This window comes from Neovison vison, chromosome 1, assembly GCF_020171115.1.
Source record: "Neovison vison isolate M4711 chromosome 1, ASM_NN_V1, whole genome shotgun sequence".
In the NCBI taxonomy this organism is placed as follows: Eukaryota; Metazoa; Chordata; class Mammalia; order Carnivora; family Mustelidae; genus Neogale; species Neogale vison.
The window spans coordinates 291729709-292018066 of record NC_058091.1 but is presented as its reverse complement, the minus strand read 5'-3'; the positions used below and the strand labels follow the sequence as shown (position 1 = coordinate 292018066).

The 288358-nt window shown below is 45.3% G+C and overlaps 1 protein-coding gene and 2 long non-coding RNA genes across 11 annotated transcripts; 1 reads left to right on the top strand and 2 right to left on the bottom strand.

The window, feature by feature from the left end:
- The first annotated feature begins 59245 nt into the window (after positions 1-59245).
- Positions 59246-283561, top strand: PDZD2 (PDZ domain containing 2). 9 transcript variants are annotated; one of them, XM_044233250.1, is made up of 24 exons: positions 59246-59994; positions 190418-190919; positions 200494-200636; positions 203561-203693; positions 209638-209793; positions 234150-234261; positions 240608-240753; positions 243753-243872; positions 245009-245123; positions 247596-247669; positions 247816-248041; positions 249194-249311; positions 250922-251054; positions 255522-255603; positions 257083-257117; positions 257825-257981; positions 259524-260320; positions 264329-264476; positions 266794-270847; positions 271592-271709; positions 275286-275387; positions 276048-276309; positions 279116-279250; positions 280564-283561. In XM_044233250.1, exons 1-24 carry the CDS (start codon positions 59519-59521, stop codon positions 280728-280730), a joined length of 8511 nt encoding a protein of 2836 aa, XP_044089185.1. In that variant the 5' UTR covers positions 59246-59518; the 3' UTR covers positions 280731-283561. The 9 variants fall into 9 exon arrangements, with proteins under 9 accessions (XP_044089185.1, XP_044089193.1, XP_044089233.1 ...); XM_044233298.1 differs by lacking the exon at positions 59246-59994 and adding an exon at positions 100964-101018; XM_044233279.1 differs by lacking the exon at positions 59246-59994 and adding an exon at positions 152131-152310.
- On the bottom strand, positions 170516-172401 carry LOC122895710. Its single transcript, XR_006382260.1, has 3 exons — positions 172305-172401; positions 170952-171040; positions 170516-170606 (listed from the first exon to the last, which is right to left on the bottom strand). It is a non-coding gene; the product is annotated as an uncharacterized LOC122895710 (long non-coding RNA).
- On the bottom strand, positions 214397-219940 carry LOC122895714. Its single transcript, XR_006382261.1, has 3 exons — positions 219632-219940; positions 217443-217592; positions 214397-214876 (listed from the first exon to the last, which is right to left on the bottom strand). It is a non-coding gene; the product is annotated as an uncharacterized LOC122895714 (long non-coding RNA).
- Positions 283562-288358: the final 4797 nt, after the last annotated feature.

Genomic DNA, 288358 nt, shown 5'->3' with positions numbered 1-288358 from the left:
CATACACAATAGAGGGCATGATGCCCATTTTACAGATGTAAGAAGCTAGGTTTGGAAAGATCTAGCATCTTATCAGGGTCACACAGCCTGTACAGGTTGGAGTCGGTCTTTGAACTCACATTTTCTACTTTCAAGGGCTGCATTTCCACTGTACTGGAAGGAATGAGAGCTTAGGAGTTCAAGGTCTGTCCCCAACTTTTTTGTTCCATCTGCCAACTTAGGAACAGTCCCTTTACCTAAGGGTTGGTTTCAATATACGTGGCTTCTCCACCTGAACGGATTACACCTTCCAAGATGACGAAGAGTGTATCTTGTAACTCCTTCTATCTCAAGCATCACACACAGACTTGATGCTTAATAAATATTTCCTGTTTGATTTTTCTTAATGCCTGTCTGCTTCTAGCAAGACTTCGTGGAAGAGAAGGAAAAAGTCTTTGTGTTTCCTAAGGAATGGAAATTTGTCTTGCAAGTTAGCTCCAAGGATGAATTATTTCTTCTTACCCTCTAATTTTGGATGCCATGAGAAGTAGCGGTTTTGACAAGAGGAATAGAACGGTATTGCCACTTTTCACATACATCGATCACTCTTTCTGTAGGACCTGACTGCATTACTTGGGAGGGATGGGTGCGTGTGATTCTGACTCAGAGTTCATCTCTGTTCAGCTGGAGAGGAGAGGGTCTGCTCTCTGTGTTGTCATAAGGAGGACCGTTCAGCCAAGGAAGGAATAACTACTCTAGAAAACCAAGCTACCAATAGGGATGTGTGAGTCTGTGTGTCTGTGTGACAAAGGGAATTGGGGTTTGAGGTGGGGGAGGAATCTCTACCTGGCAAATAGCTAAAGGGTCTTCCTACTTGACAGATCTCAGGAATTTGTATTTTCAGGCATATTCTGGAGTAAGTCTCAAAGTAGGAAAGCCACCATCTTTGTCATGGGATGAACCATGAAATTATTTACATTTTGTGTTCTTTTGTAAGCTGAGGATGTCTTGGATATCTGGGTTACATTGATGTGTTTTCATTCCCAAATGATAAAAGAGCTTTTGAGGTGGATTTTTGGGTGAAGATTCTCACGGCCACTAACAGCTGGATCTGCCTAAATGAAATCATTGATTTTTGAGGCCTTTGAATACTGTTGGGTCTTCTGGAGGCTGCACATATCATATTAGGTCTAGAGAGAATGCCTTTGCTTTATTTCTAGGTTAGGGGAAAACACTATTCCAGCCTTTGTTTGAGCTCCCAAAATGTTTTTAAGCTTAAAATTCGTGGCCTTCTGGCTTGCAAGTGGTTGATTTCCATCCTAAGAGCCTTTTTCAGAGTGGCTGGGGTTTTAATTGATTTTGTTCTAGTTGTTTTATTTTAAATTCCCAAATCTAGGTAGTGAGTGTGGGTTGGGCATGCCTGGTTGAGAGGCCCAGCGTGAGGAGGCCATCATATTTTCCTGGTGGCCTGGCTGTGCATGGCGGCCTAGAACCTGCTTACTCAGCCTTGCTTTCATTTATTTGTTTTTATTATGGTAAAATACTCGTAACATAAATTAAGTTCAGTGATATTCCATACATTCATAATGTATAACCATCACCTTTGTCCAGTTCCAAAGTATTTTTATTACTATTTAGAAGGAGCTTTCATGCCCATTAAATGGTCATTCCCATTTATTCCTCTCCCTAAACGTGTGGCAATTACCAGTCTGCACTCTGCCTGTGGATTCATCTGTTCTGGATATTTCATGTAAGTGGAGTCATTCAGTCTTTGGCCTTTAGTATAGACAAATATGGCTTCTTTCACTTAGTATCGCGTCTCTGAGGTTCATCTTTGCTGCAGCATGTATCAGAGCCTCCTTCCTTTTTTATGGCTGAATAATATTCCATTGTGCGGATGTCCCACATTTTGTTTTCCACCTTTGGGCTGTGGTGAATAGCAGTGGTACGAATATTCATGTACAAGTATTTGTTTGAATACCTGTTTTCAGTTCTTTAGGGTGTATACATACGAATGAAATTACTCAGTAGTATGGTAATTCTGTGCCATACTAACATCAGCTTTAGTTTTGATGGTTTAACTCCTAATTTGCTGGTGGGACCATTAGAGATGAGTTGTTAGACTCATGGATTCTGATAGTTCAAAAGAGCCTTAATGATCATTTGATCTCTCTTCTTACCCATCCCAAGAAGTCTAACTAACAAGGAACATTGTAGAAGCCCCTCTACTCCCTCCATGCATAACTCTAGAGCAGAGGGGCACTACCTCCCAAGAATGACCAGTCCATTTTTGGCCAGTGCCATCCATTGGCTTGTCCTAGTTCTACCCTATAGAGAAAGTGTTTGTTGCTTGTTTTTAACCTGGAATCCAAGACTCTCGGGCTTTATCCACAGATAAACCTTGGTATGGAGAGGTGGGAAAACAGTTCAACCACTGTTACTCTTCAGGGGGTTCCTGAACCACCATTCTGGAGTGAGTGACCCAATAATGCCATCTTTCTCTTCTACCCATGAGCCTTCAAAAGCTTGTTGGCAGACCATCGTTTGATTGACAGCTTCCCTCTGCTCACCTCTGATATCCAGATGCAAAGATCAGCAAGGGGTTGTGTTTTCCCAAATACCACCTGTAAGAGGACAGAGCCCAGGGTGGAATGCTGTACAGAAGGAGCTGAGAGGTTGAAGAGCATGGCAAGTCCTTGGCATGGGTCCCTTGCCTGTGACCTTGGTCACTTGCAGTTTACTGCTGATGCATAAAGCATTTGCTGTCTAACAGATTATTTTGTTTGGAGAGAAGGCCATTTCTGAAAAAGCTGAGAAAGTCCTTGAAAGTTACACAGTTAAAGATGTTCATAGGGTGAGGAAAATATAATGATTAGATCTTTTTTAAAATAAATTTGTTATTGACGTATAATGTACATAAAGGAAGTGCACAGTCATAAGAGTACATTCTATGTGATTCCATTTATATGAAGTATAATAGCAGAATGTATCTATGGTATTAGAAGTCATGATGTTGGTTACCATCAGGTGGGTTGTACTGGGAAGGGAGCAAAAGGGGTGCCCCTGAGCTGCTGATTATGTTCCAACACTTGAATGGAAACAACTCCTCATCATTTATCAAAATCCCAAATAGTACTGAATAGGAAAATCCTGGGGCTATTGTGGTTTGGGCCTGTTGTTTGGGGATACCCTTTGTTTCTGTCTTCCTGGCATCCTTTCCTCATCTCTTTCTTTGGAGTTTGCCCTTTCTCACTCTCAATCCATGTGTCACATGTGGTCTGTCCCCTCCTCTAGCTCCAGGGGCTGGGACGTAATGCAGAGACTGGTTAAATGATGGGCACATGATCCAAGTCAGACATCCTGGGACTTTTGCTAAGACCACTGAGAAAGAGGCACATGCTCTCAGCTGAGGTCTCTTAGCCTGTAGAACATGAGCTTGGGCTGCTGGTGTCCATCTTTGCTACGAGATGCAGAGTGCCCACTGGAAATGAAGCCAGAACAGAAGCCAGAAAAGTCAGGATTCCTAGTGACAGCATGTATGGAACCAGCATGTTGAAAACTCTCTCCGTTCCCCATGGACTTTCCATTTATATGTGTCAATAAATTCCCTTTTCTGTTTCTGTTCTTCAAATTGGGTTTCTGCCCCTGGCCTCTCATGGTTCTACTAATTGAAATAGATTTGCTTCTCTATCAATCAAAACCATTAAATAAGGGGGAGTACCTGGGTGGCTCAGTCAGTTGAGCGTCTGACTCTTGGGTTTGGCTCAGGTCATGATCTCAGGGTCATGGGATCAAGCTCCATGTCAGGCTCCCTACTTAGCAGGGAATCTGCTTGAAATTCTCTCCCTCTCCCTCTGCCCCTCCCCGCACTCATGCTCACATGTGCTCTCTCTAAAATAACTAAATACAATCTTTTAAAAATAAAACCGTTAAATATACTTGTCCAAATTTGACTTCTTACACTTCGACACTCAGTCTCTCTGTGAGCCCCCCATGAGTGCCGTGGTAGCTCCAAATTGTGGGAGGTGGAAAGATTGGGGAAACTTTAGGAGTAACTGTTGGGTTGGAGGGCTGCACTGAATGGGACTTGTTGTGCGGTTGTATTGCCCTAGGTCCCACACTATTTTTGCCTCGTGTGCTTATTTGGGATGGCCTGGGGGTTGCTGGTTGCTTTTCTTGGGTCACTGCTTCCTTCCATTCCCCTGGTCCCTGGCCCTTGATGCCCTTTTCTATCTAGAAGACAGAGGTAACAGAGATGAGATCCCTTGACTTGGTGGGAGTTTATCAGCCTTCTGGAAATAGCCAAGAAGGATAGCCCAACAATGACCTTCTATTACCCATTTTATATAAACTCTGTATTTTAAAATATCCCAAACTATAAAGTACACAAAATAATTCTAAGGTGACAGTTTTGGAAAAAAATCGTTAAGGTCGTCCTCTCTGGCGGGATCAGAATCATCTAAATTGGAGGTGTATCTAATAGTATCTTGTGTCTTGCTACATAGCTTTTCTATTATTAGCTGGGTGGAAAATATTCTTCAATAAGACATTTAATGATTTATATGATTTATGATAACTTTGTAAGTAAACGAAAGAATATCATTAATTAATGAATAGGTTTCGTTGCTTTTGGCTTATCTTCCCATCGCTGCTTATGTTCTGCCTGGAAAGCCATACAGGGCTGGCGGGCACCTCAGTACCACGTGAGGGTCTGCTACAGTTCATGGCTGCGAGGGGCCCTTCAATCAGTATGTTCATGTGACCTAATTTGACGCTAGTGTTTTTGCACTGAATCTTCCAAGTCTACCAGCAGTTGCATAGCCTTATTTCAACTTGACATTCAACCCTTTGGCACATTTTCTCACCCTGATGTGAACACCTACAGTATAAAAAAAGAGACTTACAAGATCCCCAGGAAAAAGTACTTTACATAATTGCTTATGAGGCTAGAACCATATGCACGCCTATCACTGAGAAGAAGTTTATAGAGATGACCGCTATAGTTCAGTCACCTTATTGTCTGAGAGCGCAGAAATGACTTGCTTAGTCAGTGGCAGATTAAGGCTAGTCTCCAGGTCTCTGGTGCTACCTACCCCCAAAAGTGTGCCCACTGGCACCCTGGAACGAGAGACACTGGCGCCCTGGGATCAGAGAGACTTGGCCGTGTCCTGGAGCTCCGAGACAGCTGTGGTAGAAGAGGGAAGATGGAGTCAAAAGCAGGTCCCGATGCTGTGCAGAGTTCACACAAATGTACATCCTGTGTGTGTCTTTATAGCCTCAAATAGATGCATAATGGAGATAGGAATAGCCACTGGTCATTGGATAATTTCATTTTTAGAAGTTGTTACAAATTCCCCTTCCCATTAGGTGGCTTACAGGGGTGGCTAAAATAATGCAAATGTGACTTTTAGGTTTCATTTCTTTTCTTCTTCTTCCTCTGGTGGAAAGGCTAGAGCGCAGTGGTTTCCAGAGGTAAAATGTGCCAGTGATTTATAGCTGGATAAACCTACTTTTGTACTGTACCGTGACCACTAGCATTAAAATTAGCACTTCCTGAGGGCCTTTTATAAGCTAAGGGCAGAATTTTCACAGGATCCCTGTGAGGCAAATGTTACTATTTGGCCCGACTTTTCTGATGAGGGAACTGAGGTTTCAGAAAGGTTAACTGATCGGCTCAGTTCTGCCTGACCCTAAGCAAGAGCCTCACTCACTGTGGAAGACCGCAGGCCTGAAGAGCAGGGGTGAAGACGGACGTTTTTGGAGTATTAGACAGACGGCAAGGTGTGAAATCTACAGTGTATTTTTAAAGATTTTATTTATTTATTTAAGAGAGAGAGAGAGAGCATGGGGCGGGGCGTGGGGAGGGGGTTGGTGGCGGGCAGGGGAAAGAGAGAGTCCCAAGCAGACTCTATGCTGTATGCAGAGCCTGAGGCTTGGTTCAGTCCCAGGACCCTGAGATCATGACCTGAGCCGAAAGCAAAGGTCCCATGCTCCGGAGACTGAGCCACCCAGGAGCCCCTCTATGATGTATTTGGAGTCTTGGGATTTTCCCCCAGCTCCTTTCATTTCAGAGATCTGAGAAGTAACAGTCCTCCCCCCTCCCCGCCCCTGCAGATGGGGGGCTCTCAGCTTTCACCTCAAACCTCTGTCGTCTGCACATCCTGATAACAGGAATTTGCCACTGCAGGGAGTGAAAATCTTGGCGGGCCTTGGAGAGACCTCTGGGTGGTCGAGCGTCCTTGCCCAGTGGCGCCCGGGGTGCCGTGGGGGTGCCTGTGGGGCGAGGCGCGTGTGCTGGCTGGACCAGCGCGGGGAGCACCGGTGATCTGGGGCGGCTTCCGAGGCCGGCCGTGAATTCCCGGGGAGAGGGCGACACCGCAGCACGGAGCCCCTCACAGCCTGGCTCGGCACTTTCTAAAAATATCCCTGACCAACAGCTAATGGGCATTTCGGCCCCACAGCTCTGAGCTGCTGCCGCCGTTTGAAATGAACGCTTACTTCTCCTCCGGGCCTGCGCGTCGTGATTTATGGGATGGGGAGGGAGGTGGCGGTGGTTTCAGGGACTTCATGACAGCCTACTCGCCCAAGGCCTTTTAAAAACAATAAAGAGCATGGTTGCCTCTTTTAGTGAGGGTTGCGTGTTCCTTTGCTAGTCTGAAATGAAGCAGAATGAGATCAAAGCAGCTTTAGGAAGAAGGCAGCTGCAGTATCGCCTAAGTGTGGCTTCAGGGCCACACAGGGGGTGGGCGGGGGGCTCCGTGTCTCCAGAGGAGCCCTGGTTTCAGACTTGAAGGAAGACTGAGGGGCAAAGGTTTTCAAAACTGGACGATTGTAATGTAAATCACTACAGCCTTCTTGGAAAGCATGTGGACGATATGCATAAAGAGGTCCGAAGTGGACCCCTGTCGCCCCGTAATTCCTTTGCTACAGATACCTTTTGAAGAACCGACTGGAAATGGGGTCAATTTTGTATTCATCGGAGCAGCATTTATGAAAGCAACAAAAATGGGCCGTAGCCTAAATTCCCAACCATAGAATTAGTCAAGTAAATTATGGTGATCTGTTTGTGCAGTACCACAGTTATGAAAATGTCAGTTTTTGAAGAATTATAATGATGTGGTAAAATGGTTAAGGTATAACAAGTGAAAATACAAGCTTAAAAACTGTGTAGAGTGTGGCCTGCAGGTCACCGGTATAGGCGTGTGGACACACGCTCTGGGAAAAGACTGGAAAAAGAGTCCAAAATTGTGATCATCTCTGATTAGTGAGATTGTGGGTGACTTTATTCTCTTCATGTATACCTCTATTTTTTTTGTTGTTGTTGTTGTTGCAATGAAATGGATTCAGTTAAGAGTCATGATTTTATCTATTTATTAAAGATTTTATTTATTTATTTGAGAGAGAGTGTGCGAGCAGAGGGAGGAACAGGGGGGAGGGGAGGAAACGAATCTCCAGCAGACTCCATGCAGTGTGTGGACCCCGAAGTGGGTCTCGAACTCACAACCCTGAGATCATGACCTGAGCCAAAGCCAAGAGTCAGATGCTTAACTGACTGAACCACCCAGGCGCCCCACAACTTAATTCTTATTTTTTAAAGAAAGTCTCTTCCTCAGGATCTTCTCAGGGGTGTTCTACACAGACACCCATGGCTCTGTAGTGGGTCTGAACTGGGGCCTGTTAGGACAGCTCTCAGTTTTAGCCTGTGGTGGTAAGGAAGAGGCTGGTCACAAGCGAAATCAAAGAGGAAACCGAACTTGCAATCAGAATACTCGAGTTTTCACCCCAACTTCCCTCTTCTACAAGTTGAGAGTGCTGGGGAAAGCATGAGGCACTCCACATTCCTTTCATTGTCAAGGTCTCTTGGGTGAGGGGTGGGTCCCCCAGTGCCAGTTCTCGACAGGGCTCTGAAGCAGACCCATGCTTGCATGGCCATTTCCACAGTGTTCGTTGTTCTTTGTAGTGCCCCCGTCCTCATTCTCTTGCTATCTGCAGCTCTCCCCCAAGGAAACCTGCTCTGTGGAAAGGGTCTGGTTCATTTGTTCAAACCCACATTTATTAAATGCAAGGGCACTGACTGGCAAATACTTAACCCATGACCCTGTGTATGGGCGGCTCCATTTTCATGAGGAAAGGGAACAACTGTGAATCAAAGGACAGCTCTCTCTCCAGCGAAGGGCACAGTGAGGCATGCTGACCAGTGTGGTGGAGCTCCAGGGAGCCCAGGTTTGCTCCATGTTGGGTCTAAGACCTCTGCCTGAACTTGTGAACAGGTATGTTTGTGGGAAAGACACACGTCCCCTCTAAGTCGTCGTGGATTCTTCATGCCTGCATCAGAAACAATAATACTTCCTCTACCAGATTCTTGTGAGAAGGGAAACCACCTCAGTGAAATGAGCCTTGGCAAAGTGTAAGGCAGAGGGACATGGGCTAAAACTCATGGCAGATGGCTTTGCTGGGTTTGCTCAGTGGTTCGTTTTTGAAGACTGAGCTTGTCCATACTTAAAAATCAAAGATTTCACATTTTGACGTGTGGATTTTCTTCCTTGGCGGGGCCTGGCATTCTGACACTGCCCCCGTCTGCTGGTGCTCAGAAATGGCTGTTCACCATCCTGGAAGCCCAAGCCTCAGCAGCCACCGTGTCCCGGCACAGACTTCCATCCCTCCATAGCAGAGGTGGGGGGCGCCATGTTGCAGGGCTGGGGGCTCTGAAGGCTGAACCCCGTACCCCAAGTCTCTGCTCTACCATTTGCCTGTTAATGTGGTTTGGGCCAACCTCGCAAAGCCTTAACTTTCTGGGGCCTCTCCTTACTTCATCTAAGTGGGGTAATATTTGTATCTTCCTAGAGGGTGGTGGCAAGGACTAAGTGACAAAATGCCTGTGAAGCACTTAGAACAATGCCTGGTGCACACAGGTGTTTGATCACATTTACCTGCTGGGCCCTGCATTGGACTTTACTTCTGTTGGAAGATGCGAATCAAATAGCACTGTTTCTGTTACTTATCTGTTTATCCGTCCAGTAATTTCTCTGCTCTATGTTATCTGGCAGTTCTGCAGGTAAAAGTAGGATTCTGAATAAATTTAAAACCTCTTTTAAATATTCTTTTAGTTTACCCAGTCTCTCCTTCCTTTTGGAGGATGTTATCTGAATAACGTTAGAACCCTTTTTCCCTTGGTGAGCGGTGGCCTGTTAGCCATTGATCTAGACCTCCTGTGAGTCTACGTAATATGCTCTCATGCTTGATTTTATTCTGTTGCTAGTTGTTGCCTGTCTTTTATCTTCAACTAGAGTATGAGTTCTGTCATGGCTTTCTGTTCCCGTGTCCTGCATATTACCTAGCGTAATAAATTGCTGGTCAAAGGAATAGCTGTAGTTATTGCTAAAAAGCGGTGACTAGCTCTACCAAACGTAGGCCCAGTGACATCTAGGTTCTTATAGGACAGATTTTGCCCCTTCTTGGTCAGAATCTCAGCTAGCAGATTAGTGCCTCTGAGGAAATGGAGGAGACATGCCCCATGGGAGAAAATAAAAGGCCAGGCATACATGATGTGAAGTTTGCTAACCCAGACAATGACTTTGCATTCTGAGAGGCTAGTGGGGAAGAGGATGTAATCGATAGTTCCAGGCTCAGGTGACATTAAATGTCTGTCCTCATCTTTCTGTTTCTTTTTTTTAATTCTACCTATTTTATAACCACAGGCACAAGCAACTTCTTACTTCTGTGGTAACAGCAGTATGCACAGCTGACCTCCAAAGTCCATGGAACTGGGTTTGTCTGGAACTTTCTGAGGTAGTTACTTTCTAAAGAGTTGATAGGTAGACATTTTTCTTGCCATAATGGAACTGTCAAGCATGGACCATTTGAGGGCTAGGGCTTGGTTGTTGGCTTAACTCTGCTCCAAAGTGGTTTCCATTTCTAAATCACACTCTTGTACTAAGAATTCTATCAGTTCCTTAAGATCTGGAGAGAGTTGTTACTCTGGGGTCTTTGAAAACCAGGGCAGGACTTGGCTCACCCATGTTTACGGACCATTAACTGGAGGGTCAACAGGGGGTCTGCCACATCCTTATTAGACAAAAAAGTCTTCTCCGTCACACCTGGTGTTCAGGAGATGGTCTTAACTCACTTTAAAAATAAAAAAGGAAATAAAATTCCTTGCTTAAAGAATAACTTTTGATATTGGTATCATTTGAATGAGTCATATAATCTTTTTTCTTTTGACATTTATTTTCTTCTCCTGTATTATCTTGATTCTAATTCTAAAAAAAAAAAAAGAAAAGAAGATTTTGTTTCCCTTCGCAGTTTGAACAGGAAAGAATCTTATTGTAAAAAACACTGTATTCTCCATTTCTTTTTTTGTATATATAATTACTGAGGCTGAGGATATATTCCAATTATTTCAGAGGGCTTTAGTGAGCTCACTAAAAAGTTTAAAAGTGCTAAAAAGAAATTCTACTCCTGGGGCATCTGGGTGACTCAGTGGGTTAAGCGTCTGCCTTTGGCTCAGGTCATGGTCTCAGGGTCCTGGGATCGAGCCCTGTATCAGGGTGGGGGGGTGTGTCTGCTCAGCAGGGAGCCAGTTTCCCCCTCTCTCTCTGCCTGCCTCTCTACCTACTTGTGATCTTTCTCTCTGTCAAATAAATAAGTAAAATATTTAAAATATATATACATATATATATGTATATATATAAATTCTACTCCTGGTAGGCTAAGAAGCTCTCTGTTAGTGTGGGTCACTTCTTCTCCCTCCTTCTGTGCCTGGGGTACTCTTACGTGTGCATGGCTGAGACTTCCCAAGGTCACTGGAGAGAGGGGAAGGAGTACTCGGGGTTAATTCATTCCTTGTCCTTGTCCGCACCTTCATAATTCAAATGAACAGACAGATATTAGAGTCCCTTGGCTGCCTATCGCCTTTCATCTCTCTGATTCTTGTGCTTAGTATCTTCTTTTTAATATTTCATTTTAAGGTAATATTTTGATATTAATAGAGAAGTTTATGTTCTTGTAGAAAAATCAGAAAATATGAATGGACCAGAAGGAAAACAAAGGTCAATAATCCCACTTCCAAATAAAGAAGCTCTAGGAACATCTGTGTGTATTTCGGCATGCATGCCTGTGTGTGGCAAGAGAGAGAGAAAGATGGAGATAGAGATGAAAACAGAGGGAAATAGACTTTAATCTCTGCCTATTGAGTTCATTGTTGTACTTCCAGCATCTAGAATAATGCCTGATGCACAGTAGGTCCTCAAAAATATTTGCTGGAAAAAAAAAAATGGATTCAGCAGATGGTAGAAGTCTCCCTCCTCCCGGAAGCTCTCACACACCACCTGGCGAGACCCGCTTTTCCAGGTCTCACTAACCACATGGCCAGAACTACCTTCACTTACCCTTTCACTGTGCAGACCTACCTCTCACCTGTCCACACTGTCTTGTTCACAGGAGTCTCCTCTGTGCCTGGACACATGTGTCTTCCTATTTTCATACTTTACCCTCTGCTGAAAGTGAGTTCTTTGTAAAGCCAAATGTCTTCTGTTTCAAGTTAGATTTATGTTTCCATGTCCTGTCTTAGTGAAAATTTGCATTTTCTGGTGTAATGTTCATTGTGTAATTTTGTAGGAAGGTGTTCCCTAACCCATGTAAATGAATGTTTTTTCTCCTACTACCAAGAACTAAATGGTCTGTTCTAGGAAACTGCATGTTCAATTTCAGCAGAATTTGTCTGACTTGTGCCTTTTGCCATCGCCAAAATCTGGGAGGAAAAAAATAAATAAAACAAAAACTAGTGAAACTTGATCCATAAAGTCAAGAGGAGGGCCTAGCATTATAGCTAGCCACTGCATAGATTGTCCCCTGGAACAACCTAAGTGACCAAATGTAGGGCTCAAAATAAAACTTTGGTATCTAGCTGGTTTGGACTGCTTGGAAGTCAGGGACCATGGGTTAGATTCTGGGCATCCTGGGTAGGAGTCCCTGCCAATCCTCAAAGAAATAAGAGAGTAGTTTTGGCTTTGGCCAAGACAAATGCCTAGGTGCAGCTGGGACAAAGCTCTTATGGCTTTGTCCTCATGGCCTCAGGAAGCTGCAGTTCTCATGATTGGCTTCCTGAACAGATGAGATATTGACCAGCAAGGGTAAATCAGCATCAACTTAGGAGTCCACTCATTTTTCTCGGCTGTCTGGAGGGTCGTCTTAAGGTGATTTTATGGCCTTGTCTCAGATCAGGGAGAAAGAAGGCTGTGTGTGATCCAATAACGATGTCGGTCAAGGGAATAGGAGCGGGAGAAGGGCAGGTCCGCCCACTGTTTGCCGTCCTTGGCAAACACAAGGGATTGTGCTACAAACATGGCATTTTAAGTGATCACACTTGGAGAGGTGTGTGCTCATGGGCTCTGTGACAGGGTGACCATAGGATCTTTTTTTTTTTTTTTTAAAGATTTTATTTATTTATTTATTTGACAGAGAGAAATCACAAGTAGATGGAGAGGCAGGCAGAGAGAGAGAGAGGGAAGCAGGCTCCCTGCTGAGCAGAGAGCCCGATGCGGGACTCGATCCCAGGACCCTGAGATCATGACCTGAGCCGAAGGCAGCGGCTTAACCCACTGAGCCACCCAGGCGCCCGACCATAGGATCTTTTTAATCAAATCAGGATACCTTTGAGAGTGGAAGGAGATGCTATTGCCCTAGGAGTAAACAAGGACCTATGACGCTTCCTTGATTGCAGACAACGCTCAAATGGAAAGGTGCTCCCTCCTGTACTTGCTTCCCTGAAATCTAGGGGACACTTGAGGAAAATCTCTCCTTCAAATGTGCCCTGCGCTCTTTCCAGGGAGCCTTTGGGTTGGGACGAGTTTGTCTCACCTCTCCCACCTGACGAAGAGCGACCCAAGCACCTGCGTCTTTTGTCGTCCACACCTGTGCTGTGCAGAGGGGCTCATGGTGAGAGCTCCACAGCTTGGTGACTTTTCTGGCGAGGCTGGCAGGTATCTGGGGCAGGTTCAGTATTGGCTTTCCCTTCCCTGAAGGCAGAACCACCAAATCCATCTACCAGTTCTCTTTCTCCAAATGCCAGGGTTTCCCTTCCACTCCCGGTGGCGTGAATGGCCATGCAGCCTGATTTCAGCTTCCCAAAAACCCAGCCCCGGCAGCCTGCCCCTGAGACCTACCTGCTGGCCATCATTCTGTACCCCAGAGCAGGGCCTGTGAGCCAACCGTGAATGATGGTTCAGGTCTGTTTGCTGAGCCGGAGAGGGTTGACATTCCATAGGTATGTTTTTTTTGTTTCGTTTTGTTTTGTTTTGTCGTCAAAAGTCTAGATCTTATTTCCAAGAAGGCCTTCCCATTCCTTAGATTACCGTGAATAAACTCAGGTTGTGTGGGTCTGAAATCACAAATTTGAAATGATGCGATGGGAGGCTGACTCTTGACTGCAGAGACAGCTTCTGGAAATGTCTGGTCGGCTCTATTCCTGGTAAGCTTGCTGACCTTGCTCAGACCTCTCTCTGTGGATAGAAGAGCAAGTCCCATTTCCCAGACTGAGTATCGAGTTATGTGATCAGACAAATGATGTCCTTGGCCTGCCACCATGTCTTCATTTTCGGCTTTGTTGCTATTGTTTAGTTGCCAACATGAATCACAACATGTGGATTTGAGACCTGACTGTGTCGCAAATGGTCTGCATGACCGTGAACATGTCACTTTCCCTCCCGCACACCTTTCTTCATCTGTAAAATGGAAGGTGGACCAGCTCAGTGGCCATCAAAGTGTTTTAGAAATGGTTCCCCCTTTCCAAAACATAGCACATATTCCTGACATACAGAACTGAAGTTGCTCCAATTAAACCCAAAATAAGGCCCAGAGTGCACAGGGCTCCTGATGCTTTCCCTTCCTCCTGGCCTCTGACCCCGGGGCTGCTCTGCAGAAGCAGCTCTGGGTCTTTCTGACTTCTCCTCGCAGGAGAATCTGCGACGTTTCTGTCCTGCTGCCTGCCTTCAGGTCATCTTTCAGGGTAGGCTGTAACCTGCTTGTAGGCATTCCTGGCAGGGGGTGGGCAGGGAAATTAAAAGGAGATGAAATTTAAATCTCTGCACTTTGCTGCTCGTCAGCAGCTCTGAAGACACGCTTGGTTAGGATGGAGGTTGAAACCAAAGACTTAGAGAAGGTGTTAGGTTATCTGTGCCTCGTAATTCCAGTGGGGCTAGGCTCTCTGCTCTCTGCTCCTGGGAATGTCTGCTGTGGGTCGACTGTCCTATTCTTTATCTCTCTCCAGCCCAGCCTCTAAGACAATGGCACTCAGGCCTGGAATAGCACTTAGAAGAACCCTGATCTTGGAGGCACCCGTCCCTTGCCCTAGTTAATGAAATTAGGGCAGCCCTAAGCAAGCAAGGTGGAAGTGACTTTGTTGACTCCATTTTATAGGGGGCCCTCAACTTATGTTCTCTCTTTAAATCCTTGTGACAACTCTGTGAGGCAGGGTTTCCCTGTTAGGCTGTTGTTCCCTTGCTTATCTGTCTCCTGCAGGAACTGAATACACCTGAGTACCAGGAATGATGTTTTATCTCTTGGTTTGGATCATTGACACCTAGTAGGCCCACTGACTTTTGTTTGTTTTCCTTAAGTAGGATAGGTGAGTGAATGAGAAAATGAAGCTAGAGGGGCTAAGAAATTAGCTTGGCAGTAAATCTGGGCCAAACGTCTGTCTCCATCACATCTGGCTGATTCAAGAGTTGGGAGGGTGACTGTGTGGGCCCACCATCTCTGTCATCTTGCTGCGCACCCACAGTCCCTTGGGTTCCCCCCTAAGTGTCCCCAGGCCCCACAGGCTTTCTCCACCCTCAGGGTTCCCCCAGCTAAGCCAGAGCTGTCTCCCTTGTTCTAGGAGAGTTTCTCAGCCAGGATGAGAAGAGAAGACTGCCTTAGAAAATTGGCATCCTGCCCTGATGTTTTTCTCTCTTTTTAGGATTCCAGGATTCTCAGTACAATGGTTCCCAAACCTTTTAGAGATACAGATTCTCGGGCTGTACCCCAGGCTCACTGAATCAGGATTTCTGGAGATGGAGTGCTGTCCAGACAGGTGACTTTTAAAGCAACTGGCTCTTGGACACCAGGACAGCCCGTTCTGCCCTTCCTGTGCAACTTCATCTTCAGCCAAGAGCCCTGCCAGGAACTGACCTTGGGGCTCACATGGGCCGGTTTGTCTTCTCCAGCCCCTGCCACCCCAGGTCCCACTTCTATACTTTTCTCCCACCTAACAAAGGCCTTTGCTCCTGCCCATCTTTACCTCGGTTGCAGGTGGTCCTTGGAGCCTGGCTCATTGCCAAGTCCCCGCTTTGCCTCCTGCAGCTCAGCCCTGGTTCCTCTTTTTCTGAATTCTGCTGGCTCAGGTGGGCAGGGCCCTACAGTCCACCCCCCTTTCAGTCATTCAGCAAAGAGCGAGCAGTCGTGATGTGCCAAACACTTGTCCAAAGGTGGTGGACCCTGTAGGGGACAAAGTAGACAAAGACCCTGTCCCTGTGGTCACTGTTCCTCGTGTGTTCCTAGCACCAGGGACTGCTGGGCACTTAGGAGGCCCTGGGTAAACCTCCGAATGACTGTGGCCGGAGTGGGGAGGGTGGGGTGGCAGATGAGGGGAACAGGTGGTCAAGGCTAAGGTTCTGGGGCCCTCGGAAAGCCGCTGTGAAGACTCTAGCTTTTACTCCAAGTACAGTGGGATGCTATTTGGTGTCCTCAGTAGAACAGTGGTGGGAGCAAACTGACCTTTCCTCCTGCATGGAGAATTGTCCCCCAGGGTGGGGGTGATTAGGACAGAAACAGGGAGGCCCGTGGGGAGCCTCTCGTAGTGGTCCAGGTCCAGGGCACTTGGGGTGAGATGACATCAGTGCCGAGAGCAAGAAGGATTTGGACTCCGGATGCATTCTGATAGCAGAGACTGTGGGTTTTGAGGATGGACGCGATGGGAAGTGAAGTCTGAATTCCAAGGGGTTTTACATAAGCAACTGGCTGGACAGATGATGCGAAACCCACATGGCTGCTCATTTTCTGCTTGTCGGTTTCCTTCTGATGAGGGCAGGGAGCCTGCTGCCTACTGGGGGCCGAGCCCCAGCAGGGGCCTGGCTCCTGGTGGGTGCTGCACTAAGTAACAGGCTTCACAAGCAGCTCGCCATGCTGATCGTCAACATAACCTGAACCCCATTCTGTGGCATCAGCATCTCGGGGCAGAGGGTAAGGGTTGCGCATTCCTTTGCAAAAGACCGTGAGGGCGGGCTCTGGGAGTTAAGATGCCACCTCTGTGTCTGCAGGGTTTGGGCCAGGGAGAGGAGGTGGAAACAGAATGCAGAAGTTCAGCACCCCAACTCCTTTCTTTCCAAGTTTGTACCTCTTTGGGGGAGGGTTAGTTCCTGTTCCCCACACACCGTGGTGCTTCTCTGCCTTGGCAAAGGCTCACCTTGTGCCGATCTCTCTTGGTTTTCAAAAAACCCCTTCCTGGAAACCCATTCCAAATGCTGTTTCTTCCATGGAGTGCTTCCTGATGTCCTAGCCAGATGTGGTTTCTGCCTCTTCTGAACCCCAGAGTGGTTTATGCCTTTCTAATGACATCATATTCTCCAAGGTTTTACCCAGTCTTTTGAGCTGGAATGCCCACAGGGAGATGATGGGACTTCATTATCTTTGTTCCTCCCCCAAGACCCAGTGCAGTCTCTTGAACCCAGTAGACACTTGATAAATATTATTCAAATTGCAATTGACTTCCTTTATGACTGATCCTTTCAGCAGCAGCAGGATGCTTATTTCCTAAAGGAGATGTCGGATAGGAATCCAACAATCAAATAAAATATGTCAGATGGAGACCACAATTCAATGAAGGGGACAAGTAGGAGAAGATTTTGGATGGAGATGCCGTTCTAAGAATGTTTTCACTTTCTTTCTGACCCTTTGTAGGACGATAGGATGCCACAGGGATAGGTTCTGTGCCAGGAAGCAGTAGGTGGTTCTCGACAGTCCTTGCCACAGTGTTCCTGGCTAATGTGCTTTGTCAGGAGAAGCTGCAGACCCGGACTTTTTACATGGAAAATCCTAATTTCTAGATGTTAGCAAGTGATTCAGGCACTGCTGGGAGAGCCTGGTTGCTAGCTCAGGACCTCTGATTTACATGACAGGCTTTCCCCCTCTGAGGGAAGTAAGTAAATTTATTTTGAAATCTCCAGGATATCTAACTGCTTTTTGGTAAAAGGAGGATGTTTGCATCTTGTTTTTCTTCTCCAGCATTTGCTTTCCATTGTTCTGCTTCCCTCTGAGGGGGAACCCCAGGGTTGTGATTATTAATTTGTGCTTGAATCCCAGCTTCGGGTGGCATAAGCACTTCTATAGCTTGCCTTGAACTCTGTCTCACGGGCTCTTTATTTTCCTCCAGGAGCGGTTTAAATGGAAGCCACAGTCTTCTGCAAAGCATAATTGGTTTTAAATTGTCAGTTTAATAATAATGATGTTGTGCTTAATGCGGTAGCTTTCAGCCTTTGCTGGCAGCCCTTGCCAGCCCGTCGGTCATAGACCCGCATGCTGTCCTCAGGAGGGGACAGCTGTTAGGGACGTGAGGCTCCCCACTCCATCCTTTTGTGGACTGCAGGGATGAGGGGGTCCAGTGCCCCCTGCAGCCATGGGCCACTGGAGGAGAGGGAGGCCCCTGGGCATCCATTTGTGCCTGAGCCATGGTGTGGGGGGGGTGGGGCGGGGGTCTGAGACTGGACTTTCAAGGATCTTGGTTGTCTTTTTTTTTTTTTTGCTCTTTCTTCACCCTTGGGGCACCCAGCAGCTTATTAGGAATTCTACTGGAAGATGAGCAGAGGAACTCAAGTTCCACCAATCTGTATAGATGGCTTAATTGGGAGGATGCATTAACTTAATTGGTTATCATCAGGCTTCTGGCTTCTTTCTGTATTTTAAGTAACTTTTCCTCATTTTCTCTTACCATGGCCAATAGCGCATGCATTAAAAAAAACTTAAATCTTGTACTTTGGTCCCTCCAAGTAAAAGAGCTGTGGTTCAGCAGTCAGAGAGCCTGGGTTCTGCTTATGACTCTTTCTGGAAAGATCTGAATAAACTTAAATGGGACACTTACCTCTCCTGGCCTCATTTCCATGCCTGATAGATGAGTAGGTTACATTACAAAGCCACAAGAGTCCCTTCCAGTGTTTGCAGTGGATGACTTCAGTGTTTCTGTGAAAGGACACCAAACTCCTCCTTGAACAACATTTGCAGTGTTTCAAAAGTCAATAAAAATACCGATCTACATATGTTATACAACAGACTAACTGAGGCTTGGACAAGGGAGGGCTTGTTCAGCAAAAACTCAGCATTATGTTATAAAAAGCGCAGAGAAGGATGTTGGTGTTGTGTGATGTGGGGCGTCCCGCTGGAAAATTACAGGCAGTGCTGTCAATGACAGGGCGGCAGCACCCCCGGCCGCCCACCCCCCCGCCCAGGCTTCCCAGGCCCCACCCGCTGGGCAGACCACAGGCGTTCAGAACCTGCGGTCTAGCTCCTCATCCAGGATAAACAGCTCCTCATTTGTGTTGGGTTCCAAACTTCCTCGCTTCGACTACCGTTTCTGGGTGTTGTTTGTTTGTTTCTGTTGTAGACGGGAGCAGATTATGACAGGAGAAGGAGTTGGGGCAGAAATAGACACGTGAAGCCCGAAGAACTTTCTTTGGACTTCTCCAATGGCCATTTGACCCGCATTTTGGGGGAAGCGCTGCTGCACACAGGATACCCTATTTTGTGTAAACGCTGTTGGCAGCAGAGCTGGTCAGACAGCTGTATTCTGCTTCTCTTTCTTCTTAGGAGCCCTCTTCAGTCCTGGAGGCTTCACGTGCGCGCATCCGTAGACCTTAACTGTCGATATCCTTTTTTTTTTTTTTTTTAATCTTTAGGCAGTGTGTTGTATATTTTTGCAGGGGAAAATGGACAACAGACAACAGAAGTTAACACGCTTTCTTCTCTCAATATAGACATTCTTAAAAAGGACCGAACCTAACGTGCATGATAGCTTCACTGGGAAGGGGAACTGTACCCCCCCCTTTGCCAGAAACAATTTGCCAGGCTGTCTGTGTGATAGACTAGCAACTTCTGAGTGTCGGTATCAGCAGCTGAGGAGATAGCCTGAGCCGGCTGTGCAGTGAGGTGGGGAGGGGCAGGATGGGCCCAGCACGCAGAAATACCCATTGCTCTTAAGAATTCAACGTGGCTGGGATGCCTGGGTGGCTCAGTCAATTAAGCGTCTGCCTTCAGCACAGGTCATGATCACAGGGTCCTGGGATTGAGCCCCACTTCGGGCTCCCTGCTCAACGCGAAGCCTGCTTCTCCCTCTCCCACTCCCCCTGTTTGTGTTCCTGCTCTTGCTGTCTCTCTCTCTCTCTGTGTCTCTCTCTGTCTAATTAATTAATTAATTAATTAATTTTTAAAATCTTAAAAAAAAAAAAAAGAATTCAACGTGGCCATATACAACTTCCTACTTGGACTTCTATTCCAAGAAATATGGCCAAATTTGGGGGTTCTAGATATTAGCTATGGAAGGCTATTATCTTCAGATTTTTTTCTTAAGATTTTATTTAGTTATTTGAAAGAAAGAGAGCACAAGCCAAGGATGGGACAGGAGGAGAAGGAGAGGGAGAAGCAGATTCCTTGCCAAGCAGGGAGCCTGACATGGGGCTCAATCCCAGGACCCTGGGATCTCATGACCTGATCTGAAGGCAGCCTCTGAACCAACTCAGCCCCCCAGGTGCCCCACCTTCAGATTTCTTAAAAAGCTTTGAGTATCAAATTCCTGGCCTCTGATGTGCTATTGGGTATAATTTAGACATCCAGAGGAGCCCGGGGCTGTAGAGGAATGGGACACAGAGGAGCTTAATTCTAATGGGGAGAGGCAAAGCCAGCAGTAAAAGGAGGTGGGTGCAGGTGAAGCACTGTGGGGACAGGTGGCCTGGGGTCTTCAGGACCCAGAGTGTATCTCTGTGTGTCTGTGCAAGGCTTGAGGTCATGTGCTTTCTACCACTGACATAAGACCCCTTTGAGAATGAGGCCAAACTTAATATGGGATTGAGAAAATTTAGGATTTTTGTAAAGACCAGTTGTACACACAGAAAGGCTGTCAGCCCACTAAGGGGAAAAACTGTTCCAGGCCATTCCATCACCCGCAACTACCAGCCAATTTTATTATTCATCACTATTTAGAGAATAATTAAATAAAATGAAGAGAGAGAGAGGAGCTGGGGAAGACTGTACTGACCAGCCATTCCCTGGGGCCTACATAGGGTTCTGTGGCCTTTGTGGGGCTGTGGCCTGGTCAGCTCTGGGGACCACTCTAGGGCTCAGTGGAGTAGCAGAGCTTCTTTGGATGCTTGAAGCGTAAAAATAATTTATTGGATAGAAGAATGTAAGGATATCAGGCACCCCAAGAAGCCAGTGGGAGATTGGAGAAGGCAAGGGGGCAGTCCAGGTGGACTGCCGGGTGACAGCCAGGGTTGTTTCCAGGGATGATCTGGAGGGACACGGGTCTGGCTCAGCATCCACGGCACTGCCACGCAATCCTGGAGGTCCTATTCTGTTCTGGCCTCTCTGTGCCCCCCATCTGCTGAGAGCTCTCTAAACTACTCCTCATCTACACATCGTTCCTGAAGATCTCAAGTCCAGGATGAGAACAGCCATGCCTCTGCTGGCTTGTGACCTTGGGTGCTGGCTGTCTTCACCATAGCAAGCGTGGTGGGAGGTGGGGTACTGCCTTACACGTGGGGGAGCCCCTCCTTCCTAGTCAGTGGAGCAGAGCGGCCATGCTGGTTAGCCGAGCATGCCCTGGGGGCAGCATGCCCTGGGGGCAGCCATTGGAAAAACTTCCAAATCAATGAGGAATCCAGTTCCTGAAGCAAATATGAAGAGAGAAAAGCAAAGCATGATGGCGACGTGCATTGTAGAATTTAATTTTGTGTCAAGTCAGAGCCAACAAGAGCCAACATACAGTGTATTAAGAATATGTTAATGGTGGTTCCCAGGAGCAAAGAGCTTTTTGGCTGAGGGGATACTCAGCACGTTCTCAAGGACAAGTCTCAAAATGGAAGAGAATGGTCAAGGTGGTTGGTTTTTTTAATCAGTTCAACCCAGCCAGCACATCAGAGAGAATGTCTGTGTCCAGGCTGTGATTCACCACCTCGGAGGTCAGCCCTAAGTCTGTCCTTTTCCTTCCCATGCTGCTGCCCGCTGTGCTGGGCTGTTGTTCTGTGGGTCCCGAGTCGGGAGGAGGTAGCTGGAGCTTGTCAGCCCAGCCTCATGCCCTATAAAGTGCTCCCCCGGCTTCTGAGGTGAATTAACTCTTGTTTTTATTACTCTGTTAATTCCAGCTCCTGTCTGTCTGTCTAATTCATTCCGCGTGTCTGGCCCCTTCTGCCCACAGCAGTCATGGCGCAGGCCGGGGCCCCATCTGTTTTGGGAGTCTTCTCCCGGATTCTGCTGGCAGCCCTGCCCAGAAGCGCTCTGAGTTCACGGGCGTTGTTCCCAGGGATGCCCGCAGGGTGCCTCCCCCGCAGTAGACTCTAAATGCTTTGAGAGCCTAGACCTTGACTCGTTTGTATTTTTTTAAATTTACTGTTATCAAAGTAAAGTTGACATGCAGTATCCTATATTAGTTTCAGGTGTTCGGCACAGGGATTCAGTCCTTAAACATCCTGTGGAATGGCCACCCCAGCCAGCCTAGTTAGCATCCCTCGCCGGGCACAGCTGCACATTTTTTTTCTTATGATGAGCAACTTTCAGATATGCAATACGGTGTTACTAACTAGAGTCACAGTGCCGGCCGTTACATCCCCATGGCTTACTTATCTCGTAACTGAAAGTTTGTACCTTTTGACTCCCTTCCCCCATTTTGCCCCCCACACTCACCCCTCCACCTCCGGCAACCACTGATCTGATCTTTGTATCCATGCATTTGTTTTTCGTTTTTCCTTTGTTTGTTCTTAGAGTCCACATATAAGTTCGAGCACATAGAATTTGCCTTTCTCTGTCTGACTTATTTCACTTGGCATAATACCCTCAAGGTCTAGTCATGTTCTTGCAAATGACAAGACTTCATTCTTTTTTTTTAATGGCTGAATACTAGTTTTTTGTATATAAATACCACATTTCCTTTACTCACTGATGGACCCTTAGATGCTTCCATATCGAGGCCATTATAAATAATGCTGCAATGAATGTGGGGGTGGGTGCATACGTCTTTTCAAGTTCTTGTTTTTATTTTCTTCGGATAAATATCCAGAAGTGGAATTGTTGGATCTTACAGTGCTTCTATTTTTAATTTTCTGAAGAACCTGCATGCTGTTTTCCACAGCGGCTGCACCGACTTACATTGCCACCAACAGTGCACAAGGATTCCCTTTTCTTCATATCCTTGCCAACACTTGTTATTTCTTGTCTTTTTAATAAAAACCATACTAACAGGTGTGAAGTGCTATCTCGTCGTGGTTTTGATTTGTATTTCTCTCATGGGGGCACCCGGCTGGCTCAGTTGGTTAAGTATCTGCCTTCAGCTCAGGACATGTTCCCAGGGTTCTGGGATCGAGCCCTGCTTGGGGCTCCCTACTTTGTGGGGAGTTTTCTTTGACCTCTCCCTCTGTCTGCTGCTCCCCTGCTTCTGCTCTCTCTCTGTCAAATAAATAAAATATTTAAAAAAATGTATTTCTCGGATGTTTAATGATGTTGGAGCATCTTTTCATGTATCTGTGTCTTCTTCAGAAAAATGTCTATTCAGATCTGCTGCCCATTTCTTCATCGGATTTTTAAAAATCGTTTTAAAATGTTTAATCTTTTTTCCATTGAGTTGCAGGATTTTTTTTATATATATTGGACATAAACTCCTTATCAGATATAAGGTTTGCAAATATTTTCTCCTATTTAGCAAGTTATCTTTTCATTTTGTTGATGGTTTCCTTCACTGTGCAGAAGCTTTTTAGTTTGATACCATCCCACTTGTTTGTTTTTGCTTTTGGTGTCAAGTCCAAAAAACCATCACCAATACCAGTGTCAAGGAGTTTACTGCCTGTGTTTCCCTCGAGGAATGTTTCAGGTCTTATAGTCAGGTCTTTAATCTATTTTGAGTATTTTTTATGTGTGGTGTGAATACTAGTCCAGTTTCATTCTTTCGAATATTATTGCCCTCAACACCATTTATTAAAGAAACTGTCTTTGCCCCATTGTGTATTTTTGTCTCTTTTATCATAAATTAATTGACCATATATGTGTGGGTCTAGTTCAGGGCTCTCTATTCTATTTCTTTGATCTATTTGTCTGTTTTTATCTAGTACCACACTGTTTTGATTGCTGTAACTTCATAATATAGTTTGAAATCAGGGAGTGTGATGCCTGCAGCTTTGTTCTTCTTTCTCAAGATTGATTTGGCTCTTCAGGACCTTTTTGTTTCCAGACAAATTTCAGAATTATTTGTTTTATTTCTGTGAAAAATGCCATTGGAATTCTTTTTTTTTTTTTTAAGATTTTATTTATTTATTTGACAGACAGAGATCACAAGTAGACAGAGAGAGAAGGGAAAGCAGGTTCCCCGCTGAGCAGAGAGCCCGATGTGGGGCTCGATTCCAGGACCCTGGGATCATGACCTGAGCCGAAGGCAGAGGCCTTAACCCACTGAGCCACCCAGGTGCCCCACCTTTGGAATTCTGGTAGAGATTGATTGAATCTGAAGATTGCTCTGGATAGTGCAGACATTTTCACAGTACTGATTCCTTCGATCCATGAGCATAAACTATCTTCACATTTATTTGTGTCTTCAATTTATTTCATCAGTGTCGTACAGTTTTCAGTGTACAGGTCTTTCCTAGACCTAGACCTAGACCTAGGAATTTATTCCTAGATATTTTATTCTTTTTTGATATAGTTGTAAATGGGATTGTTTTTTAAGTTTCCTTTTCTGATAGTTTGTTATTAGTGGATTTTCTATCCAGATTTCTGCACATTTTGTATCCTGAAGCTTTACTTAATTCATTTACTAATTCTAACCGTTTTTAAGGTTTTCTGTGTGTAGTATCATGTCATCTTCAAATAGTAACATTTGTACTTATTCCTTACCAATTTGGATGCCGTTTATTTCTTTTTCTTGCCTGATTTCTCTGACTGGAGCTTCTAGTATTATGTTGAATAAAAGTGACAGGAATGGGCATCCTTGTCTTTATTTCTATTCTGATCTCTGTTATTTCCTCCCTTCTACTAACTTTGTCCTTCCTTTTTGTAGTTCCTTGAGGTATAAGGTTAGGTTGTTTGAGATTTTTCTTATTTCTTGAACTTCCCTCTTAGAACTGCTTTACCTTCATTCCATGGGTTTTGGTATGTTGTATTTCCATTTTTATTTGTTTTTTGGTTTGGTTTTTGGTTTTTGGTTTTTGGGGTTTTTTGACCTATTGGTTGACCCAATTGTTGTTCAGTGACAAGTTAGCCTCTCCTTACTTTCCAGTGAATTTTCCATTTTCTTTTTGTAATTCATTTCTAGTTTCATGCCATTGTGGTCAGAAAAGATGCTTGCTGTGATTTCAGTCTTTTAAAATGTTACAACTTGTTTTCTGGCCTAACATGTGATCTGTCCTGGGAAATGTTTTATTTGTACTTAAGAAGAATGTGTATTCTGTTGTTTTGGGATGCAATGTTCTGTGAAGTCCATCTGGTCTAATGTGTCTTTTAAAACTGATGTTTTCTTATTGATTTTCTGTCTGGATAATTTATCCATTGATGTAAGTGGGTAATTTAAGTCCCCTACTATTATTGTATCATTGTCTATTTCTCCCATTAAGTCTATTAATACTTGTTTATATATTACAGTGTTACTATGGTGGATGCATAAATATTTACAAATGTTGTGTCTCTTGCTTGACCCTTTTATCAATATGTAATGCTCTTCTTTGTCTCTTATTATGGTTTTTGATTTGAAGTTTGTTTTTTCCGATATGAGTATAGTTACCTTCGTTTTCTTTTGGTTTTCATGTGCATGGAATATCTTTTTCTGTCCTTCACTTTCAATCTGTGTATGTCCTTACACCTGAAGTGAGCTTCCTATGGGCAGCATGTAAATGGGTCTTGCTTCCTGCCTCCATTCAGCCGGTCTGTATCTTCTGGAAGAACTTAGTCTATTTACATTTAAAGCAATTATTGATTTATTAATTGTTTTTTGGATGTTTTGTAGTTCCTCTCTTTCTTCTTCTCTTGCTCTCTTCCTTTGTGGTTTGATTACTTTATTTAGTGATAAACTTAGATTCCTTTCTCATTTTTTGTTTATCTACTGTGGGTTTTTACTTATTTATTACCGTGAGGCTTTCATAAAAATAGTCTATTTTAAGTTGATAACAACTTAAGTTTGAATACATTCTAAAGCACTACATCTTTTCTCCCCCACCAATATATTTTGTTTTTGATGTCACATTTTACATCTTTTTGCAATTAGTGTAGTTACAGTTATTTTTACTACTTTGTCTTTCAACCTTCATACTAGATTTATAAGTGATTAACCCATTACCTTTATTATATATTTACCTTTACCAGTGAGATTTATAATTTCATATGTGTTTTTGTTACTAATTGGCACCTTTTCAGCTTAAAATAGTCCCTTTAACATTTCTTATAAGGCTGGTTTAGTGGTTATGAACTCCTTTAGCTTGTCTGAAGACTATCTCTTCTTCAATTCTGAATGATAATTTTATCAGGTGCAGTATTCTTGGCTGAAAATTTTTTTCTTTCAGTACTTTGAATATATGATGCTACTCTCTTCTGGTCTGTAAAGTTTCCTGAAAAATCTGCTGTTTGTCTTATGGGGGTTCCCATGTATATAACAAGTTGTGTTTCTCTTGCCACTTCTAAGAATCTCTCCTTATCTTTAACTTTTGACATTACCACCATGATATGTACTGACTTCCTTTGGGTTCATCTTATTTGAAACTCTCTGGGATTCCTGGATCTGTTTGCCTGCTTCCCCCCCCCAAGACTTGGGAAGTTTTCAGCCATTATTTCTTCAAATAAGTTTTCTGCCTCTTTCACTCTCTCTTCTTTTTCTGGGATTCCTATAGTGTGAATGTCAGTTCATTGAATATTGTCCAATAAGTCCCTTAAGCTATCTTCACATTTTCTCATTCTTTTTTTCTTTTTGCTCCTCTGACTATATGAGATCCTCTGCCCTGTTATCAAGTTTACCAGTCTTTTCCTCTGCTTCATTAGTCTGCTATTGAACCCCTGTGGTTTATTTTTCAGTTTAGTTATTGTGTCCTTCAGTTCTATGACTTCTTTTTCAATCTTTTTAATATTCTCTCTTTGTTGAAGAGCGACATCTCCAACTCTTAAAGGGGTGACCAGTTGAAAGAAATGAACCTTATTCTTCAACCCTGCCCCAGTTCTTGATTGTCTATGAAAATTTTTGTGAACATCCCAGTATCATTTTGTTTTTAATAGTCCCCAGTATTTGAGGTTGTGCCAAGACCCTTCCAAGTCCCAGAGATGAGGATCTCAGCCAGTACCTAATTTCAGGCTGATTAGAAGCTAGATTGTCAGACAACAGATGCTAAAGAATGCAAATATATACAGTCTGATAAGACTGCGAGTGTAAGCCCCAGAGTGAACTGACCTGGATGTGTCCCTATGCAGCAGTCACAAAACCGAGGCTCCAGATGAGTATACAAGTTTTTTTTCTGTGAAATGTTGATGAGCTATAGTGAAGCAGAGGAAGGGTGCAAAGGTGGTGTTCCTGGTTGACATTCCCTGAGAGCACCTCTATAGCCTCTTAGGTGTGTGTGGAACCTGCAGCCAGTCACGAAGGCCAAAGCTCCAGGACTAGCAAGCAGACCTCTTTCACGGAAAGGCTGGAGGTATGTTTCAGTCTGCTACCTGTGTGGCACTCCAGGGTGGCTTCCTGCCAAGAATAGTCTCTCTGATTGTTAGAGTCCATGGGATCTAGAAAAGCAAGTCTCCTGGCTGTCAGGGCCAGGCAACCAAGGGATATCTTCTGAGTAGCAGCCACAAAAAATAGGTCACTAGATGTAAAAACTGGGTACCAGGCATGTAACAAGCTCCCTTTTGAGGGTTATTGGTGTCATAGTGCATGGCAAGGGGAGTGCAAAGATAGTACCCACCCTCCAAGGTTTTAGGAAAGTTTTATAGTCAGCCCTTAGATGTGTGTTTAATTAGAAGCCTGCCCCTCAGGCTGTACCTATGATGATAAGCTAATAGGCTTCTTTCCAGAAAGACTGAGCTTCTAAGTCTTTTGCCTCTTGCTGTGTGCCCTGGGGGTTATATCTGTTTAAGAATTTTTTTCTCCATTGATTATAGTGTTATGGGACCCATGAGCATAAGTTCTGGGGGCCACCAGAGCCAGGCGATACAGAGGCATCCCCCGTTAGCAGCCACAAAAATGAGGGCCCAGAGAAGGCATGAACTCCCTTCTGTAAGATAGCAGCAAGCTGGAGTAAAGTAGATTGCATTTACCAGCCTTAGCTCCCTGAGGGCTCTGCTATGGGCCCTTATAAATGTGTCAAACCAGAACCTGAAAAAAAAATAAAAACAGAGAGAAAAAAAAAAAAAAAGCCTGCCCCTGAGGCCAAGCTCCTGGACAAGCAAACTGGCCTCTTTCTCAAAAAGACTAAGCATTTTCTTCAGTCTGCACAGTGTCCTGGGGTTGTAGCCAGCCCAGAATGGTCTCACCAATTGTCAGTCCCCTGGGATGCAGGAACACAAGACCTTCTGGCCACCAAAGCCAGGCAACTGGGGAGCCTCTGGGTGGCAGCCACAAAAACAGGGTCCCCATCTATAAAACCTGGGACATCAGACATAGGTAGAACCTCTGCTCTGGGAGATACTGGTGCTCTGAAGTACAGCCAAGGGCCAGTGCAAAGATGGCACTTACCAAAAAAAAAAAAAAAAAGAGAGAGAGAGAGAGAGAGGAAAAGAAAAGGAGAAAAAAAGAAGAAAAAGGGGGAAAGGGAAAGGGGTGTCTGGAGGAGAGAGCACGTGCTGGCTTTGGAAAGACAGAGGGAGAGTGTGGAAGATGGTGACCACCAGCCTCTGTTCCTGGAAAGGATCCCAGGAGGCCCCTGCCTCTCAGACCAATGCTTTAAAATTAAGAAATGAGTCTCTTTCATGTAAAGTCTGGATGCTTTTCAAAGGGCAGCTTTTACAGAGTCCTGGGGTGGGTGGGTCTGGGCACCTGCCTGTAAGGAGCCTTTCCTCGGATCACCACAGGCCCATGGGTCTTGTGGGCCTGAGCCCCAGGGGTCTTCAAAGCTAGATTCTGGGGGAGGGCTTGTCTTTCAGGCGCCGGTCTTAAACGTTTGGGTGACTAAGGTGGGTTACAAACCCTTTGCTCCTCAAGGAGAGGCTCTTTTGAGTTCCCTCCCAGTTGTGGGTCACTGCATTGGGAGTGGGGTTTATGGCAAGACTATGTTTCGGCCTTTCCTCCCTGTGTGGTTTGCTGGTATGAAGGGCTTGTTGCTCTGCCCATTTTTAGGGTGTTTGTTTGTTGGTTGGTTGGTTGGTTGGTTGGTTTTCAGGAAAGTGTTTCATAGAAATAGCTGTAGATCTGGTGTGTCTGTGGGAGATGAGTTCAGGGTCTTCCTACCTCTCACCATCTTGAACCAAAACCTTCAACTCATTTGGATTTTATATCTTCTCTGAACCTGACACTTAGCAAGGGCTCAACAAATTTTGTTTTCAGTGAACAATTCCAACACCTTGGAAGGCCATCCACCCTAAGCCATGTTCAGCCACTGTAGGAAGTGCAGCACCTGAAACTCTTCCCAGTAGAGATGGAGTTGGGGTCAGGCTGCCCTTTCAGCCCAGGGAGGTGCTGAGTAAGGGGACACCCCAGAGCTCAGCAGATGCACGAAACCGACTCTGAAGGAGTAGGCACAGGCTCTGAGCTGGAGGTGCAGCATGCCTGGGGTGACATCAGTATGGTTGTACAGCTCCTGGCTGCAGAGGTCTGAAGGGGGAAGAGGGGCATGATGGGAGGGTGATGGGCACTGGAGGATTAACTTTCCTCAGGTGTGGACCCTGAAAAGGTCTGCCAGATACCATCCCATAATCAGTTGTCGTCTTCAAGTAGGAAGGGACTTTAGGGACCTTAAACCCTCCAATTTTGAGTTTTCTACAACATGTGCCTTGGATAAGTCTTCATTTCTCCCTCCTTCCCTCTTCTCCTTTTTTTGCTCCCACCTACCTTCTTTCCTTCCTCCCTCCATCTTTCCCTTTCCCCACTCCTTCCCTCTCTCATCTTAACATAGCCCCCATCTTCTTACCCAGGTGGGTAAATGTGTCCATTTTAGAATCTACCCATCTCCTCCTGAAGTATGGAAAGCATATGGTCTCTGCCTTTAAAGCAAAATGGTAGAATAATAAAATGTCAGGGAAAGAATTCTGCTCTTCCCAACAGCCTCCCACCTCTCCCTCCCTACAGGAGGGAGGAAGAGTTCTCTCCCTCATTACAGTATGTTCCTGGTCCTGCTCGACTGTGTTCCCCACTCCTTCCTCCTCCTCCTCCTCCTCCACAGGTTCTCTGCCTCTCTGAGCCATTAGCTTCGCTCCAATTCTAATTCTAACCCCATTAGCAAGACTTTTTCAACCCACAAGCAGTGAGCCTCTTATACCAGCACTTCTAATCACCAGCCTCCACCTCTCTTTGTCTGTGCCCACTCACTCCCCCACCTTCTTACTCTAGCATTTCCATTGTTGTTATTTCTGGGTGCCTGGGAAGGAAGAGCGTAAGCTCACTGCCGGAGAAGCAGTGTGTATTGAGACCACCCTACTCATAGCCACAGTGTGTTTTTTAAAGGATGAGTTTGAACAGCTGTTAGTGCACACACATCGGGTTCTTTGAGGAGGCTTGAGGGGGAGTGAAGTTTCCTAGTATGGAATGAAAGGATCAGTTCTTTATCTTTCACCTAAAACTGTGGTTTAGCCTGATTTGCTGGCCCTCTCATCAAAGGCCAGCATGCGGTCCATGGAATGTTGTTAGGTGCTTCTTAAAGGGGTGGAGGGTTATGAGTATGGTTTGGGGAAAACATGGTTAAACAAACCTAAAATCTCTGTACCAGGGACTTCTCAGAAGTATTAATAGGTATGGTTTGATGAAGACAGGGGCTGTGTCTTTGTTGTTCATTCCAATACTGAAAAACAGAAAATGATAATAAAATGAGTAAATGCATTACAAATTTCCAAGAGGGGATATGGCTTATGGCTTATGGTCTCTTTTAACCTCAGGACTCTGTGTTTGCAAAATACCTCCCAAGGGAGGCAGGGCGAATGGTAAGGAGAGAGTTTCTTGGCATCTCCTTAAGGAAACCAAGCAAGAGTAGAAGAGAGTTGCCCTTAGTGGCTAAGGTAACCATTGGGTTGGTGGCTTTTATGTTGAACTCAGGTACAATTGCATGAAAACATACTTACTGAGCTTCTGGCATGTACTCAGTATAATTCTTAGGAAATGTGCAGCAACATGCTAGGTGCTTGAATAGCAGTAAACCAAACTCAGTTCCTGGTGTGAAACAACATCAAGAATTTCCTTGAAATAAGCCTAAAGGAATAATCAAAGAACAGTACAAGGCAGTATATGATTATGAGGCAGGAGTATGATGCCAACAGTAAATGCTATGAGCAGTTTAAAGGGGGGGGGTGGATATACCTAGGGTTATCATGAAGCCATTTTGGAGAAAGTGGGGCTAGAAGTGAATGTCAATGAATAGAATGGGTATGGATTATAGAATAATAGAATCTAAATGTCCCAAGAGATCCCAGAGGATCTTTGTTTTGTCCACTCCTGTATCCTAAGCACTTACTCCCAGCACACTGTAGCAGCAATAACATCAATTGAATGAATGATAGAGTCGAGAAAGGAGGGAGGGTACTTCAGAAGCCAACAGTAGAGAAGAAACTCTGAAGTAGGAATGTGTCTGCTCCATTGGTAGGGCAAGAAGTAGTGGGGAGGAGGTAATATGGCAGGGTGGTGCTGTTTAGGAGTTATAGGGTGGTCAGGTGGGGCCAACTTACAGAAAGTCCTGAATAGCAGGATGGAAAACTGAAATGTAGTGTAGGTTCTTAATTTAGGGAGAAAAGATGGGGTAGTAACCATGAGGAAAGACAATCAAGATGGGAAAATGACAGTAGCAGCAGTGCTTTAGTCTGAGATCTTAGCTTGGCAACTGCCTACTGAATTGGGAAAGAAGTCGGACTCTTCCAAATGGGGACCAGAAAGAAAAAGAAGTATCTGAGAGATGATCCAAAGCAAAGAATAGAGCCTGGGAAATAAAGTAGAGGAAAGTAAAGACAACACCAAGAATCTGAATAATTAGAAGAATGCTGGTATCCTTGGAAAAAAGGGGGAGGCATTTCTAAGATTCCAGATTTCGGTGTAGTCTTAGAAATGTTAAGTTGGAAGATACGGGAGAGCATATCTAGAGAAGTTGTGAAGATATTTGGAAATATTATTTTGAAGTTGGCTTTAAATGTCTCAGAGAGGAAAACAAGAGAGCTAACAGCTCAAGACAGCCTCTGGTGCATTCTCCTATCTGATCACTCTCTAGGGACAGTTTGGAGCAGGACAGAGATCCTGCAGTCATAGCTCTGAGAAAGCTGGAGGGCTAAGTTTGTGGACAAGTTGGAATTTATAATGGGATAGTTTGAAGCAGACACTAAAGAATCAGATGTAAAAGCCAAAGAGACCTTATAGAAACTTTCTGGATCAGAATCTCTGGGAATCTGGACATCTAGATTGAAAATAGGTATCTGATGGGATTCTGTGTACAAAAATGCCTTGAAGACCATTTTCCTTTGCCAACCGAATCTCATGCCAATCAATTAAATGTTATAGGAAAAATTCTACTTCAATATTAATAGTCTACTAATTTATGCATACTGGCTTAATGTGCATTTTCTTACTTCCTAGAGGTGGTCAAAATTTGTTAACTCATTCAAAATTTTTAATGGCACCAACAGATGAACTGAGTTCTGAGCAGTTGCAGTGGGATGCCATGGCCCATTAATATTCAGACAGAACTTCTGGATAGCTGTCATGCAACTTGATGATTTTTAATTTTTTAAGTCATGAGCAGAATAAAAAAATAGACTATACTTAGATATAAATTTTAAAAACCAGATTGACTTAGCAGCAGTAACATTAGGCTGAAGTAATGACGACATTACTTCATGTCTTGGTTGTACATTGGGATGAGATGTGAGTGGAAGACCCTAACATGGGTGTGCTGAGGCCAGGGCCAGACTGGGAACCCAGCACTCGGAAATCACTGGCGCGACATCCAGACTATATAGTCCGGGTCTGTAGAGTCCAAGAAGCACAGGCCATGGGCAACAGTCAAACGTGAACAGCAGCAGGCACAGGGACAAAGGCAGGGGGGCTGGATGTAGGGTGGGCACATAATTGACCAAGACTAATTCTTTAGTATGTGCAAGTGGCGAGATACACAAGGCATAAAATTACCATTTGAATCATTTTTTTTAAGATTTTATTTATTTATTTGACAGACAGAAATCACAAGTAGGCAGAGAGGCAGGTAGAGAGAGAGGAAGGTAAGCAGGCTCCCCACTGATCCCAGGCTCGATCCCAGGACCCCGGGATCATGACCTGGGCCGAAGGCAGAGGCTTAACCCACTGAGCCACCCAGGTACCCCTTGAATCATTTTTAAGTGTACAGTTCAGCGGCATTAAGTACGTTCATAATGTTGTGTAACCCAACCATCACTACTCGAATTTCAGAGCTTTTTTTTTCTTTAAAGATTATATTTATTTATGTGAGAGACAGTGAGCAAGAGAGAGAGCATGAGAGGGGTGGAAAGGCAGAGGGAGAGAGAGAAGAAGCCGACTCCCCGCTGAGCAGGGAGCCCAGTGTGGGTGGGGCTCCATCCCAGGACCCTGAGATCCTGACCCGAGCTAAAGGCAGTTGTTTAACCAGCTGAGCCACTCAGGTGCACCTCTAATTCCAGAGTTTTTTCATCATTCCAAAAAGAAACTCCATACCCTGAGCTGTCGTTCCCTCTTCTCCCTCCTTCTAACCCCTGGGTACCACCAATTTGCTCTCTGTCCATAGAGATTTGCCTATTCTGGATATTTCCAATCAGTGGAATCACACAATATATGGCCTTTTGTAACTGACTTCTTTCACTTTGCATTATGTTTTGGGGATTCATCCACACTGTAGTAGGTATGAGTACATAATTCCTTTTTATGGTTGAGTAATATTGCACTGTATGGATAATACCAATTTTTTTATTCATTCATTAGTCCATGGACATTTGGATTGTTTCTCCCTTTTGGCTGTTGTGAACAGTGCTGCTGTGGACACATCATGTACAAATTCTGTTTACGCACATGTTTTCAGTTCTTTGGGGGTTATATACCTAGGGGTTATAGACCTCAGAATTGCTGAATCATACGATAATTCTGTGTTTAAGTTCTTGAGGAATTGCCAAATTTTCCCACAACAGCTGTACCATTTTACTTGGCCCCCAGCAAAGTACGAGTCTGTTTCTCCATGTCCTCACCAACATTTGTTGGACAACTCATTCTTGTTGTAAGAGTTTCACAGCCATGTGCTTCTCTGAGGGCCGGGGGTTGACCCCAGTGGGCTGACCTCCAGTGGTCTTCAAGACCCAGCTAGCTCTCTGTGATGTCAGCCTGACAATGACCGCCATGGTGATGGATGGAGAGAGACAGCCTCAGCCAAATGCATCATGTTTGGGTTCCCAAACTCAACCCACTACCTTAGCCCTCACACGGTCTCTGTGTTCCTACTCAGTCACTCCTTCTGATGCCAGAATAGGCCTTTCCCTCCGTTTCGTGTGACCACTCAACACCTGAGCCAGTTCACAGCTGTGCGGCAACTCCGATGGAAGCCATGTGTCCTGGTGGTGGTTGAGTACAGCTGGCTGAGTGCAACCTCTGGCCACAAATCAAAGCTCATTAGGTAGACACAGTAAATAAGGATGGAGGAGATCTTAAACAGAGTGTTGAGGTTGAGAGATAGTCCAGTCCACTGTCTCTAGCGTCTTTCCCACTTGGAGGGTCCCGTCAGCTGTTTAAACTTGACCTGACATTTGCAGGCATTTTTCAACCACCTCTCCTCCCCCGCCCCTCCACCACACACTTCCCCTCAACAATGAGCAAACTGGGAATAATTTGACTGAAAATCAAGGTGGAGCTCAGTAGAGCAGATAATTAAGTATGTGATTTTATTTTTAGGGAGTTATGAGAAATCAAAGATGTCTTTTTCGTTTGAGTAAGAGTTACTGGTTCAGGAGGGCAGTGACTGAGACATCATTGTCTGTGGTCTTGGAAACTCAGAGGCCGCTGTCACTCTTCGTGGGGGGTGAAAGTGGCCAGCGCCAGCATGACCCGGGCTCCTGCCTGCAGACGCCTCCGTGCCAGGGGCGACAGCCCCAGTGGACCCGCTGCCATCAGGTTGTCAGGCTCATCCTCAGGAAAGCAGCCTCCGGTCTTGTGGCCCATCCCCAGCGGGCTGCCCGCTCCAGCCGCAGAGCTCTGCCCGACCAGCTGTGCGGTGCAGAACAGGAAGAATCAAGAAACTCAGCCCCTGAACAACCACCACCACCTACACCGAAGAGAGACTCATGTTTCTGAGCCCGGGGGAGGAACAGAGAGCGAAGGGACCACCATGGCAGGTTCTTCATTTGAAACTTAGAGACATGTTTTCTGAAATATAATTTGAAATTAGGAACCTGGACACTTTAAGGAGCCCTAGAAGCAGGAAGGTCGGCAGGAGGGAGGGAGAGGGTGTGTGGTCGAAGTCCCTTTATGAGAAATCCAGAAACCGGGCCAGAGGCTCCTGCCACCCAGGCGAGTGTGAGAGCAGCCACACGGGAGCCGGTCATGTGACGGAGTCACAAGTGGCTGGCGGCATGCAATCTGTCTTAAAGGAATTTGGAAATAAAGGGAAGGAGTCAGCCCTCTAGCCATAAGATACAAGCTCCGGGTGGAGTGGGCCGCGGCAGAGGCCTCCTGAGAAAGGGAGATGGCGGGGCTGGGGGTCCAAAGAGGGAATCGTAGGGGCTGAGCCCCAGATCTCCAGGACCAGGTGCCTCACCTGCTGTCCACTGTGTCTACACTGCTCCTCGAGGTGGCCAGAGAGCAGAGCCTGAGGCAGGAAAGGACTCCTGTTCCCCCACAGGAGATGTTCTTCCCTAGCCCCAAAACAGCAGGAGCCACACTCCCCTCGAGTTTGGAGCTTCAGCCTTCCACCTTACTGATGCCTGAAAGCAAAAATGGGACAAGGATTATTTATTGTTTTAAGTGAAGGATTTTGAAGACGGTAATTTAAGTTATAATAAAGATAAAAAGCCATTTCCTGCCCACCACGGCTCTCTCTTTGTCCTCTTCCTCCTGCCCTGTTCCCTGAAAAATGCAGTTAGAGAAAATACGACCCTGGGGAATAGTGGATGTGAGAAAGCTGTGTAGCCTGAGCTGGAAAGCAATTAGCTGTCCCCGAGCAGTCTTGGAGCGAGCAGAGGCTCGTCCCTGAGGCAGGAAGACATCACCATGATTTAGTCCTGGGTTTGCTGGTCTGCTGACAGCGTGCTGTGTGTTCTGAGGCCCCACAAGGAATGCTGGCAAAAACCGAGGTCACCCCTCTGCCCAGCTGGACTGTTTCTTTGTAGTGACCCGAGGGTCAGTGAGTAAGAAAGAGAAGTCCCAGGCAAGCTGTAGCTTGCCATGAGCGGTTGCTTAGGTTTCAAAATGGTAAATTAAGATTGGATGCTTCTTTATGGTTTTTTTTTTTTTTTAAATCCTAACTTCCTTTATAGTACCATCACCCATACTATGAAATGCAGATGTCCACATCTGAAGAGGGCTTGTAAGTAAATACAAAAAAAGCATTCCACGGTCAAATAAGTTTTAAAGGCTCTGTTTTAAGCCTGAAGCAGACTTTGACAGAGCAGGACTTCTCAGAGACTTCAGTAAGAATGATGCCTTTGAGAAGAGCATGTCCTAGTCAACCGTGGTCACATGTGTCTGCTGATGGAAAGCCTTCCCGGGAGGGTGGCTCTGGGCATGTTGTCTCGTAGGACGCCGGCTGCCCTACCTGTTCCTCAGGTCAGAGGTCTTCACTGTCTCCGGTGATTTTTCCTGCACGATGACCCAATACTGTGTGCTCATTCCTCTTCTGCCTGGTGGAGTTTCTAAGAAACGGACCCATCTTAACCAGTTTCATGAGAGATCTGCCCCCCAACGTGAACTCAGAGGACTGCTTAAAGGTCTCAGACCTCATCGGCAGATTTAATGATGAGGAGACGATGAGGAAGACACGCACAGCTACACCACCGGCCAGTCAGGGGAGGGCCAGGCTGCAGGGCAGTGCCTGAATGCTGGCTCTGTGCCCCCCCCCGTGGCCCTCCATGGTCCCCCCGAGGCCCCTTACTTTTCTGGGTGTGACCTCACTTGAGCCCCAGCACATGGCTCCCAGGGGGCTCCCTGGCTTGTTCTGCATCTGTCCTTCTTGAGGGCATTTATCCGGGCCCCTCCTGGCAACTGCTAGCCAGCCATTTTCACTCTGTCCAATTTCGAATAAAGAGATTCTTGCCAAATGTTTTTTGATCACATATTTAAAGGCAGAGTAATAAATTGGGAACGACCAGATCTACTCCTTTGGAATGGCTTCTTTCCGACCAGCCTACCTTTTTATCACCTGTGGGATCAGTGCTCCCTTCCCAAGCTCTCACCACACCTAGAGGCCTGGCCCAGACAATGGCAGGAGGACGGGGCTAGCACTAGCTGGGACGACCCAGGACCTGGAGTGAGGTCTTGGTCCACAGGGGAGGTAGGCAGGGTTTCACGTCAAAGGGGTTCGGTAGCAGCCTGCAGGGGCTCAGGCCGACAGCTGGCACCAGAGTCTCCAAAGACCAAGTGAAGGATGGGCTGGCGGGCCCCTTGCAACACGCAGCCACCAATGCAAGAGACGAGCTGGTTTTTCAGATGCTAAGGTGGGAACCAGCGTGAGATGGGGGGGGGCTCTGGCGGTTAGAACTGAGGGTGTGACCAGTGCTGGACCAGGGATGAAGATAAATGGAGGCAGAGTCCAAGGGTGTGCTTCTGAGCTGCTCTCCAGTCTCTCCGGCCAAATGGAGCAGTTGTGCTAGAGATCGGTGTCGGCGCTAAGCCGAGACAAGGTGGGGGGCTGCGGGGATCACGTGGGCAGGCGTGTAGTGAGACGGGAGAGGCAGAGACTGAGAACCTGTAGCATTCTCTGCTTTCCCTGTCCTAACACTTGTAATCCGGAGCCTGGTCATCACCCTCGTGAAATCTCTAAAGGTAGGGACGATGCCCATTTTGTTCACCTTTGTATGGCCTGAGCACAGTGCTACCCCGGACGTGCACAGTAAATACTGTGAATGAATGAATGAATGAATGAATGAATTAGAGCTGTAGTGGAGATGAAATTACGTCTGTGCCGAGGCGATGCTCAGAATGCTGAGGGCTGGAGCGACTGGTGGGGCCCCCTGTGAAACACCGATTTTCCAGGCTCCTCAGGCTTGTACGGCTGGTGTCTGAGTCGGTGCTGACCACACAGCCTGAATGTGGCATGAAGCTGAACTAACCTGGGGAGAAGCACACACAGTTGGATCCTGGGGCTGCAGGTCTGTTTCTATTTTGAACAATTTATTCAGTGAACATTTAGTAGGCTCCGTTTCACCTCACTGAGGATAAAAGGGAAGCTTTGGATCGGAATCCCAGGGCCAGTGTTTGGGCCGGCAGCGGTATTTCTAAGGTCACCAAGCAAATGTCTCCAGCCACCAACTGTAATTTGGAGTTTTGACATCAAAAAAGGATGGTGGGTCAGACATTAAAACGTGTATGGCCTCCCAAGTGACAATAGCAGGGGAAAATCAATATCAACTTAATTTTGCGTAATAGAGCCAGGTTTCCACCCAAGCTGGGTGCTTGGGTTTATTTTTAAATTGTTCTCCCTGATATTTTAAAACCCTGTTGCATTCTGATTCACGGAAGAATCAGAAGACGCCAATTAATTTTTAATGCAAAATGCAGAGTTTGGATGGGCCTGAGTGGATTTGGGAGTGTGGCAGTTTTCCTGGCCTAGGCCAGAGCCCACTGTCCCAGGACAAGGGTGGTGATGAGGAACTTGGGAGTCACATAGCTCATCACTAACATCTTGATTTTGCTGATGAAAATTTTCAGACGACACGCTAATGGCTTTCAAGGGGCCAGATCTGGATTTTGTTGTTTCAATTCTTGCGCTCAGTGAGAGTCTCTTACGAGGCCCCCCCACCCCCGCGAAGTCTCTGTAACTCATCTGTCCTCGTAGGTCATTTCACTAGGACGTATGTGTTCTGGCAGGCCCACGTGGACTCTTCATTTCCAAAAGATGAAAAGCATGTCACTGAAAATATTAGTCAGGCTCAGGGAAAAGCTTTGTGAGTTCTGCATAATCACCAAGAAAGAGAAAGTAGGTCACATTTGGAGCCTGTTGTGTTTGTGGAAGAAAAAGGAAATAGGATGAAGAAGAAATTGTCAGATAATTTAGTTTTATCACAGCTTCTTAAGCTGAGCCGACTGTGTCGGAGGCTCTGGGTCACACACCATCCCCGCATTCTTGGATCTCCCTTGGGTTTGCAGATCCCACCCCACCCCCGCTCAGTGAGCTGCGGCACCTCTGAGGGGTTCCTCTGCAGCTGAGCCACAAGCATTTGGGTGAGAAGAGAGTATTTAGGGGTTTCTCTGGGGTGGGGGAACTGAGCCTGAGTAGCTGCAGTCTCAGGTAACCTGAGGGCACTCCCGCATCCCTGTTCACTGGCTTAGGAATTGTAAATAGGGCTAGAACATTCCACAGGCCCAGAGGAGACACTAACTTCTTTGGTCTTTAGGGCTTTGGGAGGGTTTTGGGGTTTTTTGGTTTTTTTGGACCAGGTCAGATTCCTTGAAAGAGGTGCTAATAGCAGCGGTCACCCCAGAACAGCCTGATAAAAACCCGAGCCTAGTGGCTTGGAGAGCTCTACACACTTGCATTCAGAGTGACGCTTTCTGGGATAATTACAAAACCACGGCAGTCTCTCTGCCGAAGCTTGTTTCCATAGATTCTCAGTGTTAGGAAAGAAGTCAGGTATGCTAAGAGTGGCCTCAGCTCTGGGTCCTGTCTTCTGTCTTTTCTGTTCTTTCACCTACAGTTTTCATTTTTTAAAAAGATTTTATTTATTTATTTGACAGACAGAGATCACAAGTAGGCAGAGAGGCAGGCAGAGAGAGAGGAAGGGAAGTAGGCTCCCTGCTGAGCAGAGAGCTCCTTACGGAACCCATCCCAGGGTCCTGGGATCATGACCTGAGCCGAGGGCAGAGGCTTTAACCCACTGAGCCACCCAGGCATTCCCAGTTTTCATTTTTTAAGTATACCTCCTGTTTTGCAGGAGTTACGATCTTGAAAATTTGCGTGTGTTTTGTTTTTGTTTTGTTTTGTTTTGTTTTGTCAAGAAGAGCATGTGGTTGAATCCTTAGGAAAGGCATGCTGTTGAAGGAAGTGCCGCAGTGACGCAGTTTGTACAGGGAAGAATTCTTGAGCGGGGCGGACAAGCACGACTTACCGGAACAGCTTGGGGGTGAGCTTTGAATCTAATGGGTTTGCTGTTCCTAAATTGGGAAGCTCTGTGACAATAGATGAAGTTCTGCCACTCTGTATTCGACAAAAGAGAAAGTAGAGAGTGATGTGGAGATTGTCCGTGACTATCTCACTCGTGCTGTCACTCTCCAGAACTCCGGGAGGAGGGGGTGTCAGTCTCTGTGTGGATGCCACAATGCATTTGGGGGCTTATCTTGCGTGGAGCTGTCTTGTCATCCCTGAGTTTGTCATTGGCATCTTTCGTGACTGAGTCAGAGCAGACTGTGCACAGGGCACTGAGTTTATTGTAGTCTGTTACGTCCCAGGTTGATGCGGGTGTTCTGATGGTTTCCAGGACCACCAAAGTTGAGGCAGATTTGCACTGTATGGGGAGGCAGAGGCTAGAGAGGTAAGACAGGGTCTGTCAGGTCTGCTGTTGGATTGGCTAAGGTCCCTGGACCGGAAATCTAAGTCAACAAGGAGGTGATTACAGATCCAAAATTGAAAACTATTAGATCATTTCCCTACCGGCAAGAGTAGGGCTGTGGTAGACCAAAAAGATAGGAGTGCTTCATGAGGCCAAGGTCAACGGCCTGCCAAGGCAAAGGATGGTTGAAGTAAGAGCGGGTATGAGTGTAATAGGAAGTCATGACTCCTCCACTCACTTCTGCCTGAACTTTGCCTTTCTGGACTTCAGTTTCAACCCTTTAACATGGTTCGATTAGGTGAGTAACTTTCAAACTTACTATTTTTAGGCACCAGAACTCTTTCTTAAAACAAGAGTTCAGTAAGAAAAAGCCCAGTGTGTAAATCAGATCAAGGTGGGTATGCTCCAGTCAGCACTGAGGGGTGGAACAGGATCAGGCACTTGAGCCCCAACTACTTGGTTCCTGTCTTGTGTATCAAGGTGGTTCCTTGACCTGCCAGGAACAGCATTAAACAATACTGGATTGGATAAGATTTTAAGATCCTGTCTAGCTCAGAAAGTTGGTCAACAGAACTTTGGAATCAGTGCTGCCTTTTTTCTAAAGCTGCTCGTGGCTTCCTGGGCACTTGTGCCTGGAGGGCTGTCCCTCTTGTTTTTAGAAGGGTCCCATCTGCACAGGGTCAGACCTCTGTGTCAATTGTAGGCTGATCAGAAGTTTCTGCAGGCCAGCTGAGTTACCAGAGCCAAGAGGCTCTGTGGAGACCAGAGCTGGACTGTGCTGGGGACGCATTGTCCACTGGCTACTGGAGGAGACCTCATGGGGTGTGAGACAGCCCTTCCCGTCCCAGTCCTCATCTTCCTGTGAGGCAAGGGAATATGGAGGTATCCGGTGGGTCTTTGAGATTCACAGTCTTTGGGATTAGGAGGTAAAAGGGTGGAAGAGTGACACCAGCAATAATGCCAACATTCAGCTCAGACTCAAAAGTCTCTTTTCATACAGGGAGTAGGAAAGAACATGGCGGACTTTTACCTTCCTGCAGAGACCATAAACTGGTTCCAAAACCAAGTCAAACTGGGGTGAGCATCCCCTTTCCCTTTACTTGAAAGGTTGTCTTGGACTTCTTGAATCATGAGGAAATGGGAGCTCATTTCATTCAAACTACACAGTCCAAAATCCAGGGTCTTGTGAAGCACTCAATATAGTTGAGGGGAAAAACACACGAGTACCAGTATCAATCCTGTATTGCTTTCCCAGCTCTGCTCTTGGCTGTGTGAATTCCGGTAAATCCCATGGGCTCTCCGTACCTGGGTTTATGTCTGTTAAATACAGAGAACACCCAACTCTGGCAAGGATACGATGAGGTGTTAGATATGAAAGTGTTAAGTGGTCACCCGCCTTACAGAGAATAGGAGTGGCCAGTATGTAGCTGGTGAAAGCTGAGATGAATCCTTGGGGAAATGGCGCTGCTCCATCCGCAGAGCCTGGGGTCACCCGGGCTGAGATTCCTGCTATTGTCAGCTGGCCGTCGCTCCTTTGTTAATTTACCAATAACAGCTTTGTGCCCAGGACAAAGGTCCAAAAGCCAAGTCACCCCCACAGTTGAGCCTGATGTGGGCAGAGTTTGGGCTCTGTGTACCTGGAGCCCAGAGTCAGCTCACTTGTTCTCATTACCTGGCGTTCTGCCTGATCTGGTAGGTGAGTCGTTTGGGATTTCAGCACCAGCCTAGGAAGAGAATAAAAACCTGGGAGGCCAGGAAGAGAGGAGATAAAAGAAGAGGAAGGAGAGGAAAAGGGTGAGTCAGAGAGCTCAGAAGGGAAAGGAACTGCTCCCTTAGCCAGAACATTGGTCGTTATACAAAGAATATGCATTCACTGTAGAAAAAAATATATAAAGTAAAAGAAGATATAAAATATCATGTTAGTCTCATTAGCTAGAATTAAAACAGTTAATGTTTAATTACTTTACCTCTTGATTTACACACACACACACACACACACACACACCCAACACACATCAGTGTGTATATAGGTAGGGCTTTGCACGAGAAGAGGATCACACTCAGCAGAGTCCTGTGAATGTTTAACCAATGGCTAAGGGAGAGGCTGACCTGACTTCTAGCATTTGCCAATTTCCTTGGTGTAAATACTCCCTCTGTGGCTGATTTCAAATTACCAACCTGATGTCAGCCAACTCATGAGATTCTGGAAAATGGAGAACAGTCAGCTTTTGGGAACCAGCAAGAGTCAACTCCAGCCCACCACAGACCAAGTTTTGTTTTCTGATTAGCCTTTCTCAATCACAATATAGTGCAAAAGTCTTTATGCCTAAACTTTTGAAAGTTGTCTTTATCACATCACTTTCCGAATCAAAATCATTTTCCTTTTGAAACATGGAGTCATGGCCTCGTCCACTGATTCTAAGTGCTGCCCTCTAGTTAGAATTTGCCTGCTCCTTGTGGCCTTTACACAGTGGCAAGTAGACCCACACTCGATTAGGTGGCAGGAATAGAAATGTAGCTGGGGGGGAAAAATGACAAATTAATGTGATCAAGCAAAAGAGAGTGTGGTGGCCTGGAACTGATTCTACAGTCCATTATCCCCGGACAGATTTGACTTAATAGAGGCAATTTTCTCCTTTGCCGCTCCTTCTCCTTGGTCCAGCCAGCTCAGTTGTGTAGTTGTCACTCACTTCCCCGGGCTTTTCTGATGGAAACTGGACCCCTCCTGTCTGTCAGATGAGAATGGGGCGGCAAGTGTTTGGCCATCGTAAGACCTCCTAATCAGATCCACATTTTCCTTGTTGAACAGGAGCTTTGGGAAATTGCAAGGGGAAGAGGGAGTGGAGGGCTGCACTCACAGAGCAGCAGTGTGTGTGTGTGTGTGTGTGTGTGTGTGTGTGTTTTCTCTCCTTGGCTCCCGGATAATGCCTTGGCCTCCCTAAGCTGGTGGACTATCACATCTGCGGTAAGAGTCACTGGATGGAGGGCGCATGGGTGGCTCAATGGGTTAAAGCCTCTGCCTTCAGCTTGGGTCATGATCTCAGAGTCTTGGGATCAAGTCCCTCATCAGGCTCTCTGTGGGGAGCTCTCTGTGGGGAGCCTGCTTCTCCCTCTCTCTCCTGCCTTCAGCTTGGGTCATGATCTCAGAGTCTTGGGATCAAGTCCCTCATCAGGCTCTCTGTGGGGAGCTCTCTGTGGGGAGCCTGCTTCTCCCTCTCTCTGCCTGCCTCTCTGCCTACTTGTGGTCTCTCTCTTTCTGTCAAATAAATAAATAAAATCTTAAAAAAAAAAAAAAGAGTCACTGGATGGAAAAGTAGCTGTTGCCAAGATTCTCCCACACTGGAGTTTGAAAAACTAAAAGAGGCTGAGCTGCGTGAGCTTTTGATAACACACCTGGCTTTCTCAGGCCCAGGAAGTTAAGACAGGGAGTTTCCGACTAAGACTTCATAGGCATGGATAGCAGGGTGCTGTGGGTGACCATGGGGGAGGGACAGTCCATTGTCACAGTAAGAAGGAAGGAGCTGGCTTTTCCCTCTACTTGCATAGCCAGTGTGACCAGAGAAAAGCAAGAAGTCTATTTTGGGTCTCTGACAAGAAGGCCATATTCGGATGCCTGGAGTGTGAGGCAAAGGACAGAACCAGCGTGAATAAATGGTTCCTCTGTTGGGGAAGCCCCCAGGCCTCACCAATCCCTGGAGTCACCTTTGACTCCTCCTCTTCTCCATCCCCTGGCCCACCAGCCAACTCGCATGGGGTCTAGACTTGTCCACTCAGTCTCTGAAATGGCCCAAGAAGCTGCCCCATTCCCACTGCTCTGGTCCAGGTGGTCATGATATCACGCCTGAGCTATGAGGATGGTCTCCCATCTGGTCTCCTTGCTGTCTAGTCTCACACAATCTGTAGAAATCCCATCCGTATCCTTACACGCACATGCACACACACGTACACACACATGCATACTATTTTTTGAATCAGCAAAGTGTGTTCATAAGCATCTAGAAATCCAGAAATTTAGAGGTGAAAGACCACACAGATTTACTTCCATGAGATGAAAACAATGATCGTTTTCATGACTGCCCTTCAGAGAGATTGTTGTCATTCTTTAACACAATTGACATGCAATCAAAACTACTTCGTGACCTACTTCCTCTCTTGTTATGTGAGCATTTTCCCATGTTGATACTTTTCTAAAATGAAATCACCTATCTGGTTATAACATTCCCTCACTTAAACTATTAAATAAATAAAACCACCACCAACCAAAACCTGTTGCCTCCATGAGGAAGGCCAGTGGATTGGGAAGGAAGGGATCAGGAGGAAAGGGCAGTCATCTGTCCCAACCTTCACATTAATCTCTCTCCCCCACCCACCACCCAGCACACTGGCACACCCTCCACACCACCCCTTTTGCCTGTTGCATGAAAACATGACCTACATGTTTGCTCTGAGAATACCATATAAATTGACTTGTGTAAATGACTCCCACCTTATGCAAGTCCCACGTCCCACGTGGGGAATTCTTTCATTCCTTGAGATTTATCTTATTTAAATGTCTGTCCTTAGGAAAACTGGGAATGTCTAGAGGGCAAAAAGAGAACTTATTCAGTTTGTATTTTTAGCAGCTCGTGGTAACGCCTGGCACGGGGTGGTAGGACTCAATAAATATTTAGGGAATGAACTGGCCTTGATTTGGTATGTCTGTTTTCATCCTCTTGCCAGTTTCACGTGTTTGTTTTTATTAGTGTCCATGATTAATCCGTATTATATTTTCTTTTCACCCTTCACTCTGTTTTGGTCTTGACATCCTGAAATTAGAGCTCCTGGCTTGGAGCCATCCACTACTTTAGTCATGTCTTTGCTGGTGGATTGAAGATATTGTGAGTTTCTCGTGGCTCTACTGTACCTGAGAAGCAAGCTCACTTTTTCAGAGTCAACAGCCCAGAGTCCGGCCTCCAACCCTCTTCTGAAAAGTTGATTTATAGGTTTATGGAAATGTTTGCAAAAGGAGAAGCGAGCATGGGTAGAAAGTTTCCAGAGCAGGAAGTCTGCCCTCAAAGCCAGGGAGTTAGCTCAACCCTCCCTGGAGGGGAAGGTGGCAGGAAATGCAAGCACCCGAAGGTGGAGAGGGGAGGAGCTGGCCCAGGCTCTGCCCATGGACTGGAGGATTCTGCACCTTCAAGGTGTCTGAGGGACTCTGGCCTCTACCTCCACCTCGGCCTGTGGTCCCCTCAAAAATGCATAAGGTAGTTCAAACACCATGTGCTGTTTCTGGGGGTTCTGAGACTGCTTAAACAGGGAGATTTTGTCAGAGGGAGGAGTACATTTATTTTCAACACTTTGTCAACAAACATTAAACTAGACCTGTTTTTACTCAAACTCATAGGAAAGGGAAAGCTAGTTCAGTTCTCCTGTGCTGAGAAATAAGAACGCACACATTTCTGCCTTCTGGAATAGAAATAGAGGCAGGTAGATTCACGTTTACTGCAGCAAATCTCCAAAGCTTACATCAGCATGTCTGTCTTTGACATTCCCTTTTACTCGAAGCCCTAAGCACAGAGCCTCATCTCTAACAGGTTGTTTTCTGGATGCCAGTAACAGAAATCCAACCCAAACAGGCATCCATAGAAAGGGTATTCAGGGTATCCACAATGTCATCAAGATGTCAACTTCATTTTCCTTCTCAATGTGCCATCCTCAACATTAAGCTTCATCTTAGGCTGGTATCAAGATGGCCATTCTGGATGTTGGACTCAGCCCTGAAGACACCTAGAGGAAGGAAGAGAGACCATTGCGTCTGGGCATTTTCTCTTAGGAGTGAGGAAAGGTATTCAGAAAGACCCCTAGAAGGCTTTATTTACCTCATGACCTTGAGCTGTATTGGGTCACATGCCCATTCTTGAAGCCACTGCTGGCAAGGGAAGGATGTTACCATTGATCAGCCCATCTTCAGAGCTGAGACACCTACTGCCCAGGGAAAGATGGATGAATCTCTGAGCAAAAATCAGAATTGTGCTAGGGGGTGAAAAAGAGGGAATAGATGCTCTGCAGACAGTTAACAGTTCCCTTTATAACTCAAAATAAGCTGTAGAATTGGTTGTATATATATACACTCTGGTGATTTTCAAACTGTTTTGAGCTATGCTATTCAAATAAAATTTTACCCAGAAAAAGAAGCAAATACGACTGATGAAATCAGAGCAGCTGTGATTGTAAACCCCAGGAGGCTGTGGCTCTAGGATCATACTTTGACAGTCACTGGTAGAGTACTTCTTGAATTTAGATCGAACAGTTTTCTGTTCCTTGTCTCTGTTCATCCTTATGACATCCTTTAGTTGTATTGTGTGGGACAAGATGTCAGCTGGTGAGAGAGAGGGCCAGGATTCACAGAGTCCAGGCAAGCAGGGGCATTCAAGGAAGGGAACTGGGTTGGGAGTAGCAGATTTGGGCCCATGAGACCAGAGGCTGAGATGCCAGGGAGCCAGGAAGAGAAGCTCCTCTGAGTGGGATGGTGAGCTCTGATCCCAGGGCTGACTCATTCACTCTCTGCCTGCATGGTGTGGGCGGCCGTGGCCCATGGGTGGTATTTGCATCCAGGAGGAAGTGAAAGGCTTGTCGAGGCAGGAACACAGGTGCTGGGTGGGATTACTTCACAAATGGCAGACGAGGCACGCGGGTCAAAGGCTCTAAGAGCTTCATTTTGGGATGGGGTAGATGTAAGGTTACCACATACAAAATATACAACACCTAGTTAAGTTTGAATATCAGATAAACAATGAATACAATTTCAACATAATAGTCCCAAATATTGCATGGGACATACATGTACTACAACATCCTACAAAAGTCGAGATATACTAAAACATTACTCATTGTTTATCTGAAACTCATATTTAACCGAGCACTATCTATTCTTATTGGCTAAATCAAACACCCCTACCTGGGTGGGAAATGAGGGGCCTCCTGAAGCATCAGGAGCTTAGAGCTGATTTTGTTCCCATGGTCTCCATTCTGAGTCACCGAGTAGCCAATACCTCTCGTTCTACCCAATCAATTCTGTCATCAGAGAAGCTGGGTCCCAACAGAGGAACCTGAGACACTTGTTATCAGTGAAGATACCTGAATGCCCCCACGGCCTCCAGGGATCCTGAGGCTGAGCCCAGCCTGGGAAGACTGCTTCAGCTTTAAAGTTCCTGAGGGTGAGGATGTCAATTTATTTACTGCATTCAGTAAATATTTGTTGAATGAAGGAGTGAATGAATGAATGACTCCTCCCTGAGGAATCCAGTGTTTATCTAGTGCAACCCAGGAACCCCAGAAGCCCAGGCATCTTTCTTTCTGTTTCTCTTCTGGTCTTGAGACCCGTGGGAAAGACTTGGGTGGAAGGTGTAATGACAAGTCTTGGAGAACAGTGGGAAGGGAGGGTGATGGCAAGACAGGGCAGGAGAGAGCAGGGCCAGGACGGGAGCCCTCCACACAGGGGGCGAGAGCATCTGCCTGGGGAAGTAGGCCAAGTTTTTAATCACCCCCTCGGGCAGAGAGACTTGTGATCTCAGGTTGAGAACAGGTCTAGTGATTTTCACAGGATTCCTTTACAGTCCAACTTGGCACATGTTCCTTTGCGGAGGTACGATCCCAGACCTGCAGTCATCTGACCAGGGTGCTTAAAGCCTGTTGGAAATGCTTCAGTGGAACTTGGTGGGTGGCAGGTAATGGCCATTTTGCTAATCTTGGTAATTTCCCAGATATGCGGGATATTACCCACATCATCTACTCAGCAGGCCTAGCTGTGTAAAGACCAGATTGCTGTCCTAAAGCTTTAAACCCATAATGGATCCAACTGTCTACTTTCCCCCATTTAGACATGCTCCAGTGCCTACATTTTCCCCAATACAGAGAACTATAGAGTCTTTTTAAAAAAATTCCAATTTCCTATTTCCCTAGCAACAGGCTCTGCCTTAATGGCCGAGAACCTGCTTCCAAGCTGAAGTGAGTTTTTGCCGAGTGACGTCATGGACGCCTAGTGCTCTGACTCTCCACTGAATCGCAGGTCCCCTCTCAATCTGTTCCCCCATCTGTGTAGCAGGGATGCTGCCACAGGGCCGTGGGGCTCTGGGAAGCGCTAGAGCTTTCTGGAATTCCAGCAGCATAAGGCTTCTCAGCAGGGCTCCAGGTCAGGAGTGGTAAGAAGAACATCAACTCCCCCTGGCTTTTCCTTTGTGACTTCAGCTCTGTCCCTCCCATCCTCGCCTCCCACAAGCTCCCACACACCGTTCTGAGCACACTCTGGAACCATGCATCAAAGCCATGCTGCCGAGTGCCTGCTTCGTGACCACTCTTTGGTCTCCTGTGGTTTTGTTAAATCTGGAAGGTGTCATTGGTACTCCGGGACAATGGCAAGATCATCCCCACAGCCCTGAACTTAGAAACAAAGAAGACAAGTTGATATGTGGAGAATGAAGCTAGTACACAGATCGTACGCCGTCGAATACCCAAGTTAAGAAACTTTCTGCAAAAACATAGAATCCAAAACTCGAATCATAGTAATCTTAGAGAGAATGGACCAAAATGTGATTATGCCCATAGTTCAGAGAATAAGAATCAACACTTGCTGAAGTTATAGTATACAGTTTGGAGAAAGGGGTATGAATAGAAGGAGAGTTAATGCAGAGAACAGAAAAGAAAACCTCCAGGAGCTGAAGTTAAGGATACCTCTTCGAGCTTTGTCTCGTGTAGGGGAGTCTCAGCTAAGCGAACAGTTTTCTTCTGCAAAGCCCCAGCTGGGATGGGAGAGCAAGAGGAGAGGACGCCAGCTGGGGCCCTCGTGTGCTCCCCTGGTTCTCCTTGTTCTGAAGCTTGCCTTCCTCTGCATCCTATCCACAGGGAAAGCAGGCATTGAGCAGGTCAATGCCAGGACCCTGCCCGCATCATAATTGCATTTCCAGTTGAAAATTAATGAATTAATTCTCTCACTGGTAACTATTTATTTACACTCGAGAGGCAGACATTCTTTCAATGTGCAGACCGAACTCATGTTTCTGAGTCTGGAAGCCAGAAGACGTGAATGAGGGAAGTTGAACAAGATCAGGGTGACCTTGTGGCATCTCCCTGGCCTACTGGTGGCCTTCTCCGGTCACATCCTCTACCTTTGCACCTGCTCCCACACGGTGATGTTGACACGGCAACAGCAGGATCTTAGGAGACCATGCGTTTATCCTCCTCCTTTCTTCTCCTCTCTCAAGGTCATCACAGCAGTGCCCAGGTAGAACCTCCATTTGATGATTTCCAGGCTAGTTCCTTTCAATTTTAGCCATCTCTTGTCTTCTTTTCTCTCTACTTCATTTCTCTCCTACCCCTTTTAACAGCCAAGATGGCACAGGGGGTCCGTTGAGAATGTGGGCACTGGTCTATCACACTCTTTCAAGCTTTCCTTCTCCTTGACTCTGGTCTCCTGCCTGGAAGAGGACAAGTGAGGATTCTCTTTTCTCTCACTCCTATGACTTTGACTTGCTTCTCATGACCAACATCTGAGTCCTTTCCCAAAGTGAGGCCCGGGAAAAGGGGATGCTCAAATAGGAGGGCGGGCTGTGCTCCATGATCTTGTGGTTTCTTCTGAGGATACTGCCTCTGCACCAACTGCTCCAGCCCTGACTCCTGGAAGCCACTGGAAGGGAGGGAGTGGAGGCTGGTCTCTACACAGGTTAGGCCCTTGCTAAACTGGAAAGTCTGTGGGGCCTCAGTGGAAACACCGGATTTCCTCTTGTACCACCACCACCCCGCCCCGGCAAGTTGCTTCCCCCTTCTTGAAATCTTGTGTGTTTGGGGTTTTTTTTTTTTTTTTCCTGCTGTTCCAAAGAGCTTTTATTCAGTAGGATATATTTCTTCTTGTCTTCTGGAAGAGCTGAACTGTGGTTATAAGCACATGAATGTAAAACCACCCCAGGGCCCCCCTTCCTCCCTTTGTCTTGGCAGATATTCAAAATCTGATAAAGCAATTTGGCCCATCTCTTCTGCAGTTTAAAACTTCCATGTGTTGCATATATGCTTCTAAATGAGGCTAGCAACTCCCTCTTTGTCTTGCTAACTCAGCTCCAAAGTCCAGGAAAATGCTAGAACTGGAGAGAAAATTAGTAGAACCCCTTCATTTGGCAGATAAAGAAACTGAGGCTCAAAGATGCTACTTGACCTGCCTGGGGACCTACAGCTAGCTAACGGCAGAGTGTATTGCTGGCTATTATAAATATTTGAATCATTGCTAATTAATGATGAAGTCAGACCCTGTGCAGTTATATGCTAAGAGTTTAAATATAGTGAGTAGATTATTTACCCAAAACTCTAAACACTAGAAGCAGCTAACAGTACAATTGTTCTGAAAGAAATAACAGTAAAATACTGTAAAATAAGACTATTTTTTAAAAAGATTTTATTTATTTATTTGTCAGAGAAAGAGAGCACAAACGGCGCGGCGGGGGGGGGGTGGCGGGCAGGACAGACAGAGCAGGTAGAGGAAGAAGCAGGCTCCCTGCTGAGTGATCCCAGAACATGGCCGGAGCCCAAGGCAGGTGTTTAACCCACCGAGCCACCCAGGCATCCCTGGGTGCAGTAAGTCTGCATTTAAAAAAAAAATAACTCAAGTGGGGCAAATTGGGAGTGGGAGATACAGGCTTCCAGTTTGGATAAAAGGCATAGCGTAGGGAATCTAGTCAGTGATTTTTGCAGTATGGTTGTGTGGTGACAGATGGTAGCTACACTTGTGATGAGCATAGTATAAACAAACTATAGGGAAGTTGAATCACTACATTGTTTACCTGAAACTTATGTAACATTGTGTTGTCAACTAGACTCAATTTTTTTTTTAGGAAGCTCAAGTATAATCGAAGAACTTCTCATGCCTGCTGTATATTGGTAATATGGTCAGTAGAATTGCGGATGACAGATGGGTGGTTCATGGCTGCCCAGTCCATACAAAGTGGACATGATGGTCGCATTAAGATGATCACATTTAAATGGGCATGCACAGTGACTCATGATTATGGTGCTGCTATCATAAAAGTTGTGACAGTCTCCTTCAAATATCTATGTGAGATAGCAACTGTTTCAAAATATTAGATTGCCGTTTCACAAAATGTGGCTCCATAAATGTTACGGAGTTGCATGTTATTTTCAAATTGAGATCCTGGGGCACCTGGGTGGTACAGTTGCTTAAGTGTCTTGACTCCTGGTTTTGGCCCAGGTGCTGATCTCAGGGTTGTGAGATGGAGCACCACGTCAGGCTTTGCACTCTCTGCAGAGTCCACTTAAGATGCTTCCTCCCTCTCCCTCTGCCCCTCCCATTTGTGCTCTCTCTTTCTCTCTCTCTCTCTCTATCAAGTAAATAAATAAAATCTTAAAAAGAGAGAGAGAGAGAGATACCTAAACTCCAAAAATATTATTAATCCAGAGCTGGCCACAGTTTGACATTCTGAGTATAGAGTCCTAACTTCAGATGTACAAACTTGTTTTGGTATTTGAAGCCACCGCGAATATATTTTAGCAGTAACAGAAATAATTTATGGTGTTCATTTTGGTTTTCTGTTTCCCAGATTTTTTTTTTTTTTTTGCATTCGTCATGATAGAAAACATGCATGATGTTTCATGAATTTCTGTAATTTCTGTTCATTCCTCTTTTTTGTTATTTGGACAAATAGTCCATGTTTGATGACATACAATATCTTCAAGTATTAGCTTCTCAGAATAGCTGCCAGATCAATTTTTTTCCTTTCATTTCTTTTTCTTTCTTCCTACTTTTCAAGGGTTATTAGACCCAGAAACCAAAGGATCTTTGTCTTGTCTTGATATGTATTTCTCTCTTCTTTAAAATTGAAGACTGGATGTGGTAGTCCCTGAGGTCCCATCTAGGTCCTCATCTTCTGTAATTTATATGGGAACACCTCTTTCATCCCCTAAGACCCCAGCATGGGTCTTGTAAAGCCTCACTTTCCAGAATCCATCATATGCCCACAAATGTACCATTTCATGGCCCTTCACACACTTTAGTTAACAATCTCTTTGCCCAGTGGACCACAGCCTCCACAGGGCTGTTCATCATTTCTTTTCTAGCTTAGCATAATCCCTGCCACAATTGACTCTTGTTGCATGAAATAAAAGTTAGATCAACTTCTGTCTCCTATGCACAGCCACTGGTCTAGAGTCAGCCATGTAGATAGTTAAAAATTAGCCACTAGCTTGTTCTTAGAAAACATAAGCCAACCTAAAGGAATCAAACTCATTTGTATTTTCAATGTTTCTCAGTCAGTTGTGGGTTTTTCCACAGCATTGGGGGCTGCATAATGGTGCTAGCAAACACTGAATGAATTCATGTGTGCTTTTAGATCTTTCAAAGGCAAAAACATGCACTGTTGTTGTTGGTGGTGGTGGTGTTGTTGTAGTTGTTTTGGTGACCCAAATCAAGGTAGAAACTTAATGATAGCTACTAACTGACAGAGCAGCAGGGCTAAAGTTGAAACACTCAGGATTATATTCTGGATCTTGAATGTGAGGGTAAAGAGTAAATTAAAGCAATGTATTCATTAAGGATTTTGTTTACCTATAACAGATTGTCTAATTAACAAGGCTTAAACAAGGCAGGGGCCCTTTTTTCTCTACTGTAATTAGTCCGGAAGGAGAATGTTTCGGGTTGGTATAGATGCTCAAGGCTGTTTGCTTTATGGTTGGTCACAAGATGGCTGCCAAAGCTCCAGCCATCACCTGCATTTTAAGCAAGAAAAAAGAAAGAGTACCCATTATAAAAGAACCCTTCTGAAAACTCTACCAAATGACTTCATAGGCCAAGACTGTATATTATGATCACCCCTTTCTGAAGGTGCACTAAGCACCTATTTTTGTTTTTTAAGTATTTTATTTATTTATTTATTTATTTATTTGACAGAGAGAGAACAAGCAGGGGGAGCAGCAGATGGAGAGAGAGAAGCAGGTTCCCTGCTGAGCAGGAAGCCCAATATGGGGCCCAATCCCAGGACCCCAGGATCACCCGAGCCGAAGGCAGACACTTAACCGACTGAGCCACCCAGGTGCCCTGAAGCATGGATTTTTGACTGGATATTTGTTCCTTAAACACAGATGGACTTTTGTTAGGAAGAGGAGAGAAGAAATATTATATAGGCAGCTAGCCACAGTTCCCTTTTTTGATTACTCAAACATACCCTTCTTTCCATGCATGAGATAGATTCCCCATTTGCAAGGGACTTGGCACCCAAACCCCATCCAGTTAGTCTATCAAGATTAGAGCCCTGAGTCTCTGGGTGATATGTGGTCCCTTCCATCAGTTCTGGATATAACTCCTGGTGACTAAGCCCTTGACACATCTAACCTGCAGTACTAGAAAAGATATAGAAGAACTATAATAAGAACTTCCATTTTAAAAAGGAGGGCTAGAAATATAGCCGCTACTCTCCAGTAGCAATGACCAAATCCTTAGAAGCAAGAACAGCAAGAGTTCAACCCTCCCTCTTGTGGCAGGAACTCCTGGTTATTGCCCTCCATGTCCCTCTTCTCTCTCTGGGAGATTATTTCTCATTCATTGTCTTCCATGGCCACACCTGTGGTAGGTTTGGAAAGACACCCTTTCTGGGGTCTATACACGTTACCGGTTTCTTGTAGATGTGAATTGCCCAGGGAAGGGAAGGAGAACAAGAGTTATGAGATTGCTGTGGGAATTGAACCATCCCAGGCTGTTCCAAACCAGGTTTGGGGTTTGGCAGTACAATTCCCCAACAACTTAATAGGCTCCTGGTCAATTCCTAATGATTTGTGTTCTTTATTTCTAGCTTATGAGGTGTGCCCATCCTCTAAATTTTAATTTAACATATACTACTTAATGTGCACTGTTGGAAGAGTTGGAACCATGGCTTCCAGTGGGTAATCACACCTCTGGCAACAGGCTTATACAGCCTCCGTCCAGGTAGGGTACCCTCTACCCCTTCTGATAAAGCACGTTTTCTCAGCCTTGCAGGGTCCAGAATACTGGCCTTTATGGCAATTTAGATTTTAGACTGAATGTCCAGAGTACCTTCCTTAGGAGCACCTTGGTGGCTCAGTCAGTTAAGCATCCAGCTCTTGATTTTAGCCCAGGTCATGATCTCAGGGTCATGAGATGGAGCCCTGCATCAGGCTCCGTGCTCCGTGAGGAGTCTGCTTGAGATTTTTCTCCCTCTGCCCCTCCCCACACACTCTCTCCCTGTGTCCCTTAACCAAGTAATTAATTAATTAATTAAATGAGTCCCTTCCTTAGCAGAGTGTTATTTCTTCCTGTCTCACTTGCTGGCTCAGAGGAGCTCTAGACTCTTCTGAGAATGACAAGTTATCTACCCATATTCTAAAAATTTCCTACCATCTTCTCTAATACCACAGCCTCAATCAACACATCAATGACTTTCCAAGGTATAGCAGGTGGCACTTTAACCAAATATTTTACATTAAATATCTAGGGTCACCTTTCCAGTCTGCAAATATCCAGGTTCTTTTTTTTTTTTTTAAGATTTTATTTATTTATTTGCCAGAGAGAGAAAGTAGGAGGGGCAGAGGGAGAAGCAGACTCCCTGCTGAGGAGGGAGCCCAATGCGGGGCTCGATCCCAGGACCCTGAGATCATGATCTGAGCCGAAGGCAGACACCTAACCAGCTGAGACACCCAGGAGCCCCAATATCTAGGTTCTTGATATCTGCTTCCCTCCCTTCTTTTCTCATCCTATTCCATGTTTTAGATTCTATTACTTTTCATCCCTCAATTCTGGGTATCATGTTGTGTTAATTGTTTGGAGGTTAATTTGGCTAGTTAGCTGGATTTGGGAAAATCCAAATAGCAATGATTAAACAACATGGGGATTTATTTTTTCTTTTCATTTCTGTTCTTCTCCTAAGTAATGCCGATGGAAGCCCCATCCAGCAATCTCTACTTTCATCCCATTGGCCAGAACTATGCTGTATACTATAGAAAGGCCGAGTTTTAGTTGAATATATCAAAATGAATATAACAAAATGAAGGGAAAATGAGGGAATGGCAATTAAATGGAAAGTCACTGGCTTCTGACACAAGGTACCTATTTATTTGTTGTACGAGGCTTATTGGTGGTAATGGAGCAGTGGTTACAGGACAGATTGAAGTCTACATGGCCAAATATGATTAGACTTAAAATTAGCCTCTCAAGGCTTTAAATTAGCCACTCTGATTTTGTCATTTATCTGAGTTTCCAAAAAGGATATACTAATAATATCTCCCTACAGTATTGTTGTGGCAATTAAATAAGGTAATCCTTGGAAAGTGCTCATATAGAACAGTGTCTAAGTGTGATTATGCTCAGAAAACATTAACCATTATCCAGTGTTGGTAAAAGTAGGGTCAGATGCCTTTGATTTATAGAGAATGAGACAATAGGGAAACATCTAGCTTAGTGGGGGCATTTCCCCCTTATTCTCTCTTTCGTAGCCACACCTATCTCCATGCCTATCCCTAGGCAGCGAAGCAGGCTCTCACCTCAGGGCCTTTACACTTGCTGCCCCTCAGCAGGGAACAGCCCCCTACAGAGATTCTGTCATCTCAGCCCTTCACTTTGTTTTGGTCTCTTCTCAGACGGCCTTTCTTAATCCCTTCATATCTCCATCATTCACTACGCTCTGATGCTACCATAATTCTCTTCATAGTATCAATACCCATCTGACATGATAGTATTTTATGTTTACTAATTTGCCACCATCACAACATAGGCTTCATGAGGCTTTGTAGGAACATTGTTTAGTTTAGGACCCTGCATATGACAGGCACTCCATGAACATCTGTTGAATGAATAGTAAATATTTAATCAACATTAGTTTACTTTCAAAATGTGAGATTTTCTTTTACTGGACACAAATAAAAAATAAAATGTGAGATTTTCTTTTTTTTTCCAATTTATTTATTTTCAGAAAAACAGTATTCATTATTTTTTCACCACACCCAGTGCTCATTTTCTAAAAGTCAAAAGAGGAATCTAGTCCAGAAGAAAAGAAAACTAAGGAACTTGAAACTTAGCAGAGCTCAGAATAGGAGGACATTGTGAATTCAGGACGATCACAAGAGGGAGTTCGTACGAGACAGCCCAATGTAAATCTGTCTTTGAATAAGGTCTGGATAAACCCAAGGACCCTTCAGTGCACCCCTCTGACAGTTTCAGGGTTTAGCCTTTGGGTTTCAGGTGACTCTGGGGATGACTTCGGTCAGATGATTGGTTTTACTTCATTTGATGTTTCTCCATCTTTTGCATTATTGCCCTGTTCTCCTCACCCTGGAGCAAAAAACTGAATTTAAATTCTACTACAAAACATTAGATACTAAGGGGTAAGATTCTGTCATATAGAATTGAGTTATGCAGGCAGACGCTACCATTACAATATCTAAGACTTGTTGGCCTCCTCATTCCAGAACTATGTTTCACCCCCTCGTGGGTGATATTGCCCTGCTGGACACACATAGCGTAGCTGAAAGAGGACCTGAGAAAGATGGTAGATTCTAAACATAGTATCAAAATCTGTTAAGAAGCATTCATTCTGAATTTTGAATGGCTAAGGCTGTCAGCTTCAGGCAAGTCAAAATTAATTTAAATTATCATGGCTGTTTGCTTTGAGATGGGACTCTAATTGGAGAATTACATATGATAGATAAAAGTGACCTGGAACATTCAGCGGACCTTCATGTCCACAAACTCTGCTCCTGTTGAAATTGATCTTCAAGATGAGAAGCATTTAGACCTCAGCACAGATCAGCCACTGAGGGATATTGGTACTCGTAACTATTTGCAGGTTTCTCGCCTGCTGTATCTTCTCTAGGTCAATGTTTTGTTCACTGGGATGTTTCCTTGGCTGTTGTGAAAGAACCGCTCATTTTATAGTATTGCAAAATTGTGTATTTTTTCTTATAGTCAGAGTCATCTTAAATCATTATAGTAGATTGGAATGCTTCTACTCCCCTTGGTTATAGAAATAGGAGAAGGAGTTGATAAAACAGGGGGCTGGAAGGATTACTGGAAAATTCCCAATGACAGGTATGGAATTCAAAAGTTATATAGCCCATGAGCACCAAAATAAGACTAGATGGCTTAAAATAATTTTTCCTGTTCTCAAAATTCCTTCCCTGCCTCCACAACATTCCCAGTAGTCAGGATGATGTCTCCTGACCCTGGTCCAAGGTGAGCCAGTCAGCTCAATCAGCTATGAATCCCTTCAGGGCGAGGAATTGGCCTTATTGATGGTATATTTTCAGTGCCAAGTTCAAAGCCTGGTTCTTAATTGATGTTCAGTAAATATGTATTGAATGAATACAATTCGACAGCAAGAAGAAAAATTCTCTAGGGTTTTCTTCAATCAGGTTTATTTAAAGAGCAACTTACCTAAGATATTTACCCTGTTTTCATAGTTATGGGACCATCTGAACTGTGACTAATAGCCTGAATCATTGACCATTAATATTGTGATTTAAAGGATATTTTAAAAATTGTTTTAAACGATTGAGAGTGTACAATTTGATGGCACTGTGCCATCACAGTAGGGAGTACACCAATGAATGGGACACTGTCACTGTGTTTGAGGACCTCACTGTTGAGTTGGACAGACCTTGGAGGTCACTTAGCGTAACTTTCTCATTTTACAGATGAGAAAACGGAGACTCATAAAGATTGCTAGGCCTGATGGAAAATGTTTCAATTTATTCATAACATTTTAATATGTCTGTGTGGAGTCACTTTGCAGTGAGAGGTGTTACTTATTTTGGCCAAAGGGAACATTCAGTTTTTGTACATTTATGGATTATCTTTTCTTTGATCTTACATTTCTTTTTTAATAGGCATATGATTATGTAGATGATATTTGCTAAGCTTTTGATTTATTTGGAACCAATTAATAGCCGGCACTCGAGTCCTTTGGAAGCTCAAAACTTGCTATATTGGAAATTTCTTTACGATGACTGAGTAATAAGGTCGTGTATTATTGACATGGCTTCTGACACCTCGCCCATTTATTATTATTCCTTGTTAAATCACTTCCTGAGAAGGCTAGAGAATGCTTTCCATTTTAGATGCCATAGTTTATGTTGACTTTCTCTGGGAGAAAGTGAAATTCAGAGAAGAGAATGAAAAGAGTCATTTTTCTGTGTTTACGAAGGATGGAGCTGAAAGTTTCCTTTGGTGGATGGGCAGTGGAATTCAGTTAGCCTTTCATTGTGGGGACGGATTGTGTGCTAGGCCCCGTGCAGAATTCAGGGGGCTGGATGGGTGCCAGCTCTCATAGGGGAGACCTGCCTCCCGCAGCTGGCAATGCAGGGGGGATGCATCAAGGGTGGTCAAGGGCGAGCCACGAGCGGGCCAAGTCTCCTCACCCAGAACCATGGAGAAATATTTCTTTGGAGGAGATAGCTGTGGAGTGGACTAAGAGTAGGTCAGTTCCAGCAGTTAACCAAAAGAGAAGCGACTAAGACCTGCACAGTGCATAGGGACTCAATCCCCTCTGAGGCTGCGTGATCAAGATGGAATGATGGCTGAGCTTAGGAGGGGTCTTGTCCTAAGCCAGAGCCTGAATCTCTCTGTGCTGTTAATTGTCTCTTCCTCTTCCGGGCATCACTGTCAGTCCTGGAATGGAGAACCTTCCTGTGTATGCCGTTGAGCTGATCAAAGCAAATGGACATAGATTTTAACTTCCTAAAAATGTAAGCTCTTACATGTGTCTTCCAAGGAGTCTTTCACTGGGCTTCCTGGTTGGAGATGAGTTTGATGGGAGTTGTTTTAGAAAAAGTCATCTTATTTCCCTGATGATCAGGAAAACTTCCTGGAGAAAGTCATTGTTCCAGAGGTTTCTATCTGGGGGAAGGGTGCATATGTGTGTGTGCGTCTGTGTGTCTGTGTGTCTGTCTGTCAGTACGTCTGTGTGTACAGGGTGGAGGGATCTTAGCTGGGGAGCGAGGAGAGGCATGAGTTCCCTGGCTCACAAAAGCAAACATAGTCCTTCTGTGTTACAGGAGGCCACGTGGTCTGTATCAGGGGGCTCACTTTTGTGACCGAGATTTTTTGTTTTTCCCTCTTCCAGGCCTGAATGGGACCAGGTGAGGTCATGCTGTGGCTGCTGGAGGAATACTGCATTTCCGGGTCGTTTGCACAGGCCCTGCTGTGAAGGGAGTCCCACGAGAACTTGTCAGACGCTTCCTTCCTTCTCTTGCAGAGTGCTCCAGGCCCAGCGGCTGTTCCCCTGTTGCTCTGATTGTGTCCTGTCCTCCTCTTGCCAAAGCAAACAGCCCAGTCTCGAGTAGGCATCCTGTAGGCTCATCTGCCAGCCTGAACATGAACACAGGCAAAGCCGATGACAGCCAAGGTTCCCAAGGGACATGGGGCCTTCCAGGGTCCAGCCCGCAGGAGCAGGTCCTCTCATGATGTTGGCGTCTGGGAGTGAGCACCATGCCCATCACCCAGGACAATGCCGTGCTGCACCTGCCCCTCCTCTACCAGTGGCTGCAGAACAGCCTGCGGGAGGGCGGGGATGGCCCCGAGCAGCGGCTCTGCCAGGCGGCCATCCAGAAGCTGCAGGAGTACATCCAGCTGAACTTTGCCGTGGATGAGAGCGCCGTCCCACCCGACCGCAGCCCCCCGGGGATGGAAATCTGCACCGTGTACCTCACCAAGGAGCTGGGGGACGCAGAGACTGTGGGCCTCAGTTTTGGGAACATCCCTGTTTTCGGGGACTACGGAGAAAAGCGCAGAGGGGGCAAGAAGAGGAAGACCCACCAGGGCCCTGTGCTGGACGTTGGCTGCATCTGGGTGACAGAGCTGAGGAAGAACAGCCCGGCCGGGAAGAGCGGGAAGGTCCGACTACGAGATGAGATCCTCTCCCTGAACGGGCAGCTGATGGTCGGAGTTGATGTCAGTGGGGCCAGGTGAGTGGGGGTGCGCCAGTTGGTGCCACAGCTGGACGGGGGACCCCTGGGGCTAACCTACGTCTGCTGCTCCAGTCTGTAGCTGCAAAGGGTTATGAGACCTACTCTGGTAAGAAGCCAATGGCATCTGTCCTCTAAAGGGAAAGTGCACTAAGCTGAAGTATTGTGGTATTTGTATTTTTCTTTTTTGCTTTGTTCTCTCTTAGAGGACTCAGACTCACTTTTCTTTTTTCTTGAAACTTGGGTTAGAAATAAAATAAAATGGTGCATGACACAAGAGTATGTGAAATGTCGCATTGCGTTAGACCCTCTTCCACCCGACCCAGCATCTCCCCCCTGGTTAGAGCACCAAAGGTTGGGTCCTGGATATATTTCTATCTGCCCATCGCATGCCACCTTATGGACTCTTAGTCCAGAAGCCCCTTGAGATGCTTATAACTGTCTTTGGATCACCAGCCACCCCTGCCCTCGGCCCTAGTTTCCCCGTCCTGGAAGATCCACTGGGGTGATGAGCATATGTCTGCTTTTCACCTGTGTGGCCACCCATCATGGCAGTAAGTCATGGCTGGACTCTTGTTCCCCAGGTGGATCCGAGTCCCCAAGACCACCCTCAGCCTCAGCGATTTGCTAGAAGGATTCAAAAGACTCAGAAAAACTCAGGTTACAATTTACAATTTGTTACAGTGAAAAACATACAGATAAAAGTCAGCCAAGGTAAAAGGTACACCGCGTGGGGTCCAGGAATGAGAACAGGTGCGAGGTCCCAGTTGTCCCTCCCAGTAGAGTCGTACAGAAGGGCTCAATTCTCCCAGCAGTGACTTGGGACAACATCTGTGGAGTTTTGTCAACCAGGAAAGCTCTTAGCCTTGGCATCAGGGTTTTTCTTGGGGGTGAGTCACCGGACATGGAGTCCTATGTAGCTGGCCTTAGTTACTCAGTGTCTAGTTCTTCCAGATTTCAAACTAATGCCACATGGCCAGTTGCCCCTGCCACAAATCACATTATTAACATAAACTATCTGGTATCGGGCAGAATATTCCAAGGGTATAGAGGTTACCTCCCAGGAGTTAGTCAAGAACCAGTTCTTTCTTTGGAATGTACGTGGGTTGAATATCCCAAATTTGCTGTGTTAACCCTTTACTGCACACCAGGGTTATATATGGAAGAGAGAAGAAAAGAGACGTTTGAAGATATTCTGAGATGCGTAACTTTTGTCAAGCCTTCACGGGCTCATGTGAGGAGCCCAAGAGTCCCAAGAGTAGAGAATCATAGAACGAGGGTCACCTTGAGAATCATGGTGACCTTTCACTGAGGAAGAATCTAAACCAAGGAGACCCTGAGGGGAAGAAGCCAAAGCAGAAGTATCTTAAGTTGAATCTTCTCCTTCCCTTCAGTCTTCTACCAGAGCTTTACATTAGCAGAAACCAGCTAGAAGCCAATGGCAGGGGATCCCATTGAGACTGTCCATATTTGTCAACCTGGGCTAAAGGGCAGGGTGGAGAATGGTGGAGAGTGGAGATGGAGGGGCAAGAAGAAGTCATCAGGCTCATATACTGTGTTCTAAGTTGAAGTGAGCCAATGCGTGGAATAGTCCTGGCACAGGGATGGCTGGTGTGTTGTGAGTACTTACTCAGCAGACTCTCATCAGTATTCTCTTTGGGTTGCCTCCCTGACTGAAAAGATATTCCTGGCTTCTAGCTGGGTCCTGAACTGGTAGTTATTGGGAGAAGCTTCATTTTCAAGGAAGGGTGTTGAAGAGAAAGGATATTATTTAAAATTAGAAATTGTTCTTAAAAAAGAAACAGGACTGGACACTATAGTATTTGTTGGTGTTGAGACGGTGACTCCAGTCCCTGGTGGCTCGGTCCTCAGGGTTAGAAGCAGGGATCAACATGGAGCTTGAGGCGGCCCTCCCAGAGCTGCCCCTGAGAGCCCCTACCATTCGCAGCTGTCAGCTTTGAGGGGAGCTGCTTTGGATGCAGAGGTAGAAGGAAGATCAGGGAGGGAACACCCAGCAGGAGAACATAATGGTCAAGAACTCCAGTCTGGAACCATACAGCTAGTACGACCTCCTCAGGCTCTCACACGTACAAGCTGGTTGACCTTGGAGAAATCATCCCTCTTAGCTTCGGATTCCTTGTCTGTGACATGGGGATGGGGACACTATTGATCCAATAACTAAATGATGCAATAATGCATATAAAGGGCTCAGCCCTGTGTTCAGTACATAGCTCAATAACACATTAGCTTCACAATGACTGTTCTACATGGATAGTGTTTGGAAAGACCGGGAGTTTCTGATCCAAGAGGTTGCTCGAGTCTTTAGGATTTGGAAGACTTTTTCCATACTGGATAAATTTCCTCATATCTGTTCAGGAAGCTCTTCCCATTGCCTGCTTAAGGCTGTGGAGTCTTTACGAGGCAAAGTTCTCTGTCCCAGGCTCTGAAAGCAGATGTGACCCTGAAATGAGAAGGCTTTCCAGCTACCAGGGGAAGATTCTTTGGTGATTTTAATGTATTCCTTGGAGGGAGTGATAGGATGATATCCATTTTTTTGTTTTTTCCAAAGAAAGAAGATATGGAAGAATAGAAAGGTGATGGGCCCAGGGTCATGACAGAAAGTGGGACGGAAAACTAGACTCCTTAATGGAGGCTCCAAGGAGGGAGCAAATAGGTGTGGCGGGGGAAGCAGTAAACTGAGTCTGGGACTCTGGGTTCTCACCACGGGTCTTCTAGCCATTAGCTTTGAGACCTGTGTGTAAGTGTGTTGGGATGACGGACTGAGGGAGGGAGGGAGGTGGCCTGCAGCCGCCTGTGCTCACATGTTAGGAGTGAATCTCCGAGACATTGCATTTGACCCATCTGAGCTGGTTTTATCATTCTAGAAGCTCACAGAGGTGAAGCAATGTTCCCATGACGTCACAGTGATAACTGGCCGAGCTGAGAGACCCAGTCTCTCTCTTCTGACTCTCAGCTGGGAGTGGTACCTGATTCAGCACACCATTCCACTTCTGTGTGCTCAGGAAGAGAGGCTCGGATGGATGAGGTCAGCGGGCCTCTGGACTGAAAGAGCTAAAGCTGAGGAGCTTGGAGAGTGGAAATAGGAGAAAGAGTTGGGGAACAGGACTGTAAGACAGCTAATTGTTATGCTGGGTGTTGTCAAATGTAGCTGGGATTTGTTTTAATCAAGTATGGTAAGACGTGCGGATAGGAAAATGCTGTCATAAAGGGAGAAGTTTATACTCACAGATCCCTAGAAGCAGGAGGAACTTCACACCACACAGGGCTACATGGAGAAACACCAGCGTCAGTCAGGAGGCAGGGGGAGAAGTGGGGAGAGCATGGCCCAAAGCCTTTATTGGGGTTTTCAAGTTTTCAAGGGAAGGTTTGGGCGAAGCATGGTAGCTACTCTGAGCAATCTTGGGATTTGGTAGTTTGAATAATTACAGCAGGTTCTGAGCTATAGGATGGTCTCTGGTTGTCTAGTGGCTCTCCCAGGGGGACTTAGGGGCAATAGTGTCTTGCTGTATGAGAGTCTGACAAAGGAGCGAGTTGGGGTGTGGGCTCTGGATTGGTGGATTTGTGTATCAAAGGCACACTCTCAGGGGAGTTGTTTGCTATTTCTAGGAGTTGGTTAAGCCCTAGGAGGGTCAGTCTCTCTGGGATCAAGGTCCCAAATGCTGGAACATCAAGAATACAGAAAACAAGGAAATAATGGTCAGTGCCCTGGGCTTCTGGAAATTTTCCACAGCTGAGGAAATAAATCTCCTAAACATAACTTTCTCACTAGTGAACAGTCCTGTCTCTGAAATTCCTCTCTCTGATGGTACAGTCACATGTGATTACTGGATGGTGAAGATCTCCCCAGAAGCCACAGAGATGCAGGGGTGATAGAAGGAAAAGGCCAGGACCCACTGGTTGGTCTTCAAAAGAAGTATGAAAATGAATCAAATAATGAGGAAGGACTCCCAGAGTCCTGGGCTCCCAATACTCATAACAACCAAGAGGTTAACAAGACAGAAGGAGACTAAGTTCAATTTTCCAAGGTTTCCTGCCTAGTTCTCTGGTGCAATTATAAGAAGTACCTTTGGTTAAGCAGTTGCTACCACAGTGGACATTCTGCCATCTACTATCTCATTTTAGACCTATCACAACTCTGTAAAGGATAGCTTTAGATGAGAAACCTTGGCCACAGAGGCCATGTAACTTGCCCAAGGTCACCTAAGGAAGAGACAGAACCAGATCTGCTACCGTGGTCTGGGCTCCTACCTCCTGTGCTATACTACCTCATCTCTGCCCCAGAGCTAGACACTGGTCCTTGCCACATGGTCTGGGGCTGAATTTCACAGATGGTTTTCAGCTTCACAAAATACTTTGCAGTCTAATGGCAGACACCAGGGAAGAAAATGACTAGAACACCCTAAGGCTTAGCCCTACCTAAACTGACAAGGAAAACCGAAGCCCCTCCTCCAGTCTTATAAAAGGAAACCCAATTTTAATATAGAATCTTTTTGGCAAACATATCTACGCAGAACTTTAGGACTAGAAGCACTTTGAGATTAAGTATCAAGGCATTTAAAGTGTTTTTGAATGTTCTCAAGATGCTCCTTTTCACTCTGTAACTGGCTAACAGTTTCCTTCAACACTAAATTTTTCCACATACCTGTATAGGTTTTGTCATAAAAACTGGTGAATACAAATTAGGGTTTTGTAGAGACCCCGGTGTATCTCTGCAAAAAGCAACCTCAATTAATGTGTATCCCCTAACTTGTAAGCGTAAGATCCCAGGTGTCTGTGTACTAACATCATACCCCACCCTACCAATACGATATGTTAGTTGTCCACACCATCACTTGGAATTATAATATGAGGCACTCTTTTGGGCAATCCATTCTGTTCCTTCTCTTGAGTTTGATTCTGAATTCAAAACTACCTTAGGTGATGTTGTGGTTTGAACTGTGTCTCCTAACCACACCCACCTACCTCCCACTGTTAAATTCATACTGTGACGTCTTAAATCCCTGGTAACTCAGAATGTGGCCTTGTTTGGAAATAGTGCGATTACAGATGTAACTAGTTAAGATGAGGTCATCCTGAAGGACTAATAGGACAAATCCAGTAGGGTAGTGTCCCACAACAGATTTGGACACAGACATGCCCCCAGAGAGAGCACCAAGTGAAGACCTTAGTTACGTTGCCACAAGCCAAGGGAAGGATCAGGAGCCAGGGGAGAGGCCTGGAATGGATCCTGCCTTGGTGCTTCAGAGGGAGCATGTCTCTGCCAACACCTCGATCTCAGACTTTTAGCCCCCAGAACCGTGAGACAAATTTCTGTCACTTGGGCCATTTGGTTTGTGGTCCCTTCTTATGGCAGTCCTGGCAAAGTAATCCATTTGGCATTTTGACCCTTGTCACCTATGGCTAGTCAGTGATTCGGGCCACTTCCTCCCTGACAAGAGTCACTCTGGAAACCAGAGAGCGTGGTGGATGTTTTTGGAAGAGGGCACTGAAAATTGTGGGTGTGTTACGCGTGGGAGGAGTTGGTGCCCAATGTGGAAGATGAGGTCTTGGCTTGCTTATTTTAAAAATTAGCCTAGAGTCAATCTGTAAACTTCATCCCCAGGGGAAAGAGCAGAGAACGCAGAGCTATGGGTTTGACATCCTTCTGCACCCCAGAACCAGTTCCAAGAGTAAAGTTGTGACTGGCCCCAAAATCACAGGCCCCACTCTGCTTTCTCACTGGATGATTCTCCTCAGGTCTGGAATTTGCCTCTCGCCACTCCACTGGCCCCTGCGGCTCTGAGAGCCCCTTATTCTTTTCAGTAGTAACAGCCCCATCTTGCAGGCACATCTGGTAACACACAGAGGAAAGTGTTTGTTTGCAAGCTCTTATCATACCTACTCTAGGGAAGATGGGATTTTTCTGGAATGTTCTATTTACTTTTGTTTGGTGGAAGGAGACCTGAGAAGGTTTTTCAGATGATTTCCTACAAGGAATACTTTGTAACCCCAGCCCCTCCCTCCCTCAGCCAGCTTTCTATAAGTAAACCAGATCTGTTCCCTGAGGACAGATTGTTCCAAATTGGTAACAAAATATGGAATTAATTAAAACGTAACCCACACAACAAAACAAGTAGCCTTTGCTGAAAAGTAAAAGGGCCCATGTTTCACTTAAAACGTGTTTTCCAGGATGTGAACCATGACTGGACTTTTTTGTACATTAATAAACAGGAGAGGAGCACTGTGCAAAAGAACATGGAGCTCGGAACCATGGGCCTGGCTTCCAGGCCTGCGTGTCGGCTGTGTGACTTTGGGAGAGTTGCCTGACGCTATTTCCCCAGTAGGGTCATTTAGTGGATTGGATAAGATGATTTAGTTAATGTACTGAAGAGACAGCTGGCATACGGTAGATGTTCAGTCAAAGCTAACCTTTAACAACCATCCTGGTCAGCCTCAGGCCATCTGAACCCAGAGCACAGCGTTCAACCGAGAAGATGCCTTTGAGTTAGAGGGACAGAGGAGAGCTTCAGACCTTAGCCATGCACTCAGCAGGAAAGAGAAAGATCCGCAGCCCCGAAACCAGGGTGATATCAAGTACTAAGCAACTGGGAAGGCATGGGTACCCACCAGGCAGAAAGGGTGCTGAGCCAGAGTGCCCCTTTGAGTTACCGGCACGTGATAAGTCTTTGTGACCCCAGGAGACAGGTCAGAGTGCTGAGCTCACTGGAGGGCCCAAGGGGCTGTGGGCAATCGGCCAGCTAGCATAGGAACGTTGTGTTACGTCCTGGGTGGGCTGAGTATCAGCCCTGACCACGAGTAACCTTCAGCACAGTACCCTTTGCCTTTAAATTGTGCCTAAAATTAAATTTAGGGTTGTTACAAGCTCAGGCTCTGGTTACCCATAGCAACCTTGAGTTCTCTCTAGGTTATAGCAGATTTTAAACAGAGTGTCAAATGCTGCTAGAAGGTGTAACTTGGAGAAATGACTGCAGGTAGTGATGTAGGAGACACAGAAAGGAGGAATTGCCAATTATACCTTTATAATATGGTCTCTGGGGCCATTCAGCATGAGCGTCCTGCCTACCTGAATATGCCCAAAGGCACCGGTGCTCTATTCAGGACTGTATATATAGTAAGAGGTGACATCACGATGACCTAGAGACATTGAGGCAAGGTTAAGTTATATTCAGCTTCCTGTTGAAGAAGCTGAGAAGCGTGTAATAGACTTTAGAAAGATTTCCATTACAGACGGTTAGAAGGAAAACAAGTTTCAGCATTTAAAATTCAATTATCTGGAAAACTCGTCATGTAGAACAGCCCATTCCCCAAGGATGCCGTGGAAATGAAGCACTGCAGGACCTTACGTTTGTGCCCACTTCGTTCTTAGCCTGCTTTCCCCAGAAAACATGACTGGTTTCTGGAAGGAATCCCAGAGTTCATTCAAGTCCAACCAAGAAGGAAACTGAGGCTCCAGGGCATGGCTTCTTGGAGTCTAGGACCTTCTTTGGAGAAGAGCAAGGACTAGAATTCAGGGCTTCTGACTCAAATTCTAGAACTTTTTCTTCAGCATTGCAAACAGTAACCAATGAAATTAGATTTGTTTTTGTTTTTGTTTTTGCAGTTGACTGTTCACAGTAAAAACAAATAGGAAATCAAGTTTTTCTACATATTTCTACTCCATTCTCTAAATGGATGGTAATTATATCTAGAACCTTCCTTCTCTCAACAAGAGTTTAACTTATAGCAGCTTCATGAATGTATTATTGATGGCCAGCTATTGGACTGGACAGTGGGAGCTTGATTTCCCTCAGGTCTTCAGAACGCTTTCTGGACAAGGCTGTGGAGAATCTTCCGCTGTTGTCTGCCATCTTGTGGCTGAAGTCGAGCACGGTGCTGGGAATTTTAGTCAAATTCATTATTCATTAAGCTGTGTGGGTTTCTCAGCTGTGCTGTTAGGATGGCGTTTTCAGGCATTAGGGCTCTCTCTAGAATGGCAGCATCTGAGCCATCCCTGAGCAGCAAGTGACTCAGGTGCCATCTCTCTCCACTTGGTGCCTGGTGTCCTCATGCTGTCTGCAAGAGGTACCTATCCCAGTTCCCCGTGGTGTCCCCTCCTAACACTCCCAGCCCTGGCCCTTGGGTCTCACACATGAATCGTGATCTGACCAACCCACTGTGCTAGGCTCTTTGTGATGGATGGTAGAGGAAGCGGGCCTTCCCCAGTCTAACTCAACCCTCCTGAAATCAGAAAGTCTCAAGGAAAGTGAATGGCAGAGCCATGCCAAACACTACACTGGCCATGGGGGTGGATATTTTGAGAAAACTGGCAACTTTGGCACATTCTCACTCACAGCCCACAGGTAATGAATGTCCAGAGCCACTTAGAGAGCAGCGTTTCAGGGTCTGCTTGTCCTCGCTGGGGGGGGGGGGGGAGATTACACAAAAGGAGACACTTTCCATGATTTTTTCCAGGGCACCATTCAGAGATGCCTTCCATGTCACCCCGTGACACCCTCTTCTCCTCTGGTACCCCCACCAGAGCCTCCATGGGGTGACTGACTTGAGCCGTGGGAGATGGAAAACCCAGATCTCTCACTTAAGACACCGGCTCTGAAACGTCTAGCATTACTTTTGGAAGTTGTCGTAATTGTAATCGTGTAAACCACAAAGAGAAAAAAGACAAAAGCATCTTAGTGTGATGGCAGTGTTACTGGCCTGACTTCAAGCCCGTTTCTACTCCCTGGGGGCTCCTGGGCCCTTGCCAGCCTTTTCTTGACTTCCACTCATTTTTTAGGTCCAGGTATTAAATAAGTAGTAAGCATTTTTATTCTCTCATTTTGAACACCAGATGCCCTTAAGTGACTCTTGAGTCCTTCTTTTCCAAAAGGTTATTCAATTCCAAGCTTTGGCACCTGTTTTGGCCCTGGTCCCTCTCAGTCTTGTGACACAGATGCAGGTAACACATGGCTGGGCTCAGCTGTTCATAATCAACCTGTTTGCCATGTACTGAGGTTAAAAGGCTTGAAATTCCTGTCTTTTGGTGTCACCTGTGGGTTGCTGCCTCCTCCTGGAAGGGAATAAAATCTGGTATTTTCAGGACCCAAGTGTGTGTGTATGTGAGTGTGTACCTATCATCTTATTCTTTTCTTTTTTCACAAAATGGTTGTGAAGATGTGATTCCTAGTGGCTTTTTAGATGATCAGGCTTACATTTGTTGAAATGCACAAAGCAACATTCAAAGGTGTGAGCATCCGGGTTCTTTGCATTTCACAGCCCTCAAAGCCTGGACGCAGGGACGTCCGCTGTGATCTAATAGCCGACTCACCCCACAGTTACCTCGTTCAGAGCTCGTTCCTCACCAGAGAAAGGATGATTCTATCATTTACAACGTTTCCTGGGCTGAAATTTAGCCCATTTCCTTTTGCAGAGGGGAAGGGAGACAGAGGGCCAGGCTGTTTCCATAGCCAAAGTGCATGTTTTCTCCGCCCTTGGGCCTGACTTGAGGGTTAGTCCATTTAAATGGGGCCAGGATTAACTAAGAAACTTTTTTGACTTTTGTCATCACAGATAGACTTTCACAAATGTCCCTAAGGGAAGCTGAACTATTATGGGGAGAAGAAGGAGTGGGCGTTCTTAAAAATTCAGGCTCTGTTAAGTACAGGTCTCTGTCAAATTGCATGGCAAGTCTTGAGGTTTTTTTCTGACTCAAGAGCTTTATTTAGTCCAGATGTCCATTCCTGTGAAGTCCTTGTCTGACCCAGCAGAATGAGCGGAGAGGACTTGAATGGTAGTCACTGGAAGCGGTTCATGCTTTGGAAGATCTGTTGCCCAGTGGGATGCCCAGGAAGATCCATGAGATAGGTGAAAAATTATTAGCATCCCAAGATACATTTTTTAGCTTAAAAAATACGGAAGTTGAACTTCACTAATATTTTAGATACGGTTGACACTGGCATCCTTATTCAGTTCATAATACCTGTGTATTGTGTGGTAAGTGATTTGTCCTGAGGGAAGAAAGGATGATCCACAAAGACCTCCCCCCATCCCCCACTGCCGCCCTTCACTCCTTAATTTACTTTTTGACTTATTTAAAGGAACTACAGTTTATGTAGTCTCACTCAGTGAAATAAGTTTATGGACAAAATTATTTCATTTTAATTAAATCAAACTTTACCAAATGGACAGGTAAACTAAAATTCTTCAGGGGAAAGAAAAAAAGGATTAAAAATAATGTAGCTAATGCAGGTATAAGCCAACCATAAGAAAATGGCTGGGTTGACCCTTCTTAGCACTGGTATAGGCTCAGCCACAGTATGTGGTAAAACCATGACAATCTACTCAGATTGACAAGAAGTCAAACAAAAAATTAAAATTTGAAGCTATAAGAAACAATGTGAAATACAAATTTCTAGCCCCATCATTAAAGAAAATCTCGCTGTATGTATAGATTGTGTCTTGAGATAATATTTAATGATGGTATGAGACCATCATAATTAGGAAGATATTTAAAATCTAAAGACCCACCACATGAATAGAAATAGTTTAAAATGTTTTAGCGATGTTTAAAATCATGCCGTACTAAGTCTAGTCCAGAATGCTACTAAACTGAATATTTAAAAGCCTATCTGGGGGGCGCCTGGGTGGCTCAGTGGGTTAAAGCCTCAGCTTTCGGCTCAGGTCATGATCCCAGGGTCCTGGGATTGAGCCCTGCATCGGGGTCCCTGCTCCACAGAGGAGCCTGCTTTCCTTCCTCTCTCTCTGCCTGCCTCTCTGCTTACTTGTGATCTTTGTCTGTCAAATAAATTAAAAAAAAATAAAAATTAAAAATAAATAAAAATAAAAGCCTATCTGGAATTTTGTTTAGTTTGTTTAGTTGTTTTAAGGCGAAATGTAACATCGTTAAGAAAACCCTCATTCTTCCTATTGCAGTCAAAATAGCGAAAATAACCCATGGAAAACAATATAACTGCAAAATAAAATGCCCGATTTTGTCAGCAAATTCTGTTGAAAGATGCACAGAAACATTGCTCAAATTTTAAAGAAACAGTGTGCAGTGTGGGAGGTTTGCTAGGCGGTTGGAGGAAAGTACTGCTGTTTCTCACATGTTCCAAATAAGGGTATTTGCTTGATTCTGTTTCAGTAATGAAATGGAACACCTACTTATTTGTGAGTCACTAAAGGAAAGAGATACCAAAAAAGATATATTTTCAAAAGTCAATGACTTTGTTAGTTAAAATAATGCTTTATGGGAAAATTATGTAAGGTAACAGCTGCTTTAACTAGAATAAAAAAGAATTCAGAGTAAGCTTACAAAAATAGGCCAGAACAAGAAATTGATTCACTTATTGGTCCTGGGAGAGTTAACACAGCAAAGAAGCTAGAAGTGAAGACAGAAGACGGAGATGCCGGCAAATGTCATCGGTATGGTTAATGTTATAAAAATAACGACCTTTAAAATCAGTTGGGTTTTTACTCTTCTCTGTAAGGAGATGGAGGAGAATCATGAAAATGTTTTGCCAGAGAGAGGTCTGATGTTTATCTCAAGGCACAACACTTAAAGTCCTCACACTTAAAGATGACAGTGTGCTTTCTCTTGTACAAAAAAAGACAAGTGTTTGAAACTGGTCCATCTCTTGTTTGAAAACAAGTGGTTTTCAGTGACTTCTTTTCTGGAGGCTGTTTGTTGTAGACCAAACACTCATAACCCATTTCTCCAATATCAAGATAATGTTGTACCAATAAGAGAATAACTGCTATTTGAAAGAAACTCATGCTACAGAAAGAGCATTTTCAAAATGAAGTGTTTCCCATTTATGTGACTTTTTTTTTAAAAAAAGGCTATTTGTCAACAAAATATTTATATGTATATTTGAAATCTTTAAAGCAAAATTTTCTATTTTTTTAAAATCTACCAAAGAATTTTCAAGAACTTATCTGTTTAAAAGCTATTTTAATAGACTGTACCTTTCGACGACTTTGCAAGAAAGCTCAACTAAGTTGAAAATTAACACAAAGTTTTGACCAAAACCTTAGTACAAGTGGTGGATAGGGTTGGAAAATAGATATTATCGTTGATGGAAATCCTGCCCTACTGTGATTCTTCTGTTGGGGTCTGTGTATCCTAGTGAGTTATCTTCAGCTAAGGGAGCCCTTAAAATCCACATCCATTTATTCCTAACTCAACCATACTTGTGAATGATCATATCCCAGAGTGTAAAGTATTTGACAGTCTTGAAATATATTTAACTGTATAGCTTTTCCTAATAATAATATTTGCTTTACATCGTTTATTTTACAAAGGCGAAAAAAATTTTAAATATTAAGTACTTCACATTAGATGTCTCTTACAGAAAACTTCTTTATATATGTTCTATAATATATGTCATGTACTAGTACAATCGTACATGCATGCGTTAAATAAATAAACACATCATTGGATATAGCTAGCTAGCTAGCTATATATTTATATATAGATATATAGTTTGTTTGTTTTCTTTTTACTGAGAGGCTTGAGAAGTCAACACTTGTAGAGCAGTCAGTGATCTCACAGATAGAGTTTCTCCCTGTTCTCCTAAGGAAATGTCTCCTTTGAGATTTGTGGGATCTAGACGCTTCTCATCAATCCCACGCCCACCATTTCTCCTCACTTGGCTCTCCAGAAGGCTGATCTCCTTGGACTTTGTAGACTGGTTCCCCTTCCTAAGCTCTCCCAGTTCCTCCTCCTCGCTTCCCAGGTCTGCACCTAGAGTAATGCCATGGGGTGTCCTGGCCACCACCCCCCCAAACACAGACACCCGGGCTCCTCTCCTCTCATTGCTCCTGCTAACTGCCTCCTCTCTGGACCGTTGGGTGAGCGCTCTTTGACTCATTGTTCTTCTGTTTATTCGTTTCAGAGCAACATATTTATAAAGCTATTACTTAATTCCTCAGGCACCCAGTCCCTCCCCCATACTAATCTTTATTTATTTCAGTGGCAACATTAAAACACTGAAATAGCATTTTATTTTATTTTTTTAAAGACTTTATTTATTTGACACAAAGAGATACAGCGAGAGAGGGAACATAATAAGCAGGGGGAATGGGAGAGGAGAAGCAGGCTTCCTGCCGAGCAGGGAGCCCCAGGACCCTGGGATCATGACCTGAGCTAAAGGCAGACGCTTAACCCACTGAGCCACCCAGGCGCCCAACATTTTGTTGTTCTTAAAGGTCTTTAGAGGTTGTTTCAAATCAGAACACACGCAGTCATTCTTTTTTTTAAAAAAAAAAAAATTTATTTATTTATTTGATAGAGAGACAGTGAGAGAGAGCATGAGCGAGGAGACAGTCAGAGGGAGAAGCAGACTCCCCGTGGAGCTGGGAGCCTGATGCGGGGCTCAATCCTGGGACTCCAGGATCATGACCTGAGCTGAAGGCATTCGCTCAACCAACTGAACCACACAGGTACTCCAGTCATTCTCTTTAACAGTGGCATAACAGGGGCACCTGGGTGGCTCAGTGGGTTAAGCCGCTGCCTTCGGCTCAGGTCATGATCTCAGGGTCCTGGGATCGAGCCCTGCATTGGGCTCTCTGCTCAGCGGGGAGCCTGCTTCCTCCTCTCTCTCTCTGCCTGCCTCTCTGCCTGCTTGTGATCTCTGTCTGTCAAATAAATAAATAAAATCTTTAAAAAAAAAAAAACAGTGGCATAATATTCCACCAAATGGTTCTAATATGATTTATTTAATTGGTCGTCAGTGGGTGAGCATTTTCATTGTACGATCTTTTATTTATGTCATCAGTTCTGCAAGAAATTTTATGTCGATGTGTCTTCATGTATTGTGCGTTCATGTACACATACATTTCTGTAAAAAAAAAAAAATAATAAAATTCCTAGAAGTGGAATCCTCATGCAGATCACATTTTAAAAATTTTTTAGTCATATGGCAAATTGCGTCACCCAAGAGGTCACACTAACTGGTATCCCCTCTGACAGAATATAAAAGTAATGTTTTTCCTACGCCTTTAACACCATAGCAGTGCTTTTCACACATTGAGTCATACTACATGCAGGAATCTGTATTACCCTTTTTCATTTAGCACGTTTAAACAGGTTCCACCTTATTAAATAGTCTTAATAGGCAAAATCATCATAGATAATTTAGGCAAGAATACTCTCTCTGTTATTCTCAGTTTTTCAATACTATGCATAACACTGTATGGAAAATGCTTGTGACCATGACTTGTTTTTGCTTTTGAATCATGCTCTGACGGCAGATTTCCTGGATTGAAGGTGCTAGGTCAAAGGATGTCTTGCCAGATCACACTCTCTCCAAAAATCTGTGAAAGCCAGTGTACCAGGACTATGTCACAATTGGGTATTATAATTTAAAATTATGTTTAATTAGTAGAAATATGGCTCACTTTTATGGTTTTAATTTCCATTTGTTTGATCAGGGAGCTTGGTCATTTTCCCCTACTTGTTTTGTTTGTTTGTTTGTTTCTATTTTATCTTTACCTAAATCTAAGTCACCTATTTGTATAGGTGACTTTTTTCTTTTGTAATTTCTTTTCACAACATTTTTTCAAATTCCAGCACATTGCCATTTTCCCAGACCAAAACTTTTCTCCTCCCAAGTTTCCTGATCGTATTTAAAATTTATCTTTATAATTTAAAATTTAATTTAGGTGACATTTATTTTGATGGATAGTGAAAAAAATTACTTATTTTTTCTAAATTGTTGTAGTTATCCAAACGCCACTTATTAAAGTTTTGCTCAATTAATTTTTGAAGCTTGATTTATTAAGATACACTTGCGCATATATACACGCACACACATTTATACACACACACACATTTCTATTTTAGGGTGTTCTCTTTTTGTTCTGATCTATCTATCTATTTATATGCTCATCACCCAGTATTTTGATCATGTTATATCTAATAGATGCTCAGTTATCAATGCTCAGCTCACATTCCCCTCCATGACATCTTTCCTTCTTCCCCTCCTGGGAGTAGCTCTGACCTACACACACACATAATCAACTTTCATGGATGATGTAGGCATATTCTAAGATGACACCCAGGATTCACACACTCCTACCTTGAACACCCCCTCATAACCAGGACTGTAAATTTGATAAATTTTACTTCCATGACCAGGTTATGTCATAAGACACAGGTGACGTTAAGAAAGGGAGATGATCCAGGTGGGCCTGACCTAATCACATGAGCCCTTTTATTTATTATTTTTTTTTTAAAGATTTTATTTATTTATTTGACAGAGAGAGATTACAAGTAGGCAGAGAGGCAGACAGAGAGAGAGAGGAGGAAGCAGGCTCCCTGCTGAGCAGAGAGCCTGATGCGGGACTCGATCCCGGGACCCTGAGATCATGACCTGAGCCGAAGGCAGCAGCTTAACCCACTGAGCCACCCAGGTGCCCACATGAGCCCTTTTAAAAGCAGAAAGTTTTCTTTGGCTGGAATCAGAAGGGGCAGTGAGTGAGACATGCTCCAGGCAACCTGGAGAAAAGCAAACATCCATGCTGTGGACAGGCAATGGAAAGGTGCCATGTCTACAGAGCTGAAACCAGGCTCTATATGACATTAGCAAGACAGCAGAGAAACCTCAGTCCTACAACTTCAACAAACTGAATTCTGCCAACAGCCAGCGAGCTGGTTGGAAGAGGTCCCCTGGCCTCAGATGAGACTGTTAGCAGCCCAGCCAACGAATGCCTTGATGTCGATCTCAGGAAACACTGAGCAGAGAGCCCTGCCATGCTCTGCTGGACATCTGCCCTACCCAACTGGAAGCCAACAAATGGATGTTGCCCTCTACATTTGTGGAAATTTGTTACACAGCACTAGGAAACCAATAGAGTGGCAACACACAATTTTTTTTAAAAGATTTATTTATTTGACAGAGACACAGTGAGAGAGGGAACACAAGCAGAGGGAGTGGGAGAGGAAGAAGCAGGCCTCCCATCACAGGGAGCCCAATGTGGGGCTTGATCCCAGGACCCTGGGATCATGACCTGAGCCAAAGGCAGATGCCTAACCAACTAAGCCACCCAGGCACCCCTGCAACACACAATTTAGGACTTAATCACTCTCATGTCATTTACTAATCATTCCACATGTAAACCTTGTCTCCCCCAATCAGATCATCAACTACCTAAGACCAAGACCCACTCTGGTGTTTCCTCTGCATCAGCCATGTTCCCTACCTCATTTTCAGGGCTGCACTGGGAGGCAGAGTGGGGCTGGGGATTTAGATTATCTAAAGCCGGGCTTTAGAATCACACTGCCCTGGCTTAAGTCTTGGTACAGACTCTCCAAGCGTCAGTTCCTTCATCTTTAAAATGGGAATAAAATGCATGGGACAAATTATTGAATGATATTCAATAATCCTTATCAACAGTGACTTTTGAAGATGGGAGATGAAGACAGGATCAGATTACAAAGGAAGGTTGTAAGGATTAAATGAGATGGTGCTTACAAAGCTCTTAGTGGAGTGGGTGATGCCTGGTGAACTCTATAAATATTAGCCCATCGTTATTAGAAAAATGGATCTTTGAAGTGTTTTCCACAGTTCTGTATGTTCTGTATGTGCTAGATTTGTTTTGTACTATGTGATCCTGATCCTTCTTCCCTCCCTCTACACACACACACACACACACACTCACACACACACCCCACTGGCTATCCTGCAAGGATAGATAAACTAAGTCCATCCACTAGACTTGACCGGTAATCATTTTGTCTCCTGGGAATTTGGAATCAAGCCAGGGAGAGACCAAGCTCCTTAGCTATGAGCTGCTTGAGATGAACTGAAAGGTCAAACTGAGTCAGGTCGAGAATCATGTCCTGAGAGAGCCAGAGCCACATGCCTGAAGGGCCGGAAGGGCAGACATCGGGAGGAAGTTGATCCCTTTAGGGAAACACAGAGGGGACGTGCATAAGGGGACAGGGCTGAGAGATAGTGTCCCCAGAGAGAGAGGGATGGGACAGGAGTTTCCGGGGCTTGGGGGCTTGCAGTTCCCAGCACCAGTTCCCACGGTGCCTAACTGGACTCCTTTCCAGATTTGTGTGTCCTTGTTTGTATCCCTTGTAAACGAGCAAGCCCTGCCAAAGGCCTGATTGTGGGTGACAAGTCAGTCAGGTTCTAGTACGTCCTAGGACACCGAGCTTGAGTGCTGACTCTGCGTAAAGACACAAGAAAATTAAATTGTTTCTCTTTGGTCTTTTTCTAGACTTTCAACTGTCCCTACAGTTGAATTCCCAGTGGCCTCTGGAGGGCACTATTCAATTAAGTTTATTCCACGGGAGTGTACACCGTACAGAGAGCTGTTAAGAAAGGGTGTTGGAAATAATAGTTACCATTTTCTGAGTGCCTGCAACTTGCTAGCCACATTGCTGGTTGCTTTACATAAATTGTAGCTTAAAGAATCACAGTTTTCCCTGCAACTATAGATTATTCGGTGGCGCTATAACTTGTTATGGTTATTCACAGGCATCAAGCACAGCGAAAACTTCTTGTTCTCTTTCAGTGAAGTTATAGTTTCTGATGGGAACCAGTTCAAGTTTAGTCAGCCCTCCTCTACTTTATGTGCTTGGACAAAATCTGCATTTTTATGGGTATATACTCTTTAATTAGAAAAATAAAGAATTAAACATGGCAGCATTATAAAACAGGGAAAATATTTCGTTGACATGGATATCAGTTACCTGTGTCCCTCTTCTCTTCCATGGGTGAGGTACTTCCTGTCTCTTACCCTTTGCCACCACAGCCCCTGGATAATTATGTTGGGTTCAAGCCATGCTGGTGGCCACTAGCAAACAGGAGCTGTGGTAGGGGAGGGGTTATTGCTTTTCTCTACCTTCCTCCGTGCTGCCATGTTGGGAGGGTAGGAGTGACATCCAGTCCTTTTCGGAGCCTTCTGACAGGTCTGAAAACAAGTATCGTCCCACTTCCATTTTCTTTCTTTCTTTCTTTTACAACATATTTGAAAAACCTGTTTGTTCAGTAGATGTCATCAATGTCAACAAAAGTATTTATCAACTATTATCCATATGGGCCATATGCATTACACATATTCTTCTCATTTAATTCTTACAACAACTCTATGAGGCAAGAAGTAAATATTATTATCTCCACTTGTAGATGAGGACATTCAGACTGAGAAAGATTAGGTAAACACACCTGCAAGAAACAGAGCCTGGAAATGAGCCCAAGTTTACCTGCCCAAATCCATTTTGTTATGATGCTGCGTTAGTTACTATCCATCCCCCAAATAGCATGTCTACTCTAATAGAGAGTGCTTTCATCCCCAATAGACAGTATGTCCACTCCCCAGTAAGGAGCATACAGTAATCATTTCATAAGTGACATTCTGGCCAGGACATCTCAAGCTCCTTGATCATCACTATCTCCCATCCGTCTCTACTATAAATGGGAAGAATCAGAAATCAGGAAATCTGGTTCTAGACAGTCTCTTATTCTACTTTTTTATTCATGTGAGAATATCTGTTGACCATGTACAATGTTTTAGCCCTGGTTCTACCTATTGGGCAACTACTGATGTACGAAGACATACAATGTCCCTCATTATTTGGAGCATGCATCCATGCATTAGAAAACTGCCTTACTCTTGGAGTGGGTAATATGATTAATAATAATATGAAGGAGATTTTAAAGTAAACTTTATTGTTATACAACATCTTTATTGAGATATAATTCATATACTATAAAAACCACCCTTTAAAAGTGTAAAGCTAGTGGTTTTATATATTTACAGAGTTGAGTATCACCAATATCTATTTTTAGAAAATTTCATCAATCCAAAAAAAGCCCCATATCCATTATCACTCATTCCCCATCTCTCCCATCTTCTGGCCCCTGGCATCAGTAATCTACTTCCTATCTCTAGATTTGCCTATTCTGGATATTTTGGTATGTGGTCTTTTGTGACTGGCTTCTTTCACTTAGCATAATGCTTTTAATATTCATCTAAGTCGTAGTATATTTCAGAACTTCTCTCCTTTATATTGCCAAAGTATGGCTATGCCAAATTTATATTCCCTAGTATGGCTATGCCACATTTGTTTAACTATCCATCAATTTGTTTAACTATCCACACTTGTTTAACTATCCATCAAATTAACCATCAATTTGGGTCATTTCTACTTTTTCAATATTGCAAATAATGCTGCAAACATTGTTGTGCAGGTTTTGTATAGACTTGTTTTCAGTTCTCTTGGATGTATGCTTAGGAATAGAATTGATGGTCATATGGTAACTCGATGTGTAACTTTTTGAGGAACTGTCAAGATTTCCAAAAGGACTGTTACCATATTACTTTCCCACCAGCAGTGTATATGATGGTTCTAATTTCTCTACATTCTCACCAAAACTTGTTATTATCTATCCTTATTATTAGAGCCATCCTAGTAGGTGTGAAATGGTATTTCACTGTGGTTTTGATTTGCATTCTCTGATGACTAATGACATCGAGCACTCTTTCATGCACTTTTGTCCATTTGTCTTTGGGAAGATGTCTATTTTAATCTTTGCCCATTTAAAAATTGTATCAGTTGCCTTTATTTCTTGTTACTTACTGGTAAGAGTTCTATATATATTCTTGGTACATAAGCATATGATTTGCAAATATTTTCTCAGGCAGCTATAGATGTTAAGCAGTTGTCACTGATTATTTTCAACAAATGACATAGGAATAAGGCTGTTCTGAAAAATGGAGATTTTCATAGAGTTGCCAGACAGATCAAATACTGACAGTTCTCTGGGGATGGGGATTTTACAGGCCTTCAAACTTTTTCTAACCCAGTGGCAGCTAAGCTGCTTATTTCCACAGCCCCCATAGTTGTAAGGCTATTGATTTTCAAGGCTGCATAGAGTTGGGAAGAAAGGGATGGTAATAATGTACATTAAAATGCCACGAAACTCACTGTGCTTACCGAGATTCAGCCATTTTTCTAAGTGCTTCTTAGGCTGTGTCAGGTTAACTTTCAGAGCTCAAAAAGTTGGCTTTTAGTAAAGTTTTTTCCAGTGTTCTTATCACTTTTATGGAGGAATAGATTTGTAGATGTTTTTATTCTATCATTCCAGAAGGGTTTCCTCCAATAAACTTTTCTTTTTTTTGGAAGTATAACATGCATAAAGAAAAAGGAACAAATCATAAATGTTCAGCTAGTGAATGTTTATATTAATCATCACTTAAATGAAGCAGAAAAAAAACTTTACTAGCACCTCAGAGTCTTCCCTCACACCTCTTACCAGTTATTAACCACCTCTTACTTAATCAAAGTAAAGTGGTATCAATCATCACAAGATAACTTTCCTGGCTGGTACCATCAAGGTTTTTTCCAATGATCTCTTTTACTCAATTATTCGAATTTCTCCCCAAACTACCCCCTTAATATATTTAATCTAAGGCATTGTTCTTTATTTTACTTGTTTAATTTATTTTTTTTAATTTTCAACTTTTTAAAAAAGATTTTATGTATTTATGTATGTATTTATTTATTTGACAGAAAGATAGAGCACATGTAGGCAGAGAGGCAGGCTGAGGGAGAGGGAGAAGCAGGCTCCCTGCCAGCTGGGGAGCCTGACATCGGGCTCAATCCCAGGACTCTGGGATTATGACCTGAGCCAAAAGCAAGTGTTTAACTGACTGAGCCACCAAGGGCTCCCAATTTTTTATTTTTTGTAACAATTAGCCTACTTGAGCACCCACTTATCTCTGTCAAATCCCTCCTGCCTTCCAAAATTCTTCTATCAGTACAACAGCTCTCTCCCATCACTAAACTAGCCCTGAAGTGCTGGCTGTAATTCTCTATCCCTTTTTAAAGACTTGTAGACATACTTAATCATCCACATAAACACAGAAGGTTGGGATCTCTTCAGGATGAAGTTAGATGGATTTACATGGGACTTTTGCACAATGTCCAAATGTTCTGATTTGTACAGTGAGAAGAGCTATTGTGGTACAGGCCCACCTGTATTTATCTTGAGGAATTCCCTCAGTGGGAAAGCAGGGGGCATGAAGGCCTTTCTTGGGGCAGTTTTGAGGTGTGGGCACCCAGTTCATTTCCTTGTTTTCCATTACCATGGATCATTACCCAGTAGAAAAGGAGATGTACTGATGAAGACTGAAACAAGATGTTGTCTGTCACAGTGATACGGACATTCAAGAGTAATTGCTTGGGAAGTGAAAAGGGGTCAAAGTAGTTGAACTCAATGTTACAAGGAGTAGCCAAAGGTTGGGAAAACCTATTAACTGAAAATGTTGGGCAAAAATAAAAGACATAAAATACCTAATAAAAATGATTAAAAACAAATTTTGTCTTTATAAGGAAATTTTCATCATAGTCAAAGATAAAAGTGCTTTAAAAGAAAACAGAGGTCATATCTTACAGAATCAAAATTTATTTGTGTATATTTATTATTTATTTTTATAATAGAATATATATTTTTATATTATATATAATTTATAATATAAATACTGTGTATTTGTATATACATTTTTATATTTTCTCTGTAACCTTTTGCCATGAGTGATGACTATAATAAAGAATGCAAAACATTATGGTGCTCCCTCAATAAAATTAAACTAAGTCAATTTAATTTTGAAATTAGAATTATCATATGACCCAGAAATTCTAATTTTAAAGTGCCTGCCCAAAAGAATTGAAAGCAAGGGCTCAAAAAGCTGCTCGTACACCGTTGTTTATAGCAGCATTATTTACAGTAGCCAGAAAATGGAAACAACCCAGATGTCCATCAATGAATGAATGGATAAATAAAATATGGTACATACATATGATGAAATATTATTTGGCCTTAAAAAGTATACTTGTTTGCCAGGACTTCCAACAACCACAGACTAAATGGCTTAACAGAGAGAAATTAATTTTCTCACAATTCTGGAGGCAAAAAGCACTAGAAACTAAGCCATGTTTTGTTGCCAAGAGGAGAAAACACCTGAAAAAGTCTTCCTTTACCCCTTGCCTATTTCTCTAGTGATCCCTAGGTCTGGAGATGAATGTGCCCAGTTGAAGTAACTGCCCCACCACCACCAACTGCTAGCTACCCACTTACTGCCAGGTTTGAAGATATGGAATAGGATATACTAATACCTACCATTTTTAACTAATATGCCTTTTCAGTCAAAGAAAATAATGGAGAGCTTCTACTTAAAAAGGGTTCCTGGAATTTAACACAGCTGCTTTCATGACAAGACATCCCCTTAAAGGTGAAGTGACAAAGTTTCTTGAATTTGTGGACACCCTCCAAAAATGCTTTTGGACTATGCAACAGAATTAGAAGGTAGAAAAATGGCTCTAAGCTATGACTTAATAGTGACATCTTCAAGCACATCTTTCTGCTCCCTGGAATTTACAGTACTCATTCCTGGTGATTTTTTCATTTTGGTATTTCAAGCCTAGAAGGTGGTGGGTGGCCTCAGCTTGTGGAGAATAGAAAAAGTTCCATGACTTGAAAATATAATTTTGAGACATTTATTTCATTCTGTTATTAGTTGTCCTAAGTAAGACGTGATCAAAAAGAAAAGCCAAAACCTTGAAGTCTTCAGGAATATTTGCTTTTCAGAAATGTCTGCTGGTATTTCATACCTTTGATAGCCCAGGCAGATGGGCTCAACGCTCGCTTGCTTTTGAGACAAAGACACCTCTGTGTGTTTGATTTAGAGCAAGACAATTCATATCATTTTTATGCTTGCCTCCTTCCAGCGAACACACAGTCCAAAGATAATACAGCAGAATGGTGACCACTGGTGTGTGTCATTGAGCCAGTCATTACCACAAGAGACCATTACAACTTATTATCCCTCAAATATCTTCTATACCTTTCTTCTCTGGACTACTCTATTTAATCTTTTTTAAAGTTTATCTTTTAGCTCGAGGACCCTGCCTCACTGACCAAGTGGTAAGAGTTCATCTAGGGACAGTTTCAGAAACAAACTCATCTTCTCCTTCACTGATTTCTAAAGCTGATATTTAACGTTCCATCAATGGCAAAAACCAGAGCTTCAAGGTCTTGGGTAGAGTGGGTGTGGGTCTCTCACTAGCACAGCATCTAACACATCATGAAGGCTCAGTAACTGTTGAATAATATAAATTAATCCTTCTTAAAATGGAAGTCTTAGGTTTGTGCATCTTCTATCGCTGGTCCTGAGTCAGCCCCATTATTTCTGGCAGAAGTGTCAGTCACTGAGAATGTGGTGTTAAACCCCAGGGGATCCAGATTTGCAATTTCCATAATTGTCCCCCTAAAAATAAATAGAAGTATTATATGTTGTGTGCTTTTTAATTTGCTGTGTTGGCAAAAGGTGTTCTCTGGTAGTGTTCCCAGTTTACCAGTCTGACTTACATGTTTTGAAATAGATTGAAATGTATCCTTACAAAAAATAGTATGCTGGGGGTGCCTGGGTGGCTCAGTGGGTTGGGCCTCTGCCTTCGGCTCAGGTCATGATCCCAGGGTTCTGGGATCCAGCCCCGCATTGGGCTCTCTGCTCAGCAGGGAGCCTGCTTCCCCCGCTCTCTCTCTCTGCCTGCTGCTCTGCCTACTTATGATCTCTGTCAAATAAATACATAAAGTCTTTTTTTAAAAAAAATAGTATGCTGGTGGCATTTGTGTAAGCTTGTTTCAGCCTTTTCTCCATAAATAAGTAGTAATTTTATTGTTTTTGCAAAAACAAACGAGCATGATTTCTGCACATTTCCACAAGTCAGTCTAAACCCTCCTTTCTCTTAAAACCTCTTCTACTAAAATGGTGCTCTAATGACAAAAAAAATGGAGGGGTAGGCAAAGGCTTTTATGATCACTTCTAGAAATTCCATTTAGAAAGAGCTATCTAGTCTCTCCAGGATTATTAATATCATATATATTCATTCAGTTTTGAAAGAAGAAGAAATGCATACTTGAATTTAATTCCCAGTAAGAATCTATATTTAACAATAATAATAATCGATATTATAATAAGAATCTATATTGAATTTTCAAACAGAATTTACTCCCCTCAAAATTCAGACTTTTGTGTCTTTGGTACGCATTCTTGATGGTGACCTAGCCCAAAACACTCATTCTGCAGACGAACATCCAACCCCACTAGATGAAGTGGCTCCCTCTAGGTCCCAGGGAATTCTTGGTGGAGTCAAGAGAAGCAGCCTGGCCTCCAGACTCTCAGGCTGTGGCTCTCTTCCCGGGGAACAGCAAACTCTTGCCTGTCAGCTGAGGATGAATTTTACATTTTTAAAAGGTCCTGAAGAGAATGAGACAGATACCATATGTGGCCCACAAAGCCTAAAATACTTACTCTCTGGCCCTTAACAGAAGAGGTTTGCCAATTCCTACTCTATACCAATTTGGAGATAAAACATTCACAGCTTCACTGTGGGGCCGATGCCCGGAGAATCTGAGTTCGAAGTGGAGGTGATCGTGGATTTGTTTTGGGTTGACTTAACCAAGTCAACAAAAGTCTTCCTTGCAGAGTTCTGCATTAGTGTGGGCCTTGAGAGGCCTTGACATGGGATTTGGGATGCTGTGCACACTCAGAAGACGTATAGAGCGCTAGGCACCATGCTGGCAGTTTGCCTTTTTGGAATGGTACAGCGTCCCCACTCCTCCGGGCTTCCTCCCTCAGCTCCCTAACCCCCAGGCCACGGCAGGGAATGTGGTTCCTCCCACCCTTGGTTTCCTCCTCCAGCTCCCCTGGTGCCTGGTCCCGAAGCATGTTCAGCTCTAAAGCAGATCAGCGAGATCATCTGAGTTGGAGGGTGAGGCAGGGAGGCAGGCTCCTGACCCTTCTCTTGGGTTCCAGTTCTTCCTAACGTGTTTCTGTGGGCCCTGGCTCCCCCCATGTTACTTGAGTATTTCCTTCTGGGTCACCTGCCCTGCTGGTTTCTCGCCGAGTCTCAGAGAAGCAACAGCCTTCTGAGTACATAAACTGCCGAACCGGCTCCCACAGTTGTGTTGTCAAATCCCTATCACAGATCCTGTGTTATGTACGGGTCCTGATGGTTCTGCTTCTCTGATCGAACCCTGACTGATACAGTAGCTCAAAATAAAGCGAGTCATGAGTCAAGACTAAAGAAGAGAGGAAGAAAGGCTTAAAAAAAGAGAGGGTGAGGGAAAAAATATATATACATATGGTGTCTGTGAATTCTGGAAACATGGATAAAATGTACAAAATTCTGTCAAGGGCATCTTCAATCTATAAAAAAGAAAATACTAAAAATAATATTTTGTATTTCCAGACTTTATGGACTGTGGGTATATTTTAGACTCTGGAAACCTGTGGAGCTGGAAATGCTAACCAGACGATTTGCATGAGCATGTGGCCCTGTCAACACAGAGGGTCTCAGGTGTCTGGAATCAGAGTCTAGAAGACTTTGATCAGTAATCTCACTTTTCCACTTTGTAAATCACCAAAATTCAAAGAGGTAAACAGTCATGCAAATGCACAGGTAAGTTCTCGAAAACTTATGTGGAGGCGTTGCTCTGTGAAATTAAAGAGAACAAAGGCTAGGCAGACAAGTTGTCTCTATTTTCTTCACAGGTCCGTGGGTTTTAGTGGTGGTTTTTCACTGACGTAGTAGTCTGGTGTTGATGCAAATTTGGCTGTCCTACCTCCCTGCCACCTTCATGTATCTAGCCCAGCCACTATAGTTCCAGATAGTTCCAAGTCTGCGCATTCCCAGGAAGTCAGGTCTGTGAACGCAATCTGGACACCTTGCTTAGTTGAACTCCAAACTCTTTGCTCCTGTGAGAGCCTCTAGCCTCATTTTATAAGCAAGGTCCCATGGGACAGAAGGGAGGACACAGTCTCCATCTCCCTCAGCCTTCCTCTTGGCTTCTCAGCACACTTCCTTCTCATCCTCCTAGAGCATATGGCCTAGGGGACCCCAGCAGTGCTCTCCAGGAAGAAACTGGGGCCCCAGCTCTGGAGAATAGGTGACTCTCTCATGCTTTTCATGCACTATGGCCAAAAGAAGAAAAAGAGGAAAAAGTCATCATTTTTTGAGTTCCTTTGATTTGCTTTCAATTCCTTACTCTCCCACGGAGGTCATCGTTAAAGGCTAGCTCTGTTTACTGGGGGTACTGAATCTTATTTACATTCACAGTTCTCCTTGAAGAAGACTTTGAAGTTCAAAGCAAATAGTAAGAGGAATGTTTGCTTTGCTTATCTATCAGGATTGTATCCCTTGATAATGACCAGAGAAGAGAAAGGAGTTTGCTCATAAGTTACAAGTAGTAATGCAAAGGGAAAATGTAGTTTAAAAAAAAAAAATTCTCTAAGAGTTTGTCGGTGATGTTATAAGTAATTGTAAAAGCTTTGGGTTAATACTGATGCTCAAACCATGAGCAGATTTAAGATTTAGAACTCAGATCTGCTTGAAAGGACTGATGGAACCTGAGCTTTCCAGTGGCAGGAGAGGAATATAATTTTTATTTTAATGAAGTTCATTTTTTTTCTGTAAAGTTTTTTTGGATTGAAAGAAAAAAATTGAAAGTTTAATACAGTGGGTCCTAGAAAATGTCATGCCTATTTATATCTCTCCTCTCCCCACATGTGTCCTCAGTCTGGTTTATTTTTTTTAAAGTTTGTATTTGTTATCAAAATGAAAACACCTTAAATGGTAAAAGCAGTACATATTCAATTCAATAAGGTATAAAGAAGAAAATGAACATTGCCCATAACCCCACCACCTGGAGGTAACCACTGCTAATACTTGGTGTATTTCCTTATGGAATTGCATGCAAGCGTGCGTTCACGAATGATTTGGTTGGACTACACATGCGTGTTTAAGAGCATGAATTTAACAAGTCCTGATCCTACCACTTACAAAATATGGAACATCAGGCAGTTTCTTAATCCCACTAAAAGGTGGGGTTTCCCTACCCATAAATTGGAGTAAAGAAGAATAATACTTAAGTCGTAAGGTGATGGGAGATAAGACCATGTGAAGGTCTATCACGGTGTCTGACACACAGCGAGTGCTTAACAAATGTGAGCCACTATTAATTTACAGCTTTCTCTTGTCACTTCAGAAGAACATATTACTCGACAAGTCTTTTGGTCGCTTTGAAAAACTACCAGTTTCGGGTGCCTGGGTGGCTCAGTCAGTTAGGCGTCTGCCTTTGACTCAGGTCATGATCTCGGGGTCCAAATCCCGCATCGGGTTCCCTGCTCAGCAGAGAGCCTGCCTCTCCCTCTCCCTCTGCCACTCCACCTGCTTGCGTTCTCTCTCACACTGTCTCTCTCTCTCTCAAATAAAACCTTTAAAGAAAAAAGAAAACCACTAGTTTCCATCCCTTTCCTCCCTATCTTAGTGGGGATTTGCACATATTTGAACTCCTCTATGCAAGTAAGATTCCTGAACCTACAATTAGAGCCATTGTTAATAATGATGTTTGTGCATATTGGAGTTCCGTGCCAGGATTCCACACACATCAGCTCATTTCATAGCTCACAGCACCTCTGCGAGGTAATTGTCACGATCCCCATCTCTAGATGAGAGAGCCCACGCTGGCAAGGAAGAGCCAAGATCCAAACCCAGGCCTTCCTCTTCCCACTGTCCAACACAGCCCAGTCCCAAATCCCAGCCCATTCTTCCAGAGGTACTGGGATGAGTCTGAAAGTGGCTTTTTGGCCAGTGTTCAGCTGGTACCTAATAGAATAAAACAATAACTTCTAGGCAAGGGAGGCATCCCAGCCCAGAGGTCAGGAAACCTCATCTCTGGAAGTGTCATCCTTCTCAGGGTGTTTTCTTTCCCAGTAGTGTGTGTGTGACAATGATCTGTCTTATCTTCCTCATGGGGAATGAAGTGATAGTCAGATAAAAGTGATGGTAATAATAATAATTTAATGGAAGTTTTAAATAGCTTGAAAAGCAATGACATGGCTCTCAACCACTGTGGCTGTTTTTCATTTGTGGCCCTGCTCATTCGAAGTGGGTTTCCCTCTCTTGATATATTAACAGCTCCTTCTGGATCTCACTAATGTCCTTCCTTCCTAACCAGCCCACCCAGGGAGCACACATGACTTATCAGATCTTGCCAGCTGCACTGGATCCCTTTGAGTCTCACCTACAGTCTCTTACTTGGAATCTCAGTTGCTCTCTGTGACAACTGGAAAGTCATAGTTCCCCTTCATGCCCTTTTCCCCCTAAACATGCATTTATAAATGGGTTAAACTCTCCATTTCTTGGGTCGAAGTTAGGCATATGCTTTGTGTGGCACTATTTGTAAATAACATGGCTTTTGTAAACAACATGGTTGAGGAGGCCTCTGACACCTGGAGAAGAATCCAGTCTTTCCTTTGTGAGAATATTGTTTGGAGCTTTATCTGGTCCTTTGTTTTTCCCAACTTTCTCCAGCTAATGGGATGCAATGATAAACCACATCAGAGCCAGGATTCGGATCCTGGTGTTGCTTTTCTGGAAGGATTTCCCAGAGTCGGAGAGCATGAGGCAATTGGGGAAAGGAATCTGATCCCTGAGGTCAATTTGGAAGAACTGATTGGGGAACTATTTACTAGCCCTTCCATGTTTCCTTAATGTGGTTCACTGGCTTGTAAAGAGGAGATGTTTTGATACATCATCATAAGACCGAGCAAGTCAAGGTGAAGTACTCAATTGAATGGTAATTGCTTGGGAAAGAAAGAAGGGTCAAAGTGGTTGAACTTAATGATGCAAAGAGTAATCATGGGAAGAGAATTATAAACCAAGTGAGAAAGGTATGACTGAGAGGTGAGGGACTCCAAGTGAGCTATAAAGATGATTAAAAACGTACCCTTATAAGATCTTTATCGGAGTGAGAAACAGAGCACAAAGAATATTTCTCAAGGGTCCCAAGTTCTAATAATGTAGATGTGCTTTGTTTTCTGGATAATTATTTATCTATTGATGAGTGTAGATGTGGTTTTTATAAAAACTAGGTAACATGGGGCATCTGGGTGGCTCAGTTAGTTAAGCGTCTGCCTGATTCAGCTCAGATCATGATCTCGGGGTCTTGAGACCGAGCCCTGCATTGGGCTCCCTGTTCAGGAAGGAGTCTGATTGTCCCTCTCTCTCTGCTTCTCCCCTTGCTCATGGTCTCTATCTCTCTCTCAAATAAATAAATAAAATCTTTAAAAAAAAAAAAAAAACCAACCCTGAGTATCAAGTACAAACTAGGGTGGTCAGATTTAGCAAATAAAAAATCCCATGCAGGGCACCTGAGTGGCTCAGTGGGTTAAGCTGCTGCCTTCGGCTCAGGTCATGATCTCAGGGTCCTGGGATCGATTCCAGCATCGGGCTCTCTGCTCAGCAGGGAGCCTGCTTCCTCCTCTCTCTCTCTGCCTGCCTCTCTGCCTACTTGTGATCTCTCTCTGTCAAATAAATAAATAAAATCTTTAAAAAAAAATCCCATGCAATATTTGAGACATATTTATACTCAAAAAGTATTCATTTTTCACCTAAAATTCTAATTTAGCTGGGTCTTTATGTTTTATTTGGCAATATTTGTACAAACATGTTTGGAAGGAAAGGCACCAGATCCTGGTAAGTGAAGACCTCTGGGGAGAGGAAAAGTCCCTGGGATACTATCCAGTCTTAATTCCATTTAAGAGTCTATGTTGGCCCTTCTGGGTAACATAATGCTCACTATTGGGAAGTCAGCTGACAGGGCTGACATGTGGACTAGACCTAGAGGTAGATCCATCCTTGACAAGTCCCAGTTCTCAGGAGTAGGTCAAAGTGAAGACCTCTGCGGGCTGAAAGAAATCTCTTTGGTCCGGGGAACAGGGCAAGGGGAGGACAGAGAAGGATGTTGAGTACAAGTACAGGAAAGGGAGTAGGGACAAGGAAGTGAATCTACAGTGCTCTGGTATTATGTCCTTGAAGAGAAAACCTAGAGAACCATCCCATCATATCCAGTTGACAGGAATACATATTAATGGGACTAAGTTTGAGTAGGGTTCTGTACCAGGTTAGCTGGAGTTCATGCATGCTTCTTGCAGATGGGGAGACCTTTATTGTTTCACTTAAATAATGAAATGGACTTAGGATATCAGATGGGAGGGAGCAGGTGCTCCATATAGGGGAGATCAGCCCTGGGAAACTTTCAAGATTGTTGGAGAGGGACCTGTGTAAAGTCTTGCCTGCAAAGCGTGGTGGGATGAGTTGCACCACTGTGGGAGGAAAAGGGCAGTGTGAGATATTTAGGAGGCTATGAAGACTAGAATAAAAATTTGGTTTTGATGAAGAGAAGCAGAGTCTACTTATCCTTTGGACCAACCAAATGTGAAAGGAATGGTAGTTGCTGCAAGATACATTTGCAGACAGCAATAGCAGAGAAGATGTGGAAGGGATGGGGGTGGGTGAGAGCCTGTAAATTGAGCAATGCCTGAGTTTTATCCCAAAGATGCCCTCAGGATAGGCACCATCTTTTCTTGGCTGGATTCATGGGACAGCTTCTTCACCTCTCTCTCTGCCTCTGCCCAGCTGGTCTTCTAGGATATTCTCCTCCCTGAAGCCAGCATGATCATTCTAACATGGAGATCTGTTCAGGACACTCCTGCTAAAAATCCCTTCAAGAATGAAGCCCATACCTCTGCCCCACAAAGCCATACTTCTCTAGTCACTGCCCAGTTTGCTGCTCTCCTCACAGTGGCCCAAGGCTGACCAAACTTGGCACCAGGCTGAAACTCTGTAGACCTCAGAACATGGCATTTCTGTCTCAGCCTCTGGTCCTCTGTTCTTGCCATTTTCACTTCCTGGAATCTATTCTTCGCCTTGCTAATGTCTGCTTATCCTCAGGGCTCAGCTTATAGTCACTCTAGAAGCCTTCCATTGGCCTTCTAGGACTAATTAGGTCCTCTGGTGGACTTGTCACAATTCTCTGGACCTAGCAGTTACCCCATACTGCATTGTAGCTAACAGCTTGGTGCCTCTTCTTTGTTCCACTGTGGTCTCTGAGCTCACTGGGCCCATGGTCAGTGCTGCTAATCAGTGGTTCCTCAGTACCTAGTGTGTCCCTGGGCTTAATAAATCACACTCTAAAATAAATCCACTTGCTAAATTTGGGCTTTTTCAGGATGTAGAAAGAGACCTGCCCAGGTTATCTTTTTTATTATTATTATTAACATATAATGTATTATTTGCCCCACGGGTACAGGTCTGTGAGTCATCAGGCTTACACATTTCACAGCACTCACGATAGCACATACCCTCCCCAATGTCCATAACCCTGCCACTCTATCCTTACCACCCTAACCCCCAGCAACCCTCAGTTTGTTTCATGAGATTCAGAGTCTCTTAGGGTTTGTCTCCCTCCTGATCCCATCTTGTTTCATGTTTTTCCTTCCCTAGCCCCCACAACCCCTGCCCTGCCTCTCCAGTTCCTCATATCAGAGAGATCATATGATAATTGTCTTTCTCTGATTGACTTATTTCACTCGGCATAATACCCTCTAGTTCCATGGCAAGATTTCATTTCTTTTGATGGCTGCATAGAATGCCTGTGTGTTTGTGTGTGTGTGTGTGTGTGTGTGTGTGTGTATACCACATCGTCTTTATTCAGGTCTCTTCTGATTTGGTTAGTGTATATTTTTCTGGGGTCTTTGCCACCCTTTAGGTGTTTTGTTCTCTCATTCATCTATTCTTATCTGGATAAAATGATAAGGTCGAAAAACTCACTACAAAAAGAAAGAAAGAAAGAAAGAAAGAACAAGAGGCAGTACCGACTGACAGCTAGGGACCTAATCAATATGGACATTGGTAATACGTCAGATCTAGAGTTCAGAGTGACAATTCTCAAGGTTCTAGCTGAGCTCAAAAAAAGATGGAAGATAGTAGAGAATTTAATTTCTGGAGAAATAAAATCTCTTTCTGGAGAAATAAAAGAACTAAAATCTAACCAAGTTGAAATCAAAAAAGCTATTAATGAGGTGCAATAAAAAATGGAAGCTCTTACTGCTAGGATAAATGAGGCAGAAAAGAGAATTAGTGATAGAGAAGACCAACTGACTGCCCAGGTTATCTAAAGCCACTGGGGTTTATCAGAAGGATCTCATCCTCATGCAGGCAGCCATTTCAACTAGATGATTCCTTGGAACTCTTGAGGGGAGATGACTCATCAAGACAGCCTTCACAGTAGAGAGGATTTTTGAACTTAGTGCTGAAAGATGAATGGGTATTTGCCTAGGGATCCAGGTAGGAAAGAGGGTGTTGTAGCTTGATCTGAGCTGACCATCAGGCTCTTTTGTCGAATATCAATAGCGATCAGGAAAGGTTGAGCGCTCTATACTTCCGGTCTGATAACCTCACTGCTAAGTGGTCGGTTACCATGAAAGCGAGCCTTTGACTCCTGCCATATGTAGAGTAGGCATTAGCAAGCCCACACAGAAATGCTCCCACAACCTTCTTTTATGTTTGGTGACCTCTCCACAGCTTGTTCAGGTGGGTGCTCCAGTGAGCCCCTTCCCAGCAGGTTACCTCTCTGAGAAGAATCACCTGACTTCAATGTCCGGCCCAGTCACAAAATCCTCCATTCACTGGGGATCCCCAGACCAATGGAGTTCCACAGCTGAAGCACCAGTCAGAGGTGTCAGGGAGCTGGTTGTCCCTGGATTCCTGTCACTCAGCAGGGGAAGGCAGAAGGGGCTACACAAATCTTTCTAACCAACTTATCTTAAAAATCTCTCATTCCACAGAGGAAAAAATATATATATTTCTAGCCCCCATTTTGATAACAACAGAACTTTCTGCTACAGAGTTAGATGGTGATATTTCAAACTTGGACTCTAGTAAGTGTCCTTCAAACATTAGCTCACGGCCTCTAAAATGTAGACTAGGATTGTCATCACTTGAGGTACCAAAATATTTTAAAATAAATTTCAGACAGTATGAAGAGTGGATGGGGGCTTTGTAGGCAAGGGGACAAGACATCAACAGAGGTCATGGGTGAATGCACGGCAACCTTTTCTTAGTCGATGTGGGTTAGGCCCATGCAAATAGACCTTGAGGAACATAAATGTCAGAGATTCTTTCACATAGAATCTGCGTAGTCAAGGGTCAAGGTCCATAGCAGTGGCTCAACATCTTTCTTCATCTGTTCAATGGGAATGATGCTTGTATCTGCCACGTGGGGTTTGGGTGGATAATTAAAAAAATATATTAGAAGAGCTTGGCATGATGCCTCGTGCATAGTAAACATCCAATAAACTGTAGCTGTGATTGTTTTTACTGTTATTGTGATTAATATTAAGGTGACAATTATTGTTTTCCCATTGTCTAGCCCTATTTCTGGTTCATAGCAGGCACTCAGTAAGTAATTGCAGGGATGAATGTATTTGGAAGTTTCCTGATTTATAGTCACTCATTCAGCAAATATCCTTTGGGCACCCATGTGTGCCAGGCTCAGTGCTAGGCCCTGGAAATAAAATATTAAACAAGGCCATACAACCTTATCCTAAAAGAGTTTATAGCCTAGAAGGGTAAGCAGTCAAGTAAATGGGCAGTGGGAATGCTACCAAAGCTTCAGGGGGTTAGGAGAGGGGCAGGGGAATCCCTAAAGAAGGTGATGTCTGAGCTGAGTCGAGAGAGGGGAGTAGGGATTAGCCAGGTGAAGGTGATTAGAGGAAGGAAGACAATCCCAGTTTAGATGTGTTCGGGGCCTGAGGTAAAAAAAAAGAACCTATCTTGTTCTCACAGTTCTGGGCAGATAATTTAGTTCAGGTAATTAAATATCCCAGAGATGCTTAAAGATGACTGGAGACTAAAGTTTTAAATTTTCTCATCTACAACTACATAAAAATCATTTATATTTTCTGGCTGCAGAAGATGGAATGCAAGCAAATGTTGCCACCAAGTCTGGAGAATGGGAGATGAAAGGAATGGTTTCCTCTTGCTTCCCTTCCTTTCCCTGCCCTTACCTTCCTGTCTCTCCTTCTCCCTCACCCTCTCTCTCGTTTCTGGTTTCTGTTAATGTGATTTATGCTCTATCCAGGAATGTAAGCTTTTATTCTTCGACTTCTAGTTCTTGCAACCGATACTACTGAACCTGTTGAATGAAGGCTTCAAGTAATGGTTGCATGTCCTTTTTCCTTCTACCATGTTTTACAGTCCATGGTCTTGATGAGAGTTCATTTGGTCGGACTCCAAATTGTGTGTGATTGTTGCAGGGGTGGGTGGTGGACAAGGAATGAGAGATTGAACAAATTCTTCCATGGTCTTCTGACTCTCTTGCTGTATTATTCTTTGGAGTAGGGATTAGAAACATATGAGGGGACATTTTCAGGGTAATAGCAAGTCATTTCGGAAGCCACCAATAAGAAGGAGCTGGCCTTTGTCTAAGTTCTTCAGCTCTTCTAGGACTGACTTTGGCTTCACTTTCATTGGCCACAGGCTCCTGGTATTAGTTTGGATTTATTTCAGAATTCCTTTCACTGAGCATGGATATGGGAAATTTCTGGTTCTAAGTTAATTAACTCCCACCCAACCCCTGCCGTGGCTGGACCACACCCTGAAGTCAGATGTTTACTAGTAAAATGTCTTGGGATTCATACATTCACTTACCCGTTTATGAATAGGTTTACTCAACAAAGATTTACTGAATGCCTACCATAAGCACAGCTCTGTAAAAAATAAGGAAAGGGAAGGGAATGGAAACATTTTTAATACATTTTTAATAGTGTATAGTGGGGTTCTCAATGTCAGCACTATTGCTATTGACATTTTGGACTAGATAATCCTTCCTTGAAATGGCATGTCCTATACTTTGTGGGATGTTTAGCAGCATCACTGGCTTCTACCCACCAGATGCCAGATGCACCCCCCGCCCAGTTATGACTATCAGAAATATTTTCAGACATTGCCAAATGTCCCTTGGGGGCCACAGTAGCTGGTGATTGAGAATCACTGACTTATAATATTAGGCATCATCCTCAGCGCTTCATACACATTTTTTCATTTAAGTTCTCCTCCCCAATAAGCCCTTAAGGATTATGGTTCCAAAAGGAGTGTAAGAAACATTAAATGATTTCCTCAGAGTCGCATGGGTAATAATTATGGGATTTGGACTTTAAATCTAGGTCTTTCTACAGACTATATATCTCCAGACTTCCATACAACACACTGTCCTACCCCGGAAGGGACTTAACATCTAGTTGGAAAGATGTGATAGGAGCTAGGTAAGTTCCAGCTGCATTCACTGGAGAATAAGTGACGTGAACACTCAGAAGAGAGAGGTAACAGTGGGCTAGGGAGGTTAGGGAACATGTCCTGCAGAGACGAGAATGCTCTTTGAGTATTTGTGGATAAAGAGTTTGATTCGAATAGCAATTTTGTGCTGAGGAGTGGTGGGTGGTAAGACTTAGACAGGTAGCCCTGGGAAGCGGTTAAGACCTGTGCTCGTTCCAGGTGGAATTTGTTTGAATTCTGGCTCCTCCACATACTAGTCATGTGATCATGAGCTAATGAAGGAGTCTTTTAGCCCAGTTCCATTGCCTATAAGATGGGTTGATGAGGACAATACATATTCTTAAGATTGGGATAGGATTTAATGAGTTAATATACAAGTGGCTCAGAACAAAACCCAGCATCCAGTAAGTGCTCAATAGCTGCTGGTCACTTGTGCTTGATTCTGTTGGACTTCAAATGGTTTAGAATCTCTATTATAAATAATGGGAGCTTTTGAATCAAGGTTCACAGGTACTGCAGTGCCCCTTTCTGTATTTATGGCAGGGTCACAGATTGGCGTCTTTGGGTTGGAAACCATCTCTGGTTTCATCAACTGTTCCCAGAGTACCAGTGTTAAATTGTTCAACCCCTCTGTGGGGGTTTTGGGCTTGAAGCCTCAGAGACCTCTTTCCAACAGACATTTAAAGGGGGAAAGAGGCAGCCTGGGCATCTGTTCAGACATTCATTCACTCTTCTGTACATTCAATCAACATTTACTGAATACTTTTTTTATTCGGGGCGTCATGTTTCTATTAACTACATCTGGAACACCAGTAACGCACCACTCTGCCCATACGTCAGCTGCAAGTTTATTGGCTAGAATTGTCATTGTTTGGTTTTAAGACAATTCAAAGTTATTGCCGTGGCTTGTGTTAAAATCTTGAGGTTTCTTCTCATGCTTCACTTGGTGCCACTGCTGGGCTTTGTATTTATGGAGATCTGATGGCCCTGGATGTGGTTGGGGATCTTCTCCTGGGAATTTCCTCTTTCTTCCTCTCTCCAGCTTTTTATAGCTACATAAGGTTTAGATCTGTTAGCAAACACATGGATAATTATGCCCCTCTCTGTTTATAGACTCAGGATAAATTGTCCTAATGGGAAAATATCTGTCCTTTGTAGCAGTTTGGATCAAGGCATTTAATTTTGTGTGGGGTTCATTTGCCTTTCTAAAAATCATTTTGATGTTTGTTTCACTCATGAATCATCTATTGTTGATAAACAACAGCACTCAATAAACCCCATTAAAAATCTCTTCTCAATCTAAAAGTAGTTGACATTGGAAAAATATGTGACCCATCCATATGTTTTCTCATAGATGTTGAATTAAAGGAAGCAGTTGGATTTTAAGACTCAAGGGACCTCTGATAAGAGGCCCATAGAAATGATCCACTGGAGTCAGCCCACGAGCATGCTGGAAAGGCTCAATTCAGCTCAGTTTGCCTCAAAGCATCACTGTCATAATGTATTTGTATTCATTCTTTCAACAGTCACAGAAGACCTACTATATGCAAGATTAGATTATAGATGAATAGTGAAGTGTCTCTAAATAATAAAACAGAGATAAACCTTGCTTGGATTCTTCAGCTTGGTGAGAAACAACAATGTATGCTTCCAATCAGAAGGCAAAGTCAGTCCTTTCCTCTGCTATGCTGGGGAAAAGTGAGTGCACTCTCCCAGTGATGTAAATAAACCTCCAGAAGTCTTGATTTTTACTCAATTTGGGCCAAAAAGCATAAGTGCTTCTTTTTGCTATGTTTCCTTTCTCCCAAGAGGTAAAAATACTAGGTGAGATGCAGAGGTGTAATTGGTAAGCACACCCTTTTGAGTCAAACTAGATGGGTTTGAATTGGGAGCTCCAATATTTACTAGCTTCATTACTTAACCCTGCTGTGACTCAGTTTCCTTGCATTAGAATAAGGCTAATAATTATTCCCACTTCACAGGGCTCTTGAAAAAAAAAAAACAAAAGAGATAGATAATCTACATAAAGTTGTTAACGTAGTGCCCAACCTAATTATAGTAAGAGCTTAATAATCTATAGCTATTATCATTAACATCATCATCAACTAATATTTGTGTGCCCACTAAACAAAAAGTAACATTGCTTGTATGGAGAAACGATAGAGAGGAGCAAATCTCTTTAATACACTTGTCACTTATTCTATATCTAAGAGTTGGACGTATTCCTAGAGATACCCACTCCAGTAAACAAAGGTCCAATGGGATGTGGGCCTATGTTTGTGGGGAGGATGACATTCTTGGGGTGCCTTGTTGGTAGGCAGAGAGCATGCACGCTCAGGGTCTTTGCTCCCACATTCAATGCTGTAAAGGCCACCACTTGAGCCCTAGAAGGGAATGGAAGGCATTCTCTAGCCTGGCTCGTGCCTACACACGCGAGACTATCACTTATGAGGGAGTCTGATGGGTGAAGATTGTCCAGCGATGTCAGTGTCCCGTCAATTACCATTAGCGTCAAGCAAGGCTTCATGTCTGACCCAAATTTTAATGTTGCATTTGTGTCTCTTACCTCTTTTGTCTCCCGTGGAGATGAAGAACAGCTGGTCGGTATCCTCTGTATAATAACCCTTCAGATGGGAGACGACTGTTAAGTTTGCCTTGAGGCAGTTTTTACTCTAGACTAAACAACTGCAAATCCTTTAACCTTCCCTCAAAGGTTCTATTTTCTGTCTCTTTAATCATTTTGGTTCTCCTTTGGAACCTTTCCAGTGTCTCCCCATCTCCCTTAAAATAAGGGGCCTCACACTGGACATACCACCCTAATAAGAGTCTTTCTGCTGCCAAATTCTTTATTATGGGGGAGGAAGAGGGGAGAGGCACTTCCCTTTCATGTCAACCTCCCGCCAGTGTGAACTCACCGCAGTGTTGTGTTGCCCATTTCTTATCTGTACAATACGCAGACTCATATTGGATACGTGGTCTGCTGTGATCCTCACGTCTTTGTTTTTCTCGAATCTAGATATTAAGCCCCATTTGTGCCTGTCATTTTGATCATCACCCCTCAGGACACTACTTTGTAATCAGCCTTCGTGCTGAAATCTAAACTCTTTTTAATGAACCATTTCCTTCATGTCTTGAAGCCACTTTGGATTCTCCTAACATACCAGCAGTTTCTGCTCAAATTAGTATTACTTATAGACTCTGGGTGTACACACAGCAATTTTAAGTATTTAAACCAGACCTACGGTAAAATTAGAGACCACTTTTTAAGCACCCTTTTGTTTACTGAACCACTGATCTGTTTTCCAGTCAGCAGTGAACCTGGGGAGGGAAAAGACCAAGAGCATCATATCTTTCTGGCCTGCTGATGAGAATGTCATATGCATTCCAAAGCTTTCCTGAAATTAAGTCATTACACAGATGTGCCCAAATTTTAATTCCTGGCATATACACACCCTAAACTGAGCTTAGACAACAAAGTCGGTGGGGGAAGGGGAATATTTATTTGTATCAAACGTAAAATCCTGGATTTACCTTCAACAGCATTGGTTTGCACATCATAAATTACACACCAGATTGAAGGAGTAGAGAGCATTAGAAGTAAAGCATTAAGAAACTGTCAGTGGGAAAAGCAATCAGAAGGGAAGAAGAGATGACTTCTGAAATTATTTGAAAATCATTCCATTTGAACCTAATTCCCATAAAACGTATCAGATACTGAGATGCCACATAAAAGTATGCTAATCAATCTACCGAGTCTGCCACCCCAAAGCAGAAGAGAGGGAATAGGGAGGGGGGTAAAGATCAACATTCATGGAAGCCTTATAATATTTGTAAGCTGGACCCTCTAAGAGTTCTGATAAATTTGGCTTTTCCTGAAATCATAAGCTAACTGGCTTTGACCCAGGAATTGCCATATTTGAGGTGTGGCTTGCAAAGCTCCGTTTCACCAGACACCTGTAGCATTCTCCTAACTTCCACGTATTGCTGGTTGCAGTACCCACACCTCCTGGAGATACACTTTCTCCTGGGGTTTTGTTTCCTTCTAGTACTTCCAAAGGAGGACCACCACCACCTGGCATTCCTGCCTGTCTCTGGCTTTGCTGTTGTGCAACCTGGATGAAGCAAATGAGGGTAATTCCAGGACTGGTGATTGCGATGATTAGTTAGCAGGGCACTCTGTGGGCTGCTTCTGAAAGAAGACAGATTTCCAGCCTGACCTTGACACAGGTTGCCCCCTCCCAGGCTCCAGTTACCCTTTCCGGTAACAATAATGGTACTGAGAACTGAAGCCTTCTTTTGCCTCTTCCTTTCTAATGAAGTCCTTCAAATTCCACCAGATCTATCCCTTGCAAAGCTAGTTTACTTTAAGGGGTTGTTGGGCTCCCAAGAAGAGAACCCTAGCTCAGAGACATAGGTTTGGGGCAAGATTCTGGGATGAACCCCAAGGAGTAGGATGAATGTGTATCCATCTCAAGTCCCAGGACGCACAGGGCTTCATTTTGTGCCACAGGTGGTGTCCGTACCTCCAGCTCCCTCTGGGAGCTCTGCCCTGAATCCCTTTCCAAGCCAGGTGAAAATGTGAGCAGAAGTTCCTTAATGGTTTGAGGTTTGGCACAGCGATGCTTTCACTTTTCAGCAAGTGTTAAAAGTGGAAAAGTGGAATAAAATACAATTGGAGGTTTAAAAAGATAATCTCTTCGTGCAGTGAAATGTGGGGTGACTCCCCCTGTCTCCGAGCGCCGTCCCTCCGCTCTTAGAAAAGCAAACACTCTTTTCCTGTCCTATTTGTATTCCCATTAATTTAAGACAGGAAGCCCTCGGTGGGTGTGATGTAAACAATTCAGCCTCGTGGGTCGGGCTTCCTCATCAGTTTGCAGCTGGAGCGATGGCTTCGCGGCCCAAGCCCCGTCCTGCCTCTCCGGGGGGATGACTTGTTGACTGAACCCCGCAGATGACGGGAGGGGCGCGCGAGCGGGAGAAGGTATAAAGGAAATGCTTAAGTTGTGCCGTCACCGGCGATTGTAATTCAGCGGTGGTAAATTTGGTGCCTGCAGCAGAAAGACTGACTGGAGGTTTCTGAAAAGTTTCTTGACATCCTGCCCGGTGTGATAGTTGTGATTCTGGTTTGGGGCTCCCCCACCCACCCCCTGTAGGAACCCACGCTGCTGCTGGTTATGAAACGGAGCGGTTATGAAATGCGCTGGTGTCGGGGAGGTGGAGCTTCTCGCGGCGGCTGGAGGGAGAACTTTTGACCGGGCGCGGGTCTCGGGGAAGGGCGTTTTCGGCTCCGGACCTGCTCCGGGTCAGGGCGGGAAGCCACCCTCCCCCTTAACCCCCCGATCGCTTGATGTCCACGAAGGTGCGCGCACCAGTAACCGTGGAGTCCCTGAAACCCACCCGCGGGCGGCTTCCCTCTCCCCGCGAGGGAGTGACCGGGGAAGGGGTTCTGGAATGCCGTGGAGTTCTGACAAGTGAGCAGGGGAGTGACGGGCCGAGCCCGGATCCCATGACAGCCTTTTCATAACCTCCCAGCCCGGGCTGCGCGCGGGCGGAGGGGTCCTCCCACGGCCATGGAGCGCACGGCGCGGACCCGTCTCCAGAAGGACGGCGCGGAGGCGCGCAGGGGGGCGGCGTCCCGGGCGGCGAGCCCGAGCTGAGCGCCCCCACCGGCGCCCGGCCCGCCGCGGCAGGTGATTAGGCAGCGGCTCGCGCGCGCGGCCGAGCGGGGCCCCGGCGCGCAGGGTTAGCGCCGCCAGCTGCTCGAGACCCGCACGCCGGCCGCGGGAGGCGTCGGACTGGAGACCCCCTCGAAGTGACTTCAGAACTGGAGGTAGGAAGCCGCCTGGCAAACGGAAACCTCAGGCTTCCCCTTCCTCTCGGGCTGGGGTGCAGGTCGAGGCTGAATCCACAGACGTGGAAATTGAGCCACAGCCTCGGAAAAACGCCGCCGCCACCTGACTCATCTCGCAGATCACCTGGGTGTCTTGTTTTTGACTTGGGGGACTGGCGTGTTTAGAGACGGACTGTGCTCCTTAGGAGGAGTAAGCGACTTGGAACTGGCTTGTCAATTACGGACGGAAGGAGGCGCCTGGCGTGTATGATGGGGGGGGGGGCTGCTAAGGGACAAGTCTGGAGGGGCTCCAGAAGCACGGATCTCTCAGACACCTCGGATAGGAGGTGCTGTTGAAGCCCACGGAGTGTGTGTGTGTGTGTGGGGGGGTGCTCCAGCGACCCAGGCATCTGTTACACTGTCCTTCTCCCGTGCTTCTCTCTGGCTAGCAGGGAAGGGAATCGGGGATAGAGCAAAGATGCGTCTGGTACCAGCGGGAACTTTTTTTGAGCCCTCAGGAGGTCATGATCTCTTGTGGGGACAGATCTTCACCCCAAACTACGAAACAGCCTGCTTAGACAACTGTCTCACCACCCAGGCACAGAATATTGTGCTGTAGTGTCTGCAAATCTAAGAATTTAAAGATGGAAGATGTTTGGAAAGAGAATGACCTTATCTATCATGTTGTTACTCCCTAGTACATAGTTTATAAATACTAGGGGTGAAACTCAGTCGGTCTTGTCATGAGATGCCAGTAAATAGGAGATAACTACAGCTGTCATCCTGGGAACCATATCTGGGAGAAAAGTCCTGGATGTAAACAGTAAGCACTTTTCATAAAAACAGGTCCAGCTGAGTTTGGTATCATAAGGGGCAAGACAGAAACGGTAAATAATGGTATCACAAAGGCATGACATAAACGTCTTCAAATACACATGAAATATAGTACTTTCAAACTTCGCACGCCTAGACTCTTTGCCTTTGCAGATGAACTGAAAAATAAGGTACACGGGGATCTTTCTACCTCCAATGCTAATCTGACTGCTATACGCCCAGTAACCTACAGATTCACTGTGGCCCTTTCTTCAGCGGAGGTATTAACAGTTAAAAGGATCTACCCACAGCTCTTTGTTTTCAGGATCCCTAATCAAATCATGGTCCCTAGGATACCATGTAGCACTCGTAGGTAAGGTGGGCTTTGGGAAAGGAGCTCTGTGTCAGGTTCTAAAAGAAAAAAAGTTCTCAGAGTGGGCCACACACAGAAGAAACAGAAATAGGATGTACCAGAGAAAGTGGGGAAACCCAGGTGGACTCAGGATTTCGGCTTGCTCATGCTCTTCCAGCCTGGAGCTCTGTGAGCCTGCAGAGCTCGACGTAACTGTCTGAGGGAGTACCTCCCCTAATCTAGCAGGAAAGGAAGACCTCGCAAAGAGCAACAAAGTTTCCAGAAACCACCTTTCTGATGGCCTTCTCACTTCCATAAATTGCCTGACACTGCACTTGGCATGCACAGCTCCCTTTAATCCTCTGTTCTGAATAATCTCTATAAATCCAGGCAGGTCACACTTAGGAATTATCTCCTTGAAGGGGAAGGGTGACCCATTCTGGCTCGTTTCCTGGGACATTAAGTTCTCGTCTCCTCTGCCTAGAGCTCAGCCCTGGCTTCTTCATCAACTCTTCTGTTTCCCAACAGTTTCACCAAGTACCTTTGCTGCCTTCTAGACATGGGTTCTCATTCTGGAATCTGATGTAGACCCCGAGTTTCCCTTTTTTCCTTATCAAAACAATACATGTATATAATTTTCCCAAAGTCAATATTTCTGCAAGGCTTATAACTAGAAACAGCAGTCACTTGCCCCACCCTCCATCAACCTCAACTCCTGTGCTCCAAAGACAACCGCTTTCAACATTTTGTGTGTATTCTTAAGTGTACTGCTCCACTGGGTCTCTCCCTCACCTGCCCTCTGGCCTCCTGACCTCCCCACCCCTCCAGATACGCTGCTTTTGAGGCCTGCCACACACCCGTCATCCAGAAATCTCCTTTCTTCATCCTACTAGGCACTGCTTCTTGCCTTTTTCCCAGGTGGCATCCCCTGTGTTCGAGACCCACACCTTCCTCTTCATTTGTTTCTGTTCTCTATCTGGTAAAACACAGCTTCTGGAAGTTTCTCAGAAGGTGTACCTGGGAAATCAATTTTTTAAGATCTTCCAAGTTCGCGTATTTGATAGGGTATGAAGGTTGGAAAGGCTTTTCCCTCAGAATTTGGAACAGATTGCTCTTCGGGTTCAGTATTGCCATGGAGATGCCTGTCTTTCTAATTCCTGATGCTTTGAATGTCATTATTTCCCTCTCTCAAAGTTTTTAGGATTTCTCCTTGTTCTTTGTAATGTCCTTTCTCTCTGTAATGAAATTTCATTTTCATATATCTTTCTGTGAGTTTTTTTTTTTTTTCATCCATTTTACTTGGCTTTCAAGACACCTTCTCAATCTGGAAACTCATGTTCTTTGGTTCTGAACAGTTTTCTGGAATTTAAAAAAATCATTTCTTTCCTCTTTTGGAACATCTATTTAGTTGGAAGGGGATCTTCACGGATTGAATTTCTAATTATTTTTTCTTTCCTTTAAAAAAAAAATTTGCTACTTCCTGGGAAATTTCCTTCTTTTATCTTCCAACCCATATACTGAATTTTTATGTCTGCCATCAAATTTCTAATTTCCAAGCGCTCTTTAAAAATCTCTGAAATATTCTTTTTATAACCTCCTGTTCTCGTTTCACGGATGAAAAGCTTTCCAACTCCCTGCAGATCTCAATGACAGCTTCTTTGAAGTGCTCCTCTATTCCCTTCACGGTTCTTTCCCCCTCAGATTTCCTTAGTTTTTGTTTTTAAGATTTTATTTGTTTGTCAGAGAGAGAGCACAAGCAGGGGGAGCGGCAGGCAGAGCAGGTAGAGGGAGAAGCCGGCTCCCCGCCTAGCAAAGAGCCTGATGCGGGGCTCCATCCCAGGACCCTGAGGCCATGACCCGTGCCAAAGGCAGGCGCTTAATGGACTGAGCCACCCAGGTGTCCCCATTTGTGCTTTTAAATCTCGTGCTTGTTAAACACTTTCCTGTAATGTCTAATGATCCTGGACTGATCACTTAAAAGCTAACTGGAAGGTCTTCCTACATGGATGGGGCTTATTTCCAGGAATCAATAGTACCTTCTTTCCAAGAAAGACACCTAGAACGGTGTTCCAGACTCTAGAACAGTGTCTGGCACCCAGTAAACTTTCCATTCCCATTCCAAGTATTTGAATGACATAGGATCTTGCTAGGGCCCAGGTGGTAGCGAGTATTAGAAGCTCCCCAGGTGATTCGAGAGTGTGGCTGGCCCTGAGCACCTGCACTGTAACGGGATTATCGTGCCAAGCAATTTCACTGGACGACACCCACCTTTGATAGACGGTTGTTTCTCGCAGACAAAATTGCCCAGGGGAAGAGAAATCCCCATCCCTGTCACCGAGAGGACTTGGTTGACTGTGGCATTCTGTGAGCCAGATTCAGGTAGGAGACCAGGGGTCTAACATTTGGTATGGAGACTTTCTCTTCTCCCCCTGTTCTTAAAGTGGCACCCCTTCCCTCAGCTACCTTTGATGTCGGAGTCCAGAGCTGCTCTGATTTGGCAGAGCAAACCCGTCATAGAATGTAGGCAGTCACATGGGAGCTAGGACTAAGGAGATTATGGGGGTCTGACAGCTTCAGGCACAGGCTCTTAGCCAGCCCTCCTGCCTTTGGCACCCCTGTCTGGTGTCCCCAATTCCAGAGACTCTCTGTGTCTGGGCTCTATCTCTCAGACTCTGCTTTCTCTCATCTGCTAAGTCAGTTACCACTGGACTGACCGCTTCCCCACTTCCAAAAATTTGTTGAAATCATTGCTTCTTCAGTTCTAAGATTTTGGCAAAACCTTCCCTCCATGCTTAAAAAAAAAAATTCCTTTACTTGCATTTCAATCCATGTTTACTGAGGAGTGAGTCTCTCTGCCTCATGCCCCAGCTTTGCACTGGAACCCTCCTCTCAAATCTTTCTGTATTTATCCCTGTCTACCACAGGTGCCCACTTGGAACAGAAATAGCAAATAGGCCACGTTGTGCCGTCATTTCAGCAATAATCATTAAAAATGCCCAAGCTCTAGGGTGCCTGGGTGGCTCAGTCAATCAAGCCTCTGCCTTCAACTTAGCTCATGATCTCAGGGTCCTGGGACCGAGCCCTGCATCAGGTTCCCTGCTCAGCAGAGAGCCTGCTTCTCCCTCTCCCTCTGCTGCTCCCCCTGCTTATTATGTTCTCTTTCTCTCTGTGTCAAATAAATAAATAAAAATCTTTTAAAAATAATTAAATAAAAATGCCCAAGGCCTGAATAGAGTGGTTATTGGGCATTTGTACTGGGTATGTTAGCATCTTCCCCCTCAGGTCGTTAACGATGGTTCTTTGTATGTGTGGAATGTCTGGCAGAAGGCATTTTTTAACGCGTTTGGTGTGGCTTACCAGAATTCTAACTGTGGAGCATGTTAACTTTTTTGACGTATATTCATGTTCATTTCCTTTTTTAGGCCTCACCAAAAGCCTATTGGGTGGTTTAGTGGTCATGTGGACTCGGGAGCCTCCATTTTCTGAGATGATTAGCACATTCTGGTTGTGGTACCCCCATTCCACACCCCAGAGAGGCAAGTGGATGGAAGAGTATGTGACCCAAGTCTGGGCAATGAGGTGTGAAGAAATGTCTCTCGTGGAGTGTCTGGGGTAGGTTTGCTCATGACTGAGAAACAGACATGAGCCAATGACCCCTTTGCTTCTTTGGTACGTTGCTGTCTAGAACTGCTGTAGGCATCTTGTCTCCGACTTTAGGATGAAGTCAACACCCAGGAGAGAGCAGATTCCAGAGTGTCCTCAGGAAGCATCAAGCTTTCTCTTGCAGGTCCCATCATGCGAGATGATCAGTTTCCTCCTTGTTCAAGCCGTCTTGTTTGTTTTGCTTTGGTTTGGTTTAAAGTAACGTGGGGCTTGAACTCACGACCCTGAGGTCAAGACCTGAGCTGAGATCCAGTCAGACATTTACCCAGCTGAGCCCCCTGGGCAGCCCTAAGGCCATTTGGAGTCAGGGTTTTGTATCATTTGCTGCCAGACTGATAGAGGAGGACATTTCTTTATGCGTGGTCTCCTTCTTAAAAGAGTTAAGGCAGACATTGGGCTTCCCTTCCTGAAGATCTAAGCTGCCTGATTCCTTATTCTGGCTGTGAGTAGGAGTTCTCTCTACACTCTTTTCCAGGCAGATGAAATTAATGTTATTCTCTCTTCCACCTTCAAAAGAAGGAATAACTGTGGAGACATTCCGTGGGGAAAAGAGGAATCCTTGGGAGATTGTTAGCTGATCCCAGTGAGAGATCATCCTGGGGCTGTCACAGAAGTGAAGACTGTTCTTGAAACAACAGGCAATGAAACCCCATGCATCCCACCCTGGAAAAGCCAGGCACTAGCTTTCATTCACTCCTGTGGTTGTGGAGGATGTCATGTCTTGCCCGCACACTTGGTATCGTTGCCTCTGTCTTCCGTTGTCTTTGTCTTTGGGGCATCCCGGACTTTGGGAAGCGTTGAAGATGAAATATACTCTGGAAGTGTTTAGCGGCCTCGGTAGGACTGAAGGCAGGAGAAAGTGGCCTGTCCGTACCTGTTTGCCCCAGTCTGACTCCAGTGGCAACGGCATACTCTCTTTATTTTTATGAATAGGAAGCTTCCCTCGTCTCTTCATTCCCAGCATAATGTTAGCCTAAAGAGAAGCCCTTAATTGCACTTAGCATTATGCTATCATTTTCCTGTTTGTATCTTTTACTAAACCTAGACTGTAAGGCTGGGAACTTCCTATTTAATACAGCTAAGATTTAGTGAGCACTTACTGCTTGCCTGGCACTGTCCTATGCTTTCCATGTGTGAACTAATCGGATCCTCACAATGATCTTATGAAGAAGGTGCCATGAGTATCCCGTTTACAACAGAGATCACTTGAGACACAGCATATTTAGGGAAAGGGCTCAGGGTTGTCCAGCTTTTCGGTGCTGGAGCAGAGATTCAAATGTTGGCCATCTGGTTCTGTGTGCTATATAACATATATGCCTTATGCAATACGTAAGTCATCGTACAGCCTAAACACCCTTATACCATCTAGCGTACAACAGGGATTCAGACGATACTGTGAGCGAACAGACACGAGGCTTTTTCATGTCATTACAGACTCATTAATTTTAATGGCAGTGTATTTCCCCCAAGGACCCATCATTTGTGTAACCGTTTCCCAGAATTAGGTGTGGTAGTAGTATGGGCCAGGCTAACTGAGACTGGGACCATCCCGAGAAATCTCAGATATGTGGTCATTAATCAGGAGGTGGCCCAGAGACCTTCTTTAACCTCCTCCCCCTCCCTCATATGGTTCTCCCCACCCTCTGCCACCCTTAAAAGCGATCCCAGGCCTTGTCCCATTGCACATTGCCATTGCCATCAGTAGAACTCTGCATAAAAGTGGATGGTGTGGTAGAGGCTTTCATACTTCGGCAACTTTTCTGAAGGTCCCTGTTAGAGGGTAAGCATTAGTTGGCAGGGAATTTGCTATAAGAAATGCAGATCCCTGAAATGTTGCCCGGCGAGTGCCGTTTTCCAGGTGATTTCTCATAACCTGTCATTTTGCACTTTTGAATCCAGAGATGGTATATCCGACTCTGATTTGTTAAGACTTTTGGCTGACCTCTGGGATTCTTGTTTTAATTGCCAAGTGATAGAAAATATAAATGGACAGATGTGTTAGTGTGCAAGCTTTGGAGTTGTTTTATCTTTGAAAATTGGGGGGCTGGTAGGGATAGAAGATTAAGGAAATTGATGAAACAATTTTGTACAGTTAATGGGCTATCTTCTTAATAGTGTGACTTGTTAGGCCCTAGGTAAATAAATACACCACGTATCAAACAATGTGAGCACTATGTAGAGGTTATTTGCAGTTAAAGAAGTTTGTTTTATAAATTAAATTATATCTGAGCTATGGTAGAAGACCTTGATGTTTAAATTTAGATTAGCCCTGGGGTGCCTGGGTGCCTCAGTAGGTTAAGCATCTGCCTTTGGCTCAGGTCATGATCTCCGGGTCCTGGGATCAGTCCAGCCCCATGGCAGGCTCCCTGCTCAGCGGGGAGTCTGCTTCTCTCTCTGCCTCTGCTTCCTCCCTCCTGCTCATGTGCACTCATGCATTCTCTCTCTCTCTCTAATTAATTTAAAAATCATTTAAACTTAGATTAATCCTACGACGAAACCCTTTTGTAGAACAGATACTTTTTTGAAAAGTCAAAAATGTACTTGTTCCAAATATAGCGCAAATGCATATGCATGTGTGTATAATTTCTAAGAGTGTGTAGGTACACATGGGTGTTGTCTTCCTTCCCCTGACCCCCTAATTCATTCTCTGCCTTCTTATGCAACAAGAGGCTTAGTGCTGTGAACTGACGACATTGGGACCTCCCTTGTTTTATTTCTGCTTGGCTTCACCCAATGGGAGGCACAGGCAGGGGAATCAGAAGAGAGGAGGAGAGGGTGTTGGGGTGTTTACCCCCCTCATAGCAGCCTGCTCGGCCTTGCAGAGATTCTGACCACGGCTGGGTTGTTCTCAGCTCTCGGGGGCAGCTCGCTGTGTCAAGGTTCCAGTTTGCACTGCTTCCTCTTGCTGCCCTCAGACCTAAAGGTGGTAACCGTTTCCCACTAGCTAGTGGCTAGCCCGCGGGTACTCCATCCTGCCCACATCTCTCCATAAAGTTCTCTCTCATTAAGCACTTTTGAGGGGTGTCTGGGTGGCTCAGTGGTTAAGCAGCTGCCTTCGACTCAGGTCATGATCCCAAGGTCCTGGGATCAAGCCCCGTGTCAGGCTCCTTACACAGCAGGGAGCCTGCTTCTCCCGCTCCCTCTCTGCCTGCTACTCTGCCTGCGTGTGTGCCCTCCGTCAAATAAATAAATAAATAACAAAAGAAAACAAAAAACCCTAACTCCTTTTGAATATGTCTTCTGTTTCCTGCTGGAAGCCTCATGATACAGTGTATGTTCATCTCTTTCTCATATAAAACCTTGTCATGTCTGGTTCTAAAATGCCTGTTACATGTACCTTAGTATATCGGAATTGGAGTTGTAGCTTGCCCTAAGAGTTGTCCTTTTATCCTTGTGTCTTTTTTATCTTTTCCATTAGCTCCCTAGTCCTGGGGAGTAGGGCAGGGGTATGAATCATTTTGCTTCTCCCTACAATGTCTGGGATGTTGTTCTGCAGACAGAGGTCACAACAGTAGGCAACTGAAAGTAAAATAACGTATAAGAGTACATGTGTGATTATGGTGCCCACATGGGTATGCTGTACCTGGGACTTTTTAAAATAACCTTTATTTGTATCCTTATCAGCACTGGTGCATTCATTTATGCAATAAACAATTACCAAGTGCCAGTTATAGGCAACACCTTGTGTTAGGTGTTCACAAGGTCTCCTCAGAGTTCCTAGAGTCATAAAGGGGTTTCACGAAGAACTGAAATAGAATTTTGAAGCAGGAAGGAGTGAATCTGAGAGCGTATCTAATCTGGTTTTATCACTTCCCGGTGAAACTCAGGCTGAGCGGTTCGGTGCTTTGTTGTGGAGCACAGGTAGTGGGTTGTACAGAGGACCCGAACTCGGTGCCTTGACTCTCTCGGCGTGGGCTTCTTTTCCCAGCCCCCTCCTGTCATGCTGCCCACTCATCTCCAAGGTGCTTTGTGGTGAAAGGAACCTCCATAAGGTGTCCTTTAGAAAACCTCTCTGCTGCCCCTTACTGCTTCCTCTGTGTTGCAAATGCAAACCAGATAGTCATGCTCTGAGCTCATAAAAGTGCCTAATAGGACGCAGACGGTGCTCCAGCGTCAGCCCCACGTGTGCACAGGTGGGGGAATATTTGCACCAACCCACAGCCACACTCAGACATCTCCCTTCACCAGCTGTGAACTCTGCAGCAACATTTCATGTGGGGGTAGGAGGTGTTGGGGGTGAGTTGAGAGGGAGCTACACGTTCCGCAGCTCCTGAGCCACTCTCCGGCCTCACATAGAGAAGATGCGATCTCCAAGTCAGGCCTGGGCTGCTCCCAGAGCTGGTCCCTGGAGGGCCTTTGCTGATTGGCACTTTTCCCATGAGGATGGCCCTTTATGGGTCCACTTAGCATAAGGACCAGAGTACAGGTACTCCCTACAAAATCAAAAACATCTGACTCCATTATATTTACCTTAAAGTTGGTTTAAGATGGACAAGAAAAAGGCTTTTCTGAATAAAAACATAGCAGATTGGCCTAGGTCGGCATGTGATGATGAGTTGTTATGTTCTTTCACATATGCACGTCCGCTGGGGGGCTGACAAATTGTTCGTCCTCACCTGTAAGGCTTGAGTTCAAGATTAAGGAAGAGGAAGGCAGGATAGTGTCTTCACTGAGTCCTGCTGTTAGTCAGGCTTTGTGCTGGGGCCTGTGACTAAAGGATCCCACACCCAGACAAGCTAAGTATTATATGTCCATTTTGCAGATCTGGACACTAAGTCTCGGTAGGGCCATGACATAGTCACAATTACGGAACTCGTGTAAAGTGATAGATCGCGTTCTCGGTTCCGACTCGCCAAATAAACCCCGTCCATGAAGTAGTGCCATTCCAAACCCAGCCGGCCCGGATGCGTGCCGAGTGACACAGGGGAGAGTGGGCTAGCTTCCCCACATTGATTTTTTCAACCGTGAAGTGGGAATGAAGTGATCACCCCCTCCTGTTAGTGGTGACGACCGAGACACTGCGCACAGCATTCATCCCCGTGCCGGTTAATGAAACTGAGCTCCTGGCCCCTGGAGCTGGGTTTGCCGCTTCTCTTTTCTGGAACTTTGTCAACTGTCAGCTGTTAACTTCCCTCAGTCGTTTCCGTAGCCATAAAATGGGGCTCGGGGTAAAGGTCAGTTTCTTAATGGAGGAAAAACCTGAGAAGAACAAGGCAAGCCTCCGTCTTTTGTGTTGTAACTGTCAAGCTTCCAAAAGTGTGCGGTCTGTGCGACTTCAGGGTGTAGCCGCTCACGTCGGCTGTGAGGATGGGGACTGTCCGCTGCCCTGGACCCAACTTGTTGAGTCCAGCCAAGTCCCAGCCACACTTCCTCAGTTCCTACCACTCAGGTCTTCCTCTCTTTCATGACTCACGGTCCCTGTTGTGAAGAAAAAACTCCACTTGTTGTTTTCACTTAAGTTACACACAATACTCTCGGAATAGTGCTTCACTTCTGGTCACCAAATGTGTGTGTGTGTGTGTGTGTGTGTGCGTGTGCGTGTGTAGGTAGGTAGGTAGGTAGGTAGGTAGAGGGAGGTTTTCCCCACACCGAACAATGCTGGATCACCAGCTGGGTATCCTCCAGTTCAGCCTACTTCGGATACTGTCTACCTGGAGGACGGTCAGAGCCCACAGGCTAAGGGCTCAAGTCCCACAGGACTGTCCCTCTCTCCTCCCCACAATGCACGCTCCCACTAAAGCCCAAATCATCACTTGTGCTTACCGACTGACTGTAAATAGGTTCCCATGAGCCCACCTGTTAGTTTTTACTGTTAACTAATTGCATTTGATCAGTTTGCTAGAGCAGCTCACAAAACTTAGAGAAATTATTTCCCTAACCGGATTACTGGTTTATTGTAAAAGGATGTAACCCAGCCACAGTCCTATGGGGAAGGGCATAGGGAAGGAAGTTCGGAAGCTCTCCAAACCCAGTCCTTGGAGGTTTCATGGACGCTTTGTTACAGAGACGTGCTTGATTAAATCATTGGCTGTTGGTGATTGAAAAGCTCCAGCCCCTCACTCCTCCCTAGAGGTAGAGAAGTGGGATTGAAAATTCCAGCCATCTAATCCGAGTCTGGGTCCCCTGGCAACCAGCCCCCATCCTTAAGGACTTTCCAGAAGCCACCACATTATCATAAACTCAGATGCGATTGAAAGAGGCTTTTTATGAGTAACAAAAGACACCAATTTCACCTTTATTGCTCTGGAGTGATTTCAGAAACTAAATACCATGAGGAAAGATGTCCATATGGCTGTTATATAGGGAATTACAAGGGTTTTAGAAGCTCTGTGCCTGGAAGAATGAAAAAAGACCAAATATTATTTCTCATAATTAACCACAATATCAGACTGTTGCTGTATATTCCTTATCCTCCTGCGTCCCTCCCCACCTGCTGAACTTCAAGGGCTGCAGTTAACGCCTTTACAGCGTAAGAGTATTGCCCATTGTTCTTTTCCACTTTGGTCGCTGAAATAGGTAATAGGCAGGGGCCTGGTGAAGTTCCTAAAATATTTAGGCCCTTCCCTAGAATGTTCTGGAAAGTTCTCCCCATCTCTGGCTTTCTTTGCCATCAGTAAGGCTTTTCAGCAGTGCTAGAACCAGAGCTCAGAGTCTTGGTGTTGGAGCATGTGAGGGCAGGGAGGGAGGCTCCCACATCCCTCAGCAGGTAGTGGTGGAATCTGGGAAGACTCATGACCGCACAGCTGCCCGAGAGGCTCCCTGTTGCCGATAGTCTTCTGCCATCCTTAAAATCATCGCGCCACAACTGTATACACTATTTTAAAAAAAGAAAGACAAAACAGAAAGGCAGTAGCCCTCCCAGCCTGGCCTGTGTGGCCGCCACCATCTGTGCTGTGGGGAGGCACCTGATTCTGGATTCCCCTGGAATCCCCCAATTCTGCCCTGAGGAAGCCCACCTGTAGTGCTAACTCCTGTTGCCATGGCTGTCTCCTGAGGAGAAAAGGCAGATGTGAGGAGATGTGGGAAATGAAGTTACACAGTTTACGTCATGTGCCCAAATGGAAGGCATGCATGGTTCCCTCACCCCTCAAAGAGTTATGAACAGAGATGAGGGAGTTGCCTTAAATTGAAATCTACAGATTTTCTTGTGCTGTGGGAGGGTCTCTCAATTATTTTATTTGAAACATCAAAGTATTATTTAGGGAACACACATTAGCCTGAAATGACTTTCATCAATGCTGATTTTAGATGCTTGTAGAGGTCAACTGAGGAAATTGTATTTAAAAAAAAAAAAGGTTAAAAAAAATCTAGTAATATTTCTGGGCATCTGACCTCACAATAACAAGTGTTGGATTTCTTTGTAAGCAAGACTTTTAAAGATCATTTAAAAATGGATCAAGTTAAGAACCTTATCCAAATAACTGGAAGTGAAGAGGACCATGGCAAACTCAGAATGGAGCCATGCTTACAGGAACAGATGTAAAAATGCCAGTGCCACTGCAGACTTTGAGTAAATGTTTTCCTGAGGTGTGAGGAAACCAGAAATATTTCTAAATTAGCGCACACTTATAGGGTTACATAATATCTGTGTATGTATTTATGCACATGCAGTTATGTAAATTATATTAATATCTTAAAGTAAATATTTTAAATGTTCAGTTTTTAATATCGATGAGATGTTTACATCTAATGATATCGATTTTTCCATTTACATCATCTACATTTATCTAACCAACCCCCACCCCCAGGATTTTGACAGTTTTCTGACTGGGACAGTAGAGGATCACTTCTGTCTGAGCCACCTTTATCCAACTGAGATGTGTCTTGTTCCCCTCTAACTCTATACGAAATGCAAACTGATGTCAAGAAGGATTTTTATAGTATACATTGTTTTGTCACCTTGAATCACTGCTTCAGTAATTCTATTCTTGCTTTTACTTAAAGTCTCTTGGTTTGCCAATGCCGAAACAAAACAAAGTGAACAGAAATGCGGAAGATTAAAATGGCTCAAATTTTCATATTGTCTCTTCAGTCAGTAAGGGATTTGAATTGGGAAAGCAGTACTGGCTTATACTTCGGGGTCCTTCTACCTAGACCTATGGTATTTGGAGATGCGTGAGCAGGTGAGCGGGGAAGAGGAGGGCAGGCTCCTGTAGAAAGCTAGAGCATGTGACACTGTTGATGACCATGTGTGCAGAGCTGAGAGCCCGTCTGTGGAGAAGTAGCCTACAGAACCCAGTCAATCTTGGGCAGCCTGTCAATTGGTGGTTTTGGTGAAACAAACAAGGAGAATTTCCCTCAGGAAGAATCACGGGCACAAGAAGAACAGACCTCACTCCTCTGGCCCTTTTTCATCCTCCACATGGGAGGATGGTTGTGTATCCTCCCTACAGAGTATCTGGCCAACAAGTCATCACAGGCCAATAGGGAAATTTCCACTCAGCAAGAACACATCTCCAACCAGAAGCCACCTTACAAAGAACTTTATCTCCTCATGAGATGGATTTTTCTAGAAAGTAAACACACGATGTGTTTGATTCCTGTATGTCAGTGTTAATTGGTGTGTCACAGTCCCATCCCTCCCCCAGAGCAGGCTTTTCTCCCCTTTGACATGTTAACAGGAGTTGTAGCATCATTGCGGTTGCTGAGAAACCATGGTTGCCCCGAAACTTGCAATGTTGTTATTAGTCAAGGTTCTCCAGAGAAACAGAATGAGAAGCGGTGATGTATGTATAGGGGCAGGGGGTGTTATTTTAAGAAGTTGGCTCATGTGATTGTAGGGACTGGCAAGTCTGAATCGGTATGGCAAGCCAACAGGCTGGAAATTCAGGCAGGGTTTCCATGGCACAGTCTTGAGAAGAATCCCTTCTCCTTTAGGAAACCTCAGTTGGATGAGGCCCACCTGCCTTCTGGAGAGGAATCTGCCTCACGAGAAGTTTACTGACTGAAATGTTGATCACGTCTTAAAAAATAACAAAAGCAGAATACCTTCACGGCAACATCTAGCCTGGTGTTGGACCAAACATCTGGGTACCATAGTTTAGCTGCATCGACATGTAAATTAACCATCCCTTTTGGGATCAACAACTGCATTTATGTCTGCTCTATTTATATGCTGTATTTTGAAGTACAAATAAGATTATAGATAATCAAGAAAATACTCTGTGGGTTGGTCGGGAAGTTTATGAAGAAAATCTAGACTGAACATTTGAGTTTTGAGAATTCTTTCTAAAAAAACTTAAAAGAGAGAGAACATGCAAAAGTAATCGGGCAAACACCCATCCATATTCCTGCCTCTTGGGTTTAATGGCTATTATTAGTATTTTGCCTTAGTTGTTTTTAGGGTTTCTTTTAGGGAGCAAAAGTTTCTTACTTTTGCCCCCTGCCCATATTTCCTTCCAGTTTAATACATATCCTTCCAGACAAATTTTAGATATTTAAATACTGTAATTTATACATAAACATAGGCATCTTAATGTTTGTCATATTGCATCTTGCTTTTTATACTCATTTTTTTTCTTTTTTTTTTTTTTGAGATCCTGCCAGGGCAATGAAGTCATTCATTTTAACTGCCTTTTCTGTTTTAAGAAAATTCTCAGGGCACCTGGGTAGCTCATTTGGTTAAGTGACTGATGCTTGGTTTTGGCTCAGGTCATGATCTCAAGAGTTATGAGATTGAGCCCTGCACCGGGCTCCATGATCAGTGGGGAGTTGGCTTGAAAATTCTCTCCCTCTGCCCCTCTCCCCCCTCATGCCCACTCTCTCTCTCTCAAGTAAATAAATCTTAAAAAGAAAGAAAGAAAGAAAGAAAGAAAAAAGTCTCTACCTCTCTTATGTTTCTCATCCAGTAATTTTTCATATTTAAAAGGTGGGCAGTTTTTTGACTTTCATGTTGGAAACATGATTTGATCATAAAGTCTAAAGAGAAAAAGTTAAGATGGATTAAAAATAAATTTCAATTGGGTTACAGGTCTAGCATGGTGATTAATATACCCCCATCTCACATCTATCCTACAGTCCCTAAAAATATGGCATATAGGTAGGTCAGTTTCACAGCTTTCTATTCTGTTCTGTTGCTTTGTCTATTCTTACATCAGTATCACATTGTTTTAATTACTATAGTACTTTTTTAAAAAAGATTTTATTTATTTATTTGACAGAGAGCTCACCAGTAGGCAGAGAGGCAGGCAGAGACAGTGAGAGGGGGGAAGCAGATTCCCCACTGAGCAGAGAGCCTGATCTGGAGCTTGATCCCAGGACCCTGAGATCATGACCTGAGCCGAAGGCAGAGGCTTTAACCCACTGAGCCACTCAGGCGCCTCACTATAGTACTTTTTAAGGCAGTCCATCCTCTTTATACTTTTTCAAAATTGTCATAGTCAGTCTCAGTTCTATACTCTCCCATATAAATATTAAGATATTTTTCAAATTTCCTAAAAATTCTTGTTGAGATCTTAGTAGAATTTCACTGAAATTATTGATTAATTGGGAAACACTGACTTCTTTAAAATGTGTTTTTCTCCAAAAACAAGATTTATCAGTCCATTAATCCAAATCATCTTCTATATCCTTCAGTAAAGTTTTATAATTTCTTAATAATGTTGCTTTTATATTTATCTCTCTCTACTTATAGTTTGTCTTACCATGGAAGCCAAATTTTTTCCTCCTATATTACATTCTCTAGTTACTGCTGGTATAAATAAATACTACTGATCTTTGGATTTGGATTTTTGTTCTTAGCAATCATGCAGCATGTCCTGTTAATTCTAATTGCTTAGAGTTTGGCCTTGATAATTCAATATAAACTGACCACAGATTTTCACTGCCATTCTGCATTATAAATTTACAATTACATTGTCTGCTACTGAGCATAGTCAGTGCAAAGGACCTTGACTCAAAGAATTTGCACTGGGTGTCAGGGGACATAAAGGTGAAGATCGTGGGCCACCAGTTCTGGGTGGTGACCAGCCTCAAATTCAATTCTTACAAAATTTTAATGTAAATGCAGCTTTTCAGACTGCTGAGTTCCGATGCCAGACTGTCCAGTTTCTTGTATTGTCACATCCGAATGGCACTGGAAGCTATCTGTGCCTCAGATTTCTTTAAAATGGAGGCAGTAGTATCTATCTATTCATGGTGGATTGTGAGGTGCTAATGAGTTATTGCATTTGCCTGGCCCAGTTTGAACTTTCAGTAAGTGTTACCTCTCTTATTATGAGATATCCTTACTGAATTTTTTATCTTCAGGTATTTTGAAATCTCTCAGATATGTAGTGTAAGGCTAGTATTAGTTTAGACTCAGTGATTTATCAGAATGTTGACCTTTTCTCTTTCATAACGTGCTTTAAAATGTTTTGCTGGGGCGCCTGGGTGGCTCAGTGGGTTAAAGCCTCTGCCTTCGGATCAGGTCATGATCCCAGGGTCCTGGGATCGAGTCCCACATCAGGCTCTCTGCTCAGCCGGGAGCCTGCTTCCTTTCCTCTCTCTCTCTGCCTGCCTCTCTGCCTACTTGTGATCTCTGTCAAATAAATAAAATCTTTAAAAAAAAAAATAAAATGTTTTGCTGTGTTCACCGTAATCCTATCACTTCCAGTAAGAGCATGCCTCGGATCATCCCGCAGGTCTCGGGGCTCCTCCTGTGTTCGCTGGAAATGCTCTCTGACCCACACCTCCCACAGTGGCCTTTTTTCTTGGTCCCACATGACTAGCTCCATTCCTTCCTGGTGTCTCCATCAACCACCCTGGCTTCTGAGACTTTTGCTGTAAAGCACTGTTCTTCTCTTCATCAGATCGTCAGAAGAACACCCTCAGAAGTCTGGAAACCTGGATGGCATTTCTTGCTGTAAGGCTTTTGGGCCTCTAGTGATCAAATGGCCTCAACTTAGTTTAGAATTTGGTAGAAAATAGCTAACCCAGTGTCTAAAGATCTGCTTCTGTACACCCTGCTGTTGGCTGCCTGACACGGTAGAGATGTGGCCCTGTGGAGTGAGGAAAGTGGCTACTAGTTGGGCTGTGACATTGACCTGGTCGTTCACTGGGGCTGGTCACCCATTTATAGTCTAAGTCCTATCTGGACGAGAGTGCCCCGGTGGGAATTAAGAGTTGAAGTTGCTCCTCAAGTATGACCCACCGAGTTGTTTCGCACTCTGTGTTTTAGAGAACAAAGTCTGAGGTAAGGGCAACTCCAGTTATTCTGAGAACTTTCTTCTGAGTCTCTTCTTAGCAGGAGATGATGAGCATCAGGGTTAAGAATAGTCAAATCAGTTTTAGCAAGAGGCCAACAAGGTTGATATTTCATGCCTGTGTTTTTGTTGTCTCCTTCTCTTCTAGCCTCTGCAACATTCAGAGATTCAGAGATATGTAACAGTGGGGGACTTTATTTCTTCCCAGAGCAGATTTTAAATGTTTTTCTGCTCAGCACTATTCTTTGTCCTCAGTATCTTTGTTAAATATAGACAATCTAGGAGTTTTCTTCTGAGATGAGGAGAAGGGTGCCTCCAGTGACCAAGCGGTCTGGGTGTGATTCAGTCCCTAGATTTGACGTTGACTCCTCTAAATGTGGGCTTGTGAGACAACTCAAACTTTCTCCAGCAACATCTGACTTTAAAAGACCAGAGTAAGGTGGGCATTTTTATTTATGATTTATACTAAACTCCGTGAAGGTTTGTCCTGCTTTGGCCAATTTGAAGACACAGATTGTTCCATTATGATTTCCGTCTTTCAAGACGCGTCAAATTCTACAACACATTCTCCAGTCACCCGTGTCTCAACATTCCACTCTGAGATGCGCTTCCTCCCTGCTACAGTAACCACTTCTGTGAATGGGTAGGAGGCAAACATGTTCAGGATTCTATGAACAGAATGTTTGTTCTTTTTTGCTTTTCCAGAGTGGCGTTAGCCAGTGTTCTCATTGGCAGAGATCAGAATTCGATCTGTAGAAACCCTATTTTAATTGGCTGTAGGGCATTTATAACCCCGTAGTGAAATACCAATGTATGAAATGGTTATTGTTCCCTGGACGGGTGGGTCTGGGCCAGAACGCATTCTTTGTGATTGCTTGGGAAGCAGATGGGTGTAAAAGTCCCTGCAGCCAAGTCAAGTAAACAGGAGTCGCCATAACCTCAGACAGAGATAGAAAGTTAGCCCTCTAGCTATGGTTTGGTGTTTTGTTTTGTGTTTTTTTCTTCTGGCTGTGGCCTGGACTGAGGTTTCTAATCAGCTGGTTGGCATTTAACTGAAGGTTCTTCAGCAGTCTTCCCCTCTGTGGCCTAGCAGTTCCAAGACCTGCATTTAATATTTGCCATTACAAGTGGATTTGGACTTGCTTTGTCAATTAGGGTTATCCTCTCAAGAACGTATTTTTAATAATGTTGGCTCATCTCATCCCACTTCCTCATATTCAATAGTGTTTAGTCTACTCTCCCCGCCACCTCATTCTGGGATGCAAAGACCCATCCTACAGGTTGACAGCTCTGCAGACCTGTCAACTGGTGAAACAAACAACAGTGATTCCGTGTGTGGCGTTGCTAAGCAACTTACAGTCATTGACACTAAACCTGAAAGCTTAAGAGGTTCAGGCCCTCTTACTGTGTCCACTTGACAGATGAGGAACCAGAAACTTGGGCCCTGTAATTGCTTAACCTCCTCAAGTTCCCACAGTCGGTAATTAGTTCTCCAGCAGGTGAGAGAAAGACCTAGGACTGGACCAGCTCACTCCATCTGCACGAGGTTTTGGAAAGGGACCTCCAGGTGCTAAATGTCCTGAAAAACAGGCAAAATAACCAGAAGCCTGAAGAATTCCATAAGTAGGGAGGAGGAGGAGGAGGAGCATAGTCTCTGTTCTTGGCAGTATTGCTCTCAGTTATTCCGCTTGGATTTTCATGACCCTGTTCGGCCTCCTTCCATCTCACTCTTTGGGCCACCTGCTCATGGATGGCTGTTCTAGCAGCGGTTACATTGGTACATGCAGTTGAAATTTGCTCTTAAAAGAGCAAATTGGATCACTTTCTGCTTGTCTTTAGCTCTAGTGAATGGTTTTGGAGGCAAATATTTATTGAGACCTATAAATTGACAGGCCTGGTTCTGGGTCTTAGAGATCCAGGAGAGAAGGACAGACAGGATTCCTTGCTCTCATTTAGCTTATAGTCTCGTGGGGAGAAACAGGAAGTTGACATAAGCCTGTGTAACTAGAGGGCAGTGATAAATGTCTTTTTAAGTTGAGTTTCTGTGTGAAATTATCTCCGTTTATTTTATTAGCATCTTACTTTCTTTTCCTTTGGTGGGAGAAAAGTACATGGCTCAGGTGCCAAAGAGCTGAGTTTTATTGTCAGATCAAATTGGAATGAATCTAGACTGAATTTAAAGACTGCACTGGGTTCCTAGAACCAGAATGGACACCTTAGTTCTGGTCTTGTTTGTTAGGAGGCCTGGAGCTGCTCCATCTAGCAGCCCTTATCCTGTATTTCTTCATTTGTTATGTGAGGGGGTTGGATTGGATCTGTGATTTCCATCTCTGCTCTTAGAAGCTCTGAGGAGTCCCTCAAAATCCAGGTGGGGGAGTTGGTGGGACCTTAAGAGGCTGCTTCCTCCTCAACGAGAGCAGTTTTGCTGTTGCCTGTCTCTTATTGGGGGTTCCCCTGGATTGGAGAAAGGAACCTATTGCTGAAAAGAATAATTTGGAAGCCACTGTATTGTGGATTGGAACCCACCCTGGTTGTGGGAAAATTCCACGAGCAAAGTTAAAAAAAAAAAAAAAAACTGAGACAGATGTATAAAACATAGATAATAGATGGTGGATAATCAGAATATGTAAAAACCTATAAATGAGGGGGGAAAGCAAATGACCCAAAAGAACATGGGCAGAGAAATAGCAAATCACAGAAGAGAAAATGGAGATGACCGATAAACATATGGCAAAATGCTTAATCTCTCAGGTAATCAAGGAAATGCCATTTCAAGCAGTGGATTTTGTTCTAAAACTGTCCACCATCCAGTCTGGATCATGTCAGGCTTCAGGTGAGGCTTAGGCAAAAATTAAGAAGATGGCCGAATCGGGGTGAGTAAGTTAGGGAAATGAGCGTTCCCATACCGCTGGTGGGAGTAAACTGCTACAGGCATTTTGTCAGTATCAAAATTGCGTATCTGCTTTGACCCAGGGATTTCACATCTAGGGTTATCTAGGGTAGTCTAGCAAAATACTTGCATCGGGACCTATATTCACTCCAGAACTGTTTGAAAGGCGAGGGGCTGGTGGGGGGAATGAAGATTAAACATTAGTGTAAGAATGAATAAATAAACTCTGGTAAATCCACATGGTATAGTACTATATGGCAGTTTTAGAGAATGAAATATGGGTCTCTTTGTGTAGCTAGAACGAGCTCTAAAACATCGTCAAACGGAGAGAAAAGCGCCGTGTAGAAGGGTAAGTGTAATATGTAGCCAATTAAGTGAAGCAATACATCTTTTCCCTATCTGCGTATAACAGAATGTAAATGCTGCCTCCAGAAGGTCTAGATGAAAAACAGAAAACAGTGGTTATTTTGGGGAATGAGAGTGGAATTAAGGAGGAAATGCAGAGAATGTACCCATATAGACCCCAAACAGTTGGCAGCTTTGTTGAATGCCCGCTCTGGGGCAGAGGCACTCTAAGACGGGCGGAGGCTCAGAGGCGGGGCTCGCTTGGGTCCACCCTGCCCTTGCCAAGTCTTGATGGGCCTCCAGCAGGCCTCTTCCTTCCCTGCCACTCCTTCTTCCTCCCAGCTTGCAGAGCCTGTTGCCCGACTCCCTTCCTCTCTCCTCCTGCGTTGAGGATCCCGCCAGCTGAAGAAATTCCTCCCTTTGCCCTTTCACCCTTCTGAGAACTGTGGACTGGCCGAGGACCAGCACACTCCCTGCAGGAAACTGCTTCTGTGAAGGATCCTGTGACGCGTGGGCCCTCTGCCATGTCTCGGGACCTTTGCCACGTCCCTGGGTGGAATTCACTTCTTGCATTTAGGACCAAGTGACTATCCGGGCCCAGAAGTACTATTGCTTCAAGTAGGTTCTGTCAAAGCCTATGAATGTCCACTGGGTACAAGACTTTGTGCCAGGCTGTAGGCTTATGAGTTCTTGAATGGCATTTCCTTTCTGTGCCTAGTTGCTAAAATTTTGATATGAGCTGGACTCATTCTTCCTTTGGCTTGCCGTCTGTTGACCACTCCGATATGTTCTGGAAATCCTATAAGCCTGATGGAGAGTGGGTGCTCTAAGTGTGGACTTAGTAGTTTATAAATAGTCCAAAACCTGTACCCCAGGGGCTAAAAATACATTATATGTTTATTAAAAAATTTTTTTAAATTTAATTTAATAAATGAATAGCCCAAAACACAGATGCATACACGCATACAATATATGGGGCAGTGACTGAGTAAGAATTGTATTAAGAAAATGACTCTTGCCTCAGAAATGCTTGGAGTGAATTTGGGGCCCTGGAGACTCTCAGGGGAGGGACTTCGGGTGTTGGTGGAAGGGATCACATTATGAATCTGCGAGCAGTTTTCACTCACCCACGCGCTGTATCTTGTTTCGTTTTGCTTTCTGAGATTGGGAAGCAGACGTGAGGTTGGAGGGAATTATCGGGACAGCAGCTTTTCAGATAGGAACTGGGTTTTTTATTGTTTTATTGTCGTTGTTATAGGTTGCTTGATGGGTTTTGTTTTTTGGGTTTTTTAAATTTAAATTTTGTGAGTTAACACACAATGCGATACAGTTTCTGGAGTAGAATTCAGTGATTCGTCACTGACACAGGACACCCAGGGCTCATCACAAGAGCCTCTCTAATGCCTGTCACTCGTCTCGCCCATCCCCCACCCACCTCCCTCCACCGACCCTCAGTTTGTTCTCTGTCATTAAGAGTCACTTATGGCTTATTTCCCTGTCTTTTTTTTTTCCTCCCTCCCCCCAATAGGAACTGTTTTAACAGCAGAAAAGTACCACCCCTGAGATCCAGGAGTCCGCTTCCCTTGTCTCGCTTTGCTTATTATCCTCGGTTACCCATTGTTCTTGTGGAACAATGGGACTGACGTTTTCCATAGGAGTCTGTCACAGTTGAGTATAGTTGCACAGAGAACTGTCCTTTCGAAGGACGAGGTCGAGATGGCCACCGGCACACACGCAGAGGCCTGCACGCACCCGTGCTCTGTTTCAGAACTTTCACTTTTCTTTGGTTTGAGCTGTCAGTTTTATATGTTTTTTTTTAAAGCTTTTTCTAAAGGAAAAATAAAATATATTGGCCTACTGAGGGCCACACAGAGCTCGGAAAGGCCGCTTAGCTGAGGGCAGTGAGAGCGGGGTTAACACACATCAGAAGGAAACACGTCTATTTTCCAAGCCTGACTTCCAGGGCTGCTACTGTTTCGGCCCATCTGAAGCTTGGGATTGGGAAGGCACCGCTGGTGCCCATGGACGTTTTCCCGAGCAAGAGAATAGGGCTGGGTTGCTCAAGACCAAAGAGTATGTTGTTTGAGGTAGTAGTCTCTGTGGGTATTACTGTTAACTGGCTGGTTTACACTCCCGAAGGCGTGTTAAATTATTTCGGGGGGCGAGGGGAAGAGTGTTTCCCCAAGCATGTCTAAAGTAGACGGCACACAAGCGTAGTCGGTAACCCACTATTGATATAGCTTGCCTTAATGCTTCACTGACGGGGAGAAGTCAATAGCTTAACTGATTTGAATTGCCTGCTGCTTGGAAATCTTTATGGTACAGACCATGAGGGATAGGAAGATGAACAAAGATCCCGTCGGTCTGGGATCTCGCACACAGAGCCTAGGACCCCGCCATTGAGGAGAGCCATCCCACTGGATGATGGATTAACAAATGTTGGGCGACAGGGATGTCCAGAGTCAAGATACTCTAATGCAAGGAGCTGGGGAAAACTCTAGACCAACCTCTCACTGCTTCTTAGTGCCTCTCCGCCCCCCTCCCGTGTCCCCCAGTCACATTTTGTGAATTGCTCTATTGTTTGTCTTTGAAAAGATTGATTTATACATTTGTACAGAAAATCCCAGGGCCTTTTCCTCTTAATGCTATAAAGTTGCCATTTAATGAGGCATTGGGAAGGCCACCCAGCCACTTGAAATCCAAAGTGTCACACTGAAGGATTGTTACCAACAAGTATTTACATTGGAGCCGTGGTTTTACTTTCCCTTGGCAATTGATTAATTTACTGCAAGAGCCAATAAATCCTTGGCCAATGAAGAACAGATTGGAGGGGAGGAGCTTCTGTTTCAGGCCCCTTTTTTAGGAATGCTTTTAACCCTTGGCTGTTGGCAGGACTGTCATTCGGTTTTATTAAATAGTTGGAACTGGCCATTGGGGGGCGCTGTAAGGAAAGGCCTGTCAGGTGGAAACGACGTGCCAAGATCTCCCTGGTCCCTGGATTTGCACAAACCTAACATTCCTGTTGAGAGAAGGTTTCAAAAAGCATTTTCTTGAAAGTAGGACTGCGTAAATAATAGATTAGGTCTGAAAGAGTGATCTGAGTATAAGAGGCAGGGCAGCTGTGGGAGAAAAGTCCCCCACTGGCCTGTGCCTGTTTTACGTGTTGGGAAGAAAAATTCAGCTGCTTTCTTTGGAAGAAAGCCTCGTTGTGGCCCTACTGTGTCAATGTAAAGGGCTTCTCTCTTTGTAGGTGTGAAAATACATGTGGATCATTGCCTTCCTGAACATTTGACAGGGCTGGGGTGTTCTTTTCTGGGGTTTGTTTCGTTTTCGTTTGGTTTGGGGAGAGAAATTCGAAAGAGGCTCTGGAGCAGAGCTGCCTGATAGAATTTTCCGGATGATGGCAGCGTTCTCTTGTCTTTGGTGGCCAGCATGAGCCACTAGCCACAGGTGGCTATTGAGCCCTCGGAACGTGTGACCAAAAGATTGAATTTCTTATTTTAACGAGTGTAAGTTTAAATAACCTCATGTGATGAGTGGGTATCATTGGGTAGTGCCGTTGTGGAGAGCTTCTGTGCTTTTTCTGTGAAAACTCTGAGCTAATCCCCTTTGACTTTCACAGTCTGCTTGGTGGGGGGGGGGGAGGTCTTTGGTAGGTAGTCTATTCCCAGTGGGGATAATGAAGAAATCAAGACCCAGAGGTGCCAAAGGACGGGTTCAGGTCATCGACTAATGAAACAGCAGAGCTGGGACTAGCACCAGAGCCTCTCTCTGCCTTGAGTCCTCTAACAGCCCCTCCGAGCCCAGCTTTAGATGTTAATTAGAAGTACGACTTAGCAGGGGACCCCAACCACAAAGGGAAGCCTTGCAGAACATCTGGAATCTTGGCTAGGGGCTGTGTATTTAATCTTCTTCTTTAAAATCAAACAGGCTTAATGAGCAGCGGGATTTGGGAAATGCCTCTGGGCCCTTAAATCCTGGGAGGAGTTCCTCTGGCACCAGAGGAAATGGGCCAGACAGGTGAAGCCCTTCCCTCTTCCCTCAGGCCCCCTTTACATGGCTCTGTCTGTGACAATTACAAGTGGGAAAGGACCCGTGGAGACTTGTGGTTCTAGTTTCCTATCCTTAATGCGCTGTAAAAAGGCCAGACCCCAGGACAAATGGCATACACTCGGATAATCCTGATTTTATCCGTGCATCTGGCAGCCGTGTTCACTTGCCCCTTGCTGCCGTATAAACCAGAACCTTCAACACCAAGGCTGTCAATCGGCTCCATCCTCACCTTCTCCAGTTCCCACTACTCCTCCATCCTTGAGGACCATTAGAAAAACTCGGGGATTTTTCTATATTGAAGGGGCACCTTAGAGGGAGTGGTTTCATGGGTGGAATTCTGAGCCGTGGAGCACTGACATCTGGGTTGGAACAGTGAGCGCTTGTCAGTATCACCGATTCTCCATGGTTCTGCACTGGACTTCATGTCAGTGCGGCGTTCCCTCCGCCCCCTGCAAGCTGGTACCAGCTGCACCAGCATCCACACATGCCAGGGTGCTCAGAGAAAGCAAAGTCCTTATACTGTTATCAAAAGATTGACTCGGGACTCCTGCGTGGCTCAGTTGGTTGGGCATCTGCCTCCGGCTCAGGTCATGATCCCAAGGTCCTGGGACTGAGTCCCACATCGGGCTCCTTGCTCAGCTGGGAGCCTGCTTCTCCCTCTCTCTCCCTGCAGCTCCTTCTGCTTATGCGCTCTCTCTGACAAATAAATGAATAATTTTTTAAAAATTCCTTTCCAAGTGTTGACTAGATAATTAGAAGGGAAATCTGTGACAAATTAAACTTCCCTGCCTGCTCTCTACTTCTTAAACTGATACCTGGATTACCTACTTCTCACTCAGTCTGTGCATCTGCCCAGCCACCAACCTCCCTGCCTCTCCACCTACAGTAATACAGCAGATAGTGAGGAAAGGACTGAAAAATATACAAAAATGAACAAACAGATCCCATAAGAACCAACAGCCAGCATCCATCAACTGTCTCTTGAGAGGGTAGTGATAGGATTTGTCATACAAACTCGTGCACTTCTGTGAGTGCAAGGGGGCACTCATAATTATACTGGGATAACTGGTTTAAAGTAGGATGTCCCAAGGGAAACAGGACGGGGGGCGTATCTGCTACGTGCCAGGCACTGTGCTAACCTGGGATGCACACAGATAATGAAGACGTAGCTGCTTCTCACCAGGAACTCACAGTCTGGCAGGGAGACAGGGACATAAAGAAATGAAATATTGGGGCACTGAAATTGAAACAGAGGTGTGCATAAGGTATTGGGGCAGGAGGAGGCAATGGAGAGGCCAAGGGAGGGCTTTCTAGAAGAAAGTAAGGACTAATTAACTATTGACTTTCCATCCATTCACCAGGAGGGATCTTGAGACCTGCCCTTGTTGGGGTTATTAGTGTAGGCCTTGATAGACTCACATATTGGTGAAGCCTGTGTATTCCAGGAGTCATCCTTAAGATCATCCCATACCCAAATTACTATATAGTCCAGGATTGACTGTGGTTTGTATAAAACTAAACTATGTGGATAATGAATTCTGATGGGTATAGGTGACCTTCCAGCAGAGTAATAGTAAAGTGATCAGTTAGGTCTGAAGTCTGTTTTAAGAATTAAGTTGAGCTGTGTAGGTTCTTCTGATACTGGAGGCTGTCGAATTCTTCAGCAGGGATGTGTGTGTGTGTGTGCTGCAGAGCTACTAAGTATGTCACACTAGTTAGAAACCATTGATTTAAGTATTTTTTAGCATGAAGTTACATAGACCCCAAATTCTCCAGTCTAGTTGGAGGTCAACAGCGTGCACTCTAAGGGTGCTGCATGTGGGTAAAATTTGCATTTTGAAATATAGCCTTGAGCCTCTCAGTCCCCTAAGCTCTGGACTTGGTGGGCTGCAGCTCCCTATCCTACGGCTGAGTGGGTCAGAACGGGGCACAACGATGGAATGTGTGATTCCAGCCGTGGTCTCCTTCACATTTTCCCATGGTTGTCTACGTACGAGGTATGGACGAGACTGGGCCATTTCCTGACTTGATCTTTTTTCCCTTCCCAGCTTTTACATATTGTACTAATAAAATAACAATTTAAAAAATAATTTTTAAAAGGGAAAATTCTACCAACCAATATGTATCAACTATAAGTTGCCTTTCCAGACTCCTGTCTGTATGTATATTTATAATAACATAGTTATCATTGTAGAGTATCCTGAATTTATTTTATTCTGGTTTTACCAGACCCTGAAATTAAGTTTGGGAAGAGTTTCCTAAAGGATCTCAAGGTGGAGTCCTGAGAAGGGTTCCTTGAATCTTTAATGATGGTTGAGGGAAGCGTCCCAGAAGGCAAAGCGAAGGTTCTCCTCAGATGCTGGAGGGTCTCTCAGCTTCCCGCCACGTCGCCTCACTGTTGGGCTGCTCTTTCGGTGACACAAATGCTTTGTAGCTACCATTTCTCTTTTCTTTTGGCAAGTTACCTTCAGCTCAACAACATGGCTTCTGTTGGGGTTTTTGTATTTGTCAAAAGGAAGATCTTCTCATTTGTTGGAGCCAATGGAATGACTTTAAGGTCTGCCTAGCACCCGACTGAACATGTGGTAAATCTGCTTCATCTTTGTTTTCATTCAACCACAAAGTGAGTCCATGTCCCTGGATAGGGTATCTCTCCCTCTTCCCCTCCTCACTTCCTCTCTGCTCCTAACCCGTCCCAGAGACTGTAGTATTTATGCCTGGCCTCGGGCCTCTCTCACGTCCTGAATTGTTCCTTTCTTCACGACCCTGGATAACAGGCTCTGTCCTCCTGTCCCTGTCAGGGAATTAGCTTTACTGACCACCGGTGGCGCACCAGGGACTTTTCGTGCTCCTTCCGACAACACTGTGGCATACCTGCTCGTTCCATTTCACTAATGAAGAAACCAGAAGTTAGAATTGAAGAAACGTGCCTAAGGACACAGATCCAGTAAATGGTTAAGACCCAGAATTGGCTGATTTCAAACCCTGTCACTTTTCCATGGGATAAGGCTTGCCGCTGACCCTCACTTTGACACCTCCCAGGTACTGTGACAGAAAAGGAAGAAAAACTCTGCGGCACTAGGCAAAGTGTGTGTGTGTGTGTGTGTGTGCGTGCGTGCGCGCGCGCCTAAAGTGGTATCCATCGAGCAAGGAAGCTTTATTTGTCCTCATCAGCTCGGTTCCTGGTGGTAACCATGGACAGAGTTAGCCCGTGGGTAAGTCCTAGGTGATGCACTTGCCTCACCAAACTTCTATTTGATGATCTCTTGTGATTCTTTCTTTCTTTTTTTTTTTAAGATTTTTAAATTTATTTGACAGAGATCACAGGTAGGCAGTCAGGCAGAGAGAAGAAAGGAGGAAGCAGACTCCCTGCTGAGCAGAGAGCCCGATGTGGGGCTTGATGTGAGGACCCTGAGATCATGACCTGAGCCAAAGGCAGAGGCTTTAACCCACTGAGCCACCCAGTGCCCCCTTTTGTGATTCTTCCTTAACTCCAGCTGCCCAGGATCATGGTTCAGTGCTTGCCTGGGCTTGCCCATCCCAGCAGGGTTTTATGCTTTGGACTTTACCCAGCCTCTGCATATAATCACATAGAATGCCTTCACTCTAAAAAAGTTTACTGCACACCAACTAGGTGCCAAAGCCCTGAGTTAGGAGATGGATATTAATTCGATATAAGCCATCAAGTAGGTGAAAGCTATGATCCTCAAAGAAGGGTTTCTAAATCTTTAGATGCATAAAAATTTTTAAAGTATTCATTACAATAACCTTTTTTAAAGTATTTTGCCAGTTAGTAAGAAAAAACTCCTCTTTTGCAGCAATGATTTGCAACCGAAAGATACAGCAATAAAAGAAGATTTTACACCCTTAACTTTGTATTATTCAAAGTGACATCTGTGAATGTATGGTAGGGGTCTGATAAGATTTTTTTTTAATTTTTTTAAAAAATATTTTATTTATTTATTTGACAGACAAATCACAAGGAAGCAGAGAAGCAGGCAGAGAGAGAGAGGAGGGGGAAGCAGGCTCCCCGCCGAGCAGAGAGCCCAATGGGGCTCGATCTCAGGACCCTGAGATCATGACCTGAGCTGAAGGCAGAGGCATTAAACCACTGAGCCACCCAGGCACCCCAGATTTTTTTTTCTTTTGAATTGGTGTATTGTTACCTCTGTGTGAAAAATGCAAGGTTAAGACATTTTTCCTCCTGCAGGAACATACTCATATTTATTTTGTACATTTCTTTTAAGATTTTATTTATTTATTTATTTATTTATTGGAGAGAGAGCAAGGGGAAGGGCAGAGGGAAAGGGAGAGAATCTCAAGCAGACTTCATGACAAGCCAGACACAGGGCTCGATCTCATGAACCTGAGACAACCGTGACCTTAGGCAAAACCAAAAGTCAGACGCTCAACTGACTGAGCCACCCAGGTGCCCCAAAACATACTTACATTTTAAAAGACATTCTGAAATAATATCTAAACCAGTGGATTAACTCACATTTTGGAATTTAGGGCCCCAGGATAGCATCAGACTGACGCAGGAGATATTTCTGGGAAAGTAAGTCTGGGGGCCCCTCACGGCAGCATGCAAATGGTGAGCCTGTGTTTGGAGAAGCCAGACAGTTTGGGCTGTTCTTCGTGTCCTCTGTGAAACTTCCCCGGCCACTCACCGTGATCACTGCACGGTCTCGGGGCTCCGAGTGTCCTGCATGGCTCTGCTACGGCTGCTCTTGTTGTCTGATGTTTGGGGTAAGTCAGGAGTAACACAGGTCGGGAGATGCTTTGGCTGAAGCCGCCCTTGAGACCCCCGTTTAGGACTGACCTCAAGACTTCTCACTTCCTCTAACGTTACGGAGAGCTTTCCGTTGGTGTGAAGATGTTTTCTTTTCAACAACAATTCTCAATCTCGTTAAGTACAGGAAAGACGGGTAAGAAACATTTAAATGTTACAAGGTCTCATTCGGAGTAGTTCTTGATTCAGGTGTGTATCATTTGTCTCCAGCCTTGGTGGAGGCGGTAGGGGTGGGTCTGGGGAGGGACTCGTCATTTGTTTCCTCCCTGGAGTGGGCTGTATTATAGGCATTTTATCCCGAGAACTGAAATAAATCACACCCCAGCAGTATAGAGTACACCAGGACGCAGAGCTGGGTAGCCTCAAAGCCTGTTGCTCTGCCATCAGACTGGGCTAGCCTTTACGGACCTGGCCGCCGCTGTCCTCTACCCTGTAATTGCACTAATGACTGATGTGAAAATGTGGACATACAGGTGTAAGGTAAGGCTTCAGGGTTGTGAGCCCTGTGCAGTGAAGCCCTAGAAGGGGCAGTGGCAGCAAAGCCTCCTCCAGCCAGTTTTCGGGGACCAAGGACACTGATGGAGTGGACAGAAGGCGCCCACGCCGGGCTGCTGCTGTCTGAGCTGCTGAGCGCAGGCGGGGGCTTCGTGGTGTTAGCACAGAAGTCCTCTCCGGGACCTGGTCCTCCTGGTTTCCTTCCAAGCGGAGTGTCCACTTTCCACCCCAGCTGTCCGTAAGCTCTGGGCATGACCACCCTCAGGGACTTGTTTCTGCTGGGGTATGTTGCTTGCTTGGAACTGTGCTCCCGTCTTCCCTGGAGAAGTAGGTCTGCATACATAACGTGGGGACACTGAGCCTCGCTGAACTGCCTCCCAGCCCAGTCCTTCCGGGCTCCAAGGGAATCACCAACCTGCTCACCCAGGGTGGCTTTTGGGGTCAGTCGTAGGGATAGACGAAGTCTCTCTTCTCCACGAGAAGTCTATCTTCTCATGGAAAGGCAGGAGACTTCTTGCTTTTTGCCGGTAGGTCAGCATCCTGCTGACCATTCGGGGGCGGGAGGATTCTCTCCCCTCTCCCGGGATTAATGGGATGGGCTCCAAGGGCCTGGGATCTCGTCACGGCTCTATCGTGTACTGGCCACCTAGACCTGGGTGGGTTTCTTAGCTTCACTGAGTGGTTTTACATGTAAATTGCGAATAGGAACTATGCTTCCCACTCAGATTTGTTGTGGGCTTACATGAAAGAATGCCCATGAAGCCAGCGACACGCTGACCCACAGCAAATGATGCAGGAAACGACGGTGGCCGGGAGTTGGAGAATGGCAGAGCGTGCTCCAATGGGATGGTGGTTGTGGCCGCACATTTGCCTCCTCTGGAGGCTCCTCTCAGTTCTGGATTTCAGGGAGGTGTGGACAGCCCTGGTGTACCCCCCTTCCATGGTCCTGCAACTAGACAGAAATTACTCTTGAACACATGCAGTCTTGAATGAAGGGGTTTATGCCTCTGCTGACTCTGACTCTTCCTACACACAGAAAGCTGCCAGCGCACAGAATTGTAAAGGGCTCCCCGGTTACTTGGTGCTGATGGAAGTCAGCTTGTCCCCTTGGCTCAAGGGGACAGGCAGAAGGGCCTGGAGGGGGGTCATCTCCGGACCAGCGGGGGTCTGCGTTTTTGAGAAAGGCGAGGCAGGGTAGGGGGCATGGACACAGCATCCTGCAGGGTCTGGCCAGCCTTTATCACTCTCCATTTGTTTCTGTTGTTGAGCATCTGTCTTCCTTGGCCTGAGGAAGCAAGATCCTGCCAAAACAGAATGGAACTAGAGACCATAATTAGGGAGTTTCACATGTAAGATGCTACTTGTTTATTTCTTGAACGACGGAACGTGGAAGGATATGGGAGCTCTGGGAGTGCTGAAGCTCTCTCTTAATTATGACCTTGAAGAATAGCTAGTTTTAGTTCCTTGAATGTTTCTTTCTTTATCTATATCAAGACTTACTACATTGACCCCTACTTCTTAGAACAAGGAAACGAAATGTTCTCTCTCTCTTTTTTTTCCCTGGGCTCCAAGGTCGGTGTGGAATGTGGACTGAAGAGAAGGGAACACCCAGCAGGAATGCTTTGACTATTTCACTTACTTTCTACTAAAAAGTGTCTTCGTAGATCTTCCTAGACAGATGCTTACTATTCTTATTTTTTAAAAAAATAGTTGGATAATTTTGCTAGTTTTGCCCAAGCACTAATGTGTTGCCAGTTTAGAAAAGAGGTTAGGGAGTTGGAGGCAAGAGCTGATCTTCTAAGAACTTTGTATCTGCCAAGCATCTAAAATATGCATTTGGGGGGAGCCTGGGTGGCTCAGTGGGTTAAAGCCTCTGCCTTCCGCTCAGGTCATGATCCCAGGGTCCTGGGATCAAGCTCCACATCAGGCTCTCTGCTCAAGCAGGGAGCCTGCTTCCCCCTCTCTCTCTGCCTGCCTCTCTGCCTACTTGTGATCTCTGTCTGTCAAATAAATAAATAAAATCTTAAAAGAAATAAAATATGCATGTGGGTTAAGTGCTATCAGAATAAATGACTTTATGTAACCTAGATCGTTTTAGTTCCTCTTGATTTTGCCTGTTTGAAATCTGAGAAGTTAGGAGTTCCCCTCAATCAACCCTCAGTGCCTTCACGAGGACAGATAGTCTTAGGGAATACACTTGCCCACATCTGTCCTCCTAGGAGTTTTTCTCTCTCTCTCTCTCTTTTTCTTTTTTTTTTTTTTAGCCCACATATAATTTGCCTATTTAAAATGTACAATTAAATGGTTTTTAGTATATTCAGAGTTGTGCAAACATCATCACTCTCTAATCTTAGAGCATTCTCATTCTTTTTGAAACACTGTACCAATTAGCAGTCACTCCCCCATTCCCTTCAATCTCCTAACCCCTGGCAACCTCTAAGTGAGTTTCTGTTTCTGTAAATCTCTGATTCTGGACAGTCCATGTAAATGGAATATAATAGGTGGTCTTTTGTGACTGGCTCCTTTCACTTACCTAGTATAATGTTTTCAAGATTCTTCTATGTTGTGGCATATATCAGAACTTCATTTCTTTTTATCACCAGTTAATTAAGAGTGAATCACGAGCTTTATCCACTGAGCCCAGTCAGGTACCCCCATTTTTGAGTATTTTAAAGCAGTGTTTAAATATCTGTTTTAATGCAGCAAAATACAAACAAGAACAAATCAGCAAAATGCAGAAAAATAATCAATAAATCTTTATCATGATATTTATTCAGCATTGAGTTATGCCATTTCTTACCAGCCTGATTGTTAATAGGATCGTGTTGCATCTTTCCGCAAGTAAGAGCTTGGTCAGGGTTAACTTGAGGGAAACAGCCACACTGTTAAAAATCAAGTAAAAGCAGGGCACCTGGGTGGCTCAGTGGGTTAAACCTCTGTCTTCAGCTCAGGTCATGATCTCAGGGACCTGGGATTGAGCCCCGCATCAGGCTCTCTGCTCAGCGGGGAGCCTGCTTCCTCCTCTCTCTCTCTCTCTGCCTGCCTCTCTGCCTACTTGCAATCTCCATCTGTCAAATAAATAAATAAAATCTTTTTTAAAAAATCAAGTAAAAGCTTATTTACTCAACAATCATTCAGTTAAACATTTATTGAATGATGACTATGGACAAGGCTAGTCATAGTTGACACCCAGGAAATGTAACAGGTTTTCCTTTCTTGGGCCTTTTAAATGAACCTGTATTTGTAAACATGCCAGTACACTGCCTGGAGAAAACAAGAAGTACTGTTGTTAGCATCACCTAGGAGCTACCATGTAGAAATTTGAGCCAAGGAACTTTAACTCAAGCAGTAGATGATGAATGGTATTAGAGAAGTCCAGATAAAGAATTCTGGGCACAATTACTTTGAATAAAGCTGAGGCTAGAAAAGGAGTAGGACATGGTGAATGTTGCTGCTTGTCTTTTAAATTAGCCTATGAAACTAGAATTGTGAATCTGCCTTCACCTATGGGAGTAGGTGTGGGGAGCTCCCCTTTCCCCCTTTTTTTTAAATGGAAGTAGAAATGCAAAGCAGACTTTTCCACTACCTTGCAGGTGTTCTAACTACAGCATAAGTGGTTTGATCATCTCTCCCCTCCTGCACCTAAACCCCAAGGATGCTGGGGAGCTGCTCTTCTTTCTGTTCCAACTAAACCAGGTCATGGGATCTGCATCCGTGTTTTGGCCTGTATTTCCCTCCTTTGGGGTTGAGTTCGGTCTACCACTGAAGGATGTTTGCATCTGCCAACCCAGCAGAACCCTGGCTAAACACCATTAAATATAGCCTCATCCTGGCTCCGTGCATATTCTTTTAGTCAGAAATGTGTCGTCTTAAGACGACAGGGAGTTACACCTCCCTGCTGAGCGCTTCCCAGAGTAAGAACAGCTTTATTCAAAAATCGCATGCCTTCAGAGGATGCCAATTTTTGGCAGCACCGATTCATAGCATTTTAGATGACTTGAAAGGCTTGGAACAACTCAGTCAGAGCCTGGAGGACATGGCCCATCTGCCAGGAGTAATCTTTGGGTAATCTTTGAGTAATCTTATGTTACCAGGTTTTGGGGAGTGTCAGAAAGTTTTGTCTGTTATTACATCTTGTGTTTCCTCAGTCCGGTTACACATCACCCCACTCTTTTATGTCAGCTCTTTTTTTTTTTTTTTTCTTTCTAAGTGTTGGTTACCTTTAGTAATTCTTACTGGTTTTTAAGAGTGTGTGCATGTGTGTGTGTGTTGCTAAGTAGGAAATTGAGATAATTTTAACTGAGATTCCACACCAGTTGAAATATGCCTCATCTTACTGATGTCTTAATCGGTTTGGTTTTAGCAGTGATTTAGGAAATGTATTAAAAGGCTGCTTACAATATCTTGAACAGAAGGTTTGTATTTTTCCACATTTTGATAGTCTGATATCCAATAAGAACTATATTTCATGTTCTGTCTAAATTTTTGAGAACTAGAGGAACTGATTGTGGGTAGAATGCTTGGTGAGCAAGAGTTTGTAATCACATTCCAACAGAACTGAGTACAAGGTCAACATAAAGGGGTTATTTTGTTAGGATGGACGGTTGTCTTTGTTTAACAGTTAAGTTATGATCCCCTCTTGGCACTTTAAGTGGCCTCATTCCTAACCTTTGGATTCTCCTTCATACGTCATAAACATCATAAATGTTTGACAAGCCTTTCAAGGTTATCGTGTATCTCCTTCAAAGGAATCACTGAAACTTCATGGCGTGGAATATCTGGTTAAATTCATCTCTTCATTTCTAGGGAAGTAGAGATAAGACCCGTGAAATAAAATAGAATCTTTTCTGTGTATCACATTCCACGCTTCATGAATGTAGAAAATCTTATTATTTTCATTGGATTTTTTTTTTATCCCCGTCCCCAGGAAAATGAAAGGCATAGTGAAAGTATCAGATAAATACAGTTGGATAACATCTTTAACCATTTCAGAGGTTGTGTATATTTAAGACACATGAAGATATTTTATATTTCCCTCCATTTTATTTTAGTTTGGTTTGATGCTACTTACTTTTGTTTGAAATCTTAAAAAAAAAAAAAAAACAGGAATGGGGTCACGAGAGCACTAATTTTTTTTTTAAGATTTTATTTATTTATTTGACAGGCAGAGAACACAAGTAGGCAGAGAGCAGGCAGAGAGAGAGAGAGAGAGAGAAGCAGGCTCTGCACTGAGCAGAGAGCCCGATGCAGGGCTCGATCCCTGGACCCTGGGATCATGACCTGAGCCAAAGGCAGAGGCTTTAACCCACTGAGCCACCCAGGTGCCCCACGAGAGCACTAATGTAAGAGAGCAGGGACATATGGTTTAAGATGTTTCTTGATATCCATTCGAATTTTCTATGCCGATGGAAAAAAAAAAGTTTTCTTTTACCACATGTATTGGAATATAAGCCTCACACATAAATATGAAGATCTACAAGAAGGTTTTTGGCCCACATAAATATACAGGAAATAGTATTTTAGGACACTGATAGATAGTATTCGGTATACCAGTAATATAGCAGTATGCATGAAATAGTCATGTCTATAGTATCTGCTTTATTAATTTAATTCACCCATATTTAAAATACCACGTAAAATGTTAATGGTCTATTAATTTTGAATATTCCTTCTCACACTCATATCCTTTATAAAACAAATGTATTCAAACTCAGAGCTACAGTTTAAGTCCGGTAAGTCCGTTTTTCAGAGTGGAACAGTTACCTTCTTTTCCATCATCACTGTTTGAGGGACAGCAATTTTATATCCACATACAGTGCTGTCACTGGACCTTCTATCCAGGACCACAGGAATCCATGCCTGTATACCCTTGGCAGCATTCTCCCGCCCTTCGTCCAGGACTAGCCTGATTTATGAGCACATTTGCTATGTGCTGAACACGGCATAGATGCTTTACCAGTATTACTTATTACTGTATTATCTGTATTACTTATTCCTCAAAACAACCTTGTGGGAAAGATACCATCATTATCTTATTTTACTGTGGGAATTAAGGTCCAGAGAGGTTAAGAAACTTGCTCAAAGTCACACAGCTCATGAAAGGCAGAGCCAGGATTCAAACCAGCTGTCGGATCTAGGAATTCATGCTTTTGAACCAGCACCTACTCTGCTACAGAGAAATCCAGCACCTAAACTGCAAGGTCATTTCTCCCTGGAATAATTGTTCAAATCACCATCAAATTTATTTTCCCCTTTTATTTTAAACCAGTTCCGACCTCTATAAACGCCTAAATCAGCATCAATTGACCTGAGACAATTGTCTTCTCCAAATAGCACTTGACCACCCAAATTGATTGAGAGATTCATAATATAAGTGTATAGACTCAAATATAAGATATCTTCCTCTTTTTGTGAGGATAGGTTTAAGTAAAAAATATCTTATAGATTTGACACGCATGGTATACTTCTCTATATTAGCGTGTAAGCCAAATCGGTTAGCAAAGATTGTGGGGAAGGGGCAGGCTAGCTGTATTATTTCTGGAACAACTGCTGGTCCTTAGGCTCTCCATCAGGCTGTTTATCTAGTTTCATTCTCTCCATGACCTTATTAAGTAATTAGCTCTACTCCCATTTTGTAGATGAGTAAACCGAGACTCAGAGTTTATGAGAAACTGGCCCAGCAGACCCAGAGATTGGGTAGTGGGTGGAGATTTCAGCCCGGGTCCAGCCCACATGAAAGCCCGTGCTCTGTGGACGACCCCATGTGGCCTCGCTGGGCACACAGCACTGGGTCGAGAAGCCCGGACTTGGCGCAGGTGGGCACCTGCTGCTCCTGCCAGCTGGCTTCCCCTGTCCTCACAGCTTCCTTTCATTTCTCTGCTTTCTGCCTTGCTGAGCCCAGCAGGGCTTTTGGCTGCAAACAACCGAAATTCCTGTAGCTAGTTTAAGCAGAAAGGGATGCATTAAAAGATGTTAGCTAGGTGGTTCGTAGAATTTCTAGGAGGGACCAAGTATCAGACTCAGATGTTGCAGAGCCAGGAAAAGAGCCAAACCACACGGCGGGACTGTTCTAGCAGAAAAAGCCCCACCACTCCAGGCCCAAGACTTTGGGCAGAGAATGCCAGAACCGGGCCCCTCTTCCACAGCACTCACCCCAAGGCTCGGTCTCAGTGCATGACCACGGCCCACTTCTACAGGCAGGTCTGGGAAAACTAGCTCCTGGGCCTGCACGCTGACTGTGAGGAAATGTGAGAAATGAGGGTTTTCTGATTCTCTGATAAATGGGGTTGATGAACCAACGGACAGCTTCTGCCATGCTTAAGTCACACCGGTCCTAGCCCCAGCCTTGGCTGCAGCATGCTAAGATCAGATGGGGAGTGTCTGTCCCCAGTACCTGTGCCTTGATGGACACAGAGGGACACTTCCTTGCTCCCCGGAGTGCCGGGCCCAGTTCACCCTGCGCTATTGCTCTGACCATCGTTGGATATGACCAACAGTGGGGTAACTCGAGGGTCCCTATGGAAGACTGGTCACGCCTGTGGTGTAGTCCCTCTACCACGACAGTGTCTCCCGAGTTACATTTGCCTGTCAGAAGCCTTTCTTCTAGACTCCAGCGTCCTAGTTGAAAATCACACAGTGGGATGCTCAGGAAGGAACAGAAGCTCTCCTCCCACAGAGTGCCTCTCCTAAATCAGGGCTTTCATCCGCTGAGTCCCATACCCTGAGCTCACTGATAACAAAAGTAACAAGTGACCGAAGAGTTAGCATCCTTCTTCTTTCCCAGAGCCACTTTGTGGACCCCTTTCAGTCTCCAGGTTGTCAACTGCGGTGGAGAAAAGCATCAAGTGGAAGTCCAAGGTCTGAAAATAATGGAGTTTAGGGGAAGACGTTGATGGGAAGACTAGTTTGGGAGCTCGAGGAACACAACCCCAAGCACTAGCTGATGGTCTGCTTCTCAACGGGGCTTGGTCAGATGAATGTAATTCGTGCTTCTGACTGGTCACCTAGTCTGTAAAACCGGAAAAGAAAACAAACATTACGACCCTAAGAGTGATCATCAGAGTTAAATGCTCGACTCTGGACACAGTGTCCGGCACGCAGTTCTTTAATCTCATCCTTTCAGGAAGCCACAGTCTTTGCCTGTGAGGCCATTCCCCCCACTCTGCTTTTGCTTCCGACGAGGGTCTTGTCTTTCTCAGCTGGGAATTACGTGGGTAGTTTACGTTATCAAATGACCACATGGACTGAAGTTTAAGTCACTGACTGGGGAAAACAAATCTTCCTCCTCAGCACCGTTATTCACTGTGAATAGGGTTTAGAACTCACGCATCAGAGAGAAAGTCATCACAAAAGATCTTGGGATGGTTTGCATTTTTTTGGTCATCTTGAAATCTTGACTTAGCCATGGGTTGCAGTATCTGTATTAATTTTCCTTCAGTTCATTTAGCAGCAACAAGCAGAGGAATCATTTGCATTTTAATTGGGTCATTGTCCTTCCCCTGTCCCCACCCCCAGCATTCTCTCAACTGCAGAGAGCTGGAGCCAGATGCCACTGCCTGCCTCTCAGTGACACAGACGTCAATGTCTGTAACTCTTCAGTGGCACCGACCCAACCACACAGTGCCTCCAGGAACTCCCCAGGGCCGGTGATCCCAGAATGGAACAGTTAGGAAAATTCTCCGTTCATGTGGCACGTGCCCATGCACTTCTAAAACATTAAAAACTTGGGAGTTTGGGGGGCACCTTGGTGGCTCAGTCAGTTAGTTTTCTGACTCTCGGTTTCAGCTCAGGTCATGATCTTGTGGGTTGGGAGATAGGGCCCCACTTCAGACTCCACGCTGAGCAGAGAGTCTGCGTGAGATTTTCTCCCTCTCCTACCCCTCCCTCTCTACCCCCACGCTCTGTCTCTCTGTCTCTCAAATGAATAAAATCTTAAAACAAAACAAAAAACTCGTGAGTTTCACAAATGAAGATCACTAATGACAAAAATCTGCATGGTCATTCCCAGCAGTTCATACTCAAGGTTTTAGGAATAAGATGCAAGGATCTCATTTTGAAAAGGAAAATTTTCTAAGTGGATGGTGCATGTCTCATGAAACATGAGACATGGAAATTTTGGAGGACGGGGAAATCTGGGGGTTTGGGAAAAATTTTGGAGATTTCCAAAAATTTTGGAAATTTTTGGAGGACGGGGAAATCTGGGGGTCACCGAGTGAAATCTGGCACCACTGCTGATCCTATTCTCCTAGATGAAGAAACTGAGGCCATAACTCAGGGTCAGAGGTGGTTCTGGCTCCAGCAGGAAGCTCAGTTGAAACCAAGGCTGCCCTGGGTTCATGCCACCCTTGACACATAGCTCACGTGGAAAGCCGGTGGAGTAAGCGTGCGCCCAGGTGAGCATGCATCCGGGCCAGTGTGTGTCTGGGCGAGCAGTCTCCGTAATTCCGACCTGTGCCTGTAAGGGAGGAGGGGGCAGCATGAAATATTCACAGCAAGCCTGGCAGGGATCAGCATATGCAGAGGGTGAGTTGAATGAAAATGTAGGACAGGAACAAAGCCTTAAATGGTGAAAACGTGCCTTGTTGTCATTGGGAGAGAGGCAGAGTTTGAGATATGAATTCCTGTTTGTTTGGAAAGCCCTAGGGTATCTTTACAGGACACCTTTACTTTCTCAAAAAAGGTATGTTAGATGTTTCCAGACCTGTGCAGGAGAGCATGGGGAAGACCAATGTTGCCTCCCCTCCTGTCACCTACGCTCTAGGTAGATGAATTACCTTTTACCCAAAATGTCCAGATTTTCTTAGATTACTGCTCTCAAGCCTGGGCAAAGGAAATGAGGACACTGGGCCCATGACAGTTGGTGCTTTCTAGATCAGTTTCAACCTTGTCGCCTCCCCTAGATTCTGTTCCTACTCCCCAGCGACCACAGTCAAGCAGCCACAGACCTTCTGTGCTGGGTGGTGGTCCTGCAGAGGCAGCACGTGTCCTGTGTGCCTCGGTGCTCATCCCCTGGGCGCCTCGCCGGAAGGACCATCTTTGTCAGAGTCTAGATGTTTCTGCCTAGAGGCGGGCCAGCTCTCCAAACTAGCCCTGCTCTCTCCTGAAGAGAGAGGTATTTCTGGGTTTGACTGCAAACTTTCTGACAGCTTATGAGCACGCCACTTAATGTCTGCACAGCCTAGAGGGTTTCAAAGACCAAAGGCTGAAGATGTAAGAGAAAGGGACTTCTCATCTGCCCCGTGTGTGTGTGTGTGTGTCCGCACATGTTCTCGCATGTCTGTTAATTAATTTAAAAAATTGTTTTGTTTCAACACTTAGCCTGCTTCGATACAAATATTAGTCTCAGACCTGTTTTTGAAAATAGATGAAAGGACCAGGCATATGCAGACAGGTTAATGAGCTCTTGGCCTCTCTCTGAGCACAGTTCTGTTTTCACTCTGTCAGTGGGAAAATTTTCCTTTTTAGCTGGAACCTTTGGACCAGAAACCTTTTATTCAGAGCCTCTTGTTTTTAGGAGACTTTATTGGATGCTGCTCTGGCAGGGGCTCTATCCTCTCAAGACACGTCGGGGCTGCTGTGGGGAGAGGGTAGGGCCCATATACGCTCTTACTGTTTGCAAATGCTCGTAAAAAATCTAGAGGCTGAATCCTTGGAAGGCAAACCACAGTTTGGGGGGGAGGGCTATGCTGGCATTTATTTTTTTCCATTTTTTTCTCCCTGGACATGTTCTAGATCCAGCACACTTGTGTTTACAAAAGCCTTCCTCCCTGGTTCATTCTAGAACAGGGTGTTGACGTCCCTGCCGGCAGCTGTGTTTGCATGGCTTGGAGCAGGCGTGTCTTCCTGGCGTCATTCAGAGACTGTCGGTCCTGTCGGAGTGTCAGCTTCTCTGCTCTGGCTGCTGTTGTAGTGACCGGGAGGCTACCTTTTGTGTACCCTCAGCCAGGTATGAGCCTTAGTTCTCCTCCCACAGGGTTCCTGATTGCCTTTGAGCAATTGGTGAGTGAGGACACCTGTGCCATTTTTGTGTCACTTCAGACCGGGGCCACCGGCTGTCCCAACCCAGCGAGCAAACCGTGGGAGCTAGGTGTGGCATTCCTGTGCTTTCTGATACCATCTGATGCCCTCATTCAGGTGCACCTGTTTTTAGACGCGGCCTGCCCTGATGTGAGCATTGCTTTTGCGAGGCTGTGGCCTCCCGCAAGCATTCAGATGTTCTCCTCAAGGATCCCTGGGTGTTCAGTGACTCCCACTCTTTGAAGGCCTTGTAATCTGCCAAGGGCTTCAAGTGCAGAAACATGTTGCCTCGCTGTCCTTGGACAGGAGTGTTTCGTTTGGCTAAAGATAAAACACAGCGACCCGAGGCCTGAGGAAGGGAGGGAGCTCCAGGATGGAGGGGGCCGTTTCCTTGAGTGTGAAAGAGGACAGAGGTGTGAGCCTCCTGTCAGAATCGGTCCTGGTTTCCTGGGGGTCCTTGGGCTCGTTGTCACCACAGTAGGTATAGCTCGTGTGAAATAGTTTATAAACTCAGGAGCAGCAGCCGCAGACTTGGAAAGCATGTGGCTGGGAGGAAAAGGCTGAGGAAGGCAGTCAGGACCACTTGAGTGAGGGGCGGGACACAGCGGCCTGCTCGGAGGGGCGCTGGAGACTGGTGGAGCTGGTGAGCAAGACCGGGTCTGCCTGTCGGAGGGCTTGATGGCCACACTCAGGAGTCTGCGTTTGATCTGAGACTGGGAGGTGTATGGCATTTAATACCAGCCGGGTGGAGAATGCCACTAAACTTGCGGCCAAGAATAGCTAGAAAGGAAATAAGAAACAGCATCGCCCTCCACTGGAGACTGTGCAGAAGGAGGAGAGCCTTTCTGAAAGGGTTTCCCGAGAGCTCAGAGTGGAGGTGCCCTTGAGGCTGGACAGGGAAGGGCAGGTGCGGAGCTGGGGGGGAAGGTTACTGGCACATTCAGCTGCAAGTGTCGACCCCCTACGGGTCTCACGGAACCAGGTAGAGTGAATACACCGAGTTCCTGGGACTGAGAAGTCAAGTCAGAGAAAGAACCATCTGGAAATCATTCGTGGACATCATTTTGGGGATTTCAGAATTCCCCCAGGAGGCATTTTAGAGAAAATCTATGGAAAGGGTAAAGAAGGACACCCACGGCTCTCCTTGGGGTTCCAGGGGCTCTCGGAGACAACGTTTCTTTTCAAGCGGCAGACCTCATCTAGTTCAGGCTTCTCTAATTTTGAAAGTAACCTTGGTCATTCTACTTCTTTTTTTCTTCCATTTCTTCATCAATTAAAAAAAAAAAAAAAAAAAAAAAAAGGACCTGGCTCGTGGCTATCCTGACAGGAAATAATTTGGAAAGTTAAGGTAGATGAAGCTCTTGGTGTTCCTGGGAAGGAAAGTGCTGTGCTCTTCCAAGCGGAAGCCCCACTTGTCCGTGATACAAGCAGTTCCCCAGAAAGACGGCCAAGACCTTTTTCGGTGGCACTCCACATGGGTGTTCTGTGTGGCTGTTCAGGAAAAACCTTGGGCAGCGTGTGGTCCCCTCTTTGCTCCTCTTGTCACGTAACCAGTGGCTTGATTGGGGCTGGCAGCCCTTTGGGGGACGCTCAGCACGGGCTCCTGGATCTTTTATCACTGCTCTGCCCCAAGCGTTCCGCTCTCCCTTCCCACTTTCCCCCTTGTCACTTTCAATTAAGCCAGGAACTTTTGGAACCAAGACAAGCCATGTATAATTTGGCTAGTGATCTAAATAAGTCAAAACAGTGGAGGGGAAACGTAGAGGTGAAGAAATAGGTCTGGAAGGAGTAGATTTCATACAAGAGTCCCTATAACCATGATTTCTTGAAGGCCACCCTGTGGTCAGTGCTGAGACGATCTCAAATATTACCATCTCTCTATGCTAGCAACAGCCCTGAAAACGCGTTGTACTTTTCTGAATGAGGGAGGCGAGGCAAAGAGGCACCTGATGAGTGTTCTCGGAGTGAATAAGCCGAGAACACTCTTAACCCGTGGAGGATCAGCGGAAGCTCACTCCTGGTTCACAAAATAGGCTGTCCCCCTTAGAGACTCTCTGTGACAAGTGGGACACAGTAAGAAAATGGTGCCAAAAAGGAGAGAACAGAGGATTTAAGGAAGTAACGGGCAGACCTGGTTTTGTTGGCAATTCTCCCCGGATCTGTAATTTAGGAAATTACTTAAACCCTGAGCCATTCCACTCTCAAGAATCAGCCTCGGAGGGGCTCAGTGGATTAAAGCCTCTGCCTTTGGCTCAGGTCATGATCCCGGGGTCCTGGGATTGAGCCCCGCATCGGGCTTTCTGCTCAGCAGGGAGCCTGTCCACCCCCACCTCCCTGCCTACTTGTGATCTCTCTTTCTCTCTCTGTCAAATTAAAAAAAAAAAAATCTTTAAGAATCAGCCTCTGAAATCCGTATATTAACTATGTCACAAAAGGTTGTAGCTCAGTAATTCTCGAAATTGCTGAGCCCAGTTTATTTTCTATGAGGGTCTGAGAGTCTAGCTTATTAGAATCTTGAGGCTCTTCTGTGAACTCTTTCTCGTGAATCTTAAAAATTACACTTTGGGGCGCCTGGGTGGCTCAGTGGGTTAAAGCCTCTGCCTTCGGCTTGGGTCATGATCTCGGGGTCCTGGGATCGAGCCCCGCATAGGGCTCTCTGCTTGGTGGGGAGGCTGCTTCCCCTCTCTGCCTGCCCCTCTGCCTACTTGTGATCTCTGTCTGTCAAATAAATAAATAAAATTCTTTTAAAAAAAAAACATTACACTTTAATGGGCTGGTGCTAGGAGGACCTCACTCTTCTCAGTTGAGGACAAATCAAAGACACTTTGCCCCAGGACCCGCCCTCCTGTGAGGTACTGGGGATTTTGTGCTCTGGCTGCTGTTCTTAACTGCCAGAGTCTTCATTGTTACAAGGCCAGTCAAGCACATTCTTAGGTCTTTTGTTTTTAAACTGTTCCAGATAACGTTTAAGACCTGGAAGTCACCATTGCCTGATTCTTCCCATGGGAAATCTCCAATTATTTAGAGAAATTCTTCTTGTGGGAAAAACCAGGGGGAAAACAAATAACTAATTGTTTGGAGGTTCCTAGAAAGAAATTTCCGTATATGAACCAGCTTCCTCGTCATTGCTTCTGAAAACTGTGGTTTTGTAAGTCAAATTTCTACCGCACGGAACCATGCATGATTCCGAGAGAAGTTTCTTTCTGATAAAGATGAGAAATAACTTGACAGTACAGCTGAGCCCAAACATGTCATCGAGTGTCATGTGGTTTCGATGGATTTCTTCCTCCAAGGACTTCACCCACCCCCCACCCTTTCCCTGCTTGAGTAAGAGAGACTCTAATAGTTTTTAATCATAATGTAAACTTGGTAAGCTTAGGGGACTGTATTTTTTTAAAAGAGGAATTACTTTCCTATCTGAAAATAGCAGACTGGGTCCAATAAACCTTTAAAACTCCAAGCACCAGGGGGAAGTCCATTGCCACCCTTAGGCTTACAGAACAGTTGCAGCAGATGGGGGTGTGGGGGGAGGAGTTGGCTGGTTCTAGAAACTTCTCTGAAAAAACATATGTCCATTCGCACGTGTCTCACCAGCCCTTCCAAGATGCACTGCAGCTGCCTTCCACAGTGTGCTATGTGTGGAGTGTGCCCTCTGATCAGGTGACCAGAGCAGCACAGCATCCGTGGCTTCCTTTGGTCAACCCTTAGCACCTGGCAGAGTCGAAGTTAAGCTTATTGTCTTGCTGCAGGGAAACAATGCTGGGGACTCTGCCTGCTGCTCTGAGCCTTCCATGTACCTCTACGCTCTCCGTGTGTTTAGGGTGTACCTGCCTCCCTCGGTGGAGTAAGGAAACATCCACATCACCGTCAGTTTCTGCAAACCACGTGAATGGTAGCATTTCTCCTATTTGACCATATCAGTGTAGGGAAAATAAAATGCAAAGGCTTGGAGACCCCAAACTCCTTTTGTCTATGAGGGGGGGAATTCTCCTTTTGTCTATGAGGGGGAGAAATATGGAACTGTGGGAAATGCCAAGACCAAGAAGCCGACTTTGAGGCTTTCCTTTAGACCCACTTCCTGTAAAGGTCAGTCTTGTTGACCCCAGCCCATTGTGGCACCTCTCTGGGGAAATGCTGGACCCTCCCTGGCTGCCTTTACCCATCACTTCTCCTGCACATGTGGCATTGCCATGGTGGAAATCTTTTCAAATGAATGGGGTCTTGCCAGCCCAGCACAAGTGCTCACAGGAGACCCTTACTAATTACTTGTCTGATTCTGGTCTTGCAGGGTAGTTAATCTTGTGGAAGTCTTTGGGGAAATGCCTGCAGGGATGCTCACAGGGATGGAGAGCCCAGGCCCATGAGAGGCATTAGGGAGAAGTCTCAAGCCGAAGGAAGCTGGTGGCATTGGCTAAGGAAATTGCTTGTTCCCTGTGCTCAGCTAGTGTGAGTTATCAACACTCACAGCCCAGTCCATGGGGGTCCTCAGGTCTGGGGCAGGAGTCCCAGGAATGAGTTGAAGTTGGGAGGGGGGTGGATTTAAAAGTTTCCAAAACCCCAAATGTCTCCATTTCTTTGAAAGAAACTGCCCTAATACAAAAGATTGATTGGACTGACAAGCCAGGACAGAAAGCAGGGACCGAGCATTGCTATTGTGGCTGAGACCAGTGGCTAGTGGGTCTAAGAAGTTTGTTCTCAGCTGGGGGCCAAGGAGGAGGTATAAATGCCTTGAAGCGAGGGCCTGGGCTGGTCCAGTGCTCTGGGGAGGAGCATGGCAGGTGTGGGTCTGGTCGTGTACATCCTAGAGACTTCTTGCTTCTCTGAAGTGAGGCTTTCCTGGTCCACAACCATTGGTCCTTTTCTGCATCTATGTTCAGAAGAGACTTACTTTTTCTTTTGAATGGACTGACCTAATCCTCATTAATGGGCCTTGATTCTAGAAATATGGTCTTAAGAATCATGTGTCATTGTCTGAGACCTCAGGTCCTTGGGGCACACTGATGTGTACCCCCATTCACTGACAAGGGCCGACCATAGCAGAACTCTCATTTCCTCCCTCTATCTTTTCCTAAGACTGCTCCCTCCTGAAGAAAGCTGAGCAGTGGTGGAGATGTGGGGACAAGCTGTGAAGAAGGGAAGGGTGAGGGGAGACCCATCCGAGCCCCAGAGACAGGGACTGAGTTAGGGGGTGCTGACACGTCCCTGCGCACATGTGGAAATTTAAACCAAAGAGTGCCCCATCTAGAAGGGAGGGCAAGTCAGATGGCCAAGGAGAATGCTTGATAGTGCTCGAGAAGTCCTTAACTAAACACGTGTTTGCTATTAATAAGTTATATTCTAAAAAGGCAGGGGTGGTAACTGTTTGATCATATAAGATCTGGATGCACCAGTCAAAGGGAGCCTTCGTGTGAACATTTCTCACTTCAACACTATGGAAGCTCTTCTTCCATAGGGCATCTTCTCAAACTGGCATTTTGTAGGATGTATTAGGGAGAACTAGAATAAGATAATTAGGAAGATTACAAAGAAGGAACCCTTGAGAAAAAATATTCAAAAGGACAGCGATACTGTTTTAAGGATCTGACACGAAGAGAGCTTTATCCTGTTTTTCCATTTATTTACTAGAACTTAGGGGTATGCCAGGCTCCAAACGCAACCAGAGGGAGCTTTCCAGTAATTGTGGATCCAGCCCTTCCAATGGAGCAAACGCAAGGGAGGTGAACACCTCACCCCTGCCCAAGAGCCTCGAAGAAGCTGCAATGATGCAGCTCAGGGTTTTCGGGTGTTGAATCTGGATGCTTAAGAAAGAGATGGCTCTTCCAGTTCTCAGCATCCCCCACGGCTCTTGCTTGAGCCGCTGCTCTCATTCATCTACCTTTCTGCACCCTGACAACGTGTACGCTTGCAGCCCGAGAGCAGGAAGCCGTCGTGGTCGGAAGCATAGTGTAGCCTAGCGCCATAAGAACCCACCTCGCCTCTGCTTTGCTGCAAGAACTGTCGAGGGCATTGTCGGATACTTAGCCTTATCTCTGGCCTCTACCCATCCGATGCCAGGAGCAAGCACTCCTCCTTCCCACCCAGGGATGGGATTGGGGGGGGGAAATTCCCCCTCCCCGAACACCCCTGGTCTGTGTGAAAAGCGTAGGCAGAGGAAAAGGAGCAGTAGCCAGTGTGTCATGGTGCAGGCGTTGGGGCTGGGTCAACAGTAGAGATGTTTAGGCTTTATCCTTTGAGCGATGAGAGAGTATCCCACAGATCTTACAGACTTGCCAGCGGATGTCTCTGTGCGCAGGACAGTTTGGAGGAGGAAACAACTGAGGAAGAGAGAAGAGTTGGGAATCGAGGCCCCAAACGTGACCGAGTCCAGGACAGGGGACATCGAAAGATGGACAGAGTCGAGCAGGCGGGACCCAACAGCGAGTGTGAAGGGGAGAGGCCAGTGGGGGCTGACTTGTGCGCTGGGTGACCTGGGATGACATCAATCACAGGAGGGGCTGGAGGAGGAGGTGCCGATCTGCGGGAGAGCACGATGGGTTTTGTTCCGGGGGAGGCGGAGTGTGAGAGGCGGCGGCGCCTGCCGCCGGGGGCAGGACACCAGACAGGCAAAGATCTGGGTCTGAAGCTCGGGAGGAAGCCGGAGGGTGAGAGAGAAACTGGAGGCTCTGGCTTGGTAGCCATGGCTGTGAAGGTGGGGGGCGCAACCCAGGGAAGGGGGGCGGAGCGATGCCGGTGCCTCTCCAGGTCTCACCCTGGCTGCCCGCGGGGAGGAGGCCAGTTGAGCTTGGAGACAGAGCCAGGCTGAGCAGAGAGCTGAAGGCAGTGGCATCCGCCAGACTTTTGGTCTCATTGGTCAGATTGAGCTGCAAAACAAAAACCAGTTCCGTAGACAAGCAGGGACCAAAAACGCATGACGGCGTCCGTCCACGCTGCAGGGCTGGGGGCGGTGGGAGAGCTGCGTGGAGCAAAGGACAGCCGGCAGCCGCGTGGAGCTTCCCCGGGGCTGGTTAGGAGCCCTCTGCCTTGGTGGCCCGAGTTGGAAGGGAGCTGTGGGTTCACGGTTCCAGGCCTGGCTCCCCCTGCCTGCAGCGGCTAGAGGGGGTCGCCCGTCCCTGTCACCACGGTCCTCTCCGGCACAGAATACGGAAGCAAAGTGAGCGTGCTGTCCGCGTTCCTAACTTCCCCCGAGTTACTTCTGACCGGGGGTGGGGAGGAGAGAGGAGGAAACTTTAGTGCTTCCTGTTGTTTTCCAGTCATTGATGAATTTTACTGAGGGTGGTCTTTTCACGTCATGGCTCTTAGTGACAGGAAGCATGATGGCCATAGGACTGGCCAACGGGCAGTTGCAAAGAAAGTCCAGGTTCCATTAGCTTTTTTAAAAGCATCTGTAATATAAGATTTACCATTTCAGCTATTTTTAAGTGTACAGTTCTGTGGTCCTATGTCTGTCCACACTGCTGGGCCACCACCTCCTCCGTCCGTCTCCTGGACATCTTGTCTTGCCAAACGGAACCTCCGTAGACGCTGTCCCCATTAAACACTGACTCCCTGCTCGCCCTCCCCCCAGCCCCTGGCATTCACCATTCCACTTTGTGTCTCTGTGGAGCTGGCTACTCTTAGTGGCTCCTGCAGGAGGAAGCATCTGATAGTCACTGTTCGGTGACCGGTTCACTCACTCAGCATCGTCTCCCCAAGGTTCAACCCTATGGAGCGTGTGTCAGAATTTCCTCCCTTTTTAAGGCTAAGTAATATTCCATGTTTGTCAGTTAGTGAGCCCTTGGGTTGCCTCCACCTTTTGACTGCCATGAACGGGGCTGTACAAAGAGCTATTTGTGTTCCTGCTTTCGGATCTGTGGGAGAGGGACCCAGAGCGTCTCGTGCCTCGTGTGGCACTGTTGCCTTCTTTCTCTATTGGGGGATTGCTTGGGTCCCTTTCTAGCTCCCTGTCCTTCTCGTACTTCCTTTGTGACTGGCTGGAGAGCCGTTACTGAGCCCGGGGCCCATAGTTCTTGGCTCTGAAGGTCTGTCTTCAGCGTGTCCCCCTAGCGCTGTCCTAGAATTTGAGCAAGGAAGACCCAAGTTCTAATCTCTAGTCTCTACTATGCCATAACCTTGGCAAGCTTTCTCCTCTCTCTATCTGGGCGTCTGTTTCAACACCCCCACAATGAGAAGATAGAGCTAAGGGATGCTTAGAGCTCCTCCCAGGGCACAGCGGGGGAGGGCACGGTGGTCTCCTGAGTTCAGAAACCACCCTCCTAAGGAAGGTGAGAAGAGCGCAGAGCTCCAGATTCCTACCTGGGGCAGTTTGACCCAAATCTCACCCTCCTCAGACCTTGGATGGTTAGAGATTTCTCACGGCTTCTGTACTTGCTGTGTCCTGGTACACGCTGCGTGGCTAGTTTTGGGAGTAAATGTAGCAGCAATTCTCCTTAAAGCAAAATTATATAATATATATTATCCGCCCTTTGTTGAGAGAATGGGGGAGAGGCGGAATAACTGGTTTCACCATAGATTTTTGGCGATCTCACAAACTAATACCGGAGAGAATATTCTACGGACAAACTTTACCTCTGATTAAGACTGTACTTGGTCATGGGCCAAGAAAACATTAGCCCCCCCTTTTCCCTCACATCTAAAAGGTTTTGAAGAACAGACCTTCTTCTTCTTAGCTTAAACTCAGAGCAAGTTGATTGCCCCAGAACTGGAGAGGTGAATCCTAAAAGGGCCCCCATGTGATCAACTTTCAGGCCCCAGATGGCACATGAAAATTTGGACAGGTCTGGGATTCCCTGCTTGGGCTTGGAGACTGGGAACTGACTTTCCCCTCAGCTCCCTCTCCACCCCACCAGTGAAACATCACGTATATGCCAGTGACCTTGTATCTTGCTTTTCTTGTTCTCGTCTGTAAAAAGCAGTTCACCTGCTTTGTTCAAGGGTGTGGTATTAGGCTAGACTAGACAACTAGAACCCATTTGAAACGTGAAAAATGTATAGCATTTTCTTCTTAGGGGATGTTTTAACTTTTAACCATCTTATTAAAGAAAAACCAGACTTTCTTTAAATCTGGATACTAAGTCATCAGGTTTTTAATATAGAAAAATTTCTTAAATTTTTATATTGAAGAACTTACCATGCTGATTGGGACTAGCTTTTGACAACACGAGGTTCATAGAGGGAAATTCATATTGGATAAAACTCTATAAATAAATAGCAAAGGGATGCTTGGGTGGTTTAGTCAGTTACGCATCTGCCTTTGGCTCAGGTCATGATCCCGGGGGGGCCTGGGATCAAGTCCCGCATCGGGCGGGGAGCCTGCTTCTCCCTCTGCCCGTCACTCCCCCCCCCCCGCCCCGCTTGTGTTCACTCTGTCTTTCTCTCTGACAAATAAATAAAATCTTTTAAAAATTATAAGAAAATAAAGTAAATGAACAGAGAAAAACAGACTAATATTAATTCTAAAACCTCACAGTTTTTCCATCTTTCCCAGAAGTATGACCTGAGACTGGCTGCAGTCGAGCTTTTTTGCTCCCAACAAGTGTAGCTGCTAAAAGGCTGTCAGTATTTTAATAACAAGACATCACGCCCATTTTAATAGCTTTATGTAAATTTTCATACCCACTCTGAAGGCCATGGGGTTTCCGGACCTGTGTCTCTGGTTGATGGTACATGAATGACCCCTTTTGCTCCAGCTGCAAATAAGGCAAATTTTATGCATAGCGGGAGTCACGTACGTTGGTTTGGTGGGGGAGGAGAGCCTATTTTTAAAATTTCTATTTCCTGATAAAATCTTACCAACTTTATAGTTGCTGTCATTCTAGCTAGGTAAGTTTTCTCAGGAGCTGGCTCTTAATCTCCATTTGGGGGATCAGTGGTCCGGGATGGAAGATGGGAATGTTATTAGAGTAGGAAAGTTTAGATTTGGGATCATCATGACAATGGGCTTTTTTTTTTTTTTTTAAACAAATGGTCTTTTACTTACCAATGGGCTTCTTTACAAAATCTTTTAAAGTCTCAATTTTTATTCCCATTTAAATGCAATAAGAAGGCCAGCCCTTTAAGAAGTGCAAAGGAAAATAGGTCACTGGGTTGTAAGTTTCTCAGCTGATGGTCCTAGCTTCATGTTTGGGGGTATTTTGGTCAAAATCTTCAGTGCTCCTCGGGACGTGGTGGTGTGTCTGTGTCGTGACGTTACTGTGGCCCCATCAGCGCGCCGTGGGTCCTCTGTGGATGGAAGCTGGCTCCGCAGACACCTGCAGGAGGGAGGAAACCACAGATGACTTCTGCCAGGATCTAATTCTCCCGCGTACTCCTGGCACATTAAAGCCGCGTGTAGCAGCGTGGTTCCAGCGACCTGGCGGGGCAAGAGTTGGCTCATTCTCTTACAAACACAGTGTAGCTGGATGCACTCATAAATGAAAAATGATCTGAGTGCTGTGGGTGGGGCCCGGAGCTCCGGAGGTGAAGCTGGAGGAGGAGAGAGAAAATCTGCTCCTAAGCTCAGTAGGGCATGGGGAGCGGGCAGGAAGTCGGAGTACGCGCTGGCATGGCTCACATTTTTGTAGATAGCTAATAGCCCAGGACTTTAAAGAACGGAATGGAGAAGGGAAATGAAGCACAACAAACTTTGGAGCCTGTCCTGGTCAAGCGGCCGTGAAGCATAGCGGGGCGCGCTCACCTGATCCGCTCAGAAGCAGGTAGGAGGGGACGCCCGAGCAGGGCAGAGAATCGCATCTTCTCTCTGAACCCAGCTTCTTTGGTCTTATTATTTTTTTTTTTTAAAGCATATGAGAAGTGAGTAGATAATATTGACATAAGAAACAGACCTCGCCTAAATTGTGCTGATATCTGCCCAAGCGAGAGTTTTTCTCACTTAGTCATTTGATGACCAAATGACAGTGACGTTCTTGGGGGTCGCTTCAAACACAGTCACCTGGGATCTCACAGCGGTTAGTGAAAACTGATTTTAAAATGGGCAGATGAGAAATGAACTGCAGGCAGGCCCTGTTTTAGAACACAGACTTTGAAGATAGCCAACCAGAAACTGATTTTCTGGCTTGACCATTGCTGTGTTTTCATACTTCAGCGCCGATAAGGTGCTTGCTAATTTTTGCTGGCTTTTGTAAGAAAGGAGGTAGATGTATAACAGCTGGGAAATATCCAGAAATTGACTGGGATCCAGAGTGAAGCCTGAACGCACTAATGTTTTCTCCATTAAGGCAGCCGTTCTCTGCTCAGCTTCTAAGACAGGGAATTAGAAAGTGAAGTGTGGATCCTGAGTATTTGTCATGGGGGGAGGGGCAGAGGGTTGGAAACTGTCACGGTGACATCTTCACACTCAGAAGTAGAAAATAAATGAGGAGGGCCAAGGGTCCCAGCCACATGCAGGGAGAACTGGAAGGCGGATCTGCGGCTCCCGTCGTAGCCGCGTCTTGCAGCAGCATCCTTTCCTTTGCTGAGGCTGGCAAGAGAGGACCAGAAGGGAATAAAGAGCACCCCAAGCCTGGGTTTCTAAACCACTGCCAGGCCTTGCCTCTGCGAGGCGCCCGGATAATCTGACGTGGATTCCCCGCCCACCCCCCACAATGAAGTGGTCAGAGTCGTGGAGTTGAGCTGACCTGGGGAAGTCAGAGATGGTGTGTGTGGTCAGTGTGACAGAAGCACCAGAATTAGATCAAGAATTTAATATTTCGATGGATTAGTCCAGCCTGAGGGTTACTGATCTTCGGGTTGAGCTTTTGAGAATGCCCTATCAGCCATTGGGGTGTGTCTGGGGAGGCCGGTGTGAGAGCTGCTTCGCCTCCCAGCTGGCTGCGTCCTCACCCGGAGCCCCAATCTTTCGGCTTTGCATTGTAGGCCTGGGGGGCTGGGAGATGGCTGTGCTCAGTCAGGGCAGCCTACACCTTATCTCTGGTTTCTTTTTCCCTCTGACTTCTCTGCCTTCCACAGCGAAGCCCACGGCGGTGGTGGGGAGGGAGTGTACGAGGCTACGACACAGCCTGTCTGTTCCCCACCAACCCCGACCCCTGTTCTTTCTGGCCCGCTCTCCGGAAGATGGGTGGGGCCCCTTTTGCAGTGAATTAAGGTGAGCTGGGGGACAGACTCCTTTACAGGGTCCATTCTGGAATCCGTCAGAGGTTAGCCAACTGTGGCCTGTGGACCAAATCCAGCCTGTCTCAGCCTGTTTTTGCGGGGCTCAGGAGCTAAATATGTATTTTACATTTTAAAGGGTTAAAGAGACCAACAAAGAAGACTACAGGACAGGGACAGATACGACAGATATGATCTGCAGAGCCTAGGATATTTTCTCTAGGATCTCTTAGAGAAAATAGTTGCTGACCTCTGATTTTTAACATCATTCATGACCAGAATGAACAATGGGTTGACACAGCTTGAGTCCTCCACAGCTTCCATGAGTTGTTGTTTTGGAAACTGATTATCATTCATCAGTCTGTTAAATGGCATTATTGCCTTCAAAAGGGTTGATCGGGAGCAGGGAAGCTGGAAGATTTTCTGCAGGGTCCGATCAGTGGGGAAAAAAACGTCAGACAAACTGTGCAATATGGTTGGATTTTGCCCAGTCCCCTTGTTGGTGGACCTGCTGGCAAAGCCATCTACGAGACAGACCCACCATGTTTGATCGTGCCCCCACTGGAAGGAACTGATGGGGAACAAAACACCCTGCTTACTTAACAAAAATGATCCATTTCCTTGTTCCTCTATTGTGGACCGAATTCTGGCCAGAATTCTACGATCTGAGTTGTTTGGTATTGCCACTCTGGGAGGAAAAAAAAAAAGACATTTTCTGTAATAAAAAAAGATAGTGAACTAAGTGAATGTCATGTTTTCTCATATCCAGAACAGTGTTCCTTTATTGCTCTCTAAGAAAGCCTACTATGGGTCCACCAGCCTTTCCCCTGAACATGCAATTCTCTTCCACCCAGCACAGTATTTCATTGTTAATGTCATCTCTAATAAGGGAAGAGGAAAATCTGGTGACCTTGCTCATGTTTAACTTGTGTCAAAACTGCAGGCCTGGATGTGGAGCAGACTTCTGTAAGAAGCTCATTGTCCACTGCAGAAGTACAGAAAAGTTTCTCACAAGCAGTTTAAGAAGAAAAACAAAACAGCCAGTATTAATTTTTTCTCCAAGACACTTCAGCCATCTAGTATCCTGTATTTGGAAACTGGATGCTGTCAGTGGAGAAGAATGGGGGTGGGGTCCAGTTTGACAGATGAAAACCAGTGAGGAAGTATGAAAATATGTATAGGCTGGTGTCCCGTGGGGGTTCGGGGCTAGAAAACAAGATGGCGGCGATGTACTTGTCAAGTCAAATTGTCAGAGCTGGCAAGGGTGGGTCCTTTAATCTACCTTGTGAGCAAGGCAGCACCTTTGCCTGTGTTTGGAAAGGAGTTTGGCTCTGAATATAGAGATTAAGTAACTTGCTCTTCCTGTACGCTCTGGAATTTCTCAGACATAGTCAGAAACCTGATTTGCGTAACTGCTGAAACTCGACTAGAAGCCGAGCAGACTGAGGCCTGGACTCCCCAAGCAAGGAGCTGTTAGGAAGCACAGCACGTGAGGGAATTTATGAAGCTTGCCCAAGAGGGTGTGGTGCTGTGTGGCCAGATTTAATGGGGTAGGCTCTGGGGTGAAGGGTCAGCTTTGGGTTCCCAGCAGGCCATGATTAGAGGGCGAGTCACGTGTTCGTCTGCGTGAGTGGCGATATGTATCTAAGAGCTCTAGAACTACCTGGTATCCCAAAGTAGCATGAGGGACCTTTTCATTTCTGAGCCATGTGACCAAGGTGGCTCATAAGGAGACAGAAACCGTCAAGCAAAGTCTGATCATGAGCTAAGCTGGTGGATAAGACACGAGCTGCACTTAATTAGCCAACTCGTTTATAGCATATTGGGAGGGCAGGTGTGTCCGCACTGTAAGCTAGAGCATCTGCCCCCTCCTTTTGGCTATCTTAACAGGGCTGGAATCTGAACTCTACTCGTCAGCTTTTTCCTGATGGTGAATAGGATAAAAGACGGAGCTAAATGTGTGCCTACGTGTGCAAAAGTATGAAAATCTGGAAGAGAGGAACAGCCAACCTAATAGAAGTTATGATTCTGAGCTAGAAAGGGAGACTTAGTGATCATGTCCATGAAAGGGAATCAGTAATTTCACATCTCAGTGGCTGGCAGGGATCCCGTTGTGTGGCTTTGTGTTCATGTATAGATTCTGTCCCTCTTAAGAACCTCTGTAGGCAATGCACCCAAATATCCTTCCTAGACATATCCTGCAGTGGGGGCCAGGGAACCACATTCCTCTCACCTTGCAAGTCCTCACTGAAGCTCTGCTGTTTCTTAGTGGCCAGGGAATAAGATGGCAGCATCTCTCTTCCATTAACAAGACACCTGCTCTGCTTAGCAAAGGAGGAGGATGAGTGTGGCCTACTCAGACACCTTCTGATGGCTTTGCTCTCCCTGGTGGCCCACTCCCTTAGGTTACCATGCTTTGTTAAATCTGAGTGTGTGGGGGCATGTAGCCCCACTACACTGCATTCCGTAGATAGCCTCAGTAAGGGACGGGTTGAGCTCACAGTCCCGGCTTAGATACAAAGTCCCTGTGCAATGAGTCGGGCCATGGCAGCAATGGACCTGGGCTCTAGATCTGTCTCCCTTTTTACGATCTCTTCCTGAAGAAGCAATGTAACTATATTCCACATGCACCGGAGAAACTTGGCCCTTAGAAGGACCCAAAGTGATTCCTTTGGTAAAAGAGAAGCTTTACTTTTTACTTTTGGTAACATTGAGGTTTGGAGGCTATCAGGTGTACCTAAAGCAAGACTTACTTGGACTATCTTCTTTGCCTAATTTCTGCTCATCTTCTTCCCAAATTAGAAGATGGAAATTGGCAAAATAGGGCAAGTCCAAGGAATGACCGGAGTGGCCCTTGGGAAGCATTCAGTTAAAAGGCCTCTGTGTCAGTGGGACTCCTCAGACTTGGGGGGCGGGGCAAAGAACATTTGCAGATTTCTCCCTTAAAGGGTAGATAGGTGGCCTTCTGTTTCCACATTATATCTTCCCAAACCTTGCTCTTTTGAACAGAAGCTTAAAAATTCTTAGAGACTGTCTTCCCTCCCCCTCCAAAAAAAAAAAAAGAAAAAGAAAAAAGGTCTTGCATTGAACAATTTAGAATTCCCACACAAATCAGAACACAAATAGCAGTGCTCAAGCCAGAGGGAGGTGGGAGGGAATTCAAAGGCACCATAGTTGACCTTTGTTTAAATAGCGTGAGTCTCCGGATTCATCATGGTGGTCTTGGGAGAGCAACCCTGTACGCATGCCTTTTGCTCTAGTTTCTGCTGCTTCAGATAAAGTGTTCCTTTCTCCTGCGGGCTGGTCCCATCACCCAGGGGAGGGTCTGTCTTCCAAGGAACCACGCCCTTCGCCTTCTACTTGCCAAATTCTACCTTAGTCTTCATCTTATAACACTTTGCCTAAAGTTCCCAGACATCTGCCCGTGGGGTAGAGGGCCAAATGTTGGCAATAAGCTGCGGGCTTTGGAAAACATCGTAGGTATTTGATTGTAACCGATGCAAGGCGGTCTTGGCATGGGAGCAATAAAGACCTGGAGAGGAAACAGAAAATTGCCTCTAAGCGCTGCAGGGGAGAAGGTGGCAGAAATGAAGGGTACGGCTTGGGTTTGCAAGGCTAAGTCCTTTGCAGAATCCTTTTACAGGCTCGAACTTGCTTGACTTCAACTTCTCCCTCAACTTAGTCCAGGAATGTTGAAGGACGGAATGCTGGAGCTGAGTATGTACCTGGGGGCATCTTGGTGGGTGAGGATTTTATGAAGGTCCCAGGGGCCCAACCAGACATTGCGTGGTGGGAATCCTGCTGTTTTCATAATGGTGAGACCTTAGACATTCTCCTGTCTCTAACTAATTAGACATTCTTAAGGCATTTCTAATGGTAACAAAAATTCAACACTTCCTCTTGAAAGTGAGTAGAGTCAGTTATTTCAAACTTTCACTGGGAGAAACATGAGTCATCGCTCCAGCATTCTGGTGGCTTAATTAATTACATTCGTTGCCACTGGGATTTCTGGGTGGAGAATCTGCCTCAGCTTTAGTCTTTATGCTGTGGGTGCTTCATCCACTCCTCCGACAACGTCTAGCTTACTCCAGAACCAGAGTGGTCTCAAAGCTAAGATCTCAAAGCCTCCAGAGAGTCCCCTTCCAAGGCCTGATGACCGAGAATAATACAGGGCTGAATTTTATAAGCAGTTTTACGGTGATAGGATTGACCGCAATAGACTCCTCTAATCCGCAGGCTGGCCCTCAAAATCTTCGAGGTTTCTCCTGCTTTCAGCCTATTTTCTTTCTTAGAACCATATCCTAGGTCACCGGCCCCTGAGCCAGGATGGACGGGGAACTAGATAGAAGTCATGCAACTCATTCATCGCCGGGTGTTCAAAATACAAAGGTTAGCCCTCTTTTTCAGATGAGCAGGCCGAGCTCAAGACAAACTAATCGAGAGCAGTGTGTGCGTGTTCGTTTTGGAGAAGGGCAGCAAGCAGAAAATAATTCATGATACTCATGTGGAGCTGGAGACAGGGCTGGTTTTGAGCAAAAATCTTAATGGGAGACTGTGGCTCAAGTTTGTAGGTCTCTCTTCCTTTCTGTAAACGTGGCTGAAACATGCTCACTTGATTTGTGTTGGTTGGAGAAACGCCTTGTTGTGTAGTAGCGACTTTACTGCGGGAGTTCAAACCTAGCGTCACATGAATTCCCCAGGGCTGATGTGCTCAGTTTCATTTTGCTTTCACGGCACTTTGGTTAGTGTGAGGGGGAAATGGCCTGCAGAGCCAGCGTAGATGGCTTGGATGTACAATTTTGAAATTTAGAGACAAATCGGTGTTGGCTTTTTCTGAAAACGGATCTTATTTTGAGAACCACCGTTGACATGGCTGTGGGAAGTGTTGCTTATACTTGGCAAGAAAACCACCTCGAAAAGGTGCCTTGCTTACGATCCAAGAGACAGGGAGCCTGCCCCAAGCCCTCGGGCAGAGCAGGGAGAATGTTTCGGAGTCAGTAATTTGTATTAAATCCACATTTGAATGGAAGTACCTATGCAGATGGAGAAGGCAGCTTCCTACAAAATGGGATTATTTTAGTTACTCAGTGTGATGGTATTCAGAACGGAGCCTGGCCTTTCTGTTTCAGAAATATTTGGGACTCCAACCAAAAAGATTCGATCAAAAGTACTCCTGAGGGCGCCTGGGTGGCTCAGTGGGTTAAAGCCTCTGCCTTTGGCTAAGGTCATGATCCTAGCGTCCTTGGTCCTGCAGCGGGCTCTCTGCTTAGCAGGGGGCCTGCTTCCTCCTCTCTCTGCCTGCCTCTCTGCCTACCTGTGATCTCTGCCTGTCAAATATATAAATAAAAATCTTTGGGAAAAAAAAAAAAAGTACTCCTGAAACACCTAAGCACTCATCTTCTAGTAGGAACTCGCATCAAAGCTGGCAGACAGAAGCCAAAAAGGCAAATGCAGTTGCTATCAGAGAAGGAAGTGATCCAACCAGCTGTGCTCAAACTAAGATCAGACAGAGAGACAGATACGGAGCACGACTTTTCTACCTCCTTTTGCCTGGGATCCTTAAGCATCTCTTACTTTTAACCTAGATTCTAATAATAGATTTCAGTGCAACTGTGAACCTGAAAGGAAGGAAAATTTAATGTTTATTGTCACTACCCTTCAGTAATGGCTGTAGGGAACAAAGCACAGTAGTGTTAGCGGTCCCCAGGCCGGGCACCAGTAGAGATGAGGCATAGTTTCTGTAGCAGATATCTTCCAACATTCTGCTCACTACAACTTTGAAAATACATCAGTTAATAAACCTGTTGGTAGGGTGCCTGGGTGGCTCAGTTGGTTAAGCCACTGCCTTCAACTCAGGTCATGATCCCAAGGTTCTGGGATAGAGCCCCGCATCGGGCTTCTTGCTCAGTGGGGAGCCTGCTTCTCTCGCTGCCTCTGCCTGGCACTCTGCCTGCTTGTGTGTGCTTTCTCTCTCGCTCACTCTCTCTGACAAGTAAATAAATTAAATCTTTAAAAAATAATAAAATAATAAACCTGTTGGTAGATCTTCTTATTTAGTGTGGTAATAAAGAAGCACAGAGACCCCTGGGTGGCTCAGTTGGTTAAGCGTCTGCCTTTGGCTCAGGTTGTGATTTCAGGGTCCTGGGATCGAATTCCGCATCAGGCTCTGTGCTCAGGAGGGCGTCTTCTTCTCCCTCCCCCTCCCCCTCCGCCCACCACTCATGCTCTTTCTCTCTCTCTCAAATAAATAAAATCTTCTAAAAATATATTAAAAATTTTAAATGGTATATATTTTAAGACATTTAGGGTTTTCTATTTCAACATAATTGGTTTTCTTTGTAATCTTAGACATTTTATGCATTTAAATACGTTATTATGAGATGTCAGAGAGGTCCATGATGAAGGGAAGAAAGCCAGCCAGCTTGACTCTCCTACAAGCTACCATTTGTTATTTAGATGTTCATTTACCAGAAGAAAAATATTAACCCAGGACAGGAGGGTGTGTTCCAACCTACAAATCACCTGGGGATAAAATACAGATTCTTAATGCAGTGAGTCGGGGTGGAGCCTAAGGTTTCTGCATTTCGTAAACTCAGGGTGGATGGCTGTGGCCCATAATAATCCAATTAAGGCCAATGTTTTCCAAACTCACTTCTAATGATTCAAGCGCTCTTTGTTATAGGTAATAGCTTAACTGTTGTACCACTTATCTATGGGAAAAGACGTCCCAGGAGAGGCAAAGTGGGAGATTCTCATAGCACACGTGCTTCCAAGAGTCCTACTCAGTCTCTGGGAGCCCAGGGTAGCTCCCAGGCTGCTGAGTGAACTTGGTGGAGGCTCAGCCTAGGAGGAAGAGCCAAGGTACAGGGCCCAGTAGCAGGTGCATGTCTGCCTCGTGCCTCTGTCATGGAAAGGCTTCGTCTGGGGAGCAGCGGCCCTGTGAGGGGCTGTTTCCTGAGCTCCTGGGGCTGCTGTGTGCAAGCTGACCTTATGCTCTGCACTGAGGAGCGTGGTGGGTGGCCTTCTTCATTCCCCAAGGGTGATTTATTACGTGTGTAATTAGATGATGCAAGTCGTGTATTTTTGTAAGATTCTCATAGATGTTTGCAAATTAGGGAAAGGTCCTTTGGCCGAGTATGAAGGGGGAAAAGCTCACTGAGCCTCCATGGCCCAAGCAATTTTCTTGAATAACCCAGGGCCCCCAGTCCTGACCTGCTGTCTCCTAAATGTGCTGCTGACCTTGGTCAAACCACATATGTCATGTAGCCTGCTGGTAGCTTCCTAGAGCTGCCACAGAGGTCTGGAAATCCAATTTTGTCCATATATCTGAGGTTATCAGCTGCTTGGAGACTAATCTGTGCTAATCACCTTCCAGGAGACTGGCATCCCAAACTCAATCTATTGACTCCTAGGGAAGAAAGGGGCCTCGCAGTCGCCAAATATGGTCTGCCATCTTTGTCCTTTGTTCCTGCCGTCTTAGCCCTGTCTTCACAGGAGAGAGGTCACCGAGCCTGAGGACTTCATATGGACTAAGTCTTAAGGAAGTTTCCAGGACCTACATTCAGTCTCTCTCACATGGAGGACTGAATAACCATACCACGATACTCTCAGCTTTTGGACTCACCTTGACTAGCATCCCGTGGGTCTACTCCTTCCCTACCCTGGATCCAGGGTGGTGACCCATCAACTGTTCTGGTTCAGCTTCCATATTCCATATTCCTGGGGCTGCCTGCCTGAGACCACCTCTGCCCCCGGGCTGGGTCGTTTTACCCTCCCCATTCCTGGGTCATCTCTGAGGAAGGGTGTGTGTGTGTGTGTGTGTGTGTGTGCACAGCATGTGGGACAGCACAGGTGCACAGCCATTACAAGGTGACTCGTACTATTTCTACTCTCCCTTTTTTTCTTTTAACTCTTTCTTACTATTTCTACTTTCGGGGCCAATTCCCTGTAGCCCCAAGAGTGGCGATCCCAGCCTTAAGGAAGCATGGGTGACGCCTCCCGACCAGGAGACTGCTCCCTGAAAAACATGTTAGTTCATACCTGTCTCTGCAGGAAGACTCCTTATCTGGTCTCATCAACACCCTGGTTCCCAAAAGTCAGCCTGTGAATCTGGCTGCCTCACTAAGAGGCAGGTGGTAAAATACTAACTGCTGAGCCCCGATCTCCATTCTGAGTGAGGGTCTAGAGTCGTGCTTGTAAAACATTCTGCAGGAGTAGAAGAACCCCTCAAATGGTAGCCCCCTGTTTCAGAATGTTTTTTGTGTCAAGGCTGTCCTGTCAGCGAGGGAGGATGATTGGAGATCGCTTTTATTTCTTATGTATACTTCTCTTTTTTGCTTAAATCTTTTTTTTTTAAGATTTTATTTATTTATTTGACAGAGAGAGATCACAGGTAGGCAGAGAGGCAGGCAGAGAGAGGGGGAAGCAGGCTCATCGCTGAGCAGAGAGCCCGACGCAGGGCTCGATCCCAGGACCCCGAGATCATAACTCGAGCCGAAGGCAGAAGCTTTAACCCATTGAGCCACCCAGGCGCCCCTTTTGCTTAAATCTTGTATGTAATCAATGTGTGTTGTCTTACAGGGCAAGCTCTTTTTTTCTTCTTTGGATAAAAAGCTCCCCAGATGATTCTAGAATCAGAATCAGTCAAGCTTGAAACCATTGCCACAGACCTGTTGTCCCAGACCCAGAGCCTCATTTCATGGATGAGAAAGCCGAGGCTTCTCGCAGGAATTGGCTGTCTTGAGGGGGTGGGGGGCGGGGGAGGGTTGCCCTCTGGGTACATGTACGTAGACCACGCCCAATAGTCTCCCTGCTCCTTGGCTAGAGCCACTCACTCAGCCCCAGCTGCCTTATTTCTGGGCCGTCTCCATAGAGCAACAATAATCTCAGCCCCATATGTGCAAGGTGCCAGACCACATTTCACCCAAATATTGTCCCCAGTTCTAGCACTAAAATGTCAGTGACATCAGCCATCCTGCTGCTTCCACAGCTGACAGATGGAGGCCCCCAGAATGCCCAGGGGACCCCCATCTCCTCATTAGATCTCTTCAACCTCCGGTGCCTCCAATTCTCCGTCTATAAAATGAGGGGAATTCTGCCTGCACTACCCCCTTTATAAACTTGTTGTGCAAATCAAACAAAACAACGTATGTGGAAGGCTTTGGGAGAAAAAATACAAAGCATTATATAATCCTAAGGTGGTCTCATCATCACTGATATTATATTACCAGTCCTCCTCCCCTGCCAAAGATGCTCTATTTCTGCTGAGAGGCTCCAAATAGAATCACTCCAGGTAGAATAAGTGCTTTATTCTATTATAACCCAGCGAAAGGCTTACTTTGCGGGGTGGAGAATCAGGATTCCCACAGAAATCTATCACTTCTGAATTTCCTGATTAAAGCCGCTCTAATGGCCCATTAGTGAATCATTTCACACCCTCTGCCCTTCAAAGGCCACTTTCCAGCTGTACTGAGAGCCAGGAATTGTTTGAGGAAGCAAGTTGGTACATGTAAGTCACAGGATGTTTTTCTGTCTGCTCAAAGGCAGGGACTGTCTTTCATGCCTCTCCTGCTGTGCTGGGTGGTGAAAATGCTTCAAGATTTGTCGTTTTGAGAATGGCAGGGTTTTTGACCTTGTGTTCCAGACTAGATTAAGAACCAGACAGATTTTAGTATCTGTAAAACTGTCTGCAACTGTTCCAACAGAGAGAAATCTCTAGAATGGATTAAACTTTACTCTTCTGCCTCAGAAATAACACTGCTTGGGAATGAGGGAGTCGGTGTGTGGTAATGTAACCTTAGTGATATTAACCACCAGCTATGTCTCCATAGACGGGTTAGAAGAGAACGTAGGGGTTGGAGAAAGAAGGTATAAAAGATTCAAGGACAATTGAAAGAAGGAGTGCCAGGGTGGCTTAGTCGTTAAGCATCTGCCTTTGGCTCAGGTCAATCCTGGGATCGGGCTCCCTGCTCAGCAGGGAACCTGCTTCTCTCTTTCCCAGTACCCCTGCTTGTGTTCCCCTCTCTTGTTGTCTGTCTCTCTTTCTCTCTCTGTCAAATGAATAAATAAAATCTGAAAAAGGAAAAAAGAAAATTGAAATAAAATGTAAGAAATTAATTCTAAGAAAGGAACATGTGAGTTAATGACATTACATAGATGGCATGTCCTTATTAGAGGACGTTCCAACTCTGAAATTATACAACTTCATTTGTACATTTATACAAATAGCCTAGGTTGGAATGGATGGGAAAGAGCTCATGAAAGAGGCCATTCTTAAATGGACCTTGATGCATAAGTAGGATGTGCAGGCAGAGAGAATGGAAGTTCCCTCCCGGAGAGTGACAGTCCAGAGTAGAGGCTGGGTGTGAGGCAGGTGTTTGTGGAAGAAGTCATATGCTAACAAGAAGGGGTGGGGGGGATGAGAGTCACCTTGTTGATGCTTATAGGTTAGTGAGACTTGGCTGAAACAGATGAGATTGAAAAGACTTTATAGTAAACCAGACAAATTGTTCAGTGGTTCAACTTACTTTCATTTGCTTAGAAACCCAAATGCCGGACTCCCAAAAATAGACGATAGAATTACCTGGAAAACTTTAGAGAATAGAAATGTGCTGGCTTCTATTCAGCCACCACGCTAGCCCTGATTTAGTGTTTTAGAAACTTCGAAGCAATTAGGGGTAGTGGTAAAGGTAGAGATTCTGATTTTTTTTTTTTAAGCTCTCCAAATGCAACCAATAATATGAGCCAGCCATGTAACTTTTAAAGAGTATCATCCTCATATATGACAGATGGGTAATATAAAATAGCTCTTAAATACCCCCTTTCCTGGGATGTCTGGGTGGCTCAGTCGGTTAAGCATCCACCTGCAGCTCTGGTTATGATCTCAACATCCTGGGATCAAGCCCCACACCAGGCTCCCTAATCAGCAGGAGCCTGCTTCTTCCTCTGCCTGCCACCCTCCCTGCTTGTGATCTGTCTGTCTCTCTCTGTGTCTCTCTCTCTGACAAATAAAATCTTTAAAAAAAAAAAAATAAGAAAAGAAAAATATCTCCTTCCCCAATTTATGTGATCCTAACAGAGTTATGAGGTTGCAGGTAATAAAAACCAATTCTGACTCATTTACGCAGAAAAGAAATTGAGTGCCAGAATGTTGAGTAGCTCACAGAAGCCCACAGCAGTGTTGAGGTATGGACTCAAGAGAATGGGCAAGGACCAAGTGACCAAGAACATGCCCAAGGTCATGGCACAGGAACGCTCTGCTTCGGATACCCCAACTGCCACCACTACGATTACTAGACCCTTGTGACTAACCTTTATCTGTCCCTGTGTCCTAGAGCGTCAGAGAAAAGCCTGCAGTGGGCCAGATCTAAGTCATGTGCCTGTGGGCTGGTTCCCAGGAGTGGAGACAGATAATAAATGTCCCTTCCCCACCACCCTTCATGTAGTAGGAGCTTCTCCAAATCCAAAGGCTGATCAAATGACAGAAAGCCCCCTGACCACGCAGGCAGAATGAGCTGGAGAGATGGTCTTCTCCTTCACCACCTCCTTCCCATGTGTCCACACCCTTTCCTTTCCCTGCCTTTCCTCTCCTCCTTCACTGCCTTTCCCAGATACCCCGTTCTCTCTCGGGCATTGGCACAGCTGGTAAACCACCAAACTCAGTGTGATTGGTTTAGTGCTGGTCACCTCTCTTCACGGAGGCCCTTCCACCCAGCTCACCACCACATCCACAGCCCTGCCTACAGCATCCCTGCCTCCGAAGGCAGCCACTTCATCACGGGGTGGTCCTAGGTGTTTAAAACATCATTGTCTTTTAAAGCCAAATATCTTCCATCCTTTATCTTTTTCTTATGGGAACTACCCCTGTAAGCTGTGACACCTTGAAGTGGTCTACCCCTTTCCTCATATAACCATTCATGTATTTGTGTACAAAACCATTATATCCCTCCTACATCCCTTCCATCATCTTCTCCAGGGGAAGCCTCCTTAAGTCTCTTCAGCGGCTCATCGTAAGAGGATTGCCATTTTCTCATCCTTGAACTGAATCAAACTCTCTATGTACAATCTTATTGGAAAAGAACTGTTGCCTCCTTTGATGTGAACAGTATACTTCTCTTAGTAACAATGTTGAAATGCCTCCAGTTGGTTCTGTTGTGAGATTGACTGTCCATGAAAACCTGTAGATTTGTATTGAAGCTCTGTGGGGCTTGTTTAAAATAACCCCATAGGATCAGATTCTGATGCAGGAGCCTAGGACCACATCCTGGCACCAGCGTTTAATACCGTTAAATTCATGTGAGAGAAATTCCACATTCCTCTAAGGAAAGACTGAGAAGGTGAGTTCTAGATGCTGGAAAAATGAAGAGCACAAACCAGCAAGAAGACCCAGTGTTGTCCTCTTTACTTCTAGTAAGTAGATCCTTCCTACAAAAATAAATAGCTAACACGCTCTTGATGAACAGAAAATGGTATCAAAAAACAAAGCTTGGTTTGCAAAAAAAAATTTCTTTTAAAGAGAGTGCACATGAGCAGTGTGGGGAGAGACAGAGGGAGGGAGAAAATTTTAAGCAGAATCTGTGCTGAACGCAGAGCCCGACATGGGGCTCCATCTCAAAACAGTTGAGGGTTTGGCCACAGGACTCTGGGATCATGACCTGAACTGAAGTCAGATGCTTCACTGACTGAGCCACCCCGGTGCCCCTCTTCTTTATTATTATTAAGTCAAGTTTATTGAGATAGAATTTGCTTACACTTTTAGCCTAATGAATTTTACCCAATTCCAGAAGAAAGGATTAAATGCAATATACCTCAAGTACAAAACTGAGACATTATGCTAACATAATAAAGAAACTAAAGGAAGACCTTTCCAGTTGTGCCAGTCTATAAATTCTGACAAACACGAGTCATGTAAACTACAACCTCAGTCAAGAGAGAACCATTCAGCATTGGCTAATTGAACATAATAAATAAAAAATTAAAAAAAAAAAAGAAGAACCATTCCATCACCCTAGAAAGTGGCCCCTTGTGGCCAAACCCTCTCTTCATCCACAGCTTCTGGCAACCACTGATATGTTCACTGTCCCTATTACTTCGCCTTTCCAGAATGTTGTGGAAATGGAATCCAGTAGCCAGTAGCCATGTAAGTCTTTCATTAGCCTCACGCAGTTGAGATTTACCTTGTTACACGTATCAGTAGCCCTTCCTTTCCACTGGGAGGAGTCTTCCATGGTTGTGCACATGGTTGTGCAAATGCGTCACAGTGGGTTTCTCTGTTTGCTCCTTGAATGTGTCGGTATGTCAGAGCAAGATCTGTGTAATGTCTCAAGAAAGAGGTTTTGTGCCCCTTTGCTCTCACCAAATGCATTCTATTAGACAGAGAAATTGCTGCTCTCATATGTGATTTCTGTTCTTCAGTTATGCTAGATCGTTATCTTTATAATGTCTCCTGAAGCCTGGAAAAAAATATGGAAAGTAGACTAGACAGAGGATGTGTGTTTTCTTTTTCTTTGCCCACAAGCCTCAGTACTAGACTTTTGTCTATTTTAAATAGAGATCTTATTTCTAGCTCTTATTACACTTTCAAGCCAGTTTCAACTCTTCTTATTTTTTTGGTTTTCATTTATTTGTTTGTTTGCTTCTTTTTAGGAAAAAATCTGTTTCACCTTCTTTAAAGGAAAACTGTCACTTCTTTAATATTAGGACTTTTTTATTGAATTATAATTATTATATAAACAGGGATGCCAGAATTTTAAAATCTCTTTCAAAGTACTGTTTTCATTTTAAAATTGGACGCGTTCCACTAAATGTCTATGGTAATCATTTTGAGATATTTCTGCCAAGAGATATAGTATGTCATAAAGACTGCACTCTGAAATTCAGGTTAGAATGGAGAAGGGAAAGAGTGATTTGAAATAATTATGTGATGGGAACGTCTGAATTCATAACCTCTGTATACCTTTGATTTATAATTTGGTAAAAATTACTTCTAAAGAAAGCCTTCTTGGATTTCATGACCTCAATTGAGAACTTGTGGGTTGCTGATTACAGCAGGGAGATTTACTTGGAAGAGTCCAAGCTAGGGCTGGCTAGGGTGAATTTGTTGTTTGCTCTTTAATGGGGGCGATCTTAGCTTACTGCCTCCTTAACTAAAGAACAATTGTTCAGATTATGTATCTGTAAGCACAGTTTTTAAGCTAACTACAGCTCTGGAGACAGCCCTTTAAGGATACTAGATGCTGCTGCCTTCCTTTCCTATCTATAACTAAATACACTTTCCATTAAAATCTGGAAAGTATTATTTTGGAACTTGACTGATGAGCCTGAACTCATCTGGAAGGGGGAAAAGTGAGAGAATAGCTAAGAAATTTGGGGGAAAATCAGAGCAGTGAGGAAGGATGTGGGCTTTCTCACCAGAGAGCAAACTGTCCTTTAAACTTAGAGTAATTCAAGCAGTGTGGCACAGAGATCGCCAAATAGATCAGTGGCACAAAGTAAGGAATCCCAGATAGGCCCATGTATGTCGGGAAATCTGGTGTGTGCAAAAGGTCGCAGTTGAAAACTGAGGATGAATGACAGTTGGCTTCATGGATTTCATTGCAATGATGAGCTGAAACTTTTATAGGAGACTGTGACATTAAATCCTGCCTTAAAAATCGATGAATAAATTCCAAATGGGGTAGAAAGCTAAATGTAAAAATGAGATCTGTGGGGCACCTGGGTGGCTCAGTGGGTTAAAGCCTCTCTGCCTTGAGCTCAGGTCATGATCTCAGGGTCCTGGGATCAAGCACCACATCGGGCTCTCCACTCAGTGGGGAGCCTGCTTCCTCCTCTCTCTCTGCCTGCCTCTCTGCCTACTTGTGATCTCTGTCTGACAAATAAATAAATCAAATCTTTAAAAAAATGAAATCTGTGAAAATATTAGAAGAAAATAGAGTATCAGCTAGGGCAGGGAAGCCTCCTAAGTAAGACCATGAATGCAAGAGGTTGTAAAGGAGAAGGAAGATTAAACTTACGGAGAGGCTATAAGTTGAACGTTATAGGAATGGTTTGGAGGGCGATATGAAGGAGCGACTTGCCCGTCTCTCTCTCCCCCTTTGCTATGTGAGTTTTTGGAAGAGCATATTGAAAACTACGTAAGTTTCTCAAGGTGCTCACCGCTGTGTGTGGACCGTGGCACGTGCGTGTGTTTTGGGTAGGTATTACTAGTTCTAAACCCCTTCCTTACTTGCAGTGATTCATGTTTCGAAAGTGCAGCTCCACGTCTAAGCATATTTTTGTAAAATTGTCGTATGTTTTGAAAACCATTGCCTTGTTGCTGATACTCGAAATGCTGTTTTCTCCTCATTACTTCTCAGTGCCAAGGGTAAAGGATTCCGTTCTGTTATTAGATACATTGTGGCTCTTGGCTTGCAGTGTGCTTGGGAATCCACTGCGTTCTCGGAGAGAACATGGGAGGCAGGGACAAGAGGTTGTGAAAGAGCCATGAACCTGCTTTAAGGTGTACACGGTCTTGCTGATCAACATGGCAAGCACGTGGACACAACCAGAGCACATTCTGGGGAAGTGTTATCATCAAATGCCAAGTTGAATGTAATCGGCCCGAGGCTGGGCACTGTAGGATGTCTTAACACCTGTGTTCTATGGAACCTCAGAGGGGACCAGCCTCTTGAGGGGTTGGGAAGAGGTGCATCATGGAGCTTAACAATGGTAGACAGACATATCTGGAAATTTTCCCTGTCCTCTTGCTCCTTTGAAACGAGCATCTCTCTAACTGAGCCTATACTCTGAGTTTGGGGTGATTCACATGTGACACTCTAGAATGCTCAATTAAAAAGTTGACATGCTCGTGGGGGCTCCAGGAAAGCCAGCTTTCTCTGAGTATGTGGGGCAGAGCCCTAGGGCTGGTATCCACTTCCCCGCCACGTTCAACTTCATCATGTGGGTTTTCCTTCTTGGCCTTCACCAATGGGGATTTGTATGTGTAGTTAGTTGATTTGTCTGCCTATGTAGCCCAGTGGGCTTGGATGTAGTCATTGTGAACATATTCCAGGTATTGCATGTGTAGGTGTCATGCTTTATATCTAAATATCATTTAATTCTCAAAGCAACCCATATTAGATGAGGAAATGGAGGCAAAAAGGGAAGAAAATGCATAATTCATTTTAAGGTCCTATAATGGGCATGTGACGGAATCTGGATTCAAACCCAGGTCTGCCAGGCTCCAAAACCTGTGTTCTGTCCAATGGGCTGCTAGGTCCAACCCAACCCATTCCCCAGTGAGCATCACTTCTCCCTGTGGCACAGATTTCTGGAAGATCTTCCTGACCATAATGCAGCCTGTTCCTAAAACAACAGCTTTACCATCTCTTTCCCTCTGTACAGAAGGAAGAAGGTGCTCTGGACCAGGAGTCCAGATGGGCTTGGTGCAGCTCCATCATCCTCATTCCTCAATTCTGTCACTGATAGACGGGTGGCAGCGCATCCTCCTTACCCAGCTCACAAGTTTGCAGTGGTCAGATAGTGATGACGATAGGACGACTGTTACTGACTTTGGAAAGATGTGGAGTTATACGAAGTAAGGAAGCATTAATGATGGTAGTGAGTGTCTGATATGTAATCCCAGCTCTTTTATCCCTCCACGGATGTGCTTTGCCTGACACAATTCTCTTGACCTTCCCTTCCACTCTCTTTTCCACAGAAGACTGCGAGTAGCAAATCCAACTTTATTGTACAAGGAAGGGAAAATAGTCCCGTGAGATAAAGGTACCCATTAGAAATGCGGGACTCCTCTCTTCACAGGAACTTTTAGGTGGGGTCTGAACAGTGGGAACCACTTGAGTCTGTAATGCCGTTACGTAGCAGCCTGTCTGTGCATGGCCAACAAGATGGCGGTCCACTTCTAGTGCTACAAGAAAAGGAAGGAGCAGCTGTCAAGTTAAAGCCTGTGTTCTGATAACCCGTCCAGTGCCATAGGGGAAAGGACACAGTCAAAACCGAGCCCCTTCCAAAGTTTAGGGTCCTTTAGAAACCTGTGGGAAACATGGATAATACACGTTGACATCTTTATTGGGTTTGTTTGCTTTTTAAATACCTTCTGAAGCATGTTTAGTGAGGAGAGAAGCTGACATGACAGCAGTTAATGCCTGTTGGCTCCGACCCAGGGAGAAACCACCACTCAGTGGTTTGAGCTCTCTGAAGCTCACTGTACCACAAGACCCCACCCTCGGGCAGGAGGTCACACATTACAAACCTGTGACTGGGAAGTTACTGAGAACTGGCAGTGGTGTTCCTGAGGTCATGTTGTTAAAGGTGATCATGGAGTCAAGTCCAGTGGCCTTGCTGAAAATTAGAAAACAAAAGAATTGCTTACACATTTTCTCTCCAGCATGGGTTAAGAGTCTCAGAGCATGGGGCATCTGGGTCAAGCGCCTGCCTTCAGCTTGGGTCATGATCCCTGCGTCCTGGGATCGAGCCCCGCATTGGGCTCCCTGCTCGAAAGGAAGCCTGTTTTCCCTCTCCTAGTCCCCCTGCTTGTGTTCCCTCTCTCACTGTGTCTCTCTCTGTCAAATAAATAAATAAAATCTTTAAAAAAAAAAAATCTCAGAGAAGATTCTGAATGGGAAAACAGTTGGTGTTCTTATAACTCAGAAACCCAGACAACTTCCTCTCACAGAGATCAGCTCTAGCCACCCTAGTGGTTTTGCCCATGTATGGTCTTAAATCATTCCCCCCCCTTGGTAACATCCCTGTGGCTATGCCTTTTAAAAAAGTCGTGAAAGATAAGGATTATAAGGGCACTGATGGTTCATATAAACAAGGAATGTCACAGTGATGATTCTCCTGAAGGTGACCTTCACCAGATCTTCGGGTTCTGCTCATCTGATCAAAATGCACACATAACCTCTGTCTCTTGCTCTAGCAAATGTTGCTGCTGTTTGTTGGAGTAAAGACTATTCGCCCCCTAACGTATTACATAAGGAGAAATGATTACAAGTTGCAGCTGGAAATATCTCTCATGTTCTCATCTAAATACCAAACATAATAATTTTTAAAATAAACTAGGACATTTTATACAATTCAGATGCAAAATTCTAAAGATCAATAATTAAAACAGCAGGCTATTGTTTTTCCTATTATTGATACCACAACTATCCCATAGGTAGTTTTTCTCTGTATTTTAAAATGTATGTTTTAAATATTTTAAAATGATGCACGTTATTTAAATTCGAGTCAGTAAATTGTCTTTGTCCTTACGGATTAATCTGAAATAAATGACATAGCATGCATTACTTGGGAATCAGGGAAATACACCCTGATATTTTTAAATATTATATTAAAAGGGGTTTTAAAGCCCTTTAAGAGCATATCTACTATATTTATTTAAAATTACTTGGTTATATGACCATGAAAAACATGATGAAATTATTTTAAGCAGGTCTTAGAGGTTTTACAAGATTTCATCCTATTGTGAAAGAAGTTCAAGAGTCAAAAAGTCTTGGGAAAGCTGAAGGGCGCAGAAGGAGGCTGTGTTCATTTCCTAGGACTGACACAAAAATAAATCACTAAAGCGATGGCTTATAATAGGGCAAATGTCTTTTCTCACGGTTCTGGAGGTTAGCGATCCAGATCCAGTTGTCAGCAGAGGTGGTTCCTTCTGGAGTCTCCAAGGGAGGAAGTACCTCTTGCGTCTCTTGCGTCTCTCAGCTTCCGTCTTTGCAGGAAGTCCCTGGCATTTTCTGGCTTGTGGATGCATCACTCCAACCTCCACGCCCAGCTACACAGCCCTGCCTTCTCTGGGCGTCTGTATGTTCTCTTCTCTTAGAAGGACGCTTTCATTGGATTCAGAGCCCACGCTGATCCGCCATGATCTCCTCTGGATCCCCAAGTAATTACGTGCAAGGACCCTATTTCCGAGTAATGTCACATTCTGAGGTTCTAGGTAGATGTGAATTTGGGGGGCGGGTGTGGGGAACTATTCAACCCAGAGACTTGCCACTACTACATCTCCAGTTTGAGGGAGAATTGTAATTCATAGTCAGATTCCACCACAGGGCCTTAAACATGGTCTTAGTTTCCGCCTGGACCCTCTCTCCTCTCTCCTCTCTCCTCAATCCAGACCCCTCCCAGCCTAGCTAACGTCTGCTGGACCTCAGACCCCAGGTACTTCTGAAGGGAACCTTGTCTGTCCACATCCACCCCCAAAGCAGGCCAGTCCCTCTTTTAGAAGATTCTGAAGTAACCTGTGCTTCTGTTGGAACATTCTTCATATGATTTGTATTTTAAAATGTAGAGAATATAAAACCACATTATATATCTTTATTATTTTATATCAATATTATTTTATTAAATATTTACCTAGTAGCTAATATATTTTATTAATATCTATTCATTTTATTACTATTTTATATAAAATTTAATTTCTGAAATTTTATAATTATAAATAATTATAAATTTTATAATTATAAATAATTATAAATTATAAATAATATACATATTAATATGTTATATATGTTAATATATAGTATAATTTATTATAGTATAAATAATGTTAATGATATAACACAATATATATGTTAATAACATGTTAATTATGTAATAATACAATATGTAAATAATATAATATGTCAATGTAATTCATAATACACTATAATAATTATATAAAGTTAATTAGAAAACTGACACATTAATTTGTAACATTAATTATAGGTTGACTGAAAATCTGTGAGGGCAGAAATCAGCTGCTTCATTCACTGTTTTGTCTGCACTGAGCCAGCAAGCCTGCACTCAGAATTTTGAACCTTATTCTCCTCATATCATCCCCTTAATTTTCAGAGAAAATCTGTTCCTTGGCACGAGTCTGACTCCCTTCTGGGTCTGCTTAGTGAATGCCTCACGGAAACTCCCCTTGTGAGTGTTGGGGGCTGGGGCAATAGTTGTGTGTTTTTTCTCTTCAGCCTCCACATTCACCGGTGGAAGCTGGGGAGTGATTTATGGTTGGATTCAGTGTTGTGTGAGGGGTGTCTCCGTATTGTCTTGAAATCCAAGGCAAGGCATTTTAAATACAGCTTTATTCATTGGCCCTGTTGGGATTTAAGACAAGAATGAAATCTGAAAACTCACTTTTCTTATTTGTTCTTCCCCTTAGTTTCTCCCCCCACCCCACCTTCTATCTCTCATCTCTGCCCCAGGGAAAGAGAGAATTGGGACATCTCAGTTTTAAAAACCAGACATTTTCTACAGACCAGGTCTGGGGACTCTGATCTGGAACTTAAGCCATTTGAAAGAGTCGTGGAACCCTACATCAAAAACTAGTGATGTACTGTATGGTGACTGACATAACACAATTAAAAAAGAAATAGTCTGTGAGAGGCCCCTTTGGACTTTGAAGTGTATTTACTTATAGGTTTTGAAGTTATTTCAAAGTGAAATTGGGCCTTGTAAGCTTTGTGCCTGATAATTTAAAAATCCTTCTTTTTTAGTTCTTGAAGAAACAGCAATATTGAAATTTCCACAGATCTGCTTCTTCAGACTTTGCTTTTCCTTCCCTTAAGTCATCCAGGAGATCATGTCCCTTTGCCCAAAGCCAAAGTACGTTGTGAGAAGAGGTGATGCCAATATGTAAATCCTTTGAGGAAGTTGGACAGGGAGGGTAAACAGATCTCATGTTGATCCTCTCAGTAGACCATAAAAGCAAATTTTAAAAGACTGCAGTAAGTCTCTTTAGGAGGAAATGTCTGAAGAGAGCTCAGGATGTAAGGTGTTAATAACAGCAAAAAAAAAAAAAAAAAATCCCCTAGTTGTGGAGAGTTGCTGTGTTCTCTGACAGTATGGTGTCCTGGAGCTTTCCCTGAGCCCACGTGGAGTTCTTTAAGTATCTGGTGAATTGGGTGCCCTGATCCCCGACCTGCAACCCCTGCCGGCCTCATAAAGCTCCAGTCTGTGTGAAAAGCTGTGGTTTGTCCTCACTTGGGGAAGTCAGAACAAGTGAAGGTGCCCCTTTATCTGTCAGAAATGTTTGAGTCTAAATGGCACAATACCATTTAGACCCAAACACAAGGAAAACTCTTGTGTTTTTTTTTTCCCTCAGAGATTTGAGAAGGTCCTCTGGTCAGTGCTTTCGTTTCTCCCACTTCCACAGTCTTCCAGATCAAGCTCTTCCTGGTGTGCAATTCAAGAAATAACTTTTTGGGGTGTTTGTTTTTCTAGGCGGCCCATGACTCTGGTTTTGTTTTCGGATGTTTTCCGTCCGCTTTGAGCTGGAGGGTTCCAAGTTTAGTGTGTACCGTCTGCCAGCTATTTCCTGTTGAGAATGCTTGGTAACAAAGTGAGTTCCTCATGTTCTGAGACATGCCTGTGACTCAAATACCCACACCTGTTTGCACCTCATACAAAAGCAGAGTTGGCTCTTCATGCCAGGGGTGTTTTCCCCTGGACCTGAAATCCTGTGTCTACAGAGACCCTCTCCAAACATTTAAAAAAATATCACAATGTTCACTAAGGGCATTGTAACATGTTGGAACATTTAATATTAAAAGCAATTGGGCTTTTGAAATCCCTGCCTCAAAAAAGTGAAAGAATCCCTTTTAAAGGGGGTGGCTGAGCCAAAAGGGAGGGTTGTCCACATTCCTGTGAGAAACGGCAGAAAGGTGCATCAGGAAGGAGTGAGTGCGGAGAGAGGCAGCGTCTGTCTCGCACACATGCACGTGCGTCTGATTTCGTCGTGGCAGTTGCTCGCGTCGGTGCAAGCAGCCCACGTGTTTTACAAATACAAGGGGTCAGCTCATCTCCCAGCTTGGGCTGGGCCACCGCCCAGGTTCCACCCGGAGTGCTGGGGCGGTTCCAGGGGCTCAGGGACCATCCTCAGAGTTCAGGTCAGGCCAGAAAGCTCGCAACTGCTCTGGGAGTTGCTTTGACCCCAGCCAGATGGACATGGAAGCAAAACAAGAGGCCACCCTTGGTCTGTGTTCCGAAAGACATGTGTCTCTTCTTTCTCTGGCAGAGAAGATGGCCTGCGGTTGGTGCTGGCTGCCTGTGCTGGCCTGATCCCCCACGGCACACGCAGGACACACACGCCGCGGTCCACGAGACCCTCAGAATGCCTCCCTGTGAGAGCTCTGTGTCTAAGACACATTTGCCCTGCCTCTCCAGATCTTCAGTTTTGGAATCATTTCTGAGTCTCTGCCTGTCCCTGCGAATTTGATTTTTCTAGAGACTCCTTTTCCCTGTCTTGACTGTGGTTCTCTCTGCTCCACTCAGACCGTAGAATCAGCTTTGATCACTCTCCTCTGTGAGTTGCCCTGTCCAGGATTTGAGACCGGACAGGGGCAACAGACAGGTCTAACTGGTCGACCTGTGATTACCTAACAAATTTCTGAAAAGGCAAGGAGCTGACACTGGCATTTATTATGTGCCAAGCGGGAAACCAGCCTGCTTAGTCCGTTATCCTCTGCAATCCTCCCCATGACATCATAGGTCTATGAATCTGAGGGGTTAGTCTCGGAGGTTAAGTGTCCTGCCCACAGGCCCGAGTGGAAATGCTGACACCTGAACCAAGAATAATCTTGCTCCAGATACTTGATACTGGGGGTGAATGTAAAGAGAGTCCTAATCCAAAAGAGCTCCTTTACAGAAGGAGCCTTTTGCCGTTTGGTTTTTCCTGCTACTGGCCAACAGGTTTAAAGGAAATCTTTGTGAATTCCATTCATCTAATTTATCTTCTCAAGAACGCTCTGCTGGCTGCTTCTATACCCAGTTAGCTGAGTCCTACCCATCCCTAACAGACCTTCTTTGGCTACTGATATTTTCCATCATCTCCTTTTGGGGACATATTTTGTTAATATCATTATATTGCCTTCACTCACATTGAGTTCTCCAGGAAGCAGATGCTAAGTTAGAGCTAAGAGTGCGAAATGTCTGTGGGGATAACACCTGTGAAAGGAAACAGGAGGAAGCAGCACTGGACATGGGAGCCGCACACCCTGCTGTCCCCCTGACAAAGCCCGTTTGTCCAACAGGGAGTTCTAGGCCAAGTATGCCTGGGGGAGTCCCACACTGGGTGGAAATGATCAGCCCTCATCTCCGCACTGTCAGGAAGCAAGAATATCCTATCTCAAGGTCCTTCTAGCCAGACTAAGAATCAGAATGACATCAGGCATAATAACAGGGGAAAATCAAATTTAATAGCATCCTAGGAATCCACACAGACATGTAAAGTCCAAAGACAGGCACAATGAAGTATATATATCATTCTGAACTAAGCAGAAGGAAGTAGGGGTCTGGGATTTCAAAAGTAAGGAATGCAATTCACAGGAAAATGAAGAAGAGTGAATGTTTGGTAAGCAAATGTTTTCTGGGCCGCTCAGAAACAATGGGACGTAGAAGCTTTGATCAAACAGGCCTTGCTAGGTTCCTCCGGGTCCACCATATCTAGCTCGTAGTATAATGTAGTTATCTATGCTGATAGCTCTCTTCTGGGAGCAGGTTGTCTATCTAAATTCTTTTTAGGCAGTTGTGGAGGAGGTAAGGAGCTTTTCCTGAATCTACGGAGTTTTAATTGTCTTTTAACTCAAAATAACCTTCACACCCAGGTTGCCCATCTTAGGGCACCCTGCCCTTGGCCCCATACCAGCTCGTTCACCATTGGCCAGGAATTGCCCCAGCATGACCTTGACTTGAAAGCCAAGGTGGACTCTGATGAAGATCGCAGCTGGAGGTCCTGAGCTAACACACTTCACCGGCTGGGCAAGTCCTTACTGAAGGGACATCTGAGCCCTACTTTAGCCCAGATATTTGCCTGCCTCTTCCGTATTCTAATCCGTGTCACTTGACCGCACATTATCTCCCACGAACAATCCACAGGAACAAAGAATATGATATTAAGACACCTCTTGCTTAGGGCCTGAAGGTGTGCCCGGACCGCCTGCGACCAGGAGGGGCCGTTCCTCGTGGAAGGAGAGGTGTCCCGTGCATAGTGCTGCTTGATAAGCACTGATCTAGAGTGAGGACCCTGTAGGGAGGGAGAGGGATGACTGGGCTCCAGAATGCCCCTGAAGGAGAGGCCAGCAGTGCAGGGCGTAGCTGGTTTAGCCATTTTGTTTGGCCTTGGCTGAGCTGGGGGCCAAGTTGATTCCTTAATCCTCTGATTCTAGCTAATGGAAGCAAGTATTGCCTCTACTTTTCCAGAAATCTTGGGGACTGTCTCAGCTCATACCCGAGGAATGGAATTAGAGCTGGCCACGTCTACCCACACCCCAAGAAACCACCCTACCCCTCCCAAATACTAACCTGCCTTTTGGGCTTGCCTGGAAATACCTCTTGTTTTCCCTGGGGGCCCTTTTCTTATGGGTGTAGCACATATTTGGGTGTTAACATACCAGGGAAATGGAATCCCTTGTGATATGAAAGTCGGGAGAGGTTTCTCTTGGCTGTTAGAAGTTGTAGCTCTTTTCCTTCATCTACACCTTATCATAATACCCAGCATGAGGATGGGGCTTCGCCACAGGGAATCCCAAGGTCACGGACTGGGATTGTTTGTAGTCAAATGGGAATTTGAATCCCTGCCACGCCTGCCAGCTCTGTGACCTTGGGCAAGTTATTCTCTCTAAGCCCCCATTTGCTCCTCTCTACAACATGACTCATAATGTCAATCTTAACAGGGTTGCTTTCTACTGAAACGAGGTAAAGTGTGTGTGTCGTTAACCCCGTACACAGCATGTAGTTACAACTTCATATTGCATTCACCCCCTTGTCTGTTGTAACTCACGTTAGCTTTGGGAACTTTTAATAAAAACACACCATTAGGGGTGCCTGGGTGGCTCAGTGGGTTAAGCCTCTGCCTTCGGCTCAGGTCATGATCTCAGGGTCCTGGGATTGAGCCCCGCATTGGGCTCTCTGCTCAGCAGGGAGCCTGCTTCCTGCTCTCTCTCTCTGCCTGCCTCCCTGCCTACTTGTGATCTCTGTCAAATAAATAAATAAGATCTTCAAAAAATAATAATAATTTTTTTAAAAAAAGAAAAAGAAACACACCATTAGAAGCAAGTTTTACATTTTTGTATCAGCGTCGATACTTGTACATCCAATAATTTAAGGTTTCTTTAAGGCTTAACTTGCAGTTATCTTTAAAATCTCAGTAGATAAGTACAAATGCCTCTGCATGTCCCTTGTCTGCACGTGCACTAAGAAGCGAGGGCCACAGAGATAGTCCGTGACGCCACAGTTCGCATTGGTCACTAGGAAGAATGCACGGATTGGAAGCCAAGATTTTTAATTGTTCTATCCGTATCTGTAAGGACTTGGCTTATCTGTTTTTCTAGGCCAGGGTTCTGTTGCTCTGGCTTTCTTGCATTTGAAGTCCTCCAAACCAAGAGGAGTCCTAGAAGCTCATGCAGATGGATGAACAAGAGGGAAAATATCCAACAAACCTAGCTTCTTAGGAGCATCCCTTTGCTTAGAGGAGAAATGTTGCCAAACTTACAAAGCCAGTGTAAAGGAACTTCTGTAGATTATGAGACCTGTCCAGCCCAGCACTGCCTGCCAGAGAGCCTTGGAAGAGAAAGAAAAAGAGAAAAATTAGGCTTTAAAAAAGTCTCAGTACACTGTAGAGAAGAGATTGAAGAGAAGAACAGTGCGTGACATTCGCTGGAACACACCGATAGAGGTACTCATCTTGCAATTTCTTAAGTATCTCTTCTCTGCCGACTTCAAAACAGTGAACAAAACTTGGGAAAGAAGCCCACTATCTTGATGGAAGCTGTTTTGACATAAGCGAAACCAGCCTTGGCGTGAGGTGAGGGCAGGCTCTGGCCAAGCCCGCGGAACAGACCCTGGAAGGATTGAGGCAAGCCGAGGAAATTGGTTCAAGATGGAGCTGGAGCCCTTTGAAGGGGGAGGAAACTGGAGGGTCCAGACATTTCATCAGTGCTTGAATGTGTGTGAGTAGCTTCATGTGCGTTGTGAGATGTGTAGACCCCTTCTTTTAGCATCACCTCTAGGGAAGGGGAGAAGGGTGGCTGCCTTGTGAATTGTGCAGTGTGGGAGTTTGAGGATGAGTGGCTGTTGTGAACTCGCCGATTCAGCTGGTTTTAGGGAAGAGGGAAAGAAAGGAAGAATGTGTATTACTAAGTCTCAGCTTCCGGTGGCTTTCACCATGGAGGGACATGGAAGTGGCAGCAAGGGCAATATGGAACTGAGTCCCCGTGTCATGTTTTCTTTTTTTTTTTAAGATTTTATTTATTTATTTGACAGAGAGACAGAGATCACAAGTAGGCAGAGAGGCAGGCAAAGACAGAGGGGGAAGCAGGCTCCCCGCTGAGCAGAGAGCCCGATGCGGGGCTTGATCCTAGGACCCTGAGATCATGACCTGAGCCAAAGGCAGCAGCTTAACTCACTAAGCCACCCAGGCGCCCCTCTGTGTCATCTTTGACACATTTCTTAGGGCTTGGTGGCCTTGAAGCTAAAAAAAAAAACAAATTGAACATAATCTCTAGGACACGGTGTGGCTTCAGTATCTTTGTACCTTGATCATAGCCTCTTTCCAGGCAAGGCCAAGGGCAGCACCACACAGAGGGAAACATAGGAATTGCTCTAGGAAATGCACTGAGCAAGGCTGGGAAGTTGGAGGTCAGGCAAGACTCAAGACAGGCAGAAGCTTCCCTGTTTTGTGTGTGTCTCAGACCTGGCCCATCTTTGGCTCTCAGGGGCACATCCTAGCAAAGAGCTCTGTGATATGAAATGTCTTTTGCTGGCCAGGGAGCAAGGAATAGGGAAGCTATGGAAGGCTTATTAGCAGCATTCCAGACAAAGGCAGTACAGAACAGACTCTGGGTCTCATAATAATCTTGTCTTGGTAACCTGGCCTGGACAAAAATAGCATGGAGAAAATTAAAAATGAAATGCTATTGATGTGAATATGTAGTAACTTGAATATATTAACATATGATACATATTATATACTACTACATTAGCATGATATTTGGAGCTTTTGGCTAGTTACTGTTAATGAGGAAAAAATTTTTTTCAAGATTTATGTATTATGTTAGAGAGAGTGGCAGGGGGAGGGGTAGAGGGGGAGGAAGAGGGAGAATCTCAAGCAGATTCCACCAAGCAGAGCCTGAAGTGAGGCTCCTGACCTCATGACTTGAGCTGAAATCGAGAGTTGGAGGTTCAACCGCCTAAGGAACCCAGGTGCCCTAGAAAGATTTCCTTCCGGGGCAGATCTGGTTTATGATATCAGTGGAACAGTGGGGAAAAGTCTAGGAGACTAAATGGGAAGGGGTACGTACTCAAGTGCAGTCACACGAGGGTTTTTAAAGATAGGAGAGGCTACCAGGGGTTTCCATAGTCTAAACTAGAAGGAGTGGGGAGTATGGTGGCAGAAGACACAGGGCAGGGTAGGGGAGGTATTAGCAGGTCCATGAGGGCAATCTCCTCAGGACAACTGGGTATGATCTCAAGGAAAGGGAGAGAGATACCATCAGAAGGGCATGTCTACATGAATCAAGATTTCGTAAGGGGCAAATGTCAGAGAATGCATAAGGAGGTAGAGACTGGTGACTAAGAACCTAGTAAAAAAGGAATTGTTTTTAAGATGCAAGACACAAAAGACCCCATATTACATGATTCCATCTATATGAAATGGCCAGAAGACGCAGCCCTATAGAAAGAAAGTGGTGACTGGGATGGGGAATGAGCATTAATGGGCAGGAGGGGTCTTAATGGGGTCATGAAAATATTCTAAAACTGATTTATGGTGACAGTTGCACAACTTGATAAATGTCCTAAAAATACTGAATTGTACATTTAAAATGGATGAATTATATGCTGTGCAAAGTTGCCTCAAAGTCATTTTTTAAAAGAATTTTTAATAGAAATTCTCATTGACCTGTCATTTTTATTATAATGCTTATTAAGTGACAGCCACCATGCTAGGGGGGGTACAAATATGAAGATTTTTTTTTTTAAAAGAGGGCGTAAGTAAGAGGGCAATTTTTACAGAAGCAAGTGACTAATAAGAATTTTGACCTCACTAGTCATCATTTGCTAATTATGACATGAGGTAGGTTTTGACTTTCATGCTGGCCAAGATTAAAAAGTGACAATATTCAGGAACAAACAGTTCTCTAAGGCACTACTTCTGGGATTCTAAATTGTTACGCCTTTCAAGAGGACAGATTAGAATTACGTAGGAAACCCTTGGATATGCTTTTGTCCAGCAAGAAGAACCTCGGACCCAGAAAATCTCCCCGAAGGAATTTATCTTCTGGGATCTTAAAATACTATTCATAGTCTTGCATCTCCCAAATTTCTCTTTCCAGACTAGTCCTCTGCTCCAAATCCAGATTTAGATATCATCTCAAGCTCGACATGTCCAGAACCGAACTCCAGAATGGCTCTCCGCATTCAGCATCGGTCCGAGAGCCCCCAGCCCCACAGGCGGCTCTCCCAGCTCAGGTGAAGGCAGCGCTGCCCTTCTTGTTGCTGAAGCCAAACACTTAGACACCATACATGACCTCTCGCTTTCTCTCACACCGTCTGTCAGTTCCCAAAGTGCAGGCTGTTGACTCGGTCTTCCAAACTGATCAGGAGTCTCACCATTTCTTACCATCCCCGTGGCTTCTCACGGAGCTGTTGCTGGAATTTTTGGAAGATGGTTTTCCGTCTGGTCTCCCTCCTTCTACCTTTGACTCTGTCCCGGTCTATTCTCCACACAGGGACAAAGGGGAACAAAGGGGATCGTTTTAAAACCTAGCGCATATCACATTACTCCACTGCTTCAAACTAAACTGCTCCCCATTTCACAGGAAAGTCTTTAGAGCAGCGTGTACAGCCTTCCCGAAACCAGTCCCCGCTACCCTGTCTCCTCTCGCTCTCCTCCTCCCTCGCCCCTTGTCTCCAACACTCCAATTCCTCAAACACAGCGGGCAAGCTTCCAGTGTACCACTCCTGCCCTGGCTCTTCCCTCTGTCTGGAACACTCTTTCCCCAGGCATTGGCATGGCCAACGCTTTCATCTTTTTCAAGTCTTTGCTCGGTGTGTTCCTCCCAGTGGGGCCACCTCAGGCGCAGCCCTTAAAATGTCAACCGGGCTCTTCCAGCTCCTGGCATGCTTCATCCTCTTTATCCTGTGTTCTCTGTTTTCCAGAACATGTCTCACCTTCTCACATATGATCTAGGGTGCTTTAACAGATCCGTTGTTTATTGCCTGTCTCCCCTACCAGATAGCAAGCGCCACAAAGACAGGCATCATTTTGTTCACCGCCGCACCCCCGCATGCCTCCCGGCGTTTGGCGTGTGATAGGTATTCGGCAACGATTTGTTGAATGAATGAATGAATGAATGAATTTGTAATGGGCAAGTAGTGATTTTATCAACAAAAGCAGCAACCTCATGTCATGAAAGAGAAAAGTGATGAGCTCCCATGCACATTTTCTGAGCTCATCTCTCCGCTCGTGAGGTGAGACTGACTCATTCATGCACAGCAAAGTCTGACTTTCCCAGCATTCCTTCTGCCCCCACCACCCTCTGGGGGAGGGGGGAATGGGACCGTCATCAAGATGACTTAGCCAAGCTATGTGGCTAGAGTTTTGATTTGATTCTGTATAGGCTGCAAGCTGATCTCATATAGTTATAAGAAACCCTGATTCATTCACAGTAATTTAATAAAGAAATGCAATCAGTTGCAAAGAGAAGCCTGGAAGTTCTCTTTTAAGGGCCAGTATCTCTGTAGTATGTTTTATTAGGTCCATTCTCATCACTGATCAGGCATTTTCTACTTAATTTAGCTTCTGAGTTTCTGTTTTCAACAAAGTAGATGGTGGCTTTTTAAAAAAACACATTGATTTGTGCAGAAATAAGTTGCATGAAAACTTTTGAGGAAAACTGGAACTTCTTGTAAACCTGTTGCTGTATATTGGAAAGGACCACAGCTCTGCTTCCTTGCTGTAAAGCTACACTGGAGTTGAAAATGTGTAGTGCATCCTGGCATAGGAGCTATTTCAATCATGCTCGTTAGTTTGAGATGTGAGTTTCTAAGATGAATACGAAAATCAATGATACCTTATTGCTGGGAAATCAGAACAACTTTTTCCATGATTTAGCTGCTTTTTATCCAGTGTTTTTCTGCCGTGTCTCTACCACTCCAATCCCTTTATATCCAGAAGCTCTTAGCAGGAAAGAGAAAGAGAACCAGCTCTGCTTCCGCACGGAAGTGGATATTGCAGCAAAGGGTTGCAGGAAATGGAATTCAAGTAGGGAAAGGGCAGAAGGGAGTCCACTTAACACGACTGGACACAAATGTGCTTCTACCTTTGAGGCGATGCACTGAATTTAATCAGCGTTTGTAGAATCAAAGGGTAGAACACCTACCTTTTCTCTTACTCCTCTTAGTATATTTCACCTGTGTCTGATATGCCTTCAAGAAAGACCCAGTATTGGTTTAAGATGCATAGTTATTTTTATTTCTTACTCGCTGGTATCAAAAAAAGATACATCATTAAGTTCCTTCTCTAAATTCAAAGTTGGGGAGCAGGACCACTTATAAACTGAGTTACTGTGTGGATTATCCTGCTGCAAAGCAAGAACCGTGATTTTACTTGACTGGGAAGCTAACCCACGTTGTTCTGCCACAGTTTCAGGAATGCGGGCAGAAAGCATGAGATTCTGGGATCAAAGATGAAAGATCGTTTATTATTCATAGAAACAGCAGTAGCCAAATTCTCAGCATCTGTGCCCCAGTTCCTTTCAGGGCAACATGGATCTCTGTCCCAGTGGATAGATGGGTATGATTTAAATTTGACCACTAAGCTCTATGGTGGTAGCAAGTTTTGGCAGCTGATAATTTGGGTTGAGTTCGAATGTCTAATACTGTATCATAGGTCCAAAAAAATTCTTGAATAAATACTTATTTATATATCTATTATATACCTATATACCTAAGAATGTACGTATTTTTCACTACCGACCTGTGTTTTGGGAAACAAAACTTGGATTTGGGAAATCCAAGTTGTATGATTAAAAAAAATAATTAAATACAGATTTCATAAAAAGAGGACAGATTCATGTGTTCATACTCTCTGTTCTTGGCCCCAAATGAGGGAGAAGAGGAAAGAGTTGCTGACCCCAGCTGTTTATGCTGGATGAGGAGGTAAGAATGAGCAGAACTGGGCAGTCACCTCCCTCATATAGCAGTTGGAATATGGTGTTCAGTCCCTTATGCTCTAAGCCTAGACTCTGGTCTATTTTCAGCGCCTTACTGGTGCCTGAGCCCCATCTTCCTCCACGTAATCAGGGCTGATTAGAAAGCGGCCATGTGAACACACAGGATAGCAGTCACTCTTCTCAGCACTATAGACAGCCCAAACGTTCTGCCTACAGAGTCCCCAGAAGAAAGTTTGGCTCATTCCAGGGAGGGTTGTGGAATCGGGGAGAAGTAAGTCCCAAATTCCAAGTAGCTGGGAGGCAGCACCTGAGACAGACTGACCTTGGGGAATCTGATTCTCCAGGAAATGTTTCTCCTCCTCCCACCGCCTCTTATGGAGCTGTCCGAGCTCGCCTCCCTCTGTTTCCCAGCCAAGACTTCACTGGGAAATTAATCTGTATATATTTAACACTTCCTCTCAACCCGTTCTCCTCTGGGAACCTCCAGATTTATAACCTCGGACAGCCCTCTGGGTTAATTAGGCTTAGCAGGTTTTCAAAGGACCACAAACTGCTTTTTAGCCTCCCCTTGCTCTCTGTGAGAGGCAGTCATGGGCAAGAACAACTGATCTCCGTTCATCCGTGTTAGAGTGGCTATCAGCAGTTAGTCCCATTCTGTAAAACTCATAACCGATGCTAGGAACTCATCTAGAAATGTCTTGCAGCTGGTGTTTGCTCTCCTGTTGTCTATTCTGGGGACCGGACTTACTCAGATGAAGTAAGAATGTCTGCTTTGCAGAAAAGTCCGAGTTCTAGAATTCTTTTATGTTGTCTGAGTTATGTGTTCTGAGTTTTCATGGCATTGTAGTACAGGCCAATGCCCAGAGGTGGCAATCCAACTTACTCTGAATTACACACACATATACACCAGTGGTTCTGCCTGGCAGCGCCCCTCTGTGGGTTCACATATGTACCTGGCATTAGTAGTTGATGGCCAAATGCCCAAGAGGATTTTCAAAGGCAGCTGGAGATCGGTTCTTCAGAGGACATTGGCAAGACAGTCTAGAATATCAAAATTGCTCAGCTGCCCTAAGCCTTCTTTTGATAGAATTGGGGCATGGGTATATAATGTGCGTCATTGGCCTTCCAATACCTATCTGTCTTTTCCTCTCTCTTATCTCCTGCTTGCCTGTCCTGGTCCTTCAGACTCCCGGCAGCTTTATCCTTCTAGCTTTTCCCAGCACCCAACCTCCCCTGTGACCCTTCCTAGGCCTCCCATACGTAGAGAGCCCAGACTCCAGAATTATGATAGATCATCAAGAAACAGGAGGTGCTCAAAAGTTGTTGTTTTTGTTTGTTTGTTTGTTTGTTTTGGTTTTGCTTTGTTTTTTTTTTTCTTTTTGTTAAAGCACAGTTTGAGGGAAAAGGGAGGTAGAAGGGAATTTAGTCACAAAACATGCTTGCAAAGAGCAAGTGAAGGAGGAAAAGCAACACATTTCAAAGGGAGGGCTCTAGGCTGGAATTTGGAACTCCATTTCTGGATATGCTCATCTTTCCTCATTTATCTTAAGACCATCCTGGGAGGATCAAAATCAAATAAATTTTAATTGAGTTGAATTAATAACTTTACATGCCAGCAAACAGTTTTTCATTTTGGGAAGAAACCAAAAAATAATAATAATAATAATAATTACATGGTAGAGAAGCCTCCAAAAGGTTAATTTTACCTGTTGTTGTTGAAGAGAAGACCTAATTTTCTGGACCAGGATTGTATTCCATTTCTTCTTTCTCAAAGACTTCTTGGAAGTTTAAAGATTCTAATGGTGGGTAGGCATTCTTTTGAATAGAAACAGAGATTTGGAAGCATGAATTAGCTAGGAAAGTGCTAGAAAAGTTGGGTAAGTCATTTTGGTACGGATGGAGAGGGAAGCATTACATATAAGGTGATTGGAAGAATTAAAAGAAAACTACCTCTGCCTAAAAAGTCTTCTCACCAATTTGCTGTGATATCCATAGTTCATTCATTACACTTTGTCTTTGGGATGACCTTAGAAGTCTCAGTGTCCAGGAAGGAATAAAATAGAGTGTCCTGTCTCCAGAGTTCCCTGTCACAGAGTTCCCTGAAGGTGTCAGAGCCTTATTTATTGCTAGGAAGTCTGGAGACCCGGGGAGAGGGTGCCAAACTAAAGATAAACTCCTCTGGCTTTGTAGTTTTGTTGAGCGTGGGATCTGCAGAAAGAATAAAATAATCTCGGTCACAAGGCTCTTGAAGCTTCCATAAGAGTAGAAATACCCAAGATCCTAAACTTTGAGTCAATGGGCCTGCCTTTTCAGCCCTGAAAAAGAAGGTCTCTGCTCAGAACCCATCAAACTGCTCGGAGTTCTAATGCAAAAGATCGAATCCCTAAAGCAATTGTAAAGGAATTGCTTCTCCAGGTGGGAGTTTTTTCAGATTGATGGTAAGTGTCCAGGAGACCTAGGACAACTTGGACGTAAAAGGAATGCTTCTGTTTTTCCAGGGTTCTGTTTTGTCCTTGGCACTGGGTCAGTACCTTCAGGATGGCCTGCTACTTTAATCCCCAGAAGTCTTCCCAAGAAACTAGCATTTCACAGTTATTAAACTGTAAAAGCAACTCGGAGATGACCCATTTTAATACCCTCGTCTTACAGACGAGGATACTAGCGTGACTGACAACACAACTGCACAGTGCACATGGGGTTTGGAAAGCAGGAGGGCCTGGGTCGACCACTTGGCAGTTATGCGAACCTGGGCACATAATTAAATATTTCTGAGCCTCAGTATCTTCTTCTATAAAGAATGTTCTTAAGGAGCTCCAACTCAAAGAAGTAACTCAAAACTTGGCCAGAATTATTATATCTGCTATTGTTTTTTAATTGAGACATGATTCACATCACATAAAATTCACTATTTTAAGGTGTACAATTCAGTGAGTATATTCACAGTGTTGTGTGACCATCGTCACTATCTAATTCCAGAACATTTCCATCACCCCTAAAAAAAGCCTGTCCCTGTTAGCAGTCCCAGTTCTTCCTTCCCCCTAGCTCCTGGCAACCACTGATCTACTTCCTGTCTCTCTGGGTTTGCCTACTCTGGACCTGTCCTATAAATGGAATGACATATGGCCTTTTGTGGTCTGGCGTCTTTAAACCTAGCATCACTTAAGTTACAGTGTGCACTTCATTTTTTATTGCTAAATAATATTCCATTACAGGGATATACTACATTTTGTCTGTCTATTAGTAGGTTGATGGAAATTTGGTATAATCCCCGTAGTTTTACATGGCTAGGCCAAAGCCAGAATGAGAACTTGGGTGTCTGACTCTCTCCCTGGTCCTGTTTTTACTACCCCAACACTGTTTTCCATAACCTCTGGCATATGTGTTGCATTAAGAGTAGTGATTTCTCAGAGAAACCCTTACAACCTGGCTAATAACTACTCTTAGAAGATTTTATACCTTTACAGAAATTTTTCCAGGGTAGAAAAAAAATACACAACTCAACAAAAAGAAATCTAAACGCTGTAGAAAAATTGTGCTGAGAACCAAGTTTAATTTTCATTTAATAACCTCCAGTGGCCTGCTTTTACCTGTTCATCTCACTGTATTACACAGAACAGCCTGAGGTCTGTGTGGTACCCTTTATCTACCTGGCTTTTACGTGTAAGTTCATTACCATGGTTTATAACCCAGGATCAAAGAAAGTTTTTATTGATTCTGGAGGTGGTTTGAGGACCCCTCTCTCTGTTCACTCTACTTCATGGTAAAAATTCTTCTTCAGTGAGACTGGCACTGTCATTGCATTAACCTGACCATTAGGTGTGGGTGATAACATGGCTTTGGCCAGAATTTAGTACATTTCAAACACAGCTGGTCACCTCTCCTTATAACCTGGCTCCTTCTTGCATACGGACCGCCCCGGCTCTCAGGTCTGAGCTGCAGGCCTGGGCAGAGAGCAGCTAGCTTAGCATACTTGAAAAAGTTCTCCACTTTTCACTTATTGAGGACATTGGCTTTTTCTTTGTGGGCACATGAAGACTGGAAGCAGGTCCAACTCATTAAGGGTTTGGTTGTTGACATTCTTTACTTGTGACCCGGTGATGTGTAGAATGTGGCAGCGTTCCATGGTGAAGGCATTTCCCTGGGTTCATCTGGGGTTTGCGTGTCCTTAGCTTGGGCGGCATGAGAGGAGGGTCTAGCCTAGCCTGGTTTCCTGACTTGGAGCAAGTGTGGGTTTTTCTGCTAAAGCTTTAATGGTCCTGAACACCACCAATTACTTATCTCGTTGGGTGTTCTGTCTATGGTTATTCCTTGAGATCTGGAGCCGTTCTTGTGTGTTAGGCTTCACACGCTTCATCTCATTTGTGCGATTTCCTGCTTCTGAGCGTTTGCCGCTCCTCAAGTGCATGAAACGCAACCCAAGCCGGGTTTGTCTGCTTTGAGCTAAGCATCCCTCTCCCTTCTCACTTTTCCTGGTTGACACAGTTTCCAACAGGCTTCTTGGTCCCAGTCATCCCATGTCTGCATGTTTCTCATTATGTTGGGGTTCCTCTTCATGCGATACCCCAACTAAAAATGACACTCCTTGTGCACCAGGAACCACCCGAACTAGAACCATTATCAGGAAGTGAACTTGACACCCGTTCAATGTAGCGGACCATTGCACCGCTTATCGGTTGCATCTTGATCCCGGCCAGCACCCTCCTGTTCTGCTCTCTTCTCACTTCAGTGCTGTGAGACAGAAGTCCTTCTTCTGCAGCTGATACTTTGATCCTAAGAGCAGAACCTCACATTTCTCCTCAGTCTGTTTCAGCTATTCTTTACCCCGGGGACTTGCAGAGTAATTGTGGCAAAAGCATGTGAATGGAAGAGTGCCTGGCTGGCTCAGTCCGTAGGGCCTGCAACTCTTGATATCGGGGTTGTGAGTTCAAGCCTCACATGGGGCAGGTTCACTTAAAAAAAATTTTTATAGGGGCGCCTGGGTGGCTCAGTGGGTTAAAGTCTCTGCCTTCAGCTCAGGTCATGATCTCAGGGTCCTGGGATCGAGCCCCATATTGGCCTCTTTGCTCGGTGGGGAGTCTGCTTCCTCCTTTCTCTCTGCCTGCCTCTCTGCCTACTTGTGATCTATGTCTGTCAAATAAAAAAATAAAATCTTTTTTAAAAAAATTTTTTATAAACTATGTGAATGTGAGGCTTGAGTAATTCTAATACAAGATATCGTTGAGGAAATGGAGAATTACTGCTTTTTTTAATCCCATGTTACGATTGGCTCTGTGACTAGAAAAGTCCCTTTCTGACTACCTACTGTAGGGTGTTTTCTTTAGTAATGTCTAGTTCATGGGGGTTTTGGTTTGCTCGGGGGTTCTTTTTCACATCAGCAATTATGTAGATTAAAACAATGGCATATTGAGCCTCTGTAGGAAGCTCAGTACCTCGGTTACCTGGGCAGGTGGTTAATCACATTAATCACACAGGTCCCGTGTGGGCTGCTGAGTGCATCAGCCCAATGTGATGGTCAAGAACGCTGTTCTGGGTGTGTTAACCGGCACGTCTGTGTTTGTTGCAGTTACCTGGCTGAACAGTGCTGGAATGGCGGCTTCATCTACCTGATCATGCTGCGCCGGTTCAAGCACAAAGTCCACTCTCCTTACAATGGCAGCAGTAGCAACAGCTCTGAACCAGGAGAGACACCAACCTTGGAGCTGGGTGACCAAGCTGTGAAAAAGGGGAAACGAGCAAGAAAGTTTGGAGTCATTTCCAGGCCTTCTCCCCAGAAGACCACTGAAGAACCCAAGAGCGGTCCTGGCTGTGAGTTGGACAATGACCCCATCTCTGAGTCGGACAATGGCCCAGACCCTGAACTTGGAAATGGTCATGCTTTTGAGCTAGAAAATGGCCCAGAATCTCTCAAGGAGCTGGCCGGATCCCATCTAGACAGTTCAGAAGCAGACAGAGGGACGGAGCATAGCATTCCAAAGACAGATGCTTCTCTACCCACAAGCAATGACAAACACCGCTTCTCAAAATCTGGGAAGACAGACTTCCAATCAAGTGACTGCCTGGCACGGGTAAGCTTTGCTTTGATTATAGAGCCTGAATTTTAACAGAAATACTGTTGAAGTTGCTTTTAAGGCTTAGAAAATATATCTAAGATGGCCTTGTATTTAGAAGCCAACACATTTATTATGATAAATGGTCAGAGGACAGAACAATAACAAAAAAAATTCAAGTCATTTTGTCCTACTTAAATAAAGAGCTAGTTGAGTGATGCTAAGTGGAAAATTCAAGCCTTCTGTGGTATAATTTGAGTCATATGAGCCCCAGATAAAGTACTTGAACTGCATCATTATTTATCACTACCGTCCCCAGTGGAATTGCCACAGCAAGGCCAAGAATTCCTGGTGGCAGCTGATAGCATGAACATTCAAGCCCCAGCACTACACAGGAAGGATGTTCACCATGCAGAGAAGCATCTGCTTTTCTTTTTAACACTTCAAAACCAGTGACATTTTTATGGGTTCATGTTATTAAATTGCTGAATACCAGCAAAGTTTGGAAATTTCACAGAAGTCTCTGATACTATGATATCCAGCTGTGATGGTCAGGGTTAGTCTTCTCTAAAGGCAAAGCAGATGTGGTATACTCTGAATGGTGCTGGGTACACTTCTAGCCCCAAACCACCTCCTTCATTATAACCAACATTCTCTCTTGAAGTGAAATAGCTCTAGGGTAAGCATGTTCCTTCCAAGATTCCTCTTGGCACATATTCTTGTGGGTTCCTAATGAAGCAGTTACTTGCTACGTGGTTTCTGATTGGTTTCCTCTCTGAGTCCCTCCATGAGACACCCTTTTGGGATGAAAGAGAAAGTTGGAAAGATAGAAAATGGGCACAGAAGAAGTATCAAGTTCAGCTTTGCATACTGCTGAAATGGTGCCCTGGCAGTGAATAGAATTTCTAGTAAGGTTGTTTCATGCATATCTCTGTAATCACAGCTGATCTGTTTAATGAGAGTAGAGGAATTAAAATAACCCCTCTCTCGGGGGACCATGTTCCTTCATCGGAGGTTCTCAGTGATCTTCATAAAGCCTTACCCAGGGGAGGCATGATTTATAGAAGGAATGTGTAAATGAAGGAGAAGAAAAAAGTAATGTCTCTATCAATGATTTTCTACAAACTTTATGGTCCCTCTCAAAAAAGAATTAAGGGCAATAAGATTATAATGTGTTTCTTATTGGTAATAATCTAATTGAATATGACTTTTTCTCCAAATGATTAAATTATGAATACACAGAAAGCCTAGAGTGAATAAGTTAGGGAGTGTTGGTTCTCTTAATAATTTTGAAGGTTTAAGTTCCAGAAGAGATTGAATCTCATATATAGTCCAAAGAACAGGATTTGGAAATAATTTGGAAATGACTTTAAAAGGAAAAAAAAAAGCATTTAAGAGGCTACTATTCTCTGCTCATCTTAACTAAAGGCTGTAACATAAAATTGAATTTCTGGATTAGACTATCTGAAGGCTACACATCAGAGTTTCTTTGCCTGGTTTTTGCACTCAAGGTCAAATGTCCAAGAAGATATAAATGAAATGGTGATTTAAAAAAAAATACAATTAGGTCTTTTGCCTTTGGGACATTTTTCTAAAACCACATACCAACAGAAAGAAGACAACTGCCCTCTGAAATTTGCATTCTTCATAACTGTCCGTAATCTGTAGGCTGAGTATTGACCCTGGGTTATACTTTCCATCTCAGAAAGTCAGCATGGGCCACACATCCTTTCAGGCATGAATATATTTTAGCACCTTTTCAACCCCAGAAGCATCATCGTTTGATGCATGTACGCTGGATTGATTGAGTTGGCAAGAAGACAGTCTTCACAGCTTCCCCCACATCCAGATATCACCCAGATTGGAACCAGTAGACTATCACAGAAGGTCCTGTAGGTTCTTGGGCTGAGGAGATTTTTATTTTTACTCTGGGATGAGCCCAAGGTCATACTAAAATGGAATTTCCAGGAAAACAAAAATTAGGTATTTACCTCTTAAGCCCTTGGGGTAAAAAAATTCCATTCCATTTGAATAATGGGAGATTAAACATGTCAGCATTGTTCTGTTTCTGCTTTATTAATGATTTAATATATCTACAAAGGCTTAATAAATTACAGAAAAGGCTTATAATCATTCAGCCCATTTTTATTTGTCAGATGCTTCTTTTTCATAGACTGTTATTTGTAACATGAAAATAAATCTTCAGTCTTTGTTTTCATATCCTCTTTCCCTTTAACAGAATTATAGGAAACATGTTTCCTCTAATAAATATCTTCTTTTTAAAAAGCCATATGTTTCTATAAAATATTAACACATAATACTACATATGCAACCAGATTAATCTTTTAAACTATAAAAGTTAGGCCCATTGTCTAAAACGTAATCTCTTAGGACATAGATAAGAAATTTTAGAACTGAGGTCAGAGTTCCTTACTCCCTGTCTAGGGAAGACCATTGCTCATCTAAGGGGAAAGTTCTTGCAAGCCTGTTTACTACAGATGTGTGTTTCCATAATGCAGCATGGTCAAAAATAAATGTGACTTAGTCACATCACAGTGAAAAAAAGAATCCTGCTGTTTGCCAGCCAGGCAAATTTATTCATAGCTGGTGTGTGTGTCTGTGGGTCCATTTGTGGTCTCCCCCTAACACTTGTAGTTCACCCTGTACAGTACCAGACCTCTTCCCTAGACCCTCAGCAGAGACCTCAGGAAGGCTGCCCCAGGTCTGAATCTGCAGGAAAAGGAAACTCAGAAAGCAAGTCACGCCCAGGGCATCTCCTGAGTCCTCCCTGATGTTTGCATCAAGCAGAAACAGTATAAGGATGGTCCCAGTCTAGTAAGCCCCTCCATGGTCACAGGATGAACTTCTATCCTTCTATGTGGTAATGTCTCTCCTCAGTCCGTGTCTGCTCCTTCACCTCTCTCCTGCGCCCTCCACCCCGAGCTTCCCACCACCATCCTGCAGTACATCTCCATCTTGCGTATCTCACATCATGCCTAAAACTCCACGCATGACTTTTCCACACCACCACACCGACTCCGGTATTCCAGGTCCCACCACGTGTAAAGTTGCCCAAGCCAGAAACCTGAGATCCCAACTAGCAGTCTCTCACCTGGTTTGTCTAGAACTTTCCCTGGTTTTGTGCTGACAAGCCCACATCCTGGGAAATGCCTTCATCCCAGCAAATTGGGACAGCTGGTATCCTACAGTCAACTGGAATGCTGCCGTCTTCCTTCCCCCCTGTCCGCCCCGGCTCCCCTTGGGGTCCCCCCGCGCACCTCACTCCTCTCTCCCACTCCTGCAGCTCTCTGTCTGGGCCAAGCTGCTTTCATTTCCCATGTGGGTGGTCATAGTATTCTGCTGCCCATCCCACTGTCCAGTGTCATCCCGTCATCCGCTGTCCCCACGGCAACCAGAGAGACCTTTCTTTTTTTTTTAAAGATTTTTATTTATTTATTTGATAGAGAGAGATCACAAGTAGGCAGAGAGGCAGGTAGAGAGAGAGGGGGAAGCAGGCTCCCCGCGAGCAGAGAGCCCGATGCGGGGCTCGATCCCAGGACCCTGAGATCATGACCTGAGCTGAAGGCAGAGGCTTATACCACTGAGCCACCCAGGCGCCCCCAGAGAGACCTTTCTAAAGAGCGCATCAGGCGTGCGCGTAGGCGTGCGCGCTCACACACTCAGCCGCGCGTAAGCCCTCTGGGTGGGTCCACTTCACCTTCAGGGTAATACCTGAACTCCGTAGGGCGGTGAGGCTCAGGAGGTCTTTCGCTGTCTGATCCCTACCTAACCTTTTGCCTTCGTCTCTCACTGCTTTGTTCCTGACCTGTCTGGGCTGAATTAGCCACAGTTTTTTCCAAAAGACTGTGCTCACTGTCTCCTCTGAAACTTTGCTGCTCTTGCTATCCGGTTTCTCCTCCCCTCCCCCGTGCAGCTTAGCTCCTTCCATTTCTGGGGGACAAAACACCATGACACACTCCTCTAGGAGGCTTCCGTGACCCTTCTGCCATCTGTCCCGTCTCTAGATAACTCCTCTTTGGGCTCCTGCGGTGCCCCTTCTCGGTCTTCATCAATGCATGCATCCCACATACTCCAATTACCATGTGGCTTGTCCTGTCGCCAGTAGACTTGGAGGGCAAGCACCTTTTTGTCTTTGTGTCCTGGCTCATTGCCTTGCACCTGTAGGTGCCCTGTAGATGTTTATTAATGAAGGCATCTGGAAGCTCCGGGCCTGAGAGATGGGACACCAGGTTCTACCCCTAGTTCTTCCTCCCCCACTTGTGGCCATCAGGCTGCCCCGTTCTTCCTCTGAGCTTCCATCTCCTCACCCATAAACGGAACATTTTGGTCTGATGACTCCAGAACCACAGCTCTGACCTGGGTCACATATCTTTTCATTTCTGACTGATCGTTGTAAATAAGAAGGGACAGGCAAACAGCCTCAGAATCTAAGTCTGCAACTAACGCCAGACGATTTGCTGCAGTAAAATTCTAGTTGGATGATGTTTCTTCTCACATTTGGAGAAAAGACGCGATTGTGAAATATTATTTTTGGTTCCAGCAGAAGATGAGGTCATTTAAATGCTGCCGAGACAGCTCCCTTTAATGTACCACCTCTGTTTTGTAAATGAATCCCTTCTCTTTTTTTGCCTCTCTGAAGAGATGCTTGTGTAAGCATCACACAGTAATTGACGTTTTATAGGAAAGGGTAGCACTTTGACAGCATTAATACAAAAGTCCATGGCAACCAGTTTTGCGTGGTTTGGCTTATTCTCAACAGGCTGACAGAGTCTCATTGCCCTTTAAGCCAGTGTAAAAGGAAGCAAAGGCTTGAGCCATCTGTCTAGACAGGAGCTGTTTCAGAACTCAGTCGTCTCTACAACTGGATTGGGTGTTCACACGCTAAACATTGGCAAACATGCAGGTTTCCCATCTGGGCAAGCCTCTTAATGTCACTCTCAATAACTTCTGAAAAACCATAAGATTAATGTATAAACATCCTGTATTTGTTAATCCCGTGGCATTTATGCAATATTGTTATATGCTAGGCACTGTTCTAGTTGCTGGAGAACCCGTTGATAAATGAGAGACAAGGTTCTATCCCGGCGCATTTATCACAGAGACGGGGCCACAAGCAATTAACAAGCAAATAGCTGAACCTAAACATTATGTGGTGGCAATAGGTACTATAAATGAGACAAGCAGTAAAGTGAAAGGTGCCTGGGCTGTGCCCTGGTGGGGAGTTAGCAGAAATTGGTACGGGTGAAGACCTCCTTAAAGAGGCAATGTTTGAGCTGAAGCCTGAGTGTCAGGAAAGGGAAGCCTTGCAAAATCTGGGGGCGGAATATTTCCAGGGAGGAGCCAGCCCTTGCAGCTGTCCTAGGCAGGAGTGATGGAGTGTCCCCGGGAGCAGAGAGACCGAAGCACAGTGTGTGATGGAGAGAGCACGAGGAGGTGTTTTGGGAATATGGACGGGACTAGATGGAGAGGTTGGGTGCGCCATCTCAAAGATTCAGATCCCAGTCTGAGTCTAGTAGGAGCTGTTGGAAGGTTTAAGCTGAGTGCATCATGATGTATGTATTTTATTTTTTTTAAAGATTTTATTTATTTGACAGACAGAGATCACAAGTAGACAGAGAGGCAGGCAGAGAGAGAGAGGGAAGCAGGCTCCCTGCTGAGCAGAGAGTCCGATGTAGGACTCGATCCCAGGACCCTGAGATCATGACCTGAGCCGAAGGCAGTGGCTTAACCAACTGAGCCACCCAGGCACCCCATGATGTATGTATTTTAAAAGTTCACCATAGAGGGGTGCCTGAGTGGCTTAATCAGTTAAGCAGCAAACTCTTGATTTCAGCTCAGGTCATGATCTCTGAGTCCTGGGATCGAGCCCCACATCAGGCTCCATGCTCAATGGGGAAACTGCTTGAGATTCTCTCTCTCTCTCTCTGCCCCCACTTATGTTTTCTCTCTCCCTCTAAAATAAATAAATCTTAAAAAAAAAAAATTCACCCTAGATGTATAATGGAGAATAAGAGATTGTAGGCGAGCAAAAAATAAAAAGGGAGATCAGATTGGAGGCTACTGTACTAACCTAAGCTAGAGATATTGATGGTCTTGGCAGTGGTGGTGGCTGGGGAGCAGTAAGTAGATGGATGTGCGTGTGTTTCACAAGTAGAATCCACAGGTCTTGCTTATGATTTGCATATAGGAAATCGAAGGAGGAATCAAGGATAGCTTGTGGGCTTTAGTTTGCATATCTTCCTTAGCTTAAGTAGATGATGGTGCCTTTCCCTTGGAGGTGGGAAAGCCAGGAGTGAGAAGGGGGCAGTCCTGTTTTGACCATTCTGAAGTGTGTATTAGATACCCAAGTGGACTTTTAAGGGGTCAGTTGGAAATATACTTCATATTATCATATTTAAGTTGGCCTTTTGATTTTCTGCCAGTTCCAGGTTTAGCCTCATAAACTTCAAACACCGATATTATTTGTAACTGAACACTGCTTTTAGCCGTGGGCAGCTAGATTTAATGCCGACAGTTGGACAATTGAGATTGATAACATCTGCCTCTTTCTTCCTGTTTGTGCCTTCCTTTGTGTACCTCTGAACTCCTCATTAGATGATCAAGAAATTCCAGAGCAGGGAAACTTGCATGGACTTCTTTGAACTCCCCCTTAGAGTTACTACTTTCAGTTATAGAGGGAAAAACTCGTGCTACTGGATAAAAGTGAAAACGAAGATCTGCTTCTTGACTAGCGTACTTGGGGGCTGTATTACAGATTGGTCATCCCTGCCTTCTGAAGCCATTTTTTTTTTTTTTAGATATGTGTTTTATTTTACATTCAGCCATTTGTGTGTGTTTGGGTATGAAGAGGGCATGTGAGTGCTCCTCATGAAAACTGCCTTAGTTCTTTCATAACGAGGATACATTAAGTCATTATGCTTCCTCCATGATCATAGTTTTGCATGTTTCTTACCACAAGTTCTATTTCTAAAAGCATTTAAAAATGAGAAAGGATTGTGTATCAAGTATTGTCATACCCTCTGTGAACCATACATGACATGTTCTGTTTAATGAAAAGATGGTAAGATGGGGGAGATGATGGTGCAGCTTGTAATGGGATAGATAGGTTTTCACTAATTTGGGCAAAAAATGGGATAGATAGGTTTTTACTAATTTGGGCAAAAGCCCAATGGATTTGCTCATTTCTGGACTCCAGTAATGTTCCCTGTTGCTTTGGGGAAAGGATTTCACAGCTTTTCTGTACTGGGCAAGGAAGGAGCACTGTCCCATATCTTCAAGACACTAGTAGCCGTGGCATATCTTCCATGGAAAGAACAAATGAAGCCACCTTTATGCCCTAGTTTCTCAGCTACTTTGTCAGGCCCAGGGAGGCAGCCATAGGTCTGACCCCTGTGCTAGAGTGGGACGCCCTGTAAACCAGGACGACAGCTAGTCAACACATCCCTGAATTTGTTCCCTTTGGGCTGTCTACTCGGCCACAGCGCCTCATACACTAGAAGTGTTGAAATCTGCCATTTCATCAGTAGCACTGACTCTCAAGGATGGCTTTTTGGAAATAGTGGAGCTCTGAGAGGCTTTGAAGGCCAGGGACGTTATTTCTGAATGGAGAAGAGAAAAAGGTGTTCCAGAGGTCAGAGGCAACAAACCAAAAACCATGGAGTCCAAAGTGAGGTGACTGGATGATATAGGGATTGTTGACAAGTTCATGAACGACTGTGGTAAGCCAGTGACTTCTGAAGTTACATTTGGCCAGACAGGCATCGTTTGTCTGTGGTCAGCAGATGAGGGAGACCGTTGGCACCACTGCACGTTCCCGGAGCCGTGGACCCCCACAGAGCACGGCTGTGCTGGAGAAAGCGGAGCATCCAGCAGGCCTCTGTCTGTTAATAATTTCCCCAGACATTCATTCCTATTGCTGCACATCCGTGACTGTTTAACATCTGGTTTTTTTACTATTGCATAAAGTTTCATTTTAGTCTCTGACGGTGTGTATTTCAGATTTTCTGAATACCTCACATTCTTCCTGCTTTGTATGCAGCTTAAATGGGAAGGTTGCCTCTTTCTAGGAGGAGGATGGCTTTGTCCATATTGGACCTTAATGGTTCCATCGGACCTTCGTGATGGATGAGGAGAGGATATGGTTTTTGTTTTGTATGTTGAGGGCTGCATTGTGACCAATACCCATAGATCTAGAGAGAAAAAAAACTTACAGGAGTTAGCCTAACATAAGACGCCCCCCCCCCCAAAGTAAATCACCTTGGAAGGTTTTGCTTTCATTTCTCTGAAAAAGCAAGTATCTGAAGGAACTCAAACATTTTACATCAGCTCATGTCTGCATCCTCAGGGTAAAATAGGGAGTCAAGTGAAGAATTTAACCAAAGCAGAAAAACTACCAGCAGTCCAGAGGACTTAGAGACACGATAAGTTTTTTTAAAGAATAGATTTTTATAAGGGTTGAAGCATGTTTTAATGTATTTAAAGCGTGTACAGACCAATGTCTATAGAAGCCAATAACAAGCTCATCAATTAATTTCCTGTTTTGGTTTCTCCCACCAAAGATCTCATTTTTATGTTCTACGGAGGTTTGAGATTCAATTCAACATGATGGGTTGTTGTTGTTTTTTTTTTAATGATGTATAGTGGACGCACAATGTTACATCAGTTTCAGGTGTACAACATAGCGATTGGGCAACTCCACATTATGCTACACTCACCGCAACTGTAGCTACCATTTGTCACAATGCAACACTATTACAGTACCATTGGATGTATTACAGTATGATGGTTTTACCATATGTATGTGCATATACAGATAATATAACGTTACCAGTCAACATTTATTATGTCTCTACTACGTGCCAGAAGCATTGCTGCTTCCATAAATATCTCATTTACTCCTAATGACAAACCTGAAAGTATTCATAATTATCCCCACTTTAGAGGCAAGGAAAGGGTTTTAGGCATAAAGACTTTCATCAGTACTAAGTGGCAGAGCTGGGCTCAAATTAGTTGACATCTCCCAGCACCAAGACCTATCTTTGCCTTCCCTTCATCTTCTTTCATCTTCCTTTATTAATTAGTAGCTGTGTGTAAATAAATGGAACCCAGACACAGCTAGTGTCTACACACACAGTGGTGTCCGGGTTTCAGGCAGAAGAAGCTTTATTTAACAGCATCCTGGTCAGGAAATTGGATAATCACTTTTGCCATCCAATATTATAGCTACTTGCCACAGGTAGCCATTTAATTTAATTAAAACCAAATGAAGTAAAACATTTAGCATCTCAGTTGCTACTACCCACATTTCAAGCACACTATAGCCATATGTGGCTAGTGACTCCCTATTGGATTGTGCAAATATAGAACATTTCTGTCATCATAGAACATTCTGTTAGACAGGACTGGCAGCTAGCGACTCCGATCCAGCACACAGAGCTTCTTCTTCTGCGGTCATCTGCAACACCTGTTGACAAGTGATGGGTATTTGGCTTGACCTAACAGTTCCACTCTCCTGGGTCAATGCCATGTGTCTGTCCATATACTTCATAGTGTGCTCACTCTTTCTTCCAAGGAGGAAGTTGGCCGGATATGGAAGATGGAGCTGCTTAAAGAATCGGATGGGCTGGGAATTCAGGTTAGTGGAGGCCGAGGATCAAAGCGCTCACCTCACGCTATCGTTGTCACTCAAGTGAAGGAAGGAGGTGCCGCTCACAGGTGACTAGATAACTCTCCCTTTTTCTCTGCCTCCTTATCCTCTCCCTTCCCTTCCTCCGGGCGTAGGACTCTTCCACTTGGTCAAAGCCCTGGTAATTACAGTTCCTATAAAATATGCTAGAGCATGGAAGAAAATCAGGCATGAGCAGTTCCAATTAAACACACCTCTGGGCACAGGAAGTGGGTAATTTGCTGGAGATGGTGCAGCTCCTCTGAATCAGAAGAGATCAGATTTCTTTCTAATCTGTTTTGAGTTTCAAGTGATGGCTACTTATCCTGACTTTTGAGATACTGGTAATATGGGGTTCCCTATTGAGATCATGCTGTACAACAGAGCACCACATTCCTGACATCTTAACCCCCATAAGATCGTGGCTAATGACTTGAGAAAGTAATTGCTTTTAAATGTGACCGCAGTTCATGTGCTGTGTCAGGTCCACCAGGATTCAACACACAGTTATATACGTGTGTCATGGAGATGCCAAGGGGGGAAAAGTAAATGTGAATTTTTCTCCTTGTGACCTGAACAATTCATACTTCAAAACATGTTTTTTAATCTTAGCTATCGTCTTCAGTAGGAAAAATGACGGTGCTTAGGCAGAGCATGTACAAAGAAGTCCATTTGGAGTTACAAGGATGTAACTGTCCCAAACTGTACACATGCTTTTGCCTTGCTAGCTGATGGCTTCTGTGTATATGGGGTGTCTACTGTTGGCAAGGCACGCTGGGGTGGATGCACGTGTGTGTGCCCTCACGTATGCAGTAGGTGTGTAAAGGTAGAGTTTCCCAGATGAGGGAGGTAAACCTAGTTGGGAATTTGGGGTTCAGTCCAGGTACCATCATTATTAGGGGGATAGAGCAAACCAGAGTGGCATTGGCCTGCCTTAGACAGAGACGGCTTTGAAAAATATATCTCATGAAGTGGACCTAAAGGAACCAGAGGTAAAGATTGGAAGACAAAGGAGAGGTCAAGGGTACAAACTATCAATGTGTGTCATGTCCCAATTCTAGTCTCAGAGTAAGATGCTAGCAACTAGAGATAAGAATGATTGCACTTGTTAGTTACCAGGGCAGCAGTCGTTACGGAAGGATTAAGACCTTAGTTTTTATCCAGAAAAGCATCACTAAATTTCCCACATGAGATATGCTTTGAGGAACTCCCATCAGATAACCATTTTCCCATGAATCCTAGGTCTTAGGTTCTAGCATGTCTTTGGAAAGTTGACAATTGGGAAATTCCTGTGCCCAGAGATAAACTTATATAGAACTGTTCTTGTCTGCTTTCTATGTGAGCTGTTTCTAGTGGGTTTCACCATTTTCTCTTCACCCTTAGCCTGGAGTTGTGTGCATGTGTCTCTGTGCTTCTGGAGTATATAATTCAAATGTGGGGCATTCTAGCTAATAACAGGAGATGAGACAAATGGAATTGAAAAGGGAAATAAGAAAAAGGAAGGGGGTAGGGATGGTCTTAAGTAAGTTCAAGAACACTGGTCAGAACTTTGTATTCTGTTTTAGTCCTGAATCCCTCTCTTTCTTGGTGGCCACCCACACGCCTCCTTGACGTTCTCTGTCGGCTTCCTACTCCCCTTCTCTTTCCAGTCCAAGCAACGAAAAGGGTTCTTAGCATTTTTCTGCTTTAGGGATTGTTGAAGGACAGAAGTCAGAGGCTATCAGAAGTCTCCGATGCCTCCTATCTTCATGAAAGCTTAAATTCATGGAAAAGATTATAATTCATGCCCCAGAGAACTGAGAGGAAAACAAACGAGGGAGGAAAGGATGGAGAGAAGCCGGTTGATTTGCTGAAAGAAAGCAAGATGGAAAGAGTCGACGCACTGGAGAGAAAGCTGCGTGAATCTAGGAATATTGCAGACAGGCATAGGTCCCCGAGCAGCACCTTGGGTGTTGATGGAAAGCCTTCAGGGGGGATGGTGGAACCCTAGGCTTAGGGATCATCCCCCTCAGATTTCCTGTCCAGTATTTAGCAATGGGTATGAAAGACCTTTGTCCCCTTTGGGATCATGGAAAACTAGACCATTGGAGGTTCAAGGGGAACCCACTGGACTGTTGATCCATCGTGATTGAGGACACATGCACAGTGCCCTGGCAAGTGTGCCACCCCCGCCCTTGACCCAGCCTAGTGCAGGCAGCCCCAGCCCAGTGGGAAGGAAGCTTTAAGTTAGTTATAATTTACTTTGGAGGAATAAAGGAACACATTTGTAGACCAGGTCTGATACCTGCAATAGCAGTAAATTGGTCAGTCTGTTCGATTTGGTATTCATCCTCCTGAGGAAGCCAGGCTGTAGGATGGAAATGGCCATGAGAGGTTCTATCCTCAAGGTCCTATAACTCTGTGTGTGTGTTGGGAGTGGGGGAACCACAAGCACGTGCACATCTGTAGGGCGCCAGGTGCCACAGAGGAAATCTGTCCAGGGCCATGTCACCTAGAAAGAGAGAGGACAGCAGGTTAGAGAAGGCTTTCTGTTGAGTCTAAGATACCTTTATCTGGGGCGCTTAGCTCAGTGACTCAGCTGCCAACTCAGTTGTGAGGGCAGGATGGCATTAGGATGGAGAATGGATGGAATGATTAGACTATCCAAAAACCTTGGGGTCTCAATTCCTCTGTCATTGTGTCCCCTTGGACGGGAGGCATTTCATTAAGGTTGATGCAGGGAATGGTAGTGACTTAAGAGCTTGCTCGCTGCCAGGTGATGGTGTGAAATCATGGAGCTTCCCTAGGTGGGCATCGGGACCCAGCCAGACCAGAGGAAACATCCCAGCCCAAACGGTCGCTGGCCATCTCTGCTTTTTCCTTAGCCTGATTTTAACTGTGCCCTCTCGACCCTCCCCAGCTCCAGGACAATGTCCCTTCTCAAGTCCAGAATATCTTGACAAGGGATTTTTTCCCCCCATCTCCATTTCCTCAGGGACGGCAGACTGTCCTTAGGAGATGAGCTGCTGGTAATCAATGGTCACTTACTGGTGGGGCTCTCCCATGAGGAAGCGGTGGCCATTCTCCGCTCCGCCACTGGAACGGTTCAGCTGGTGGTAGCCAGCAAGGTAGGTAGTTTGTTTTTGGTTTTAGTTTTTAATATTTTTAATATTAAAATTGGTGGTGAATTTGGATTTGAGCCCTTCCCCCACACACTCACACACACTTTGTGCCACACACACTCACTCCACACCTACTTGCAAGTTTACCGGGGCCATTTAAATGGCCGTGATTCTCCAGGACTAGGCTTCATTCTCGTGCATGGAAGCAGTGATGGGAAGCCACCCCAGTCCTAACCCTTCACAGCAACATACTCTTGCCAGTAGGACTCATTCTTTCCTCATTATTCCTAGTATTTTTTTGAACCTAACATCCACAGGTTTTTCTATATTTTCTCTCTTCGATTACAAGGTGTGTTGCCTATTTGGGGAGTATTTAATAACTAGAATATTTTGAACTCTCTGAAAAATCTGTTTTCCTCCTTTTACACCTGTCACCAGTCCCTTAACCCGGACTCTCGGGCTTCCAACAGCAACCCAGAGCCTTGCACAGACTTGGGAGGAAGGGTTGGCACTGAGGCCCTGGAGGCAGGGGTTGAGACCGTCTCCACTCACAGGCCCCCTCCTCCCCTCCCAGAGATACCATGGGGCGCCCTGGTGTCTCCTCACTAGGGACAGGAAGGGGAGCAGAGCAGGGATGTTCCCTCTCAGTCTGTTGAATTCCATAAGAGGGAAATGCTACAAGGGAAGGACAAGCAAGTTCCCTTTCAGCCAGAGGTGATGGGGTTTGAAAAGCACCATCAGGTCTTAAACACTCACACAGACTGAGGCCTGTGTTTGCATAACCCATCTCCCCACAGTCTGTGGCTCAAGAATGGGGGGGGGGGGTTCCTGCACAAGCATACCATGGCCACCAAACCTTTATTTCTATACTGACATCTTTCTCCTGCTAGTTCAGAAAATGGGGAAGAGAAAACCTTTTCTAGGTTAAGCTGTTCCCTGCAAACACATGAACACAAAGAAATCATAAAATAAAAACAAAAATGTCCACTCATCACTTGCTTATACCATACATAAAAATAAATTTAAAAATGGATGAAAGACCTTAATGTAAGAGAGGAAACCATCAAAATCCCAGAGGAGAACACAGGCAACAACCTCTTTGGCCTCGGCAGTAGCAATTTCTTACTAGACACGCCACCACAGGCAAGGAAAACAAAAGCAAAATGAGCTATGGGGACTTCATCGAGATAAAAATCTTCTGCACAGCAAAGGAAACAATCAACTATTAAAAGGTGGCCTAGAGAATGGGAGAAAATATTTGCAAATGACATATCTCATTAAAGGTTAGTATCCAAAATCTACAAAGAACTTCTCAAACTCAGTACCCATAAAGACAAAAACTCGGTTAAGAAATGGGCAGAAGTCATGAGTAGACACTTTTCCAAAGAAAACATCCAGATAGCTAACAGACACATGAAAAGATGCTCAACATCACTCATCATCAAGGAAATACAAGTCAAAACCACTATGAGACATTACCTCGCACCTGTCAGGATGGCTAAAATTAACAACACAGGAAACAACAGATGTCAACGAGGATGTGGAGAAAGGGAAACTTTTCTTATACTGTTGGTGGGAATGCAAACTGGTGTAGCCACCCTGGAGAACAACATGGAGGTTCCTCAAAATGTTAAAAACAGGGGCGCCTGGGTGGCTCAGTGGGTTGGGCCGCTGCCTTCGGCTTGGGTCATGATCTCGGGGTCCCAGGGTCCCGGGATCGAGTCCCACATCGGGCTCTCTGCTCAGCAGGGAGCCTGCTTCCTCCTCTCTCTCTCTCTGCCTGCCTCTCTCTGCCTACTTGTGATCTCTGTCTGTCAAATAAATAAATAAAATCTTTAAAAAAAAATGTTAAAAACACAATTAACCTACAGTCCAGCAATTGCAGTAATAGGCATTTATCCAAAGGATCCAAAAATACAGGTTTGAAGGGGTACATGCACCCCAGTGTTTATAGCAGCTTTATCAACAATAGCCAAACTATGGACAGAGCCCAGATGTTCATCAACTGATGAATGGATAAAGAAAATGTGGGCTGTGTGTCTGTGTGTCTGTGTGCGTGTGCGCACAATGGAGTATTACTCAGCTATCAAAAAGAATTAAATCTTGCCATTTACAACGACAGGGATAGAGCTAGAATGTATTATGCTAAGTGAAATAAGTCCTTTAAAGAGAGACAAATACCATATGATCTCATTCATATGGGGAACTTAAGAAAGAAAATAGATGAACGTATGGGAAGGAGGAAAAGGAAAAAAGGAGAGAGGGAACAAGCCATAAAATACTCAACAATAGAGAAGCAACTGAGGGTTGACTTAGGAAAATGGGTAGGGGATGGGCTAGAGGGGTGATGGGCATTAAGGAGGACACTTGTGAAGATGAGGCCTGGGTATTGTGTGTAAGTGATGAGTCACTGTGTTCCACTCCAGAACCAGTATTGCACTGTAGTATTGCGCTACCTAAAATTTAAATAATAAAAAGTCGACTCATGGGTAAGCATAATTAAGGAGCATACAAGGGGGTTTTGAAAGCTGGTTTCCTGGATGATGCCTGATCTGTGATCTCACTCACTGGCTTAAAGAATGGACATTAACATGTATCAGGTATCCACAAGGTACAGGGGCTTTCTCCCTCTGATCTCATTTAATTCTTGAAACCCCATGAGAGAGGTATTCGTTCTTTTTATTCAAAAGATGGCATTAACATCTAAGTGGTTAATTCATTTCCCTGGAGGTCACACAAGCAGTGGGGGACAGAAACAGGTTTCATCGTGGACCCATAAGTTTCATGCTTCTTCCCTGAATGGAAAGCTGCCTCTTATCAAATAAGATATGAAGGACACGGAACCAATGGCATTAGAGAAGAATAAGGCGTTCCTGCTGGAGGCTTTGACTTTAGGGACATGCACTCAACCTACTGCCCTTGACCAAAGGCACTGAGCAATAGGCCTAAAGATGACCAGACCGCAGAGAGGCGATACCCTTCATTTCTTCCCATAGGCTCCGTTCACCGCTAGGCAATACGTTGCTATAGCAGCTGCCCACTGTTTGTTCCTAAACTGAATCCCCACCCTTTAAGACGCTCAGCCACCTTGGAGAGAAAAGTCTTTCCACACCTCTTGGCATCCGTGCCTCTTTGTTACCCAACAAGAGCACGCAATCCAGTCTTTGTTTTGTCTTCACATTTGAAGAGAGGAACCGGGGGGAAAGAGCATTTGATTTGCTGAGTACAAAGAATAATAAAATGTAAATTATTATTGTAGGAAGTAGTCACTTTGTCACCAAACTTTAGGATATTGTTTTGAAAATATAACCATGACTGTCTTCGGGACAGGCTGTCTCATGTCTCCATACAAATAGGCTGTTTGCTTGTGCATAAGAACTTAGAAAGGTTTTGTCAAGTGAATGAAATCAGAATTTCCCAGTGTGCTTTGCTATCCCGGGAAGCACGTGCTATCCATACGGATTTCTCTCTCTCTTTAGCACCCTCAGATTTTATTAGCAAGTAATATGCATTTGTTATGTCTATGTAGGAAACCTAGAGGAAAAGGAAGATAATGTTTTCATAACACCACCAGTACTTCTACCCATTACCTGATCTGTCTGTCCAGGCATATTTTCTTTTTTTTTTTTAATTTTTAATTTTTTATAAACATATATTTTTATCCCCAGGGGTACAGGTCTGCGAATTGCCAGGTTTACACACTTCACAGCACTCACCAAAGCACATACCCTCCCCAATGTCCATAACCCCACCCCCTTTCTCCCAACCCCCCTCCCCCAAGCAACCCTCAGTTTGTTTTGTGAGATTAAGAGTCACTTATGGTTTGTATTTTTAACGGACTCAAGCACGAGACAAAATGCCCATGGACATCAGAGCCAGCACAGCCCTTTAAAAGCTGTGTGTCTTGGGGCGCCTGGGTGGCTCAGTGGATTGGGCCGCTGCCTTCGGCTCAGGTCATGATCTCAGTGTCCTGGGATCGAGCCCGCATTGGGCTCTCTGCTCAGTGGGGAGCCTGCTTTCCCCTCTGTCTCTGCCTGCCTCTCTGCCTACTTGTGATCTCTCTCTCTGTCAAATAAAATAAATAAAATCTTTAAAAAAAAAAAAAAAAAAGCTGTGTGTCTTGATCAAGTTGTTGCATTTTTTTTAAACCTCGGTTTTCTCACCCGGACAGTGAGAATCAGTAACTACTTCATGGAATGTCAGGGAGATTAAGTGAAACGTAAAAGCCCGAACAATGCAGCTGGTTGCAAGAAGCACTTGGAGAAACAGTTATCCCATATTACAACACCCGGCTAATTGTTAACGGCCATTAATAAAATGATAATACTGTTTTTCACCTGCTTTTTCACTAAGCAGCATGCTGTAAGAATCTTTCCACATCAGAAAGTGCATTTCTGTGGCACCATTTCTAATGACCGTGGAGTCTTCTATCCTGTGGCTGTTAAGCCATTTACTCACGAGCTGGGACCTTCATGTCTTTTAAAAACTCGTTTCCATTAATGGTGTAGTAGAGCTGACCTCACAGAAGAGGGCTGAACTCACTTTTTGCTTCATAGCTTTTTCCTTCCCTGAGGTAGAATCTAACTATAGTATTCACACTTACTGACCTGACATGAAGGAGCTTTGGGTGCCTCCAAGATGGGACGCGTGTCAAACTAGTAACAAACGTCACTGTCACCAGGCACCCACTCACAAATGGTCTTTAATAACACCCGTTGTTTGAAATGGGTGTCTTCTGTTATTCTCCTTTCTGTCAAGCCCCGGGGAATATGGCGACCAAAGCTTTCCACAGGCTTTCTTCCTTGTAAAAATGACTGGTGTGGGAGAAGGAAGGACACATCTCTCTTCTTTTCTGGCCTCAGATCAGCCACAGCCCTGGTCCCTGGCCTCCTGGGCTGTGCTGTTTCCCCAGAGAGTTCCTGGTGGCTGAGTGGGCCACCTCTGCGTTGAGGATTGTCACGTGGCCCCAGTGACCTTGCCTGCCTCCCACCAACCCCTGCGGCCTTGTCTGTGTGTAGGAAGGAAGAAGGGCTGTGGTGGAGGCCTCTTTATAGTCTAATCTTAATGAAGTCTGATTCCATGTATTTTGTTGACCTTTAAAAATTGTTCAAGGGCTTCTTTCTTTGAAGAGACGTTGGTTATCAGTCTCCACTGGCGTGATTCAATCAACAGTCTAATTTCTTTCCAGTGAGCGTATGCTAGTGAGATGAGCCGTGAGGGGGGGAGCACGTGGATATCAGGGCTCTGGGCTGGGTCTGGGGACACGACGAAGAGTAGAAATGACATTCAGTTTGAGGAACACTCCGATTACCAGGAGAGAGAGGTATATTCAGACGTACATGCCAGGTGACGAAAGAAACAGTAAAGGACATTCAAGAAGAAGGGAGAGGCGAACCGGATGCCTCTTGAGATGGTCCAGGAGGGCTTACAGGAGAGAGTGCTGAGCCAGGAAGCTGAGCTCGCTGGGCAGAGGGAGCTGCTGGTAGACAAGGAATCCGGGCAGGGGAGAGCCTGGCGTGTTGGAAGGTCAGTATGGCTGGACTGGAAGGTGTGGGTTGGAGGGGATACTGGAGGGAGGTGTTTGGAGCACTGGGCAGAGGCCGCAGCTCTAAGATGGTGGCCTGTCCATGAGGTGCTTAAACTACCTTGAACGCAAGGCAGGAGAGGATATCAAAGGACCTAAAGTTCAGGGAATTGGGACTGCCTGCAGAAATATCTAAGAAACACGGATTTTTCAGGGAAAAAAAAAATTGGTTAGGGTTTAAATTGGGTCTCCAGCCCTGACATATGAAGTAACCTCACCAGCCTAGAAATGTGGAACCTACATTCCCCTATGGTCTGTAGGTTCAGAGCACATGAGCACTCCCAGTGGGCTCTGCTGGGTTTTCTTTGACCCAGAACTACTTGGTGCCACAGGGTAATTCACGACTCTTTAACTGTGTCCCCATAGGAGAACTCTGCTGAGGACATCCTGAGGTTAACGTCTAAGAGTTTGCCTGATCTGACCAGCTCAGTAGAGGACGTGTCCTCTTGGACCGACAACGAAGACCAGGAGCCAAACGGGGAAGAAGACGAAGGACCCGGCTCGTCTTCTGTCCAGGGAGCAGTAAGTGTCTCTGGTTTCCCCAGCTGCTGTGCTGGAATGATGTTTCCCCAAAGATGGTGACGGCAGGATCAGAGATAATAGCTTAAGACAGTAGGATAGAGACCGGATGGGAACGCCACAGGGCGTTCTTTTTATTTTATTTATTATTATTATTATTATTTTTTAAATCAGGATCTTCCCAGACAAACCTGTGAGGGTAATGATTTCCATTTAAGAAAAAAACACTGAAACTGGAAATGAGATGAGAGAGCAACTGTGTATTAAGTTCACTGCATGTATCAATTTCTAGGACACTTAGTCATTCATATATACAGGAGGATTTTATTGCTACTTTTTGATGTAGTGTTTGAAAACGATTGGTTGTGAATTTAAACTGAGAGGGAGAGATTGTGGTCGAGAGTGGAATGTTCCAAAAGCACAAAGCTCGTTGAGGCACAGAGGTGTGGCTATGTCTTATGGTTTTAAGGAAACCAGGACTCTCGCCAGGCTCTTCCTTACACAGCCTGTGCGTTCACACCCCCGTGGTCTGCTGCGCCTGGCACGCGGGGTCAGGACGGCTTTTGGCAAACTGAGGTTGCAGTGTGGGCCCTTGTTTCCTCTCTGGATCCCAGATCTGACAGATGTGGCATTTTTAGCGTCAGCTCTTGTTAGCTCTTATTCCCCACCCGACCAGCCATGGGGTGGGGACTCCCTTTTGCCATTGGAGCCCTTAGTCTTTCCCACCAGCGCTAAACCCGGGCAGCACGGGTGAGCATCGGAAAATTCATTGCGGTTATAATTGGGCCTCAGAAGACCAAAAAATGCATGTTTTGTTACATTTACATAATATGTAATTGTATGGCATATGTAATGTGCCATAAAATGGCATAATAACATGCCATTTTATTTTAAGGAAGAAAATTTGCTTTTCTCCTTTCTTTTCGATCCCTGGACATCCAGGGCCACCGAGCATGGCTGTGCGGCTGTGGGCTGCATGTGTGTTACCTCGAAGCAGCGCCATTCGCTTCGTAAACATCCTAGGCTTTTCTGTTCATTAGGACAATTTTCTGAAAAATGGCAATAAACAGTTTTGTTCTAACAAATTCAATATATTGGGACAATTTTCCAGTCAAGGAGGGAAAGCCTCACAAAGAAGAGATACTTTTTGTAATTTGCCCACAGGCACTGTATAAGCCCATTGTTGATCTGAAACATTTTTTCTAGCTGCTTTTCCTTCAAAAGAGAACTTTCTCAGAACAGTAACCTATAAAGTAAATAAATCAGAACTGAATGAATGAGGTTAAGGTGAACAGTTTAAAAACAACCGTGTGATTATTCCCATCTCTTTGTATTTTGACACCATTCTATGGCTGCCCTTAATTTTTATGTTTAATAAGGGCAGAGACCAAACTAATTTTTGTGGCCTAGACTGCTTCTCTGACTCCTGCTTACTTCTCAAAACTTATTTCTCACTGAGCTCATCATTACTCCTAAGCAACCACCACACCACCCTTCCTGTGGTCCCTCTAGAAGGACTGTGTGCTTTTCTGCCACAGGACCTTTGCTAATGCTATTCTCTCTCTCTTTCTTTCTGGAATCTTCTGCCTGAATAAGATGATTCCTATTCATCTTTGAATAGGAATTGAATTTGAATCATCTTTGATGATTCCTATTCATAGTGTTATTGCCTCAGAGAAACTTCTCCTGAATACACCCATGTATATTAAATCTCTTTGCCCTCAGCATGAGTGAACCACTTGTCACACTTGGGTTTGTGATTATTTGATTAAGATCTGTTTCTCCCAACCAGTTCTAAACTCCATGAGGTAATGTGATGACTGGACTGGGGTCCTGATGATCCTCTAGAGTTTATCCACTATATCTGGTACTGAGTTATAAATAATGAAATGAATTTAAAAACAAACAGCAGAATGAGTGTTCATTGAATGCTAATGAAAATGACACCCAAATCTGACTGGATTTATCCACTGTAAGAATTATGGTTACTCCAAGGTCCACAACTGACCGCAGCATGGCAGCCTCAAAGGGCCTTTGGGTTCCTATCAACATTCTAGCCCCCTTAGGCAGGGGACGGTCCTTGAATAAGCCTTGAATGAACCGGAGTACCCAGTGTCTTCTCCCCACCACCTCTTTGCAGATGACTTATCCAATAAAGGGTTAGTGTCCATATATAATGAACTTACACAACTCAACACCAAAACTATAAATAATCTAATTTTTTAAATGGACAGAAGACATGAACAGACATTTCTCCAAAGAAGACATGCAAATGGCCAAGAGACATTTGAAAAGATGCTCAACATCATCATCATCAGGGAAATGGACATCAAAACCACAATGAGTTATCGCCTCAATCCTGTCAGAACGGCTGAGGTTGAAACGACACAAGAAACAAGCGTTGGGGAGGATGTGGAGAAAGGGGAAGCCTCACGCACTGTTGCTGGGAATGCAAATGGGTGCAGCCACGCTGGAAAAACGTTAGAAATAGAACTACCATATAATCCAGTAATTCCATTACTGGGTGTTTACCCAAAGAATACAAAAAACACTAATTAAAAAAAATGCATCATTATGTTTATTGTAGCATTGTTAACAATAGTCAGATTATAAAAGCAGCTTGAGTGTCATCTGCAGAGATCTTCTCCCATTCAGTAACTCCTCTTTTAGTTTTATTGGCTGTTTCCTTGGTTGTGCAGAAGTTTATTTTGATGAAGTCCCAGTAGTTCATTTTGGCTTTTGTTTCCCTTGCCTCGGGAGACACGTCTAGAAAAATGCTGCTATGACGGAGGTCAGAGAAATTCCTGCCTGTGTTCTCTTTCAGATTTTTAGAATTGCAGGTCTCACATTTAGGTCTTTAGTCACAAATGTGTGTGTGTGTGTGTGTGTGTGTGTGTGTGTGTGTGTGTAGCAAAGTGGTCCAGCTTCATTTTTTTGCATGTTGCTGTCCAGTTTTTCCAACACCATTTGTTGAAGAGACTCTCTTTTCCCCCATTACATATTCTGGCCCTCCTTTGTCATTAATTAATTGACCATTATAGTCATGGCTTTGTTTCTGGATTTTCTGTTCTGTTCTGTTGATCTAGGTGTCTGTTTTTGTGCCACTACCATACTATTTTGATCCCTACAGCTTTGTAGTATATCTTGAAATCTGGGATTGTTGATCCCTCCTGCTTTTTACTCCTTTCTCAAGATTACTTTGGCTCTCTGGAGTCTTCTGTGGCTCCATGCTATTTTTTAGGTTATTTGTTCTAGTTCTGTGAAAAATGCTGTTGATATTTTGATAGGGATTGCATTAAATCTGTAGATAACCACATAAATAAATATATATATATAATTTTTTTTAAGATTTATTTGTGGGGGAGAAAGAACGAACATGTGTGCATATGGGGGGTGAGGGGACTACTGGGGAGGGGCAGAGGGAGAGAGGGAGTCTTAAGCAGAAGGATCAACACAGGGTTCGATCCCACAACCCCAAAATCTCAACCTGAGCCAAAACCAAGAGTTGGACTTAACCAACTGCACCCCCTGGATGCCACAGCCCATGTGTATTTTTAATTGATCTTATATTAACTTCTGAAACTTGGTAGGATCTCAGTGATATAATCATGAACACTTCCCCATGTCATTAAAGGGGCTTCTGAAGCATGATTTATAATGGCTAATATTCCACAACATAAAAGTGCCATAGTTTATTTCACCAGTTTTCTACCAGAAATTCTGTTTTCATCAATTACAGGTGTATTTGATTTTTTCAAAGTTATGAAGAATGCTATACAGAATAGCTTCGCCCATATACCTCTGTGCACATTTTTTTATTTTCATATTTTCTTAAATAGCTTAAGCAGAATTGCATAGTCAAAGGTTTTCTCCAGAGAGGTCATTTATTACTAATTTAGTGATCTAGTGGTGGCCAGTTCCCATCACCACCAATAACATTATCTTAAAAAAAAGGTTTACCGATTAATCATATTGTTTTGTATGTTTATTGTAGTTCTGCCAAACGCGTATCAGTGCGTTATGTGAGAACATAATTTATTTGGGAAACCCAGCACTAACTCTCCACAAGTCAGTGTTCAGTGCCGTCCGTTAGGAGACCTCCGTCGTGTCACCTGGGGCTTTCATAGACAAATCCCAAATCCATTATCCGTGTGAAACCCACACTGATCCTGCCTTGACAGTTCTCCCTTCTCGGAGCCTCAACACCACCTCGCACACTTGGCCTTCTGCTCTGCTTCTCCGCAAAGCACTCCCCGAGGGGGGACACCTGGGTTTCTCCCTGGCTCCCCAGTAACGGCGCAACACCAGTCACGTGGCACCGTCCTCTTGAGCTCTGTTCAGCCCAGAGAACGGAGGCCGAGACAGAGCCCTGCAGGAGCGGCTGGAGGGCAGCTGATGCGAAGTCCTTTCTGGATCTCACGGTGTGCCCAGGGTCTGCCCCGCAGTGCCTTACAAATGTACTGAACCACTGTGGGGAGAAAAATTCTCTTTTCCCATTCTATGTTTATCATCCAGCACCTCTGTTTTCATCATTTTTTAAATACGAATGCGCTATTTAAATGAAAGAAACCTGGTGCTGCTTAATCAAGTTCAAAAGCCTTTTATTTCACAGGTGATAATGATTAGACCTGCTGTCAGACTGCACTCAGACCTTGACTGGTTTTGCACCTGTAAGGCACGGTGAGCTCCAAGCACTTGGCTAAGCGAATGTAACACAAATGCTGAGTTTGTGCGGTGAACACCCTTCGGATTTACTTTTCATGGCTGCGATGGACAGCAAGGAGATTTTCCTTCCAAAACGGTCCAGCTGTGCTGGGAATGAAACCACATGGTAGATATCAAATTTGAGGAGTAGAGGCAGGGAAAAGGGAATGGGAGCAGGACAGTGAACTGCTATGGTCATTTGCATAATTGTCATCCATCTCGGAGGGGTCTGGCTTCAGTGACAGGGCTCCCTCTCCACCATCCATCGCCCACCCCTCCCGTTCCAGTGTGGAAGGCTGCTGCCTCCGCCATGCCGGCTGCCGTCCTGGTCCATGGGACTGGCCATTCCTTCTCAAGTCTGTCTTCCCCACTGTCTTCTGCTCTGCAATGACAATTTGTAAATTAGGATCTGACTATGTCGCTTAATGGTATAAAATTATTCAGGGACTATCAATCACACTGAGGTTAAAATCCCACCTCCTTAACATGGAATACGTCAGCTCCTGCCTGCCTGGGCTGACGTCTGGACATGCTCCTGGCAGCCATACACACACACACACACACACACACACACAGTCCTCCCCTAGCACGTGAGCTCTGCATTCCCCAGTGTTCCAGAACTCTCCACTACTTTGTGCCTTTGAACCTCCTCTTTGCACTTGGAAGAGATTCCTCAGCCCAGCCCAAATGTTGCTTCTCCCCATAAGCAAATCTTTCCCTGAGCCTCCCAAAGTTCTTTAGTCTCTGCTCTGCACTTGCATGACATTATGAAGATTTCTTCCAGAGTGCTTACCCTCTTGCCTTCATAACTGATCTTTCTGTTCTTCTGTCTTCCTCATTATTAGACAGGAACATTTCAAGGGCAGAAACCATGATGCCTTAAGCATCTCTGTCACCCTAGAATGGTGGCAGGTCTGGGATCTAATAGGAGGTTGACAAGAGAATCCTTTCTCTTGTGATCCAGAGATCACAGGTCGTTCCTTGACCACTTCTTATCTGTCCCTTGGTGCTCACCTTGTCCTCTTATGTCCTTGAGGTACAATCCTGGGTCCACGAGCCTCTGACTCTTGGTGCTTTATTCCTCTTGCCCCCAACACATGCCCATGCCTGCACCCTTCCCCGTCTGCTCTTCAGAGGAATTCGCCCTGCCCCTGCCTCTTCCCCCATTGAGGGTATCACACTGTGGGGCATCGCAGGGCTGCAAAATCTGGCCTTGCTGGCGGGAAAATCAGGAACAGTAATTCCCTTCTGGTCCTCGTGCCCAGTTGAGGGAGTCTCAACTCAGGTGCAAGTTTTGCGCACTTGGAACCAAGATGCAGCATTACACGTGTGTCTCATCGCTGCCAACCTCCCTGTATAAAGGCAAATCAGTGTTGAAAGGAACTGAGATGCTTTGCTTTGAGGCATTACGCGTGTGTCTCATCACTGGTTATCTAAGTGCTAACCTTCCTCTCAAGGACCAGATCAAGTTCAGAGTTATCCCCAAGGCTGCGCTCTACTCAAAACATCTATCAGCATCTCTCTCTGTGCTGAATCTGCTAATCACTGCTCCCTGAGCATTTAGCAGGTGCTGTTGTCTCTTTACTTGTGGCTGCTTATCTCTTTAGGGAAGAAAGAAAATACTTTAACTTTGTAAACTTTTTTTTTTGTTTTGTTTTTGAAAAAGATTTTATTTATTTATTTGTCAGAGAGAGAGGGAGAGAGAGCGAGCACAGGCAGACAGAGAGGCAGGCAGAGGCAGAGGGAGAAGCAGGCTCCCTGCCGAGCAAGGAGCCCGATGTGGGACCCGATCCCAGGACGCCGGGATCATGACCTGAGCCGAAGGCAGCTGCTTAACCAACTGAGCCACCCAGGCGTCCCTGTAAACTTTTCTTTTTGAAGATTTTATTTATTTATTTGACAGACAGAGATCACAAGTAGGCAGAGATGCAGGCAGAGAGAGAGAGAGGAGGAAGCAGGCTCCCTGCTGAGCACAGAGCCCGATGTGGGGCTCAATCCCAGGACCCTGGGATCATGACCTGAGCCAAAGGCAGAGGCTTTAGCCCACTGAGCCACCCAAGTGCCCCAACTTTGTAAACTTTTGAAGTCAGGTATATCTCTTTGGACTCCCAGTATCCATTGGAGTACCCTGTATTCAGTACTTACTCAGTACATATTTCTCTTTTAGTAGGGACAAAGAGAGAGCGCGCATATGAGCAGGGGAAAGGGGCAGAGGGAGAGGGAACCCAACATAGGGCTCGATCTCATGACCCTGAAGTCATCACCTGAGCCAAAATCAAGAGTCGGACATTTAACCGACTGAACCACCCAGGCACTCCTCAGTACATATTTCTTGATCATAAAGCTGTCCCCGGAGCAGTGGTTCTCAAAATATGGTCCCCAGAGCAGCTGCCGCAGCATCACCTGGAAATCTGTTAGAACCACAGATCCTGGGGTCCCACCCTTGACCTGCTGAGTCAGAAACCCTGAGGCTGGCCACCAGCAATGCAGTTGAACAAGCTTTCTAGGTGATCTGTACCCAGGCTGACGTGAGAACGTCAGGGCCCTCCAGTAAAAGGGGTGGCAACTGTGTTATTGGCTATTCCAAAACATATGTGTCCTTTCTCGGGTCTAGCCTCCTGAGAAAGTGGCTCCTCTCTTTTAAAACGAAGAGAGGGAAGAAAAGTTTTCCTAGAACAGGGCATGGGCTGGGGGATACCTCTTAAGGAGTTGGGAGCCTCTTTCTATTTCCACAAAAACAAAACCAGAAGTAACGATTGTCTTGCCAAACCTGCGACTGTCAAGGCTCAGCTGGGAAGAGTTCATTTAGCACATCAATCAGCGGGCCTGTATCCGGCTTCCTCTGACGTCAAGGGAATCAGTTCTAACGTTTTTGGAATCACCAGTTCGGGGAAATCTTAGAGAACTTTTGGCTGAGGAGGGCTTAAGAAGAAAAGAAAGGACTTCACCTTTCAGAAGGCGAGAAGAGCCGCACTGGATCTTACAATTCTGTGAGTGAAATTGGCCTTTGATTCTGTGTCGGTGGGGTAGTCACGAGGTGGGAGAACCTGAATTCCAGTCTTCTGGAAGCGTTGGTATCTTTGCGGGTAGGTATTAATCTATATATGGAAAGAAAGGACAGGAGCTCTTGTGCTTTGTTTGGATTGAATAACGGAGAAAGTGTCACCCTTAGTTTCCTGAGCGTCCGGGCACCGAGAACTTGTACTGCGGTGTCTAGAAGTACCATTTCTGTTGAGTCGAGCTGCCCTAGGTGGGAAACGGTCTCTTGTTTTGTGCCTAAGCTAGGTTTTTTTCCTGGTGATGCCGAGAAGAGAGCCTTATGCAAGGAACCGTGAGCACCAACTACATAAACTTGCAATTAGTATTAAAATGGGGAGACCCCATATCTGACTGGAAATCGGATCTTCACAGAATGAAACTATTAATGCACAGAGACTGACAACAGGGTGCCCTGCCCTTTTTGCAAGGGGAGCAGATGTTCTTTCCCTAAAGCCTTGAGGAGAGGCTGTTAAGACAGTCTGCTCACACAGGCGCAGGGGTCTGGGCTGCTCACCTCAGGCTGTCTCTGAGCAACTGTTTCGAGATGGCTCACTTCCCTGGGTCAGACATGACCTTCCATTCTTTCTGGGCTTCCTCTTATTCCTCGTCTAACGTCAGAACTCACTTCTCCTTAGAAGTCTTCCCAGATACTTATCCTTCATGCCTGGACCCCGAGCCTATAACAGGGCCTGTATTTTCCTTCATGGTCCTTAACACAGATTATAATGACGCATGCACTGACTTGCTTAATGTAAGACCCAAGTGGACAGGGACCATGTCAAGTTTGCTTCTTCATGTACCCCAGGGCTTCACTGCTGGCTCTCAGTGTGCACATATGTACGGGATGGAAGGATGTTGGGACAGGTGGACAGTGGACGTCCCCCCTCGTCATGTTTGGTCATCTCCCACTGACTTGTCCACCTTCACCAGCACATCATGAATTTAAAACGGACATGGTGCTTATTGTTTGTGCCTGCAAGCTAGGCAGCCTTCTCTGCCTCTTCCTTCTGGATTTTCCACCTGGCATGGGAAAATCGATGATAGAGAAATCATTTTTCTATGTATAGCATTGGGGAAAACACAACATAGCTTCCCTAAAAATGGGACATTCGTGGTAGCACCTCATTAACAAATGAGTAGATCTCTTTACCTTTTGTTCAGTTAAGGTTTGAAAGCTGCAGGCCAGAGATGGAATTTAGGATGTGATTTTTTTTTTTTAAAGCAAATCAACAGTAACTACAAAAGATTAAACATCCCAGGGGAGTTGGCGAAGGAGTACGTGGCCTGTAAGCGAAAAGACAAGCCAAAAAGGTATCAGGGAAGAGAGCATGGAACGGGGGAGTCTCAGAGTTGGAGATTCTGATGAACAGAACTGCGAGGTGTCTGAGCTACAGCGAATTGCGGAGATCAGCTGGTCCAAACTGGGCCTTTTATAAGCTAGAAATGTGTGGTGAGAGAGAAGCCTGCTTAACTCTGCTCGTCCCCCCCAGACCAGTCATGTTGATGGCTCAAGGCAGCTACGAGGGAAAAGCAAAAGAGCCGGGAAAGAAAAGGTGAATGTCCTCAGGGAGGCGTTCAAGGCACGTCTCAAATATGCCAGGGGAATGGGTGTGTGTTGCGTCAGTGCGCGGGGAAAGCCCCGCGTTCCGTGTCCCCAGTGCTCGGGGACGGCGTGGATTCAGCTGGTCCTCAGATCTCCGGGGTCCTGGCTGGAGTGGGGTAGGGCCCAGGAGTTCGTCTTCAGAAGCTTCCCAGTGATTCTGGTGCCCACCCAGATTTTGAAAAGCAAACTTGGGGGAGCAGGTGACTGCTGTCGGAAGCGGCAGGTTCGGATACAGCCTTTGTTGGCCACGTGGCCGTGTCCACGGCCGGCTGCAAGGTGGCAGGGCTCCTGAGTCTCCCGGCTGGGGGCTGCGTGAACCCCCAGACCTGTCTGCCCGTGGCTTTGGGACAAGGGGAAGGTTTAGGCCCCCAACAGGCTCCCTCCTTTCCACAGTTTGGGATGAGGGAATGAGGCCATGTGTTTGAGGTGCTGTGGGAAACCTGGAAACACAGACTCCCCCAGCCCACTCTGGATCCTCCGCCAGCAGAGACTTACACGCATCTCGTAGTGCTCCTCGTTGCCTTTGCAGACGCCAGGTCCTGGCGCACAGACCACGTGTTCCCAGCACGAGCCCGAAGCAGGCAGCGACACATATACTGATCCACAGTTCCCGGAGTTGTACGTTTTCATTCCACGGTCGCAGAGAATGAACTACCCTCTCTTTCCCCGCCAGAGTCCGACACTTGCCCACACAGGTCTCCGCTCGCTCAGATGTTCCCTAAGCCAGACGTCAGCTGGCTCGGGCCACGTGTTAGAGGCCGCACGAAGGCCAGTGCGAGGTGCAGAATTGCCAGGACAAGATAAGACAAGGCTGCCGTTATTGCTGGTCTAGGGAAAGGAGATTTAAATTTGGGGGTGGTTTTTCGTTTGGTTTGGTTTCATGCTTAAGGAGATGAACTGATTATTTAAATGGGTGGGGGGAAGGAAGATAAGAGTAATGATTGGACCTAGATAAATTGCCCAGAAAACGGCTGCAGTCTGCATTAGGCTGAGTCCCCGCGGTGCATTTTCTGGGGCCTGTTCCAACTCGTTACCTGGCTCTTGGCTGCATTTCCCGACGAGCAGTTTGCACTTCTCAAGGAAGTAAACAGCTCAAGTGATTTGCATTAAAAAAAGCAAATACTGTGTCTACCCTCTCTGCACAGCGGTCTCCACTGTGGGGTGTACACAGCCAGTGGGGGATGCCAGACCGTCCTGTGGAGCATAGGCGGAAAGTAGTAGAACGTGTATAGATTTTATTTCATTTTTAGGTTTTGGGTTTTACAGTGTACACACATTAGCACAGTAGCATAGGGTTATAATTTACGAATCTTAGCGTGCAGTCAATGCTGTTATCGCCTTCTAACTTTGAAAAATTCCTTCAAATTTCAGTGAAAATAGAATGTGGTCCACTAGAGCCCGTAATGCAATTTATTTGCCCTCTCATTAATTTCTTTTGTGAAAATAACGCCCTAGAAGTTGTGAGGCGACTACAACTTCAGGCATGTTGGTTCCTGTCTTTGTGTATTCTTTCCATGACCGCAGTCCAAGATGCCTTTCAGCCCTGCCCACCATTACGAATTTCCCTGTTACAAATATCACTCCTAATAATTTAGTTTTATATGTCCTCTGGGAGTTTAAATCTGGGATCCACACATTGAAATATAAAGACGAGTATATTAAGACTTGAGGAAGGTAGTCAGTTCAGAAATGAAACTGAAAGGAAAACTTTTTCTGCCCTAGCCAAAATGATGGTAGTTACACAGGAGGGGAAAACGGGGCAGCGCGACTCATTTGTGCACCGTATACCTTAGGAAATCTATCTTATTTGTTTATGAGCTTCACTCAGCCTTGAAAGTAACAGAAATCCTTGAGATGTATGTGTCTTTTGAGACTGTAAATGGAGATCGTGCTGATACAGTCAGATTCTTGCTCTCTTAAGAGAAACAGGATATTCCCACTTAGGTTCAATTCCAGTTATTGTGTTGTTTTTTTTAGGAAAATGACAAAACCACTTTGACAGTGCATAGATAAGTTAGACAAATAGGCAATGTATGCTAGGAAACACACACACACACACACACACACACCCCTCACTTGAAGGCTTCATGAGCAATGGAAGATTTGGAGTTTGGGGGTGCTTTTTCCTTTTTTACTATGTCTTATGCAAAACGGCAGTGCAGAGCCTAGAAATAAAAACATAGCAAAATGTAAGAGATCAGAAGTTCCCCTGTAGAATCCAGGGCAGACATTTCTCAAAGGAATAGATTTGTTTAAGTTTGATGGGGTTCTCCCCATCCCTATTGATACTGTTGTTTGCTTGCCTGGCGTTTTATGTACTGGCTGATCTCAGTAAATGACATTTGCAGAAAATAAAAACCATGCCTCTCCCTTCTGGTTCTTTCTCTTATACCTTCACTTGAAATATCCTTCCTTCTGCTTCTGCCTATCAAGTTTTTGAAGCTCTCCTTCTCTTTCAAAGAGTCTTTTCTAATAGTGCCAGCTTCTGTCATCTCTGCTGTCTCTGATTGCCAATCTCATTTGTCTGTTTCTCATATCATAGCACTTAAAATCAGAAAGACCACTCCTGATTTATAAATGGGATAGGTGATTTAAAAATTTTTTTGGTAAAGCTATTGTGTAGATATTCAAACTTATTTCCTCTAGGAAAGACATATTTACTTAGTAGATATTTGTGGAATTGTCTTTTAAGCTAGTAGAGACAGACAGATAACCTATACGTCACACACACATGCACATACCGCCTGGAAGCTGAGGACATCTCTACTCCTTCCTGACACTCTTGCTCTGACACCAGATACAACCACAGAAGCTGGTAACCTGGCCGTGCAGGAGCCTACAGCCAGGTCCTGGAAGGAGCCAACACTGGACTACAGCCAGCCTAACATTGCCATCCCCATGCTGCTGAGAGCTGGGCTGGGGATTCCAGGGGGTACAAAGAGATAACAGACACTGTCTTCCTCTCTTAACAGGATTTATCGTTTTCCATAATGAACTATAGGTATTACTAAACTTTTCATACTCCCCTCTTCTGTATAGTAAGAGCCATATCCCATATTGACCCAGAGGAGGGACATCGGATTTCTCCCAGGAATCTGGGAGGGTTCAGTAAATGGGGTGGTGTTTGACTACTCCATCTGTGGGGAACACCCACAGAAATGGGTGACTTTCTAGAGCAGAACAATACGCACAGTGGTCCTCAAATATATTTTATGGCCTGTTCAAGAATCAACAAATAGGGGGCGCCTGGATGGCTCAGTGGGTTAAGCCTCTGCCTTCAGCTCAGGTCATGATCTCAGGGTCCTGGGATTGAGCCCCACATTGGGCTCTCTGCTCAGCAGGGAGCCTGCTTTCCCCATTCTCTCTGCCTGCTACTCTGCCTACTTGTGATCCCTCTCTCTCTCTGTCAAATAAATAAATAAAATCTTAAAAAAAAATCAACAAATAGTCTATAAAGCACAGATATTTAGTCCACGCTTTTAGTTGCAGACTAAAGAATTTGACTTATCTTACAAGTACTAGAGTCGGTGATGGTTTTCAAGTTAAGTGACAGAGTCCGAGTGTTAGCTTTAAGATTATTGCAATGGTGAGGTAGAGAAACAGCGAAACTGAAGAAAAGCAGAGCAGGGGTGGAGGCCGACACAGGGGTGGAGGCCTTTGCAGTAGCCCCACTGGGAAGTGACCAGAGCCTGCGCTGCAGGAAAGGTGGCCATGAAGGTGGAAAGGCAGGAGGCAGTGTGACCGACGGGTCGGTGGAGGAAGGGAGCAGGCCCAGCCCAGCAGGCAGAGGGCTGGCTTCTGCGATCAAGGGGGTCCTTGGTGGTAGGAAGGAAGGATGAGAATTTCCTCTCCACCTTTTTTCGTGAAGGCAGGGCTAATCCTAAGCAATAGTTGGAACAGGATTTTGTTTACCTTCGAAACCTCAGCTTCTGTGCTCTGCTCCTTCTCAGTTGCTAGTCCCTGTCTTCACAGGTTTCCTGAAGCCCAGAGCCCTCCTATTGCTCTCAGCTCCCCTACTGAGGGTACCCACAGCCTCCCTGGCCCTCAGGAGACTCCAGGACTCCAAGAAATCCTCTATCCTTCTTCTCCACGTCATCTCCCCCACTTTTGCTATCAACATCAATAACATAAAAGGCCATCCAACAAGCAAAATCTTTTCTGTTTCTTCCAAGCAGTATATTTGCTATTAAAGCAATCTGATTAAACCGCTCTCAGTGGTGGCCAGTGATTCTGTGACACTTAGCAAACGATGTGCATCTTAAAAAGAGAACCCTTGTTATTTCAAATGAGTTTCTTACCAATATCATTTTAAAATGAAATTTAAAGATAAAATCACAAAGCAGGGATGTCGAAGATGTCCTTAGAGGAAATTCTATGGTAGACCAGTAAGCCTGGTCTCCAGTAGCAGGTTCCTTAAGATGTCTCTTCTGGTCAGTACCTTCCCTTCAGCTGACTAAGTTATGTTTCCTTTTTTTTTTTTTAAGGTTTTATTTATTTGGCAGACAGAGAGAGATCACAAGTAGGCAGAGAGAGAGAGAAGGAAGCAGGCTCCCCACTGAGCAGAGAGCCCAATGTGAGGCTTGATCCCAGGACCCTGAGATCATAACCTGAGCTGAAGGCAGAGGCTTAACCCACTGAGCTACCCAGGCGCCCCTACTAAGTTTCTTAAAACTTCTCAGGTCTGTTCACAGTGACTTTGGTTAGGGATGGAGGTGGGCGGTAGAGGGCTAGGGTTTGAACTATTCCTACAGATGAGGGGTCAGCAGTTATCAGATTATACGCATTTCAGGCTTTGCTGGCCAGTCTCTGCTGCAACCGTTTACCTCCACCTTTGTAGTGTAGACGCCGTCATCGGCAATCAGAAAACTAATGGGCATGACTGTCTTCCACTAAAACTTCACAGAAACAGATCTGGAGCCAGATTTGGCCTGCAGGGAGTAGTTTGCCAACCCCTCGACAGATGATCATGTGTGAGCCTGGGGCAGTCTCTCTTCTAATTGCTTCCTCTGTGGGCTCCCATGAACACACCCTAGCTTTCCAGTCAGATTCTTCAATAAGTGCATACCCTTAGAAATAGATATCAGCAAATAAGGGTGACTTTGGTACCAGTCCTGGAGAATAATGAGTGGAGAGTACAAATCTGGTTGATCTGGAAAAGGCAGCAGAAGGCCGCGGGGTGACCCCCCGGAACCTGCCAGCACATCAGCCCTTAGCGGCAGTGTCTACAGCCCAACCAGTGACTCTCCATCTAAAACCTGCCTACATGGTGTGTTCAGTCAAAATGATCTTATATTTTTCTAAGTCAGATAATCATGTAAAACTTTTCTCTAGAGAAATATTTGTAGAGAGAAAACATTTGTATGGGACTGTCTTAATTCATCCCTTATTTTCTTTCTTCCATCTTTCCTACTTGCTTCTTGGGTCTCTTTTAACATACCTTTTTAAAAAATATTTTTTTTAAATTTATTTGACAGAGAGAGACACAGGGAGAAGGGAAACACAAGCAGGGTGAGTGAGAGAGGGAGAAGCAGGCTTCCTCACTGAGCAGGGAGCCCTATGTGGGGCTCCATCCCAGGACCCTGGGATCATGACCTGAGCCAAAGGCAGCCGCTTAATGATTGAGCCACCCAGGTGCCCCATGCCTTTCTTTTCTGAGAGCTCACCCACTTCTATCTTTTGTGTGTCTTGAGATTGTCCCCCCCACACACGATTTTATCATTCTGGAGTGGAGGATAAAGAATATCAGGGGTGTCTGGGTGGCTCAGCCAGTTGAGTGTCCCATTCTTGATTTTGGCTTGGGTTGTGATCTCAGGATTGGGAGATCGAGCGCCCCATCAGGCTCTGTGTTGGGTGTGGAGACTGCTTTAGATTCTCTCTCTCCCTCTCCCCTCCTCCATCTTTCCCTCCCTTAAAAAAAAAAAAAAAAATTCATTGTCCTGCTCTCCAAGGAGAGCAGGAAGCCAGCTCCTGCTGAGAAATGAGCCAAAGATCTGCCTATAGTAGCCAGCCCACAAGCCAAAGAAGAGCTCCCATCTCCACATTTTTCTCAGCCACTAGGTCATGGAACATGGAGAGAGTGATAGATTCCTGCTTTGTAGAGAGTGTTTGCACTCGCCTGGTCTGAGTTTGAAATCAGTACCAAGGAGGAACATGTGCAGATCCCCCTTGCGATCCGCATCTCCTATTATTTTTGAAGAACTGAGTCACATGAGGACACTGTCCTCTCCTTGGGATGGTGACACATACAAACCTGCCACGGGGGAAGCAAACGTGGACCAGTGCCTGATGACCTTCCGACATCCTAAAGGTGATTTCTTTGCCTCACCTTTCCAGGGGACTAAGAAATCTGTTTAACGTGTATGCATAAACACCATCCAAATAATCAGCAACCAAGCATGTTAAGCCCATTCAGATTGTTTGGGGATGATAAATGGGAGGAAACCAGAAACAGGCTCAGAACGAGGACAATATTGTTTCGTTTTCAGGGCCCCAGCCCGAACACCTGGGTCTCCCATCAGTTGCTGCTTCTCCCCAGCTGCCTCTGACGCTCTGCACACACACTGTACGTGTACTAGAACATTCTGGGGTCTGGCAAGTTTTACTTTTCAGTTTCACTGTTTTCCTTTCAGCCCCAAGTCCGCTTTGTTGGAAAGCAGTGACTCTAACGTAGCAGCGGATTTCTGTTTGAATTTCTGCAGTCAACTCACAGGCTTCTTGCTGCTTTGGGCTGATTTATTGTTGTTCTGATTCCCGTTTTCTGAACGGTTATTCATTCCCAGCCCTGGCCTCTCTGATGGCCATCTGGTTCTCCTTTGGTCACTCAAACATCTGCCCCAGAGATCTGGAAAATGAGCTTCCTTTGGCAGCCTAAAAATAAGCTGAGTGTGAGTGAAGCATAAAAGGGAAATCGCCACGCTCCACTGTCCCATAGACACAGACCAGGGGGATGAGCCAGCACAGCCTCCTAGGGATTTGGAGCTTGGATGTCTTCTGTCACATCTGCAGATTATTTTTTTTTCAAGTGCTGGGAACTGTAAAAACATGGCATGAACTGGGTGCAACCCGTCCTCCTGCAGTTTTCCTTGGGATCAGATTTGCTTGCGCAATGGAGATGGTTGGAGATGAAAGCCACACTTTGCACGGTTTGTTTGTAAGGCTTCAAAAGTTCGCTGAGAAAGACAGATGATGCTCAGGAGTCAACATTGTATTAGTCACAGTGTGTTTAAGGAGATCTCGTGAATGGTTTGGACCGCAGTTATAGACCATTCCTAAGTACTAGACTTTTAACTTGGACCCAGGGGACCTGTCTCTTAAGGTAATGATGCTTTGCTCCTTGCCTCCAGAAGACTAAAGCTTACCAGAACCTAAAACTCAATCCTAGGCTATTTCTCCTACAAAATTATTCCTAGCCTCACTGTTCAGTACAGCTTTTCAGAGGGGCTACAAAGAGAGAAAATGTCAACACAATAATGATATTCAAATCATTACCATCCCCACAAATTCAAACCTCCTTGTAAGTCATAATCCAAAGACATTAAAATCGAAAGTCATTAACATCCAGTCTTAAATTTCCTTTACCTTTTGAGTTAAAAACCAAAGCACTTAATGGCCTCCTTCAATTTCTCCTATTCTTTCTTTTGCCTGGGCCATTTCTCACTGCAATACAAATACGGCTCTTTCAGCTCCAAGAAAGTTGCAATTGTTCAACAGCGAGTCTCTTGTATGCTTTCTCTTTTAGTGAAATGTGAATGGACAAAGAGTAAATGGACCTACATCCTTGACATTTAGAAAAATGAGCCAATCCCTCATGCCTAGATAGTTGTCCCAGGCAAACTTTTGTTCCCAGGACCTTATTTAATTTTGCCCAAAGACCACATCAAGAACTGTAAAACGTCTGGGATTTCCCACTACAGTTTCATGGCTGCTGCCACAAGACATGAGATTCCTGGGTCAGAGACAAACGACTTCATTACTGATGGCACAGCAAGTAGCTTTTGGCTTTCTCCAATCCCAGTTTAGGATTCAATCCCGGTTTAGAGCATCGTGTTTGCACACTGTTCCCCTGCATCCCCAAGGCCAGTAGGAATGATGCAGAGGAGCTCAAGCAGATGCACAAGCAGTCGATTTGTATCGCAGCGGAGGAACCTGGATTGCCGGCAACCCTCGTGCTCCATGACAAACTGCAAGCAGATCTGACTGCTCTGTGCTCCAGAGAGAGACATTATCTTTGTTCTACTGGACGATAAACAAACCTGCCTTTTCCTCCAGAGACACTCGCTCTGACTTTCAAGGTGCTTTGCTTTGAAAAGATAGATAATCCAGAGTAAAAACAGCCTGTGCCTCAGTTCTCAAGCCACATAGAAATGGGAGAAGCCCTTGGAGGATGGTCTCCCGGCAGCGCATAGCAGAGTCCCAGTCATATCAAATAAAGGAGCACTGATGAAAATAGTCCTGTCTCCTCAAAATACAACTCAGTCTGTGGTGGTTATTTAGAGTCCATGACCATGAATTTAAACTCAGCTGGCAGAAATCCTCCTTCCAATCTGGAGGGGGGAAATCAAGTTGGTTCTACTTAAAGTACTTTTCGTTTATATTCAAAATCTGCCTGATTTGCATTTGCACTTTGAGACAAAAGTAGCCAGCCGCCTGCTACACTGCGTGGAGGGGGGGCGGTGTGGACTGTACCTCTGACAGAGGCTCTGTGTTCTCTGGGGCAGCCATTTTCGGTCCGGGGGCCCCCGTTTTCCATGTCCACCGTCTCTTAGAAATGCAGAGAAGCACTTAGACTAGAGAAAGCTGCGTTTCTCCTCCCCATTGATTCAGCTGGAAAAACACCCTCTGCAGGTTCATGGACCAGACCTGCTGCTGACGATTCTGAGGCTTCCACCCCTAATGAGCTCGGGAGGGCTGCTACTTCTGCCACCTGCTCCTTGAGATTTGTCTTTCCTCCGGGTTTTGAATGTTCCAGGGGTTGCGGAACATGGCTTTTGGCTACATATTTTGGGGTAGCAATCGGATATGTCTCTAGAGTTTCATCTCCATCTCCTTTTGGGAAGACTCCCTTGAGTTTCTGTTCAATCTGCTGTTTAAATGGACTCCTTTCTTCTTTCCCAGCCCTGCCTGCTGAGTCTGGATGTTTTTTTGTTTTGCTTTGTTTGTTTTTTAAACTTCCCCTGTTTCTTTGCTTTCTGGCATAGACTTTTTTCCTAAACTACTATTCTAGATTCTGTCACATGGGGTTCATCATTGTGAAAGGTGTGTAATCAATGAGTTTTCTGTTTCTAAAGTATCCGTTGTTCATATGCATCTAGACAACCACCACTTCTGAGCTGGTTAATTCGAGCCAGGAAATTTGCTCCTACCTGACCGACATCAAGTTCTGGCTTGTGATCATCCTGCCTAGCTCCCCTTGGCAGGTCTCGTGTTTACTTCCTGTCCAGTCGGAATCCCATACATTTCTCAGGCCACTTCCGTCAGACCAACAAAAATAACTGTGTCCCTTTCAAATTGACCCAGGAATTTTTTTAAATCTCCTCGTGGGCTTCTTTACCGTTCACCTTCAGATCTGTACAAACTTTCTGATCCCTCTCAATCCCTTTCTGATCCCAAATCCTCTTACTCAAGCTCTGCTGTTCTTAAATCACCTCTCATTGTCTGCTGGGCCTGAAACAGCCGTCGGAGCCTCATTGCATTCTGTTCCTGTGGTTTTGCCTCTTTTTCTCGGGTGGATTCCTTTAGTCCCCAGTCATGCCCTCCAATCTAGTAAAAACTAAAGTGTCTCCCCATTCGCGTGACGCCCACTTTCACTGGGGTCGGGCACTGGCCTCCTAGCCCTCACAGCCTCCTCTCCCCTTCAGACCTGCACGGCCTGTGGTCTGGGATCTCTGCTTTTCCTTCACAGAAGCCTCGCTCTTCCTCTGGTTAATCGCCGCACGTTTCTTGACTGTCTGTCTGCCACTGCTTCTGCTCGGATTGAGGCCAGAGTGTGTTCTCGGGTCATCCTTGGTGTCCCGTGCAGACCCGGTTTCCAGGAGCATACATTTCCAAGAACATGCATCTGAAACAGTTCTAAGCTGTTAGGTTTGCAGTAATTTTATGGAGTTTTTTTTTTTTTTTTCTCATCGTGAATACAGCAAGATGGCATATCCATGCTGGCTCACCGTTTGTCTTGCTTTGTTCATTCATTAAATGTGTTGCCACTTATAGGTAGGAAGTGGAAATGTTTATCTCTGCAGTCTAGAGCTATAATCCCGGTAGGCATAATCATCAGATCTAGAGGCACCCTGAGCCTTGGTGGGGAGAAAGCTGGAGAGGGTTCGTTTGGCTGAATCTTCATGGTACTTCTGGGGTACAATTAGGTACTCTGCTGGTACTTTCAAGTGCATTGTTACTAAGTCCTCATCATAACCCTGTTAGATCATTACCAGATAATTTTAACACCTAAACCCTTTCAACCCGGCTCTGTTTGGACCAGGGCAATAGTGAACCACCAAGCCCCAAGCCCTGCTCCACTTCCTTCAGCCTGGGCCTCCACGTTCGTTATTAACTTTCTGGGTGATTCTCTTGCACACCAGAGTTTGTCCAGGTCATTCCCGATGCCTGGACAAAATCAGATCCTTTCTAAATATCTGTGCCAGCCACTTTTCACTCTCACCATTGCTTAGCCTTGCCACATCCCTACTTCCAGAGACCCTTTATGGGCAACTCCTGAGCTTTGGGGCGTGGGGGCGGGGGGAGACTTTTCTGTTCAAACTGGGTTGCATTTCCGCTTTCTCTGACCCCAGCTTAGAATTCCATTTTCTCAAGTTGGATCCATTACCATATATTCGTCTGCTTACTGGTTTCCAGAATTTTGTTGCTGTTGTCTTCAACATTTTGTTGCTGTTCTCTTTGCCTATGGGATTGTCTTTCATTTTATAATTTCTTCTCTTTCATTTGAGTGTGGTTTCAAATGAAGGGGGAAAAAGGAGGGAAATCTGTCATCTTTAATCAGAAAACTATCACGTAGGGACGCCTGGGTGGCTCAGTTGGTTAAACATCTGCCTTCAGCTCAGGTCATGATTCCTGCATCAGTCTCCTTGCTCAGAGGGGAGCCTGCTTCTCCCTCTCCCTCTGCCTACTGCTCCCCCTGCTTGTGTGCTCTCTCTGAAAAATATGTAAATAAACTTAAAAAAATAAAAAACCAACTATCACTTAATTCTTTTTTTTTAAGATTTTATTTATTTATTTATTTGACAACAGAGATCACAAGTAGGCAGAGAGGCAGGCAGAGAGAGAGGAGGAAGCAGGCTCCCTGCTGAGCAGAGAGCCCAATGCGGGGCTCAATCCCAGGACCCTGGGATCATGACCTGAGCTGAAGGCAGAGGCTTTAACCCACTGAGCCACCCAGGCGCTCCTATCACTTAATTCTTAAATCAAACCCCATCTTTCATATGAGAACATTGTAGCTCAAGGAGGATGACTAATGGGCCTAAATTGCTAAAAACCAGAATTTGTGTCCAGGCAGCTGGATTCTTAACCATTCTGCTCTACCACCTCACTGCAAAACCAGAAGCTAAAGATTCTTCTTCAGTGAGAGAGAATCTCATAGGCTACAAGTGTAGAAAACTGCTCAAACAGAAGGGCTCTAACTTGGAAATTGGCAAATTATATTAGATTCCATTAATTTAATGGCATTGTTGTATAACACATGCATTAGAAATTGATCATGAATAATAGATGATACCAGCTGAACCAAAGGCTTTCCAGGAGAACTTTTTGCACATTTCATTTTAGAACAACTAAAATGACATCATTTCCAGAACAGTTTGATTTGTTGTGTGCATCTGAAAAAAATAAAAATACAGCAAAGGGACTCTTGAGAGTGTGGACATTTTCAGACAATAGTCCAAAGACTGAAGAGAGGCACATTGTAATCAAAATTGCAATTTGTATGTTGTTACTTTCTGTTCCTTGAGTTCCACACCACCTCAAATCATGACAGACTATTTTCTGTTGCAAGAGGAAAAGGATCTGTTTAAATTCAGAACTTTGTGCAGACACCTTCCAGGGGTTCTGAAATCAGATTGTGCTTCTGCCTTGAGCTCAACAGTGTACATCTGCACCTCTTTGCAGTGCCTTTAGGTCCATTCTGACCGGTTTAATCTTGGGCTTTCAGTGGTCATGTAACACATACCATCTTTTGCGTAAGATTTCCTTGGTACAAGGAATGGTATTGGTATTTTATAGATCACAGAAACCAAATGTCATCTCATTCTTTGGCACATTTGAGATTTAAAAAAAAAAAGAAGAAGAAGAAGAAGGTTATTCCTCAAGGCTGTGATTCTCTTTTAAACTGCCTCTCTCAGATTCTGAAAATAAAGAAGATTTGGCTGCGGCTGGGCTCGCATCACAAGAACACAGATTTTGACACAGCGCATGTTCGCTCTTGTAAAAGTCCACGCTCCATCCCTGCGCACATGGTCCAGCCCAGGTCTCGGATATATGTTAGACCCAAAAAGGTATTAATTACTTCAGGGTCTCCATTTATTTCCTCATCTGTCGATGGAGAAAACATTTTTTTTACCTTGGGACACATGTTTGCTGCCAACATTAAATGGGAAAAATGTCAGGAATACGAACTACACAGTATGGTGCGGTATTGATCGCCCAACATGTTAACTCAATTAAAATGCATCTAAGGATGGAGGAAGGGAAAATCCTCGTGACGCATGAAGCTGGAAATCAGGAGACAGAGGAGTCTCAGCCTTGCCTGTAATGAGTTGAAGAGCCTTGGGCAGGTCACTTTCCTTTCGGTTACTCATATGAGGGCTTATGTCATCTCCAAAATTCCTCCGATTGCGAGAACTGGAGCCATGCTGGGCAAACAGAGGAAAAAATGGAAGAAGGAAACTTCCGAAGTCTGGAAACAGTGGGTCGGGATTGTTTTCTTCCCTTGACAGGAGCTCCTCTGACGTGCTTTCTGATGGTGAGCATCAGAGCATTGGCAGCCGTGAAGTAACCCACGCCCTGACTGGGCACCGAGGAGGTAATAACCTACAAGCCAAGCCTGGGTCAGGTGGTCCGAGAGAAAAAACCAGGAACTTAACTCCGTCTCCAGTAATTGCTGTTTATGCTCCAGAGATAGGTTTTTTCCATAAAGCTTTTAAATTAAGCAAAGGGGGAGGCCCCGAGGCTTCTCTCCGGATTCTTCTCATTTGCATGTCTCCTCCTGTGCCTCAGCTCTCTGGCCGGTCTCCAAGAGGGTTCTTCTGCGCTGGGTATGAATTAAATGTTACCGTTTGGGGTTGGGAAAGACCTCCCTCTTGAGAATCTCTAAAATCATCCTCAGGATTCTATTCTTGTCTTTACTTCATTATTTAAACCTGGAGACCTGCCAATCCCCAACATTGTAATAGGGATTCACCAAATTTATCTTTGTTTTATGTATCGGGATTCATTTGCTTTCCCACGGCCCCTTCCTCAATTCGCCTGCATCTCCTCATTTCTCAGACCTTTTTTTTCCCCTCTTTCTCATCTGGAGAGATATTTGAACGTGAAGGGGAAGAGGGAATTTTGCAGACCTCCTACATTACATGTAAGATTTACATATGGAGCGCCAGGCTAGCTCAGACTGTGGAGCGCGGCGCTCTTGATCTTGGAGTCATGAGTTTAAACCCCACGTTGGGTGTGGAGCCTACTTAAAACACGAATATATATAATTTTTTTTTTAAGAAAAAGGTTTCCATAGGAACACTTACATCTTAGAAGGAGGTGGAGTTTACCTGGGAGACTACTTTATGCATTTTCATATACTGAATTTGAAATAGTGTCTAATTTTTATCATCAGTTAACATTCAGGATTTGGGTTTTTTTTACATCATAATTATGTGACTTTTCAGTGACTGAAGTGTTAAAGGATATCTTCCGTCCTTTTAAATTCATGTATGTTTGTTCATGTGAATCCCACCTGCTGTTAATTAATATGACTTTTTCCCTCCAGAACCGCCAAGAAAAAGGAAATTTCAAATGGGAAAACTCTTTGTTTGATCTCGTAAGGTTTATACATATAAATTCACTTCCCAAATTTTTTAAATGAACTCTTAAGCACGTATGTCACCTTTTCTTTTCTAATAAATATAGTTTTTTGTTGTTGTTGTTTTAGCATTTTTGGCTTTTCTACAGACCTTGGGACTTTTTCAGCCCCACGCCTCAGGGTCTGGGAGCATCGGCGTACAACACACAGGCGTGCAGGCTGACTTTCTGGGGCTCCCTGCACGTGGCCCAAGCAGTGCTAATTAGCACTCAGGAATGTGGCACACAGTGTGGCTGACCCAAGGGGTGTAGTTATTTGGCTGCCCCCAAATTAACGTTTTACTGTATTTCAGAATTGAGTTTAAATTTCTGGTTTCAGGGCGCCTGGGTGGCTCAGTGGGTTAAAGCCTCTGCCTTCAGCTCAGGTCATGATCCCAGAGTGCTGGGATCGAGCCCCGCATCAGGCTCTCTGCTCAGCAGGGAGCCTGCTTCCTCCTCTCTCTCTGCCTGCCTCTCTGCCTACTTGTGATCTCTGTCTGTCAAATAAATAAATAAAATCTTCAAAAAATAATAATAATAATTGTTTTTTATAAATAAATAAATTTCCGGTTTCATAGTTCTTACAGCTCACAACTGTAGGAAAAAGCACTAGCCACAAGCCAAGAGACCTGGGCTGTCTTTGTGGCTTTGTGACCCCCTGGGTGACCTTGACCAACAAGTTTCCTCCAGAAATGCAGCGGCCTCTGGGGCCGTTTCCACTTTGAAACCTGCTGTTTCTGCGCTGTGCAGGGCTGCTCGCTGAGGAGGAACTTGCTGGCGTAAAGCTGTGAGGTTCCAGGTTATCGGAGGGGCTGTGCTTTGATCCCAGGAAGCTTTTTTTTTCACGTGATACCTGTGTTGCAGCTCTGCTCCTCCAGCCTGGAGATAACTGCTGGGAGGGGGTCTCATCCGCGATCGCTGGTCCGCCTCCCCCGTCAGCTCCGTGTTCTCTGCATTTCAGATGCCCGGGACAGATGAGTCCCAAGATTCGGGCGGCCCCGAGGAATCCAAGGGAAACCTGGAAAGTCCCAAGCAGGGCAGCAGTAAAATGAAGCTCAAAAGCCGGCTTTCAGGTGAGTGGAGCCCCGTGCCTGATGCGGCCTGCCCGAAAGTGAACTTCTAGCCTCAGGAGTGCGAAGATGAGAGTCATTAACAGAATGAGCACCTCCCCCTCCCCTTGCAGCCTCAAACTTATTTTCCCTTTAGATAGTGCACGCCCCAAGCATAAAACTGCCCTCAGCCCGGCTGCCTAAGTGAATATTTTGTTTGAGTCATAATGAAGTGAATGTCAACATCTCCGTTTGTCTCTGCTCAAACCTAAATTTCCTGTGCGTGTGGTTCATTGACTTGCACAGAACTTCAGGTTACCCGTGCCCTGTGGAACATTCCTAGTGGCCTGTCTACCCGGCAAATGGCCCTCTCCCCAAGCTCTTGGTCGACCAGAACCAGGGGCAAAGAGGAACTGACTTAATATGAAATCTGCATCTCAACGAAGCAGGCGGAAAAATAGGATGGGAGCTACAGCTCTGGAAACAGATTTCACATTTCCTGGGTATAGCCTCATAGCAGCTGGCAGGTGCTCTGAGATAGAAAATTCTTGTTGAAAGCAGAGACCCCCATGGGGTGCCTGGGTGGCTCCGTTGGTTAAACGATTGCCTTCGGCTCAGGTCATGATCCTGGAGTTCTAGGATCGAGTCCTGCATTTGGGCTCCCCGCTCAGTGGGGAGTCTGCTTCTCCCTCTGACCTTCCCCCTCTCATGCTCTCTCTCTCTCTCTCTCTCATTCTTTCCTTCTCAAATAAATAAGTAAAATCTTAAAAAAAAGAAAAAGAAAGTAAGCAAGCAGAGGCCACATATAAGAACCTATTATGATCCGAGGGTCCTAGGCACCCACTCCCTGATGGGCTCTTTCCCCTATTAAACAACAAACAAATCAAAAAACCCTGAAAGTTACATTTTATGTCTGCATTGGTATAAAGGTACAAGCTGGATTCTTTATTATCTCTTCATTACCATGACATTTACACTTAAGACTTTCTTATGGGCCCTCGACACTGTGTCTGCTGGCCTGAGGGAGAGGCCCGCCCTAGCTGCCTACCCGTGAAAGGCGTCTCATGAGACCTTGGGCCACTGACTTCAAGCCCCTGAACTTCCTCTCCCTCACCTGAGAAAAGGAGATCATAATCCTGACTTTGAAAGGGTGAGCAGGGCGCCTGGGTGGCTCAGTGGGTTAAGCCGCTGCCTTCGGCTCAGGTCATGATCTCAGGGTCCTGGGATCGAGTCCCACATCGGGCTCTCTGCTCAGCAGGGAGCCTGCTTCCCTCCTCTCTCTCTCTGCCTTCCTCTCTGCCTACTTGTAATCTCTCTCTGTCAAATAAATAAATAAAATCTTTAAAAAAAAAGAAAGGGTGAGCAGATTAAAAAACAAACAAAACACATACAGGAGTGACCAGCCAAAACACAAGGTGTGTCAACATCCAGAACATGCCAGTCTCCTCTTAGACACAAACCCGTGTGGAGGGGTGCTGTCTGTGCCGCCACCCAGGACCCCTGCCACCCCCGCCCCTGTCGCCACTGCCTGGACCTCTGCTGAGTTGTTCTCGGTAAAGCGACTGGTATAGGACCCTCAAACAGATCTGTTTCTTTTAACAAACCAGAGTAACAAAGTGAATTAGTCTGTTCGTAACTCAAAATAGTTAGGCAGTGTCTATCAGAACGCAGGGTGTTGACCAGTGAAATGGCCAGAGGCTGATAAGTTGGAGGGGAGACATCGTGAGGTCCCCACGCAGAGAGACCGCCCAGCTCCCCCACAGCCCTGAGAACAGCGGAGAGAGAAAGGCATTTCATTCCTGTGTGTGTTTGGGGCCTGGACGTCACAGGGGCGTAGCAGATGAAGAGCTTTAGGCCAACTGTCTTGGCACAGTTAATCAACACCTTATCAACAGTCCCCAGGAGGCCCACAGAACTCTGGGGGAAGTATTAGGGACCTTTGAAACGCATACGGTCACATTCCTCATTTTATGGATGAGACCAGAGGCGTTAAGGGAATCCCAAAGGTCACTCACTCAGTGCCAGCAAAAAGATCTGCCTCCCAGATAGTTCTTCCCCACCCGGGCTTCCTGAGAATCTTGATGGGAATCCTACTCCCCAGGCTGGGGCTATATGGATACAGACATGGGGACGGGGAGATAGCTGGGGACCTTTCAAATCATAATTCTCTAATGCTGTTTATGCTATTAATTTAGAACAAGCAGCCCATTCAGCTGAGTAAAATCCACAGCTGGTTGTTGTTTGCCACAAACGGAGGTCACCCTCTCTTCCTGCCCTTCCCATTCACCTGGGGCCATAATGAGCAAATTTGTGCAACAGGCATGAAGCCGGGGAGAACTGTGTTCACTTCTCAGCCCTGCTGTGACTTGACCTGAGACCAGTGACTTGACTTCTCTGGGTCTTCGTTTCTTTGGGTGTAGAGTGAGGATTATACTGTGCATTGATTCTGTATATCAGTGCCCCACCTCAGTTGAAAGATGGAGTTGAGAGAGGGAATGTGGCGCTGCCCCTGCAGGTATGGCCGCGACGGCCCGGCCCACCCCACCCCTGCCAACGTCCAACTTCATTATCATTGTTGTCTCCTCTTTCCCAGTCAAGAGGGGAAGAGGCTTGAATAGTTTCAGACAGGAATATTCTTAAGAACTTTAGGTGGTGATAAGGCGTGCGACAGGAGGTACGAAGATGGAAGTCTGTCTGGGTGGTGGTGCTCCGGGGAGGCATCCAGAGGACACAGGATGAAGGAGGGCCAGGGCCTCGGCAAGATTTGACAGAACCCAAGAGGAAGCCAACGGTGGTCTGGACAAGGGAGAAAATGCACCAGAAATGTTTAGGGACAATGAGGGAAAATTGGTTAGAAACACAGCAACTGTTTTTCCTCCCCAGCTTTCCGAAAGATCCAGTAATCCAACAGGAACCACGATTGAGTCCAGCAGAGCTTGTCAGGGAGGTTAGGGGGGAGCCCCTCGGGGAGGGAGCTGATGGTGCCGGCAAAGTGAGGCAAAATGTCAGGCGATATTGATAGGCTCCCCGGTTTTGGAAAGGATGCGGGAGGAGGACAGACCCTCTCCTTTGAGAATCAGCAGGCCAGAGCCACGAATTCATGGAGCAGGGCCGTGGGAGATACGGCTGGAAAAGTAATTTGAGACCTAGGAGGGCGGCTTACGGAGCTGGGTCTTCATTCAGTGCCGTGAAATATGTTCAGCCTGAAGACATTTGAATACAGGAGATTTTAATGTGATCACCTGCTAATTTGTCTGTCCTGTAAACTTGGGTTTTTATTTCCTAGTTTCTAAAAGCGAGTCACTCTGGTATTCGTGTGTTGGTATCACACTACCGTATGTGGTTTCTCTTCTATTAAGGCAAGTGCCCCCCGGACAGCTCAAAAGGCACTTTCTTCTAATAAATCTTTTTCAGATGAGTAAGCCTGCCAAGATGGAGTGATCTAGCCATGAATTAGTAAGTCCTGAATTATTAAGGAGGTTCTGTAAAAAAAAGTTCCAGCCTTCTCCACTAAGATTCTGGCTCCAGAATGACTAAAGTGATTTTATAGAACATTTTTCCTGATATCCTAACCTGAATTTTCCTTACTTCATACTGCCTTTTTTGCCAGCAGGGTTCCCTTTTAATTTTGGTATTTTTGATTTATCTGTGTTAATACCCTACACTTGTGATCTTTTTAAATGGAAATTTCTCTTTGATTGCAAAGGAGTCTCGGGTGTTTGAAAACCTGTATCACAAAGTTAATATGTAGCTTTTGAAACACCAGGCTTTTAGTGATGTTCATGTTAATATAACTGTATCAGCACTCTTCCAACTTTTCATCACCATTAAAGACTCACTATATTATTTTTAAAAGAGTACAGAATCATCCTGTTTTATTCCATGAAAAACTTTCTGAAAAATGTTTAAGTAAATTGAATTTTAGGTCATCAAATAAAACATAGTCTAGGAGAATTTGATATTACAAGGAATCTGTATATGTATATAGCTATATACACACATGTGTGATACATTCATAATGTAGCATGTAAACATTGTGATATGATTATAGCTATATTCAGTGTAATTGAGCCATCATTTAAAATAATTCCCTTATTTTAAAATAGCATGTAATATAAACTAAGTGTTGATAAAGATGTGTTTAAAAATTACTACAAAAATTTCATTAGACACAAAGTTCTAAGCGTAAAGGGGAAAATCGATACATTATACGTTAAATTATGAATTTTTGTTCATGTGAAAATACCAGTAAGAGTGAAAAAGGCAAGTCACAGACATGGAGAAGATACTTTCAATACATAGATCCCATAAAGGACTCAAATCTAAAACATTAACAATAGAAAAATAAAAACTCCTATAAGTCAACAACAAAAAGACAGAAACCCATTACAAGAATAAGCAAAACAGGCACTTTACCACTTTATCAGGAAAAAAAAAAAAGCCACTGTACAAATTTACAAAAGTTAAAACAGCCAACGAATTTTTGAAAGAAGTTCAGTCACATTGGTCATCAGTGGAATGTAAATTAAAAACCACAAGAGGCCCCCTGGCCGGCTTGGCTGGTGGTGTGTGGGACTCTTGATCTTGGGCTTATGAGTTTAAGCCCCATGTTGGGTATAGAGATTACTTGAAAATAAAATATTTTAAAAAAAAGAACACCACAGTGAAATGTCATTATGTACGTATGAGATTGGCTGAAATTTAAAAAACTGGCACCACCAAGTATGACGATGATGTGGGGAAAGTAGGACTCCCATACGGTGGTGTTCCAGCATTGGGAAAGGTGGCTGTGTACTCGAGGCTCAGCAGCTCTGCCTAGGTCTGCACCCCCACACACATGGGATGCCTATGAGAATGTTCCATAATAGTCTGTTCTAGATCAAGGGTCGGCAAACGACCACCCACAGCTGTATTTGTATGGACCACAAGCTAGAAGTACTTTCTGTATCTTCAGTGGATTTAAAAAAAAGAGAGAGAGAGAGAGAATATGCAGCAGAGATCATCTGTGGCCCATAGAGCCTAAAACATTTACTATCTGGCCTTTACAAAAAAAAAAGGTTGTTGACCCTTGTTCTAGAGCTGAAACCAGAAACAAAACAAGTGTTCATCAGCAACAGAATGGAGAGCCAAACTGTGATAACTGTGGTGTGTTTACACAATGGAGTAGTATACAGAAATGGGATGAACAGACTATTAGCACCAACATGGGGACTTTCGCAAATAGATGCTAAGAGTGAAGAACCAGATGCAAAAAGTACATATCTTTTTTTTTTTTTTTTAAGATTTTATTTATTTATTTGACAGAGATCACAAGCAGGCAGAGAGGCAGGCAGAGAGAGAGGAGGAAGCAGGCTCCCTGCTGAGCAGAGAGCCCGGTTCGGGGCTCCATCCCAGGACCCTGAGATCATGACCTGAGCCGAAGGCAGCGGCTTAACCCACTGAGCCACCCAGGCACCTCAAAAAGTACATATCTTATGTGTTCATTTGTATAAAGTTCAAAAATAGGCAAAAGTCATCTCTGATGTTAGAAGTCAGGATAATGGTTACCATGGATGAAGGCTGGTTAGTGGTGCCAAAGCAGCTTTTTTTTTTTTTAAAGATTTTTATTTATTTATTTGACAGAGATCACAAGTACGCAGAGAGGCAGGCAGAGAGAGAGGATGAAGCGGGCTCCCTGCAGAGCAGAGAGCCCGATGTGGGGCTCGATCCCAGGACCTTGGGATCATGACCTGAGACGAAGGCAGAGGCTTAACCCACTGAGCCACCCAGGCGCCCCCCAAAGCAGCTTTTGAGTTCCAGAAATATCTGTTTCTTGGTCTGACTGTTGGTTTCTGGAACATTCACTTTGTGAAATTTCATGGAACTGTACACTTATGACTTGTGCAAATTTCTGTGAGATTTTATTCTTTAATAAAGAAGTTTATTTAACAAGTCATTACATGGAAAAAAAAAAAAAGAGAGAAAAAGCACCTGCCCCAACAATGGAAGTGTACCAAACAAACAGAGTAATGTTCCTCCATCAGTAGAAAACCATCTATTGGTAGCTTTCTCACTGTTGGTTACCACCTTGTCAACTCTGGCTACTTCTTACTTAGATGAAACGTGTACATTTTCCCATATCCAGTCTGGTTCCTTCACAGACTGGCACTTGCTTCATTACCTGGCATTAATGGCCCCAACGGACCCCCAGCTTAGGCAGAGCTTATTGGTAGAAAGCAATGAGCTACTGAGCTCATCTAATACTTTGAAAGTACACAAGGCTTCTGAAGACCATATAGTGTTGAGGTAAATCCAACAATTTTATGCCTGTGATACTCATAACATTATTCCATCCCATATCACGCCATGTTTTTCTCCATGTTTTCACAAGGGGGTGTACACCGTCTGGAGTCTGTTGAAGAATATAATGAGCTGATGGTGCGAAATGGGGACCCCAGGATCAGGATGTTGGAAGTCTCCCGAGATGGCCGAAAGCACTCTCTTCCCCAGCTGCTGGACTCTACTGGGACATCACAGGTAGGACAGTATCATGGAGCCTTTCATTTTCTCAGACTGTCAGAGTTGCCTGGTTAGGGATGTAAGAGCATGTTTCCACCCCTGGGTCTTGAGGCTTTCTTTCACTCTTTCAGAGACCAATAAGAGCATCCTTCTGGGGAAGAGCTGCCCACCTGTGTGGGCAGGATTGTTTGGGACTAGAGATGTAGCACAGAGAACGAGGTCCATCTGTGGAGGCTAGGAAGAAGTCAGCCCAGGATTTGAAAACAGTAGAGAAAAATAATCCTTTGTTGGATCTCGACATCTTGCTCCCCTTACTACTGTGTGTTTTGGACCCGAGAGCTGCTTTCAACGCCAGGAGACAATGGCGCCTCACGGTCTGTGGTCAACCACCATCGCTTGTTCAATGGGCGCGTCAGGTGTCAGCGTAACCACTGGGTGGGCGGGTGAGTGTTGGGTCGTGTGAAGTAGGGGGAGTGCATGTGTGTGCCTATACCATGTCTAGGATTTTACCTGTTACTTAGTAGTGGTTCAAATAGACAAGGTCACAGGACTGCAGTTGGGGGTAAGGGAGGCAATGATGTTAATATTTCAGGACCTGCCCCAGAAGAACTCTGGGATCCCTAATTCTTCACAGGGCTCTTCCGCAATTACATTATCCTCAGTCCAGTTACAAGCGGGTAGAGAGCTCCCAACCTAGTTGAAGCCAGGCTCAGTCTCTGGGGAACTTGTGGAGTGTTCTTGCAGTCCTGGGCACCATCAGCCAGAGGGCTCAAGAGAAACCATTGGCATCTTGCCTACAGTGAAGCAGCCATGGAAATGGAGGGTGGAGCAGTGACATCCATAAGTGCATATAGACTCATGAATCATAGAGATGAAAAGGTCCTGGGGCAGGTCATCTGGGTCAGGTCATTCCTTTGGGTGTGTTATCATTTTACAGATGGGCCAGTGAATCTCAAAGAGAGTGAGTATTTCACTCAAAGTGATTTGCCAGAATCCCTGGGAAGAACATTTTACCTAGCCAGGCAAATAACAAGCGCCCGTGTTCCAGAGGCAGCCGCTGATCAGGTTATTTTGTGTGGAATCTACCCAAAGACAACTTGAGTTGGGACATGGAGAAAAGGCAGAGCAGAAAACCTGCTTGGGTCCTGGTTAAAACTCCTCCAGACAAGCCTGTGACCTGCTCAAAATGATCCAGCTGGACCAGCAGTCAGGAGGTAAACCGGAAAGTCGTAGGAGAACCACTTGTCAGGCTGTTTTAGTTAGTGCAGAAAGTAACAGAAGGTTTCCTGCCATCACAGCCAAGGAGGCCTAGCTTGAGATGATTTCTTAAGTGGCCTGCTGAGAAACCTGACCATACTTATAGCCCAGAAATACCTATTTCTGACGAAGCTCCTAGAAAGCACAGCCTGGTGAGATTTTAGAGGAAAGATTTTTTTCCCCTTGTCAAAATGTCCTTTTTCTTTTCTTCTTTTCTGCTCTTTTCTTTTTCTACCAGGATTCACCCTTCTTTTCCCTTGTTCTCTCTCCCTCCCCTACAAAGCATTGAGGAGGGTAGAGCCACCCAATACATCTTTCCACCAGGATGGAAATATCTTATGTCCGTCCTGTCCACTATGGTAGCCACTTGTGTCTACTGAGCACATTAGACATGGGCAGTGAGACTGAGGAGTGTATTTTTAATTTTAATTTTTGTTTAAATATAGACAGCCAGAGGTCACTGGTGGCTGCCATCTTAGACAGCGGAGGTCTAAGAAGTACAGTGGGACCCCTGAAGCTCATCAAGAGAATAAGTCAGTGTGCAGGCCTCTGGTTCCCATGGGCTCCCAAAGGGGAGATGGCAGGAGGTGCAGCTGGAGAGAGAGTTCCCTTACAAGTCCACACATGAACTCCGTATTTGAGGGCTGGAAACCCATAGGCTGTGTCTGGCCATCTCCATGATGGTTTCAGTAAAAGGGCAGTAACCTTGCCAAGCCAACATTTTTTAAATAAATTAGAGTCTGGGAGGCCAGCATAGCTAGCAGATATTTTGTAAAACTGCAAAATAGAATTGTTCTAAGCTGCCAGGAATACAAAAATATCATTAGCAGACATCTCATTTCTACCTTTGGATGTAGAATATACTCATTAAGGCTAGAAACTATTTTCTGATGTCTTTTTTCTCAGATTAAGCACAAAGTTATTTTTTCTTCTTTTTTTGCTTATGCTGGACTATCTGTCTCATTTCAGAGATTTATTATTCTAAGAAGAATAGCAAGAAGATAGATTATAGAAGTGCTTTAGCAACAGATTTGCTTAAAGTCTTATTTATGTTCTAAATGGTGAACCCTGCTTGCACACGTGTACGTGTGGGTGGTGGACAACAAAGGGATTGAGATGTGAGCCCCTGCGTGCCAGCACGGGGGGAAAGGGTAGCTGATGGGAAAGTATTTTATTTTCCAAATATGAGGGGTTAGAACTGAAATTGCTGCCCTTTGTCAGTGGGGTGTTTTATACGGACTAATAGTTGTCAGGGCTTGTGGTTTGGGTTTTAATATGAAACAAGGGCTTGCTACGTTTTTAGTTGAGTGAATTCAGCTTAAAATGGCAAGATACTTTCTAACCATGATGGTGAATGGGGTGGGGGTAGAGAACAGCTTCCAGGGAGAACCTGACCACAGGATAGCCCTCCTACGTCTCTGAGGCCTCTTGGCTTCCGGTTCCTGACTCCATTCCAGAAAGCAAGTAGGAGGATGTGCAGGGTACCATCAAAGGAAGGGCACCACTGGGTGCCTGCAGCCTCCAGGAGGCTCTTTCTGTGGCAAGGACAGCACCACGTGGCATGTGACAGCAGGGGCTGGTCCTCTAATGGTGTCCATCGCAAGCTCCTTCATGCTGCTCGGCCAGAGATGGAGCAGGGAGAAATGGCTGTCTAACCCAAAAGACAACTGAGATTTTCAAAATCTGAATATATTTCTATGCCAGAGGCCCCAGAAGGGTACACGCGACTATCCCTGACCTTGCCTTATGCTGACTTGTAGGAATATCACATTGTGAAGAAGTCCACGCGTTCCCTAAGCACCACGCAGGTGGAGTCCCCGTGGAGACTCATCCGGCCTTCGGTCATCTCCATCATCGGGCTTTACAAAGAAAAGGGCAAGGTGAGCTCCTTTCTGCTCACTCTTTTGGCCCAGGTGAATGTTAGCATCTGCTTCTTACATGGTTAGCTTTATTACTGTCTTTTTTAAAATTTTTATTTATTTATTTATTTGACAGACAGAGATAACAAGTAGGCAGAGAGGCAGGCAGAGAGAGGGGGAAGCAGATCCCCACTGAGCAGAGACCCGGATCTGGGGCTCAATCCCAGGACCCCAATATCATGACCTGAGCTGAAGGTAGAGGCTTTAACCCACTGAGCCACCCAGGCACTCCTGTTTGTTTGTTTGTTTGTTTAATGTATTTTATTTTATTTTTTCATGAGAGAGAGAGAGAGAGGCTCCCGAAGGAGCAGGGAGCCCAATGCGGGACTCGATCCCACAACCCTGGGATCATGACCCGAGCCAAAGGCAGATACTAAACCTACTGAGCCACTCAGGCACCCTAGCTTTATTACTTTTTTTGTATAGAATAGATTGAGTGGCCTTTGTGTAGATTAGAGGGGATTCCCTTGCCTCCTCTCCCAGGGGCTGCTGAGTGAGACACGCCCTCTTGGCCTCACGACATCAAGAGTCACCTGCTCCTGGGAGCCAGGGCACAGGGTGGGGTGGACTGAATGCTCCAACATTTGCGACTATTGAAAGAAAAGCCACTCCTGCAGCTGCAGGGGAAATATCCCTCATTATCCTTCTGAATGAATTTCATAGCATCGCCTCTATCACAGAGAGTAATACAAATAAGTTGATATTATACAAATACCAAACCATCCATTTTGATATTACACAAAACAGGAAGACTGACACCAAAGAATAAAATAAATATGGCACCCAAATTGTAGGAAATGACTCTCCTGAGCTATTCATTGATCCATATAAAATTGCCGTTTTTGAAGATCATAGGCTGTCAAATACTGGCAAGTTCACATGTTTCAAGCTAAAACTTTCTCCCTTTAATGTAATGTGTAGCTAGTACAATGCAAATAGATCTGAGGATGGAAGTGGAAAAGAGAATGCAAATTTAAATTTATAGCCAGTTAGCTTAACTCTGAGCCTACCTGGGAAGGAGGCCTCAGTTAAATAGAAATAAGAGCAGATGCCCTCGGTTAAATACTGCCTTGACAACCTTTTTGCTTGGGGTGTAGGGCCTTGGCTTTAGCATTGCTGGAGGTCGAGACTGCATTCGAGGACAGATGGGGATTTTTGTCAAGACCATTTTCCCAAATGGATCAGCTGCAGAGGATGGAAGACTTAAAGAAGGTAGGAGAAAGCCTCTCGGTGGCTCTCAGTGGTGGTGGGCTCTGATTCCATCACCCTTGCAAGATGTGAAGCCGGTGGCACAGCAGCTAAGGCCATGGGCTTGGGGGTCAAGTAGACCTGAGCGGAATCTAATACTTACTACATCATGACCTTGGACAGTTGATGTAACCTGAGCTTCACTTTCCTTAGTTTGTAAACTTTGGAATATTAGTACCTGTCTCGAGGAGTCATTGTGGGGATTAAAGGAGATGATGTGCGGAATGATTTGATATTTTTTATTTGGGTCTTTAAATGTCTGTCTTGTCCCCTTGGTTCTTAATCATGTTCCTTGCCTTGAAAATTCCTAAGAGCTTACAGGCCATTTCTGCCTCAGGGCCAGAGTGCGTGTGTGTGTGTGTACCTTTTATATTCTCCATAATCCCTGCCATTTTGCCATTTTGCATAAACATACTAAACGAGTGCATTTTTTCCTCCCAGCTTTATTGGGATGTAACTGATCCATAATATTGTGTAAGTTTAAGGCAGACAGCACGATGATTTGATGTGCACATATATTGCAAAATGAGCAGCACATTGAGCGAGCTAACACCTCATCACATCACATAATGACTGTGTGGTGGGGCGGGGTGAGAACATGGGAGGTCTACTCTCTTAGAAATTTTCAACTGGACAGCGCAGTATTGCTAACCATAGTCACCGTGCTGGGCATTCGATCCCCAGAAACTATTCACGAGTCCTGATTTTTTTCCCTCCCTTTTTAACACACTTCCTTCTTGAAATGACTAAATCACACTATTTGTAGTTACCCTCAGAAATTCTCTAACTGCTCAGTTCAACTGACCCAAATTGTGGGTACTCTTATATTCGGCTGGCTTATTTTTTTTTTTTTTAATTGATAAGAATCCCCGACAGTCTCCTTTTTCTAGGCAGAGCTACCCTAGGAGCCTGTATGCTAATGTTCAGACGTGACCGGGCTTATTTTGAGGACAGAATATTTATTTCTCTCTCTTAGAGGAAGGATTAACTCCCAGGTGATATTTGTAGCTAGTTTCAGAACAATGGAAAATTCTAACAGAGCATTTTTATAATGGATGTGCCATGTGTTCATTTGATTGAAATTCATCCTACAGTAACTGGTAGAATGGAGAAAAATGGAGGAAAAATCAATGGTAAATGTTAATAGCACTTGATTCTCCTAAATACTGTTTTTTCATACATGTTCATTTACCATAAAGGTAAATCATTGGAATGTATTTCCAATGTGTTGAATGATCTTTTAAAAATCTTGTATAAAGATTTTTAAGAGCATGAGCAATCATTTTAATGATCGTATCCTTTTCCCGTGTGGAAGCAAACCAAAAACCTCACCTAGTTAGGTGATTATTTTTAAACAGATTATTTCACTTCTTTTACAACCTCTGTAATTGCATTAGAGAGAAGGCACACAAATGCCTGGGCTACTGCTACGTTTTCAAACTCATCTACAGGATTCCTTAAATGGAGTCCACAGTCCTTGAGAAGTGAAAAGGTGTGTTCTGACGCTGATTTACACTTTGGTATAGGTAAGGGAAGTCCCTCTTTTGTCCTGAACTGCTGTACAAAGTTCATCTGTTCTTCTCTTGGGGGCCCCTTCGTAGTGTTTTTGACGAACTGTTATTCCAAAACACAGACCATGTTACAAGAGTACAAACCAAAAACAAACTCTGATAAGTCAACAGGATGTCCAAGTTCTTTTCTATTCCCAGAAGACACTCTCAACAGCTGGAAAAATGACCTGACTCTACCTTCCTGGGCTTGAAGATGAGGATGAATCCAGGATAATTTGGGAGAAAGAGAGAGAGAGAATGAATGAGAGAGCAGTTTGGCATTAACCCACGATAATGTCTTCGATAGAAGCGTGGAGTAATTGACCAACTCCATGACTGGGAACCCGGAACAGCATCAGTAACCCCCGGCATCCAGACTATTTCTGGAGGCAGGGCTGCCATTCTTAAATAATATCTCAAAAGTTTTTTGTCTCTGTTGTTAAAACCATTGTCCACACCCCAGGATGGTTCTCCGAGCTCAAAAATCTTGTCTTCTGCAAATACAGAAGTGGCTTTCTCACGTGTTGTGTGTGTTCATGCTTTCTTGCCAGTTGGCTTACATTTTTAAACAGATACTATGAGGAAAGACTTAGGCCTCATTATTGTGTTTTGATCTCTAACCTTGGGACACTTACTATCAAACTCGGCAGTGACTAAACAATAAGGTCTGGGTACTTCCCCTGGTTGTTTTCATTAAAGATGGAGATGGCAGAAATACTGAAAAAGGATATGCATTATTAGTTGTCCCATTTTGTGAAGTTCCCGGGAGCTAAGCTAATGGAAACACACTGGAACAAAAAAAATCATCTTATAGAGTTGTAAATGAGGTTCCATACGCTGTCCTCTTCTGAAGCTCGATGTTAACGTACCCCTGTTTGGTCACCAGGGGATGAAATCCTCGATGTAAACGGAATACCGATCAAGGGCTTGACGTTCCAAGAAGCCATTCACACCTTTAAGGTAACAACATTCTTATCTCTTTTGTCTTCTTTATTTTTTTGTCCTTTATTTCCTTCTGCTCTGGGTTTGAGATATTTTTTTTCCTCTACCCTTTGATCTCGGAACAGTCTGAATGTTTTAGCTCTCCTCTCTTCTTGCCTTTCCAGCAAATCCGGAGTGGATTGTTTGTCTTAACAGTGCGCACAAAGTTACTGAGCCCAAGCCTCACGCCCTGCTCCACACCCACACACATGAGCAGATCCAGCTCCCCGAACTTCAACATCAACTCGGGCAGCTCAGCGGCAGGCCCCGAGGAAGGCAGCTCTTTGTCCCTGGGTCGGAAGGCCCCCGGGCCCAAGGACAGGATCGTCATGGAAGTGACACTGAACAAAGGTGATACCAGCTCTTCCCCACTTTCATCGTATTCTCTTGAGTAACAGTTTGCAATCTGGGCTTGGGTTAACTTTTTCTATTTTTTCTATAAATTGTTCTTTTGGAAAAATCTGCTGCCAACAACACATGGTATTCTCTAAATGGACAATGGGATCAGAAGTAGAGGTTTTAGTCCTTTTACTGAAAAAATGAAAAGAAGTTACCACTAGCACAAAGTCTTTTAAGCTCTCCCCAGATGAGTCACTGTGTATTAGAAACCTGTGTTAAAAAAAAAAAAAAAAGAACAAAAAAATCACAGACTGGTTTAATTCTATGGCTAATATAAAATTTTAAAGAACAGGGGCGCCAGGGTGGCTTAGTCGATTAAACATCTGCCTTCGGCTCAGGTTATGATCCCAGGGTCCTGGGATAGAGCCCCTCTTGGGGCGCCCTGCTCAGCCAGGAGTCTGCTTCTTTCCCTCCCAATGCCCCTCCCCCTACTCGTGTGCTCATTCTCTCTCTCTCTCTCTCTCAATTAAATAAAAAATCTTCAAAAAATTTTTAAAGAACCAAAGATTATAGTTAAGAAAACACATAACAACAACTAAAAGTTGTGGGTCTTCACCAAATCTTACTGCTTTTCAACTTTCTTTACTTTTTCTCTACACCTACTATGGAAATATGGTTGGCAGTTAAATAGCTAGGAGATTAGTTGCTGGGGGAAAAAAAAAAAGGCAAATGAAAGAAAACCTGAAGCTGTGTATCCAGAATAACAAATACTAGGAGCCCCTGGCAGGCCCAGTTGGTGGCGCGCACGGCTCTTGATCTCAGAATTGTGAGTTGCAGCCCCATGTTGGGTGTAGAGATTACTTAAAGTCTTTTAAAAATACATGTATTACTTTGACTCTCCCTATTCCCAAAAACAGATTTGCGGAGGTTCCTAAGACAAAGCAGAGAACGGACCACTGAATAATTCACACGGCCCATAGTTAGCCCCCTGGTTCTGCTGCGGACTAATTTTCATTTACAGACTAGGATGATGTTGACAAAGAAAAGCAGGATTTCCATTCTGAGTCTGATCACAAATAAATGGTTATTGGTCTGAATATACATTAATGCAGCTTCAGATCACTTATACTTTTTTTTCTTTTCTGTGACCGATGCCTCTCACAGAGCCGAGGGTTGGGCTAGGCATCGGTGCCTGCTGCCTGGCTCTGGACAACAGCCCTCCCGGGATCTACATCCACAGCCTGGCCCCCGGATCCGTGGCCAAGATGGAGAGCAACCTGAGGTTCGTTGTGAAGCCAATCGTACGGGCTTCTCGAGTGTTAATGAATGAATGAATGAATGTACACGTGCGGTACCCTGCCCTATTTAACATCCTTGTGTGAGATCCTCAACTTTTGTATTATTGGCACTAATATAGCCAAGATTACAATTAATAGCATTTCCTGAAAGATGAAAAGGTAATCTAAATGAAAGTAGTGTTGACGTAGAGAACTCTAGATCTTGGCTTGCCTATTTTGGTCTGTTTGGACTCAGAAGCTCAGTTTCAGAAACTTGACAGAATACAACTCTGTATAAATATCTATGATTATCTGAGTATTTCCTTTCATGTTTATATTCACTTCTGCAAAATTCACATGTGATGCCGGGAACCGCTCCTAACAGTTCATGATCGCTAGATACACAGAGTCCCGAGATCCTGCCCTTCCTTCAGCAGGAGGCCTTTGTGATTGAACATGACCTCTTGAGGCTTTCCTGTTGTTTCATTTCTTTTTGAGTGATGTTGTCTAGAAGGTTATTGTCTGAAATCACTGCGTGTCTGATTTCTCAGTCCAGCTAGTTGATCGGTAGCCTGGGGGTGTGTTTGCACAAGAGATGTCTAGGTGTTCTGTCTACAGTAATTGCAGTGGGTCTGTGCCCACCTAAACTTCACAAGAAGTACACACATTGCATAAAGCGCCCTGTGCAAACAGTATCACCTTTCTCCCCTGTAAGCTTCCAAGTCCTTGAGCAGTTGAGGAATTGTCCAAAATGACATTCCTTGAGGTTGCCATTCTGGGGCCCTGTCAATAGATTATGTTTTTAGTTAATCATCAGAGTGAGTTTCCATACCAAAAAAAGAAAAAGTTAGCAAATCATCCAAAGTACATTAAAGAAAATATACTTTTAGAACCCCAGGAAAAAAAATCCTTTAATGACATCCCAAGATGATGTTTCTTTCTTGAATGGTTCCATATGTCTGGAACCTGCCAAATGAACATTCTTCAAACCCCACATAAAGAGTCTTTGTTCTCTCATACTGAGTTCTCTGCCTATAATTTCAAGTCAAAATGGGCATCTTGTCCCCAATTTCTCATTTCTTCAAATTTAAAACGTTTTTACAAACTCTTGGGTAACCTTTGAGCTCCAGATATTTCCTCCTCGAATTATATTACAATAATCATTTCAAGATGGTAGGAAAAAAGAAAATGATGGTGGTCAAGGGGCTATCTTGTGATGAAAAGGGAGACAGACCTGACTTCAACAGTGTGTGATGTCAGGGTGACCTCTCTGAGCCTCGGGCCTTATCTAAATAATAGGAATAATAATACGTAGTCCAAGTAGTGCTATGTGAATTGTTCGTAGGGGCACCCGGTCTACACCATGTGCTCAGGAAATGAAAACCCTTGTTATCGTCCCATTATCAATTTATTTAACTCAGATATGCATGACTCCTTTGCCAGCTTAATATCCAACATGCTTTATGAATGTGTTGCCTTTTTACCCATATGCAAAGACAAAAGGATGTCATTTGCTTGCTTAAGGTATTCAGAAAAGATTTCATGTTATAAACCTCTCCTGTAAGATCCTGTAAAAAGCTGTTACCTCAGAGTGATGGTCATTTGCCTTCCCTAGCCGCGGTGATCAAATCCTGGAAGTGAACTCGGTCAACGTCCGCCACGCTGCTTTAAGCAAGGTCCATACCATCCTGAGCAAATGCCCCCCAGGACCCGTTCGCCTTGTCATCGGCCGGCACCCTAACCCAAAGGTGAAGTATTTCATATCGTTCTGAGTAGGGGCAGAGGGCGTGGCTGTCTGTCCAGCAGCAGTGGGACCCGTGCTCGTATGATGACGCACGCTCTTTGGTGAGACAGTTTACCTAGCTGGGCATGGTCATCAGTGGCTTGTGGTCACACGGCGACCAGGGTAACCGATACCCATGGGAAACAAATCACGGGTCTGGACTTCTTTGTTTTCACACTCGTAGAAATTTTATGAGGAAATTTTGACATTGTTATTGGTGAATATAAAATATGATTGATAGAAGATAAGAGTACTGAGTTCCTAGGACGTCCCAGCTGGTGGTTTGACCGCTGGTGAGATACTGAACCTTTTTGGGTTTCTGCATCCAGAAAATCTGAGAGCACTGGACTAAATGGTCTGTCCGGGCCATCCTTGACCTGAGCAGAATACTTCTATAATTAAGGCTTAGGAGCCCACTAATTTTTTTTCAGCAACGATATCACATTATTGAACTTGCAGACCATCATAGCCCCTGTTTCCTCGGACTTTGCTGATATTTGATTGTATCTTCTCTATACTGAAGCAGTGGCTTTGAATTTTTTAAGGTTAACCAGAGGCCTTTAGCAAATTGGACTCTACTGGCCTTGAGCACTATTATTTTGTTGTTTCGAGTACTTGATGTGAAAGTCTTTTTAGGTTAGCTTGTCTCTAGTATTACAATCGGGTGTATCTTTATGAAATTTAACCTTTTCTTCCAACAACTCAAATGCTCCTTAAGGACATTAGCCCTTGTCATGCCTGTCCTATGACCACCTCCTCTGTATCATTTGTACTGTTATGTCCTAAATGGGCCCAGGCCATTTGATGGACTCACATGCCATTCTGAGAGTGAGACGCCTGTGCAGAGAGACCTGGCGGGTCCTCCCATGTGTGAGATTTCTTCAGTATGTAAATTATATGGCATCATGTTTCATGTCTCAGTGGGGTCCATTGCACTGGCTTTCCACAGTGCTTGGTCAACCATTAGACTGATTCAAAGTCAACTCCACTACTGTTTGTTTCCCAGATTGTTTTCTCTCTTCTACATGCATTCTCCTAGATGTCTTAAAGAAAAACTTCTTGAATATCATTAATATAAAATCAAGTCCTACTTCTACCTTTTTGCATTTTGTCTCTTGTCCCTTCCTATTTTTCCTCCTTTCTACTTTGTAGTTTTGACACTTTCCCTTAAAACCTATTCTCCTTTGTCTCCCACCTGCCCCCATGGCTCTCTTTGGGTCATTTTTAATAGCATTCTGCCTCCTACCCACAGCTCGAGTGGTCTTGGCTCCTTCCTCCAGGGTCCGCTCTTGGATTCCATCACCTGCATGGCCTTACCCCCTACCTCCCCTTCCCCCTTCCAAAGCAGCCCAATAAGCTGGGGCTGACCTAGTACATCCCTCAGCAACTTCATAAAAAATTCAGTTCTCACGGTTTGCAGTCACTGGCTTCAAGGCATGTCTGACTTCAGAATCCATTCCAACGTAGCACAGGTCACGATTTGTGTGGAGGTCTGCTTCTTCTCAGCCCAAAAGCATCTGCCTAATTTGCCAATATAATCAAACATCAAAATGGCATTTCAGTGCAAAGCATAATAATCCTGATGGACTGGTGGTCTGTGAGCCTGTTGAATCCAGGTTGATTCATGCCTCTAGCCACAGTAAAACGGTCATCGTGACGGCACTAGAGATACATCCCTCAAAACCAGATTTTAGTATTTGTTTGACTAGATCTCACATTTCTTCGTAGGTAAACATGGTGTTCTTAGTTGTAACACCACCCTGTATTTTCCTTTTTGGTCAAGATTCCACTTTATGTTTAATGTATTTTTATTCCACTCACCCCGGCATTTCATGCCAATAGTACATTTTGGTTCTGAATGTATGTGCTTCCTTGGTTTTCATGTTGTTCCAATAGAAATACCACAAGGATTTGCTTTTCTTCTGTTTCTCATAATGACTGGAGCAGTGGCTGCCCAATTGGGATATTCAAACCCTCCAGGTCTAGACAAGCTAAGATCTTGGACTTGCCAGAAGAAGGTCAGGGGGATCCATTTTTAGCTGGTACTGGGGCTCTCAGCATGAATAGAATTACCCGGGAAGTCTTTCACTTGTTTCAAACCCTACCATTTTTTCCTGCTCAGAAAAACAGTTGCAAATATTGAAAGTTTATTGTCAAGAAAAAGTAGCAACCACTGTCTAAGCTGGTATTTTTTCCTGACTCATCTATACAAAATTGCTCTTTGCTTTATGAAGTGTGTATGTATGTGTGTGTGTGTGTGTGTGTGTGTGTATTCAAGTGTATATCCCTGTGTGCATATATGTGTGTTTGTTGTTATTATTTCCTGTAAGGCCCACCAGAAAGTATTACATAAACATGATGTGATTATGGTTTATCTATTAGGTTAAAATGTAATGCTGAATCCTGTATAGCTTTATGTCCTATACAGATTGCTATGCTTATCCAAATGTTATTATGTACAAATGTTATTATGTATAAATTGCTATGCCTATCCAAATGTTATTTATGCTAAATGTTATTTTACCACACAAAATTACCATTCTAAATTTACAGTGTTCTTACCTTTAAAAAAAAGAAATTCTATGCAAGTTAGGTAATGGCCTTTTAAAATATCTCATAATTCACCATACTTCAGGGCTTTTTAAAAATCTTTTCTATGAATAAGAACAGTTATGGGTAACAACTGGTGGGGGGAAAATCCATGAAGCTACCATGATAACAGTAAATATAGAAAGAAAAAAAGTTAGAAAATGACTATTTTGAAAAGTTCATTGTAAAAATTGATCCAAGTAAAAATGATCAATAATGTTAAAACCATTGAGTAAAAACATACTGGGAGCACGATATGGATGTTGTCGCAAGCTGTCTCCTCACAGATCACTCACTGATGACCAAAAAAAAAAAAAGAAAACAGTGGAAAGATCTGGTGAATTCCATCCTAACCAAGTGGTCAAAGTTATCACCAGTCATGAAACATATTTGGGATCATTGACCCCAAATATCTCTCTGAAGCCTGAGAAGGAAACAGTTTTAGTAGTTTTTCTGCCCCAAAAAACAGTGCATCATCTAAATCTCAGCATGAAGAAGCTATCACACAAATCCTAACTGAGGGTTTGATTGACCTGGGTTTCTTCCAAAATATCAGCATTGTGACAAAGAAAGGCTCAGCAATGTTCTGGCTTAAAGGAGTCTAAAAAGACATGGCAACTAGACCCTGAATTGAATTCTGGATTGCCAAAAATGAAATTTCTCTGAAGCATTACTATGCAAGGGTGTTGGCTGGTGACGGTCTACTAAGATCCATGAGATAACGAGCTTGTACCAGAATGCAAATCAGTTACATCACGATGTACACCGCTCAGTTCAGGGGACACTTTTGCCCAGCAACACACTGGTGCTGAAAAACTGAGTGTTGGAAAGCATTCTAGAGGAAAAACCTGTCTCGTTGCAAGCTGGCATCAAACTTCTTAGGAACTACTTCCATCTACAGACATTTCTGAAGGATAGTGTTAGGACAGTTGGCTTATTGGAATAAGAAATGTAAACTAGATGGTCATTTGTATCAGTGTTACATTTCCTAGAATGGCAATAGTGCCAGGGTTATTGAAGAGAATGTTCTTGTTTTGAGGAGACACATGCTAAAATATTTCTGGGTGAAGGTTCCTGATGTCTGCAGCTAACTTCCAGATGGTTTGGTAAAAAGTGAAGTAGTGTGTGTGTATATGTGTGTGTGTGTAGAAAGAGCATGAACGGGGCACCTGGGTGGCTCAGTTGGTTAAGCCTCTGACTCCTGGTTTAGGCTCAGGTCATAGTCCCACGGTCATGAGATCGAGCCCTGCACCGGGCTCTGTGCTCAGATTATCCCTCCCTCTTCCTCTGCTTCTCCCTCCCCTTCTGTGCCTTCTCTCTCCCTCCCTCTTTCTCCCTCTGTCAAATAAATAGATTTCATATAGATAGATAGATAGATAGATAGATATAGATATATCTCAAATCAGTCTTAAAAAAGCATGAGTGTAAACGTGGCAGAATGTTTAAAACCAACAACCATAAAGAGTACCCTCTTTTTAAGCTACTCTTACAAGCTTTAGGTAGGTTGGCGATTGTTTAAATAAAATCTAGGGGAAAAAAGAATTAGAAGTGAAAGTTCCAGAGAAAGGCAGGTTTTGGCCCATGGTTGGTAACTGTGGCACCTGAGCGTTAACGACGCTGGGAAGCAGCCTAAGACCTTGTTCCAAACACACCGTCGGAAGCAATTGGCTAACCCGGTGTCATTATGTGCCCTGAGTCATTGCTTCCGAGGGTGGACATAATCACGGGCTTTGTGGTTTCCCTCCTTATCTGCACTCAGCCTCTGACTCAGGTCCTACCTACTTTTATTGGGGGGAAATAAATAAATAAAACCATCTAATTTGTGCTTTCTGCTGAAAATCAGATTTCCGAGCAGGAAATGGATGCAGTGATCGCACGCAGCACTTATCAGGAGAGCAAGGAGGCCAGCTCCTCTCCTGGCTCAGGTACTATAATAGCCCGTCTTCATTCAGTGTTCAGCAGAGCTTCTCAGGAAGCTCCCCCGGGGGGCCCCGCCCCATGCCGGGTTGCTGGATTCTTTGTCATCATTGGGTTTGCCAGAAGTCATTGTCAACCAGATCCTGTGCTTTCTCCCAGCTGCTGTTTTTTATTTCTGCTGTTACTTAATGTGCTTTATTAAAGTTCTAATCATGCATGCTTCTTACACTATGAGATAATTTGCAAAAGTGAGTTAATAGCATTTCACGTGTTTATGTGTAATTCATCTGAAATAGCCGAGGAGGAAAAGTAATACCAAAATATCGGTTGTTTGGTAGACACAGAGTGTTCTCTATCCCAAAGCCTGGGGTTTCTTCATGTGAATTAAAGATTTCCACCCAGTAAGGCAACATTCCTTCAATAATAAGTAGATATTTTTTTAGATTTCAACTTAGGAAGGGTAACCATAGAAGCTCCCCAAATCATGATTTCCGCCTTCTTAAGTGGAAAAGTTCAGGCAGAGAAGGATTGAGATAGTAAGAATTTCCTATGAATTTCAAATGGGAAACATTGCGTCAAGTTTTAGAAGTAATGTTTCCGGTAGAATGGAAATCCAAAGGGACTCTGCAAACATATCTCAACTCAAGATATTGCCGATGTCAAGATTGATGTCAGGACAAAAAGGAACTGAGCTATGAGTTACTGGTTGTCAGAGGAAAAGGAAGGCATAGGATTTTTTGGCAGCCATGTAATACCCTGATTATTTGCATCTGTAATTAATATATTTAGAGTGGCCACAGCCATAATGGGCTCTTTATTCGGCCAGCTCCTTCTCCTGACCTGCCTGCGAGCTGTCCCCTCATAACCTTGGCATACCCCTGCCATCATTCATGAAAGATTTTATTAAGCTGTGAAATTCATGCACAAGATCTTTTTGCTCATGGCACATAATTTAAAGTTTTGATGCCAAATCTTTTCATCCTTCTACTGAAAACCAATATAGGTATTCAACCCTCCTCCGAGTTCCTTCGTGAGTTTCCTGAGTGTTGTTTCTCTGTTCGTTGATCCTTCAGTCCATTCAACAGATAGCACTGAATACTCCCTAGATCCAGGTGCAGTGCTGAGCACTGTGGGATCAGATCAGTGAAGGTCTCAGTGAAGCATTACATAATTGAGGAAGGGAGACAAGGGGCATCCACTTATAATTAAATTATACTGTGTGTATGGAAATGAACAATACAAAAGACTTTCAAGATTCAGAAGTTACTTCTGACTGGGATCATCCCATCATCAGGGGCTGAAAATGGGAGGAGATGGGATGGAGTAGGGATCGGGTACCTGTGCATATGCACCTGGTCCATCAGTGTCAGTGAAGCAAAGTGGGGGTTAATGTGTTTGGCTCCTTCTTTTGTGGATAGGAATGTAAAATATTTGTAAGGATGTGAGCTTTACTGTTTTGACATTCTGGTGAATTTTCTCTCCAACAGGTACCCCCTTGAAGAGTCCCTCTCTTGCAAAAAAGGTGAGTCAAGGCATCCTGCTGCCTCACTCCGCTGGCTCATGAACCAGTTCCTGGAGCCCTTAAGTCAGCCCTGAGGGTTTTGGCTACTTCACAGATGGCGGCAACAACGCTAATTTGAGAAGATACAAAAATGGGTGTTTCTTTTATTAAATACTCAACTAAGGAAAGAATAGAGCAACAATAAAAGAACTGAGCTGCAGTTTAAGAAGCGGTTTTCAAACTGCTCCACAATAGAGGGGTCCCCAGTTGGTTTTCGGGGGGACCTGTGACTTTAAGGAGACTGGAATCTTTCCCAGCTGGCGATGCCTCAGTCCCAGTGGATCCGAGCACAGGACTCAGACTCCCCTCTTTTCTATTCCATCACTAGGCTGAACCAGTGGCTTGGAATGGTGTCCCATTTTCCTATCTCTTCCCCCAGTGTTTTTCCTGGTTGGTTGATATATTGCTTCTGTGGCTTTTCTGGTCATCACTAAACATTTGGCCAAAAAAAATCTCTTAAAAACATTGTCTGGCAGCAGCTGTTGCCTTTTTCATTAGTTGTTTAATTTAGCCGTCCTAGGGTCCACGGGAGTGGGTGTCCACTCTCACCACTGCTGCAGACGGCCATGGGTGAGAACAGAGTGTTCTTGGAAAGCCGGGAATTACTGCTTCAGATAACCGCCTTCCGGCGTGCCTTCCTCCTCATCCCGCTCCGTCTCCTCCAACAGGACGCCCTGACGTCTGAAGCCGAAGCCTCCCCATACTTTGCCCACAGCGTCCCAGGCTCCCTGTCAGACTTCGTGGTGGCTGCTTCTGAGGATGAGGACCCTCCAGGCAGCGGCGGCAGCACCTCCGAGGACGGTGGCCCCCCAGCCAAAACCTCCAGTAAACAATGCTATTCTCTGACTCGGGTCCTGTTGGTTTATATAGCAGGACAGCATACTGTCCTGGGGACATATAACGGGGACCTGGAAACCATGGCTTTGGTCGCCTAGAAGCCGACTTTTTACCCTGACTAAATTCTGAATTTATTTTTGGAAAATACAGCCCCCGTCCCCCCGCTGACTGGCCCCTTGGTTCTGGGTCGAAGGGTCCAGGCTCACATTCTGTACCCGAGTGTTGGAGGTGGCTCACCTGGTCAGTGTTCAGATCCTACTTACGTAGCATCATCTTGACATTTATGGCATGAAATCAGCGCGACCACCTAACAACCTTCTGTTTTAGGGATTTCTAGCCAAATCCCAGGTCCCTTCCCTCACCAGGCCCAAACTGAATTGTTTTAAGAAGGCAGTTGAGTGAAAGATTCAGAACTCGTAAGAGATCGATGTTGTCAAACAGTTGTTTGCTTCTAAATCTCCTTGATCACGCTCTCCCTGTACTATGAGAGAATGATCTGATGCGAACCGTACTGATTCCTCCCGCTTCTGCTGGTGTGGTTCGCTTTTTTTTTTTCTTTTTTCTTTTCTTTTCTTTTGTTGTTTGTTTGTTTGTTTGTTTCTACTGTCTGCACCAGAACATCCCTGTCTTAGGATAGGCAGACTTGACCACTCTGGCTCTCATTTGAACAGCTGACAAGCTTACTCCTGTCTCTGATAGAGGCATTTCTTTTTTTTTTTTAAAGATTTTATTTGTTTATTTGACAGACAGAGATCACAAGTAGTCAGAGAAGCAGGCAAAGAGAGAGGAAGGAAAGCGGGCTCCCTGCCGAGCAGAGAGCCCGATGAGCCTAGGATCATGACCTGAGCCGAAGGCAGAGGCTTTAACCCACTGAGCCATCCAGGCACCCCTGATAGAAGCATTTCTATCACTTGGTGGAAGCACATGTAATTCGCCATACATTTAGCAAGCTCTGGAGGATTTGCTGAGCAGCACAGGCTTTCCCCGTCCCTGCTTGGAACTTACATAGATAATATAATCTCAGGCTTCCCTGTACCATGCTCTAGGAGCTTCTGTGTGCCGCACCCCTCCGCCCCCAGCCGTCTCTGCAAATGAAAGAAGGGCCTCTTGTGATCAGAAGCTGCAGGGGTGTGGGGCTGGCTGGTCTCGGGGCATCGTCCCAAAGAGGACTTCCCAGCAACAGCATCTTGTTTGAACCCTAGCAGTGTGTTAGGCATTCTGGACGTTGAATTAAACATTTCTGTCTCTAGGCAGCATACAATCCAGAGGTTGAGGTTAAGAAAATAAATAAAATAAAACTAAGCAAACAAAAAGGGAGGCTATTAGGAAAAGGAGGGAGAGAAGCCGGCTGTCTACTGGGTGCAAATCGCAGGAGGCCATATCCTTGAATCTGGGTGGTCAGTGGCCAGAGGCTGAATGGCCAGCAGTTTTGAGGGTGGGAATGCTCCTGTGTAATGAGGGGGGATTTATCAAACAAGGCCAGACGGGAAACCCTATTCATTGGACTATTTCTTTCCCCATCCCCACCAGCTCACAAGGAGCCAGGAAAACCCCGAGCCAACAGCCTTGTGACGCTAGGAAGCCAGCGGTCCTCTGGGCTCTTCCACAAGCAGGTGACAGTTGCCAGACAAGCCAGTCTTCCTGGAAGCCCGCAGCCCCCCCGGAACCCGCTCCTCCGCCAGAGGAGGGTGGGCTGCTATGACACAGACGATGCTAGCGATGAGGAAGAGTTTGACGGCGAAGGGGACTGCATTTCTCTCCCGGGGACCCTTCCCGCTCCCAGCAGGCCTCTGACAGAGGTCGACTCGAGGCACATCCTGATGACCTCTTCCAAGGTCACGGGTATCAACAGCCGGGGGGAACAGCCCCAGAAAACCGTGGTCAGCAAGGCCTCCTCGGTGCCTCTCCTTGGCAGCTCATTGGACTTAGAGGAGAGTGTCCCAGAGGGCCTGGGGGACACTCCTTCCCGAGCAGCCAACCTGTTGGCCTCTGCGGAAGCCCCCAGGGGTGGCCCTGGCTGCTCAGGGAGGAAGGAGCTCTCTGGATCGAAGAGTTCCCCCAAATTAGAATACAAAGCTGACACAGGCACCCAGAGTCTGGGGAACACAGATCCCCCCAGGTCTGCCCAGCAGAAGAATGACAGCCTGGGGTCCAGGCACAAACCAGTGGCCAGAGTCAGCCCACATCACAAAAGGCCCGAGGCTGACGCCAGGCCCAGCACCTCGGAGACGGTGCACCTGACCGCTGGAGCCGATGTCCCCTGTGTCCGGGCCACTTCCAGCAAAGAGACCAGGACTGGTTTTCATCCAGGGGGAACTGCGGAAAAGGTAACTGATCTCCTCTTCCTAACTTGGGACCTGAGTCACTACCCTGTGAGTGAGGATGGGGTGTGTGAGAGCATAACCTGCCTGCAAGAGGGTCAGTGGCTGGCGGCTTCTCTTGCCGGGGGTCATACATTGCCGTCCACGGGCTGCTCGGGAGCCTGCCTGCGCATCAGCAGGGAGGTGGGGGCCCGTGCCCAGGGATCCGGTCATCGATCAGCCTGCCGGACGATGGAATCACGAGGGAAGGGTGGTGGGAGACGGGCGAAGAGCACCGGCTCTGCTCCGCTGGCAGGTGGGGGACCACGGAGGCAAGTTTTGGACCCAGATCGTCTCCCAGACCTGGGCTGACCATCAAACGTAGCCTAACAGTGCTTCCCTCCAGTTGATGAGGTTCTGAGCAACCCTTATCTCTCCCAGACTTTGGTGATGATGTGGAATGAAAGCTACTCATACCCTCGTTGTGAGAATCACATGAAATAATGGGCACGCTAGAAACCGATCACACGCTGGGCCGCCTGGCTGGCTCCGTCGGGAGCGTGTGACTCTCGATCTCGGGGTTTTAAGTGTGAGCCCCATACTGGGTGTAGAGATTACTTACATATAAAATCTTAAAAAAAGAAACTTATAACGTACCACTTTAGATGCAAGTCAGTATTATTTATGTTACAGCTTTATTGCACATATGCTACCACGAAGCAGAATTGTCAAATTGCTCATTTGTAATCAGCAAACTTCCACTTAAGCAAGGAGAGTGTGAGAGAAACGAATGTTGTTTACGATCTCAGCATAAATAGTTTCTCTCTGAGGTGATTGTAAGGCCGTGTTTATAAAGATGCGTGTTCCAGTGCTTTATACAAACATACATGTAAACAGACCCAGAAAATATGAAGTCATAAAAACTGTATTAGGCAGAAGGGATTTTTGTTAACTGTATAGAAAAAGTAGAAACATCGATCCTTCTTCATCCTCCTAAAAAGTGTTATTGGTTCCAACTAGCATATGTTCTTTTAAGATTTTGTTTATTTATTTGAGAGCCGGGGAGAGCGCAAGCAGGGGGAGGAGCAGAGGCAGAAGCAGGTCTCCCGCTGAGCAGGGAGCCTCATGCGGGGCTCAATCCCAGGACCCTCAGATCATAACCTGAGCTGAAGGCAGAGGTTAACCAACTGAGCCACCCAGGCCCCCCGACCATATGTGTTTTAAAATGCAAACTTAATAGGTTAAGCCCTTCTTTCAAAAAGTATCCTCAGCCCGTTTTGAATATCTATATAAACCAGGGGTTTTATTCATGATAACTTATATAGAGCTTTTGTCATTGTGAATGAGTATTCCCAATAAGAATTTCGAGATGCCTTTAAAACTTTTGCACAAAAGTTTAACTCTTCTTGGTTGTCTTCTACTGTTGTTATTGAATACTTTTTAAATTGAGACCAATGTCATATAACAAGATCAAACATTTTAAAATACAGTTCCGCTCTCTCCTCTGCTGCCACCTTTGGGCCACTTTCTGACTACTTAACTCAGAGGGTGAATTTTAAATAAAGCTGATATAACTTCGTAGTGAATTTTCTTTTTTTATAGTAGATTTTAGATAGAAGAAAGGAAGATAAAGTAATTGACACTTGGCTAAAGTGAAATTTTGAAATATTAAATGTGAATTTCATTTATTCAGATAAGTCCTAACCCTAAGTGCTAAACTGAGGAGCTGCTCTTACAGTCCTGGATATCATTAAGCGAGTATAAAGACAATAATGTCTTACATCTAGGTAGCCTTTTGTGGGCTGCATGTGGTTTCTATAATGGTTCACTTAATCCTCTTTTATTTAAAACTCTATGAGGGTGCCTGGGTGGGTCAGTTGGTTAATGTCCGACTCTTGATTTTGGCTCAGGTCATGATTTCAGGATCGTGGGATCAAACCCCGGGTCAGGCCCTGTGCTGCTCGTGGAGCCTGCTTAAGAGTCTCTGTCTCCCTCCAACCCTCCCTCACTGTACGTGTGCTCTCTCTTTCTTTCTCAAAAAAAAATAAATAAATAAATAAAGTAAAAAAAATAAAATAAAATAAAACGCTATGAGTTAGACAGGGCAAGTCTTTTTTTTAAACATATAATGTATCATTTGCCCCAGGGGTACAGGTCTGTGGATCATCACTCTTACACAATTGACAGCACGCACCGTAGCATATACCTCCCCACTGTCCATAATTCAACCACCCTATCCCTCCCTGCCACACCCAGCAATGCTCAATTTGTTTCTTGAGATTAAGAGTCTCTTATGGTTTGTCTCCCTCCTGATCCCATCTTGTTTTATTTTTTCCCCTCTCTGCCCCCTGCAACCCCCTACTTTGCCTCCAAAATTCCTCATATCTGAGAGATCATATGGTAATTGTCTTTCTCTGAATGACTTATTTCATTTAGCATAATACCCTCTAGCTCCATCCACATCATTGCAAAGGGCAAAATTTCATTTTTGATGGCTGCATAGTATTCCATTGTATATATGTACCACATCTTCTTTATCCATATTCATCTGTTGATGCACATCTAGGCTCTTTCCATAGTTTAGCAATTATGGATATTGCTGCTATGAATATTTGGGCCCACATACCCCTTAGGATCACTACATTTGTATCTTTAGGGTAAATACCCAGTAGTGTGATTGCTAGGTTGTAGGGTAGCTCTACTTTCAACTTTTTGAGGAACCTCCATGCTGTTTTCCAGAGTGGCTACACCAGCTTGCATTCCCACCAAAAGTGTAGGAGGATTCCCCTTTCTCCGCATCTGTGCGAACATCTGTTGTTCCCTGACTTGTTAATTGTAGTCATTCTGACTGGTGTGAAGTGGTATCTCACTGTGGCTTTGATTTGTATTTCCCTGATGCTGAGTGATGTTGAGCACTTTTTCATGTAGACAGGGCAAGTCTTATCTCCATTTTGTCCCCAGTTTTTTAAAGATTTTTTATTTATTTATTTGACAGATCACAAGTAGGCAGAGAGGCAGGCAGAGAGAGAGAGGAGGAAGCAGGTTCCCTGCTAAGCAGAAAGCCCGATGTGGGGCTCGATCCCAGGACCCTGAGACCATGACTTGAGCCAAAGGCAGAGGCTTTAACCCACTGAGCCACCCAGGCGCGCCTGTCCCCAGTTTTTTTGACTGTGGTAAAATACACCTAACAAAAGCATGCAGTTCAGGGGCAAACATTCATAATGTGCAATATCACCGCCATCTCCAGAAAACTCTGTGCCTGTCCTACAGTAACCCTCCATCCCCTCCCACCAGCCCCCAGAAACCACCACTCCACTGTCTCTCTGATGTCAGCAACTCCCAGTACCTCATCTAAATGGAATCAGACAGTCTGTGTCTTTCTGTGACTGGCTTCCTTCACTTCCCATAATGTCCTCCAGGTTCATCCCCACTGTAGCATGTGTCAGAACTTCCTTCCTTTCTAAAGCTGAGTAATATTCCACCATAGGTCTGTTCCACATTTTGCTTATCCATTCATCTCTCCATGGATACTTGAACTGCTTCCACATTTTAGCTATTGCAGACAGTGCTGCCATCAACACGGGAGTACACAGATCTCTTAGAGAACCTGCTTTCGATTCTTCTGGGTCTATACCCAGAAATGTGATATCTGGATCGTATGGTATTTCTATTTTTATTTTTTTGAGGAACATCCATACTGTTTTCCGTAGTGGCTGCACCATTTCCCATTCCTGCCAGCAATGCACGTAGTTCCCTTTCCTCTCCATCCCCGCCAACACCTGTTATTTCCGTTTTGGGTCACAGCCACCCTTGCGGGTGATTCTCCACGTGATTCTGATTTGCATTTCCCTGATCACCCTCATTTCAAAGTTGAGAAAACCGAGGCTTAGGCAGAGTGACAAGACCGTGTAATTTCTAGCGGTCTTACCCCCAGAATCTCTGAAATTTCTTAAAGCAGAGCTTTCATGTGTGATGTCTTAGGGCGCAGAAAACCTGAAAGCTGTCAACAGTGACTTATGGTTGTCATTGTGCCAGGAATCTCTGGGGAAGCTGTCCATCATCAGCGATGAGCATGTCCCTGCCAACTGGGAGCCTGCTGCTGCCCTGCCCCACCCAGATGCCAGCCGCTGCCCAGAGAACCTGCTCGAAGCTGCACCAGAGCAGGGTCAACAACCCAGGACAGGTAAGATTATTTCATTGCTTGTTAAGCTTCAAGATGGGAGAGCAGCCCTTACTCTAATAAAAATGTTACATGTGGAGAAATTTGAGGGAGGAAAAAATACCTCTTCCACAGATTAGTGATATTTACAAGCTGCCTGCGTTTAACTTTACTAGATCATCATGCCTGAACTCATAGTTTTAATTCCACATCAGAGTGGTCCATTTCCAGCCACTTGACACTCCTTACTCTTTTGTGATGGGTGCCTTCATGAATGAGACATGAGATGACATAGAGGAGTTCCTGCCCTTCAGAATTTCAATACTCGGCTCACGTGAAATCAAATGCACTGAGAAATATTTTTTACTTCCTGCATCCGCAGAATATAATGTTTGAGCGGCATGCAGAGAGGTCAGTAAGATGCTTTTGGCCCGGGTGACTGGTGCTGGCCCCAGCCAGCCGTCCTGAGCACTAATGCGTCTGCCTCGGCACCTCTGTGACCGACTCTAGCTAGGAAACCGCACCCACGTCTGCCGTGGCCTTCCGCACCTGCAACATCGTTTGCAAAGGCTGCTGGGCCCTCTTCCCCATCGTGTGCCATAAGTGAGTCATTGTCCTTCCCATGATGAGATTGGGGAAGGGGGTGACATCGAGAACTGCCTCTGTGTCACTTAACCTCCCTCAAAAATGCTCTTCAGTTACACACTTTGCAATAAAGTCAAATTGTTAATAAAAATTTAGGATTTGCTCAGCAAGTAGATCCGAAGCTAGAGAATAACCTTCACATCCCCTCCTTTTGTCTTGTTGTGACTGTTCCCCACGGCTGGCACCAGCAGAAGCAGGAAAGTCATTCTGAAGGGAATTCAAAAGGTTGAGCAGAGGACAGGAGCCCACAGAGTCAAGTCTTGGCATATCCCTCACCTTTCATGGGGGCCTGGGGAAGTTATATACAGTCTCCGCAGAGGTCTTGATGGGCCTACCTTGCTGTAGCCAGGTGCTGTCTACACAGAGGTCATGCAGTCAGGGTTTAGGGGTAGGCTGTGGGACTGACTTCCCAGGTGACCCCTGGCTGTACACTCTGCGGTCCTGCACCCGCTGCTAAGCCACGCTGTGCCTCAGTTCCCTACTGTTCCAAAGCAGAGGGAGACCAGACCCACCTCATGGTGTTGGGAGGAAAACGAAGTGCATGAGAAACTTATAGCACAGTGCTAATAATTAGTCCTTCATTGTTGACATAGGGACTTCAGGAGGGGAAAGGCATATGCAATTAAGATGACTAGCGCGGGAGATGAGGAAGGAGTGTAACATTTGGGTAGACCGTCTTCTCAAAGCAGGTGCTTTCATTGTGACTGCATCACTATAACCCCTGGTTCCTAAGAAAATAGCAAATCTACTGTTCTCTTTTATGCCAGTTTCCCCTGATTATCCGATGCCATGGGCCAGAGGCACACAGATTAGCCTGAGGGTGTACAGAGCCTTACAAGGAGGTACCCCCAGGACAGAGGCTCCCACCTCCTGGAATAACCACGTCCTGCCGTCCCTGGCATCGGCACCTTTCCCTGCACCTGTCCCATCACATGCTCTTTCCTCCCTGCTTTCATTCCATTTTCTTCATCTTCCTCCTCATCACTGTGTGGCCACCTCTTCCCCCGGGACCTCTGTCAGGTCCCCACCCCTTCTGTCCCCGCTTCCCAGGTCATGTGGCCTCGCAGTTCTCCCGGGCCTCTGCACACACTCGAGACCCGGTTCAGGCGCGGGGCCAGCTTGCATCCTTCTGCACCTCCCCTGTGTCTTCCCAAATCAGCCTCCTCTCTCCTCTCCTGCACGGAGCCGCAAGTCCCCAAAGGTCAGAGCCCGACTGGGCGACACTGCACGGCTCACGACCCACACCCTGAGGCCAAACCCACGGAGAGCACCAACCGGGAGAGCCCAGACCTCCGCAGAATGAACCACAAAGTGAAAGGATGAAAGAACCTGACTCCTGAGGCTTTTGCCATCAGAGCAGATGGTGTCAAGAGACCCAGTGAAGGATTTCTGATGGCCCCATCCTTGAAGATAACCAAGGGAAAAAGGGGCAGAAACAGATTTATCCTGCCAGCCAGTCTGAGGGGCTTCAGAGCACCGAGAGCAGGGTAGAATTTGGGAGATGTGAGTGCTCTGTGATTTTAGAGGCAAGAACAGAATGACAGGAAGGCTGCATTTAGGTTATGGAAGGTCTTTCTGGGGAAAAAAAAAAATAATAAGTTTTCCTTTTTTTTTTTTTTTAATAGTTTTTCTATTTTCTCGCATTTTCCCCTGTCTCTCCCCTATCCCCCACCTTTCATTTATATTCCCACCCCAGGACTGGTTGGCCCCCCAGACCTCGTCCCTACCCCAGGGCAGAAGTGGGCAGCTCATCCTGACCCCAGCAAGACCTCCGTGGACACAGGGCAAGCCAGGCGGCCTGAGGACCCCAGAGAGCCAGTGGCACCCAGGGTTCCTGAGTCTGAGGACAGATGTCAAGTGGGACCCGGCCCGGAGCGCAGCTCATCCCCCAAGAAGACGGCAGCGGCTCAGCATGACTTCAGCAACACTCCAGCAGCCCCGGAAGCCAGCTCGCCCGGGAAGGCAGCTGCCCACGGGGGAGGACCTGAGGCAGAGCGAGCATCTCCAGCGGGTGCCGCCCTGTCTCGAGACCTCACGCCCCCCGAGGAGAGACCGGGAGTTCCCGGCAACCACGGCAGGGCTCCACAGACAACGGCAGTCCTCGTACCCGAAAGCTCCCGGGGCTCTGCTCTGCTCAAGGGAACAGACTGTGGGTCCGAGAGGGCCCCGCAGGCCAGCCGCACCCTGCCGTCTCCTGCGGACAAGGCTGGCGGGGCGTGTGGCAGTGTCTCGGGCCACTGCTGCCCCGGGGAACGCGGGGGCAGTCCGGTGACCGACATCGACAAACTCAGCAAGGAGCTGGATACGGCAGAACCAAGACTCCGGTCTCCTCACGGAGGGGACCAGCTGACTCCTGAGGGACATTCTCAGGGCCAGCCTCCGGCGGGGGCGGGAAGCGGAGGTTCCCGCCCTGCCGAGCCAGTCCTGGGGAGCCAGACCCCCACCCCGAGGAGGACGTGGGCAGCTGCTGGCCAGCCCCCTCACCCACACTGGGCCTCCCAGCCTTCCGTGTTGGATTCCATTAATCCTGACAGACACTTTACTGTGAACAAAAACTTCCTGAGCAACTACTCTCGAAATTTCAGCAGTTTTCAGGAAGACAGCCTGTCCCTGTCAGGGCTCGGCGACAGCACAGAGCCATCCCTCTCATCCATGTACGGTGACGCAGAAGACTCGTCTTCTGACCCGGAATCGCTCAGCGAAGCCCCACGAGCTTCCAGCGGGGACAACTGGTCACCTCCTCGTTCTCGCCGCTCTTCTCACAAGGAAAACACTACCGAGTCTGAGGAGGAGCAAATCGAGATTTGTTCTCCAGATGGTTCCCCCCACGCGCCCTCAGCTACTGCTCCCGCCCCCGCCCAGCCTGCACCCTGCCCGGCGCCGGCCCGAGCGCTGCGGCTGAAGCACAGCGCGCTCCGTCAGGTGGTGGCAAACCCGCGCCAGCGAGCGTCCTTTGTCCCTGGCACCTCCTGCCCTGCGATGCCGGACTCTTCCCAGCCGTTTTCTCTCTCGGATACAAGCTCTCGGGAGCATGAGCTTCCTGCAGACCGAAGGCCGTCCCGGGACCCCAGGCCCTCGTGTGAAGAAGAAGCCCTGCAAGCCCCCCGCGCGGGCTCCGCTGTGGAGAGCGGCCGGCCCCCTAAGGCCCCCGGTCATTTCCACAGCCTTCCGGTCACTCTCCGCAGTCTGAACGTGGTCAACGGTCTAGAACATGACCTGCTCGGTGACAAAACCCCCCATAAAAAACAAGACACAAATGTCAGTGACGCTGAAAATCCATCCCCCTTCAGCGCGGATGGCCCTAAGAATGGAGAATCCGTTTTGACGACTCTGCACATCTCCGAAAGTCAGGACGTGGATGACCCACTCCAGAAACCAAAAATGATCTCCCGGAGGCCCATCATGGCCTGGTTTAAAGAAATAAACAAAAATAACCACGGCTCAGCCGCACAGGGCAAAACGGAAAAGGAGCAGCCCGTGGTGCCCGCCAGGAGTCCTGACTCCAAAAGTCAGGGGTCGAGTTCCTGCCACAAAAAGGGGGTTGCTGGGCTTCAGAGCCCCCCACAGCTGAAAGTGAGCCTGGAAAATAAAGACCCACCTAAAAAGAGTTCCGTGGAAACACAGTTAAACAACGGTCAGAAACCCAAGTCCGGCCCTAAGCTGAAGAGACTGAGCATCAAAAGCAAGAGCAAGGTCACTTCGGAGGCCCCTGCTGCTCCTGCGGCCAAGGCCGGTGGGATGGACCCCAGGAAACCCCTCGTTTCGCCCCAGACCTCCCACAGAGCGCTTCCCAAGGGAGCAGCCCCCCGGTTCCACACCACCGAGCCGGAGGAGCCGGAGAAGAGCACCACAGCAGCCCCCAGGCCCCCCCAGTGCGTGCTGGAGAGCAGGCCGCCTGCTGCCTCGGGGTCGCCCAAGCCCCCCGCGTCCGAGACGAGCGTCCCAGCCTCCGTTTCGCCCCACACCTCCCCCAGGACCCTTCCTGAGCAAGGCGCGTGCCGTAGATCGCAGGCGGCTTTCCACCCGGAGCCCGACGGCCCTTACGCAGCCGCCCCCGGGTCTCCGCGGTGCAGCCCGGAGAGCAGGGCACCCCCTGCGGCCTCGGGGAGCAGCGCGTCCCCAGCCACCCGCGGGCAGGATGTCCCACCTCCAGGGCCAAGCGCGAGGCGCGGGTCCAGCCAGACGGATCCAGCGCCACAGGCGGCCCAACCAGGGGTGACTTGCGACAGAGGAAGCAAAATAGTTGCTGGCGATCCCCTAGAGAGAACCAACCAGCTGAAAATAGTGGAAATCTCTTGTGAGAGAATGCCAAAGAATGGCTGCAGTGACAAGCCCGCTGAGGGTGACAGACTAGGAGGGTTCTGGGCCCAGAGCAACTGTCAGGACAAGAGTGAAATTAGACCCTGTCACCAGTACCTGGAGCCGTCCGCACATCAGCCACCAACGCTCCCATCTCGTGCCTCCCAGGTGGAGCCGGAAAGCCAGCGACCTTTCGGCGTGGCAAAACTGGCCTCTTCCTCCTCCTCCCCACAACTCCCTGCGAAAAAGGCCGATTCCTCCCAGGCGAAGGCAAGCCAGGCGTCAGGCTCCCTAGGGATGCCCAGGAATGGTGCAGCAGGGGGCCCCGCACCAGAGGACCATCCGTACTTCACACCAAGGCCGGCGACCAGGACCTACTCCATGCCCGCCCAGTTTTCAAGCCATTTTGGCCGGGAGGGGCATGGCCTACCCAGCCCAGGTCGCTCGCATCGGGACAGCCAGATCCTTGCGACAAGTGGGGGCCTCCCTGAGGCCAAGGCATCCAGAGGCAGTGTCCTTGGCCTGGCTAACGGACAGGGCGTATATAGCGTAAAGCCCCTTCTGGAGACATCGAGGAACCTTCCGACCACAGATGAAGGGGATGTCCTTTCAGTGCAAGAAAGGAGCTGTCTAGTCACAGACAAAATCAAAGTCACCAGAAGACATTACTACCCTGAGCAGAACTATGAATCTACCTCATTTTTCTCTGTGAAGCAGAGGATCAAGTCTTTTGAGAACCTGGCCAATTCGGACCGGCTGGTGGCCAAGTCTGGGGCGTCCCCCTTTTTGTCAGTAAGCTCCAAGCCTCCCATCGGGAGACGGTCATCTGGCAGCATTGTTTCGGGGGGCCTCAGCCACCCTGTTGACGTGACAGCGAGGTCACTGAGACGCAGCCTGAGTTCCTGCAGCGAAAGCCAAAGTGAAGCCAGCACCCTCATCCCCCAAATGAGCAAGTCCCCGTCCAGCACGATGCTGACGGTCTCCCGGCAGAACCCAGCAGAGGCTGGGAACAAGGGCGCCGACCCGGACCCAAAGAAATCACTCGGTCCTTCTGGAATTCCCACCCACCCTGTGACTCCAGCCTCTCCCAGCAAGAGGAACAAGTCCTCCGTGCGCCACACCCAGCCGTCGCCCCTGTCCCGCTCCAAGCTCCAGGAGCTGCGTGCCCTGAGCATGCCAGACCTGGACAAGCTCTGCAGCGAGGATTTCCCGGCAGGGCCCACTGCCGGGCTCTTCAAAACCGAACTGGAAATCGTCCCCAGGAGGTCGCTTGGCTCTCCCGCTGGAGGCCTCAGTGGATCCACCGCCCTTTCATGCCCCATGAAGCCAGGGGATGGGGCCTGTCCAGGAAGAAGCAGCCCTAAAGCCAGTGAGCCTGAGGGACCCAGTGCAGCCCATCATGTGGGTGAAACCCCCTGGGATCTGCCTTCTGGAAAAGGCTGGTCGGTCAAGTAAGTATCTGCCTCTCCCCTTTTATTCAAATAAACGTTTTTAAAAAGAATTACAAAGTAGCTTTAGGTTTATAGGAAGTTGCAGAGAGAATGCAGAGAGCTCCTGTGAAGAACCCTTCACCCAGCGCCTCCCGATGTGAATGAACATCTGACGTAATCATGGTTCAGTTGGCAAAAGGAGTTAACACTGGCAGAACACGATGAACTAAACTACAGACTTCATTCTGATTTCACCGAACAAATTTCACTAACATCCTTTTTCTCTTCCAGGATGCCACACTACGTTTAGCCCCTTTGTTTCTAATGTCAATACTAGAACACACAGTGCCTGCAGAGAAAGTCTTTGCCAGATTGTAGCCCAGGAGAGGAGCCTGGAAGGGACTAGGCACCTACCACACACCTCGGGGGAGAACCTGGGCCTTTGAAGGTGACCAGAGTTCAGCAGAAAATTTCTAACATATTTTAAAGAATATTTTTTAGTGTGTCAGAAATTTTCTTCTAAGCTCCAGGATTGGTTCCCTAACATTCTGGAGGGATCCCAGAAGCCATAGTCCTTCCCCGAGCTGTTGGCAGCGAATAAGTTCCTGTTAGAGCTCTCAGGATTCCGCATTGGTCTGCACGAAGAGTTGTTAGAACCGAAAGAGCATGATTTGGTAGAAAGAAGATCTTTTGAAGTATGTCCTTATAAAATGGAAAAATCACTTTTTTTCTTTAATGTTCTTCAAATATATTTATATTCTTTAGTTTGGATCAGCTTCTCATCTCAGCGGGGGACCAGCAAAGAGTGCAGTCTGTTCTGTCATCAGTGGGGTCCCCATCGACCGTCCTCACTCTCATTCAGGAAGCGAAAGCACAATCAGAGGTGAGCGAAACCGGACAAGCGGGGGCGAGGGAGCGGCGGCCGCGCGCATGCGCACTCAGACTGGGCCCCCCGAGAGCCCCGAGAGCCCCGGGACCCACCGCAGGTCGGTGCGGGAAGCTCTTCAGCGGGGTCTGACTGCGGTCTCACTCCGCGGCTCGCTCCTCGAGCTAGGTAGGCCTTCTGGAATCCAGGCGCAGCTGCTGGTGTGACTCCCCAGTACTGACGAGCTGCCTTCCTCACCCCCCACGTCTGGAGTGTGTCCCCTGAGGGTCCTCAGAACGGAACTCGGGCCTTGGAGATGGGAGGGAAGGACCGCGAGCGCATCTCTGGACCTCAACTGCTTGTCAAGGGAGCCACCTGCTGGGGACGCGGGTTAGCGCGTCTGTGTAGCCCGGCCTACCCGGCCCGCAGCCCCGGAGCTTCTGAAGCCTGGGGTTCCAGACACGGTGGTCCTTACAGAGGAGGTCCTTCAACAAACGGAAGCCATGGGTTCATATCTAGAATATGTCGCTGAAGAACATTAATTTCTTAGGACTACCCATAGAGATTTGAACCCTAATAAATAGTTGTTTAGAAAAAAAAAAAGTAACTATGAACAAATCTTCTCGACTGGTAACAGACCTGGTTCTCTGATAAGTCCAAGAACACTGTTCCAGAAATTCTCATATTACCCAGGAAGGCTGTGCTGTTGGCATCTCCTGAGGAGTGAACCAGGATGGGGAGGAGACCAGTGGCCCTTAGCTTATTTATACTCCCGCTGGTCCTCAGCCCACTGGTTTGGGTCTGTGCGGTGAGCCTCGAGACATCCAGCATTTTCACTTTCAGTAAAAGGGACTAGTCTGTCATCTCCCTTCTTCCTTCAACCTGTGACAATAAGCAAGCGTCGCCCGCCTGCAAGTCTTGTTCTGGCATTTCCAGTCCAGGTGGCACGGTGGGATCACGGTTCGCCGGGTCCCTTTTCCTCCGGACTAAATGACAGTGTTAGAGGAAATGGAGGAGAAAAGCAAAAGGTCTCAACCAGCTCACAAACGGGATGCCGTTTTCAGGGACCACAAACAAAAGGGAAGACTCTTCATGTGGACAGAATGCCAAGTGCCACCAGGAGGGGTGGGGGGCATCCTCTGGGGTCTCCGACCTCCCCTCTCACCCGGCTCTGGTTCCACACTTCGCAGGAGACCATACTGTGGTTTGCTGCGGAAGGGCATTCCTGCCTGGATCAGAACACGGCTTTTCCCCCTTATAATCCTGCAGTCTTCACTTGCTTTCACGTGAGCAGAGATGTGCTCAGGCTACCAACCCCAGAAGTTTCCTGCTTGCTTTTGTAGTGTGTGGTTTGTGGGGACGCTAAAAATGGAACTGTGCACAGCAATTCCCGAGGCTTCCTAATGGGGGCGCTGTGAAGAGATCAGAGGCAGAAAATCAGTTGGGCCCCTCTGACCCCAGCGCACCCAAACCTTGGGGAGCTCTCAGTGTGTGTAGCTTCCCTGATGCTGTGCTGAGCTACTTAGAGATAAGATTTGGCCTGACAGCTTCTAGAACACTCGTATCTTTAAACAGGAATAGAAAATAAATTTGAGTAAATTGAAATTTTGGTGTTATGTCCTGGAATGCAAGAGAATTCCATTTTCAAATATTGTCTTTGCTCCCATAAAGGCATTTAAGTATCTGAGAAGTACTATTTTAGTATCAAGCATCACCTCCCAGAAGCTACACAGAAGTCATTGACCGGACCACATGCTCCCATTTTCACTGGAAAGCCTGGTCCTCATTCCCTCCACTGAACAGGGTCTGACTGCGGAAACGGCTGGACTTCGCCGTCAGTCTGCGCGATATTCTAGTGTCGACCTGTGGGGATTTGGGTTGAATGAACTTCTTTCGGGAGGTGTAAAATGCTTGGGGTTGCGCTTTGGCACACACTAATAGGACTGAACTCTTTTTTTTTTAAATACTGGGTTCCCTCCCTAGCACACTACGGAGATGGTTCTCTCTGTTCAGTGTTTTCACTCTTTCTCATCAAAGCAAGCCTGAAGGGTTATTATTATTAGATTATTTTCTTTTGCTGGACTGGGAACACCTTGAACTGACAGATTGTATATCACTCCGTGGGGAACCTAGCAATGCAGACCTTTAAGATGGTGCTTCATCAGATAGTGTGTGAGTGAAGGAAGTCACCATTCAGAATAATTAGCCCAACTCAGTTATCTGAAGTATTTTATTTCTAAATATCTTTTTTTTTTTTGGTGCTTGAAACATAGGACAGTCTTTTGCTACTTAACCCTAGGACACTACTAGGAATGTTCTAGTCTCAATAAGAGTTGATAGTTTTAAGGTAGTTTATATGTTTTAACATATTTTGTATTTTATGATAGTCCCTTACCTGCACCTAAAATCCAGTGAACTGAACGTGGCAGGACAGGGACATAAATCAGTGGCCTCAGTGTCTCTCATCCTGCCTCCTCTTGGCACTACTTCTCTCTGTTCTTGTTGACACTGGCTTGGCTCGACTGTAGACATAAACAGCTGTGCGATAAAGAATCCCCTTCGTGGGGCGCCTGGGTGGCTCAGTGGGTTAAGCCGCTGCCTTCGGCTCGGGTCATATCTCAGGGTCCTGGGATCGAGTCCCGCATCGGGCTCTCTGCTCAGCAGGGAGCCTGCTTCCTCCTCTCTCTCTCTCTGCCTGCGTCTCTGCCTACTTGTGGTCTCTCTCTGTCGAATAAATGAATAAAATCTTTAAAAAAAAAAAAAAAAAAGAATTCCCTTCGTGATCAGATGACGTGCTCTGCTCAGATTTGGGAAGGCATACTCCGGTGCCTGGAAGAGCTCCTAAATTGTCTGCAGCCCCTTCCCCGTCCTAGTTCATGTCCACCCTGCGGGCCCGCAGCTACAAGGTGTCCCTCAAAACGCCTTCCTGTCAGCACCACCCAGGAGGGGTGCAGGACGCTTGAGATGAAGCTCCTCCCATTCCAGTGTTGTGCGAAAGCTCCCGAGTAAACCACCGGGTTTGTGCTGAGCAGCTCAACAGCCCTGCGCCAGGACTCACTCCATCAGAGCTTCCTAACCCTTGGCGCGAGGAACAGCCAGCCAACTCTTGAACAGCACAGATCCACTTATGCATCAGATTTTTACAGAATTATTACTGATTCTCCTATGATTTTCCTTTTTTTTTTTTACGATTTTATTTATATTTGCCAGAGAGAGAGAGATCAATCACAAGCAGGGGGAGCAGCAAGCAGAGAGAGAAGCAGACTCCTCACTGAGCAGAGAGCCCGATGTGGGCTCGATCCCAGGACCCCGGGATGATGAGCTGAACCGAAGGCAGACTGAGCCACCGAGGCACCCCTTCCTTATGATTTTCTTAATCACCTTTTTCTCTAGCTTTATACTACACAGAAAACGTGTACAACATTCATTAACCAGCTGTTTCTGTTCTGAGTAAGGCTTCCAGTCAATGACATGCTATTAGTGGTTAAGTTTTAGGGTCGGCATTCTCTGCAGATTTGATGGAGCAGAGGTCGGTGAGCCACACCCCGGGTTATTCAGAGGTCAACTGGACTTTTTTCTGTTTCTTTTTACTAGAATAAAGAAGATGTTTGCTTCATAGTCTTGAATAAAAAAGAAGGCTCAGGTCTGGGATTCACTGTGGCAGGAGGGACAGATGTGGAGCCAAAATCAATTGTGGTAAGTGACCACATCAAGATGCTCTCTGGGAGGTCACTCCTGATGCAGCCTCAGAGGTGATGAGGACAAAGTCCTGTCCGTGTGTTCAAAGAACGCTGGTGTTTGTTTCCTCCTAATAGAGCAAAAATGGAGAAGTAGGGGACAGACATTACTAGTCACTGGCACAGATACACACATTTACCACAGAGTGACCTATTCGATGCCAATATATATAACCACAGTTTTCTGGAGTTTCCTCATATTCACCTGAACATTTTATTTAAGCACTAGAAAACACTAGAATTAACTGACCAAATCTGCATATGTTTCTGAAATTACTTCCTTCTCAAGAACCACCTCCAATTTTAGATCACTTGAAGGCCTCGAAGATCACCCGTGAGACCAGACCAGGTCCTTTTTGTTTTTGTGAACTTTCTGCCCCACGGAGTGCCTAGCACAGATTAGACGCTAGAGAGAAGTTGAGGGAAAAATGTATTGTGTTCAGATGCCAGCACTGACATTTGTAATTCCATCCGTCACACTGCATATAGGCTTTCAGTGAACATTTGTAGGATTTTGCAAACTTGCCAGTAGAAAGTTCCTCTACTACAGGTTTGCATCCACCCTCTTGCTTTTACTAAAGGTTCCAAATACTTTGGCTTTTGTCGTTCCTCGCCCCAGGTGCACAGGGTGTGTTCTCAGGGGGCTGCTTCTCAGGAAGGGACTGTGAACCGAGGGGATTTCCTTCTGTCCGTCAATGGCGCCTCACTGGCTGGCTTAGCCCATGGGGATGTCCTCAAGATTCTGCACCAAGCACAGCTGCACAGAGATGTCCTCGTGGTCATCAAGAAAGGGAACGATCAGCCCAGACCCTCCAGTAGGCAGGAAGCCAGCGGGAAGGGCTCGCTCTCCAGAAAGACCAGCGCCCTGGAGCCTGGTTTAGGTAAGACACCAGCTCAACAGCTGGCAGGGAGTGGGCAGCTGGCAGAGTAGATCCTGGCTGGACAAAAAGGAACTACTGCCCTCAGGGTCTGCAAAATCAAATGGAGGGCCCCTGGGTGGCTCAGTTGGTTAAGTGCTGGACTCTTGATTTTGACTCAGGTCATGATCTCAGAGTTGTGAGACTGAGCCCTGCATCAGGCTCCACACCGGGCTTGGACCCTACTCGGGATTCTTTCTCTCCCTCTGTTCTTCCCACTGCCCCCCAAATCGTCCCCCTTCCACTCAAAAAAAGAAGAAATAAGAAATCAAATGTAGTAAAGTCTAATGTTTGTGGATGCTTCTGGAAAAAACAGTGTTCCTAGTAAGTTAGAAACCACTGCCCCTTGTAGTTAAAGCCATACTGTTGACGACTTAACAGCTGCTTGACGGTTTCTCCGCCTGTACGAAGAGGGAAGCCCTTTCACAGCTATATCTTCTTGGGACCTAAGTGGCCAGTAGGTAAAACACGAAACTCTTGTGATAAGGGGCATCATGGAGAGCAGCAGAAATTGCAGAACTGCCATTTGTCCTTGAAAACACCAGGGTTTATATTCTTTCCGGTTTTAGAAGAACATAAGGAAATGAGGAGGCACAGATGTTTGAAAACGGAGACTCTAGCCTTAACCAACAGAGCTTATAAAGAGTTTCGGAAGTGGATTTCCTAAGCGCTGTCCATCCTGTCATCACAAGGCTCACTGGGAAGGCATACGAGCTGTTTGCTCGGAACTAAGTACCACTTCTATTTCTGAAGCACTGGGCTGATTGCGGCCTTCAAGAGAACTACTTCAGACCTCCGTGGTGGTCTCAGGAGCAATGTCTACAGTCCCGAAAGCAAGAAGAGTCTGTGGTAGCTCAGGGCAGGGCACTTCCTTCTGAGGAGGCCTTTGGTTTCTTCTCAACATCTCTCCCTAATAAAGTCAAGGGAAGCTGAATTCCTCTGTTCCACTTGGCCTCAGTGGTGGCCTGGGCTATCCGTGACTGCTCTCATGTCCGCCAAACAGGTGGGAAACTCTTCTTGTCCAGATGCCTCCACGGGCCTGGAGGATTCTCACCCTCCTCTGTTGTCTAGCCTTTGCGCTGCTGGAAGCCTGAAACCCTTCCCAGGATTGGGACGCACCTGAAGTCATCAGACCGTGTCACGCTCACCTTTGCCCCAGCGCTGTCTCCGTTACTTCATGTGTTCTCAGTGGATCCAAGAAATGTAACGTCACAGGAAACCACTTGGCGCTTAATCCCAGCAACTTCCAGAATGTTTAAGACTCATGGACTCAGGATATGGAAGGCTATCCTGTCATTTATAATCATTAAGTATTCCTGGGACACCTTCAGAACATCTGGTCTTGAACCAGATTCTACATAGTCACCAAATCGTAAGCACTTTCAGGGCTTAAGCTTTGTTTTTTCATATTCCTATTCCTTAAAATTCCCCTGCCCAGGGCTCCACCTGAACCCAAGGAACTATCCTCTCCCATGTCCTGAGAGTATCCCACCTGGAGATGGAGGCAGGAGGTTGCACAGGGCCATCTTCCTGCCCAGCAAATTCACCTGCTCAATGAAACCAGAAACCCTGAGGGGTGAGAGGGTGGGGGCCAAGGTCCTGAGTCACTAACTTTCTAAGGTTCCTAGGGGATTTCAATAGAACCGGGCCAGAGTTGAGAGCTACTGTAATAGGCCTGTTCTGTTTAACAGCAAGCGATTGACCTACTGAAAACCATGCTGCTCCTGTCCGCACGTTGCCTTCAGACCCTGCGGAACGTGGACTGACCTTCTCTAAGCCCCACTAATGGACTGACCTTTCTGTTCAAAGGCAGGGATGCTGGCTACCTTGGCCTCAAGCCCAAGGGGGCAGTTCAATCTGTGGTCCCTCCCCTGCCTCCCAGAGAGCTCGGCATGCCTTTCCACTCACCTCTTCAACATCCTTCACCAGCGCGGTGTGTAAGGAAGAGAGTAAGAGGCAAGTTCACCATCGCTACTCAGATCTCAAGACGGATCCCAGCCAGGCCTCTCCACACCAGCACACAGAGCGGGCACACGTTGGTTGCAGTGGAGGACCCACTGCCATAGAAACGTGCCCCGCCCCCACTCCACACCCTGCCGTGGGGAGAGGCGAGGGCAGCTGGTGCGTGATACGCATGCATGGCCGAAGGAGGAAGGCGCGGAGCTCTGGGGTCCACAATCACAGTCTCCTGCGAGGGTGTTGCCGGTTAGCAGTCCCGGCCTGTGACGCACAGCAGGAGATCGGATCTGATTCCCCAAGCGTGGCTTCACCAAGACACACCACCGCAGCGCGTGGAGCTCGCGGGGAGCAGTCTGGCCTTTGAGGGTTTCTGCCTGGGCACCAGAGCCGCCTCCATGCTTCCAGAAAGCGCTGAGGGAAGCCTGCGTGGCTCAGTCTGCGGAGCGTCCGGCTCTTGATTTCGTCTCAGGTCATGATCCTGGGGTCCTGGGATCGAGCCCCCCATGAGGCTCTGCACGCAGCGGGGAGTCTGCCTCTCTCCCTCTCTCTCTGGCCCTCCCCCTGCTCACGTGCACGTGTTCTTTCAAATAAATATATAAATCTTTAAAAAAAAAAAAATGCCGTGAAGAGCAAATGGTGCAGGTACAGCAGGAACATAACCACGAGGTCAGCTCCAAATCTGAGAGACCCATCCTAACGCTGGTTTCAAAGGGAGATGGGACTCGGGTGCTGGGGTAAGACACTTGGGGGACGGGATAGGAGGTGAGGAGTGCCCTTGTCATTTCCATCCTTCCAAATGTCGTTGCTGCAGGGAGAAGCCTTTCTTCACACGATGCGCTGTGTGTTGAAGTGCTGAAGACCTCCGCTGGGCTGGGATTGAGTCTGGACGGAGGGAAATCCTCAACAGCCGGAGACGGGCCCCTGTTCATTAAGAGAGTATACAAAGGTAACGCCCTGGAAAGGCCCGTCGGCTCTCTCCTGTGTGTGCCTGTGCCTTCCATTTAGAAAGTGTTTGCATTCTGTCACATACAGGGTGTACTGTATGTCAACCCTGTTGTGTTTTAAGTGTTTGAACTCCTGTTGCCTCCCCGCCAACAGTCCTATCAGATAGGTACCATTATCCTTGTTTCACAAGAGACGGTGTGTGCCACAGGGGAGTTACACAAGCACCGAAGGTCACACGACAGAAGGGGCAGAACGAGGCTTGGTCCTAGGCAGTCTGGTGCCAGGGTCAGCATCCCTAACCTCTACACCAGAGCCCAAACTCCGTGTTCGTAACTAGTATTAGCTGGGATTGATATAAACATACCAAGCCAGTGCCATCAAGAACTGCCTGTCGGGGTGATTACCATGGACCGAGATAGTATTCGTTTCGAATACTAGACTTCAACTACTGGACTTCAGGAAAGCGAGCTGAGGGCAGTAAAGATGATTGAAACACGTGGTAGATAAGAGGTCTCTTTATGAACTTGATCAGTCATTTTATGATCTTGGACAGTTCTCACAAATCTCTTCAGGTTCTCAAGCTAAACAATTATATTAAAAGTATAATTATCCTGGGGACGCCTAGGTGGCTCAGCTGGTTAAGCATTTGACTTTTGATTTCGGCTCAGTTCCTAATCTCAGGATGGTGAGATGGAGCCCCCTGTGGGGTTCCACGCTCAGCAGGGAGTCGGCTTGCAAATTCTCTCTCCCCCTCTGCCGCTCGCCCCCCAGCACGCTCACATGTGCTCATTCTAAACAATTTTTTAAAAAGTATAATGATACTAATACCAGTACATAGAAAAATCTACTGTATGTCGTATTCTATGTAACGTCATAGTTAGTATTAAGAGTACCCATATGTGGTATATGTAACACACCCACAAGCTTGTCATATAGACAGCGGTGATAGGGAAGTACGTAGCGCCGTGTAAGTATTCTCCACAGGCACTGGGGGGCCGTCACGGTATACCGGATAGAAGCGGAACCTGTTCGCCTGCGTCAACTGGCCATCTGGATTTTGATTATATATGTTGAGATTTGCCTTCTCCTAGTCCATAGCGTATGCGTATGTGTTTGAGGGAATTTGAGTATCTTTACGTAGCTAAATTTCTTTTCATGGATATATGCTCTGTGTGTCTTAAGGACTGTTTCCCTTTCCTAAGAATTATGGGCGTGTCATTCAGAGATTTTTCTCATTTGAGTTTTTAGCTCGCTCGGAATTTATCTGGAATCCCACGAGGTTGCCCCGACATTGCTGTTTCTTTATTCTCACAGGTGGAGCAGCAGAACAAGCGGGAACAATCGAAGCCGGAGATGAAATTCTTGCCATTAACGGGAAACCCCTGGTGGGGCTCATGCACTTTGATGCCTGGACTATTATGAAGTCAGTCCCGGAGGGACCCGTGCAGTTGCTGATTCGGAAGCACAGGAATTCTTCCTGAAACAGGCACCAGGAGTGACGCTCACAAGTGGGGCTTGTTACATTTTTTAACAAGAATCTTCTTTTCTCAGTTCCCTTACTTTAGCAAATCAGAACAACTTCTTTCAACACTGGGTTCCTAAAACAGCACAGGAACCTTGGTATAGGCAAGGACTACAGAAATCTCCAGATTTTTACTTCTTTGTGGAGCTGACCTCTTGTGTGTGCGACGGCAATGGCACTGACCTCTGGAAGCCTTCTACCCAGACAACCAAGGCCAGGAGGGGATCCTTTCATTCCGGTGCCTCTTCCCTCCCTTTTTGTGTTTATTGATGGGGACACAAGATGTGGCATGCCCTTCTTCATTCAAAACATTTACTTAAGACCTTCACGTCCTTCCTGCCTCCTCACTCAGCAGACCTAATCCTGGCAGTGAGGGAGCCAACCAAGTCTGAGGGGTGACGCGAATGTCACAAATAAAGGACTACAGTTTTATATAATTTTGTAAGTAAATAAGAGAATGCTTTTAGGCACATTCAGTGGAAGGAGCTGTAGGTCTGTACATTACGGTGAAAAGAAAGTGAGACTTAAAAGAAAAAAATCAGTTCTGACCTAACAGTTAAGCTGAGCTCAGGAATTATCCAAAAATGAAAAAGCAAAATCCGGAAAGTGGTATTTTTTTAGTGAGTGTCCTGTGCACTGTGTGGCTGCAGGGTTCACTTCGTGGGTTACGGATCATCATGAAGTGTTGATCGTGATCTGAAAGTGTAAGTCGTAAGGCTATTTTACAGAAATGCTGTTCTGATAAACCATACGAACTAGCCATGAACTCTGCTGCTTAGAGCAAGCAGCGGGTTCCAGCTCTGAAAGCACCTTGCATCTGGTTCGGACCTTGTCTTGAGTAAGTGCTTGCATTCAAGACCAGTCAACACAGGAGTGGGCAGAAATACTATAGTCACTGGGTTTCCATTTCTATATTTCATGCACTCCCAACACTGAGCTAAATTTTTAGTAATCTTTTTAGCATCCTTGGATTTATAAACATAGGCATTACATTTACAATCCAAAGGGCGGAGCTTAAAAATCATCCTTTTGGGACTTTGGTTGGTTGGTTTTCCCCCTGGCCAACAAGCTTAAGAAACGGCCCCTTTCTAAGCATCGGCCCACCGTCCTGACCTGGGTGTGACCACGCCCCTGCAGGGGACCACTTGCTGCTGGTATTTTCCTGTTTTGCAAATTCTTCCTTTGGCCCAAACTGTTCCCTGCAGAAGACTGGTGTGACTCACACTGCCCTTGAAGCTGGTCCCGGCTGCTCTCCTGTCAAAGCATGACTTCTCCCCGTAGCCGCTCCCAGTCAGTGTGCTCTTGCTCCCGGTCCCAAAACTGGCTCTTCTCCTTCGTACTGCACCTTCTTTTCTTAAATTCCAAACCTCCATCAGCTTCACTTACCAAAATGTAAAAAGAAGACAACGGGGAATGCGGGGGAGTCACTCTTTCAAGGTAAAGAAACAGAACTGTGTTGCACAACCCCAACCCGAGAGGGACCCAGACCAGCTGCTCCAGTCCTGGGAGTACGGGTGAGGACGCCAGAGCTGCGCGCAGGACGACGCCCACGTTTTGTGCTGGACGCTTCCTTCAGTAACCTGCAGCCTGGATCTGTGGCTTAGAGAACATAAGTGAGGTCCCTGTACACCCGCCCCCGCCCCCATCATGGAGATGCTCGCACGGTCACCTTTGTACATCGTTTTCCGAGGGACTCCTCCCTTACCGTAAAACCTCTGCCGAGTTGGCCTACGGGGTCTCTCAGATGAGAATGAAGTATCTGGCTGGTGTGAGCCCAGACTTCTCATTTTTTTTAAACAGGTTATACAGAAGAGAATGTAGTACAAGAGTTAGCTAGAAAGACATGACTCATGTAGCTTCTACTTTTCACTACGCTTCCTGGTAGGATTCTGTAGGCAGTCAGTGCAAGGTGCATGCTAGATTGTTTTTAAGTCTCTGGGGTCAGTGGTGTGGTTTCTGCTTTCTTGCCAAAATAGTAAGAATATTTGCCTCCACTCTTCCAGCTGTGCCTCCTAGTAAGAAATTCACAGTCCTATGTGAACAGACCGGAATTTCTAGAGCAGTTCAGCGCAATGGAACAGTCTCTTTCCGAGTCTCTAATCATCTTATCTGAAAAGTGCAAGGGTAGACCTTTCACTCACTGAAGTAGGCTAAAGTCATCACTTCTAGTATATCTTGCCAGAAGGGTTTCCCTGGCCAACAGTTGGAACTTAAGGGAGAAAGCAAAAGGCTAAACTATCTCTGACCCTCAGATCGAAAGCTACTTATTTGTCTTCAGTGTTCAAGGCATGACTAGTATTTCTAATGAGTCTAATCCCCACACTTCCTGAAGTGAGCACTAATGGTATTCTATTATCCTACTAAAACTTTCATTGTTTCAGTTTTCTAATGCATCAGTCATCCACAATAAGCTATGAGGGTAAATACGTGTTGTAACAAGTAAATTGTAGTTGCAAGGATATTCTGTGAAGATTGAAATAAGTTGGATTGCATTTCTGTCCTCCAAAACACATCTCATTTAATTTTATGGTTGACTTAATTGGCACCACACCTGTTGTATGATATTCTACATTATCCTTTATTTATGTAAAATAAAATGCCTTATATATTATGGAAGAGTAAGTGCAATAATATGAAATAGCCTGTACATTTTTAAAATGTTGTCGCCAACTTGTGTAAATCCACATCTCTGTAAACAACCTTTTTTAAGTAATTTTAAAAAAATAAACACTCTGCTTACTACCTTTTTTTTTTAATTCTGCCATCTATAAAGTAACCTTGCAAAATCTTGAGAAGTGTTTATTATTACCTTAATTGTTATATCAATGAGTGAGCGGTCCAAACGCAACAGAAAATCAACAGTTCTTACAGGGCCACACTGAGGATGGGCCCGATCTAAAGCCCTTCCACTTCCTTCAGTCTTACACATCCCATGCCTTTGCAGCTTCCTCACCTCCTGGATCTTACCCGCACCCTCCTCTCACTAACACTTAAGTCTTCCGTTTCAGCAAGCCCTCTACTCCCCGACAACTATCCGTTTTCTCCCCATCAGAATGCCCACCCTTTCATTTCTGCTCTGTTCAGACTAGACCCGTGATAGAGCACCAGCCCCACCCAGCGCAGACTCCGCACCCTCGTCCCACCTAATCCATGATCCTTCCTTCCAGCCACCCAGCTTGTTGGTTCCTACAGTCCTATTCCTGGAGAAAATCCAACCACCACACCGAATACTACTACTAGAAATTCATGGTTCCCAACCACAGCTGGACTCCCCATGCTACTCAGCAATTGTTCCTTGTCAGTTTTTTCTCTCACTTCTTTAGAATGACTGCAGTTCCTCATTTTTCTCAAAACCGCCATCTACTCACCTCCCCACACCACATGCATGGGTGACATGGGATCCTCCTTCCCAGAGTAAAATTAAAAGTATCTAGTTTCCTTAGGCTCTTTTGATTTTAAGATGCAGTCACTGACCTAGAGTGGCACAAGGAGGAAGACAAGATGGCGTCCGTAGAAATCTAAGACTGGGACTCGGCATGTGACCAGGCCTCTGAGAGTGGAGGAACAGTGGGGTTCGTGGGTCACTCAGTGCCCTCCGCTGATAAGACTCCCCTGCTTTATGTGGGTCTGTTTCTGTAGACCCACTTCTCCGTCCACCAGTTGGTGGCCTTATCCTCCAACTCTTCATACCTTTTCTTAGAAAACCTTATGAATGTTGTCATAATTTTGGCCTCTCTCACAGAATTTCTCAGGACATACCAGCTGCTGCCTGCCTGATTTTTTTTCCATATATGCCCCAAAAGTAAGATTCTGACTGGCTCACTCCTATTTGGGTAGAACTACTTCTGGGAGAGGGTGCGCTTACTTGTTCACATAACTTCACTCTAAAACACAAAGAGGGAAATTTGTGTTTTAATACAATATAGAAATCACCCATTCTATGCATGTTGGAGGCTATATACCAGGTACAGTAAGACCCAAGACGAAACCGAAGAACAATGAAATGCGATATAATTCTCTCTAAATGAGAGAAAGCAAAGGAGGTATAAAATGAGAGTTCTGAAGAACGCCACCGATTCTTAACCTGGAGAAAGGGGATTCCAGGAGAAAGGGGACCCCAGAAGAAGCAGAAAGCACTCATAATTGGAGCCATTAACTCTCCTCAGAATGATGGTGAGGTTGAAGACGGGATTGTTTTACTTTTTCCAGGTACCTGGGTCAACCTAGGCAGGCAGAGGAGTAACACACAAGGAATGGTCTGAGCTGAGAGGAATCCCTGCCAGACGGGACCCTACCACAAAAGGGATCAACTCATTCAGTAAGAGTTTAGCTGCCACAACTCAGCCACCCCACAGAGGCTACAGCGAGTACCACTCCACATGCCCTCCTCCCAATCCCCCTGAAACCTTTATCTGAAGCAAGATGAAGGTGAGACGCTGGGGGCATGGTCAGTGAATCAGCCACCTCTTGATTCTGGTCCGACCCCTTGATCTCAGGATCCTGACATCCAGCCCCGCATCGGGCTCATGCTCAGCCCAGAGTCTGCTTGTCCCTCTCCCTCTGCTCCTCCCTCCTCCCACTTGCACTTTCTCTGCTCTAAAATAAATAAAATCTTAATATTGGCTGCTATCCAACTTTCCTCTCTTGTGCTAAAGGAGGAACTGAACATACGTAAGCACAGAGATCTAATATATCCACAACTGACCAATTCCGGGAAAACAGCAGGCTTAGACGGAACCCTCACCTCTCCCAATTTGTTCAGCAAGAGTCCCCCTCATGAAGGCAGAACTGGCACAGGTGGGGGGGATGATGCTGAAAGAGATTATGCAAAAGGCAGATAAAAAAATATAACATGGAGGGCTACCTTGGGCATCAAAAGAAAATTAACACACAAACTGTTTCATATTCTCAATATAATTAAAGAGAATGTAGCTTCTAATAAAGGTAAGATTAAAGAAGAAATAAAATCATGAGATTAATATGGATCTGGTAGAATGAAGAACAATAACTGAAGAGACCACCTTACCAAACTAAAGGCATATCAGATGCATCAAGTCAAATCAAACTGCAGAAACCCAAGTCAATGGCATTGAAGATGAACTTGAAAAATGTTTAGAATACAATGAAAATGAGCAAAGCATATTCATCAATAAAATAAAAATCCTGATGAACTGTTAGACAGTAGACTCCAGCAATACATTAAGAAAATAAGGTTGATATCCAGGATCTATAATGAACTCCTCAAACTCAACACACACGAAACAGGCAAACATCAAAAAATGGGCAGAAGATATGAACAGACACTTCTCCAATCAAGACATACAAATGGCTATCAGACACATGAAAAAATGTTCATCATCATTAGCCCTCAGGGAAATTCAAATTAAAACCACATTGAGATATCACCTTACACCAGTTAGAATGGCCAAAATTAACAAAACAGGAAACAACATGTGTTGGAGAGGATGTGGAAAAACGGGAACCCTCTTACACTGTTGGTGGGAATGCAAATTGGTGCAGCCTCTTTGGAGAACAGTGTGGAGATTCCTCAAGAAATTAAAAATAGAGCTTCCCTATGACCCTGCAATTGCACTCCTGGATATTTACCCCAAAGACACAGATGTCATGAAAAGAAGGGCCATCTGTACCCCAATGTTTATAGCAGCAATGGCCACGGTCGCCAAACTATGGAAAGAACCAAGATGCCCTTCAACGGATGAATGGATAAGGAAGATGTGGTCCATATACACTATGGAGTATTATGCCTCCATCAGAAAGGATGAATACCCAACTTTTGTAGCAACATGGACGGGACTTGAAGAGGTTATGCTGAGTGAAATAAGTCAAGCAGAGAGAGTCAATTATCATATGGTTTCACTTATTTGTGGAGCATAACAAATAGCATGGAGGACATGGGGAGTTAGAGAGGAGAAGGGAGTTGGGGTAAATTGGAAGGGGAGGTGAATCATGAGAGACTGTGGACTCTGAAAAACAATCTGAGGGATTTGAAGTGGCGGGGGGGGGTGGGAGGTTGGGGTACCAGGTGGTGGGTATTATAGAGGGCACGGCTTGCATGGAGCACTGGGTGTGGTGAAAAAATAATGAATAATGTTTTTCTGAAAATAAATAAATTGGAAAAAAATAAAAATAAAAATAAAAAATTTAAAAAAAAAGAAAATACCAAGTCTCAGTGATATTAATTCCAGTACATGAATGGTAGAAAATTAAGAAATCAGGTCATGATCTCAGGGTCCTGGGATCGAGCCCCACCATTGGGCTCTGTGCTCAGTGGGGAATCAGTTTGTCCCTCTCTCTCTGCCCCTCCCCACTGCTCATGCTTGCTCACGCTCTCTTTCTTGTAAATAAATAAAATCCTCAAAAAAAATCTTTAAGAATATTATTAAGTTAGGACCCAAAAGAAAAAGTACTATGAAAGACACCAATAAACATGTTTTTAAAGTGTGTATCATATTGTGTTTTTAATCATACAGTGAACAGGAGGCTTAATTCAGAAGCTATAAAACAACAGACTCATAATTTAACCCAGACTACATCCAAACTAAAAACCAGTGACTATCCCAGCAGATTCAGGCAAGATGGCAGAACAGTGATAATTTTTCAGTCTCTTCATATCCCACCCATTCTCTGCTCCCTGCTACCACCATACACAGACATAGCAACCAGCAAAGGAAAACCAAGGTAAACATCTACAACCAAACCACATATGAAAGTACCCCCCCCAAACCCCATAATACACAAACAGGCAGGGACAAACTAACAACAAGATCAATTTGGTATTGGGATCTGTGCAAGGGAAGCAGAGGAAGCAACAGGGCATCTGATTGCCAAGGACACCCCGCCATAATCAGCATCAGCAATAGGGGAGCAGAACCAGATCTCAGGAAGTACGCTGCCCTGTTTCTTTAGACTCCACCCAAAGAGAAGAGGAAGGTATAGAGAATAAATACAGTTAGAAAAGCTGCCCTGACCCACATCCCTTGTAAAAGAACAGTGAAAGTAATTTCATATAAAAATAGCCAGGAGAAGGGGCACCTGGGTGGCTCAGTGGGTTAAAGCCTCTGCCTTCGGCTCAGGTCATGATCCCAGGGTCCTAGGATCGAGACCCACATCGGGCACTCTGCTTGGTGGGGGGCCTGCTTCCTCCTCTCTCTCTCTCTCTACCTGCCTCTCTCCCTACTTTTGATCTCTGTCGAATAAATACATAAAATCTTTAAAAGAAAAAAAATGGCAAGAGAAGATAATCTATATAAAATCCCATACAACATTATAAGAAAAAAGTGCCTGAGTAGCAAATACAATCCCTACAGACAGCAAAGCATAACAGAGAGATATGCTCAGAAAACCAGTGAAAAGTGTAACCGAATACCTCAAAACAAACTAGAATACATCAAGAAAAGTGACAAAAAATATGATCAAATGAAATTAGAAGGAATACCTGGGTGGCTCAGTCGGTTAAGCGTCTGCCTTCACTCAGGTCATGATCTCGTCTCATGATTCATCTCAGGTCCTGGGATCGAGCCAGGCATGGGGTTCCCTGCTCAGCGGGGAGCCTGCTTTTCCCCCTGC

Excerpts from the sequence above, each read along its gene's own strand:
- PDZD2 (XM_044233250.1), top strand. The coding sequence starts at position 59,519 with ATGCCCATCACCCAGGACAATGCCGTGCTGCACCTGCCCCTCCTCTAC. Across the intron at positions 248,042-249,193 it reads GGAAGTGACACTGAACAAAG|AGCCGAGGGTTGGGCTAGGC; the intron begins GTGATACCAGCT and ends TGCCTCTCACAG. Across the intron at positions 279,251-280,563 it reads CATTAAGAGAGTATACAAAG|GTGGAGCAGCAGAACAAGCG; the intron begins GTAACGCCCTGG and ends TTATTCTCACAG.